The 288,358-nt window shown below is 41.1% G+C and overlaps 6 protein-coding genes, 1 long non-coding RNA gene and 1 pseudogene across 14 annotated transcripts; 5 read left to right on the plus strand and 3 right to left on the minus strand.

Annotated features, from left to right (window-relative positions):
- The first annotated feature begins 34,200 nt into the window (after window positions 1–34,200).
- On the plus strand, window positions 34,201–35,202 carry LOC120906100. The gene is made up of 2 exons (XM_040317548.1): window positions 34,201–34,651; window positions 34,743–35,202. The coding sequence occupies exons 1-2, from the start codon at window positions 34,289–34,291 to the stop codon at window positions 34,776–34,778; spliced, it is 399 nt and encodes a 132-aa protein (XP_040173482.1). The 5' UTR covers window positions 34,201–34,288; the 3' UTR covers window positions 34,779–35,202.
- Window positions 35,203–40,770: 5,568 nt separating this feature from the next.
- LOC120905736 lies at window positions 40,771–45,626 on the plus strand. Its single transcript, XM_040316773.1, has 4 exons — window positions 40,771–41,077; window positions 41,300–43,464; window positions 43,791–44,572; window positions 45,110–45,626. Exons 1-4 carry the CDS (start codon window positions 40,771–40,773, stop codon window positions 45,624–45,626), a joined length of 3,771 nt encoding a protein of 1,256 aa, XP_040172707.1.
- Window positions 45,627–57,333: 11,707 nt separating this feature from the next.
- On the plus strand, window positions 57,334–61,890 carry LOC120905737. Its single transcript, XM_040316775.1, has 2 exons — window positions 57,334–58,045; window positions 61,535–61,890. The coding sequence occupies exons 1-2, from the start codon at window positions 57,415–57,417 to the stop codon at window positions 61,888–61,890; spliced, it is 987 nt and encodes a 328-aa protein (XP_040172709.1). The 5' UTR covers window positions 57,334–57,414.
- A 17,329-nt stretch (window positions 61,891–79,219) lies between these two features.
- LOC120906586 lies at window positions 79,220–79,960 on the plus strand (annotated as a pseudogene).
- A 12,698-nt stretch (window positions 79,961–92,658) lies between these two features.
- On the plus strand, window positions 92,659–202,963 carry LOC120905878. Of its 8 annotated transcripts, none has more exons than XM_040317157.1 (13): window positions 92,659–92,679; window positions 93,350–93,709; window positions 121,223–121,436; window positions 121,511–121,694; window positions 147,438–147,938; window positions 148,015–148,255; window positions 171,307–171,725; window positions 179,709–180,201; window positions 185,317–185,670; window positions 194,979–195,357; window positions 196,304–196,886; window positions 200,159–200,385; window positions 201,403–202,963. In XM_040317157.1, the coding sequence occupies exons 3-13, from the start codon at window positions 121,327–121,329 to the stop codon at window positions 201,875–201,877; spliced, it is 3,966 nt and encodes a 1,321-aa protein (XP_040173091.1). In that variant the 5' UTR covers window positions 92,659–92,679; window positions 93,350–93,709; window positions 121,223–121,326; the 3' UTR covers window positions 201,878–202,963. The 8 variants fall into 8 exon arrangements, with proteins under 8 accessions (XP_040173091.1, XP_040173094.1, XP_040173095.1 ...); XM_040317160.1 differs by lacking the exon at window positions 92,659–92,679 and adding an exon at window positions 92,840–92,983 and having other exon boundaries at window positions 200,180–200,385; XM_040317161.1 differs by lacking the exon at window positions 92,659–92,679 and adding an exon at window positions 92,842–92,983 and having other exon boundaries at window positions 200,189–200,385.
- Window positions 202,964–214,919: 11,956 nt separating this feature from the next.
- LOC120906421 lies at window positions 214,920–215,500 on the minus strand. The gene is made up of 3 exons (XR_005740086.1): window positions 215,336–215,500; window positions 215,139–215,229; window positions 214,920–215,073 (listed from the first exon to the last, which is right to left on the minus strand). It is a non-coding gene; the product is annotated as an uncharacterized LOC120906421 (long non-coding RNA).
- Window positions 215,501–262,025: 46,525 nt separating this feature from the next.
- Window positions 262,026–262,625, minus strand: LOC120906747. Its single transcript, XM_040318660.1, has one exon. The coding sequence runs from the start codon at window positions 262,594–262,596 to the stop codon at window positions 262,042–262,044; it is 555 nt and encodes a 184-aa protein (XP_040174594.1). The 5' UTR covers window positions 262,597–262,625; the 3' UTR covers window positions 262,026–262,041.
- A 13-nt stretch (window positions 262,626–262,638) lies between these two features.
- On the minus strand, window positions 262,639–265,689 carry LOC120905738. The gene is made up of 2 exons (XM_040316776.1): window positions 265,467–265,689; window positions 262,639–264,890 (listed from the first exon to the last, which is right to left on the minus strand). Exons 1-2 carry the CDS (start codon window positions 265,687–265,689, stop codon window positions 262,639–262,641), a joined length of 2,475 nt encoding a protein of 824 aa, XP_040172710.1.
- Window positions 265,690–288,358: the final 22,669 nt, after the last annotated feature.

Consider the following 288,358-nt stretch of genomic DNA (forward strand, 5'->3'; position numbering starts at 1 on the left):
GTGTTCTAGCCCGTCGCTGCACTCGCCATTGACGCACCATGCGTAAGTGACGTTTATGACTGTATGCATTGTCGATGGCGCTGCGACTGCGCTCGGGGATTGTCTATACCGACCTCCCCCACCCCCTCCCCCTCCCTTCCCCCTAATGTCGGTGATGCAGCCGGAGCCACGCGTCAAGCTGCTCCATTACGCCACGCGTCCCCGCATTATATGGATGGCTTGACTGGTTTTGACTGCCCCTCGTTGTCGTGCTACCCGAACACAACACAACAACATACCCGTCCTAGGTTCAAGCCCCGTTGCGTGGCCATAGTGACCCAGGACTGGCTATCCCGCAGTCCCGGAAAACCAATTAGTAACAGGTAAAGTCAACTCGCACGAATTAACAACATGTTCGTCTTCGGTTCAATCCTCGTGCGAACCGTCTCTCGTAGCAAGGGCTAACTATCCGAAATTTCTTTCCAAAGTGTGGCTGGAAGGAAGAACATCGACCTACAAAAATGCATGTTGCTCTCTTCTTGTATGTCCTTCCCGTTCTCTCGTCCCCCATTGTTTAGAACCCATCGTTGCTTCAGAACAATGCGCGCTGCTGCACGCAACCCACGCCTTCATCTTTTCATCTCACCTCTTCGATAATCACCCTTCCCGCTCCTCCTTACGCTCTTGTTTGCCCCCTTTTCCTTACTCCCTTCCCCTTCTTTCCTTTATTCTTTCCTTACTCGTGTTGCTTTTCAATATGGCTAGTATGCTTTAGGATGTAAATGTAAACTAAATGTAAAATGTAAACTGTATTTGCCGTGCTTAAGGCAAACAATAGTGAGGTGCGGGCAGGGGCGGTTCAACCAGTTCGCAAACTAAGCGATCCCGTAGGGCCCCGAGGATCCCCCATTCGGAAGTAAAAGTGCTTCGCAATCCTTCTCTGATTTAGAATTCCTCATACAACTTCTTGCTCGACACATCCGAATGGTCAATTTTCGTGTGTCCGCTTAGGGCCTCCACTCGTGCTAATACGCCACTGGATGCGGGTCAACCTACCGGGTCGGAACCATCCGGATCATTTGGGAGGTGCGATTCCTTTGCAAATCGCTGCTCCCACGAGTCGGAATGGTACCTGCCGAACTACCTGGCGCCTCGCTGACAACATATCAGCGCTCCTTGGAACTACGTCGATTACAGCCCGTGGCCAATAAGACCCCACAGCTCCCGTATAAATTTTAATCTTCTTCTTTGACGTAACGAACAATGCTGTGGACAGGGCTAAAACTTCTTCACCTTACTAAAATCAAGCTTTAGGATAGTCGGTTCTTGCTATCGGGGGAATGGTCCGGATGAGAATCGATCTCGTATGGCCTCATAGGATCCGGTCTCTTAGTGATGATCGACTGCGTCAAATGAGTGACGATTAAAAGCATTATGCCGTTTGGTTTAAAGGGTATACAATATGCGGCATTTTGTTGCTGCTCGTTCGCATAAAAAGTTTACCACCATGTGTTCCAAATCTACACACATTATATTACTGTGTTTGTGGTTATGCTAATCACAAAACACTTTCCGTACAGCGTGGCACATAAACGTGCATGAATTGGTACAGTATTTGGTGTGCCAGAGCCATTGCTTCTAGCAATTTACCTTTAACTAACTAACGGATCATGACGGCCAAGCTACACGTACCGGACGACATCGGACGATGCCATAAATCCGTTAACGCCAACTGTCAAATCTCATACAAAATCGGCCCGCTGTGATCCGACACGGCCCGGCCCGACGCGAATCTCTTGTCTGCGGTCCTACGTTTTATGGCATCGTCCGATGTCGTCCGGTACGTGTAGCTTGGCCGTCAAAAGGTCCTTCAGACGGTGCTTGTAAACTAGTGATGCGCGTTGCGTTCCGAACCTGCCAGGTGCGATCCGTTCCAGCATGCAAGCATCCGGACCGCGATCCTTATTTTTAACCCAAGCAGGTTCAAACTGTTCAAACCAACCCAAGGAAACATTTTGGACCTAGCTTGAACAAAAACTGGGCTGTCTTGCTCTATCTTCTATACCGCACCTGCTTGCACTCATTCGCGAGCATTAAAATATACTCTCCCGATTTCATGTTCTCGCGAATTGCCTGCTGCTGTAAGAATGTATGAGTGAATGTGTAGCGTTTTTCTCTGTGCTTCCTCTTCTCCCCCCCTCGTTCGTACTCCCTTCTTCCATGGATCCGATGCGCGATTCCTGATTCGACCGCGCAATAACATTTGTAAGGTTCCGCCGCAATGAGATACTGTACGGAAATATACAGAGCATTTCCATTAAGCATCCGTGGTCCACACGGAACGCCGATGAACTAAACACCACCGGCCAATGTCAAATTCTCGATGAGGCCATACGAGATCGATTCTCATCCGGACCATTCCCCCGATAGCAAGAACCGACTATCCTAAAGCTTGATTTTAGTAAGGTGAAGAAGTTTTAGCCCTGTCCACAGCATTGTTCGTTACGTCAAAGAAGAAGATTAAAATTTATACGGGAGCTGTGGGGTCTTATTGGCCACGGGCTGTAATCGACGTAGTTCCAAGGAGCGCTGATATGTTGTCAGCGAGGCGCCAGGTAGTTCGGCAGGTACCATTCCGACTCGTGGGAGCAGCGATTTGCAAAGGAATCGCACCTCCCAAATGATCCGGATGGTTCCGACCCGGTAGGTTGACCCGCATCCAGTGGCGTATTAGCACGAGTGGAGGCCCTAAGCGGACACACGAAAATTGACCATTCGGATGTGTCGAGCAAGAAGTTGTATGAGGAATTCTAAATCAGAGAAGGATTGCGAAGCACTTTTACTTCCGAATGGGGGATCCTCGGGGCCCTACGCGACCGCTTAGTTTGCGAACTGGTTGAACCGCCCCTGCCCGCACCTCACTATTGTTTGCCTTAAGCACGGCAAATACAGTTTACATTTTACATTTAGTTTACATTTACATCCTAAAGCATACTAGCCATATTAAAAAGCAACACGAATAAGGAAAGAATAAAGGAAAGAAGGGGGAAGGGAGTAAGGAAAAGGGGGGCAAACAAGAGTGTAAGGAGGAGCGGGAAGGGTGATTATCGAAGAGGTGAGATGAAAAGATGAAGGCGTGGGTTGCGTGCAGCAGCGCGCATTGTTCTGAAGCAACGATGGGTTCTAAACAATGGGGGACGAGAGAACGGGAAGGACATACAAGAAGGGAGCAACATGCATTTTTTGTAGGTCGATGTTCTTCCTTCCAGCCACACTTTGGAAAGAAATTTCGGATAGTTAGCCCTTGCTACGAGAGACGGTTCGCACGAGGATTGAACCGAAGACGAGCATGTTGTTAATTCGTGCGAGTTGACTTTACCTGTTACTAATTGGTTTTCCGGGACTGCGGGATAGCCAGTCCTGGGTCACTATGGCCACGCAACGGGGCTTGAACCTAGGACGGGTATGTTGTTGTGTTGTGTTCGGGTAGCACGACAACGAGGGGCAGTCAAAACCAGTCAAGCCATCCATATAATGCGGGGACGCGTGGCGTAATGGAGCAGCTTGACGCGTGGCTCCGGCTGCATCACCGACATTAGGTGGGAAGGGAGGGGGGAGAGGGGGTGGGGGAGGTCGGTACAGACAATCCCCGAGCGCAGTCGCAGCGCCATCGACAATGCATACAGTCATAAACGTCACTTACGCATGGTGCGTCAATGGCGAGTGCAGCGACGGGCTAGAACACAACTCTCTATGCCACCCTCCAGACAGTGATATGGCCGCGTAACACCATCCGCAACGATGATGCCTCTCCAAACAAGTCGAGAGAAGGAGCAAGCTAGGCAACGCGAGCGATGCGTGCGCCAGCTAAGCCGAGGCGGGCCCTGCTCGCTTACAGCATCGAGCAAGAGGCAGGGGAGACGTGCCTCTCTCTTCCGGAGAGGAGCCCCTGTTAATTAGGAAGAAGACGGTACAACATGGAGGTTCAATCCTTACCTGCATTCCCTATTGTGTGGGAAGGATGGAGAGGGGGGGATTGGAGGAATTGTACATTGTTAAATAAAAACAATAAAAAAAATTAAAAGAAAATTGTGGTCAAAGACATCATCCCTCATTTGAATATTTGACAATTTTAAACATTGGTTGGCTTCACATGATATGTTGTGTGTGCTAGTGCATTGATGATTGTTCTGTCCCGTGATCGTTAGCAAGTTTGCCCTACGTTGTGATATTTTTATTTGATCAATTTGCCAGACACGGAGGAATTTATATTGATGGTACAGTTCACGTGTGTCTTTATTCAGTATCGATTCGCGACTGATCGCTGAGCGCCGCGCACCCAGCTCAAGCAGCGTGTGCAAAAACACGCACACACTCACGCCAAAAATTCCCATTCCTCCACACTTCTCCTCACCAGCACATCCCACCGTATGCGGTACCAAACATACCGGCCCCCTTGAACAACTAAGTTTTCAAAATTCTCGTGAACACTCTAACAAACATATCTTAGACGACGGTCTCTTCATTACCCCAGAGGCAGTTTTTAAGGTAACAACACGCACAATCCCATCCTGCCCAGGGTGTACTTCCACGATCCGAGCCAAGGGCCAACGAGCGGGTGGGAGATGTTCATCCTTGATAATGACGATGTCTCCGATAGAGACTTGTTGTTCTGGTGGATTACGTCGCTGTTGCTGAGCAAGCTCCTGAAGATACTCTGTACGCCAGCGCTGCCAGAAATGTTGAGCGTACTTCTGCAACCGCTGATACTGGTCGAGTCGATTGGTCGGGACATCCCGTATGTCAGTTTCTGGAGGTGGACGCATCATTCCCTTGATGAGAAAATGACTCGGTGTTAAAGCTGACAAATCGTTAGGGTCATTCGAAAGCGGCGTCAACGGACGAGAATTCATGCAGCCTTCGATTTTGATCAGCACTGTTGCCAGATCCTCATAAGATAGTAGCGAGACACCTAACTGCCTGACCAAAAGCTTCTTGGCCACCTTCACGGCGGCTTCCCAAAGCCCACCGAAGTTTGGTGCACGAGGTGGAATAAGGTGCCATTCAATTCCTTCTTCTGCTAGATAGTTATTGATTTGACGGTTTTGAGCTTCGTCATGCAGCATCTGGTAGACTTGGTGAAGTGCGTTCTTTGCGCCGACGAAATTTGTACCATTATCCGAATAGATATGGTTCGGCTTGTTTCGTCGGAAGATGAAACGGTCTAAAGCCTTCAGGAACCCTGATGTACTTAGGTCACCCACAAGCTCCAAATGCACTGCTTTGGTGCTCATGCATACAAAAATGCATAGGTACGCCTTTTGAGGAGCTGCTTTGCGATGAACAGGCTTCAGCATTATCGGCCCACAGTAATCCACACCTGTACAGACAAATGCTTCGTTTGCAGTGACTCGAGAAAGCGGTAGCTGTCCCATCGGTTGCTGAATTGGAACAGGATTGGCTCGGTTGCAGCGATAACATGCTCGGATGGTAGATCGAACCGCTCTCCTGCCATTCAATGGCCAAAACTCCTCGCGAATGGCTGAAAGTGTTGATGTGATGCCACCATGCATCACCTTCTCATGTTGCTGCCTCAACAGCAATTGGGTAAATGGATGATACCCAGGAATGACGATCGGATGCTTCACACAGAATGGCAAATCGGCATGTCCAAGTCTGCCACCAACACGTATGACACCATCCTTGTCAATGAATGGATGGAGTAGCTTGAGTGGGGATCCACCAGCAAGCTTTTGTTTCTTACGCTGTTGTCGTAGTTCATCGGGAAATACTTGTCGCTGTACCATCTTTACTAAAACGATTTTAGCATTTTGAATCTCATCCACAGAGAGATTGCTCGTTTCGCGTTGTTCTTTACCACGCGCAATGTGGCAAAATCGCATGCAATATGCAGTTACATGAACCAACGTTCTGAATGAGGAGTATCGTAGGAGCAATGGGTCGGGCTCGACTACTTGGGCAGTTAACACAACGTTACCCTTTCTTTCCAGCTCATCATCAGTGAAGTGCTGTTGTCCATACGATTTGCTGGGCCAGCACGAGCTATCGTTCATCAGCCAATCTGGTCCATGCATCCACATGTTGCTTTCCAAAAGCAATTCCGCAGAAACACCTCTGGATAGCATGTCGGCAGGGTTCTCGATCCCTGGCACATGATGCCAAATGCATCCATTGGTAGCAGCTTGTATCTCTCCTACTCGGTTTGCGATGAAAGTTTTCCACGTTCTAGGTGGTGCTGCAAGCCATTGCAGCGTGATGGTTGAATCGGACCACATATGTGTTTCGTTTACTGCCATGTCAATGGCTGATATTAGTTTCTGCTGTAATCTGGCAGCTAGCAAGGCTGCGCATAGTTCCAGTCTAGGGATGGTAAGTGGTTTGAGAGGAGCCACTCTCGATTTAGAAGCTAGCAGCGTTACTTGGGTTGTGCCGTTGATGCTTTGCGATCTCAGGTAGGCACACGCACCATAAGCTGCTTCTGATGCGTCTGCAAAACAATGCAGCTCTACATAGTTATAGTTGGGTGTCAAAGCAAATCTCGGGATCTTGAAATGAGCTAGCATGGGGAGCTGTTCGCAAAACTCTTCCCATTTGTCACACAATTGCCGCGGCAATTCGTCATCCTAACCGAGTTTGTTTACCCAAAGTTCCTGTAAGAAGATTTTTGCTTGCACGATGATAGGCGATAGCAAGCCAAGCGGATCGTACAGTTGAGCAATCGTAGATAGCACTGTACGTTTCGTGTAGGGTCGTACATCAGGGATAGCAATCGTGAAGCGGAATACATCGTTTGGTGGTTCCCAACATATGCCAAGCGTCTTGACATTTGCGGCTGCTTCGAATTCATGGGATGCTGTTGTTCCAAGCAGATCAGGTGTTAACCCATCAAGCACACTCAACTCGTTTGAGCACCATTTTCGGAACCTGAAACCTCCCTTACTCATGAGACTGGTCAGTTCGTCACGAAGTTGAATTGCTTGCTCAATGCTTTCTGCGCCGGAGATCAGATCGTCCACGTACAAGTTCTTCTTTACGGCTTCAGTTGCCAAAGGGTAAGGAGCGCCTTCATCCTCAGCTAGTTGAAGTAACGTACGTGTTGCTAGGAATGACGATGGAGCCAGACCATACGTCACCGTTGCCAACTCAAAAGTTTGCACAACTTCTGTTTCCTGAAAGCGCCAAAAAATACGTTGTAAACGTCGGTCATCGGGATGCATACTCACCTGGCGATACATTTTCTCGATGTCGGCGATCACCGCCACCTTATACTTGCGGAATCGCACGACGAGAGACAACAGCTCATCTTGTACGATTGGTCCTACATGCAAGACATCGTTTAGAGAATGCCCCGTGGTTGTCTTCGCCGAGCCGTCGAAAACCACACGCACCTTGGTCGTCGTGCTGGACTCTTTCACCACCGGATGATGCGGCAAGTAGTGAACCGCAGCCATGCTGTCCTCTTCAACCGGCACAGGAAACATGTGACCCAGCGTCACGTATTCTCGCATGAAGTCATCGTACTGCTGCTTCAGATGCTTGTCTTTAGCTAGCCTCTGCTCCAACAACCGAAAGCGCTTCTGGGCTGCAGCCTTCGAATCGCCAAGCATCTGAGCGTAGTCGTGGTGTTTCGGCATGCGAACGACGTATCTGCCGGTGTGATCTCGATTCGTCGTCTGCTTGAAGTACTGCTCGCACTGTTGTTCAACAGGAGACAATGATGTTATAGCAAGCTCTTCGACCTTCCAAAATCGCTCCAGCTGTTCTTGTAGTTTGTCGGTTGCCTCCATCATGTGGCAACTAATTGTTGTTTGCGATTGCGATGCATGAAAGGTCGGTGTATCTCCTGCTACGAGCCAGCCAAACACCGTGTCGATGAGAACGTTTCGCTGGTTTGGCAAATGCACTTGTCCACCACGCAGCAACGAATAGAAATATGCTGCACCGATGATCATATCCACGCGCCGCGCGGTCCCGAAATCTGGATCGGCCAGAACGTAGTTCGAAGGAACGCCGACGGCAGCAGTAGAAAACGACGTTGAAGGAATGTTCTGCGTTACTTTCTTCAACACAAGGAAATTCATTGCTTGTCGGTAGTGGTAAATCCGAGATCGCACTTCTGTACATACTATGTGCTTTGCATTGGTGGTAGTGCTGTCGACACCTGCAATTGAAACGCTAGCGGGCTTTCGTGGTAGTCGTAAAAGCTGACAAAGATGTTCACTGATCGCGTTCGGCTGCGATCCGTTGTCCAGCAATGCTCGCGCTAAGTGTTCTTTTCCGTATGCATCGACAACAACCAATACCACTGTAGAGAGTATAGCGTTAACGGCGGATTTCTTCGACGATGCCAACGCCATTGTTGAAGAGCTAGAAGTCTCACCCACTAATACACTGCTGTTTTCTTCGTGAGCATGAAGTAGTGTGTGGTGACGCTGAGAACACTGCAGGCAATTGTATTTGGACGCACACGCATGGGCCAAATGTCCTGCTTTCAAGCAATTTCTGCACAGCCTTTTCTCACTCACCACTCTCATGCGTTCTTGTGTATTAGTGCCTTTGAACACATTGCACGACGCTATACTGTGCCCGTTCTTTTTGCACATCGCACACACTGGTACGTTGTTGGTATGAGTTGTAGCTGCATGCAACGATACTTTTGTCTTTATTGGTTTTTTGGGAACTGCACCACACTTCTCTATTGCCAGTGTTTCCAACACTCTTACACGTTTTTCCAAAAACGCCATCATGTCCGTAAATGTAGGATCTTCATCGGCATGGGCTTCTTCCCACACACGGAGTGTTTCATCATCCAGCTTATCCGCCATCAACTCGATGAGAATTGAACTGAACGATTTCACGGGTTCTTTCAATTGTTCTAGGATTTTGACATGCCGTCGAAAATCGTCAACCAAACGGTTGAGCGCCACTGCTCCCGTTTCTTTCATCTTAGGAAGCGATATAAGCGATCGAATATGCTTCTTACGCAAAATGATTGGGTTGGAATAACGTTTGACGATCGTACTCCAAGCCAAATCATAATTCTCACTCGTAACCGAAATGGATTGTATTAAATTCGCAGCTTCTTCTTTGAGTGAAGCTCGAAGGTAGTGGAATTTTTCGATTGCCGTTATGTCCGTCGATGAGTGTATGAGTGAGACGTATGTGTCGTGGAACGTTAACCACGCATCGAAATTTCCTGCGAACTCTGGCAGTGCGATCAATGGGAGCTTCACTCTTGAAGAAGAAGATGAAGCAGCATTTGCAGCAACAGACACAACTTCAGCGGCTGCCGGAATGGGCAACATACTACGCAATTGCGCCTTTGCGTACAAATACGTTTCCTCCATTTCTGCTCTAATACGCGCATTAGTTGCAACGCCTTCCTCGGAGATTTCCAAATCTTCGATGTCTTCTTGCACTGTTTCAAAAGATTCCCAAATCTTTTCCAAACGATCGAGTCGCGTCGACACATGATTTTGTTGTTCACTTGTGAACGTTTTTACGAACTCTTTCACACGATTGATGGAGTCCATGTATTGGTGCCGCTTGAGCTCCTTGTACCGCAACTTGTCCTGCTTCGACATTTTGCAAAAGGCTCACACACACAAACACTAACACAGATCGAGTGCCGCAGCACTGCTTAATGAACAAACGCTTCTGTACGCCGGTTTTCACAAAAACCGAAGGATTTATCAAAATCCTGGTCACTACGCACCAAAATGTTCTGTCCCGTGATCGTTAGCAAGTTTGCCCTACGTTGTGATATTTTTATTTGATCAATTTGCCAGACACGGAGGAATTTATATTGATGGTACAGTTCACGTGTGTCTTTATTCAGTATCGATTCGCGACTGATCGCTGAGCGCCGCGCACCCAGCTCAAGCAGCGTGTGCAAAAACACGCACACACTCACGCCAAAAATTCCCATTCCTCCACACTTCTCCTCACCAGCACATCCCACCGTATGCGGTACCAAACAATGATCGTTCTTTGATTGATTTTTTTTAACAAGTGCAACTAACTGACACTAAGTGCACCAACAAACAATATAAAACCCGTACGCAGCATACATCCGATCGATCCGGCAAATAGCTTCAACGGTAAAGCTGTTCATACATCCACACGACAACTTGCACGCTGTTCAAATCCAGATTCGAACGACGGCTCTAGCCAACGCGCAATGCATCAAGCAGCCACAAAAAAAGGGGAAGGAAAAAAACAATAACCAAGTCAAGCACACAAGGCAAGGTCAAGCATTCGCGAATAAACTGCTGGGAGAGAAGCGTGGGAATGAAGGAGGTGGGGAAGCGACGTCACTCAAAGCGAATACGCTCTGGGTGAACGGATAAAGAAGACAGCAGACAAGCGATCACTCCCGCTACCATGTGAGAATAGCAAGATGGGGATCGTACGGTATCTTACCCACAGGGAAAAAGAGTAAGGGGGAGAGAGAGTATCGACTTTTTGAAACACCTTTTTTAAGGCCATTGTCCTAGATAAAAACCATGAGCGAAATACTCCAGAAAACATGCCACAATTGTTGCGTTTTTCGTTTAAAAAAATTTCGCTTGGTCGTATATTGACTTAACTGCGACGACCACCCGACGTCGGGTGAACGTTCACACGACGTCGAAAATATTTGAAATTGTCGGTTGGGATGTGGCTTGAATTGTTGCGGTAAGGGCGGTGGCAACGCTTTTTCGCATGCGATTTTATCGGACGGCCTGTCAAATTTTTATATGGGATTTGACAGATAACGTCGGACGACGAAATCGCACGTCCGACGTTATCTGTCAAATCCCATATAAATCTCGTCCGGTAAAATCGCATCCGATGAGCGTTGCCACGGGCCTAAGCCTCCATATTCCTAAAGTACCCTTCACAATCTTGGGATGTGACAAGGTTAGCACAATTTATGATAGCTTCCATTAATTCCTGCTCATTCTGTGCGTTGGCTCTTTTTACTAAATTTTTCCACTTACTAAAAAGATTTTCTATCGGGTTTAGAAAAGGCGAGTAGGGAGGCAAATAAATTGGTTTATCTTCGTCGTAGCCTATTGCTTCCTTCACCTCACTACTCTTATGGAAAGCCACGTTATCCATGACCATAAATGTTCGATGAATTTCGCGCATCCTCAATTTTTCTTTGAGCTCGAAAATAAACTGCGTAAACAGTTCGCGATTTATGGCTCTGTAGTGCGACAGGTAATGAACAATGCCACTCTTATTCACAATAGAAATATTTCTTGAGCACAATTGAGGCACGACAATCGTTGGAGTTGTTCCCTTTAGCGATCTACCCTTTGACGTGCGCATACTCACTTTAAATCCTACCTCTTCCAAGAATACTATATCTGTATCGGGATTTTCCATCGATATTTGATAAAACATCGAAGCATACGACCTACGTTCTTCGATGGTGGAATCCGTGTTACGCCGTTCGGGAAGAATATGATTTTTTTTAAATGAATAATTAAACCCTTTGATTTCGCGGGCTACTGTCGTCGTACTCACACGCACGTTAAATCTTTCGTGTACCTTTTCTACCAATGCCTTCAACGTGACAGTGCAGTCTTCGTCTATCCAAGCACGAATGCATTGAGCAGCCTCTTCCGATAATAGTTTTGCACGATTGCCACCCCGTTTAGCAGCCGCAACTTCCCAAGTGTTTTGGAACTTTTTTATAATACAGCAGAGCGTCGATTATCCGGGCAGCTCGGGACCGGACGGTTACCGGTTAATCGATTTGCACGGATAATGGTTCAAGAAATGTCAAATTCATATAAAAATTATAAAATCCACTATTTTTAATATTAGTTTACCTTGAATTAATCGATTAATCGTTAGTAGAATATTATTTTTAACAATAACTATAGGTTTGACAACTGTTCATGAACAAAAATGAATTTCGAAAATACCACTAGACACTACTAAGCTGCACAACAAACTGGTTGCCCACTGGACTATCGCTGCAAATGTTCGCCGTACGTTTGAACAGCTGTCACATTTATGCGCACGGTTAAGCCGCCCGCCGGTTAAACCACCCCCGGATAATCGACGTTCTACTGTATGCGCATTCTGAGATTGCGCATCGTGTATTAATACGGTTATATGGATATGAATATGAAACGTAAGTATAACTTTGAAAAAGACACAAGCATCCACTGAAAACTTGCGGCCTGGCCGGTTGGGGTGATGGAATTACAACATTATAATGAACCTATAAGACAGTTTTCATTCAAATCTAACAAGTAATTCAATAGATAAATGCTTTTAACCACGAAAACATTATTCTTCCATACAAAAGTAATAGCCTACCCGAGTAGGCGGTTGCACATGTGATGGGTATATAATGATGATGATGATAAGTCTCAACTCAATTCTGGTGACTGGTGACAAGTGTAGTTGTGTTACTGTTTAGCTCCTTGTGTTTTCCTGTAAAACGTGTGATATAAAGAGCTGAGCGCTCAAAAAAAAATCACAAGTGCTGTTGAATGTTTGTAAACTCTTTCGGTGGCATTGTTGATATTGTGTACGTTGTTTATTGTGCAAAATTACGGGTGGATTGTGCGGTCAACAGCGTTGTACGTTGAGACAACGATCGATCCTTCCCGGTGTAGATATTTGTTTGTGTTTGTGTCCGACCAAATTAGTACCGTAGTTTGTGTTGTGTGTGTGACACCGAAGAGTGTGTGTTTATTTTTGCTTGAACACGCCTGCGTAGACATCAATGTAAGTATAAATAGTTGATAATAGTTTTGCCCGTGATTTGTTTTGCGGCATGGAGTGTTTGAAATGCTCCGCCGTGATCGTAAACGGCGATGACCCGATCGTTTGTGCCAGGAGTTATGGGTTTAGTTTTCACCGTCGGTGTATTACACCCACACTCAATAAGCCTGCGGTAAAACTTTTAAGTGAGAACCGCAATGTTGTATACATTTGTGACATCTGTTTGGATCAAAAAGCGGGCTTGGTTGATATGGATGTCGTGATTTAAGGTTCTCTTTGACATCTTTTTATTTAAAATAAGTTCCTTCTAATTAAAATCTTTAAATTATATTTAGCTTGTTCTTCCTTTACGTCTGTCCTCGACTTCTCTAAACACAAGACTGACTCCGTTTCCTTCTTTGACGTTTTCTTCCTTTTCCTTGCCTGACGTTTCCTAAGTTTGGGTTTTATTTCGCCCTGATACTGCTATCTCTCTCTGCTTCTCCATTTCCATCTCCTTCTGATTCGCCGGCTTTTTGAAATCTCTGTTACGTCGCAAAGCCGGTTACGTTCTTCTATGTGAAATTAATTACTTTCTTGATGTTTTTAGTACAAGTTTTACGTTCTCTCTTCTTTTGCTCCTCTTATGCTATTTCCATTCTCTACATCTTCCTCCTTTCCTACTCTTTCTTCTTCTTCTTTGGCTCAACAACCGACGTCGGTCAAGGCCTGCCTGTACCCACTTGTGGGCTTGGCTTTCAGTGACTAATTGATTCCTACTCTTTACTGGTTAATATTATACAAAACTGCATTTTTAAACCTCTCTGATAAGCGAACTTCTCGTTTTGTTCGACTATTACTATTTTTTGGATTTGGCCGTTTGTGTTACAATTTTTGGTTCAGAGTATTCCAATGTCTCACTATTGCTATGCTGTTGCCTTTCTTTTTGATCGTCTACCTCTAGAGCACGCTTAACATCGCTTACGTTCCTAGTTAACTTTGTCCCTCTTTCGTTCACTAGTACAATTTTGCCCCATCTCTGGCTAGTACAGTATACCTTTCGTTTGAAAATGTGGGATCGGTTTTTGGTTTTTTGTACAATTGCTACCACCACCCTATCGCCGACGATTATATTGCTATCTTTCGCCCCCCGATGTTTGTCAGCATACGTTTTGCTAACTAGTTTCGCAAACGCATCGTCCTCTCGTACTGCCAAGCGGTCCAGCGGTTGCCTCGATTCCCACAGGCACGGGAAAGTGCCTCGGTAACGCCATCCCACTAACAGCTCAAATGGTGTGATGCCTAAACGAGAATGGTGCTTCCTCGTGTTGTGAGTATGGATATACTCATCCATTGCAGTCTTCCAGTGTTTTCCTTTGGCTTTAGCAGCGGCCATGGCCTTAATCACCCCTTGATTTTGTCGCTCAATAGCTCCATTTGATTGTGCACTCAGAGGTAAGGATTTACGTACTCTCACCCCTTTGGACTCCCAGAAATCTACAAACTCTGTGCCCTGGAACGGAGGCCCGTTATCGTTCTGGAGTATTAAAGGCAAGCCCCAATTGGAGAAAATGCTGCATAATGCCTTGTTTGTGTGTCTGGCGTCCGTTTGTCTCATCTCGATTATCTGTAAATATCGAGAATACGTATCAACAATAATTAAAAACTCACCACTTCCGCAACCTTGTATCGACAGAAAATCTATTTGGAGGATTTCCCATGGTCCGTTAGGGAGCTGACGACTGGATAATGGGATCGGTGAACCTTTTCTCGTTATCATTGAGCACGTTTCGCAACCGCCCACGTAGTTCACTGCTTCCTTTGCCATATTTGGCCACCAGAAAAATTCGCGAAGGATTCGGTTCGTCACCCCGCATCCGACATGTCCGCGATGTGCCACTTCAAACGCCTTTGACCGAAGGATACCAGGCAGCACAATTAACTCTTCTTTGAACATTAGCGGTCCCAGAGTACGAAGATGTTTTGATTCTGATTCGTACCGCTGTAATTCCTTAGTCCATTTTCCACATTTTAGTGCCTTACGTATTTTTATCAGGTCAGGGTCTTCCTCCGACGCGGTTTGTATTTCGGTCCACGTAATGTTCATATCAGCTGCATCTATAGCGTACAGGAGGTGTTTATCGTCCCCGTCATCAAAGGGTTCATCCGTTTGTGAACTGTGTATTAGTCTTGACAGCACATCTGCAGCATTTAGGCGACCCGGTACGCTTTCAATACTGAACTGGTATGGTTGTAGCCGAAGTGCCCGCCGAATATGAATTGATTTGCCTCGGAATCCGTCCTGACAATAAATGATTTATTAATTAAGTAGTACTTATACCTCTCAACGCCCCATACGATAGCTAGTGCCTCTCTTTGTGTCTGTAGATATCGTTGTTCTGCATGTGTGAGGGCTTTTGATGCGCATGCTATAATACGAGGTGTTTTATTTTCATCGAATTGAATGAGGATTGCTCCTAGACCCGTTGGTGATGCATCCACAAATAATTCTGTGTTATCTTTGATATCGAAATAGCCCAGTTTTGTTACTGCTTGGAGTGCTTCGTGTTTAAGATAACCGAATTCATTTTCTTCCTTTTCTGACCAGTAGAAGTTGTCAGATTTTGCTAATGATCTTAATTTTATTGCTTTATCTGCTCGATGGGGGACGAATCTTTCAATGAGGTTAATTAAGCCTAAAAAGCTTTTCACATCCGATAGTGTTTCGGGTCTGCGAAAATGTTCAAATTGCCTTCTTTTTGTCCTCTTCGACTCTCCACCCGTCTCCCGATAACTTAAATCCGAGGAATTTGACGGAACGGGCTACGAATACGCACTTGCTGGTGTTAAGGCAGACATTATGACTACGTAAACGTTTAAGAGCTGCTTGCAAGTTCTCATCATGTTCTAGTTTGGAACGCCCGTAAACTAGAATATCGTCCAGATAGTTTAGAACCCCCCGACAATTCTCCAGAACTACGGTTTGAAGTAGCTCTTGAAATATGTCGGGTGAATTACACAGCCCAAACGGTAATCTTTTGAAACGATATGTGCCATTTCCACCGAAGAAGTTTGTTAGGTGGCGACAATCCTCGTGTAATTCAACATGAAAGAAAGCGCTCGTAAGATTGATTGTAGAAAACCAGGATGCTCCATTTAGTTTAGCTAGAATTGTTGGTGACCTTTTCTATAATTCCTGACGATAATAACTCCTTCAACCGTCGCTCGGTTTCTTTTCTAAATGCCGGAGGAATATTAGTAAAAATATTTCTTGATGGTGCGGCGGTTTTGTCGTAGAAAATCATGACGGGGGCAACGTTGAACTTTGGAAATTCCTTTGTCGTAGATAAAACGAATATTTCTCTTGGTGATATTTTTGGTGTGAATCTTCCTGGAGGAGAATTAATTGGAACGTTTATTCCGAGTTGTAGTACACTGTATCTCAATGATGTACTTCTGCTTAGTAGCGGTCTAGCTTGTTGTATAACGTAAAACTGTTCCATATAGCAGGGACGCTCCTCAGTAATACGTAATTGAGCCGCAAACGAGGCTACAACTGGAATTTCCCCCGTCATTCCATAAGCTTTTAGCGGTCGGTCTGAGCCTCCTTTTAAATTAAATATAATTCCTTCGGTAACGCCGCTATTTTTTAATTGGGTGAAGGTATTCTCGTCGACTGTATTCACCTCTGCTCCCGAGTCAATTAAAAAATCCACAGGAATTCCCGCAACATAGCCTCGAATGATTGCTTTGTTTGAGTTTTCGTAACAAAGTGAAGCGTAGAATTGTTGGCCATCGATTGCCATTACGTCTGCCTGTTAAAAATTTGTGTGAGTAAGAGTGTATGGAATTTATCAAGTGACATTCATTTTCCTAACTATTTTTTTTTCTTTCACAGTCGCAAGTTGTTTTGTTGAACTAGATTAATTGGGATGCTATTAAATTTTTGAAAATGTGGATTATATTTCAGCGTTAATAAGATTGTATAATAAGGAGTTCTTTCTACCATTCAATAACGTTAAAGTAAATTGGAAACATACCATGAGAATTTTAATATCGTTTAGGATAATACGAAAAACATTATACGATGAAATGACATCCCTAATTGTTTGTTTCGGACAGACTTACGGTTTCTTTGTCCTCATCCGCTATTACGTTCACATTGTCTTCGTCGTTTGTGATTGCTGCAATCTTCCGTATTTTTGGATGGTGCGGTCCTTCTTCCTCTGCTGGGCGGCGTTTTGTTCCTGCATAATTGTTACACGCGCGTTCGATGTGGCCCATGGATTGACAACGACGGCAGCGTTTGTCGATAGCGTGACAATTTCCTGGAGTATGGAAAAAGCTCGTGCATCTCCAGCACTGCGGTCGTCGTGTGCCTGAATTTTTATCTGCATTAGCTCTATGCATGCCTCTGCCTTTTTGCATACTCCCCGATCGTTGATAAGGTCTTTGAGGTCCGTACATGTTCTTCCAGTTATCCCGCTCTATTGTTTCGGATCGAGCTTCGTAACCAGTTTGGGGTCTGCGTGATACCGCCGCTTCTTCTGCAGGAGCCCTGGTTTGCTGATGGTTATTTTTAAATATTTCTTCGTTTAGCTTTTCGATCTCGCATTCCCGCACCTTGTCTATTAAGTTTGTAATAGTACCGTTTTTACGTACAATTTTCCTTGCTGCTTCGCGAATCCTTACGTTCAAAGCATGCGATTGAATCACGTCTGCCACTATTTCAGTCATTTGTTAGTCATTGTAGTCACATAGCTTAGCAAGTTCGATAATTCTTTTAACGTAAGCCAAATCTGTTTCATTGATATTTTGAGTTGACGATCGTAGTTTTTGGTTCCGCAGGAATATGTAGTCACGTGAGTTGTAATGCGTCTCCAATCTTTGAATCGCATTTGAATATGGACGTAGTTCTTCGTTTGCATACTTGATACTGCATACTGCATACTTGACTGAATACTATCGAGCATATCTATCAACTTACTTCCTGCCTTCATTTTGATAGCGCTTATTTTCATGAATTCACTAGTAATACCAGCGAAATGCATTCCTGCTTCGAATTGATCCTTCCAACGAACAAATGTTTTCTTATCGATTTCATCCTCCCCCTCTTTGTGCTTACACTCGGATATTTGAAGCATAGCGAAAGACATTGTTGATATTATGGATGGTTCGTTAGAAAATTGCAATGGATCATGAAGTGGGGTTGGAGCTGCCCGTGGTGATGTTCCCAACCCAGAATTTTCAATCGGTTCTTCTAGCCAACCACTCGCCTGCGTAGATTTTTTAGCCAATAGTGAGGACAATTTAGCGTTACGCATTTTCTCTTCTCGCAGAGCCTTTACTAACGCTTCGACGTCCGGTGCTGTTTTGTTACTTTTGCTAAAATTATATGTTGAAGAATTTATCATATTGCGTTTTGTAAGATATGTAGACGCGTATTGATGGATACAACTGCATATGTATACATAAATGCATATGTACATCTGTATACATAAATACACATATTCACACATATGCACGTACACAAACACACATACCCATGTACATATCATTATATATTATCATAGACAGCGAAGTATTTCTTTAATACGATCTTGATTTTCTTGGAATTTTATATAATTATAAGTAATACGGATTAAATGTACGGAAGTAAATGTATGAACTAGGATGAGTATGATATCTTGTACCAATTATTTTTGTTTTTGTGGTTGTACATTAATAGTGAAAATTGTAAGGGTAATTAACGAGCATTTAGCTCTAAATAACTATACTTGCTGCCTATATACATCCATACATGCATGTACATATATCCATATATCCATACATACATATATGTATATACATAAAACCATATACATCTATATAAATATATACATACACCTACTTACACTCTCAAATACGTATACATATATAAATAAAATATTCCCGAAAGGTCCCACACGCTATGACTGTAAGACATTAGTAATTTCGAACTTGTGTTCTTTCGTAGATAACGAATCATGGATATATCGTAAAATAATGTTTTTTGAATAATGTGTTAAATAACACTTATATGCGGTGATTATTGTTTTTATGTTATTATTAGGGGTCGTAAATTGTGGTAAAAAATATCTCTTTTATGCAGTAATTATCGGCTTTATGTCCACTCGGAGACACCGAACAATATTCCTCCAATTTTCCATTTTTAGGTACATTTTCAGGTTTACGTCCACCTGGAGCACTGATGTCCTAATATCCTCACGGGGATTTCGAATTCTCCGCTCGGAGAGAATCTCTCTTTTGTTATAATTATCGGGTTTACGTCCACTCGGGGACACCGATATTTTGTTATCATCACAGGTATCTTGAATCCTACGCTCGAAGGGCATCTCTCTTTTACGGTAACTATCGGTTTTACTTTCACTCGGAGACACCGATTTTTTTAAAGTAAATTTGTGTTGTTTTACTTATCTAAATTATATGATTATTTCCGGGTTTACGTCCACTCGGGGACACCGATGGCTTGATGTCCTCGTAGGGTTCGTGAATGTACCGCTCTGGGAGTATTTTTCTTTGCTATAATTATTATTACTATTTGTATAATAATAATTATCATTGGTTTTACATCCTCTCGGGGACACCAAACAATGTTTTTTTTTTTATTAATTTAATTATACAAATTCTAAGATAATTTTCGGTTTTATGTCCACTCGGAGACACCGATATTATGTTATCCTCCCTGATATCTTGAATTCTCCACTCGGGTAGTATCTATCTTTTGCGGTAATTATCGGGTTACGTCCACTCGGAGACACCGAACCATATTTATTTATTTTATTTTTTTATTATGCAAAATATAAAAAAGTTCTTATTTACGCTCACTGTAACATCATGATTTAGGAGCCGCCCACTGTGCGTCCGTGAAGTCCCGTGCACAGAGTACGACTGGCCCTTAAAGAACATTGATATTCTCTATAATAGTCACCATTTTCTAGGCGTACTTGATCAAAAAATGCAGTGTATCGCTTTGTAATTAAATTTCTTTTTCTTTTTTTTTATTTACAAAATAATTCATCGTGTGTTTGCGGTTAAAATTCTCGGTTAACACGATTTACATAGCGTAAGCATATTTCTCTCATATGTCCATGCTAGACATGGGCAAAATGATTCTTTGCGACGATTCGAGCGAGCTGGCTCTTTTGCTTACTGCGAATCACGAGCGAGCGGTGATTCGTCCGCTCGCGCTAGCCATACCTTTAATTGGACAGGAGATATAGGTGATATTTTTCGTGAGGTATTGCTTAATTAATGCTGGTTGTTCTCGAATAATAGAGTATAGAGTTAATGGTGAGAAAAAATCAATACACAAAAATACACATTTTTACATCTTCAATGGGAGCAAAACAATCACTAATGAATTTCCATTTCATTAATTGTGCTCTCCATTTTTTTCATCCGTGGCATTAATGAAATAATGATCTTTTTAGCAGGAATGAAATAATAATCAGGCAGGAAGAAAAACAAAATGTCACTCTGTGAACGAATGTTACTCAAATCATTATTATAGTGAGTCTTTAAGCTATAAGGCAAAGCCGACCTCCTGTATAAAAAAAGACATAGCGTAAGGCAATTGAAATACTTTTTATCTATTACAAAACAACTGATATTCTTTATCGTAATAACTAGTTTCCTGCAGCAAATACAGCGAAAAAATTCAGACTAGGCGCGAGCGCACTGCCTATCCAAAATCCATGCAAAAAAAAACAGCCTAGCTAGTACTAACCTCATGATGCGATTTTGCAACCTTTGAAGCCTTTTAATTTGCCCCTTGTTGCCAAGAAATAGAATGGACGAGGAAAAGTCAAAGTGCGGCGATACCAATGATTTGTAGAGGTGAACTTTCCCAAAGAAGTCGAGATCCTTCGCCAATCTACTTATTACTCCACACTTCTTAGCCACTTTAGCGATGACCCAGTCAATGTGAGCGTGGAACTTTAACCTGTCATCTAGGATTACCCCTAAGTATTTAGCCTGTCTAACTCTTTCGATTCGTTCCGAATTTATCACAATAGATGGAGGTTCGTCCAATACACCCGCAGACATCACCATGTAACAAGTCTTGTTAATGTTTAATGCCAGCTTTTTGTGCTTCAGCCATCCATCCAGAGCGTTTAAATCGATTGTTGGCACGTTTGCCATGCGGTTTGTCAGCACATAAAATGTTTGTTTATAAAGATCGGTTGTCACTTGACCATTCGCGATAATCCGGGCTGGTTATCGAACCGAGCACCAGGTGGCGTTAGACAGGAGGATAACACCGACAACAGAAGATAAACAGGGGGAGATAGAAACAAGGCGAGAGGGAAATGAAGTTACGTCCGATAGAGAGAGAGAGAGAGAGAGAGAGAGAGAGAGAAAGAGAGAGAGAGAGAGAGAAAGAGAGAGAGAATACGAGAAATTAGAAACTAGGTCACGGTGGAGAACAGGGGTCACCAAGGGTCATGCTATCTCGGTACGCATTCAAAGGGCAGTACGCAAACGATCAGCTGAGAGACCGGACTATTTTTAAACCGCGCCTACACCCGAAAACCATTATTCGCTTGTGAAATCGCCGTTACAACAAAAACCCGGAATAAAATTTATTGTTTAGTGAATTCTAAAGCTTGTTTAGTGAATTCTAAAGCAACAAATTTTAAAAATAGTCAGCATTCAAAGAATATTCGATCCGTTTGCAAATCTACATTGTGCAAAATGCCGAAAGCCGCGAAAGGACACGATTGCATTGCATGCGATCGCAAGAATAGTGCGTCGAATATGGTGCAATGCGATAAGTGCAACGGATGGAGCCATTTCGACTGTGCAAATGTTTCGTGGAGCGTAAAAAACGAAATGTGGTCATGTGAAAAGTGCAAAGCCGCGGAAAAGGTCGACGAGTATCATGCTGAAGGTGAAAGTAAAATGGTGCCCGGCAGTAAGCCTCAAGCTAGCTGCGATTTGGTTCATCAAGAAGAAACCAAAGCAGCCCATGGCGATGGCGATCAGGAGCCGACAAGGAAGCCAATCCACACCGAGCAGCAAGAAGCAACCGTGCGAGAATCCGAGCAACGAGCACCAGAACGTGGATCGCGCCACGCAGTTAGTGAAATGTCGAGAAGTTAATCCAAATGCACGTTGATGAAGCTTCTGACCGAGCAAAATGAAACGGTGAAGCGTCTCCTCGCGGAAAAGGAAAAGATGATGGCCGACCATTTGAAGCTGCAGATTGACTTGCAGCGTAGAATGGACGAACTCGAGAAACGGTCCAATCGGAGCGATGGAAAAGGTGCCTCTGAAATCTCATCGGTCGTTAGAGGTGAGATGTAGACCGCGAATTGGGTGCAAAAGCAAAATGCGTACTTACCACATGCCGCTAGCAGCTGGGAGCCCCAAGCAACTATGCAGGAACACCTTCGACGAGTAACCAAGAAAGGTACAGTGATATGGGGAGAGACAAGTTGCACAGAGAGAGGACAGTGAACTGTCTGAGACCAACTGCAGATCAGATTGCAGCCAGACAAGCATGGCCACGGGTAATAAGGAGAGATGTCAAAGCGCTCATTATCACAACATCCACCTGATTGAGGATAGCCACCGATCCTCCAGCAACAAAGAAAACAATGATCAAGAACTGAACGAGACCATGCGGCAGTACTTTGCGTTAGAGGAAAGTGCTGTGTGTTCCTTTAACAAGTTCCTGTCAGAACCTGAAGATGTGCGTAGAGCTAAAATAATATTAGAAACCACTACAACTAAGTGCAATGGCCGTTACACTACGGGCTTGTTGTGGAAAAGCGATGATTTCCGTTTTCCAGACAGTAAACCGATGGCGATGGCAAGGCTTCGATCCCTCGAGAGAAAGTTAGAATAGGACCCAGACTTGAAAGAAAACGTACATAATCAGATACGATTGTATGTTGAAAAGGGTTTCGCACATAGGGCGGAGCAGTCTGAGTTGAACTCGGTCGAACAAAAAAGGGTCTGGTACTTACCGCTCAATGTAGTTGGGCATCCCCGAAAGCCAGATAAAAAGCGTTTAGTGTGGGATGCAGCAGTCAAAGTAAGAGGAGTATCGTTGAACCCGGAGCTGTTGAAAGGGCCCGACCTGTTAGTGCAGCTGCCCACCGTTCTTTGCAAATTCCGCCAACGCATGGTGGCATTTGGGGGAGACATTGAGAAAATGTTCCACCAAATCCGTATAAGAGAAGAGGACAAGCACTCACAAAGATTCCTCTTTCGTTTCGATCCAAACGATGAACCACAAACCTGTGGCGTACCTCGCACGCAAGCTGCACCACACTATAGTTGCGCTAATACACCACACCTGCGTTACACCACACTTGCGTTACACCGCATGCAAGCAATCGGCTTAATTCGGTAATCGTACCGAACCGGATAGTTGCACTACCGTGCATCGGAAATAGAATAAAAATGCTCTCTTTTCATTTTGACCGCCAAGCAAACCAGACGTGAGTAAAATCATTCCGCACAACCGAAGTAGCTAATAATTGACACGCATAACCCTATAACAGGGGTCTCCAAACTTTTCATTTCGCGGGCCGCATTGCTTCACAATCAATCTTGTTGAGGGCCATTTTGACGCTACCTTTAGAATGAGTGGAAGTTCAAATCTCGTGTTAATAAGAAAATATTATTGAAATATATCAAATTTCTGCAGCTTTCTTTTATTGAATCTTGATTTTCATCTTTCAGAAGTAAAGAAAATAATCTGTTAGAAAAGAAAGCTATTTAATTTAACCTTAATCCAGTCCTCGCGGGACGCATTAAAGGCGCTTGAGGGCCGCATGCGGCCCGCGGGCCGTAGTTTGGAGACCCCTGCTATAAACCAACTTCATGGATGTCGCAACATTTGGAGCTTCTTGTTCTCCATGCTCAGCCCAGTATGTAATGCACCGAAATGCGGAAGAACATACCAACATATATCCAGAAGCGGTAGCCGCTATCATACAAAGCACATACATGGACGACTACTTCGATAGTTGCGACACGTTGGAAGAGGCAATTAATAGAGCAAAACAAGTACGGCACATTCATGCGCAGGCTGGATTCAATATGAGAAATTGGGTGAGCAACAACAATGCTGTCCTCGAAGGTCTGGAAGAATCAACGAGCGATCGTGATCTGTTTATAAACTTCGGTCAAGAGGGTAAGCACCCACGCGTGCTTGGAATAATATGGGACCCTGTATCAGACTCATTCAAATTTTCTGCAAACTGGCATGAAGAGCTGAAACCATACATTGATGGCACCAAGAAGCCTACTAAGCGCATAGTTCTGCGAATCATCATGAGTCTGTTTGACCCATTGGGACTTGTGGCGCCAGTGCTCATCCATGGCAGAATGATGATGCAAGATCTCTGGCGCGATAACCTAAAATGGGATGATGAACTAAATGAAACACAGTATAACAAGTTTAAACGATGGACGGCACTCCTTCCCAGTATCCATTCCCTAAGAATCCCGCGATGCTACTTTGGAGAGAACGCGTCAAACACCCATGCTCCCCTACAATTGCACATTTTTACCGACGCTAGTGAGTTGGGGTACGGCTGTGCGGCCTACTTCAGAAAAGAGACTCCTAGTGGTATACGTTGTGCGCTAGTTATGGCACGAAGTAAAGTAGCCCCCTTACAACACCTGACGATCCCCAAGCTAGAATTACAGGCAGCGTTACTGGGCGCAAGACTAAAACGCATGGTATGCGACAGCCACGACCTGGAAATTAAAGCCACGTACTTCCATACAGATTCTGAAGTAGTGCTTTCGTGGATCAGAACACCTACCCATGAGCTAAAGCAGTTTGTAGCATGTCGAGTAGGCGATATATTGTCACTGTCAGACTCAAAGGAATGGAGACACGTCCCTACTAAAGAAAACCCTGCCGATTGTTTAACAAAGTGGGGGAAGGATACTATGATAGATCCACAAGGCAGATGGCTGAACGGGCCTGCGTTTCTGTATCTGAATGAGAACAACTGGCCTGCGCAAAAACCGATTGAAGCTACAAACCAGGAACGAAAAACATGCTACATCTCAGTGAACTCAAGCCCAGCGTCACCCCATAGAGAGCTAGTAGTAGATGCATTCAGAATTTCCAGTTGGAAAGTTTTAGTGCGAACTGTCGCAAATCTTTGGCGTTTCGTTTCCAATTGTCGGCGTAAAGCAAAAGGTCTGCCAATACAATCCCTCAAAGCTACCAAAAGGCAAATCGGCAGTATGAAACAAAAAATAGCAGCAGAACATACACTCCTAACCAGCGAAGAATACCAGAAAGCCGAACGATTTCTGCTGCAAAACGCACAGATGGATGCTTTTGAGAAAGAAATTCAGGTGTTAGCTAAGTCCAACTCGACTCACGCCCCACGTACCACTCAGAACGAAACCGCACCTCAAGTACCACGCAATAGCACGTTTTATGGCTTAACCCCCTTTTTAGATGAGTTTGGGATCCTGCGAATCGATGGGCGCACAGCCAAAGCTCATCACATTCCCTTCGATACAAGATACCCCATCATTGTACCGAAAACACACTACGATACAACACTTATTTTGAGGGAGTATCATCAACGCTTTGGTCACGCTAACAACGAGACTGTGGTAAACGAAGTACGGCAACGTTTCTACATAAAACACCTGCGATCCAGCGTGGCCAGAATCGCCAAAAACTGTCAACGATGCAAAATCAAGAAGACGCAACCATCACAGCCACGAATGGCACCGTTGCCAGAAGCAAGGCTTACTCCATATGTACGTCCGTTTTGTAAAGTGGGAGTAGATTATTTAGGGCCGATCGAGGTGGTTAATTCGAGGCGCAAGGAAAAGCGTTACATTGCAGTATTCACCTGTTTAGTGACGAGAGCGGTGCATTTAGAAGTAGCGCACAGCCTTTCTACTGGAGCCTGCATTATGGCGATAAGACGTTTCGTTAGCAGACGCGGAGCTCCCAGCGAGATATTTTCCGACAACGGGACCAATTTCGTTGGAGCCAATAATGAACTCACGAAACAACTGGCGGACAACAACTACTCTTGTGCCGAAACATTCACCGGTGTTCAGACGAGATGGATATTTAATCCCCGAGATGGATGGGAACGGATGGTGCGAAGTGTTAAGGAAGCTATGCTAGCTTTTATGTTTGACACTTTTGCTTTTATTAAAACACTTATAAACGAACAATAATAAATAAAATACACAATGAACAAACAATTAACACTTTAAAACCGCAAGTGCGGTGGCCGCGCACCAGCCGCACCGAGCGCCCCTGCCGAGAGCTCCTCCTCGATCGGCTCGCTAACACACTCTGCTTGTGCGCTCGGCACACACTAAGCCTTGCGCTGCTTAGTGTGTGCGACAGTGTGTGTGTACACTGTCGTCCTCCTGGACGTTGACCGGTGGCAGCGCAACTGCCACGGCAAGTCCAGGGGTCGGCACGGCTGCCCACAACATCTCCCCCTTTTAATACCGAAGGGCTCGAACCGACGCGGGGGTATTCCACTAAGAGAATACCGGCGTGGTGAACCCTTCCGGACGATGCTGCCAAGATGTGGGGACCCCGATGTTGGTGCGCTGAGCAGCGCTTGCTGCTGCTCTCGGGCCACACCGCGATGGCGATGACGCGGCGGTGATGCTGCTGCTGTGCCACTCCCTGGGACGGCGGCGATGTTGTGACGGCTATGATGATGACGATGATGGTAACGATGATGATGATGATGCCGCGATCATGAAGATGCCGCGATGATGATGATAACGATGACGATGATGCCGCGATGATGATTACGATGATGATGTCGCAATGATGCTTGCCCCAGGGCAGCAGCGATGTTGTTTATACACAAGAGTTAGGAGCTGAGGCAGCTGCAATGCTATAATTAACGAATATTATAACTAGCGAATTGAACCATAATGCTATAATTAGAGTACCATAATTTGGCGGCCATCAACGCGTTGGTTGGTGTGCGTGAGAGGGCAACAGCAGAAAGGTGATCGCCCGAACAGCGGGAACTTTCTTCCACGAACGGCAACGGCAGCGATCGGACGCGCGCACAATCCGCTTAGTTTTTAAGTTGTTTGTTAAAATAAAATTAAACATAAAAAATACCGCATCGTCCAACCCTAGATTGATCATATGGTGCCGTGACCAGGATTGAAAACCTTTTTCGATAAGCGCTAAGTGAAAAGATTTATTCGCTGATCATTTTTTTTGTTATGTGATTTAGTGCGTACCGTGCAAAGGAACGATCGTTAATACGTGTTTGAGTGTACGAACTTTGGCGGCCAGTAAATGTGAAATTTCAACCTGCAAAAGGACAATCGTGCCGTTTATTAATCTTCATTGATTGCGTGTCCGTGTCTCCGTCTTATTCAGTCCGTTGCCAAAAGGACAGGCTCACTGCCGCCTTCCTCGGCGTCTTGCCGAGTAAAAGCTATAAGAAGCGTCCTACCGCAGCCATCGTGTTTTTTTATACAAATCGGCGATTCACCGCGGTCGCGTTAAAACAAAACTGTGAGGCGTCTTGTGTCTATTATAATTTCGTTCGTCTTTGAATCGTGTAACGTCGTGTTACAAAGAACACTAAGTTTAAGTTACTGTTCAACCCGTTGAGCATTAGTGTGAGAAAACGTCAGCTTATCGTCCGTGTCGCAACCTATTACTTTCGCGCGTGTGATATCCGTCTTCGTAATCGTGTGTTTCGCGCCAGTCGCATTTTGGCGCAGCCATCCGTCGTCACCTGCGTGTGTTTCCCGCCAGTCGCAGTTTGGAGCAGCCATCCGTCGTCACCTGTGTGTGTTTCCCGCCAGTCGCAGTTTGGAGCAGCCATCCGTCGTCATCTGTGTGTGTTTCCCCGCCATCGTCGTTGCAACGGTTTTCCGAGTCCCGCCATCTCAACAGGTCAAGTATAAAGATGACCGAAATTGCGAGCCTAAGGCAAAAGTTGAATTCCTTATTCACGAAGCTGAAAAGAAATGAAGTTTTCTTAGCAAACTTCCAGCCTGAACAACATAAGCATCTCGTGCCTGTCCGGCACCAAACGATTGAAGGCATGGAAAAGGAATTTGAAACGGCTCATACGCAATTGTGTTTGTTAGCGTCCAGTGAAGCTGAGAAGCTAGAGGAAGAGGAATTAATGGATAATATTGAGGAGAGGTTTATAGCTATGAAAAGCGCAATGCTATCACACATGCCTAATCAAACAGCTCAAACCGTTAGCTCTGAGCTTGGCTCGAGCCACGTTCAAAACCCAAGCCACTCTCCCATCCAAAACCACGTTAAATTACCAGCCATCTCTCTACCCGAATTTAACGGTGATATAATGCACTGGATGGCATTTCATGATACCTTTGAAGCATTAGTTCACAACAATGCAAGTGTTTTGGATATACAAAAATTCCATTATTTGAGAGCTTCATTAACTGGTGAGGCCGCTAGATTGATAGAGTCGATCCCGTTGTGTGCAACAAATTACTCCATCGCTTGGCAGGAGCTCAAGGAGCGATTTTCAAATGAATATCTTCTGCAAAAGATGCACTTTAAGCAAATGTTCGGCATCCCACAATTGCGAAAAGAAACGTCAACTGACTTGCATAGATTGGTAGACGAATTTAATCGGCATGTAAAAATGATTCAAAAGCTAGGAGAGCCAACCGACCAATGGAGCTCAATGTTAGAATATGTTTTGTGCTCCAAACTACCAGCGGAAACTCTTACACATTGGGAAGACAAGGCAGCTAGCATGAAAAAGCCAACATATGAGGCGTTAATAGAATTTCTACAAAGAAGAATGAAGACATTAGACTCCGTTTCTATGAGTAAATCTGCGGATGTAAGCTCTACATCTGTGCCTGCCGTAGGACCCCCTTCGCATCTTTCGTACTATTCGTACACCGCAAATAATACAAAACGATGTCCTTGCTGTCGACTAGATCATTTATTATGGTACTGTAACCAATTTATGCGACTTCCGCAATCTGAACGCCTTCAGATAGTGCGAGCGAAGAATCTCTGCATTAATTGTTTAAGAGTCGACCACAGCATGAAAGACAAACATTGCAACCAGCAGCATCATTCTTTATTGCACTCCTTTGATTTTTTACGCCGGCAGCAATCCCACGACCGAACACTACATACCAGCCCTCCGGTAGCACCCAGCGCTTCATTTAACAGCAGAGCAGCATTGGAAAACGAAAACCGAGCAGCCCCAATGGACCAACGAGAGGTATTCTTACTCACTACAATTGTCATTGTTGTGGATGCGTTTGGAAATCAGCATCAAGCAAGAGCATTATTAGATAGCGCATCAGAACCTAACCTAATAAGCAAAAGATTGGCAAAATTAATAGGTCTACCTACTTCCAGATTGGACATTGACGTTAAAGGTGCTGGTTGTTCTACGACGAGGGTGCGGGAGTCCGTGTATGCTGAAATTCGATCTCGCACCAGCCAATTCTCTTGTGGAGTAAATTTCCTGCTAATGGATGAAGTAGCTGCAAAACTTCCTTCTCACCACATTAATATAAGTCGCTGGAACATTCCGCCTGGACTATCCCTTGCGGACCCTCATTTTAATCAGGCCGAATCAATAGATATGATAATCGGAGCAGAGCATTTCTACACCTTTTTTCCAACTGCAGAGCGTATTTATCTGGCAGATAAATAACCAATACTGATCAACAGCGTGTTTGGGTGGCTCGTAGTCGGTCCTGCAAGCGAGGAGGTCGTTAATCCTCACTCAAACTCAAAACGAGTAGCAATGGTTTCGTTGGAAGAAAAAATAGAGCAATTTTGGAAGGCAGAAGAGCTACATGCATGCGAACCATATTCAATAGAAGAGAAGCATTGCGAAGAGCTATATAGATCGAAGACTGGAAGAAATAGTGACGGACGATACGTGGTGCAGATGCCTAAACATCCAGAGTTCTCGATACGCTTGGGCGAGTCAAAAGGCCAGGCGTTGCGCCGATTTTACGCATTAGAAAAGCGCCTATCCCTAAATTCGCAATTGAAAAAGGAGTATCATGCTTTCATGCAGGAATATATAGATCTCGGACACATGCAACCTGTTAATGGAACTGTGTCAAGCTCCATGAAAACATATTATCTGCCTCATCACCCAGTCATAAAGGAGAGCAGTTCCACTACCAAAGTGAGAGTAATTTTGACGGCTCCGCGAAAACATCTACAGGCTACTCACTCAACGAAGCACTATGTGTGGGACCTATTGTGCAAGATGAGCTGTTGGACATTATTTTGCGTTTTCGCACCTATTTTGTGGCCTTAGTCGGAGATATAGAAAAAATGTACCGTCAAATCCTTTTGCATGAAGATGACCGCTCATTAGTGAGAATATTGTTTCGATTCGCCTCAACATCACCAATAGAAGAGTATGAACTGAATACTGTCACATACGGTTTGGCTCCTTCCTCTTTCCTAGCTACGCGCACTTTGCTGCAATTAGTGCAGGACGAAGGAAGCAATTACCCTCTTGCCAGTCGTGCTATTCGCAATTTCTTCGTAGATGACTTCATTGGCGGGGCATCATCTGTTGAGGAAGCTATACAGCTCCGGTTTGAGCTAACTGGAATGATGTTAAAGGGCGGCTTTCCATTACGAAAGTGGACCTCAAATCGTTTGGAGGTTTTGCAAGGGCTCGATGCTTCTCAAATAGGAACTAAGTCATCACTGCAGTTTGATACCGACGAAACTATAAAAGCCCTAGGTGTCTGCTGGGAACCTGAGCGCGACAATTTATGCTTTGCATCAAACATCAAGCCAATACAGTTACCCTCTACTAAACGGAGCATTTGTTCGGAGATAGCTCGATTATTTGACCCGTTGGGTCTTATCGCTCCTGTCGTAGTGCGAGCAAAAATAATGATGCAGCAGCTTTGGGCGTTATCGGTTGGTTGGGATGAGACTGCACATATTTACTGATGCTTCAGAGGCGGCATATGGCTCATGCGTTTATGCAAGGTGCGAGGATGCCGAGGGGAATATTAAAAATATCTTTGCTTGCGTCGAAATCTAGAGTAGCTCCATTGAAGCGTATAAGCCTGCCTCGATTAGAACTCTGCGGTGCCGTATTAGGGGCTCATCTGTACGAACACATTGCCAAAACCATTCAGCTTACTGTGCAGTCAGTACATTTCTGGTCCGATTCCAGTATTACACTACATTGGATCGGAGCAGCTCCAAACACCTGGAAAACATATGTGGCAAATAGAGTAGCAGACATTCAACAATGTACGAAGGGCCACACGTGGAAGCATGTACCTGGACAGCAGAACCCGGCTGATCTCGTTTCACGAGGCATGACGGCACCCGATTTTATAAAAAGCAGCATTTGGCTCTCTGGGCCAGCTTGGCTGGCGCTACCTTCCACTGAATGGCCTACGTCTGAACCTCTAGTACCGACTGACATCCAAAGGAAACGCGCTTGTTAGTTGCTGTGGCCAGCGCATCGCCTGCAGTTAACCCTTGGTTCAAAAGGTGGTCATCATACTCCCAATTACTGCACATTATTGCATACTGCAAGCGATTTATAAAGAATCTAAGGCTGAAGACGAGAACGAAGCCTTCTTGTGATCCTGTATCCATCGTACTGACACCCGAGCAGAATGAGGAGGCCAAGGTATTTCTAGTCAAGACTGCTCAAGACGATGTGTTCCGAAACGAAATTTCAGCCCTTCGGAACGGACAACCTATAAAGAAAAATTCGTCGATTAGAAATCTCAACCCGTTTTTGGACAACCAAGGTGTGCTTAGAGTCGGAGGAAGGTTAAACTTAGCTGATTTGCCGTTCCAGTCAAAGCATCCTGCTCTCCTTCCAAAGGGACATCCGTTTACACGCAACGTAGTGGTTCACTATCACTGGAAACTTCTTCACGCTGGAGGGCGAAATCTCATAAGCAACATAAGAGAGGAGTTTTGGCCGTTGGATGCTCGACTTAAAACCGGTACACAGAAGAGCAGCCGCCTGCAAGGCTTATCTCTGCCTTTTTGTATGTTTCGCTACAAAGGCGGTACATCTCGACTTGGTATGTGACTTGTCTACATCAGTTTTTTTAGCAGCTCTACGAAGATTCATTGCTCGCCGTGGTAAGCCGTGTCACATACACTCGGATAATGGAAAAAACTTCGAAGGAGCTAGTAACGAGATAACAGAATTGGCATCGCTCATCGCTAGAAAGGAAGAAGAACAGCAAGTGAATCAGTTCTGCACGTCCCAAGGGATATCATGGCACTTTAATCCCCCAAGGGCTCCTCATTTCGGCGGGCTATGGGAATCTGCAGTGAAGGTAGCTAAAAGGCATCTGTATCTTACCCTCGGTGCGTCTCGTTTGTCATTTGAAGATTTTTATACGGTACTAACGCAAATCGAGGCGGTCATGAACTCGCGACCGTTGCTTCCTCTTTCAGAAAATCCCGATGAACTGGCGGCGCTAACTCCGGGCCATTTTCTGATCGGCACCTCCATGCAAGCACTTCCCGAATCTAACTTGTGTGACGTTCCCTTAAACCGGTTGGAGCACTATTGGAAGCTACAAGCCTACGTGCAGCGTTTCTGGGTCCACTGGAAAGGCGAATATTTACAAGAGCTGCAAAAGGATACGGTGGGACATGAACCGAATCCTCAGTTCACGATCGGCAGGATGGTCATTCTCATCGATGAACTGTTACCCGCAACCCGATGGCCTTTGGCACGTATTGTGGAAACGCATGCTGGAAGGGACGGAATAACGAGAGTAGTAACTGTGCGCACCAGTAAGGGTATATACAAACGTCCCATCACAAAAATATGTCTGCTACCGATACCATCTTCAATAGACGACGCAGCTTCAGAGCAGGTTGATTGAACATAGTGAAATTGATAGGAGAATAGTTATCAACACTGAATGCACGTGCAGCAGTCTGTATTTTTGTTTGCACCGTTCTGACGGGAGTTTGTTGTGTTGTGCTTGTTCCGGTAGCAATCGATTTGTTGATATGCTATATCAAGGAGGGGGGGATGTTTATACACAAGAGTTAGGAGCTGAGGCAGCTGCAATGCTATAATTAACGAATATTATAACTAGCGAATTGAACCATAATGCTATAATTAGAGTACCATAATTTGGCGGCCATCAACGCGTTGGTTGGTGTGCGTGAGAGGGCAACAGCAGAAAGGTGATCGCCCGAACAGCGGGAACTTTCTTCCACGAACGGCAACGGCAGCGATCGGACGCGCGCACAATCCGCTTAGTTTTTAAGTTGTTTGTTAAAATAAAATTAAACATAAAAAATACCGCAACGTCCAACCCTAGATTGATCAGATGTATTTTCTCCAATGGCGGGCGGCAGTGATGAGATATCCGGGCGGCATGGTTCCTCGCCCTCTATTTATGCTGTGGCTGCAGTCGGGGCGCAATTGACAACGCCCGTTCGACTGCAGCCGGGACGGCATGCTACTTCGTCCCCTCTGGACACTGTGGCTGTAGCTGAGGCGCAATTGGCGACGCCTGTTCAACTACAGCCTGGGCGAAAGCGTTCGCGCCGATGTGGGCTGCTGTGTTGAAGCCGATGCAACTTGTGCGTTGCCGATCCTTGTGTGCTGCTGAGGCGGAATGTTACGTCGCCGTGGTGAGAGGCAGGGCTCGAGCCGCGGCGGAATTGCTGCCTCGCCAATGATGCGCTAAGCTCGAGCCGGGCGGTATTGCTCGTCGCCGATGAATCCTTGCACTGCTGCTGCTGCAGCTGGGCGGAATGCGTCCTCGCCCGATGAAGCTGGGGCTGCAGCATGGGCGAATGTGACGCCCATCTGATGTTCCAGCAGCAAGGCGGAAAGCTGCCTCGCCTGTGGTGCTGCTGGCGTTGCTGGGGATGCAGCCCGACGACCTTCCTTGTCGCCGAGAGTGTGTGCTCGGCTGCCCATGTGGTCACCAATGATGGGACGGCAGCCGGGGGCCTCGGTGTTGGCGGCGGTGGCGACTCAAATCGTTCGCGGTGTCCCGCAAGCACGGGGACTGGTGCCAACGCGATGGCCGCTGCGATGATGCAGCAAAAGCTGCCTGAGATGGGTCCGATCGCGATGGCGTCCGCGGGTTCTTGTAGGATCCCCCTTACGCAGGAGGATCCCATCCTCGTCGCCACTTTTATGTTTGACACTTTTGCTTTTATTAAAACACTTATAAACGAACAATAATAAATAAAATACACAATGAACAAACAATTAACACTTTAAAACCGCAAGTGCGGTGGCCGCGCACCAGCCGCACCGAGCGCCCCTGCCGAGAGCTCCTCCTCGATCGGCTCGCTAACACACTCTGCTTGTGCGCTCGGCACACACTAAGCCTTGCGCTGCTTAGTGTGTGCGACAGTGTGTGTGTACACTGTCGTCCTCCTGGACGCTGACCGGTGGCAGCGCAACTGCCACGGCAAGTCCAGGGGTCGGCACGGCTGCCCACAACACTAGCTCTGGATGACGGTAGGAAACTAAACGACGAGATACTTCTAACCGCATTAGCCGATTCAGAAAGTCTGATAAACTCCCGACCGCTTACCTATATGCCGCAAAGCTCGTCAAATGCAGAAGCGCTTACACCCAACCACTTTCTATTAGGAAGTTTGTGCGGAACCAAGGAGCAGCTGCGTCCCAACGTAGATTTAGCAGAAACACTAAGAAGCAGCTACAAACGATCTACAGCTTTAGCCGATGCGATGTGGGACCGTTGGTTGAAGGAGTATTTGCCAGCCCTGAACACAAGGTCCAAATGGCGCGAAGATACGCGTTGGTTGAATGTTGGCGATCTTGTATTCATCACTGAGGGTCCGCGGAAGAATTGGTTGAGGGCGAAGGTTGAGGAGACGATAGCCGGTAAAGACGGCAGAATAAGGCAGGTGGTAGTGCGGACGGCAAACGGCAAGTCACTAAAAAGACCAGTAGTTAAAATCGCTGTTCTTGATGTTGAGTGCGATTGCGATACAGTATAGGAAAGTTACCACCCTTCAAACACTTCATCTTTATCGTCACAGAGCAAACGCGCTATTTATTTAGTAAATCCTTGAAAGCGTAAAGGATTGACGGGGTGGAGTGTTGGCACGTTTGCCTTGTGGTTTGTCAGCACATAAAATGTTTGTTTATAAAGATCGGTTGTCACTTGACCATTCGCGATAATCCGGGCTGGTTATCGAACCGAGCACCAGGTGGCGTTAGACAGGAGGATAACACCGACAACAGAAGATAAACAGGGGGAGATAGAAACAAGGCGAGAGGGAAATGAAGTTACGTCCGATAGAGAGAGAGAGAGAGAGAATACGAGAAATTAGAAACTAGGTCACGGTGGAGAACAGGGGTAACCAAGGGTCATGCTATCTCGGTACGCATTCAAAGGGCAGTACGCAAACGATCAGCTGAGAGACCGGACTATTTTTAAACCGCGCCTACACCCGAAAACCATTATTCGCTTGTGAAATCGCCGTTACAACAAAAACCCGGAATAAAATTAATTGTTTAGTGAATTCTAAAGCTTGTTGATAATGAGTCAACATTCCCTGAAAGTGAGTAAAAGTTCGGGTTAATGATATAACGGAAAGTTCTTGAGACGGCAAACTTAGCTTTGAAAGGCGTGAATTCTAGATATATATATATGCCCTCTAATGACTCGTTTAAGATCACTTTAAGGACAATATCACTTCTGGCATAAGCTGCAACACCTCCTGTGTGACGTGAATGTGATAAACACGACACTACCTCATAACCTTTTATATAATATTGCTCAAATGCTTCCTCCTCGGTCACGTGAGTTTCCGAGATCAAGACCAACAAAGGTTGAACTATTTCTACTGTCTCACGAAACATAGCATAGTTAGATGAAAGACCGGCAAAATTGAAATATAAAATCTCTCTGAACCGCCCTAATTCCACCCCTCCCAGCTATTGAGAAAGTTGCATTCGTCTCTCTACCTGTTTTTTAAACAGCGGGCATTCATAGCTATTGGCCGCATGTTGTACACTGGTGGACATAAAAATAGGAGCTTTTTTCTGTGACCGAAAAACATAGTTCTTGTCGGAAATATTTGGTAGCCCTGAAAAGGACTGTTTAAGTGGTTGTTGGGAGGTGGTGTTGCGGTGTTCCACAGAGCGGAAACATATTCTAACGGTCAATGTGTTGACCGTTATTCGCTTTCACTTCCTCACAGCGTAGGGCCATATCGCCGATGAGGTTACGGCATTCGCTTCTGTCTATGCGTTTCCACATAGCCTTGCAGCGTGTCCATAGCGAATCGGCAGAACGTGCATGCTTGTTCTTAAGCTGACGCTTGAGAGTTGACCACAGATTCTCAATCGGGTTGAGGTCTGGACTCAACGCAGGCCACGGTAGAACTTGCACATCCTCGTTTGCCAAAAAACATTTAACTAATCGCGATGTATGCTTTGAGTCGTTATCGTGCTGAAAGATGTAATGCTCTTCGTCTCCGAATTTTTGTCGGGCGTGTGGCAACATCTTACGACGTAGTATGTTTCTATACCCTTCCGAGTTCAGTGTCCCTTTGATACGGAACAAAGGACCCGGGCCGTGCCAGGAGAAGCAACCACACCATTACGTGGCCGCCTCCGTGCTTTAGGGTTTTTATAGTATTTTTTGGATGATACGCCTGTTTAGGAAGGCGCCAGACGTATTTAGTGCCGTCCGAACCATCCAGATTGATTCTGGACTAATCCGAAAAAAATATTTTGCTCCACCAAAAGATGGATGCAGCTAAATGCTCTTCGGCAAACCGAATGCGCGCTTCTACGTGGTGCGGCATTAGCTTACGAACCTTTCGTGGTTTCCGGGCACAGAACCCACCGGCGTGTAAACGGCGCGACACCGTTTTCGCCGAAACTTGCAATCTAAGCTCTTGCTTAATACGATTGCAAGTTTTGAAAGGGTCCGCCCTGATTATCTCAACCATCTGCGCGTCAACGTCAGCCGTTGTTTTTCGCGGACGACCTGTGGATTTACCCGTAGCCTCGCTACGAATGGCGTTGTCCACAAACGTCCGCGAACGGCCGAACGCCTTGCAGATGGTTTTGATAGGCACGTTCTCACGATACAAACCCTGAATATGTTTCCGCTCCTCTGGAGTGCAGTGCTTTCCGCGACCCATGATGAACTTGTGGAATTTTCAAATCGCAAACTTTCACCTTTACCACTGAATGAAGAATGAAGCGCAACACGGTTTGGATCTCTTTTTATACTACCGAAAAACGCTGCCGTTACTCAAAACTCAGATAAGTAGCGCACCACAAATGCGAGTATAAAAGGCAAACAAACAGCGATTGCAAATTCAGTACGCCTCGAACGTTAGGCGAAAGAACTCCGCAGGAGCCAAAGCCTCTCTAAACCATACTAACAACAACATACGCCTCGATTTGTTGGCGATAAGAGGCCAACGAACTCCGCAGGAGCCAAAGCCTCTCTAAACCATACTAACAACAACAACAACTGTTGGCGATGACACACCTATTGCACGCAAAAAAAACACAACAAATTGTTTTCCTATCTTTTTGTCCACCGGTGTACCTGTAGTTTCTGGTTCCTAGATGTGTTAGCCAAAACACAATTCACACACTTTAGGATGGACGAGGTGCAATCCGACGTTCGGTGATCGTCACTGCACTTTGAGCAAGCTTCCTTATTTTGGCATTCAGTGCTCTTATGGTTAAACTGACCACATTTAAAACAACGCATAACATGTATGCTCCTAGAAATTTTACAACGATCAAAACCAATATTGATTTTATCGATTTTTCCAAACATTTATCAGTCTCATTGTCGATTTTCAATACCGCGTTGTGTTTCTGGTACTTGTAGATCTTACTCTCAAACATTCCAATTACTTTCACCTGTTTCCAGGGAATTAACTCATTTTGAGATTTCAAAAGATCTACTAAGTCGGACTCAGAATATTTTTCACTCATTCCAATAATTTTTACTCGTGCCATTAGCAAGGAAGTCACCCGTCTCCTAAAATGCCTTCTACTTCATTTCTAACATTATCTAAATTAGCCTGAGCAGAACATTGAACATAAACTTGACCGTCCCTGCCATTACGGAATTCCGATATTTGCTGTCGCCTCGGACCCAATTTCGCGCGTAGATCAGCTCTTGTCGTATCGCAAGACTGAACCACCTTAGGAACAATAACCAGTGTTTTATTCTTATTTTTGTTTTTATTTTTTCCCATGGACTCCTTCATATCGTCATTTTTCCTAATTTTGGGAGTAACTTTATTGTTTCCCTCGTCAAATCTATTAATAATAGTTTGAACATTACTGTCCCCACTATTTGTCCTCTTCCTTTTTTTAGTGACCGTCGCCCATGATTCTAAATTTATTTCTTGCACTGTTTCGCTGGTTTTCATAGTGTCAGAAGTTGCACGCAAGGCCACTGTCGCAAAATTTCGAGAAGAGAGTGAAATAGGGTAAATGTACCAAAAGTGGTGCAATTTGTAGTGGTACCAACGTGTTTTAATAGATTTAAAGTGTCAGGAAGGACAATTTGTGAATATTTTAACACATAACAATTGGAATATGTTTTATCATCGCAATCACAACCATTTTTACCCTGAAATAGATAAAATTTACGAAAAAATACATATTTTTTTGACTGCGTCGTTGTACCTATAATGGTGGTATGGTTCCTATAGTCGTCGTATTGTGTTCCTATAGTGGTGGTAAACAAAGATGCATCAAAAACGGTGTATAATATCAATGAAACTTAGTTTCGAGGCTGTTTTCGTATGAATATCAAGGATTACTGCCATTATATTGGTTTCTTCCGTAATTTGAACGTAAAAAAATGTATAAATTTGATCGATGAAACTATTGACTAAAGTACTGCATCACACTTGTCGTCAACCTACAAGTTGACAACCTACACAACCTACCGTATTGTGTTCCTATAGTGGTGGTAAACAAAGATGCATCAAAAACGGTGTATAATATCAATGAAACTTAGTTTCGAGGCTGTTTTCGTATGAATATCAAGGATTACTGCCATTATATTGGTTTCTTCCGTAATTTGAACGTAAAAAAATGTATAAATTTGATCGATGAAACTATTGACTAAAGTACTGCATCACACTTGTCGTCAACCTACACGCGGAAGAGTGTGCTTGATTTGAAGTCAATTTTTCATTCAGCCATATAAACGAATTTTGGCATGTTTTTGGTAAATTACCTACATAAAACTCATTTCTGTTGCTTCTTTTAGTGAAAACAGTACGACATGTCAAAAATATCCCCGAAAAAATCTAAAACGACCTGTTTTTATTGATTTTACAACTATAACCACTATAGGAACATGCCTGTTTTGTGTACCTATAATGGCACTATGGTGAAAAACACTTAAAAATGCATAAATATGGTCAAAAGGCAAAGAATTTTAGTAAAACAATAACATTTCATAACAGTTATGTTTCAAAACTAGTAATTGCGTGGTTATGTGGTCATTTAGAAGGTTAACAGAAAAATGAGTTTCGTTATGAAATCCTAAGGATTTTGGAAAAATGTTGACACATTTCACAAAAAAGTGGATTTTTCGGTCACTAAGTAACGGAATGGCCCCATTAAACTTTAGGCTAAAGGCCTTTTGCAAAAGGCTAAAGAACATTGCACACTAACGTAAATAGCTCAATTACATGTAATTTGCCGTATGAAGCGCATTTTAGCGCAATACCACCACTATTGGTACTACCACCACTATAGGTACATTTACCCTAGTAATATTTTTAACATACGTTGTAAACAAAGTTCAAAATTTTTTACTGGCTTTTATGAATTCTTGCGACTGAATGCCGCTCATCGCGCCTGTCCCTATGTATTTATGTGTTAAGACAAGCTCACGCCATGTAACGTGCCTGTCGTTGTGCCTGTCCCTATGTATATATTTGTTTAGACCAACCCACGCCATCTAACGTGAACTATCTGTAACGCTGCTGGATCGGGTTGGCTCATCCATGCTAATAACGCAGTTTGCAGACAAATAATTTGACAGCCACCTTAGACATTTTTGAGGCTTCTGTAGCACTTAACGTTTCACGCAATGTTGTCTCCAACTTACGCTCCACTTGCGCGCAAAGCTCAGTTTTGAGAGTCTCGATTCCTCTCTCTAAAGCGTTAGATATCCACACGCTCACATTGACCTCTAAATCCCTCAATGTTTGTGCAAGCAAATCATTCGATTTAGCTACATCAATCTTCATTGTAGAGAATGGAAATAGCATAAGAGGAGCAAAAGAAGAGAGAACGTAAAACTTGTACTAAAAACATCAAGAAAGTAATTAATTTCACATAGAAGAACGTAACCGGCTTTGCGACGTAACAGAGATTTCAAAAAGCCGGCGAATCAGAAGGAGATGGAAATGGAGAAGCAGAGAGATAGCAGTATCAGGGCGAAATAAAACCCAAACTTAGGAAACGTCAGGCAAGGAAAAGGAAGAAAATGTCAAAGAAGGAAACGGAGTCAGTCTTGTGTTTAGAGAAGTCGAAGACAGACAGAAAAGGAAGAACAAGCTAAAGCTAGAGGTCTTGGACTGGACGATAAACGTTCGGACTGAACGAAAGGGATCGACCGAGCGTTTGACGGATAGCCGGTGACCGCATGGACTGCGAAATAGGGCCTTCTTTTTGATCCCGGACCTGCGTGGAAGCGGACGAATTTTTAGTTTTTTTCACTCTCTCGGTTACTAAAATTTTGTGCTGTTAAAGGCATAATAAAATAATCCTGAATTACTTAAAAAAGCCGTTTTTTGGTAAATTATTTATCTGCAGGCCGGGCGTTGTGCTAACGCGCAACATTCTAAAAATTCAGCTAAATTTCTATTTAAAAAATCAGTCTTATAATTCTTCTAAATTCCTCTCACACGAGCTGTGCAAATTCGGCTCGTTCTCTACTTGCTCTATTATACCACGCGGTAAGCGCTGAGAACAAAGGACTGTTCGGTAAGGTACACGCACATACAAATACACAGCCAACGCATCCGAATCGTGTAGTGAAAAAATGCAAGAGGAAAGTGCAGTGATCGCGGACTTTACGTGTGCGGTGTGCGATAAGGCGGATTCGGTAGATTCGTTATTGCAGTGCGATTTTTGCGATAAATGGTACCATTACGAGTGTGCGCACGTGGATAAAACGGTAGAGACGAGGGCATGGTGGTGTGCGGAGTGCGAAGTGAAGACCAAACTAGCGAGCGGCAAGAAAGACGACGAGATAGCGCGCTTGAAGAGAGAGATGGAGGCTCTTAAAGCCACGACGGAGAAAGCGTTAGCTTTGATACGGGAGAAGGATGCGGAAGTAGCTCGGCTCAGTAAAAGCAGCGAGCGAACCTAGTTTTCGCCCGGGGAATCGCTTCCTTGCTCAACGGCTAAACGGATTTCGGTCAACGAAGAAGGTGACCTGAGCCAAAGCCAAATAGCAGCCCGTCAAGCAGTGCGCTATGAACTCCCTTCATTCAATGGGAATCCCGAGGAATGGCCGATATTTCTGTCTACCTTTCGAAGATCGTCTCGTACGTTTGGGTTTACCGAAGACGAAAATATCCTTCGATTGCAAGGAGCGTTACGGGGAAAAGCACTAGGAACGGTGCAAGGCCGTCTCCGGCACGCTGACAATCTGGAGGAAATATTGAGCGCGCTTGAAAAATCATACGGGCGACCGGATGTGTTAGTGAATACGTTGCTCGAACAAATTCGCGAATCACCGCCGATTAAGTCTGAGCGGCTCGATAGTTTTATCGAATACGGCGATTTAGTTGCTGAAATATGTTCAACTATAAAGGCAAGCGGAACTTCTGACAGATTGTACGATGCAGCGCTGCTTCAAGAGCTGGTGGACCGTATGCCGGCATATCTGCGCTGGAGCTGGGGCATGCATAGTCAGGAGCTGAAAAGTGTGACGATGAGCGAGTTCGGTGCCTGGATTCAGAAGGCGACGGATGGAGCAATGGCGGTAACTCCTCCGCAGCTGAAAAAGAAGACGACAACGCGACAAGTGCATGCGCAACACGTGGAGACGCATCAGCCCCAGCCCAATAGGCATCGAGAGTGCGCGTTGTGTAACAGTGATACGTGCGGTACGATCGCGGAGTGTCAGGTGTTTAACCGGTTAAGCGTTGCTGATAGGTGGGACAAGGTGCGCACCTTGAAGTTGTGCAAACGATGTTTGGGCAAGCACTACGGCCCGTGCTCGAAGCGTGACGACTGTGGTGTCCAAGGATGCGTCGCTAAGCATCACCGGAAGTTGCATCGTGTCACCAGCGAGGAACGCGTGGAGATAAATCATCATGGAACGCGCTCCGATGGTACATTGCTGCGTTACGTGCCGGTAAAGCTGCACGGTGAGAGTGGTCCAATTTACACGCATGCGCTGTTAGACGAGGGGTCGACGGTGACGTTGATGGAGCAGGAGCTCGCCAGGCAACTTGGGGTCAGCGGCGTTCTTGACTCGTTGTGTTTGCAGTACAGTGCGGGAGAGCGACGCGATGAACGTGATTCGGAAAGGGTAGCGGTGCAAGTCTCCAGTGCTGAAGAAAATGCATCCGCATTTTCGATGGCCGACGTGCGTACAGTCAGCCGGTTATCGCTCCATATCCAATCGGTCGATGTGAACGAGTTGAAGCGGAAATATAAGCATTTGCAGGCGATTCCAGCTGCCTCGTATGAGGCTGTTTCTCCTCGTTTACTAATCGGTATCGACCATTACAGATTGACCAGACCTTTGAAAACTATAGAAGGACAGCCAGGACAACCTACAGCTACGAAGACGCGTTTGGGATGGCTCATTTTTGGCAAATGCACGGATAACGCTAACGACACATCCATTGTGCAGCCGGAGTCTAGCTACCACGTATGCGATTGCCAAGGAGAGACCTCACGGGCAGATCGTATGATGGCAGCGTACTTCGAAGTGGAAGGTTATGGTCCTGCGAAGGAGCCTTTGTTGTCGAAGGAGGATCAACGTGCGATGTCGATTTTGCAAAACAACACAAAACACGTCGACGGGCGGTACACCACGGGTTTACTCTGGCGGAGCGACAACGTTTTCATGCCGGAAAACCGTCAAATGGCTCTATCTAGGATGGAGTGTCTGGAGCGTAAGATGAGCCGAAATACGAGCCTTGCGGAGAAAATTAACGAGATACTAGAGGACTACTTGGAAAAGGGCTATGCCAGACCGATAAGAGAGGATGAGCTGAAAACCTTCTACCCTAGGAAATGGTATCTTCCAGTGTTTCCAGTGACAAATCCTAACAAGCCTAATAAAGTTAGGTTAGTATGGGATGCGGCAGCTGAAGTTAGAGGTATTTCGCTGAACAAGAAGCTGCTGACTGGCCCTGACCTGTTGACGCCGCTGCAAGCCGTGCTATTCCGTTTCCGTGAATATCGAGTCGCGGTGGCAGCCGACATCCGGGAAATGTACCACCAGGTACGCATTTGCGATGATGACGTCCACAGTCAACGGTTCCTATGGAGATGGGGAAACACAAATGCAGAGCCGCAGGAGTTTGTCATGCTGAGGATGACCTTCGGTGCAGCATGCTCTCCAAGTACGGCGCAATTCGTAAAGAACGAGAATGCGGAGAAATATCGTTCCCTGTACCCGCGTGCAGTTCGCTGTATCCATGAAGAACATTACGTGGATGACATGCTTACAAGTGTGGAAACGGAACCTGAAGCGATTGAGCTGGCGTATCAGGTGAGCTTAATACACAATAATGCTGGATTTTCTCTCCACAATTGGCTCTCAAATAGCATCAGAGTCGCGACAGCGGCAAAAGGCACTGAGTCAACCCTCAAGGAAATGGATTTCGAACCGTGTCTAAAGCCAGAGAAGGTGCTGGGAATGTGGTGGGACACCACAACAGATAGTTTCGGCTTTAAACTATCCCGTGTAAGACACCTGGAGCTGGCACGCAAGGACAAACCACCGTCCAAGAGGCAGATGCTGCGGACTTTGATGTCGATCTACGACCCGTTAGGTTTGATCGCAGGCGTGCTTTTTATTTGAATGTACTTCTTCAGGAAGTCTGGCGCCTACACCTTGGCTGGGATGACGAAGTTCCGGAAGAGATCCAGCATAAATGGGACGCCTGGATGGAACGACTGCCAGAATTGGAAAGTTTCATCATACCACGTTGCTACCGACAGCTGGCGTCGCTCACCGAATCATCTCTACAGCTACACGTGTTCGTTGATGCTGGTGCAGATGGTTACGCAGCGGTCGCGTACTTCCGTTTTGAGTGCCATGGACGTATCGAGGTGTCGTTAGTTGGATCCAAAGCTAGAGTGGCGCCTCTAAAGTATCTTTCCGTGCCCCGCTTAGAGCTGCAGGCTGCTGTGATGGGTTGCAGAATAGCCTCGTCTATAACTAGTGCTCATCGAGAAACTATTCGTGGAAGCTACTTCTGGACAGACTCGACTGATGTTATAGACTGGATAAACGCAGACCACCGTAAGTACTCGATTTTCGTCGCACATAGGGTTGCTGAGGTGCTGGACACGACGAACGTCGACGATTGGCGATGGCTTCCAACTAAACTTAATGTTGCGGACGAAGCGATCAAATGGACCAACCTGCAGCATCATCTCGCCTCCGAACGATGGTTTAGTGGGCCCGAGTTCCTGCAACTACCCGAAGCAGAATGGAACATACCTCGTCGAGTACCATCGGAAACGTCCGAGGAGGTGCGGAAAAAGGATAGGCTGAAGCTGGTCGGCATCCACATAGCGCGTCCGATTTTCATCGACTACGAGAGATTTTCCCGATGGACGCGGCTGGTCAGGACGATGGCTTACGAGTGTCGGTATGTAAACATCATTACCAAAAATAAATCTCCATCGACAGGTCCGCTTAACCGCGGCGAAATCCAGAGGGCTGAAACGGTAATTCTGCGAGACGTTCAGAGGAACGCTTTTACCGATGAATATGCCATACTCTGGAAGGCGAGGGAAAACTCAACAACACCGTCGTGGAAAAGTCCGATTCCCAGAAGTAGTTTGTTGTTCAAACGAAGTCCCTATATGGACGAGGACGGCTTGCTGAGATTGAGCGGAAGGATCGATCGTTGCCGTTACGTCGACCCCGGGAGGAAGCGACCTATTCTGCTACCGAGACGACATCGTGTTTCCGAGTTAATTGTTGACGATGTCCACCGTCGTTATAAGCACGGCAGCCAAGAAACTGTAGTGAACGAAGTGAGACAACGCTTTGATATACCGGCTCTCCGATCTGTGTGTAAACACGTACGCCTGCAATGCCGAACATGCACATTGTTATACGCAAAGCCAGCGTCCCCGGAAATGTGCGAATTACCTACTGCTCGTCTTGCTGCATTCTCCAGGACCTTTTCATATACGGGCATTGATTATTTCGGTCCGATGGTAATCGTGAACGGCCGAAAGACGGAAAAACGGTGGGGTGTTTTGTTCACGTGCTTGACGGTTCGAGCCGTCCACATCGAGCTTGTGCAATCCCTGTCTACGAGTGACTGCTTGATGGCAGTTCGGAGCTTCATGGCACGCCGCGGAACACCAATCGAAATAGTCTCCGATCGTGGAACGAATTTCGTGGGCGCCGATCGTGAATTAAAGGAAGCTGCGGAACGTGTTGATTCGGCGATTTTAAATGAATTCGGATCGCCCGATCCAGTGTGGAAGTTTAACCCCCTCGCAGCCCCACACTTTGGAGGATCATGGGAAAGGATGATCCAATCGGTCAAGAGAATGCTGTCGCGCACCCTCACGGAGAGGCATCCTACGGAAGCGGTCCTGTCGGCAGCATTGATCGAAGTCGAGAACATGCTCAATTCTAGGCCACTTACACACGTTCCAGTCGACGGTGAGGATGAGGAACCGTAAACTCCCAACCATTTTTTGTTAGGTTCTTCCGCAGGAATGAAGCCCTTGGTGAAGCCTGATGATTCGCCAGCAGGCTTGAAACAAAACTGGAGAGCTGTACAGGCTAAAATGAACGAGCTCTGGAAGAAGTGGATCAAAACCTACCTCCCCACCCTGGTTAGAAGGACGAAATGGTTCGAGTCGTGCAAGCCTATCGAGACCGGAGATGTTGTCTTAATCGTGGACGAAAACAGCCCGCGAAACTGTTGACCGAGAGGAAGGGTGGAACGCGTAGTCCCATCCAAAGACGGAGTCATTCGTCGGGTCGTCATCAAAACAGCGAAAAGAACAATGCTGGAGAGGCCAGTGGTGAAGCTGGTATCGCTGAACGTCGCGCCAAGGGTTATCGTTTGACGACGTCGAAACGCCTGGTGGACTGTCACTTATGGTGACGACGCGATCGTTTAAGGATCGACAAGGAGCGTCCGTATTTTAGCTAGCGGCCGCTAGAGGTCTCGGACTGGACGATAAACGTTCGGACTGAACGAAAGGGATCGACCGAGCGTTTGACGGATAGCCGGTGACCGCATGGACTGCGAAATAGGGCTTTCTTTTTGATCCCGGACCTGCGTGGAAGCGGACGAATTTTTGGTTTTTTTCACTCTCTCGGTTACTAAAATTTTGTGCTGTTAAAGGCATAATAAAATAATCCTGAATTACTTAAAAAAGCCGTTTTTTGGTAAATTATTTATCTGCAGGCCGGGCGTTGTGCTAACGCGCAACAGAACCCTTTTAATTAGTAGGAACTTATTTTAAATAAAAAGATGTCAAAAAGAACCTTAAATCACGACAATGGCGCAACTCGGTAAGTACAGCCTACAGTAGACTGTGCGTGGAATATTAATCGATGAGAATTGGCAAACACGATAAGTAAGAGAGCGTGCGAATTCGCACATCAGGCTGGCAGCCATTTTGCTGCAGAAATCAAAGAATTTTATAGAAAATATAACAAGACTCAAAATGTATACGCTGATTTGGTGAAATAAGGTTGTCGGTCGTACCCATAATAAGTGAAATAGCATATATATGTATATATATATGTATATATATATATATATATATATATGCTATTTACTTATTGTACGACTTTCTTCTATGCGAACTGCAGCAACTGCCAGCTATGCTTGTTGCCAATTCTCATGGTATTCCAACACATTCTGCGCCAGCAAACATCGTTAATAAGTTACCTGTTCCGCATGGCGCCGCAAAACACCAATTCGATGCTACAGCGAAGACCCCAAGTCGCAAACACCATGGCTTTTCGCTGTTTCGACGATAACGGAACTTTCCGTCGGTCGGCATTCTCTTTCGTCGCCAAAATCTTATTTTATTTTTCAACTGCTGGCGAATCGCTTCAAACAACAAAATGGTTGAGGTTTACGGTTCTCCTCGTCGGAACGTGTGTAAGTGGCCGGACATGTTCTCGACTTCGATGCCGACTTCCGTATCTTCCGTTTGCTGACGATTGGTCACCGATTGTCGTCGAACAACGCATTACGCCGCTCGGTTCGCGATTTGTTCGCGGCGTTTCCGAGTCATTGCACAGCTCCGGCCGTCGCGCGTGCGTTTTTCGGCAGTTACGACCATCGGACAGAAATAATCGCATGGTCCTGGCAGCGCGAGCAGTAGGTAATTCACATTTCGGGACGCTGGCTTTGTTTGTGCATTTCGGCATTGCGCGCACAGATCGTATATCAAGCGCCGCACTACGGTTTCTTGGCGCCGTGCGTGGTGTCGTCGGCGATTAACTCGGCACGATGGCTCGGCTAGTAGTCGCGGCGGCGTCGATCGCTCGCCGCTCAATCAAGCGTCCTTCCATATACTTCGTTTGAACACAAACGGTCCAACGCGGCAGATATGGCGTCGAAAGCACGTCGGAAACCAATTTCGCCGCCATGCGACGGATGTTTACATGCCGACAAAGCATCGTCCACGGGAAAATCTCGTAGTCTGGGATGGGAACCAGCGCACTCGGCGTTTCTGTTCGATATTGCTTAGACGCTAAACCATCGTTCGGTCATGCTGCATTGGTCCGATCGCTTGGTGGTTGGAAGCCATAATCGTCGCGTCAACCCTATGTCCGACGAAAATCGATTACGCGGTCTGCGTTCGGTCGAAGGCCTCGATGACGTGGGCATTCTGCAATCAGCAGCCTGCAGCTCTGCGTCAAACCAACGCGACACTCGATACGTCCATAACTCAAAACGGTGCGCGACGCTGCGCTCGCGGCATCGCAACGCGGTAGCTGTAAGATGATTCGGTCGACGCAGCGTCGGTCAATGGCTTTCCAATTCTGGCGGTCATGGCGTCCCACTGGATTCTTCCGGAGCGATCCAGGCGCTTCCTGAAGAAGTACATTCAAATAAAAAGCACGCCTGCGATCAAACCTAACGGGTCGTAGATCGACATCAAAGTCGCGCATCTGCCTGGACGGTGGTTTGTCCTTGCGTGCCAGCTCCGGGTCTTACACGATAGTTTAAAGCCGAAACTATCTGTTGTGGTGTCCCACCACATTCCCAGCACCTTCTCTGGCTTTAGACACGGTTCGAAATCCATTTCGCGCCAGCATTATTGTGCTCACCTGATACGCCAGCTCAATCGCTTCAGGTTCCGTTTCCACACTTGTAAGCATGTCATCCACGTGTTCGCCACGCGGGTGCCGTACTTGGAAGCATGCTGCGAAGGTCATCCTCAGCTGCGGCTCTGCATTTGTGTTTCCCCATCTCCATAGGAACCGTTGACTGTGGACGTCATCATCGCAAATGCGTATCCGTCAGCAGCGGCAAAATACCTCTAACTTCAGCTGCCGCATCCCATACTAACCTAACTTTATTAGGCTTGTTAGGATTTGTCACTGAAACACTGGAAGATACCATTTCCTAGGGTAGAAGGTTTTCAGCTCATCTCATCGGTCTGGCATAGCCCTTTTCCAAGTAGTCCTCTAGTAATTTTCTCCGCAAGGCTCGTATTTCGGCTCATCTTACGCTCCAGACACTCCATCCTAGATAGAGCCATTTGACGGTTTTCCGGCATGAAACGTCGCTCCGCCAGGTACCGCCCGTCGACGTGTTTTGTGTTGTTTTGCAAAATCGACATCGCACGTTGATCCTCCTTCGACAACAAAGGCTCTTCGCAGGACCATAACCTTCCACTTCGAAGTACGCTGCCATCATACGATCTGCGTGAGGTCTCTCGTCGCATACGTTAGCGGCTGCATTTGCAAAAGGCATAGCTGTAGGTTGTCCTGGCTGTCCTTCTATAGTTTTCAAAGGTCTGGTCTGGTCGAACCTTAAATCACGACAATGGCGCAACTCGGTAAGTACAGCCTACAGTAGACTGTGCGTGGAATATTAATCGATGAGAATTGGCAAACACGATAAGTAAGAGAGCGTGCGAATTCGCACATCAGGCTGGCAGCCATTTTGCTGCAGAAATCAAAAGAATTTTATAGAAAATATAACAAGACTCAAAAATGTATACGCTGATTTGGTGAAATAAGGTTGTCGGTCGTACCCATAATAAGTGAAATAGCATATATATATATATATATATATATATATATATATATATATATATATATATATATATATATATATATATATATATATATATATATATATATATATATATATATATATAGATATATATATATATATATATATATATATATATATATATATATATATATATATATATATATATATATATATATATATCTATATATATATTTATATATATATATATATATATATATATATATATATATATATATATATATATATATTGTGTTTTTGTTACTGTGTGTCAAACTCATGGGCACATTTTGACAGCTTAATTTGTTTACTATTTATCGTGGAAAACGTACACTTAGTATTCACTTCAGTTTTCTCAGATATTATAATGGATTCAAGTCGCGAACAAATAAAAATCTTGCATTTGAATGGATTGACAAACATACAGATTAGGCAGAAACTGTCTCATCTCGATTTAAGTCGATTATTCGTCTACCGGACCATCAAGCGATACGAGGAGACAGGCACGGTTGTTCCAAAGAAGAAACCAGGCAAAAAACGGAGTGTTAGGACTCCTGCGGTGATCAAAGCGGTAAAGGAACGAGTGCGGCGAAATCCAGCTCGATCGGGAAGAAAAATGGCGCGTGAAATGAACATGAGTCACTTTGCCATGCAAAACATCCTGAAAAAGGACCTTGGTTACAGAGCGTTTAAAAAGCAAAAAATTCACGGCTTAACCAGCAAAAATATTACCGAAAGGGTGACCAGATCTCGCTTGTTGCTGAAGACGCACGCAAGCCACAACATCATCTTTTCGGACGAAAAACTGTTCACTCTGGAGGAATACTTGAATAAGCAGAATGATCGTATTTATGGAGCATGTTTGCGGGATATACCAGCCGATAAAAGAACAGTCGAACGGTATCAAAATGCGTCAGCTGTGATGGTTTGGGGAGCTATATCGGCCAAAGGGAAGTTTCAACAAGATCAACAAGGAGTACTATTTAGAACATGTTCTTCAAGGCCACTTGAAACCATACGCTAAGAAGTTTTTTGGCAACGACAGCTTTTGCTTCCAACAGGATTCAGCTCCAGCCCATAAGGCTTCGATCGTTCAGAAGTGGTGCAAGCAGCATTTGCCATGTTTTATCAGTGCATCGGAATGGCCTGCTTCGTCTCCAGATTTAAACCCGTTGGACTTCAGCATATGGGGATACATGCTTGGAAAATTGGACGACGTCAAACATTTGCATTTGGACGGATTCAAGAAACGGTTGTTAAAGATATGGGACGAGATGCCGGATGAAGTTGTGCGTGCGGCCTGTAACGATTTCCAAAAGCGCCTACGGGCGGTTATCAAGTGTAAAGGCGAAAGATTTGAAATAAATTAAGTGAAATGCAGGTTTAGTAGCAATAGAAGCTATTTAAATCGATTCCTCAGAGAAATCAAACCTGGTGTCAATTTTATTACAAAAACAAAGTGTATCACTTCTACGATGCCACCCTGTATATATACATATATATATATATATATATATATAGTGGATAATTTGCTATGGGAAGCAGTGGATACGAAAGAAAAGTTTGGTTTTTTGTGGCGCTTTATTGACTAACTTAACACCGTTGCGTTTGCGTCTGGCTAAGCCGATTGCTACAAACAGAATGCCGTTTCAATTCGAAATTCACCGCTCGCTCTTACCACTACCAGTATAAATTCATCGCATACGCGTTTCTACCTGCTCGTCTGTTTCTAGCCTCGTTCTCTTGCTCCCACACTTACTTGCCAAACAAGACTACACGTACACCAATACACCGAATGGCGTTTCGCTCGACTTATTTTATCGATACATACGTACGTGCCTACCGTCAACTACAAATGTCGTTCCGTGTGGCACGATGCCTTCCTCTCTCTCTCTCTCCTCTTCATCTTCCGTTATCAACGGAACATACTCCCACACAAGATGTGTCTAACTACTCTTCTAATCCTGGAATAGGCGCTAACTTATGTATTGGCCGTTTGTATGTTCCACCCTTCGTGAACACCTCTGCTACCCTTACTAAACCGTCAGGCCCTGTATATGTCTTAACAATTCGACCCATCTTCCAAAACTGTGGTGGCATATCATCCTCTTTTATCAGCACTAACATATCTGGTTTAACATTAGCCTGTTTTGTGATCCATTTACTTCGCACTTGTAATTCATTTAAATATTCCTTTGACCATCTTGTCCAAAATTGATCCCTCAACTGCTGAATTCTCTGCCATCTGTTTAGTCTATTTTCCGCAACGTCTATATACGAGCGCTCCGCAACTCCTACCAAGGGTCGATTGATCATAAAATGCGCTGGTGTCAAATATTCAAGATCATGTGGATCACTTGAATGCGCGTACAGTGGTCTAGAATTCAGAATCGCTTCAATCTGACATAGTAAGGTATAGAATTTAAAGATTGTTAACGACGCTGTCTTGTACACCTTTTTGAGTACCGCCTTTACGCTTTTAACTCCACTCTCCCAAATTCCACCGAAATGTGGAGCGTTAGGAGGGATGTGTTTCCAACTGATCTCCTTTGCTTGACAAAATTCAACAAATCCCTGAGCTGCAACAGCTTTCTTATAGGCCTTTCGCATCTCTCGAATCTCCGCATTCGCACCCACAAAGTTCGTGCCGTTGTCACTAAATACCTCCTGTGGTATTCCCCTACGCGACACGAACCTTTTAAAAGCCGCCAGAAACGCTTCCGTCGTTAGATTTTCGACAGCCTCCAGATGTATTCCCTTGGTTACCATGCACACAAATATGCAAATGTAACCCTTCGATGAGGAAACCCGCCGTATTCCTGATCGAAGCAAAATTGGTCCTGCGTAGTCCAGACCAACACGTTCAAATGTCGGAGTTGCATTCACACGATACGAAGGAAGGTCCCCCATCTGTTGGCTTACAGTCGATGGATTGACTATAAAACAGGTTACACATCCTCGAAGAACCTTGCGCACCGTGGACCGCGCATTCGTCAACAAGTATTGTTGTCGTAGGATGTTGATAACGCCCGAGCACCCCACATGCAGATGCTCACGATGTATCATAGTGATGATTCTGCTCGTAATCACACTCGTATTAGGCAGCAACAATTGATGCTTGCTTTCGTATGGTAGCTGAGAATGTTGCAGACGTCCACCCACTCTTAGCAAACCATCTTTTAGAAACAGGTTCAAATTCGCAAAACGATGATTGCGGCTACCGTTTTTGACTGCCGTTATGATGCTCGATAGTTCCATCTGCTGAACTAATCCTACAATTCGTCTTGACGAATCCCGTAGTTCTATAATTCGCAAGGTAGAGTCCTTGATACGATTCTCCTTCAGACGCCTGGTGTTGTCTGCGAATCGTAAAACATATGCCATTATTCTTTGAACCTTACGAAATGACTCATACCTGAATAAGAACGGAAACTCCTCCTTGGCCATTGCCACGTGAATTTTAATCTCCGAGCGTAGTTCCGGAATGGCAGATTCAGGAAGATCCCTTACCGGCTCAGCTTCTACCGTACATTCTCTCAAGAATGCTGGCCCGTTCCACCAAAGCTCGTTGTCGGCAAGTTCAGAAGCCAACCCTCTTGACACGATGTCCGCTGGGTTGATTGCTGTGTTAACGTACCGCCATGTAAACTCGCGATGAGACGTGATCTCTGCTACTCGATTGCGTACAAACACTTCCAAACGATCTAAAGGTTTTTTCAACCAGGCAAGCACCACCTGACTGTCGGACCATAAGTTGATGCTTCTAAACGTTGTTCTAAACAAAGCATCCACAACCTTGATCGGCAATCGGCACAGAAGCACCGCAGCCATCAGTTCCTTTCGTGGTATCGAAGTAGGTTTCAGAGGAGCAACCTTAGACTTGCTTGTCACTAAACGCACCTCAGCACTACCATGTCCGTTAACCGACCGAATGTACACGCACGCACCGTATGCTTTGTCCGAAGCGTCTGCAAAACCATGCAACTCGAAGAAGGCTGAGTCATCGTTCACCATTTGACGCGAAATACGTATTTGATTCTCTCTTGGTAACGCAGCAAGAAATTTCGTCCATCCATGCAAAAGAGAATCATCCACCTTGTCATCCCAGCCAAGCTGTGCCTTCCACAACTCTTGCATTAACATTTTAGCAATCACAATCACTGGTGAAATGAGGCAAAGAGGATCAAAAAATTTGGCCAATGCTGAAAGCACAGCTCTTTTCGTTGGGGCCGAGTTTTCCGATATCTGTGGGGTGATGAAAATAAATTCATCCGTAGCAGGATTCCACTTGATACCCAAAGTTTTTATTATTTCATTTGCCTTGCTCTCGCCCAACACCGTAAATGAATCTCGATCTTCTTTCGGCACTTCGCTCAACAACACTTCAGAATTAGACGCCCACTTGTGCAAATGCATCCCAGCTGAATCGAACAATTGAACAATCTGACGCTGCACCTCTAACAACTCTTCCACATGGTTCGCACCAAAAAGTCCATCGTCCACGTAGAAGTTTTCCTTTACTACACGACTAGCCAACGGAAACCGTAGCTGTTCATCTTCAGCCAACTGTAGCAAGGTTCTTGTTGCCAAGAAAGGGGCTGCAGCAGTCCCGTAAGTTACAGTTTTTAATTCAAAAACACGGATAGGACTTGATGGCTCAGCTCGCCAAAATATTCTTTGTAAGGGCGTATCCCTCGGGTCAACCTTGATTTGCCTAAACATTTTGGCAACATCAGCACTCAGTACGTATCTGTGCATCCGAAACCTCAGCTGAACTGAGAATAAATCAGCCTGCACAGTGGGATCCGTCATCATAACATCATTTAATGAAATATCATTCACTTTAGCCGATGCATCAAATACAACCCGGCATTTAGTGGTATTCTTGCTGGGGTTCAAAATTGCATGGTGAGGAAGGTACCACTTTTTAACTTCAGCTAAATCGACTCATCGACAGCGTCGATCGACTTCAGTCAATCGACAGCGACTCATCCACCCTCGCGACAATGGCCCATAGCCTTGTATTCCTCCATAAACATGGAATACTGCTCCTTCACTTCTGGACGGCGACTTAGCTGAGCTTCCAAAGCAAAGAATCTACGCAAAGCCATCGAACGTGAGTTGCCAAGTTTGTCAACTGTTTCCCTTAATGGAAGCCGAACGATATACCTACCGTCCACATCGCGATGATGACTTTTCTTAAAATGTTCTTCACATTGTTGTGCTTCCGTTTGAACGCACTGTTCGTTAGAAATCTCTTCTATTTCCCAAAACCTTTGCAATAACTGATATAAATTATCAGAAACTGCTATGTTCGTATGAACACCTTCACCAATGTCACTGCTGTCGATACAGCCACCAATCACCCATCCTAATTCAGTGTCCATCACAACTGGAAGTTCATTCGAGAGCTTGACGAACCCTGACTTCATGATGAAAGGTAAACGATCCATGCCAATAAGCAAATCTATTGACGCCGGCTTGTTAAAGTCAGGATCAGCTAAGTCAAGATCACTTGGTATTTTCAGATTATCAAAACTGAAATAAGACGCTGGAAGGGTTCCCGTTATTTCATCATACACAAGACAGCGCAAGTCAACAGTAAAGTTTCTACACATTGATTTTACAATCACCGAACAACACTTGTTTACTGGTGACTTAACGTTCCCGATCCCTGACACTGGCATGTTAGTATTCACCATTCGACACCCCAATTTATTCACGAGCTGCCGTGTTATGCAGCTTATCTGAGAGCCGCTATCCAACAATGCTCGGCAACGCACTAACCTTCCGCCATTGGCTATTACGTTCACTAGAGCTGTTTGTAAGATTACACGCACTCTCGGCAACGTTGAAACCCTTGAGTGCTGGCTCACACTAAACACTGCCACATCGGAATCTGGCACTTCATCGGATGCTGTTTGATTCACTACACTCTCCGCTTGATCGTAATGCATGATTGTGTGATGAAAACCCGAACACCTTTCACACTTGATCTGTGACTTGCACCGATTTTTCCAATGACCATACTTCAAGCAAACAAAACACAACCCTTTGCAGCCTTACAAACCGCACACTTTTGTTCTCAAGCACTGATACACGATTCTTCAGGAACGTTATAGTGTCTTCGTATTTCGGGAACTCGTTCCGTGATACAGTTGACTCCCATTGTTTGCGCGTTTCATTGTCCAAGCACTGTGAAATAATGTACACCACAAATTTCTCACTCAGACCATCAAAACTCTCACCAAGAAACTTCAGATTCGCAACATGTGTCTCTATACCCGTCACCAGTTCACGCAAACACTCATAATTTTCCTGCTTCATCTTTTCCGTATCCAAAAGTCCCTTGATGTGCAAGTCCACTATCCGTCGTTTGTCGTCGTACTTTTCTTCGAGCAATTGCCATGCATGATCATAATTGCCATCACTGATCGTTTTGCATCAATTATCATTGATGCTTCACCCGTTAGAGCTCTTTCCAAATGATAGAGATTGATTCGTGGTTCTTCGTTGGTTTTATCAACCACGTCCCGAAACATTACCTTAAACTTTTGCCAATCCTCATATCGTCCGCTGAACGATGGAATGGCACGCGGCAACGATGGAAGCCCGCCAAAATTGGAAGCGGTTCCGGAAGGTAGGTGCAAAACTCCGACCTCGGAGCCGTCTGGAGCCGTCCGGAGCCGTTCGGAGCCGTCCGGAGCCGTCCGGAGCCATCCGGAGCCGTCCGGAGCCGCTAGTCGGCAGCCGGAGCCGTCCGGAGCCGTCCGGAGCCGTCGGAGCCTTCCGGAGCCGTCGGAGCCGTCCGGAGCCGTCGGAGCTGTCTGGAGCCGTCGGAGCCGTCCGGAGCCGTCTATATATATATATATATATATATATATATATATATATATATATATATATATATATATATATATATATATATATATATATATATATATATATATATATATATATATATATGTATCTATATATATATATATATATATATATATATATATATATATCTATATCTATATCTATATATATCTATATGTTCCGTTGATAACGGAAGCTGAAGAGGAGAGAGAGAGAGGAATTGATGATTCGTTTTTTTTCCTATATATATATATATATACGGAGCAAACAATTATTTTTGGCTTTATTTTTGAAAAAAAAAAACACACACAAAACAACTTCATATCAATAAATGAAAAAGACTCTTGTTTTACTCGTGAGCTGTTTTTTACAATAAAATTATCACTAATATCGAGAAATTAATGCGCTTCAGAATGCTTCCGACTATTACAACTACTCCGACGGCTCCGACGGCTCCGGACGGCTCCAACGGCTCCAACGGCTCCCACAACTCCGCCGGCTCTGGACGGCTCCGGCTGCCGACTAGCGGCTCCGGACGGCTCCGGACGGCTCCGACGGCTCCAGACGGCTCCGACGGCTCCAGACAGCTCCGACGGCTCCGGACGGCTCCGGACGGCTCCGAACGGCTCCGGACGGCTCCAGACGGCTCCGAGGTCGGAGTTTTGCACCTACCTTCCGGAACCGCTTCCAATTTTGGCGGGCTTCCATCGTTGCCGCGTGCCATTCCATCGTTCAGCGGACGATATGAGGATTGGCAAAGTTTAAGGTAATGTTTCGGGACGTGGTTGATAAAACCAACGAAGAACCACGAATCAATCTCTATCATTTGGAAAGAGCTCTAACGGGTGAAGCATCAATGATAATTGATGCAAAAACGATCAGTGATGGCAATTATGATCATGCATGGCAATTGCTCGAAGAAAAGTACGACGACAAACGACGGATAGTGGACTTGCACATCAAGGGACTTTTGGATACGGAAAAGATGAAGCAGGAAAATTATGAGTGTTTGCGTGAACTGGTGACGGGTATAGAGACACATGTTGCGAATCTGAAGTTTCTTGGTGAGAGTTTTGATGGTCTGAGTGAGAAATTTGTGGTGTACATTATTTCACAGTGCTTGGACAATGAAACGCGCAAACAATGGGAGTCAACTGTATCACGGAACGAGTTCCCGAAATACGAAGACACTATAACGTTCCTGAAGAATCGTGTATCAGTGCTTGAGAACAAAAGTGTGCGGTTTGTAAGGCTGCAAAGGGTTGTGTTTTGTTTGCTTGAAGTATGGTCATTGGAAAAATCGGTGCAAGTCACAGATCAAGTGTGAAAGGTGTTCGGGTTTTCATCACACAATCATGCATTACGATCAAGCGGAGAGTGTAGTGAATCAAACAGCATCCGATGAAGTGCCAGATTCCGATGTGGCAGTGTTTAGTGTGAGCCAGCACTCAAGGGTTTCAACGTTGCCGAGAGTGCGTGTAATCTTACAAACAGCTCTAGTGAACGTAATAGCCAATGGCGGAAGGTTAGTGCGTTGCCGAGCATTGTTGGATAGCGGCTCTCAGATAAGCTGCATAACACGGCAGCTCGTGAATAAATTGGGGTGTCGAATGGTGAATACTAACATGCCAGTGTCAGGGATCGGGAACGTTAAGTCACCAGTAAACAAGTGTTGTTCGGTGATTGTAAAATCAATGTGTAGAAACTTTACTGTTGACTTGCGCTGTCTTGTGTATGATGAAATAACGGGAACCCTTCCAGCGTCTTATTTCAGTTTTGATAATCTGAAAATACCAAGTGATCTTGACTTAGCTGATCCTGACTTTAACAAGCCGGCGTCAATAGATTTGCTTATTGGCATGGATCGTTTACCTTTCATCATGAAGTCAGGGTTCGTCAAGCTCTCGAATGAACTTCCAGTTGTGATGGACACTGAATTAGGATGGGTGATTGGTGGCTGTATCGACAGCAGTGACATTGGTGAAGGTGTTTTATTTATTTATTATAGAGTATCGAGCCTCCATGGCCTACATACACAATTTAAACTAATGTCTTATAAACTATGTGTTCCTAAAATTAGACGTAATGCAATCTCGAATGACGCTAGTACATTTCGGTACACTAAAGGACAGGTCTACAAAATTTGAAAATAAATTAAAATTCTTGGACATTAATAACAACGGATTCCTAGCACAGAAAAGACGATAGCGAAAGTCAGTTATTAGAAATTGTCGAGTTCTTAAAGGTCTAGTAGGGACATACAAATTTACATGACTTAGCAATAGAGGTGCATCGATTCTTCCAGTTAATAGTTTGAACATAAAAATTCCTTGGGCAACCATTCTTCTCTTTTCCAAAGTTTCAAGCCCTAACAACTGACACCTCGTATGATAAGCTGGTAGCACGTCGTTATGTCTCCACGGAAGCCGCTTAATAGCTACCCGGGTAAATTTTCGCTGGATCCTCTCAAGCCTCTCAATTCTAGTGACTTGCTCCGGAAACCAAGCAACTGAAGCGTACTCAATCAAAGGACGAACAAGGCAACAGTAAAGTGATTTTAAACAGAGAGGGTCATGAAACATTTTGCTACTTCTAATTATGTGTCCAAGAGTCCTGTTAGCCCTAGCAATTACGTCGTCAAATTGTTTGTCTAAAACAAGTTTCGTGTCTAATATAATGCCTAAGTCCCTAACAGTTTCAGATCGAGGCAATAAAGTGTCAGAAAGAATATAATTAAAACATAATGGAGTTCTCGCACGAGTAAACGAAATGACCGAGCACTACTAACATTGAGTGACAAACAGTTTAAGGAACACCAAAGGTTAAAAACAGAAAGAAAGCCTTGTAATCGGAGACAGTCAATAGAACTACGCACAGGAAAGTACATTTTAAGGTCATCTGCGTACAGTAGCACCGGGCAGTCAGGTATAGCGTAAACAATGTCATTAATAAAGAGATTAAATAATAGAGGCCCTAAAATGCTGCCTTGAGGAACACCAGAGACCCTGCTAAATTCACTAGAGATGCAATCTCCAATCTTAATACGTACTGAACGACGCGACAGATACGAATTCAGCCACCTAACTATGCTGATATGAAAACCAAGTTTTAAAAGTTTGCTAGTCAAGGTATGGATATTGACGCTATCGAAAGCAGAGTGAAAATCAGTGTAAACAGTATCTACTTGGAACCCTTTGTCTAGCTGCTTGTAAGTAAAATGCAAGAACTGCACTAGGTTTGTGACGGTGGAGCGTCCAGGTAGGAAGCCATGTTGCAAAGGTGTAAATATGTTAATAGCACCATGCATTATATGTTTATGGACTAATAATTCGAACAGCTTACTGGGAGCACATAGCATCGAAATAGCTCGATAATTTGAGATGGAAGTTCTGTCGCCTTTTTGTAAACGGGAAATATCCATGACTTTTCCATAGGTCAGGGAAGAAACCAGTGCGAAGTGAATTATTAAAAATGGATGCTAGTGGTGAAGCCAATTCATCGATGCATGATACGATAACTATTCCCGGAATGTTATCGGGTCCAGAGGCTAAGGAGGGTTTCAGCTTTGAAGCCATTGAACAAACATCATCGATAGTAAAGAAGGCAATAAAATGTCAACGGAGTCTTGTGCCACGAAACGTAACGCTTCCTCTACCTTCTGGTTTTGTTCGGGAAAGCTCGTGCAGCTACGCGCAAACAGCTCAGCAAAACCATTACATATTTCTCGCGTGTCAGTAAACAATCGACCATCAAGTGTCATGCATGATGGGAGGGAAGTACGTTTCATCTTACGGTCCATAAAGTTCCAAAATGATTTTGGACATGCCCGAATGGATATCTGGACACGGCGAATGTAATTAGCATACAATTTTCGGTTATGAAACTTGAAGATTCTTGCAGCCTCCAGGAAATTGCTTCTATCGGCTTCATTGCATGTACGACTGAATATACGATACGCAGAACGACGCATTCTTTCTAACCTTTTAAGGTATCTAGTGCACCATGGTTGAGAATTTGTAAATATTCGTTTAGGTACGAATTGCTCAATAATGTCTGACACTGCTGACGTAAGGTATTCAGAAGCAGCTTCTACATCCATGTTTCGAAGTCCAGTCGACACTGATTGGTCCCTCAACGCTTGCTTTATGCTAACAAAATCAGCTCTGGCAAAATTATAAGCAGATACAGCACCAGGCAAGACTATGCCGGAATTATCGTCTGAACTAGTGTGGGAAAACTGCAGCTTGATTTCCAATGGTGGATGGTGGTTATCAACCAGAACAATCGCGACAAGGGAGACATAGACTGACTGCACAGGCACGCTATCTTCAAGATCATTTGAAACAAACACAAGATCCAATTGCCTTCCTAGGTCATTTACTATGCCACTGATTTGTTTTAAGCAATGATAATTTATCAAATCCAAAAAGCGATTTTGACCAGGCATGGATGACGCGGGTTCATAGTGCCTATCGATAGCACGCCAGGAGATCATTGGTTGGTTGAAGTCACCCAACAGACACATCGTATCGTTGTCGTTCATAGAAACACTCACACTATCAAGAGCCTCGTCGAGAGCAGTCATAGTTGCAGTATTTGTACTAAGGTCAGGAGGGATGTAACTTACACCGACAAATATTTTACTTGAAGGCAACAGGATTTTAACCCAGCAGTGTTCGATACTCGTTATATTGGTGTGCACAGGAAGGCATTTGAGACGTTTGGAAACAGCAATCAGGACACCACCACCTATCTGTCTGGCACTGTTATTAGCATTTCTATCGCTTCTATAGATAGCGTATTTGTCACAGATTACTTGCTGCGAAAGTATGGTATCATCAAGCCATGTTTCTGTGAGAACAATAATATCATGATCAAGCTCACTAGAAGCAATGTACACATCCTCAAGTTTAGTGCGTAGTCCATGAACGTTTTGGTAATAAATGCTAAGGTCATTATTCGTCATTGTTCGTCCTTGATTATTACGGCAGGCGACCCCTGTAGGATTGACATGATAGTCATGCGATTGTGTGAGTGTAGTGTCCGTTCTATGGCGATGGTTTGTTTTGGTCTCACGATCATCAAGCTGCGTGCACCCTTCGTCAAGCACTGCCTCAGCAGAAAGAATATCGTTTGTAGCTGGAAGAACATTCGTCAGGTAAGTGCAATTAGTGCAGGCGTTGCAAATACGGGCCATTCTGCGGGAACGATGCAGGTTGTCGTTGCAGCAACAAGAGCGATGGCGGTCAGGACGCGCGAACTCAGATGCGATCCGAAAAACGAAATTTACGGGAGTATTTTGGGTCAGCAGAGACAAACGCACTATTGAACGATAATGGAACCGTGTTCCAAAATACTGTGATTATACAGAAACCGGAAAATAGTATGATAAACAGCGCGATTTTCAAGAAAATACACTGAGCTATATGCGAATGCGTCTTTTACGTTGCGAGTTTGACGTTTGACGTTCTTCAAGTGTTCATACGAACATAGCAGTTTCTGATAATTTAGATCAGTTATTGCAAAGGTTTTGGGAAATAGAAGAGATTTCTAACGAACAGTGCGTTCAAACGGAAGCACAACAATGTGAAGAACATTTTAAGAAAAGTCATCATCGCGATGTGGACGGTAGGTATATCGTTCGGCTTCCATTAAGGGAAACAGTTGACAAACTTGGCAACTCACGTTCGATGGCTTTGCGTAGATTCTTTGCTTTGGAAGCTCAGCTAAGTCGCCGTCCAGAAGTGAAGGAGCAGTATTCCATGTTTATGGAGGAATACAAGGCTATGGGCCATTGTCGCGAGGTGGATGAGTCGCTGTCGATTGACTGAAGTCGATCGACGCTGTCGATGAGTCGATTTAGCTGAAGTTAAAAAGTGGTACCTTCCTCACCATGCAATTTTGAACCCCAGCAAGAATACCACTAAATGCCGGGTTGTATTTGATGCATCGGCTAAAGTGAATGATATTTCATTAAATGATGTTATGATGACGGATCTCACTGTGCAGGCTGATTTATTCTCAGTTCAGCTGAGGTTTCGGATGCACAGATATATATAATTATGTTTACGATAGCCCGGAGTAAGTTTAAAAAAAATATTACTGGGGATCTTTATTTGCGAACTGCTAAACTAAGACTAAAGCTAACTTCTGGATTCGGTACTATTTAGCTAGGCAGGTGTTTTCGGTGCTGCCAGGTTTGCCGGTCACGTTGTCGTCCACGTTTATGATGATCATGTTGCCTCGGTCCGTCTGAACATACGACACCACACCTGGTCGTGGGAACCTACTTCCAGTGGAGTTCCCGTTGGAACCTGACTCCGCGCGTGGAGTAACATCGATGGCTCGCTTGCGACCGTTTTCTTACTCAGCACCTGTATCATAGCGCGTAGCGCATGTGTACATATCTCCTCCCTCCTTAAACGTCGAGCGTCCTCGATCGACTTACCGACGTTTGCAGTGGGATGATGTTGTGAATAGCTTCGGTAGACATTTTCTTCTCTGCATGCTTGGTTTTGTGTTTGTAGATGCAAAATGCAGTTATAAGAAAGCCTGTTAGAACAACAATTAATATCCCTCCTGCAATTGTATGCGTGCGTAAGCGGAGTGTTATTGTATGGAGTTGATGTATGTTACTAATATGCATTGTGTGCAGATCTTGTATACTTGGCTTGTTTAGAGTTATTTCTGTTTTGCTGCCAGTTAAGGGTAGGAAGTAGTCTTCTTGGTCTAACACATCAATATGCGCAGTAAATGTGCTATTTAAGATTTTTACGGTGCAATTGCCGGTTTCAATTAGTGTGGGTACTGCTATTATTTGGCTGTTTGAACATGAATCAATGACTGGCACTCCAAGGGTGGTATCGATTAGAATGACTCCTGGTTTCATTTCTCGTATTAACGTATGCTCGGAGCTCGTGGTGGTGGTACATTTAGATGGATGATTTCTGATGATATTTGAGATACACTTGTCGTTTAGCGGTTGTGGGTTGTTGCAAATCGTGCACTCCTCGTTAACATTGAAAATGGTGTTTTTATGTTTGGCTACAAATTTTACATCCGTCTCTACTCGGGTGTTGTTTACGTTTAGAGTTTCCATTCGTAAGAGGTCATAATCTTTTCGCTCTTCTATCGGTATTTTTACTACAAGAAATATTTTTTTACCTATTGCTGTAACTATGCATGAAACATATTGTGAAATTTCCTCTTTAAAATTTAGAAATATTTTCTGATCTTTTAATGTTTGCCATATATATTCCGTTTCGTTTGACGATAGAATATTTTTGTTTATTATGTTAGAACGAGCAAAGCTGATCTGTTCTTCTATGTCTTCTAGCAGTTGTACAATGTTATCAATGTTCAGGATAAGATTTACTTGTTCTATTTCAGTTTTTACGACTTTTATCTGATTATTCATTTGATTTTCGATTTTTTTAAGAGTTTGTGTTATTTTGTTCACTGATTTTTCTATTTCTGAATTAATTCTAACTTGAGCGTTAATGTTGGATATGATTTTGTTTTCTGAATGTTCTAAATGTTCTAAGTTGCTGTTAATTATGTTCAAATCTTCTTGATCTGGATTTCCTGCGATTATTTTTATAATTGTTCCTAAACCATTTATTATGCCTCTCTTTTGTTTTCTTGGTCTTATATTTCCTAATTTCTTATAAGCTGATAGGATTTTATAGTCTAAGGTGTCCTTAAGATGGTTGGTTAGGCTTATATTATTGGCTAAATTCTGAATATAGTTAAGGTTAGTTTCTATAAATTGTTACTGTTATAAGTTTTGAATTTGTTAAAACTATTATGAGGAAATGAATCATTCCAAATTTCATTTTTAGTTTTTATAGTATTCAGCTGTGATTTCCGTAAGGATGAGAAAGAATTTAAATAGTATGTTAGGTTTTTCGTTTCCTTTTCAATTTTGATTTATGAATTTTTCTTCCATTTCGGTCTAAAATATTTGTAACTAGGTTATCGAAAACTTTCGTTTCACGATACCTTTCTTCGTGTTTTAAATTATTTCTTTTCCTTTCGAAGATCGTGTCATTGTCTTTGAATAGTTCTGGTTCTTCTCGTGTTTTGTTTAATTTTTCTATGTATTTGGATTTTTTTTCTTTTTGTTTTGTGGCATACACTCTATAAAGTTCCTCTTTTGTTTAATTCTTTCTTGAAGGTCCTCAGGGATAGGATCTTCGTTTTTGAAGCCGAAAAATAGTTCTTTAGGGGATATGTTTGTTTGAGAGTGTATAGAATCATTGTAAATTGAGACTGCCAAATTAATTTTTGAAGTAGTTGATAAATTTTTTGTAGAATCTCGTAGTGAGATTATGTTGTGCAATTCTCTTATTGTTCTATGGACAATTTCTATTGTTCCATTTGAAGAGGATTGACCAACACTTGTATAATGAGATTCTATATTATTTTCTTCAAGAAATTGTTTGATCGTGGTGGATTTAAACGAACATTCTTGGTCCATCACAAGCAAACAAGGTCTTCCAACGTTAGCGAAGAATTGAGTTAGTGCTTTTAGTATATGTATAGCGTTTCTTGATTGTAAAGGAATCGCCATGGTTAGTCTTGAGAACTTATCGCAAAGGGTTAGAAAATGTTTATCACTAATTATAAAGATGTCCATATGAACGATTTCCAAAGGTTTTTAGGAGTGGCAGTAATTTGATATTTTTGTTTATATGGGCGTCTTTCATATTTAGCTTTTGACATATTTTGCAAATGTTAATAAATTTAGTAATTTTAGTTTTCATGTTTGGAAAATAATATTTTCTAGAGATATGTAGTTTGGTCTCAATAATTCCTCTATGGTTTGCATTATGTTGTCGTTCAATAATCAAATCCTGGTCAATTTCATCAGTTACATCTTCTAAAATTGTTTTTGTCCAAAATAGTTTGATCGATTTTGCGCGAGAGAAATAGTTTTTGTAGATAATTTGTAAGTTTTGTAAGATTTTTTCGCTGCAACAAATGCCAGTAACACATTTGGGAGATGCATATTCTTTGATTATGTTGATCAACATAGCTGGTCCAAAAAGGGGTGTTTTTATTGTTATTCTATGATAATTTCCGAAAAGTGTAATTGCTTCTCGAGAATCATTATTATTTTCTTCTAGTATCATTTGATTTCTAAATTCATTTAGTGGTTTTTCAGTTGCTGGGATGAATTCGTCATCATTAGTATCTGCTGAGTGTTGCGTCATAGTGTCAGTATTATTAGAGGCAGTATTTGCATTTAATTCGGATGTTAAAGCAGGGTTTTCCGTTATGCGGGATAGTGCATCTGCATTTCCATTAAGAGTACCTTTTTTATACTTAATTTCAAATTCGAATTCTTCCAAGGCCAGTTTCCAATGAAGAAGTCTTCTATTTAAATCATTGTTCTGTCTTAGCCAAACAAGAGGTTTGTGGTCAGTTCTTATTTCAAAAACTGTTCCAAAAATGTACGGTCGGAAATGCTTGGTTGCCCAAACAATGGCGAGTAGCTTTTTTTCGGTAGCTGAATAGTTGCACTCTGTTTCGTTAAGCGTTCTAGAAGCGTAAGCGATTGGGTGTTCCTTACCATCTTCGAATTTTTGTGAAAGTACAGCGCCAAGGGCGAAATCACTTGCGTCTGTTTCTAAAATGAATTTTCTGCTAAAATCAGGATATTTTAAAATTGGATCAGTAGTGAGCATTTGTTTACAATCGTTCAAACAATTTATAAATTCGTCATTATGTGTTATTTTAGAACCTTTCTTAAGACATTTTGTGAGAGGTTTGGTCAGTTTTGAAAAATCTTTTATGAATTTTCTGTAATAACCAAGGATTCCTAAGAAGCCTTTAATGTGGGTTGTTGTTTTTGGTATGGGCCAATGCAATATTTTTTCTATTTTGTTTGGATTTGGTTTGATGCCATCTTGAGTTACGATGTGTCCTAAGAATTCACACTCTTTTCTTAAAAATTCACATTTGTCTAATTGGACCTTTAAATTTGATTCAATTAATTTTTTCAACACTCTATTCAAATTATCCAAATGTTGTTGGAGTGATTTACCAAAAATAATAATATCACCTAGATATACGAGACAGTTTCTTCCTTCAAGGTCACCTAAAATATTATTCATGGCCCGTTGAAAAGTAGCAGGTGCGTTTTTCAAGCCAAAGGGCATTCGTATAAACTCGAAGTGTCCTTTTTCTGTGCTAAAAGCTGTTTTGGTCTATCCTTTTATCAACTTCAATTTGATGAAAGCCGGATTTTAAATCAAGTGTAGTGAAGTACATGCTTCTACCTAACTTGTCCAAAATTTCTTCTATATTGGGAATAGGGTATCGATCATCGATCGTTTTTCATTCAATTTTCTATAGTCAACCACGATGCGCCATTTCTCCTTTCCACTTGCATCTGATTTTTTAGGGACTATCCAGATTGGGGATGTCCATGGGGATATAGAATGTTGGATAATACCGTCAGCAATCATTTCTTCGATTTGCCTATTCACTTCTGCTTTATAAATATTGGGGTATCTATAAGTTTTTGTGTGAATGGGTATATCGTCTTTAGTTTTTATTCGATGTCTAATAGCGGTGGTGCATGAAAGTTTTTCTTTTTCTTGATGGATGATGCCTAGATTTTGTTTAAGAATTTCGAAAAGTTTATGTTTTTCTTCTTTGTTTAAATGATCGGTGCGAATTAAATTTTCGAGATTTGCTATGTAATTTTGCGGATGATCATTATATGGGTGTGTGCTCATGTGATTTATTTCGATCATTTTGTCTAATTCATATGTTTTTGCTGGTTTAGTCCAATGAAATGTTAATGTGTCGCCGTAATTCCTGTCAAGAACTTTAGCATATCCTTGTTTTGCTTTATAAACGCCTGAAGGAATTATTGCATCTTTTATTTGAATGTCTTTTGGAAGAAAAATGTTTCCTTTTGTTTGAGAAACAGGAAGCTTTATAATTTGAGAATTATTAGCATTTAATGTAATTGAAGGGGGTTCTAATGTTCTTATTTCTAAGTCGATTGTACGATCGGGTAGAATAAGTTTATGATTTTTTGTATCAATTAGTGTTTCCATATCGGAGAGTGATTCGTATCCGAGTATTCCGTCATATTTTGAATGACGCTGTCTACCTGTCTACGCTGTCTATTATGACATTTGAAAAGGTAAAATTTTAATTTTTTATCTAGAATGGTTATGAATGTGCATTCTTGTGATTTGAACTTACCATTTTTATTTTTTATGGTGATTGTTTCGCATTTCACTCTTTGAGTTAGTGGAACTAATTCTGGATTTAAAAGTTTTTGTTCGCTCCGCTGTCTACTAAAAGTTTGATGTTTGAGCCATTTAATTTTGTTGTGTAAAAGGGTAGTCCGTTAATTGCGTTTAACTCGGTGGGTTTAAGTTTGCAGTAATTTGAAAATTTACATCTTCTTCATTATCGGTTTCTTCGTCTGAATCGGATTCTTCTGATATTGTTTTTCCGTCATCTTCTTCGGCTGTATGCGAGAAAATTTTGTTTCTCATATTGGACCGTAAGGATTGATCGACATCCATGGGAACAATTTTTGTACGATCTGAAGATGGTTTCATGTTATTGAATGGTCTAATTTCAAGGTGTTTAGGTTGTTTAAATTTATTATCCCTTTTTACATTTTTGTCGACACTAGGATGTTTTTCGAACCCATTATTGGTGTTTGATTTAGTTCTTTCGGCAATTTGGAATCTGCATAGAAAGGCGTAAGCTGATTCCAAGTCTTCTGGTTGTGCGGTTTGAGCATATCCAAAATATGTTTTGCTCAGACCATTTATGAACGCAGCGAGGCATTCTTGTTCTAAAAACAGGTTAATTGCCTCCCAATGTGAAGCGTATACCGTATTCTGTCTTGCTACTGATTTCATATTGATCAAAATTTCTTTTGTTTTTCTATAGTGAAGGCTCAAAGATTCGTTTTGTTTTAGGTTCCACAATTGTGTTTGATACGTTGCGATGTTGTTTCGATCGCCATAAACGTTCTGCAAAATATCTGCGACTTCATCAAAAGTAGTAGGGTTTCCGTTCACACAAATAGTATCACGTGCTTTGCCTTCTATCTTATTAATTACGGTTTGTTCGTAGACACTAAATATTTCTGGTGCCACATTGTTTTTGAAGAGGTCTAGTGTTTTTTTAACTGTTGTTAACCAACCGATTAACTGTTTTTTGTTTCCGTCGAATCCGGGAATGACCCTAATTGGATCCGGGATACGAAAATAGTCAGCACTGCGACTCGAGGTCGTTGGCTGTTGTTGTTGTTGGAAGCGTTGTAAACTATCGTTTTCCGCTTGGAGTGTGTTAACGCGTTCCTCTAACAAGCGCATAGATTCAATCAATGCGTGTATATTTTGTTCCATTTTCACTGGTATTTTCTTGTCCCTAGTGAATTTCAAAGAACGAACTTTTGGGAAAGGGGTATATTTTGGCATTCAATGATAAAAATTGTTTGTTGCCTACCGCCTTTTTATTATAAGAGTGGGGGAACTTATGCTTTAGGATGTAACTCACCTTTTTTATCCACGTGTCGGGAAATTAGGGTTTTCCGTTACCTGTCCTTTGCTTTGTCCTTCCTTTTCTTCTTCGGTCGCTCGTTGTCCACGGGTTGGGTCAGCGATTGTCCTTCCTTTTCTTCTTTGGTCACTCGTTGTCCACGGGTTGGGTCAGCGATTGTCCTGCGTTGATTAGTTTACCCTGTAACGCTGTCTGGGGAATCTTGCCGCTAGCTTTTGTTCGAATGTTCTCTTCCAATTCTAAATAGTTAAAACCAACCGTTCGTGCACTTGTTCTTACACTTTATGAAATAATGAAATTCACGCGATCGTCACGAGTCAACCACGGATCGGGCGATGGAGCAAAGTCCGGGCGATACACAGATTTATTTCCGTTATTTCACTGCACTGTACTTGAACACTTGTCACTGAACGTGAATTGGGCCTAGCCGACTGCGCCAATTATGTTTACGATAGCCCGGAGTAAGTTTTAAAAAAATATTACTGGGGATCTTTATTTGCGAACTGCTAAACTAAGACTAAAGCTAACTTCTGGATTCGGTACTATTTAGCTAGGCAGGTGTTTTCGGTGCTGCCAGGTTTGCCGGTCACGTTGTCGTCCACGTTTATGATGATCATGTTGCCTCGGTCCGTCTGAACATACGACACCACACCTGGTCGTGGGAACCTACTTCCAGTGGAGTTCCCGTTGGAACCTGACTCCGCGCGTGGAGTAACATCGATGGCTCGCTTGCGACCGTTTTCTTACTCAGCACCTGTATCATAGCGCGTAGCTGTGTACATATCTATATATATAAATATATATATATATATATATATATATATATATATATATAAATATATATATATATATATATAAATATATATATATATATATATTTATATATATATATATATATATATATATATATATATATATATATATATATATATATATATATATATATATAAATATATATATATATATATATATATATATATATATTTATATAGTTGTAATAGTCGGAAGCATTCTGAAGCGCATTAATTTCCCGATATTAGTGATAATTTTATTGTAAAAACAGCTAACGAGTAAAAAAGAGTCTTCTTCATTTATTGATATGAAGTTTTTGTGTGTTTTTTCAAAAATAAAGCCAAAAATAATTGTTTGCTCCGTATATATACATAGGAAAAAAAAGAATCAAATTAGGAGGTCAAGGAGCAATAGAACTATGACGGGAGGTGGGTTTGATAAAATACGAACGAGGCAGACGAGTGTAATTATGGCAGTTTTGCACGGTTGTTTCATTGACTAACGTGTATGGTTTAGGCCGCACTTGTTTTTTACCGAATAACATGATGGCACATGGACAAGACAAAGAATATAACTATCAATCATCCGTCCATCTTTTATGAAAATAAAGATCAATAATAGTTTGATTCATAGTTTTTACCTATATATACGGAGCAAACAATTGTTTTGACTTTATTGTTTAAAAAATACAAAAAACTTCAGAGCAATAAATGAAGAAGACTTTTTTTACTCGTAAGCTGTTTTTTTAAAATGAAATCATCGCTGATATCGGGAAATTAATGCGCTTCAGAAGACTTCCGACTATTACAACGACTCCGACGGCTCGAACTGGCTCTGTCGGCTTCGATGGTCCCGACGGTCCCAACGTCTCCAACCGGTTCCGTTGGCTCCAACTGCTACGACGGCTCCGACCGGCTCCAGCTGCCGACTAGCGGCTCCGACGGCTCCAACGGCTCCGACGGCTCCGGACGGCTCCGACGGCTCCGGACGGCTCCGACGGCTCCAACGATTCCGGACAGCTCCAACGGCTCCAACGGCTCCGACGGCTCCGGACGGCTCCGACGGCTCCGACGGCTCCAGCTGCCGACTAGCGGCTCCGGACGGCTCCAACGGCTCCGGACGGCTCCGGACGGCTCCGACGGCTCCGGACGGCTCCGACTGCTCCAGCTGCCGAATAGCGGCTCCGGACGGCTCCGAACGGCTCCGACGGCTCCGGACGGCTCCGGACGGCTCCGACGGCTCCGGACGGCTCCGACGGCTCCGGACGGCTCCGACGGCTCCGACGGCTCCAGACGGCTCCAACGGCTCCGACGGCTCCGACGGCTCCGGCTGCCGACTAGCGGCTCCGGACGGCTCCGGACGGCTCCGATGGCTCCGACGGCTCCGGACGGCTCCGGACGGCTCCAACGGCTCCAACGGCTCCCACAACTCCGCCGGCTCCGGACGGCTCCGGCTGCCGACTAGCGGCTCCGGACGGCTCCGGACGGCTCCGACGGCTCCAGACGGCTCCGACGGCTCCAGACAGCTCCGACGGCTCCGGACGGCTCCGACGGCTCCGACGGCTCCGGACGGCTCCGACGGCTCCGGACGGCTCCGGACGGCTCCGGCTGCCGACTAGCGGCTCCGGACGGCTCCGGATGGCTCCGGACGGCTCCGGACGGCTCCTAACGGCTCCAGACGGCTCCGAGGTCGGAGTTTTGCACCTACCTTCCGGAACCGCTTCCAATTTTGGCGGGCTTCCATCGTTGCCGCGTGCCATTCCATCGTTCAGCGGACGATATGAGGATTGGCAAAAGTTTAAGGTAATGTTTCGGGACGTGGTTGATAAAACCAACGAAGAACCACGAATCAATCTCTATCATTTGGAAAGAGCTCTAACGGGTGAAGCATCAATGATAATTGATGCAAAAACGATCAGTGATGGCAATTATGATCATGCATGGAAATTGCTCGAAGAAAAGTACGACGACAAACGACGGATAGTGGACTTGCACATCAAGGGACTTTTGGATACGGAAAAGATGAAGCAGGAAAATTATGAGTGTTTGCGTGAACTGGTGACGGGTATAGAGACACATGTTGCGAATCTGAAGTTTCTTGGTGAGAGTTTTGATGGTCTGAGTGAGAAATTTGTGGTGTACATTATTTCACAGTGCTTGGACAATGAAACGCGCAAACAATGGGAGTCAACTGTATCACGGAACGAGTTCCCGAAATACGAAGACACTATAACGTTCCTGAAGAATCGTGTATCAGTGCTTGAGAACAAAAGTGTGCGGTTTGTAAGGCTGCACATGAAACGGAAAAGTGCCCCGAACTAAGCAAATTGAATGTGAAACAACGAGGAGCGTTGCTCAAGAAAAAAGGGTTGTGTTTTGTTTGCTTGAAGTATGGTCATTGGAAAAATCGGTGCAAGTCACAGATCAAGTGTGAAAGGTGTTCGGGTTTTCATCACACAATCATGCATTACGATCAAGCGGAGAGTGTAGTGAATCAAACAGCATCCGATGAAGTGCCAGATTCCGATGTGGCAGTGTTTAGTGTGAGCCAGCACTCAAGGGTTTCAACGTTGCCGAGAGTGCGTGTAATCTTACAAACAGCTCTAGTGAACGGTTAATAGCCAATGGCGGAAGGTTAGTGCGTTGCCGAGCATTGTTGGATAGCGGCTCTCAGATAAGCTGCATAACACGGCAGCTCGTGAATAAATTGGGGTGTCGAATGGTGAATACTAACATGCCAGTGTCAGGGATCGGGAACGTTAAGTCACCAGTAAACAAGTGTTGTTCGGTGATTGTAAAATCAATGTGTAGAAACTTTACTGTTGACTTGCGCTGTCTTGTGTATGATGAAATAACGGGAACCCTTCCAGCGTCTTATTTCAGTTTTGATAATCTGAAAATACCAAGTGATCTTGACTTAGCTGATCCTGACTTTAACAAGCCGGCGTCAATAGATTTGCTTATTGGCATGGATCGTTTACCTTTCATCATGAAGTCAGGGTTCGTCAAGCTCTCGAATGAACTTCCAGTTGTGATGGACACTGAATTAGGATGGGTGATTGGTGGCTGTATCGACAGCAGTGACATTGGTGAAGGTGTTCATACGAACATAGCAGTTTCTGATAATTTAGATCAGTTATTGCAAAGGTTTTGGGAAATAGAAGAGATTTCTAACGAACAGTGCGTTCAAACGGAAGCACAACAATGTGAAGAACATTTTAAGAAAAGTCATCATCGATCGATGTGGACGGTAGGTATATCGTTCGGCTTCCATTAAGGGAAACAGTTGACAACACTTGGCAACTCACGTTCGATGGCTTTATTTATATATATATAAATATATATATAGATATATATATATATATATATATATATATGTTATATATATATATATATATATATATATATATATATACATATATATATATATATATATATATATATATATATATATATATATATATATATATATATACATGCTATTTCACTGTTTATGGGTACGACCGACATCCTTATTTCACCAATCAGCGTATACATTTTTGAGTCTTGTTATATTTTCTATAAAATTCTTTTGATTTCTGCAGCAAAATGGCTGCCAGGCTGATGTGCGAATTCGCACGCTCTCTTACTTATCGTGTTTGCCAATTCTCATCGATTAATATTCCACGCACAGTCTACTGTAGGCTGTACTTACCGAGTTGCGCCATTGTCGTGATTTAAGGTTCTTTTTGACATCTTTTTATTTAAAATAAGTTCCTGCTAATTAAAAGGGTTCTTTAAATTATATTTAGCTTGTTCTTCCTTTTCTGTCTGTCTTCTACTTCTCTAAATACAAGACTGACTCCGTTTCCTTCTTTGACATTTTCTTCCTTTTCCTTGCCTGACGTTTCCTACGTTTGGGTTTTATTTCGCCCTGATATTGCTATCTCTCTCTGCTTCTCCATTTCCATCTCCTTCTGATTCGCCGGCTTTTTGAAATCTCTGTTACGTCGCAAAGCCGGTTACGTTCTTCTATGTGAAATTAATTACTTTCTTGATGTTTTTAGTACAAGTTTTACGTTCTCTCTTCTTTTGCTCCTCTTATGCTATTTCCATTCTCTACAATGAAGATTGATGTAGCTAAATCGAATGATTTGCTTGCACAAACATTGAGGGATTTAGAGGTCAATGTGAGCGTGTGGATATCTAACGCTTTAGAGAGAGGAATCGAGACTCTCAAAATTGAGCTTTGCGCGCAAGTGGAGCGTAAGTTGGAGACAACATTGCGTGAAACGTTAAGTGCTACAGAAGCCTCAAAAATGTCTAAGGTGGCCTTGCGTGCAACTTCTGACACTATGAAAACCAGCGAAACAGTGCAAGAAATAAATTTAGAATCATGGGCGACGGTCACTAAAAAAAGGAAGAGGACAAACAGTGGGGACAGTAATGTTCAAACTATTATTAATAGATTTGACGAGGGAAACAATAAAGTTACTCCCAAAATTAGGAAAAATGACAATATGAAGGAGTCCATGGGAAAAAATAAAAACAAAAATAAGAATAAAACACTGGTTATTGTTCCTAAGGTGGTTCAGTCTTGCGATACGACAAGAGCTGATCTACGCGCGAAATTGGGTCCGAGGCGACAGCAAATATCGGAATTCCGTAATGGCAGGGACGGTCAAGTTTATGTTCAATGTTCTGCTCAGGCGAATTTAGATAATGTTAGAAATGAAGTAGAAGGCATTTTAGGAGACGGGTGACTTCCTTGCCAATGGCACGAGTAAAAATTATTGGAATGAATGAAAAATATTCTGAGTCCGACTTAGTAGATCTTTTGAAATCTCAAAATGAGTTAATTCCCTGGAAACAGGTGAAAGTAATTGGAATGTTTGAGAGTAAGATCTACAAGTACCAGAAACACAACGCGGTATTGAAAATCGACAATGAGACTGATAAATGTTTGGAAAAATCGATAAAATCAATATTGGTTTTGATCGTTGTAAAATTTCTAGGAGCATACATGTTATGCGTTGTTTTAAATGTGGTCAGTTTAACCATAAGAGCACTGAATGCCAAAATAAGGAAGCTTGCTCAAAGTGCAGTGACGATCACCGAACGTCGGATTGCACCTCGTCCATCCTAAAGTGTGTGAATTGTGTTTTGGCTAACACATCTAGGAACCAGAAACTACAGGTACACCGGTGGACAAAAAGATAGGAAAACAATTTGTTGTGTTTTTTTTTGCGTGCAATAGGTGTGTCATCGCCAACAGTTGTTGTTGTTGTTAGTATGGTTTAGAGAGGCTTTGGCTCCTGCGGAGTTCGTTGGCCTCTTATCGCCAACAAATCGAGGCGTATGTTGTTGTTAGTATGGTTTAGAGAGGCTTTGGCTCCTGCGGAGTTCTTTCGCCTAACGTTCGAGGCGTACTGAATTTGCAATCGCTGTTTGTTTGCCTTTTATACTCGCATTTGTGGTGCGCTACTTATCTGAGTTTTGAGTAACGGCAGCGTTTTTCGGTAGTATAAAAAGAGATCCAAACCGTGTTGCGCTTCATTCTTCATTCAGTGGTAAAGGTGAAAGTTTGCGATTTGAAAATTCCACAAGTTCATCATGGGTCGCGGAAAGCACTGCACTCCAGAGGAGCGGAAACATATTCAGGGTTTGTATCGTGAGAACGTGCCTATCAAAACCATCTGCAAGGCGTTCGGCCGTTCGCGGACGTTTGTGGACAACGCCATTCGTAGCGAGGCTACGGGTAAATCCACAGGTCGTCCGCGAAAAACAACGGCTGACGTTGACGCGCAGATGGTTGAGATAATCAGGGCGGACCCTTTCAAAACTTGCAATCGTATTAAGCAAGAGCTTAGATTGCAAGTTTCGGCGAAAACGGTGTCGCGCCGTTTACACGCCGGTGGGTTCTGTGCCCGGAAACCACGAAAGGTTCGTAAGCTAATGCCGCACCACGTAGAAGCGCGCATTCGGTTTGCCGAAGAGCATTTAGCTGCATCCATCTTTTGGTGGAGCAAAATATTTTTTTCGGATTAGTCCAGAATCAATCTGGATGGTTCGGACGGCACTAAATACGTCTGGCGCCTTCCTAAACAGGCGTATCATCCAAAAAATACTATAAAAACCCTAAAGCACGGAGGCGGCCACGTAATGGTGTGGTTGCTTCTCCTGGCACGGCCCGGGTCCTTTGTTCCGTATCAAAGGGACACTGAACTCGGAAGGGTATAGAAACATACTACGTCGTAAGATGTTGCCACACGCCCGACAAAAATTCGGAGACGAAGAGCATTACATCTTTCAGCACGATAACGACTCAAAGCATACATCGCGATTAGTTAAATGTTTTTTGGCAAACGAGGATGTGCAAGTTCTACCGTGGCCTGCGTTGAGTCCAGACCTCAACCCGATTGAGAATCTGTGGTCAACTCTCAAGCGTCAGCTTAAGAACAAGCATGCACGTTCTGCCGATTCGCTATGGAGACGCTGCAAGGCTATGTGGAAACGCATAGACAGAAGCGAATGCCGTAACCTCATCGGCGATATGGCCCTACGCTGTGAGGAAGTGAAAGCGAATAACGGTCAACACATTGACCGTTAGAATATGTTTCCGCTCTGTGGAACACCGCAACACCACCTCCCAACAACCACTTAAACAGTCCTTTTCAGGGCTACCAAATATTTCCGACAAGAACTATGTTTTTCGGTCACAGAAAAAAGCTCCTATTTTTATGTCCACCAGGGTACAACATGCGGCCAATAGCTATGAATGCCCGCTGTTTAAAAAACAGGTAGAGAGACGAATGCAACTTTCTCAATAGCTGGGAGGGGTGGAATTAGGGCGGTTCAGAGAGATTTTATATTTCAATTTTGCCGGTCTTTCATCTAACTATGCTATGTTTCGTGAGACAGTAGAAATAGTTCAACCTTTGTTGGTCTTGATCTCGGAAACTCACGTGACCGAGGAGGAAGCATTTGAGCAATATTATATAAAAGGTTATAGGGTAGTGTCGTGTTTATCACATTCACGTCACACAGGAGGTGTTGCAGCTTATGCCAGAAGTGATATTGTCCTTAAAGTGATCTTAAACGAGTCATTAGAGGGCAATTGGTTTCTCGGCATATTGTATCACTCACCTAGTGCAAGTGATTCAAGGTTCGTAGACATTTTGGAAGAGTGGTTATAAAGGTTTCTGGAATTTAGTAAAATGAACATTGTCGTCGGTGATTTCAATATTGACTGAGTGAATGTTGAAAAATCTGCAAAGCTGAAAAGCTTAATGGATTCAGTAAATATGATCCAAAAAGTCAACGAATTCACACGAATTGCTAGGCAGAGCAGAACATTGATTGATCAGGTTTACAGTATTATTGACTCAATCAAAGTCACTACTGATCCGCTATTGAAAATATCGGATCATGAAACACTTGTTTTGACCATAAATGATGAGCGTTGTAAAACGGTTCAACGTAAAGTTAAATGCTGGAATAGGTACTCGAAACTTGCTCTTTGCAACGATGTGTCACAAGGCTTACATAATGTCGCGTCCAACTTGGATGAAGCAGCTGACTTTTTATGGAACACGTTGAAAAATGCAAATAACACCTTGGTGGAAGAAAAGACAATTGTTTCAAGAGAAACTAGTAGGTGGTATACTTTGGATCTTGCACGTATTAAACGGAAAAGAGACAAAGCGTACAAACAATTTATTAGAACTAACACAGATTACGATTGGACTGAGTATACTACACTCAGAAATTTATACAGTAGAAATCTTAAAAACTCATGCAAAAAATACTATAGCAGTGAGATAAATAATTACGTGGGAGATAGCAGAGAATTGTGGAAAGTGCTAAAAAGCATGTTAAGGCCAGATGAAGCACATGTTTCTATTGTTAAATTTGACGGTTTGATCGAATCTGAAGACTCCATCATCTGTAACAGGTTTAACTCGTTGTTTGTCAACAGTGTTTTGGATATAAATCAAAACATTGATGATGTTAATGAGCCTTATTATTTGTCGCATAGATAATCTCCACGAAACCATTTCAGATTCCAAAAAATAACTCTTAGTCAGCTAAAGATTATTTGTTTCAACCTGAGAAAAACCACAGGTATAGGGAACGTGAGTTCAACAACCATACAGGATTGCTTTCATGTGATAGGAGATGACCTTTTGATAGTGATAAATGAATCGCTAGAGAGTGGAACTTTCCCAAAAACATGGAAGGAATCATTGATAATACCTATTTCTAAGGTGAGCGGAGCTGCCAATGCGGAGGATTTTCATCCTATCAACATGTTGCATGTGCTCGAAAAGGTGCTGGAGACAGTAGTTAAGGAGCAATTGTTTAAGTTTCTGAATGGAAGCGAGCTGTTGATCCGAGAGCAATCAGGATATCGGCAAGGACACTCTTGTGAGACTGCTCTGAATCTTGTATTGGCGAGGTGGAGGGTGTTGATGGATCGGAGGGAATCGATAGTTGCTGTTTTTTTGGATCTAAAACGGGCATTTGAAATAATATCTAGGCCATTATTGCTTTCTACCTTAAGGCGTTTTGGTATTGTGGGGAGGGAGCTCAGTTGGTTCGAAAGTTATTTAAAAGACAGAACTCAGAGAACTTTATTTAGTAACTCTGTATCAGTGCCATGAGAAAACACCCTTGGTGTTCCACAAGGTAGTGTTCTTGGACCAATTTTGTTTATCATGTATAGCAATGACATGAAACAGGTTTTGAAGGCTTGTGAGATCAATCTTTTTGCTGACGATACTGTTCTGTTTATCTCGCACAAAGATATCAAGCAAACAGAGTCTCTGATTAATATCGATTTAAACGCTCTGGATGGATGGCTGAAGCACAAAAAGCTGGTATTAAACATTAACAAGACTTGTTACATGGTGATGTCTGCGGGTGTATTGGACGAACCTCCATCTATCGTGATAAATTCGGAACGAATCGAAAGAGTTAGACAAGCTAAATACTTAGGGGTAACCCTAGATGACACGTTAAAGCCGAAGCCCAATGCCGAAGCCCAATGCCGAAGGCCTTGGTGTGGGAGTCATCGCGCTCATCAAGGCTCACTTAGTCGCGCGCATAAAGAAAAAATCTGCATGATAGCGAAACAACTCGAAAGCGCTTCGTGTGACCTCCTCTCGTGTTTCTAGTTTTATTATTTCTAGCTAGTCATCATTCTCTCCCAGGTTTTCGGATTGAAATGAGAATTCACTCTCTCTTGATTTGGTTTCACACATGTGTTGTAACACACATACACACACACTATAGTATGCCGTATGGACAGAGTACTAGCGACAAGGATGGTAGGATGGCCGATGGGGCCCCGAGGCTGGCGAATCATTTGCAACCCCCCCCCCCCCGTCAGCAAAAATTTTAGAGCCTGTGACTGATGATCGAAGGGGGCCCCGACGCCATTTCAAGTTTACTGTTCAATCTCCCAACAGCAAGTTTAGTGCCGCTACCAGTCGAACCAGCCAGAACATTTAAGAAATCGCACGGCAAATGTTTGTGTTTAATTTAGATTATTTTTTATTTTACTTTTTTAGGTAACCAGACATCAACTTTACCGCGAAGACTGACTATACTCTGGCGGGGAAAATTTATAGTTCCTTCTCTCATGCCCGGTGGGCATCTGGATGCTTTTACCGTTGATTAAGGATATCTACCAGGTGAGTAAATCTTGTTATTCAATTGACTGATATTTAATTCGGTTTGTCACTTTTCTCCCAGTAGACTATTTGCGTCAAATCGAACGGTGGTTCGTGCTGTGAATGCGGGTCACTTTGTGAATATGGTACATAACGGCATCGAGTACGGTGATATGCAGCTGATATGCGAAGCGTGTCACCTGATGCTGGCGCTGGGCATGACACGGAAGGAAATGGTACAGGAGTTCGACGTGTGGAACAAGGGCGTATTGGATTCGTTCCTGATCGAGATCCCGCACGATTTTCTCAACCAACGCGACGTTGAGGGATAGATTCTTGAGCTTATTCGTGACTTGGCCACAAGGATACGGGCAAATTGTCGGCGATTGCTGCCCTGCGCCATGCCGTTCCGGTGATGTTAATTGATGGAGCGGTCTTCTCACGCTGCTTATCTGCTCTGAAGGATGAGGATGCTCAGGGCAGCAATCAACCGGCCGGGCCCAGCTCGAAATGTACCGCGCAATGCTTCATATTGCTGCGACAAAGCGGCCAACGACTTAAAATAGGACGTGAACTACGGTGGCATTGCGCTGATGGCATAGCGGTTACATAATGTTTAGCAGTATCATCAGCAACGTGTTCCTCGGCAACATTCGGCATGCGTTAGTGCACAATCCGCATCTTACTATCCATCTTATGATGCGTTTTCCTCTGAAGCTGTGAAACGGTTGCCAAATGGACTGGAATATTTTATAGTACTGGAGTATTTGGCCGTAAACGTACTAGTAAATTGAATTATAAAAAAAAAAAACACCAAAACAGTACACTGTTGCCTCGAGTCGAGTACAAGCACCGATTTGAAAAAAAAAATGCGCCTTAAGAGCCTTATTGTCATGTGGAGCAGGACGACCACGACGAACGGCTTTGCTTGCTTGCACTTAAACATACACACCTTTGGGTAAGTACACTTTGGGGACCTTTATTCCAAGCACACAAGTGTTTTTTTAAAATATATTTAATAAACTTTCAGGTTGTATGAGTCCTGTATAGTCTGATTTGTGTAAAAGTAGATATTCGAGCTAGCTGTAGTCACACGTCCTCACTAGCGATTCTTAGATTAAAAGCGGTTGATGAAGCTCTTATACACCTCGAAATTGATAACCGCATGATACAAAAGTAAGCAAGTAAGTATACGACAAATGTACAAGTTACCATTTATGTTCTATATTAGTTATTCATAAATTATGTGATTTATAGTAATACCTTGACATCAATCCAATTACGACAGGTCCTTGGCTTACAGAGCATTAATATTTCATTTCATTTCATTTCATTTCATTTCATTTCATTTATTTAATACAATATCCGCCATCAAGGCTAAATATAATAGACTTAAAACTAATTTAATACTAACAAATAAACAAAATAATTCATGAAAAACTAAGCCTAACTAACCTAGTCTTGACCTAGCAAAAAAGAAAAGAAAAAAAACAAGAGTAGAGCGTAGAGACTATCATAAACTTAACAAAAACAAAAAAAAAAAAGAGAGTAATAGAAAACTAAGGAGAATAATTAAAGGGAATTAGAAGAAAAAATACGGTTACGGAAAGAGTTAAGAGAGGAGTCGAAATCAAAGAGATAGTAAAAGTGGTTAAACAACCTGAAACAGGACAGAAGAGGGTCATTGAAAGTATAAAGAGTATGACGTGTTTCAATTGACAGAGGATCACGTGGACGAAGAGAACGAGAGGGAACATACAGCGAGATGGACGAGAGTAAATCAGGAGCATCAGTAGCAGAAAGTAATAAGCCACCAATAAAACAAGCCTGAAACACTTGGCGGCAGAAGCTTAAGGAGTGAAGATTGAATAACTGCAATCGCGTTTCATAGGGAGGTAGTGAGGCAGCACCGAACAAACGACGAAAGGCAATCCTGGTAAAGAGGCGCTGAATGCTTTCAATTCTCGAACAGCCATCAATAGTGGGAGGATTCCAGATGATACTTGCATATTCAAGAATAGGCCTTACCAAAGCACAATAAAGGATTCTTAGGATGCTTTGATCTCTAAAAATAGAGGTAAAACGTAAGATAAACCCAAGGGTTCGATTTGCTTTTAGTAGCACCTCATCAAGCTGCAGTTTAAAGTTAAGACGACAGTCAAGTATAATACCAAGGTCACGGATGGACATAACACGAGAGAGGGAAGCGCTAGAGAGAGTATAGTTAAATAAAATAGGAGAAAGAGAGTGAGAGAAAGAAATAACAGAACATTTTTCGGGACACAGGCGAAGTAAATTGGATGAACACCAATGAGCAAATGCATTGAGGTAATGCTGAAGTCTCAGACAATCAGAAGAAGAAGACACAGGTAAAAAGATTTTGATATCATCTGCATAAAGGAGATGACCATCAGGAGGTAAAACATTACAGACATCATTGATGAACAAAGAAAACAGAAGTGGACTAAGCACACAACCCTGAGGGACACCTGACGTACAAAAAACTCCTCGGATAAGTACGACCCGGTTTTAACCCTGCAAGATCAATTACTTAAGTATGAGGACAGCCAGCTAATAATGCCATCACCAAAACCAAGTTTAGACAATTTAGCTAATAATAAAGAGTGAGGTAAACTATCAAAAGCAGCATGAAAGTCGGTGTATATTGCATCAAGTTGGGTACCGGCCTCAAAAGATCTAAAAATATTGGAAATAAAAGACATGAGATTAGTTGAAGTAGACCTACCAGGCATAAACCCATGCTGTTTAGGGCTAATAGCTGAACTACAACTATGAAGTATGGTTGGAAGGATACATAGCTCAAAAGATTTGGCTGTGGCGCAAGTTTGGGTTATCCCACGATAATTAGAAACAATGCTACGGCATCCCTTTTTGTGTACCGGAAAAAGCCAACAGGATTTCCAAAGAGCAGGAAAAACCCCAAGAGAAAGTGAAAGGTTGAAAATTTTAGCAAGGTGTGGAGCAAGCACGTCCTTACAGTTTATTAAAACAGAGGCAGGAATGCCATCTGGACCAGGAGTAAAAGAACGTTTCAACCCAAATAACACCTGTACAACTGTTTCAGAGCTAACCGAAATATCGGAGAGATTAATTAAGTTCTCTGGCGTGTAGAGTAGCCCACCCTCAATAAGGTTAGGGTCACTAACCGGTGGCTCAAACATTTGGGAAAAATGTGCAGAGAATAGCTCACAGATCTCAACAGGCGTAGAGGCAGTTCGAGAATCAAGTACCATTTCATTAGGTAACGTATTGCACCCTCTTCGAATCCTAACAAATTGCCAGAAGGATGCTGGATCAGAACGGAAACGCGATTGCAGTCTACTCGAATAGGCCTCAAAACGAGCCCTGTTGTATAATCGATGCGCAGAGGCAGCGTACTCAAATAAACGAAAGTTGAAAGCAGATCGGTTCAGACGATACCTCCTAAGATATTTCATTCTATCCTTTTTGAGGTTGCGAAGAGTACGATTGGACCAGGGAGGATTAGGAGGGGAACGAAAAATAGGTGTACATGAAAGGAGTGCAGAGGTTAACAAAGCATTAAACGATTGGACAGCCTCGTCGACCGATGTACATTGATAAAAAAAGACCAGTCGGAACGAGATAGAATTGAATTAAGTTTACGATAGTCTGTGAGCCGAAAATTATAACGAACACTCAATGAATTAGGAGCAGAAGGTAATACATTCATAACCCTACTAGCCCTAAATAAAGAAGACGGTAACGCAATTTCTAGAGCAGGATGATGGGCATCCTGGGGCAGGAGCAGTGACGAAGCAGGATACACAGAAGAACAAGCAGCTGCAGCAGAGTTGGAGAGCACCAGGTCCAAATAATGATTTAAATGGTTATGCACCCCATTCAGCTGATAGATTTCATGCAGGTTTAACATATCCAAAAAGCAGGAACTGGATGTATTCGAAGAAATATGTGGCACATAATGTCTTATAGCTTAAGATGAATCTGGCCTTACTGCGGTTGAAAGCGACCACTCTAACGCAGGTTGATTGAAGTCACCCAGAAGGATAAGATGATCATTCGGTTTCATTTGCATGTATGCATCACTGATGTATACAGCAGAAAGGGAAAGGGGGAGCAGAAAGGGATTCCAAATAGTTGCGGTCGCTGCTCAAATACGGTGGCACATAAACAATCCCCACATAAAGACGAAACTTAGAAAAAGACACGTATACATAAAGCTTCAAGCGTGGGTTGATTAATGTTAAGTGCCACAGAAGGATATCGAACGGAACATGCAAGTAGCACACCACCCCCACGCGAACGTTCGTTGTTTAACCTGCTTCGATCACAGCGGTATATGTTGTAGGCATCACTATCAAGGACCATGTTGGATGGAATCGATTCATTTAACCAGGTTTCAGTAAGGGCAAGCATTTCAAACCCTGATTCATTCGCTGAAAGGCGCAATTCATTGTATTTGGTGCGAAGGCCTCGAACATTTTGGTAATATATCACGAATGGGTCTATTAATTGTGACCTATCCGTTTGGCAGACGGGCTGATCTGTGGTGAGCGGTTCGTGTTGCAGAGATTGGATTGTGATTGAAGCCCCACCCCCGGTGATAACTGAGGCGGTGTGGGAGGAAACTCCAGTTGAATAGCCTCTAGGATCTCGGTCATCTGGGATGGTGATAGAATCACGCGCTGTGGGGGTGGCGATCGATGTTCCAAAAAATGATCCGAATGAGCGGTAGTTTTTGGCACAGCTGAAGAGCAATTTTCACTATTTGTACGATGCGAAATAAGCTCAGAAGGGTTAAATCGAGCCCTTTCATGTACACGTTGTTTTGGTAGGCCACGAGCAACAAACTCCCGAACAGTAAGTGAAACTGGCCAAAAAGTAGACTGCAGCGCAAGCTCCTTAAGAGATTTAGGAACACTCACTTTAAACGATATGAAGGACATCGAGTCCAGGTTCACACCCTTTTTCGTGAGACGGTAAACATTAATATCGTCCGTTGGTAGCACAGCTTTAAGCCACACACGCATATCATCAGCCGAGACATGCGATTTGATGTTCGTGAAGTATAACCATACTTTCTCGGCTATGCCCGTGTTGGTGGTGTTTTGGTTCAAAACAGGATCAGAAGATGCTTGTGTATTTGTTCGATAGTTTCCAGCACTAACATCACTAGTCGGCTTAGTACGATGATTGTAGTGGTTACAGTTGTCAGAATCATCCACAGTGTTGGTATCGTTCGCAGCTTGGATATCATCAGTGAGCTCCGTTGAGTTAGTAAATGTACGGCGAGCGGAAGCTGTTTTAGTCGTTCTGGATGTATTTGTGGCATTGAGCGACGATACATTAGTGGATGTGTGCGTTCGCGATGCGTTGCTAACAGACGGCTTAGCTAATATGGGTGCTAGCGCTCGCTTATCAACGAGAGCGAGGATCTCAGAAAGCAAATCGCTCTTAATAGCCGATCTAAGAGAAGAGAGAGATGAGTCAATTTTGGTGAGAATATCTGCTTTCACCAATTCGAGTAGGGCTGCTATCTCACTTGTGAGAAGTGAATTTGTGCCAATGCGAAACTCGTGACATGTTTTGCACAACCACAATAACTGATATTATATATGTGCCATTGGATATCCTTGGTTGGGATCTTCGTAGGCTAGAAACCCGCTATTGTTGACAGCATAGGGCGGTAGTGATTCCGAGCCAATCCAACGGAATATATGCTTATGGTAAGACTACGCTTACATTAATACATTAGATTAATATGTATCTGAGTCAGTAATTATCATATCTTTCGGGTTCTTTCTCTTCAACACTTTATAAGCGATTTGTTTTATAATTTCATTCGTTGGTTTATTATTTCCATTGTTATAAGTTCACAGCCACAATGCCACATAGTCTTCTAGCATATAAAAAAACTGATTTAAAGTATTTAATTTAGTTATTTCTTAGGACCTCCTTTGCTCTTTCGTGTGAATGAGCCACGAGAAACGCTTTTTATTACGCCTGATACATTGGCACTTTTTTTGCATTTTGTAGTTTTTTTTTTTTGAAAAAAAATTTCGCAAAATCAACTTTTTGGCTACCTACATTTCCTACATCTGCAAATAAACGCAATAAATTTACATGTTTTCGGAAGGCTACTTTTGGTCCATTACCTCCTCTTCCGCTCCAGCTACATTCAACCAAAAATAATCGATTGAAAATAAGATATAAGGCCTCGTGAAGTCGCGCTTTTGTTTCTGTTGCCTTCATTTTGGCCCGCAATTTACGCTTCACCTCCTCAAACTGATCCTCTGAACCTAGATTCTGCTCAAAATCACCTAACTCCTTTTTCGATGCAATCAACGCAATAATTCCCTCACTTTCTTGCGTATGTGGTGTAATTTCGGGCGTTTCTTGCGGAACAGGATTTTGCTCGTGTTGACTCTGCCACTTAATAATCTCCTCGTTTTGCATTTTAACGTCAACAACGATTTGGCTCAGGGTATAAATCTGTTTGCTGTTTTGCAGGGCAATCTCTGCGCATTTGCATAGATTTCCTGCAGCCCCGCAACAGCAGACAGAAGAAGCTTCGGTGGGCTGACGATTCATTTTTCATCTGCAATTATGAATGTTCATGTTACTTTTATTGTTTGTGTATAGTTTTGATAATAAATAGGTTTGCTTTACTTACAGGTTGTTGCAGAGCGGGTTTTAACGCAGCGATGTTGTTGATATATCAGCCGATTTATTCAACAGAAGGAGTGTAGCATATCTGCTAAACAAAACTTATTGTAAACCACACTATCAACTATAGACTCATTGTAACACACTTCGGAAAGCCAAATCACACTATTGCAACACATTCATTATATTACATCAGCAAATCAATCCACACCATAGCAACATACCCAGACCATACCGTCCATAGAAAAACGATTGAGACACATTTATCGAAAACAATCGAAACGCGCAACATAAGCAATTCAAGCGTTTCTGCAGCAAAGTGGACAAACAGAGAACGCATAGCAACTTATTGCTAAAAGCGCAGTGTAGGCAAAGATCGACGAACGCACCCGTTCTTTAGCTAGAACAGTTTATACTTTCCAGAACCTTCGTAAAAACACTAAAAACGCAACATAGGCACATAATGACAGACACCTCACTCCAATACAATGTATAAATTGCACCTCATATCAATAACCTTTAATTAGGACAAAAACACATTCCAAAACCAAATGTACGAAACTTATTGAGTATAAATAAAACCAATTCCGACCGTGGCAAGTCAGATTCGTTCGGACTGCCAAGATAGGACGTTACGCTTCCTAATACTTCGCCTTCCAACTTATTTCAAGAGTTTAGTTATGTCCCCCTACCCAAGGTAAGGCTTCTAAACTCCAACGTTTCCAGTAAGGGAAACCTCCTAAAGGTTTCTATGATCGCCTGGACGATCAAGTGCTGAAAAGTCCGTTCGATCGATGTATTATTCCACCTCGGCTCATGTCAGCAAAAACTGACCTACCGCGACGTTGTTCGATGTACAGTATGTACCGTATGTCCGCTCATCACATTACAGGAGGAACAACGATATGACGCCTACGCACAATAGCTTTTCAATAAAATGTACACACACGAATTTCTTTGAATTTTTCATTTTGACAGCATCCATATGGGAGGTTTATAATGCCGGGATTTGGGGATTGAAGCAGACCGAAACGTACCGCAGAGCCGCTGTAAAGCAATGCGCGTGACGTCACGGATCGTTGCTCATTTCGCCTTGTTCTATGAGTGACAGCCATACCATCAAGGCCAGATCAAGGCGAGAACAAAGCGAACGGTTTCCATACAGATTCTCTCTGAGATTGTTGAGAGGGTCCTACGTTGCCGCAACTGTTAGAACTCACTTGCATATGTATTCAGCTATGCGACCACCGTTTGTTTATTGCCGCTGCCTACCTGCCTCCTAATCATAGCATGAATGAGGAGAAAATAAGTGCATTGATCGACTTCGTTGCTAATATCTGCACTACTCTTGGTCCGAGAGACAGATTCATGCTTATTGGTGATTTCAACCAGTCTACGCAATCCTGGCCATCGGCGTCAGAGGAAAATGGAGCTGCTTTTGGTTTCTATGAGCCTCATGCACGCTCTGCGCGCAGTGTCCAGTTCGTTGATGGTTTGCATCAGAATGGACTATACCAGCTATACTTCAATACTAACTCATCGGGGCGAATACTTGACCTAATTTACGCAGATTGGCCAACTGCATCTACATGTTCTTCAATACGTGTGTAGCGGGCGAGAATTCTTTCGAACGACGAACGGCAAAGAAAAGGGGATTATGAAAGTTAGGTGAAGTATGGCCACGATCGAACTCTCGATCGCGCTTTTATTATGTTTATCCGCAGTTTATTTGTCAAAAAATTTACATAGTTAACATACAATTGCGCGCACCTTCCGATGGGGGTTACCCGTTAGGGATTTACCCACCGGATAAGACCGTCCGATTGGACCTTCCTTTTTATTATTAGTATTATTATTATTACGCATTTATACACTATTGTGCCTTCATCCTTTATGAGAAAAAAAACCCTTGTGACCTAGCTTAAGCCCTTCTGTTACTCGCGTGGGAGTCATCCTCTGTGCCTTGAGCAGCTCTCTTAGCGCCCTGATGTTACTTGAGCGGTAACGGCTGCTTCTTCTTCTGGTGTTAGGCCAGTACGCCTCTCCTGTCTCTCGCCCGATGGTGTCACCGTAGCTTGGCGCTGGTCCACTTCCACAGTAAGTTGCGCTGTGTGACCCAGCAGTCGACTGTCGGATAGTTGTTGTTATCCGACCCGTCTCTGCGTTCGCCTCCGGTTGCGTTGTGATGTCGGTGGTGCTACTGCTGCTGTTACTGGTGCTGGTGTAGAGGCCACCATAAATGGGATGTAGTACAAGGTGAGAGTATCGAACTTGACGTCGGAATCGTTCGAATCTCGCAGGGTTGTGAGGCAAGATGACGGACTCTCTTGTCTGCTCTTCAACATCACCCTGGAAGGTGTCATTCGAGGCGCGGGTCTAAACAGCGACATCCGAGATACGATCCTCTACCGATCTCTCCAATTTCTTGGCTTCGCGGATGACATCGACATCATCGGCAGGACAACAGTGAAGGTGTGTGACCCGACTCAATCGCGAAGTAGCAAGTATTGGATTGAGAAACAATGCGACGAAGACGAAGTATGCGCTTGCCGGAGACTCAGACCATCTGGGAAGGCGGTGATTGACGGCGAAAATCTCGAGCTAGTAAAGGAGTCGTTACTTCGGACAACGATTTAGAAGCAAAATCCGGAGATGCATTGTTCAGGGGAATCGTGCATACTATGGTTTTTATCGGCTGCTGAGTTCCAAATACCTCAAAATATTTTCGTCAATCTTACTAACTTATCATGTTTAATTATGGCTCCGCAGCAGGATTTATTTAGTTTATCAAGTGTACAGCTGAATCCCAAACGAAAACAACTCCAAATGATGTTTAAAAAAAACATAATCGGTATCAATTCGAAGCATTTTACACCGGCACCCACCGTCTGATGACAGCTCCACAGTACGCTTGCAAAATTCCCCTAATAGATTGCAACACTCCCCTAAGTGATTGCAAACATCCTCAGCGTGCATGCAATATTCCCCTACCGATTTGCAACATTCCCCTTAGTGATTGAACTATTCCTTATACGATCCGAAACCCTGTAATATGGCTTATCCGGGTAGGCGGTTGTACATGTGAAGGGTTCATAAAGCTTAATAATTTGAAGAAATATTTAAACATTTTTGACATTTTTTTTATATTTTTTGCACATGGTTTGGAAACATCTTTACTGAGGCATTATTAAATTTTCTAGTCGATACGATTTCTTAATCCAAAGTTATTTTAGAATAAAGATGTGAAACTTACCAGGCGGTCTTACACACTTCTTGGAAATTCCTATTGCATTTGTTGAACAAATGTGCTATAGAGACCCATTCCCATTACATTTAGTTCATTTCACACAAGAAAAAGTCAGTAAAGTGTCCCGCAACAATGAAAACACCTGGAAAACCCTGTAAGGGCTTTCAGATGTCAAACGGCCAGTAATAAACTGATGGCTACTTGTTAATTCGTTCTACATCGTTCCTACATTCGCAAGGTCCGTGGCAACGTTTTTTTTTGTATGTGATTTTACAGGGTTTACCTAGCCAATACGGCTTCGTCAAAGCGTTATCGGTCGCGGTGAATACTTTTTCGGGCGACGTAAACCCTCAATTGGGCACTGTCATTTCTATTCGAGCCTTGTGAAGTATGAATCGGGCAAAGTACAGAATGAAAGCGTCCTACTCTTGAAGGTGTCAAATCGGTAGCTCAGGTGTGTTTGATCCATTACAGGGTTTACCTAGCCAATCTGGCATCGTCAAAGCGTTATCGGTCGCCGTAAATACTTTTTCGGGCGACGTAAACCCTCAATTGGGCACTGTCATTTCTATTCGGGCCTTGTGAAGTATGAATCGGGCATAGTACAGAATGAAAGCGTCCTACTCTTGAAGGTGTTAAATCGGTAGCTTCGGTGTGTTTGATCTATCAAGTTGATTAAAAATACGTATTTTGCATGTTGTTTAACTTATTATACATTATTTTAAAATGTTTACCTAATTAAATCACCAAACATATTATATTTTTAAAAAAATATAAAACCAAATTGCATTGTACGGTGTGGAATTAAAAATAAAAAAAAAGGAATTTGAATAATTTGTTATGTGATTAAACTTAAAAATAGTGAATTTTCATACATATCTAGTGTTGGGCATTGTGCGCGAGTGCGCACTGTGCGCACAGCACACCTCAATGTGCGCACTGCACAGCACACTTTGTACTGTGCGAGCACACTTCGCACAGTGCGCGCACTCCACACTTTCCGCACTTTTCGCACACTCCGCACAGTGCGCGCACTTTTCGCACACTCCGCACAGTGCGCGCACTTTTCGCACAGTGCGAGCACAGTCCGGTGATCGATTCTTGCAAGAAACCTCAACCCACTGGAGCGCCGTATACCTACGACCTTCACAGTTCATAGTTGTTTTAAAGAAACGCGTGCTTGGTGTCAGCCGATTTTTCCTGATAATTTCTCCGGCTATGGACCGCTGTGTTGATATTGTGTTTTCTGGGCTTTTAAATTTTTGTCTGGGTGTGTTGTATGCGGGTAACGGTGTAACGGGTTTTCGATGGTGGTCAAGCGCAGCGTTCTGTGCATTCGATTCTCGCAGCAAATGTCTCCGCGCGGTTTCGGTGTGCTCGTGCACCGGCCATCCACACTTGCAAAGAATTATGTTGTTTCTCGCTCTACCCAATGCCTACGATGATTAAATTGTATTGATTTCAGCAGTGCGTGCGTGTTTCAGCGTTCTGCGCTTTTGCCATGCGTAAAAGGGTGGAAAAAAAGAACGAGGATTGAAGTGCAGTCTCTCTCTCTCTCTCTCTCTCTCTCTTTCTCTCTCTCTCTCTCTTTTTCTCTCTCTCTCTCTCTCTAATGATATGTCATTGGTTGCTTTGTGTACGTTCGACATACATTTGACAATGTTGTATTGGGATTTTACGAATTGGAAATGAAGCTTACAGTTGAAGCTTGAGTTAGTTAGAGAAATAAACTAGTATAAAAGTTTCCTATAATTTAGTACGAAGTGTGCTCGCACAGTGCAAATTGAAGCAAGTGAAGCTTCCACTGTGCGAAGTGCGGAGTGTGCTCGCACTGTGCGAAGTGTGCGAAAAGTGCGGAGTGTGCTCGCACTGTGCGAAAAGTGCGAAAAGTGCGCGCACTGTGCGGAGTGTGCGAAAAGTGCGCGCACTGTGCGAAGCGTGCGAAAAGTGCGGAGTGCGCGCACAGTGCGGAGTGCGCGCACAGTGCGAAATGTGCACCGCACACTGAGATGTGCGTGCGTGTGCGCACAGCACACCTAATTGTGCGCTTTTACCCAACACTATACATATTAGTTCAACTACTAGCAAAACAGTATTGTTTTACAGCTAGAAAGCAACAAAATATAAAGTAGGCCCAATTCATTCTGTACTTTGCCCGATTCATACTTCACAAGGCCCGAATAGAAATGACAGTGCCCAATTGAGGGTTTACGACGCCCGAAAAAGTATTTACGTCGACCGATAACGCTTTGACGATGCCGGATTGGCTAGGTAAACCCTGTATTGGACGAAATTTATATGGGATTTGATAGATAACGTTGAACGTGCGATTCGTCGGCCCACGTTATCTGGCATGTTCCATATACAAAAAAATAATAAAATAATTTACAATTTTCTTCAAGAACTATCAAACTAAAAAATATTAGCTTTTTTGCTAAATTTTTTAAATTGCTGTCAAGCCGCGAATATCAACGAATCGCATGAAATACAGTCTTTCCCCGAGTTACGCGACATTTACGCAAGATATGCGAATTTTTATTTTTGACAGTTCAGGTGTCAAATCAGTACAATTTTCTTTATCAATTGTAAAATAAAAAATAATTTGCAATTTTTTCAAAATTTTAAATCACTAAAACATAAATAGCCCATTTTTCTACACCAATTGCATTAAGTACGTAATCAATTAAAAATTAAGCTAAATTGAATCAAAAATCATTATTAATCAAGTATCTTTTGGCTGTAAAATGTGATATTCGACATGCGCGAAAATCCGAGTTACGCGAATGTCTCTGGAACGCATTATTCGCGTAACTCGGGGTAAGACTGTACATAATTTTCTATATAGAAATACAATATTTAAATTTTTTCCATCGGATGCGATTTTATCGGAATGCCTGTCAAAATTTAATATGGAATTTGACAGATAACGTCGGACATGCGATTTCGTCGTACGACGGAATCAAAAATTTTGATTTCGTCGGGCGCCGCATCCGATTTTATCTGTCGTCCGAAATCGCACGTCCAACGTTATCTGTCAAATTCCATGTAAAATTTTGACAGGCCTTCCGAAAAAATCGCATCCGATGGAGCACAGACACGGGCTTAATGCCTCCGGAAGGCCTAAACCACGTTCTCGGGAGGAGACTTTAATCACAAGTTTTTTTTGTGAAATTTTTTTATCCTCAAAACTACAGCTGATTGCAAATTTTCTTCAAAGATCGGAGCAAAAACTAAAATTTTTGTGCAAATATGCTTCACGTGATAGGTTATAGCCTCTAAACTATTTTTTTTCATACAATTCTTACTGAAGATAATAAATTTATAACTTCTTGGAAGAATTATGAAATTCAACTTGAAGGGATTATATTTTGTTGCAAAAGAGGTACCGTGTATCTCAAGGACTAAATGAAATATTTTGGATAATAGTATGCAATTTGAGAAACATTGTCTATTGATAACATTTATTTTGGTAGGAAAACGTGACATTTGACGTACGTGAATTTTTGTGTTTTGCGGGCGTGAAGGAAACGCATTATAGCGTATCTTGGGTACATATTGTATAACTGAAACACAAACATTTCAATTCATCCTACCTCTGTCCACACCTCTCGTTGGAAGTCGAATGTTTACTTGCGGTTGGCTGATGTTTAAAAGTTTCTGGTAGTTGTTTACCTTTGTTCGAAAGTGGAACATTTCTCATACACATGTACCCATCCTTTTGTACGTCCACTTCCAGTACTTGCGATTGCGTGAGCCAACCAGAGAGAGCAAAGGAAAGGAGAAAGAAAGGAATATACAGATAGAAAAAAAAAGAGAGAAAAAGAGATAAAGTTTACGAGAAAGTAACAGTCTTCTGAGAGCTGTTCGCTTTTTGCTCTGGCCACCAAAACCACCTTGCATCGAACTTTTAAGAAACGGTGGCTCTTTCATTCGTTATTAACAAACTAGCGCTACAAGTTTGACAGCATCTTCAACCATTGCGCTGATCGCGCTTTATTCATAACCGCCTCGATCTTTCGTCAAAGTACTTGTGGATTGCACTTAACTGTTAACTGTGGATTAGCCTTTATATATATATATATATATATATATATATATATATATATATATATATATATATATATATATATATATATATATATATATATATATATATATATATGTGTGTGTGTGTGTGTGTGTGTGTGTTCGTGTTGTTATGTGTGTAACATATGTGTGTAACATATGTGTGTGTGTGTATGTTAATTAAACAATGTAATATATTATAATATAAGTGTGAACAGATCAAACTTCTTGGTTGTATTTTAAATCCCAGTGTAAAAACTCTGTTTCCCCTTTTCGACTAAACAGAAGTGAATTCTTACGAAGTTATGTTTTTCTGGCGATATAGGGTAAAAGTGTGTGTTTATGTTAAAGAAATTTTCTTCCGAAAAGTGTTTCTTCGTTGAATAGTGTGAAAAACGTTACGTCGTGTGGTAACAAAGTGGCGTTTCTTCCAATCCGAAAATCTACTGGCAGTTTGTAAAGTTTTTGCATTCTGTCTATGTACGGGTAATGAAAAAGCTCCTCGCGTGATCAGGTTTTCGTCTAGCAATCAACTTCACAGCCTCAATCAAGTGACAACCGAACTGTGTGGGTTTAAAAGTCCATGCAATTGCTTTTTGGTAAGGAGAAAATTGGCGCACTCAACCAAACCTGCATGTAGAAGCAAAAAAGCAGAAAATACCACAGCTCTACTGTTATAGTTCAAGTAAGTGCTAACTGAGTTTATGATGAACAGAGATACAGAGTTAGAAAGGAAAACATAATGAAATAAGAATGGAAAAGTAACACGTAGACAAAAATAGAAAGCGGAAAACGAATTCATTTTACATTGCAACTCATGGCGGCGTAAGAAATTTTTTTAATAACCAACCACCAAGATTTTTGAACCAAGAACCAACCAAGATTTTTGAAAATTCGTGGAAAATGTATTGACATAATATTTCAATCAATGTAGAAAAAGTTAAAAAAAAGTAAACGTAACAAATTTTGGAGTTTTTATACCTAGTTTATGCGTTTTCATAGCCATTTGTAAATATCAAATTGCATTTCTTAAAATTTATTTTTAGCGTTACAAACCCTATACTTACAAACCCTATATTATTACCTTATACTTTCTTTTCTGGGCCTTTTAACACAAAAACAGTACATCACAAGTTGCAGTCGTTTGGTATTTTTCTGTTAAATTCAGACATTGATAAAAATATTCTTACGTTCGGACATTGATAAAAATATTATTCGGACGTGTCATAAGACGAAGGATTTTACAGTCGTTGTTACCTAATTTTGGCTCTAAGGCGTCAATTTTTGACAATGCGCATAAAATTTTGCCTATAAAACATCAATTCTTGACTCTAACGCACCTATTTTTGTTAGTAAGTCATCAATTTTTGACTCTTGTAGGAATCATGACAAGGTATCATCATTTACAAGGTATTTAAGGAGGAGCAATTGAACAAATGTTATTTTACATCATAAAAACAATACAAAAGTTGTGTAAATTGATTTTTCTGAGAAAAAATAATGAAATTTTATAAATCCTAAAGTCATTGTTTACAGCTGATAATACATGCCAATTTTTTTCACTTCATTAAAACTTCCAAAATTGACAAACAAATTCTATGTATTATATTATTCATTACTTAACTTAATTTCAATCATATCAGAACACACAGTTTCAGAAATTACTTAAAATTTTGTAAATAAATCGATTGACTCACAGTCAAAAATTGATGCTTTAGAGACAAAATTTGATGCGCTTTGTCAAAAATGGATCCCTTTGAGACAAAAATTGTAACATGGTGTCAAAAATTGATGCCTTCGAGAAAAAATGGGTGAGTTAGATTCAAAATTTAGCGGCAATGACTGTATTGTCAGTTTTCACACGTTTCTCGCAATTTATTGATTTTCTTAGCTTTATCACAATATACAACAATTTATGCAATCCAGAATTGTGTATCATTAGAGGTTTTATTGCGCATTTAAAATACATGCAAATCATGCAGTATACTTTGGCAGACAAATCCTCTGTATAGCAAATTGGAAACGTGCATGTTGAATTCCGATTTCCAAAGGTGCCAGCGCTTCCCTCCATCTAACACTGCTTTTAGACGACCAACTTTTGTACCGCGATAAATTTTCTGTGAGCTCTTTGTGCTAATTAAACTTCTCGGTTTTAGAACAAAATCAAGGGAAACCGCGATTGTCGTGGGTTTGTGAGATTTTCTCAGAAACGTAGCGCTCGTGCTATAACGTAGACGGTTTGACAGATGAAAAGTGTCGCCAAAAATTGTCGCGAAAGACTTTTTGGGTCGTCTAGAAGCAGTGTAATAAGTCTATGATTATCCGGCTGATTTTTGGGTAGTCTAGAGGTACATTCATCCATTTTTACACGTGAACTCTACTAACTAGTACTAATGTACTAGAAGTACATTCATCCATTTTTACACGTAACTCTAGATTATTTCAGCCTGGAAAAAATGTAAATGTTGCTGTAAAAACTATTTTTAACAGCTTGGCTTAGTATCAGGTAAATTATGCCGTGAATACTTTTTCCTCTACATTTTTGTCGTCTAAAACCAGCGTAATGCTATTAGCCACTACAACAACTAAAAGGAAACGAACCAATGGGATGAAATGCTTATTTCGGATTAATTACAGTATTATAAACACCGCAAATGCGTAAATGCGTTGTACTTATGAAAATAAATTTAGTAAATTATCTATCTGTCAAGAAAGGTGAAACACAGTTTTACACGATATTTTTAAATGCATGAAAAGTATTATAGGATAAATGCACCTATACAGAAGCAATTTGTAGTGGTACAGATGTGTTTTTATGGATTTAAAGTATCAGGAAGGTAAATTCATGAATATTTTAACACATGGCAAACGGAATATGTTTTATCTTTGCAATCACAACCATTTTTACCATGAAACACATCAATTTTACGAAAAAATACATATTTTTGTGACAGCTTCATTGTACCTATAATGGTGGTATGGTTCCTATAGTCGTCATATTGTGTTTCTGTAGTGGTGGTAAACAAAGATGCCTTAAAAACAATGTATAATATCAATGAAACTTAGTTTTAAAGCTGTTTTTGTATGAATAGCAAAGATTACTGTCATAATTTCGTTTTCGACATAATTTGATCGTAAAAAAAGTATGAATTCGGTTGATGAAAATATTGACTAAAATATTGTATAGCACCTGTCGTCAACCCACACCCGGAAGAGAAAGCTTGATTTGAAGTCAATTTTTCACTCAGCCAGATAAGCGAATTTTAGTCTTTGCTTTGTGAATTACTTACAAAAAGCTCATTTCTGCTGCTTATTTTAATGAAAACAGTACGAAATGTCAAAAATATCCTCGAAAAATCTAGAATGTCATGTTTTTATTGATATTATAACTAAAACCACTATAGGAACATGCCTCTTTTTGCGTACATATAATGACACTATCGTAAAAAACACTGAAAAATACGTAGATATGGTCAAAAGGCAAATAATATTTATAAAACAAAATTTTTTGATAACAATTATGTTAAAAAAAACTAATAATTGCGTCGTTATGTGGTCATTTAAAACGTTAATAAAGGATTTTGGAAAAATGTTGACATATTTCAAAAAATAATGGATGTTTCGGTCATTATGTAAAGTATGCGTATGAGACGCATGTTGGTGCAAAATCACCACTATTGGTACTACTACCATTATAGGTACGTTTACCTTTACTTATCTCAAGTAGAAAAAAGAAAACAAAATAATTTGAATATTTTTTACACAATTAGCGCATGGTAAATTTTAATCCACAAACAGACTGCTTTCTTTTTAAAATTGGAAAGGGGTCAATGATACAACCATCCGGTGCGTTAATTGCCGTGTTTTGTTTTAACATTGTTTTTGTCATGTAACGAAGAATTTTCTCGAAAAATTAATATAAAAAGGTGTTTTGCATACCGAGTATAACGTGTGATTAGTATTGTAATGGACTGTCGTTCGTCATTGTATGAGGTATAATGCATCAATTAAGTCATGAACTTAATGTTGAAGAATTTAAACGTTTCTGTATTTTTTCCAACAATTTAAGCTAAATATAAATCATAGTCCAGTATTGCGCCTTTTATGTATTATACATAAATCAATGTACACACCAGCACTGCTTTGTAAGTTGTTTGCTTAGAAGTTTTAAAAAGTTTCCATGAAAAACTAAGATAAATAATTAAATAAATAATTAAATCAATAAAAAATCATACACCTTTCTTTAAATACTTTATTTTATTCCTTAATATCATTGTTTACTTCGCAGTAAAGCATCACTTTTAAATCATACAAATGGTTCTCTCAAACCATACGTCGAGTGCAAAATTCTGCGTTATTGTTATGATATCAAATACGAACGTTGTCTTAAATGTCAATCAATAGTTCAATAGATGCAATTATCTTGTCATTGTTTTATATTATTATTTCTCGATACAAACGTTCATCTCGGGGGCTTAAAATGTAACTTAATTGGTAATTATAAGACCTATTAAAGGATAAGGATGATTAGCTCGACGATAGGAACGGCAGAAGGATAAAGGAGGAATCGAAGTATTACGATAGCTATGAAACTATGAAGGAGCCCCATGTTTCTGAAGCTGGAATTTTTTAACATAAAATAAAATTTAAAATGAAATTCTGAAAGTGAGCGCTTTATAAAGTATCGAGCATGACTTACAGATTTCAAACGGTTTTCGAAAAAGTATGTTTTTCGAAGCTAATGAACTATTTTATGCATTAAAATGCTTGTGGAATGATTATTTGCTATCTTAAGGACATTTAACAATGGAAAATTTAACGCTTCGGCACATGGTATAAATAAAATCATTCAAGTATCGTCGAACATGTCGACGCATTCTTCCGAACAATTCAACATCTTGCTGAAAGAGTCAATTATATACTCTTCTACTAGAATACTATATAATTTTACTAAAAATGGTTATATTTCTTTATGAAGGTTAGTCATACTGATAAATTTTAGGAGCTTTCGCTGTGCATCGCTGTTTTGGTGAGATGATAGTATCGATGCCAGGGTCCAGTTGGCAGGTAATGCGTTCCGCAGAAGGGGAAAGCGGGGCAAAATGGCTAGGTGGGGCGAAATGGTTATCTGGATTATTGGCAAATTAATACGTTTCAAATGAATTCTGACTGTTAAAAAACATTAAACATCCAATGTTTTACATTATGAACATTTCATAACTAAATATCTATAAATTAATGAATTAATTAACCATTTGACAGTCTAGTTATTTTGCAAAAATGGATAAACAAATTATCATCAGTTTTTATCTCAAATTTTTAGGTTTACGCCTTATAATTACAAAAATATTTAGTCCAAGTCAATTTTTCCTAGTATTTTCTTTTAATACATGCTTGAAAGTTGTTTTGCTTGTAGTGGCAATTAATAATTCAAGTATTGGTTTTTTCAAGACTCGTGCGTTGTATGGAGTAGCGCTGCGATTTTAATAAGTTTATAAGTTTTAATAAGTCTAGTATAAAATTATAAGAATTATCTTAGAATTTCAGTTTTAGAGCAGACAATAACATCAACCATATCGTAAGCGCTAGTGAGTCATCACACAGCTGTTTCACAGTGACGCGCGACGAAGAACGCAACAAAACGGAGAAACAAATCAGCTCGAGTTTCACTCGGGCAAATCACTACCAAAGCGATCTGCTACCCCGAGTGAAACTCGGGCAAAAGCCTCAATGGGTTAAGAAATGAAACGGTTGCTCAAAACGATGTTATTTTGACCGTCTCGAAAATAAGCTATGGTAAGAATTTAACAAATTTGTCGAAAAAAGAATGTTTATCCAGGCAGACATGCAGTTATCTACGACCTCATTGAAAAATATATCCATTATATTAAGGTATAGTTTTTAAAGTGAAAGTTTCTAAAATGTTTCGCTTGGGGCAAAATGGTCGTTCCTGCGTTGAGATGTTGTTGGAATAGCTTATAGAGACTTTGGCTACAACGGAGTTCTTTCGCCTCTATCCTGCTTGGAGATTGTATTACAGTATGTTTTGACATTAGCAACATACAGAGGCTGTAGTGTAAACAAGGGTCGCTACAGTATATTTGTTTTACATACATAAAACTATGCTGATAGATCAACTATGTTTAAAGCAGAAATACAGGGTTTTCCAAGTCAGTTTCGAATGTAAACATTGTTATTCACCGCAAAATGGTATGCCACATCGATATGATATTTAATTCCCTGATTATAATTTTATAACATGTTATTTTATTTTGTAATAATATAATATAATATAATATAATACTTAACAACATGCCCGTCATGGGTTCAATCCCCAAATAGACCGCGCCGCCATACGTAGGACTGACTATCTTGCAGTGGGGGGGAATCAATTAGTCACTGAAAGCCAAAGCCCACTAGTGTTACAGGCAAGCCTTGACCGACATCGGTTGTTGAGCCAAAGAAGAAGAATATAATATAATATAATATAATATAATATAATATAATATAATATAATATAATATAATATAATATAATATAATATAATATAATATAATATAATGTAATATAATATAATATAATATAATATAATATAATATAATATAATATAATATAATATTATATTATATTATATAATATAATATAATTTAATGTAATATAATATAATATAATATAATATAATATAATGTAATATAATATAATATAATATAATATAATATAATATAATATAATATAATATAATATAATATAATATAATATAATATAATATAATATAATATAATATAATATAATATAATAAAATAATTTGTCAGTTTAATTTAGAAAAATAGACGAATGCCTTAAACATGTTGTAGTAAAATTACCATAATTCATTTTGTCTTCGCTGTATATGATTTTAAAAGAGAACACTTTTGAATGGAATTATTTCAATATTACTAGAATTACACAGCGGGCTCGATGGCTCGAACAGGTGAATTAAGGCTTGTTGAAGATCGGGTGTCATGGCAGTTAAGAAATTATACAAAATTTATGCGTTTGACTCTAACGCACAGTATCAAAAATTTATGCCTTAAAAATTGTGATACGCTGGCAAATATTGGAACGGTAGAGCCAACATTTGGTGACAACGACTATAAAATCATTTGGAATTATTTAACAATTATACCTTAGCATAGGTTGAAAACCTGTTAAAAAACATTTTTCCAGGAGTATTGGGCACATTGTTCAATTAATTCTTATTGTAATTTTTTTTTTTAGAAAACCATATCACTCACATAACGGTAAGGTCTAGATTTTACGGACCTGCAATTGAACCAACCGAGAATAACTGTAAAACTTTTCTTTCCTGGGAGCTTGCCCAACTAGGCCCATCTTATCCCGAGCAGAAAGTGGCAAGAAAACTGGAAAACACAAAAGAGAGAACTACGATAAACAGCGGAATTTGGGGCAAGAGTGGAACGTTGTGCTTGTAACATACAAAAACAAGTTTGATGAAAGCTTTATTTGCCATTTTACACTCATATTTCCACTTTTTAAAGAGTATGAGAAATAATAAATAGACTAAATGTACCAATAGCAGTGCAATTTGTAGGGGTACAGATGTGCTTTAACAGATTTGAAGTGTCAGTAAGGTAAATTTATGAATATTAACACGCAACAAATAGCTATAGGAATATGTTTTATCTTCGCAATCATAACCATTTCTACCATGAATCACGACAAATTTACGAAAAATTTGTGATTGCTTTGTTGCAACGGTGGTATGGTTCCTGCAGTCCTCGTTTTGTGTTTCTATAGTGGTGGTAAACGAAAAGATAGCTTTAAATTGTTTATAATATACATGGAACATAGGTTCGAAAATGTTTTCATATGAATAGCAAGGATTAATGCCACAATATTGATTTCTTACACTATTAGATCTTTAAAAAAATGTACGAATTTGGACGATGAAAATATTCGGGTCGAGTACCAGCTTCGAACGACAAGATCCGTCCGACGCTCACCCACCCAAGCGATTCAAAACGCTCCGAAGTAGTAAGAAAAATAGAATATGAAGTAGCCTTCAACTTCCCGTTCTACTTTGGTTGCTTAGAGTCAGGAAAATGTAGAACATGTGGATTCCAGGAAAGAGCAAAAAATGAGTTCTCGAGAGTGTACAACACACACACACACACGCGACGACTCACTCACGCTCACGTTCTGTTCTACGCCCCCCCCCCCTCTCACTCGCCCCACAGATCTATTTTTAGATCATCACTTCCATCCACCCCTACTAGCAAAGAGAATGTAAAAGTGTGCGTCTTTCAAGCGAGGGGCATGTAGAAGCAGGGGGAGACGGCTGGAAATACGCGGAATTGCTCCGAGGCGAGAGCGTGTTTTGCTTTCTATACAGTTTTTGCACTCACACAATCACACATGTATGGATGTGTGCGTTCACTTTCAGCCAGCGCGCTTAGTTTGGTTTTCTCGCAGCGGCTTGCTGGTGTCGGTGTCTCGCTCGCACTAGTGCAGCGAGTGTTCCTCGTGCATTCCCTTTCTTGCTACCACACAAAATCGTCAGTACAGTTCAAGCCTTCGCAGTGTGAGGCCGCGCGCGTTTTAGCCTAAGTCCCGGGCGCTCGATGTAATTTGAAGTGAAGTGTTGAAGTGTTGTTTATTTCAATTCACATTATTACAGCCTCAACCGTATTTTCAATTGATGAAGTGTTGTGCGCATTGAAATAAAGCTGCGATAATCTTTCATAATTCAACATGAATATGTAAATTATGCTGCTTTATTTCAATGCTTTTTTACAGTATTCAACATGAACAACATACAGGCAGTAAAGCGGGTGCTTGAAGTGACGATTTTTTTTATTATTTACAATAAAAAATATGTGTGGTTTTGTGGCAAGATTGTGGTTAGCGATGTGTGGAACTGTGCCTTAAGTTTCAATAAAGTGTTAAAATATCAAACGAGTTTGATGTATTTAAGTTTGATTTCGATGCATGCGATTTTATTACGCTGCAAATCAAAGTGAACGAAAGCGCACAGCGCACAACGCGCAATGAAAGAAACGAGGGGGAGGGGTGTCCAGCGCTACGCGCAAAGTGCGGCAACAGCGCAGCGCAAACCGAAAAGAACGCGAGAGAGCAAGAACAGCTGATCCGCGCATCCAGCGCAGCGCGAGAGGAAAAACGGGAGGGAGGGGGTATCTGCTGATCAGCTGTTTTGTATCGCGAGAGGGCCCCGTGTAATTTGAAGGCAAGCGAGAGAGCGCTGCGCGCGCTTACTCTCAATTCTGAAAACAATCGCTTCCGCTCGACTATGGCGGCCAATACAACATCGACCGAGCCCCTTCCCCCTGTTTCAACATGCCCCTTGCCTGTAAATTTCGCTCTCTTTGCCTGTAGGGACGGCGCTTAAAGTGTTAAAACGACATTTTGTATTGTGTTGTACGTAGCGTGCGCGCCAAAATTTTAAGAGTACACGGAGAGTGAATGTGGTTTTTTGGGGGTTTTTTTTTTGGGAATGAGATACAGAGACAAATTGCGCTGCACATTAACACATACATTCACACACATACATAAACTGCGAATACTGAGTTCTGAGAGAATATACTCGAGCGCTCGCGCATGAGTGCAAGCAAGCGCAGTATAGAGGATAGAGGGAGACAAATGATTATTTTGCTCCAAGCTTTCTACTTTTGTTGGGTGAGTGCAAGCAAGCAAAATGATCGTATTCATATACATGAATAATTATAAGTCATAGATTAGAATTCGTAACGTTTATTCGTCACAAAGGTCCGGAAATAAAAGAGGACGATCCTCTTACTGCAAGGTGTTTGAGATCGTTCTATACAATCCGCTACTCACAGCAGTTCAAAACTACATGAGCCCTAGTCAGTATGGATTTCTCCCAAGGAGATCTTCCACCACAAATCTTGCTGAATTTGTTGGTTTCTGCTTCGACAACATGGATCGTGGTACTCAAGTTGATGCAGTATATATCGACTTCAGGGCTGTGTTCGATAGTATCTCTCATGATATTCTACTCTCGAAGCTAAAAAAAACTCGGTTTCCTCGAATGGCACATCACCTGGCTGCGTTCATACTTAACTGGTCGTTCGTACTACATAAGCATATGATCTCTTCGTTCTCACTCCTTCACCAGCTACTCCGGAGTGCCTCAAGGGAGTAACTTGGGACCGCTACTCTTCCTGATCTATATAAATAATCTATCTTTTGTTTTACCGCCTGGCCAATACCTAATGTACGCCGACGACGTAAAAATATTCGCTCTAGTTAGAAACGACAGTGACTGTGTAAGCCTTCAAATGATCCTTGAGAATCTCGACAGCTGGTGCAGCAGAAACGCCCTCCATGTGTGTGCTGATAAATGCAAGTGTATATCATTCAGCAGAGCCCGTTACCCTATCTCGTTTACATACACTATGCTCAACACGGCTTAGGTTCGCACGACATGTATCCGTGATCTGGGGGTGCTACTCGATCAGAAGATGTCATTTCGCCCTCACATTGATGGCGTTGTTGCGGAGGAAATCAGCTACTTGGTTTAATTACGCGGACCTGTAGCGAGTTTACCGATCCCATGTGCGTCAAGTCGATCTTCTGTGCCATCGTAAGGTCGTGCCTGGAGTACTGCTGGTGCCCGATCTGGTGCCCGCTTGGCGTTGGTGACATCAATCGCCTCGAAGCCATTCAACGGAGAATCACCAGGTACGCGGTTCGACTCCTTCCATGGCAATCCCACCACGCTCGGCCCTCCTACCATCAGCGGTGTCTGCTTCTCGGACTTGAACCACTCTGCTCTCGACGTAACGGAGGGATCGATTCCCCGGCATTACTAGCCAGCATCAATTTATTCGCTCCCTGTCGGATTCTTAGATCTAATTTCCATCTCCGTGTACCGCGTACCCGCAACAACCAAAGCCAGGGACACCCTATTATACGTATGTCCCTCGAGTTCAATGAAGTTTTAGATTTGTTCGATTTTAGTATGTCACATTTAATGTTTGTTTATAACTAGAGGTCTATTTATATGCTCCTTATCTTATTCATTTATAAGATTGCCGATTAGACACGTCGGTTATATATGAAATAAATAAATAAATAAATAAATGATTTTTTTCCAAAAATGAAGTCAAAAATTGCCAAGTTTATTAACTTACTAGGTATCTAGTAACTAGTAAGTTATGCCAAAATCTAAAGCAACTGTAACACCATGTAGACCATTACAAATAGTGCACATGGATATTTTTATAATAAAGGAAAAACACTTCAATGGCAAGGAACCTTCAGCAATGGCAGTTCCGATACGTACTAGAAATACAATTCATGTATTGAAATTATTAACAAATTTATGACAAATGAAGGAAAGGCTGAATTTCTCGTAATGGATCAAGAACCTACTTTCAAATCATCCATTATACAACATTTCTTCGCAGAAAATCAAATACAGTATCATTATACAAGTGTAGGACAATCTTCTTCAAACGGCGAGATAGAAATTATCCATAGAACTTTACGTGAAATGCACAATATAATATCCAAAAAGAATCCATCAAAACATTATCAGAAACCTCAAAAATTAACCTAGCAGTATCCATTTATAATGATTCAATCCATTCGGAAACAAATATAACTCCGAAAGAATTATTTTATGGGATAAGATACAAAGTACGAGTACCAACAGATCTATATGAAAGGATTCGTCAAAAATAAGCAATGTTCAAAGAATTTACGCAATCCACACAACCGCAAAGTAAAACAATTAGAAAAAAATCAATGAGGACAGCGAAGATGTCACAATCTTTTCAACCAACGATACCGTTTATAAAAGGAAACGAAATAACCTTAAACATCAAGAACGTTAGAACAAAAAAATTACTGGAAAACAAAGAAATGAATATCATTGACGATCGAGTAAGAAAATTTAATAAAGCAATATTGAAACGTAAACTTAAACGTTTTTTTCTTTTTTTTTAATTTAAACAAAAAATCAGACAGAGAATTGTGTTCTCACAATAATAAAATGTTAGTTACAAAATTGGTTGTTACCCTTATGACCAGGGGTCTCCAAACTACGGCCCACGGGCCACATTCGGGCCTCGAGAGCCTATTATGCGGAGACACCTGCTTATGACTATCAGTTTGTTGAAAGCAACAACATTTAAAGAAATCGTAAATAGCAATCGATTGGTAGCCATAAAGCTACAATGTGTCAGGACTAGAATAGGCTTTAGTAGGATGATTCATAAAGTAAATTTAAAGATACGTAAATCTAAAGATAACCTTATTGCACTAACGCTAATCAAACAAAAAAAGGACTTATTGATGAACTTGGTTCAGCTATCAAATGTATTACTGGAAATCCAGACAACGATGATCTACAGTCAATTTACCATAGTTTAGGTTATATATATATATATATATATATATATATATATATATATATATATATATATATATATATATATATATATATATATATATATGAGCCGGTCTCGTAGTACAGTCTAGTAGTCGTAGTACTGACTATCCTGCTATGGGGGGGAATCAATTAGTCACTGAAAGCCTAAGCCCACAAGTGGGTACAGGCAGGCCTTGACCGACATATATATATCATCTTCTTCTTCTTTGGCTCAACAACCGATGTCGGTCAAGGCCTGCCTGTACCCACTTGTGGGCTTAGGCTTCAAATTCTAAAGCTGGTCGGTTGGTTTTCATGAATTGTGTTTCATTAGTAAATTGCGAATTGACAATATTTTCAGATTCTTGAACACGGATGCTTCCGGATGATTCTCGGGGAGTGGTTCGAATATTGTCTTTGAGGTATTCTGTTAATTCATTTATATTCGGCCCTTTTTGTTCAATTCCATAAAGTAAAACAGAAGGAGAAATGCGTGTAGATGAATGTACCGTATTATTTAAAGCATACTCAGCAGCAGTTAATTTCGAACTCCAGTCTGCGTGGTCAATTGGATCAGAAAGCTTACTCAAAATGGAAACAATTACACGATTTACTCGCTCTACTTGACCATTCGCTTGAGGGGAGCAAACGGCTGTTAGAACATGCGTGATATTATGTTTAAGAATAAATTGTTTGAATTCGGTCGATGTAAAAGATGAAGCACGATCGCTTATTAGCCGCCTAGGGCGACTGAAATATGAAAAGTACTGGTTAAGAGCATTAAAAACCTCACAACTACTAGTATTAGTTGTAGGATATAATTTTGTAAATTTTGTAAATGCATCAATGACAACAAGGATGTATCTCTTTTTTGACTGCAAAGATGGTAGAGGTCCTAGGTGATCGATGTGGATCGTATCAAATGGTAGTGGAATTTTAGGTATACTATGTAGATTTCGATTATTTTTTCGGGCTGGTGCAGAGTAAATTATACATTTTATAAAAAAATTTATGAAATTTTCCACTCGAGTTTTTATCAATGGAAACCAATAGCTTTTACTTATCTTAGTACAGCATTTATCCACCCCAAGATGACCTATACTTTCATGAATGCTTCTTATTACATTAGTAATCATGTCTCTGGGAACGCGAAACTGCAATCTTCCATTTTCAAGCTTACGAAATACTAAGTTGTCATGCAAGGTGTAACCATTAACCATCCCTCTTTCGATGTCACTTTTGAGTCTTTCAATTTCTTGATCTCGAGATTGTGCCATTCGCAGCTGAGAATCAATATCAAGATCTTGTGTAGCTTCTGCTATTTGTTGGCGGCTTAAAGCATCTACATGACCCATCGAACACCCGGGACGGTATTGCATGGTATAGTCGTAATTTTCTTAAAAAAAGTTACCATCGTGCTATTTTTGCTGAACAATTTTTGTTTTTTAATGTTTCAACTAAAGAGTTGCAATCGGTTACTATTCGTATTGTCACGCCATGTACATACGTGTGAAATCGTTTCAGAGCATAAATAACTGACAGCGTTTCCAATTCATAGCTGTGCAATTTCGCTTCCGCGGGCGATGCGGTTTTTGAGAAAAATGCATTAGAATGAAATTTTCCATCAAATTGTTTCTGTAGAAGTACTGACCCAAATCCTACTGAACTAGCATCGCAATGCAGCTCTGTTTCTTTTAGCGGATCGTAAATAGCTAACACAGGTGCTTTTATCAACATTTCTTTCAGTGTATTGAATGCACTAATGCAGGGACCATCAAAGTCATACGGTGCATTTTAACAAACTACTTATAGGTTTGGCAATAGTCGAGAAAGATGGCACAAATCTTCGAAAATATGAGAATAGTCCGAGACATATCTGTACTTCCTTGCTATTTGAAGGCTGAGGATAGTTTTCAATTGCTTTAATATGATAATTGCTAGGTCGTATTCCTTTACTACTTGTAAAGTAGTACTACTTGGTAGCCAAGGTGGTCTAGTTCATCATGAACAAACATACACTTTTCTAACTTTAACTCAAGGCCATTTTTACGAATTGTTTGTAAAACTGCACTTAATGTTCGAAGATGATTGTGTAAGTCCTTTGATGCTATAATAATATCATCGAGGTAAACGGCAATCTCACGGTTATCTATAAATTCCCGTAATAGGTAATTGATACATCTTTGAAACTCTGAGGGAGCATTTTTTAAACCAAACGGCATTTTAACGTACTCGTATTGTCCATCTGGGGTGACAAATGCTGTATACTTTATCGATTCTGGGGCCATATCTATTTGATGGAATCCATTTTTAAGGTCCAGTAAAGTAATATATTGTTTATCCCCCAAGTGTTCAATACATGTGTCTATCAAAGGTAACGGATAGTTACCTCGTACGGTTATTTTGTTAATTGGTCTGTAATCGATACACATCCTTGTTTCACCATTTTTCTTTTTAACTTAAACAATTGGAGAAGCCTATGCTGAATTACTTTGTCGGATTATGTTTCTTTTAAGAAGATCCTTAACAATTTCACGCACATGATTTCGTTCCGCAAAATAAAGTTTCCGTGGCTTACAGAAAATAGGTGTATCGTGTGTTAAGCTTATCGTCATCTTATGATTTTCTTTGTATATTTTACCTGTCTGACATTTGATATAGTTATCGATAATAATAGAGCTAATTTGCTTTCTTTCCCGAATTCCAACTATAGACCCAATATTAAAATCATGTTCCGGGAAATTGACATCTATAGCACACATTTCAGCAAAAGTTTCACCATATTTGAATTCATCAGAAATGAAGGATTGATTACTATTATCATCTTTTTTCCGATTAGAAAGAGAACTTTCTAGAATCGCGTGTTTTAGGCTATGGAATGGTATCTCTTTTGGATTGTATTTGTTTTCTTCTATAGCTTTAATAAGTGGCATTTTACGCTTCAACCTGTCATCCGAATCATTTTTCAAAACCCCCAATGAGATAAGGCGTTCCATCATATGTGGCTCTAAGTAATTCATTGTTTTATTATTCAAGCTCAATAATTTCTCTTTACTATACAAATAAAATGAGTGATACAAATGAACGTTTAACTTATCCAAAGCATCTCTACCGATTATGATTGGCCAATCCATGTCTGATTTGGAAAGGATTATAAACCGATGAGATATGATTTTATGACGAAATCCAATATTGCAGACAATGTGTCCAAGCGACGAAAGTGGTTTATTCCCTACTCCCTTGTATCCGGAAGGAGAAGCCTTTTTCGCGGCTCCATCTGGGACGAAAGTTTCACTGATAAAACTCGTCGGGCTGCCAGAATCGAACAATGAATAAACATATGAATGGAACTTCTTAACCCCATTTAACGTTTCTAAACTAACACTTACTTGTTGGTACGCTTTAATTTTCTCTATATCGGCATAGCTATCCCTCTCGCTTGTAGTTTCATTAGTTGCAAAAACAGGTATATTGTTCTTCCCGGCTGCATTGGCGCATTCAAGCTTTTGATGATCGTGCTGTCCACACGAGAAACATGCACCAATCGTTCGTCGAGGCTTCAGGCACTGGCCGGAATAATGCCCAAAACTAGAGCAGTTGTAGCAACGCACACTAGCAAGTGCGTCCTTTCTGTTGATCTGCGCTGCTCTGTTCGGTTTCTCACGTTGATTTTCATTAACCCGTGTGTTTTCTAAACGTTGGTAGGACGAGGTACTTGGTGTATCACGCATTTTAAGAAGAGTCTCGCATCGTTGAATGTGCGCCATCAGTTCATATATATCTTTATAGTCACGCACTACGAGATTATCGTAAATCCTATCACGTGCCAAGCCATTTATGATGTACGTTAAAATAGCTTCATCGCTTACATTGCCCGATTTACCAATAGCATTCACTCGATAAATAAATGCGGTGTACGTCTCGTCTCTCCTTTTAGCGACACTCATAAGTTCTTTATGTATAGCCGCTTCATTTCGATTGTCAGGAAAAGCTCTCTTCAATCATCAACCATTGTACCATTCTTTGGCTGCACCGACTAATCGGCTACTTGCATAAAGCATAGTTGTATTGTCGTCCCACCCATACATCTCGGAGCTGTGATCGATCACTTTTAACCAATGGTTAACACCAACGCCGTCTTCGAACTGCGGGATGATTTGTTTCAACGCTTCTGGTAGCAAAGGCTGATTAATCTTACTGGCTTGTTTTTCATTTTCAAGCACCGCTATTTTACTTCGTAGTTCCAAAATTTCAAGCCTTTGCTTGAGAATAGCAATTTCATCTTCCACATGGTTAGATAAATGCATGGGTTTTGCTGACGATGCTTCTTCCTTTGTTACACTATACGTTGGCTTAGGGTCAACGTCTCCCTGATCAATGCATTCGCTTTCGATAGTGTTAGTAATTGATAGCACATCGTTGTACAGCGCACGAATTTTGCCAATTGTTGCGGGTTCCGAGTTAGGACAACTGACTGATTCCAACTCACGCAACACTTTTCCGTCTTTTTTGGACATTTTTGGTCACTAATCGCACTTATGAGATGTAAACAGCTTTATTTTCACAATTGTTGCTTTTATCGTACTCGAGGGCTTTCTATCGTTTTTTGTGTGTCGTAGGAAGTGCCGTTCTGCCAGAACGTGGGAAGCTGCAGATGAACAAAACGAAACGTTTGCAGCGAAGGAGAAACCGAGGGAGATGGCGGTGATAAAGTGTGCGCCAAAACGAAGCGTCGGTCCGAAAGTGCACTACTACCGTGGAAGCAGTAAACCTATACATCAACAGAGCAGTGCGCATAAGCAGGAGAGCAAGTGTTACAGATGTGGAAGAGCGCATAATCCACAGACATGTCCTGCGCGTATCTCCATATCCCGTACAGTAGTTTTTTGAAGTCTAGGAAATTTTAACATATTTTTGTTCAAAGAGTTAGTCATATTTTCCTAATCTTTTTGGAAAAGAACATTAATTTCGTATTGTTCGTTAAAGTTTCTGCTTACATCATTTCCCTGTTCTTCTTATACACCTAAACTATGGTAAATTGACTGTAGATCATCGTTGTCTGGATTTCCAGTAATACATTTGATAGCTGAACCAAGTCCATCAATAAGTCCTCTTTTTGTTTTTTATAGCGTTAGTGCAATAAGGTTGTCTTTAGATTTACGTATCTTTAAATTTACTTTATGAATCATCCTACTAAAGCCTATTCTAGTCCTGACAGATTGTAGCTTTATGGCTACCAATCGATTGCTATTTACGATTTCTTTAAATGTTGTTGCTTTCAACAAACTGATAGTCATAAGCAGGTGTCTCCGCATAATAGGCTCTCGAGGCCCGAATGTGGCCCGTGGGCCGTAGTTTGGAGACCCCTGGTCATAAGGGTAACAACCAATTTTGTAACTAACATTTTATTATTGTGAGAACACAATTCTCTGTCTGATTTTTTGTTTAAATTAAAAAAAAAGAAAAAAACGTTTAAGTTTACGTTTCAATATTGCTTTATTAAATTTTCTTACTCGATCGTCAATGATATTCATTTCTTTGTTTTCCAGTAATTTTTTTGTTATAACGTTCTTGATGTTTAAGGTTATTTCGTTTCCTTTTATAAACGGTATCGTTGGTTGAAAAGATTGTGACATCTTCGCTGTCCTCATTGATTTTTTTCTAATTGTTTTACTTTGCGGTTGTGTGGATTGCGTAAATTCTTTGAACATTTCTTATTTTTGACGAATCCTTTCATATAGATCTGTTGGTACTCGTACTTTGTATCTTATCCCATAAAATAATTCTTTCGGAGTTATATTTGTTTCCGAATGGATTGAATCATTATAAATGGATACTGCTAGGTTAATTTTTGAGGTTTCTGATAATGTTTTGATGGATTCTTTTTTTGGATATTATATTGTGCATTTCACGTAAAGTTCTATGGATAATTTCTATCTCGCCGTTTGAAGAAGATTGTCCTACACTTGTATAATGATACTGTATTTGATTTTCTGCGAAGAAATGTTGTATAATGGATGATTTGAAAGTAGGTTCTTGATCCATTACGAGAAATTCAGCCTTTCCTTCATTTGTCATAAATTTGTTAATAATTTCAATACATGAATTGTATTTCTAGTACGTATCGGAACTGCCATTGCTGAAGGTTCCTTGCCATTAAAGTGTTTTTCCTTTATTATAAAAATATCCATGTGCACTATTTGTAATGGTCTACATGGTGTTACAGTTGCTTTAGATTTTGGCATAACTTACTAGTTACTAGATACCTAGTAAGTTAATAAACTTGGCAATTTTGACTTCATTTTTGGAAAAAATCATTTATTTATTTATTTATTTATTTCATATATAACCGACGTGTCTAATCGGCAATCTTATAAATGAATAAGATAAGGAGCATATAAATAGACCTCTAGTTATAAACAAACATTAAATGTGACATACTAAAATCGAACAAATCTAAAACTTCATTGAACTCGAGGGACATACGTATAATAGGGTGTCCCTGGCTTTGGTTGTTGCGGGTACGCGGTACACGGAGATGGAAATTAGATCTAAGAATCCGACAGGGAGCGAATAAATTGATGCTGGCTAGTAATGCCGGGGAATCGATCCCTCCGTTACGTCGAGAGCAGAGTGGTTCAAGTCCGAGAAGCAGACACCGCTGATGGTAGGAGGGCCGAGCGTGGTGGGATTGCCATGGAAGGAGTCGAACCGCGTACCTGGTGATTCTCCGTTGAATGGCTTCGAGGCGATTGATGTCACCAACGCCAAGCGGGCACCAGATCGGGCACCAGCAGTACTCCAGGCACGACCTTACGATGGCACAGAAGATCGACTTGACGCACATGGGATCGGTAAACTCGCTACAGGTCCGCGTAATTAAACCAAGTAGCTGATTTCCCTCCGCAACAACGCCATCAATGTGAGGGCGAAATGACATCTTCTGATCGAGTAGCACCCCCAGATCACGGATACATGTCGTGCGAACCTAAGCCGTGTTGAGCATAGTGTATGTAAACGAGATAGGGTAACGGGCTCTGCTGAATGATATACACTTGCATTTATCAGCACACACATGGAGGGCGTTTCTGCTGCACCAGCTGTCGAGATTCTCAAGGATCATTTGAAGGCTTACACAGTCACTGTCGTTTCTAACTAGAGCGAATATTTTTACGTCGTCGGCGTACATTAGGTATTGGCCAGGCGGTAAAACAAAAGATAGATTATTTATATAGATCAGGAAGAGTAGCGGTCCCAAGTTACTCCCTTGAGGCACTCCGGAGTAGCTGGTGAAGGAGTGAGAACGAAGAGATCATATGCTTATGTAGTACGAACGACCAGTTAAGTATGAACGCAGCCAGGTGATGTGCCATTCGAGGAAACCGAGTTTTTTTTAGCTTCGAGAGTAGAATATCATGAGAGATACTATCGAACACAGCCCTGAAGTCGATATATACTGCATCAACTTGAGTACCACGATCCATGTTGTCGAAGCAGAAACCAACAAATTCAGCAAGATTTGTGGTGGAAGATCTCCTTGGGAGAAATCCATACTGACTAGGGCTCATGTAGTTTTGAACTGCTGTGAGTAGCGGATTGTATAGAATGAGCTCAAACACCTTTGCACAAGCGCATAGGGAAACAATGCCGCGACAATTGCAAGCATGAAGTCGACTGCCCTTCTTATGGATAGGAACCATTCGCTCGTGTTTCCAGGACGCAGTATACGTGCCACGCATAAGGGAATCGTTAAATTTTTTTGCAAGAATGGGTGCGAGTGATTAACGGCAGTGCTTCAAAATGTATGCGGGAATATTGTCAGGTCCATATGATGTAGTTGGTTTTATATCGCTCCGTGTGCGCGCAACTAATGCTTCGTCAATCGTAGGTATGATAAAGTCGATAGCATCCGATGGAGTATTGTGAGTGGCCTCTGCTAGTGTGTTAGTGTTGTGAACAGGAAGGGTGAATGCATCAGCGAAACGATTGGCGAAAGTGTTGTAAATATCTGATGTATCGATTCTAGTTTCGCCATTGTAGCTCATTGACGGAGGGATACTACTTATATTGCGCCGTTTGTTCCAGAAGCTCCAGAACCGTGTCGGCTTAGAAAACAGCTGCCTTTCAGTACGGCGAATGAAGGAGCGGTAGAGCACACGATTTTGTCGACGATAATTGTTCAGTGCATCGAAACAAAAAAAATCTCCTATGCAGCGATGATCTCGTTCTACTGTAATCCGCGTAGGCTTCAGATTTAATTTTTTTCAACCGTCTCAATGATGCATTAGACCAATCAGGGCCAGACTTTCGTTGAGCAACAGGAACGCAGGAATTAATCGTTGAGCGCATAAAAACGCTAAAGAAATCTGTAGCTTCGTCGATAGTGGCAAAGTTATTGATCTGAAATGGATTTGTTTGTCAAAACAAACTGCAACGCGTAACGCAGAAGTATCGTAACAATTTATAATTATTTCTACGTGTGGCATATTATTGTTCTTTAAATGTGTTTGGCAATGTCATGCAAAGTAGCGCTTGTGTTACGATTTTATAATTTATGTGTATTTTGTTATTCCCACCCTTTTTCCAGTGAATAATTACAAAAAATCTCTTTTGAATGTAATTACATGCAATTCGTGTGGTTTAAATATATGTAGCAATGGTGGAGCAATTTGTGGTGGTACAGATGTATTTTAATGGATTTAAAGTGTCAAGAAGGACAATTTCTGAATATTTTAACACATAACAGTTGGAATATGTTTTATCCTCACTATCACAACCATTTTTACCATGAAACACATCACATTTACAAAAAAATACACATTTTTGTGACAGCTTCGTTGTACCTATAATGGTGGTATGGTTCCTATAGTCGTTGTTTTGTGTTCCTATCGTGGTGGTAAACAAGGATGCCTCAAAACAGTGTATAATATCAATATAACTTAGTTTTGAAGCTGTTTTCGTGTGAATAGCAAGGATTACTGCCATAATAATGATTTCTTTCGTAATTTGACCGTAAAAAAAGTATGAATTTGGTTGATGAAAATATTGACTAAAGTACTGAAAGTATTGACTGAAGTACCTGTCGTCAACCCATACCCAGAAGAGTTTGCTTGATTTGAAGTCGATTTTTCACTCAGCCAAATAAGCGAATTATGGCCTTTGTTTGGTAAATTATTTACAGAAAACTCATTTTTGTTGCTTATTTTAATGAAAACAGTACGACAAGTCAAAAATGTTGTTGAAAAAAATCTAAAATTAGCTGTTTTTATTGATTTTAGAACTAGGACCACTATAGGAACATGCCTGTTTGGTGTACCTATAATGGCACTATCGTAAAAAAAACTTAAAAATAAGTAAATATGATCAAAAGCCAATGAATTTGAATGAAACAATATCATTTGATAACAGTTATGTTAAAAAACTAATAATTGCGTTGTTATGTGGTCATTTAGAACGTTAACAGAAATATGAGTTTCGTTATGAAATCCTAAGGATTTTGAAAAAATGTTGATACCTTTTACAAAATAATGGATTTTTCGGTCACTAAGAAACGGAATGGCCCCATCTCATTTTTAAATCCTTTGTAAAAGGCTAGAGAACATTTCACACTATCTTATATAACTTAACAACTGTTAATTTATCGTATGAGACGCATTTTAGTGCAATACCACCACTATTGGTACTAGCACCACTATAGGTACGTTTACCCTATTTAGTAGTTAAACCGTAAAACAAAACGCTTTCCTTAGCTTCAACCCAACGGAAAGCTGTTGGACAAAAAACGGCCTCCGTTTGAGTCAGGTAATGCAAATGACCTTCGTTCAGTTCGATATATCAAACCAGAGACAAATCGCGTGCTCTAACACGGATCATAATAGAAAATGAGCATTTTTGATACTTTTTCTCAAGCAGTTGAGTCACATAATCGGCACTATAGAGTACAGAGGTGTGATTGAGTCGCACAAAATATTGGTTGCGGCTAGGCACGAGAGAAATAGTTTATATAAACAATTTGTAACGATTTCAAAATATCTGTGTGACAATATTAAACATTCAAGTATGATTTGATGTCAAAATTCATTTAATGGACGTTCTGTGGATTTCATAAAATTATTGTCGTCTGTGTCAGCCGAATGTTGTGTCATGTTGTCTGATGTTGAATTATGATTGATTTCTTCTATATCTTTGTTTTGTTCAGTAATTCGTGAAAGTGAATCTGCATTTCCATTTAATGTTCCTTTTTATATGTGATGGCAAACTCAAAATATTTTAATTGAAGTTTCCATCTCAATAATTTACTATTTAAATCATTCTTGTCTCTAAGCCAAATAATTGGTTTAGAGCCTGTTCTAATTTCGAATTTGGTTCGGTAAACATATGGTCTGAAGAGCTTAATTACAAACAAGACTCCAAACAATTCTTTTTTGATGGCTGAGTATCGGCATTCAGTGCCGTTCAAAGTCCGCGATGTGTTTGCTATTGGGTGTTTGTTTCCATATTTGAATCTTTGTAAAAGTACGGCGCCAAGAGCAAAATCACTCGTATCTGTTTCTATTAGGAACTTCTTGTTGAAATCGGGGTTACTTAAAATAGGATCAGACGTCAATAGGGTAAATGTACCAATAGTGGTGCAATTTGTAGTGGTACCGATGTGTTTTAATGGATTTAAAGTGTCAGAAAGGACATTTTCTGAATATTTTAACACATAGCAATTGTAATATGTTTTATCTTCGCAATCACAACCATTTTTACCATGAAACACATCAAATTTTCGAAAAAATACAAATTTTTGTGACTGCTTCGTTGTACCTATAATGGTGGTATGGTTCCTATAGTCGTCTTATTGTGTTCCTATAGTGGTGGTAAACAAAGATGCATCAAAAACGGTGTATAATATCAATGAAACTTAGTTTAGAAGCTGCTTTCGTATGAATAGCAAGGATTACTGCCATTATATTGGTTTCTTCCGTAATTTGAACGTAAAAAAATTTATAAAGTTAATCGATGAAACTATTGACGAAAGTACTGCATCACACCTGTCGTCAACCTACACCCGGAAGAGTGTGCTTGATTTGAAGTCAATTATTCATTCAGCCATATAAGCGAATTTTGGCCTGTTTTTGGTAAATTACCTACACAAACCTCATTTCTGTTGCTTATTTTAGTGAAAACATTACGACATGTCAAAAATATCCCCGAAAAAAATCTAAAACGACCTGTTTTTATTGATGTTATAACTATAACCACTATAGGAACATGCCTGTTTTGTGTACCTATAATGGCACTATGGTAAAAAACACTTAAAAATGCATAAATATGGTCAAAAGGCAAATAATTTTAGTAAAACAATAACATTTCATAACAGTTATGTTGAAAAACTAGTAATTGCGTGGTTATGTGGTCATTTAGAACGTTAACAGAAATATGAGTTTCGTTATGAAATCCTAAGGATTTTGGAAAAATGTTGACACATTTCACAAAATAGTGGATTTTTCGGTCACTAAGTAACGGAATGGCCCCATTAAACTTTAGGCTAAAGGCCTTTTGCAAAAGGCTAAAGAACATTTCACACTAACGTAAATAAGTTAATTGTATTTAATTTGCCGTATGAACCGCATTTTAGTGCAATACCACCACTATTGGTACTAGCACCACTATAGGTGCATTTAACCTAATTGCTTGCGTTCAAAAAATTTACATATTCTTTAGTTAGTTTAATTTTGGAGTGTTTTTTTAAGCATTTGGCTAGTTGTTTGGTTAGTTTGGCAAAATATTTTATAAATTTTCGATAATACCCTATTAATCCCAAAAATCCTTCCATTTGGTTTTTGGTTTACGGTATTGGTCAATTTAAGATTTTTTCTATTTTTTTTGGTTTAGGCTTAATCCGTTCTTTGGTAAAAATTAGCCCTAGAAATTCACATTTTTGTGCAAAAACTTGCACTTGTTGAGTTGAGTTTTCAAATTGGCTACCACAAGGTGTTTTAGAACTTTTTTTTTAATTTTCCAGATGTTACTGCAGTGAATTTCCATAAACTATTATGTCATCAAGGTAAACTAAACAGCATTTACCTATGAGTTGTCAAAGTATATTATTCATTGCCATTTGAAATGTTGAAAGAGCATTTTTTAAACCGAAAGGCATTCTGGTGAATTAAAAATGACCTTCGTTGCTACTAAAAGCAGTTTAAAATTGGTTTAAAAAAATTAGTCAAACTAATTTGTTTTGACCACTCAGCAAATTAGCGGAAATTTCAGAGAGAGTTTAATATCCAATTATTCCATCGAAGAAATCATGGAATTTGAAAAGATAAAATTTTGCTTTCCTTTTTCTGTACGTTACTTTTACTTTTTTAGTATTTGAAGTACTTGTTGATGGTGTGCTTTCCATTTTGATTGGTAATTGTTAACATTTGACTCTTGCACTTTTGGCATATTAAATTGGGAGAAAATAAAATCATTTATTATTTCTATTTTTATTTCCTCCACTATTGATTAGAATTTAAGTTTGAAAATTATTTACATTTAGAATTAGGTACGGTAAACTATTTGTTTTTGCTTTTACCTTGGATTCGTTGCAAAACTGGTAGTTTTGCATACAAAAGGGTTTGTTTTGCTAAATATTTCATGTTAATCATGATATCTTTTGTTTTTTTTTTTTTAATAATGGATATGAAAACTGCTCTCCATTTTCATAGTCCACAACTGCGTTTGGTAAGTAGCTATGCTGTTACGATCACCGTAAACATGTAGCAAAACTTCTGCAACTTCATCAAACGTAGTGGGGTGTCCGTTAACACATATGGTGTCATGGGCCTTTCCTTCGATCTTATTAATACAGGGTTTCACACTTTATCCCAAGACCGCGGGACCCCTTCTCGAATCTGTCTTAGCCAATGCCAAGACTGCGGTATGATGCTTGAAAACGTTGATGGTACCTGATTTCATCGGATGTAATGCTGTATCTGCGGCACATTTTTCGAAAACACTGTTTCGTACCGAGGACATGCGGTCGAATAATTTTTTACATGTATAACCTTTGTGTACATCACTATTTTGGGAATACCCAATTAATCGTTTCATATTTTTACCAAAAAGACAATTTAATAAAATGAATAAATACATATTTGTTTAAATAAAACATTTTAGAAACGTCTGTTCCCGAGTTACGCGGAGTTCAATTAAGTACTTTTGTACACTTTATCATTTATTTCATACGATTCGTGCAGAATATTTTAATATCTTTCGCTTGTAGGTAGATTAAATGTACTAGCAAAATGCAATTTATACTGCATTGCACAATTCTTGAAGCAAATTGTACTGATTTGATATTCAATCTGTCAAATTTAGAAATCCACGTATGTCCAAATTCGTGTAAGTCGATAACCGCGTAACCTGTGAACAGACTGTACACTGATGTACACAAAGGTTATACATGTAAAAAATTATTCGACCGCATGTCCTCGGTGCGGAACAGTGTGTTCGAGAAAAGTGCCGCAGGTTCAGCATTGCATCCGATGAATTCAGGTATCATCAAAGTTTTAAAACATCATACCGCAGTCTTGGCATTGGCTAAGACAGATTCGAGAAAGGGTCCCGCGGTCTTTCGATAAAGAGTGAAACCCTGTATATCAAACAAAATTGTATTAAAAATCATTATTTTCACATTTTTTTAGTTTGTTTATATTCAATTACACTTCCCTGAGGGCCATGGCTATAACCGTAGCAATAGACGATGCGCAATCTCAGATTGCGCATATATTTATCTGTCAAACGGATCGGTTTGATATATTTATCTGTCAAAAAATATTTATATATCTCGGACATATAATCATGAAAATTTATGCGCAATCTTGGCGCAATCTGAAATTGTATGGAAATGACGTTTATAGCTCAGGGTTGGCTACGCGAAATGACATATGTTTTGATAAAACGAATCCCAAGCGAATGAAAATGGCACTTTTCGGCTGTGTTTTCGATTGACATTTCGTGCACGATTTGACAAACGAACAGTGTACGAGCTTCAGACTTTTTTCGGCACATAACCACAACCGCGTGCAATGGCATATTTGCTATCTTCATCGCACGTCTAGCGTTAGACATTTTGAGGTTAAATAGTTTTTACATTGTTGGTGTTTATATGAATGATACGATACGAAAGAACACAACTGATTTAAATGCAAACTAAACATAATACACAAAAAGAAATACACATAACCTGCTTCAACGCTTGGCTTGGAGAGCGAAATGGTTCGAAAGGAAGAACCACACATACAGTCGTATAATGCTTGTCAAATTATGAGAGTGTATGAGTTATCGTCCGAAAATTTCCGCTTGGGATATATGCGCAATCTGAGATTGCGCATCGTGTATTAATACGGTAATATATGATATCCATCAAAAATGTAAACAAAAAGTGTTTGCCCCCCAGGGAAACATAAAAAAAATGGTCTGGTACTAAAACAATACTCAACAGCTCGTGAGCATTGACCACATGCGAGAAAAAGACAGAATGAGAACGGAAGACGCCTGACAGAGAATTTGACAACAATTCAGGCAAAGGGTAGGAAGAAATACAAGGCACGGGCAACTTGATAAGATGCTTGACAAATTTGCTGTAGTGCGCAAAGAAAAGGCCTGAGAAAATAAGCGAAAGGCGATGATTTTTGCCGTCGCTTTGCTCAACGGGTAGTGAACATTTCGACGGATAAAGGCCTCATTAGACGAAGGAAAATACTGTCATTTAATAGAAAGATGTCGTTAATAGATGTCTATTAGCCATCACAATAGACAAAGACTGTCTGTCTATTAGGCATCTATTAGGTTCACGGATGGAAGTAATTATTAGACATTAAATTTCAAAACCACCAGCAGAAAAAAATTGTAGCGTTCTACGCCATCACATTTGTAGCGCTTTACGGATATGTTTGATGTGAAGGACTTTTTTCGTGTTTATTTCAGATCATTGTTGTGTGTGTAGCCGCGTTTCGAACTCAGTCCAGAGATGATGAAAACTGGTACATCTGCTGTAAGGGATAAAGAGAATTATACTCAATGGGACTCTAGGAACACATAAAATGCTTCAGAATTATGATTGTGATAATTGCGATACAAATGTTTTCATAGATACAAATAACTTGCGCCGTAAAAGCTTATCAAATTTTAAATTAATTAATTAAATTTTGTCATTTATAGTCAGAACTGCTATTGTATTCCTGACCAAAATACATGTGTTACCATTTGTTTAGCTCAGTCGTTGAATATTTGGCATATTTTCGAATTCCTTTTTTTATTTTTACTTCAGCAAATTAAACAATTTTACCCATGTAGTTGGACAAGCTTTCTAACAAAGGCTAAAAGGCTGAATTGGTGGGATATATCATCTAATAATAACTATCAGACATTTATTAGATAGATTTACGACAGTAAGTCTAATAAGGATTATTAGATACTTTTCAGACAGCTATTAGATACAAAGTCAAATAAATCTTATTATAGACACAAAAAGACAAAAATTAAACAAGTCATCTAATAACACGGGACCTGTCAATTAATAGACTGTTATTGGGATCGGTTGTCTTTTTATTTTGATTTTGGCTGGTAGGGTGTACCTCTACATGGTTATATAGGTTTGTTCATATCGAATATCGTGTTCGATTGAAGCCAGATCGTCGCTCAAGGGTAAATCCTTTCTATTTTTGAGTTAAAATTATTTTTAGAAAGATAGACAGATACACAATACAATCGTATGTGGCCTACAAAAGATTTTTTTTGTTTTTAAAATAGGACTTCCTAGTTCATCGTTCCATTCCAGCCTAAAAGTGGAGTACTCTCTTGATTACAAGGAATCCAGATATAGACTTCATCTGGATTCATCTCATGCTCAAACAATGACCTCAACTGATCGTCCAGCCGGAGGTGCTCTAGCATTGCACTACGCTGCGGCTCGTGGTTGTCTGGATTGCGTTCGCTTACTAACTGAAGCTGCACCTGACATTAGGTAAGTAATCAATTTCATTTATGCTTTATTTTGACGCAAGAAATTAATGAGGCGTATATCTGACTTCCCTAAAGTGCTAATACACAAATGGACAATGATGTTACGCCAGTTTACTTGGCTGCGCAGGAAGGTCACCTGGAGGTTTTAAAGTTTCTTGTCCTTGAGGCAGGTGGATCACTTTATGTACGAGCTCGTGATGGTATGGCTCCGATTCACGCTGCCTCGCAAATGGGTTGTCTCGATTGCCTTAAGTGGATGGTAAGTAGTTGATTTCTCATTTTCTTAAAATATCCACGTATTTTTTATATTTCGTATTGGATAGCAACGGAAAAGTGATGCAGTATGTTTATGATAGTAAATTCAAACGCGAATTAATTTGTATGATAAGTCGATGCCTATAGCATTTTAAGGTAAAAATTGTATTTTATTCAGTTGAGCTTACATACATAGTCGTACATACATACAGCAGTCGTTAACTATTTTGACGGTCGTTTATTTTAACAGGAATGAACAACAAATCAACTCGGTTAAACCAAAATGAACTTTAAACGACTGTTAAAATGTGTTCATTTATTCGCGATGCCGGCTATTGTTCGCAAGGTGCTATATCGTTCGTGCGTTCCATTCTTTACAAAAACCTGTTTGGTCCGGTTGTTGCCTATTGCATGAAAGATTAATGTTCACTCTTTCTCGCACACAGTCTGTGTTGCATGCGCTCTGTCACATGCTCACAAGTATATTTATCTGACTTTAGCTGGTATCGCGAAAGAATTGGTTTAAATTAACAGTCGTTCAAAATTAACCAGAGTCGTTAAAAAATGCTAGAATTTGGCATCGCGAACGCATTGAGTTCATTTGTTAATTTTAACGACTGGTCCTATGCCGCCGTTAATCAAACGACTGTCAAGAGCGTATGCGATACAAATTAACAGTCTTTTAATTATACTGCTCGAATTTTTTCCCCGTGTTTGCCTATATGCGATATCGAGCAGTCGTTAACTGTTTTGACGGTCGTTTATTTTAACAGGAATGAACAACAAATGAACTCGGTTAAACCAAAATGAACTTTAAACGACTGTTAAAATGTGTTCATTTATTCGCGATGCCGGCTTTTGTCTCGTATCGTTTATACCAATTGCGATAAGCGAAACAAAAATTGGTGTAGCATTTATTATAATGGTGCAATTTTGAAAATCTGTTATGCTTTGTGTAATTAATTTTGGTTGTTTTAAATACACAAATGGTTATTATAACATTAAAAGTTGTACTCGTATTGCTGAACGGTTTGAGAGTAATGCAATATAAAATGTGAATATGAATCATAAAATGCATTTAGTTTTTTTACCAGGCTATATGAACAAATGATGTGTGTTGAAAAAAAAATTGTTTAAAATTGTAAGTAACATAAAAAAAATCGTCAGTCTCGCGATACAGATGTCAACTCATACGACTCAACAACTTCATGAGTTCAAGCCTCGAATGGACCCTGCCCCCATACGTAGGACTGACTATCCTGCTATGGTAACAATACAGGGTTTTCGAGGATTATATAGACATGTTAAGCGAGTTGTACATTCGTTCAGGCATATAATAGACTCTTTCAGCGAGATATAGAATTGTTCGGAAGTAGGCGTTGACATGTTCAGCGATTCTGTAGAGCTGTCATTTGTTTTGTTTACACACTGTGCCACAGGGTTCAAATTTTCATTCTTAAAAGTCTTGAAAGTAGCTAATAATCATTCTCCAAGCTGTTTAATACATAAATTAGTTGAAAAAAGCATATTTTTTCGAAAACCGTTTGTTTACATTCTGATGAGAATGATCCAACTTGCAGTCCAAGGGGTACGAAAGTGACAGCTCTACAGTATAATCGAACATGTCTACACCTACTTCCGAACAATTCTATATCTCGCTGAAAGAGTCTATTATATGCCTGAACGAATCTACAACTCGCTGAACATGTCTATAATCTATATAATCCTATATCCTATCCTATCCTAATCTATATAATCCTATCCTAATCCTATATAATAATATAATCCTCGAAAACCCTGTAAGTCACTGATAGCCAAGCCTATTAGTGATACAGGAAGGCTTTGAGCGACAATCGTAGTTGTGTCAAAAAAGGAAAAGAAGTTTTAAATAATGCTGGGTAGTAAAAGCGTGCTTGATATGACGGACGTTTAATAATGACGTTTTCACGAAGAAACTGAAAAAAGCATACACCGAAATTCGTGGACTGCTGAGACATGGTAAAGTTCACTGGGCACAGATTAAACCCATTTCACATTTGGTTTCAAATTGAAGATTGCTCTCTCCTTGCTCTCCCCTGTTTCTCAGCGTTCTTTTCTATCCGGTTTAGAACGTCGTTCTCTTATCCTTTGCTGGTTTCTAGTATGGATTAGTGTTGGCCGTTCCAGTTCGAACCTAGTAAAAAAGTTCCGTTCTTTATGTAGGCCGTTTCGTTCCGATCCTTTATACAAAATCGTTCCGTTCCGTTCCGTTCCGTTCCGTTCCGTTCCGTTCCGTTCCGTTCCGTTCCGTTCCGTTCCGTTCCGTTCCGTTCCGTTCCGTTCCGTTCCGTTCCGTTCCGTTCCGTTCCGTTCCGTTCCGTTCCGTTCCGTTCCGTTCCGTTCCGTTCCGTTCCGTTCCGTTCCGTTCCGTTCCGTTCCGTTCCGTTCCGTTCCGTTCCGTTCCGTTCCGTTCCGTTCCGTTCCGTTCCGTTCCGTTCCGTTCCGTTCCGTTCCGTTCCGTTCCGTTCCGTTCCGTTCCGTTCCGTTCCGTTCCGTTCCGTTCCGTTCCGTTCCGTTCCGTTCCGTTCCGTTCCGTTCCGTTCCGTTCCGTTCCGTTCCGTTCCGTTCCGTTCCGTTCCGTTCCGTTCCGTTCCGTTCCGTTCCGTTCCGTTCCGTTCCGTTCCGTTCCGTTCCGTTCCGTTCCGTTCCGTTCTTTCCGCTAATTCCGTTCTGTTCATTCCGTTCTTTCCGTTAATTCCGTTCCGTTCCGTTCATTCCGTTCATTCCGTTCCGTTCCGTTCATTTCGTTCTTTCCGTTCATTCCGTTCTTTCCGTTCATTCCGTTCCGTTTAATTCGTTCTTTCGTTCGTTCACTCCGTTCCGTTCTGGTCTTTGCCGCTTCAATATTGTTAGCAAGGTGCTATCGTTCGTGCGTTCCGTTCTTTGAAAAAACCGGCTTTGTCCGGCTGTTGCTTGCTGCATGCAAGATAACTGTTCACTCTTTCTCGCATACAGTATGTGTTGCCTGTGCACTCTCCCATGCTCACAGGAATATTCATCGCACTTCGTCGCGTATCGTTTAACTATTAATAACTATTATAAAACTTAAATCTGTACTCATATGGCAGAACGGGTTGGAAAAGATATATTATAATATGCGAGTATGAACAACGCAAAATAAAATGTATTTATTTTTTATACCACGATGTCCACATGATCTTGGAACTCGGCATGATTCCAATATTTGGCCATTCGATTCGAAGCATTCTGTTACATTCGACAACCGTTTGAGTGCCGTGATCTTGTAAACGATTTATGTAAAAAAAACTATTTGTTTTAAATAGTAAGTGAAATTCAAATAATTAGTCAATCTCGTGATACAATCTTCAACTCGTACCACTCAATAACATCGGCATGGGTAAAAGCCTCGAATGGATCGTGGCCCCATACGCTGGGATGATTATGACACTTTGGATGACCCCCCCCCCCCCCCGGATGACAGTTCGGCTTCTAAGCTCTGGGTCGGTTCTTTTGCACCCTAGGTTCACGTTCCGTTCTTTTGGAAAAATAAACTAGTTCCGTTCCGTTCCTTTTTTTTAACGAAATTCCCAACAATAGTATGGATACACATACACACTCTGTGTATGTGATTGATAACAGCGCAAGCCATACTCTCACAGAGATAACCCCAAGCGCCACAGATTAAGCTTAAACGACTGGAAAATCAAATATCCATAAAAAAAACGAAAGCTCCATAGCTTCATTGGTTTGCTCAATAGATGGCGGCGAATTACAACTCATTATTATATTGCTGTCCTTTTCTTGCAATGCGTTTCGACAAGTTTCATCTTATCATGGCCTTTATAGCCTTCTAACTTTCCGAGCAAAAATCTATATCATGTATGATATGATCGTGTGGTCAAGATACGTGGGTAACGACACCAACGACCATTACATAAATCTCACTTACTTCAGTACTGGTCTTGAATATTGGAGTTTAATATTTCAACAATCGAATCGCCGTTCTAGTTTTAGCGATGCATAACTTCAATGCGAAACCATACAACAGTACAGAGGAAATGAGAAAGCTCTCCTCCAAGCGATGAAGCTCAGCTTGTTGGGGTATCCCACCAACAGATAGCGCCACCAGCTTTTTTGCTATTTTTAGAATGCATGAGTCGTTTGCCGTCTGCTAAACGAAGTCTTTCGATATTCCGTTTAGGTTGTAAGCTTGAGTCGTTTAGAACCCGTGTAGTGGTCGTTTAGTGGATTTGTGGCACTTGGGACGGTACTACACCAGCGCCATGAAGCCAGAGAAGGATAGAGATTTTTGGTGAGATGAGAAGTTAATCGTCAAAATTTAAAGAGACAATAATGCACTAGCGGCAAACACATTGAATGAATTGCTTCTCTTCTGCCAAATACATTTTATTGGTATTGGTGCGTTATTTGTACTGGATTGTGGCTATGAATGAATAGCTATGTGTTGGGTGCTGAGCTGTTTCGTTGCAGATACATCTTCAATGAACGCACTCGAATTTTAACATGACAAGTTTAGCCTTCCGTAATAACTTTTTGCACACCGTTTATTGGCCCGTGGGGCAAACGGACACTCCGGTAGTGCACCATACAGTATAATATCAACCCTATGGAAACAGCTTAACACTATAGGTATTTATTATAGACAGATGTTATTGGATCAAGGTGGATTAAAAATATCAGGAGGTGGATAAGAGCCTTTGGGGGGTCGCCATAGTTGAGGGACTTTACGTCATTTTAAAACCGTTAACTAATGGTTTCCGCACACAAAACATAGCAAATAGAACAGATTTCTTTGTTACTACGTGCATTTTTGTGTGTCTATTGATTTTATCGAAAAAAGGAGATATAATAACAAAAGATTTGATGCTTTGTTTCGGCACGAAATTTAAAATCATATGAGTAAGAGTTCTAATCTCACTAAAATCGTCCAGGTGTCTCGTAGATAATTAGGAACATATATGTTAAAACAGAAAAAATAAATGATATCTTAGTTTTAATCATCAAACATGTTTAATTATATAAGATTACATCAAACACAATCAATTATATAATAAATTTACGAAATCATACAAAGTAACTCACTTCAATCGATGTTTTATTGTAAAATAACAACTCGCAAAACCCAAAATATATTTTTAAAGTATATTTAATCGAAAAAAAGTGGTAGATAAATTAAAAGAACCAATTAAATAAATGTAAACAAAGTTTGAATCCTGGGGACTTTACGTCAAATGACGAATTGTCAAAATGCACTAGATTCCACCACCTGATCTTATTAATCTATGTCTTAACTGAAAATGTCTTAACTTTTCAATTTAAAATGCAATGTGTAGTGGGTTACTTAGTGTCATAACCAGCCCGTACAGCAAGTTATCGTATGAGTCACCCTGACATGAGGTAGCTATCAAAAACCGTCAAACGGGGAATGGGAGAAAAGTGCGCCAAGAAAAGCAGCGTCACTTTGAACATACGAAGAGCGTTTGTAAGCAGAATACCACAGAAATAAAAGTTCATGCATTATAATTACGATACTTAGGTTAAGCGGTTTTATTTATGTATATTATATATACTCAACAACAATCAGTTTCACACAAGAGAGAGAGATTCGTTTTTCTCATTCAATAAACTATTGTTTAATTTTGTTTGAATTGAAAATGTGTGATTATAGCGCATAAACAATATTCCATGGATACTTTAAAGTTATCCATATATCAAGTGAGCAAGTGAAAAAGCGTAATCATGGCAGGTGATCTTAAACCTGCGCTCCAGTTCCGTTCTTTTTCTCTAGACTTTCATTCCACTAGTCTGGTGGAGCCAAAGAAGGTTCAACGCCTGACCTGAACTCGCTGCACCAGCAGGTCGATGTCACTTATGCTTCATTGCACCGACTCTCCCGTACCACGGGTCGAACTTGATTTCGATTCCGACCTAACGCTCAAGCTGCATCCCTGGGTCGGAATCGATTGCGATAGACACGCATCCGACTCCGAGGTGCGTCGTGAAATGAATCTTTTGACACAGTACTGGTCCACTTTACTCAAACACATAGTTTGACATACACATAGTGTTCAAAAGTGTTATATATGTATGTATTTCCAGGAATTTTGTGCTGTAGTGTAGAGCGTATGGAAAAAACAAACCTTAGATATTTGTGTTAGATACCTTAGACGTTGTGTTTGATTTTTTAAGATGTTCTTAAGAACTGTAGCGGGGGCTCTGAAAAGAGTCGATTATGTGCTTTTTTGTTTTATCCAGCTGGGTGTTTTTGCTTGGAGTTCTATGCCACGCATGTGCATAGGAGCTGTTGTTAGAATGATTTTTTTTTAAACATATATATATTTGCGAGTAAAGTCTAATGCTTATGAACTAATTTATGTACAAAAACAGAATGACGCAGGGAAAAAAACATAACATATAGTTATGCGAGGGACATATTAAGTCTTATAAAAAAACATTTATTTTTCTTAATCAACCTAATGCGTCTATCGCTGGTGAGTTACAATTCTGAACTGACTTAAACTCCCTAGTCCTAACTAGCTCGAGCCTAAGCCTATTGCGCCGATGTTTCACGATGTCATCTTCGGGCGGATGTTCTACGACGGTTGTCTTCGGGCGGATGCTCCACGACGGTTGTGTTCGGGCGGATGCTCCACGACGGTTGTCTACGGGTAGATGCTGGTGATCGCTGCTCCATCGGGCATGGCACATTTTATGCTAGCTCAGCATAAAATGTGTTCTGCGATGTTTCGCTGTGCCGAACCATGGGAGGGTGCTATGATGATCTTGTGGTGTGGTTCTCGCGAGAGGAAGTAGATGTCTGCTTTGCTTCCGTTTAGCTGGAACTACACCCTATGTGTGTAACATAACTCCTCCGGGGGTAGATTGAAGTTCGTCCTCGAAGTTCTCGCTGGGTGGTGTCTTCTTGACTTTGCGCGATCTTCTGATGATTGCTGATTCAATGGTGATATTCGTGTATTTTCTTGTTTTTATGTACACGAATACAATGATCGTCAGTATTGCTATTGTAATAGTTATGCTTCCAAATATTGTGAAAGTAATTTTCACATGAGAATACTGCTTTAATGCGATATGTTCGAGATGTTTTCTGTTGGAAATCATTTCATTTTGGATTTTTGTAATGTTTGTTGTTTCTATGATATTCCAATTTACTGTAAGGTTGGGGAAAGCTCCTAGTACTTCTCTTGCACTTGTTGTTGTTTCTTCTGACGTGAAGGTGTGGTTATCAATTGATATTGTGCAATTATTGAATGTAAGAATGAAGTTCCCGTTAAGTATTCGATCGTGCGGTCCACAGTTCGATTTTACTTGCGAATTTTTTACGTTATTCAGCAAGATTTTATTGTTCGTAACGAGAGTGACCATTGTTTTGTCGTCTTCAATAGCTTGGCAGTTGCTTTCTTTGCCATCTAATATTGGCATGAGGCAGGTGTCTTTGAACGGTTTTGTGTATTCGCCTAGCTGCACCAAGTCGAATGGTTTGTTTGTTAAAAATATTCCTTGTTTGCTCATAATGATGTATTGTGGTATGTTAACTATAGTTGAATCGTTTAAGGTGAGCGGTACGATTTGGAATATTTTACAATTATTTTCGACTTTGGGAATTTCCAATATGTAAAACAACATCTTTTCTTTTATAGCAATTTTTGGTATTGCGTATTTCAAGGCTTCTTCTGGAAATTGCGTTTGAATACCTTGGTTGTTGATTATCGTTTCGATAGCAAGTATCTCGTTAATGGATAGCAGTTTACTATTCGTTAGTTGTATACGTGTTCGTAGGATTGCATCTTCTATGTCTTCTAAAATGCGGTTAGTTGCATCCATGTATACTAGTAAAGTAATTGCATCTATTTCTTATAACAATAGCTTTTCTTTAGTTGAGTGTTTTTCTATCAGCAAGTTGATCGTTACAGTCATTTCGGCAATTTTGTTATTAATAACATTGTTAATGTTGATTTGTGCATTGTTTTCACTGATCAGGTCGTTTAGTGTTTTGTTGATGATTCGAAGGTCTTCGGCGTCTGGTGTACCCGCAAGCCATTTCCATGCTGATCCTAGCATATCCCAACGCTTGTGACGGTTTCTTGAAGGCGCTAGCTGGTTAAGTCTATCTTTGATTTCCTTACTCCTTTCTATTATTAAGTTTGATATAGGGAGTTTCTTATTGACTTTTCTTGCTATCTCTTCAAATTTAATTACATTGTGTTCGATATTTGTCATATTGATTGGATGTATGATTTTCATTATACCGTTTTGAATTTTACATTCTTGCTTCTCTATGAGTAGTACGGGATCCTGATTGAGATTCCTGATTTGGAGAGATGCACCATGAACGTAAGTTATTAGGATGGTCATCAATATTAGTTTTTGCATCTAAAAAGATAAAGATTTTATTCGTTTAATTTTGTTTTTGTTTCTTTTGATATTCTTAAAATTTTTAAACGTTCTTGTGTTATTTTGTAAAACTTTTGTTGGATTTGCCCTGGGGTCTAACTTTTTCCTAATGTTTGGTTTAACATAAACTTCATTGTTTTCTTCAAGGTCTGGGGGTTCTTCTTTTTGTTCATTTCGCTTGATTTGGATTAGTTTAGCATTTTCTAAGTTTTCTTTTACTTTCTTGAATAACTCCTGAATATTTTCATTTCGCCTGTTTGTTTGGTTAAAAACAATTTCATTTGGGGTAAATTTTGTTGACGAATGTACCGAGCTATTATATAAAGATACTGCTAACAGTATTTTTTCTTCGGTATTTAAATCGGGAAACTTGTGTTTATTTGTGTTAAATACCTCGATGATTGTGGAATGAGTTTTTCTACTTGACCATTTGATTCTGAGCAAGAGGCATAAACTAATTCAACATTCAGGTTAGCTAAATAGTTTTGAAGTTGTATAGATCTGAAGGTCGTCTCATGATCTGTTACTATTTGTGTAGGGATTTCGTATGTTGAAAAATATTGTGCTAATGCATTTTTAACATCGGTTAGATTTTTCGTTTCGATTTTTATAAGTTGAGCATGTTTTGAAAATGAATCCACTAGTGAAAGGAAGTTTTTATTATCGATTTGAAAAATATCCATGTGAACGCGTTGAAACGGTGTTTCAGTTACTGGTCTAGGGGATAATTTTATATTGTATGGTTTCCTTTCATATTTATGTATATTACAGATTCTACATAAATTGCATACTTTTTGATTTTGGATATCATTTTGGGGAAAAAATAAGCTCTTTTTAATTGATTTTCAACTTCAGTTATTCCTCTATGAGCTCTATCATGTTCTTTGGAAACAATAGCGTCTTGTCTGTTTTCATTGGTTACATCTTGTACAATTTTCTGAGTGAGAACAAAATGTCCTTTTTGATTAAAAATTTTACGGTATACAGACTGTACCAATGGAATTATCTCTTCCGGTGCCATTATTGCAGATTGTTTATTGTTGTGAAAAGCTATCAGTTTTTCTTTAATATCTGATTCATCAAATTGAGGTTTACAGATAACTACTCTTCGAAAATTAGGAAAGGGACTTTCTGTAATTGTTGAATCGATATGAGAAATTTTAAATATTATTTGGTTACGATAATTATTAATGGGTCTTTCTGAAAAGTGAATGAAATAGTTGTCAGAAGTTTCAGCTGAATGAACTGTATCTGCATCACTTTCGGATGTTGGTGGGTTATTATGTTGAGAATCTGAAATGGAATTTGTTTCGTTAGCATTCATATCCATTGTGAGATGGTTCTTCCGTTCTTCAAGTGGTGCCTTGTTTTTGTTTCTGAAAGACAGGAAATGGTATTAGTTTCATCTTTTCGACTCAAAGCGTCAGCAACAACGTTTGCTTTTCCTTCTTTGTATTGTATATCGTAGTCAAAGTTTTCTAGTTCCAATCTCCATCTAAGAATTTTAGAATTTCTGGTGGAAGTTTTAATAAATGTCAACGGTTTGTGATCCGTTATCAATGTGAATTTTTGACCATAGAGATATGGATAGTATTTATTTACTGCCCAAATTATTGCTAAGGCTTCTTTTTCTGTTGTAGAATAATTATTTTCTGTTTTATTTAATGATCTGCTTGCGAATGCAATTGGTCGTTCTATTTTGTCTTGTACTTGTGATAGTACTGCTCCTAATGCATAGTTGCTTGCATCCGTCGTTAGGATAAATGGTAGGTTGAAGTTAGGGTATGAAAGTATTTGGTCCGATGTCAAGATGTTTTTAAGTTTCTCGAATGCTTGTGTGTAATTTGTATCTTTAACATTTACTGTTTCTTCTTTTTTAGGTATTGTGTCAAAGGTTTGGCAAGTTTCGAAAAGTCTTTAATAAAACGTCTGTAATATCCTATCAGTCCAAGGAATTGTTTAATTTCTTTCTGGTTGGTTGGGAGTTTCCAGTTTTTTATTTTTTCTATTTTAGTTGGGTCTGGTTTTATCCCTTCTGCTGTTATTACATGTCCTAGGAATTCTGTTTCTTTTTTAAGAATTCACATTTATCAAGCTGAATTTTCAAATTAAATTCAGATAATCGTTTCAATATAATTGAAATATTTTGAAAATGATGTTTTAAATTGTTACCAGTGATTATTATGTCATCTAAATAGACATAACAAAATTTTCTTATAAATTCTTGAAGTATGTTATTCATTGCTCTTTGGAATGTGGCAGGAGCGTTTTTGAGACCAAAAGGCATTCTTGTAAATTCAAAATGACCTTTGTCTGTAGAAAAAGCGGTTTTTGCACTGTGTTTTGGATCCATTTCGATTTGATGAAATCCAGATTTCAAATCTAGTGTTGTGAAATATTGTGATTTTCCTAGAATATCTAAAATGTCTTCGATTTGTGGAATAGGAAATTTATCATCGATGGTTTTTTCATTAAGTTTACGATAATCTATGACGACTCTAATTTTCTTTTTACCAGAAGCGTCTGTTTTTTTCGGTACAACCCAAATTGGTGACGAATATGGACTTGATGAGGGCTGTATAACACCTGTTTTTAGCATTTCTTGAATCTGTTCCTCTACATCTTTTTAAAGTGATGAGGATATCTGTAAGTTTTGTGTAGGTCGGCATATTATCATTAGTGATAATTTTATGTTTTACAGCTGTAGTGCAGGTCAGCTTTTAGTTTTCCCGTAGTAAAACATTTTTGTTTTCGAGAATGATTTGATATAATTTTTCTTTTTCGAAATTTGAAAGGTGGCTTGTGCGAATAATTTTATCTAGAGTTTTTTCATTGATAGCATCGTTATATTCTATTGGAATAGGAGTTATAGTTTCAAAATTATTAACGTTGATATTAAGTTCTTTGTCATAGGATTTTATTTTCTTTTTACTGCTCAGGATTTTAACTATAGTTTTGTTGTCACTGGCATTGTAAAGACCTGGTTCAATAACGGTGTCATTATCAAATTTTTGGAAGGTTGGGACTAGCCAATCTCCGTCTGTATTTGTTTTTACTTCGATGTTATGTGAGTATAGTTTTTTTGCCGGATAATATTTTTTAAATGGTATTTCAATATTTTCAATTTCTAGTTGTTCTTTTTTGTAATTAATAATGGCATTGTTTCTAGCCAAATATTCGGATCCTAAGATTCCGTCGAAAAAGTGATGGAAGTTTAGTTCATAATAGGTTTGGCAAGGAAGGTTATAGCCAATAAGATTTGCTTTGCCTTTCTTCTCAATGGTGTGCTTTCCTGAAATATTTTTTATCGTTATATTTTCAGTACTTTCGCAATTTCTTACTATTCCTGGGCGAATGACATTTTTGTTCGCTCCAGTGTCTATTAATATTTTTATGGTTTGTTGGGTTATACTGTTTTGACTTGTTAGGTAAGGAAGGTAGTCTACGTTTTTTCTGGGTTTATTATTCCCCAACAAAAATTTATGTCGATATTTTCTTCTTCATCTGATTCCGAATCAGACGGTACTTCGTTGGAGCACACTTCATTGTTATGAAGTTGCTTCCGGTTGAGGGTCAACTTACTTTTAGTTGATTCCACTTCCATGGGTTGTGGAAATTTTTCTTTTTTGCTCTCATATTTTTCGTTGCCATGATTTGGTGAATATCTATCTCTCGTTTTATATTCTTGATTTTTGGGTTTTTGAATCTGATTTTTGGATTGAGATGGTTGTGTCGAATCGATACGATTCGCGACATTTTCCGAACATTTAAATTTGCATACGAAAGCGTATGCTGCTTCCAAATCCTTGGGAGTAGCTGCTTGCGCATAACCGAAATAAGGTTGTTTTAGGCCAGCTAAAAATGCTGCTAAACCATCCTCTTCAATAAAATCATTTATAGCGTCCCAATTTTTTCGATATTTCTCGTTCTGTTTAGCTTGGGTTTTTATACTTTGCATGATCTCATTGATTTTATTGTAATATTTGTGAATGCTCATATTATCAGTCATTTTAGTTTGCCAAAGTTGACTTTTATAATAGGTAATCTCTTGTCGATCTCCTAAGGCGTTTAAGAGAATCTCTTTTATTCCTAGAAAAGTATTAGGGTTTCCAGCAAGACAAATTATATCTTTTGCTCTTCCTTCTATTTTATTTATTACGGCTGTAACAAATATTGACATTTGTTGTTCTGACACGATGCCATGAAAAATCTGTAAGGTGCTTTCGGCTGTGTTTAGCCATGATGCTAATTGTTTTCTATTACCGTCGAATTTCGGTAATGATTTTATCGGGTCAGGGATTTTGCATAGAGATTCGTATGAGTCCAATCTTAGTTCTCCTGTCGTTTGTCTCGATTGATTAGCTTGCAAATTCTGCACAACTTGTCGCAGAGCAAGAATTTCATTTTGCAATGATTCCATTTCCATTTCGTTTAAGTTCAACGAATTGACTAATGGAATATCCGATTTAAGTGGAATATGTGAATACTCTTCGGAGTGTTCCGAACTAGAGTTTTCCGTATCCGAATCGGTGTTGCCAAGTTTTTTACTGAACAGTTCCCTTGCTTTCTTTAAAGCGTTTTGTGTTTTGGGTAACTTCGGCATTAACTTGTTTTGTTTTATCTGGTATCGCGGGCCCTATCTGGTAGTACTCCCTACGATGTCACAAATTTCGTCTATCTTGTAGTGCGAAAATTGTGTAAAAGTAACACCTATCTAATAGTATGTATACTTTCTACTTGCACGGTATATCTGGTAGTGCCTTGCAAGGACGTGAATGTCACAAACTTGTACACTCGCGATTTTCGTTTGTAAGTAATTGTCACCAAATACTTACGTTTTGCTGTCGTGTCGCGGGTTCGTGCTAACTTTATACTTGAAGCGCGGGGGATCCTCAACTCCTCGGCGGAATGTTTCCTTTGGTGCTCTGGATGCTTTTTTTTTTTTTGCGGGATCGCTTCGACGAAATTTGTTAGATTCCGCCTTTCCACTTTTAACACTTTAAGAATTAAGAATTAACACTCCGGACGGCTGCGCCAGTTATGCGAGGGACATATTAAGTCTTATAAAAAACATTTATTTTTCTTAATCAACCTAATGCGTCTATCGCTGGTGAGTTACAATTCTGAACTGACTTAAACTCCCTAGTCCTAACTAGCTCGAGCCTAAGCCTATTGCGCCGATGTTTCACGATGTCATCTTCGGGCGGATGTTCTACGACGGTTGTCTTCGGGCGGATGCTCCACGACGGTTGTGTTCGGGCGGATGCTCCACGACGGTTGTCTACGGGTAGATGCTGGTGATCGCTGCTCCATCGGGCATGGCACATTTTATGCTAGCTCAGCATAAAATGTGTTCTGCGATGTTTCGCTGTGCCGAACCATGGGAGGGTGCTATGATGATCTTGTGGTGTGGTTCTCGCGAGAGGAAGTAGATGTCTGCTTTGCTTCCGTTTAGCTGGAACTACACCCTATGTGTGTAACATAACTATATTTTATAACGTTAGACAACAATTGAGTACACCTAGATCAATCATACCATCGTTGTTACCAACGATGTGGATGATATAGTTTGCAAACAAACGCAAAACACCTATTCTCTGTTCAGTACTAACTCCGGCTAGTACTGGGAATTGCAAACAGTTAAAAGAACGAGCACAACCTGGAGCTAACGCAGTAATTTTCTGTTGCAATAGCTCCCAAGCCGCAGAAACTCTTCTGCAACATGAAAATTTATGCTCCAGGGTTTCCACGAACGGACAAAACAGACATGAGTTGGTAACAATTCGCCCCATTCGGAAAAGGAGATCGCGTGTTGGAATTTTTCCGTTGACCAGTAGGAAAAGTGTCGAACGTTGAAGCGATGATAAGGCTGGACAATTGACGTTTCTCCAGATCCTTCTCCAGCTGTGTTGTCGTGTCTCACGCACTATCTTAGCGTCTGGTAATCTGCTCGTAAGCATACGCCGCAACAGCCGAGACGATGGCCTTTGACCGTACTCTGGTGGCACGTACGCAAGTTGTTTGATCACGTTTCTCAGGCAGGGATATGTAGTCGGAATGCTTGAGAGATCCGGTGGATTACCGGCCCTGATGATGTGTGGCTCACCGATTGCTAGGCACTCTCGTTCTGCAACATACCTGTTCGTCAAGAGAACATGAACTGTAACTGCTGGTATGTGCAGATTCAGACCACCTCGCTTCCGTGGTAGTGCCAGCTGATGAAGTGGGATCCGGATTCCTCCAGTGCCATGCCACAGAAAGGAACCAATAACACTAGTGACCTTCGCAATGTCCAATGCTCTGGCGCCACAAACTGACGCCACGTACCACAGCTTCGGTAGCAGGAAGGTGTTGAGAAGGTATACCTTCTGCACAAGATTTAAATCTCTCATGCGATGCAGCCACACTAGAGATCTAAAGTGCTGGATTACGACGTCCCAATTCTGTCCCATGTCATCTCGGATGTTATTCGAAAATAGAATTCCGAGCAGTCGAAGCCGTTGAACAGTGTGTAGCCATGGGACAGATACTATTGTGGAAGCACTAACGATTCCTACGTCGAGTGCGTTGGTTTTGTCCACGTTGAGACGAGCACCAGAGACACTTCCAAATGCCTCAAATAGTTCCCGCACACGCTCGATTTTGTCAGGAGAGGTTGTCACCACAGAGATGTCGTCGGCATATGCATTGACCAGGTCATCCTGATCGCAACAAATACCTTCTAATCTTGTGATGAGGGGTTGAAGGTAGAGGATAAAAAGGTGCATGGAAAGGGGATCTCCCTGACGGACGGAACGAAGGATCGGGAAGGAAGGAGAGAGGATTCCATTGATAAGGATACGGGAGGTGGACCGTTCACCAATTGTTCTCAAAAGCCCTACTAGCCCCGAATTGGAACCCCAAGAGAGCATGTTGTTGAAGAGAAAGTCTCTATTGACGCGATCAAAAGCATGTGAAAGATCGAAGGAGACAAGCTTACCACACTTTCGTTTCCTCTGCAAATCTACCACCCTCTCCTTAACGAAAAGAACAGCCTGAAAAATGTTGCATGGTTTATTACAACACTTTTGCGCTGTCGAGACTATCTCCCACCTACCGATGATGCCATCGATTCTGTGTTTGACAATCCGCGACAGAAGCTTGTAATCTACGTTAAGGAGTGATATAGGTCGAAATGCAGACATGGTTGTCCCACCTCCCCTTTTCTTAACCAGCACTATGACCCCGTCAACGAAACTTGGAGGAATCTCTCCTAAGAGAGCCTCATTGAGCACGAGCAGAAGCTCACGCTGAATGGTGCTGAAGGCGCGGAGATAAAACTCTCTTGGTATTCCATCCGGGCCGGGGGACTTCCGCGAAGCTGATCTTTTAATTGCATCGAAAAGCTCACAAGAAGTGATCTCGTCCATGCAACGATTGTTGGTTTCACAGTCCTCGGGAATAACGCGTGTGCTTGTGAATGTGTTGTCTGTAATTGTGTTGGGTGTATCGTATGTCGTGTAAAGATTTCTAAAGAAGCCCTCAATATGAACATTTATTTCGTGAGGCTCAGTTAAGTGCGAACCGTCATCTAATGTAAGCTTGTCGATCACCGTTCGCCTTTTCCTCTGCTCCTTTAACTGGAAAGTTGAAATACTTTCGCCACATAGACGTGTTTCGTTTATGCGGGCGAAGTCCTCAGAAAAACGCCTTTGGAGCATTAGCATTTTTCCTTTCACACGATTGATATTTACTAACTCACATGGGTCAGAAAGATATCTCTCGTATGCGGACTTCAACTCTCTGTAAAGGAGTTCATGATGCAAGCGGAAACGATTTTATTTTAGGCTTCGCGAGCTCAACCCACCACTGCATCCACGAGCCGTATTTTTTTCGCTGTCTGGTCCAATAGTTCCACTTGCATCTGAACTCCCCCAGATTTTGTTCGGATAGCACGTGTGGTCTCAGTTGCCAATAGCCGTTGCTGCGCATACGACTCGGCGCAATTGGTAGGCAGAGACGAACGGTGAGAGCCTTGCAATCCGAAAAGGAAAGGACATGCATACCGGTCGCTCTTAACTGTGTTTTCAGTGAGGAAGAAACATAACACCGATCGATACGTGATCCAGAACCACTGGTGACATAAGAATACTCCACCTCGTTTCCTCGGAGAGCCTCCCAGCTGTCACACAAACCCATGTTATTTACCGCGTTTCGCAAAGAAAGGCTGAAATTTTTCGCGCCCGTCACATCCTTCCATTCCAACACACAGGTGAAGTCGCCCGGGAGAAAAACATGATCACATGCATTCTGCAGATAGAATGGTAACGTTTGTTCGAAAAAATCCTCCCTCTCCGCTCTCCGCTGACTCCCTGATGGAGCGTAAACATTGCATAGGGTGGCATTACTCTCAAGCCGAAGACAAATTAGACGTGAATCCAAGCTGCGTTCAACATGAGAGAATTTTAGGTGGTCACGTAAAGCAATCGCCGTACCTCTCTCCACCACGTTAACATTGCTAATTACATTGTATCCAGGAATCGAGAGATCTGCACAACACACTTCCTGAAGAAATATGATGTCCAAGTCCATCGTCCGGATAAACGTCCTGAGGGCTTCTAATTTTGTCGCATTAGATATTGCATTAATGTTAATAGTTGCTAAATTATAGCTACCATTAACACCACGATTTGTTTTGTTTGTATCCATTGCGACAAAATTAAAATCATGGTTGTGTAGTTGTGAGCCGCTTGGGAGGCCGACCAGGCTTGCGCTTGGTCACGCTCGTAAAGCTAAGTGTTGATGAACTTGAGGCGTCACTCTCGTTATCCGTCTCCGGAAATTGTTTGCGTTTTACCGCAAACTGTTCATCTAAGGAGCAGATGGTAAAGGAGGAGGAAGGAATTATGAGCGGTGCTTTGAACATTACCGCCGTGCAGTCCACTCTCATGTGTTCGTTTGCCGTGGCGGCTAGAACAGTGGCATCAGTAGCGGCAGCGGCAGCAGAAGCAGCAGGTGCAGCGGCAGCAGAAGCAGCAGGTGCAGCGGCAGGAGCAGCGGCAGGAGCAACAGCAGCAGCAGCGGCAGGAGCGGCGGCAAGAGCGGCGGCAGGAACAGCGGCAGGAGCGGCAGCAGGAGCGACAGCAGGAGCGACAGCAGGAGCGTCGGCAGGAGCAGCGGTAGGAGCGGCGGCAGGAGCGTCGGCAGGAACAGCGGCAGGAGCGGCGGCAGAGGCTGTGGCTGACGTAACTGCAGCATGCATAGCAACCACCGTAGTGCTTGAAGCAGAATAATTAAAATTCGCTTTTCCTTGGGGTTGCTCTTCCCTGGCTTTTTTGTTCGGTTTCGGGCTTGAAGGCCGAACGTTAGAAACCGGCACGACCGGGATGACCAGTCGGTTAGCTATTTTTGATGCGCCTGCTGGACGTTGCGGTGCTGTGTTTTGAGCAGCACTTGACGAGGGCGGTGTTGTATTAGTAAGCGTAGTGATTCTTACCTTTCCTCTACGTCCGCGTCCTTTAGTGTTAGTGCCTGCCACTGATGGTGAAGTTGTAACTTCTATTGGTGTGGGAGTCTGCCGTACGGCTCCAGCGTATGATTTTTCGTTGTTCCGAAAGTGACACACGCGGTTTTGGATGCAGCTGAGACCGTAGTGTACGGCTTCATTGCAGTGACGACACGTTTGTTGTTGTCCTCGGTAGATCACCCCTGTCACCTCTCCGCACACAGTGATGAAAGATGGTATGGGCTTAGCCAGTTTAATGTGGACAATGCGCACACCCGACGGGATCCCAGCTAGCCGCGTTTCTGCGCCCCAAACGCCGGGAACAATCGTGAGTACCTCACCAAAACCGCCCAGTTCAGCAACAACATCTGCGTCGGGAATCCCTGGTGGCAGATCGCGCACTTTCACCTCCGTCGCATCATCCACCATCTCGATTGCGATCTTGTGCTGCTTCCCCTCGTGCGTGACGAAGTGTTTCCCGTTGTGCTCGTTCACTATGGCCAATGCACGTTCGAGTGCTGGCATGGTAACATATACTGCACTTTGTGCAGTGTTCCGTTGCACCATCGAGACATCCGCGCCAGTTTTAAGAACGGTAAACAGAAAATCTGCCGTTTCGTCTAGCGTTGGTCTAATAGGAGCTTCCGAATAATCGATACGGAAGGTGTTACTTCCGTACCGCTGAAACTTGCTCATGATGACTTGCAAATTGGTCAAAACACGTCCTCTCACTTTGACGTTTACAAGCGTACTGAATAATGGTTGACCAGAAAAGCGTGCTACTTGCTTAGTCGCTTTTGTTAAGAATGCCTGGCATCATCGCAGCTGACAATCACCGAGTGACGCAATCTGCGCCCTGACAGTTTTGCCGCGTTTTGAATTGTCAAGCAACAAGCCGAAGCGTCGTGTGAGAATGTTTTCGCTAGGAGATCGAGAACAGAGCACATGCGAAAAAGTTTACAGCAAATATCAAATATTAAAAAAACATCAAAAAGTGCCGCGTTAGATTTCGAATCATTTTTCTTATTTCGCTTAACAGCTGTATTTATACTATGTAGTTTAGTTGATGGTGTATGTGATGATGGTGGTTGATGGTGGTGTATTGACTATCTGGCTGCGTGATAATGAATTAAGTCTCAAAAGCCTGTATAGGCCGGCATGTCCGCGTAGGACGTTACGCCAAATAGAAGAGGCAAGTTGCTATAATTGGGACCGAACGATATTAAACACAACAAGACGTTAAATTAAATTTCTAGACCTTTTGGTGAACTATTTCAACGCACTTTAACTTGTTCGTTTTCTCAAAGCGGTACGTAAAGTATTGTGACCAAAGGTTGTAACTTGTTTTGTAAGTGCAGATAGTGGAAGTGTTTAAAAAGTGAGCAAATGTGATTTTTAAAGACATTAGTCAGGTGGACCCTCTAATTCCTAGACTTGGACATACCAGGAATGGTTTAACGATGAGGAAGGAGAGTAAATGTATCTTGTTCTGTTTACTGCATATGTAGAAGGTATGCCGCTACCAGACCCGTTCATAGTCGACAATAGTCTACAACAGCATGTTGGGCGACCGGTAGAAGGTAACCTAATTAATACAGGGTTTTACAAATCATTTTGCGATGTGTGCTGCATATTTTGTCGAGCACGAAATTCATTTTGACCCCTAATGCGTACTGGTCCAATATTAATTTAATCCGGCCCAAGTTCAATTTCGAAAGCCCTATCGAGGTGCAGGTTTTCCTTTGTTTTCTACATTATTTTACACATTTTGACACATGTTTTGCACAAAAACGGAAAGAGGAAGACTTAAGTTTTAGAATGATGTGTCGTTTGATCAATAACTCGTTTTATTCACTGAGTAATTAGCGTTTGAAAACGCACTCAAAAATTTTTTACATTTACATTTATTTAACGAAATAATACCAATTCTACCAATTCTTTCCTCCTCCGTATTGCTGCAACCCGTGTCCCCTTTGTTATCTGGTTTGACCCACTTCAAGTGATTTCCCGTACATATTATCCTAAACCCATGCTTTGCCTTGATTGTGCTCACTATGGTCATACCAGGCTGAGATGTAAATATCGTGGTATCACTGTCCATGGCGAATGCACTGCTCCACTGGAATGTGTTAATTGCAAGGCCACCACAGTTCGTTTGACAAATCCTGCCTATCTTATCTCAAAGAACAGGAAGTCATTAAATATAAAATTGACTACAACGTGTCTTTCTTTGAAGCAACGTGTCTTTCTTTGAAGCAAGAAAATACATAGATTCACAACTACATAAACAAAGCGCAGTTCAACCAAGTCTCACAATCCCTGAAGTTGTGTCCCCCAATCCACAAACTAATGTTGCCCCTTCCATTAAACCCGATTCTGGAGACGAAGAAATTGTCAATTTAAAAAAAAATGAAATGAAGAACTTTTGAAAAAATTCACTCCATTTGTTGCCACTTGTGATGTGCGTTTCGGAGCGCAGCAACGGCTTCGGAGCCGGCTCCTACTCTTTCCCGGAACCGGGTCCGCACCAACGGTTCTGGTGCTAATCTAAATAAAAAAATTGATCTACTCGCAGAATCTATCAAAACATGCAAATCAAACAAACCAAATTTATAAATCTTTTCAATCAAAACGGATCAAGTTGCAAAAATTGACCAAACCGAAGAGTCTGACTTTTCTTTCTTGCTCCTTGTCCCATCTGAACGGAAGCAAAGCAAACGCTTCAAAGGCGCTTAAAAAACGAGCCCTCTCAAAAGCTCAAACGAGCCCTCCTCCTGAGAAGAAACCTCCCTCCCTCCAAAAAAACCTCTTCACAAAAAATCCTCCCCATCCCTCATCCCTATCTCTTTTTTCTCCGATTCCCTCATATCCGAGGGGGAGGAGCCTAGCTCACCGCTATGCAGTTTCTGTGGCGTCGACATCACCATCCTTCAAGTTGTTACAAATCCTTCGTATAATTAGCCTGCATAAAGAACTCTAACCTAAATTACAAGCGAAATAAATAATAAAATCAACGTATAGCTTTAAGTAAACCGAGACTACCCGTTATAAGGTAACTGGCTTGGCCACAAATGGCTTGCAAAGAAGAATTTTAGTTTATAAGCTTAGCTCAATTTTAAATAAAATGAAATGTATTGCCATCCCTAGAATTCCATTTGAGCGCCGCACATTTCCGCTACCGACGGATTCAATGCCCGCGTATACACGCCGCCCACGGGCCTGCTCATGCCCGAATACAGAGGCCATATCATACAATTCTATCTTCACCATTAACGTAAGAAGGATAGACTAATACCACGAACGTGTTCGAAAGGTATGCCTACTTCATTCATCAGGATATGGCAAAAAGGACAAAGAAAAGTTTTTTTCACGGCTACATGTTGCTAGATGCGTTGTCTATGCGTCTCACTTGGTATCACAGCGGCATGCGACAGGTAAGCAGTACAACTCCTGCTAACTGATATGCATACATATTACATACATACATACGGTAAACGTCGGGTGGACGCCAGAAACGCAAGGAAGCAGTTTTTTTCGTCAGATTTTGTATGACCTCACGTGTGGACGCTCGCAATAATGATACCAGTTAATGTATTTAGAAAAAAAAACACTAAACCAATCGTTCACTTTTTCAATGACGATAATCATAGTGAATTACAAATATCTTCTCGATACTAATCAATACAAAATTGTTCGAATGACATTTTTTGCAGCGCATTTGTGGTCATGAAACCAATTTTTTCACTTTTCATACAAATCGTATGGAAAAGAGCTTCCCGCATAACGTGTGTTTCGTATAACGAGCGAATTACTGGAAAATATTAATCGTTATGAGGGGTTCCACTGTACTTTGATGCGGATGGCACAGGTTTAAAGAATTTCAAAACAGTTGTCAGGAAGAATTTGAACTGATAGGAAAAAATCTGATACCAGCGTTCTTCCTCATTCGTTCCCCGTTCATCGCTCCCCGTTCACGGCCTCGTTCTATCTCTGCTTCCGTTGTTACATAAAACTGAGAATGTTTTTTCATTAACAATACTAGCAATCATTGGAACAGATTTGTAGATCTGATGCGGATCCCAAATGGCTTGACGCGGATTTCGCTTTGTTTTAATGAAGACTTCTGTAACAGCTCTGGATTTATTGAATTGTATTTAAGATTTTAATTGGGTTCTCGATTATGATTTCCAATTCCCGTAATTTTTAGGGTCCGTCTCACGACTTATTCACCTTTTTCGATATATTTTTCGATCGTTTCTACATATATTTTCGGTATCGTCTTATTGGACATTAATACAATTCAACCAAACAAATATTGATAACGCCAATAAATCGTGGGAGCGAAAAAAACACAATGGGAAGCATCCAAACAACTCCGGGACATCCCCAAAAAACCTTGGAAACCGAATATCTCATATCTCTTTTTTAAAGCAGAATCGGTATAAACTGTCATGTTTAGAAGAAAACGAACGATAGAATGATTTATCCATCCAAATGATTGGGATGATCTTTATAAACGAACTAGAACAAAGCCGATCTTCAAAAAGACACCTCTAATTCTAAAGTTAATGATTATTGAACACAATCCCCTACTAGCAATGAGAATGAAAAAGTGTGCAACTTTCAGGCGAGGGGCATGTAGAAGCATGGGGAAACGGTTGGAAATACGCGGAATTACGCGGAGGCGCGAGCACCCGCACGACAAAATCGAGCAGTTTTGTAGCTCGGATTTTCGATCGCTTTCCGTCAAAAGCGATTGAAAAAGCGAGCAGAAATGTCAGGGAAAACGCTTGGATTCCGATCGAAGAAATATTTCAATCCAATAACTTCAGCATTGAAAATTTCGAAATATATCATTTATAAATTTTCAACAATTTTCAATGCGAAATATTTCACAGCCATGAGCCGGCATCGCGAATGAATGAACTCTTTTTAACAGTCGTTTAAAGTTCATTTTGGTTTAACCTAGCTCATTTTTTGTTCATACCTGTTAAAATAAACGACCGTCAAAACAGTTAACGACTGCTCGATATCGCATATAGGCAAGCACGGGGAAACAATCGAGCAGTATAATTAAAAGACTGTTAATTTGTATCGCATACGCTCTTGACCGTCGTTTGTTTAACGGCGGCATAGGACCAGTCGTTAAAATTAACAAATGAACTAAATGCGTTCGCGATGCCAAATTCTAGCAATTTTTAACGACTCTGGTTAATTTTGAACGACTGTTAATTTTAAACCAATTCTTTCGCAATACCAGCTTATGTTTGCAGTTTGAGTATGAGAAGATTTCGATCGCTTTGCGCAGCGGGCATGTTTTGGTTTCTACACAGTTTTTGCACTCAACAATCTAACATGTGTGAATGTGTGCGTTCACTTTCAGCCTGCGCGCTCAGTTTGGTTTTCTCGCAGCGGCATGCGGGTATCGGTGTCTCGCTCGCACTAGTGCAGCGAGTGTTCCTCTGTGCGCTCCCTTTCTTGCCACCACACGAAATCGTCAGTGCAGCTCATGCGTTCGCAGTGTGAGGCCGCGCGCGTGTTAGCCTAAATCCCGGGCGATCGAAGTTTCGCTAAGTGTTGAAGTGTTGTGCACTTTGAAATGAAGCTGCGCTTTTCTTTCACCATTTAACTTAAATGTGTAATTTGCTCTGCTTTATTTCAATGTTTTTTTTCTGTATTGAACATCAACAACGGGATCCACGCAGTTAGACGGCTATTTCAAATACGACGATTTTTTTTATATAATGAATGTGTGTGGTTTGAAGCAAGATTGTGTGAAGCTATGTACTTAAATGTGCTTTTATTTTCAATAAAAGTGATAAAATATAAACCGAGTTTGATGTGTTTAAGTTTTTGTTTTGATTCGGGTGCACCAAGTCCGAATGAAGGAAAGCGCACAGCGCGCTACGAAAGAAACGAGCGGGAGGGGGTGTCAGTCCAGCGCAGCGCAATTCGCTGTCAAGTGGGAAGGGGTACCAGTTCAGCGTTGCGCAAGACGAAAGAAACGGGAAGGAAGGGGTATGATGAAACAGCGCGAGCGAGCGTTCTTTACAGCGAGAGCGCCTCGTGTATTTTACCGTCCAAATAGACATAGAGCGAGAACGTCGCGCGCGACGAAAAATAGCTCAAAATTTCACTTGGTGTAGATCAAAGTAGCTCATTTGACTCAGTCAACCAACTTGTTTTTTATTTGAAAACAGACAAAAATATGTTAAAATGTGTTCAAATCTATTTTTTTGCGTTTGGCATTAATCTGTCTTATAAAAAAACTAGATAATTCGATTATTTAGGATGAAGCAAAATTGTCGCGCGGGACAAGTAGCTCTGTTTGCAAAATTGAGCTACTTTTTTCGCGCGCGAAGTCGTCGCGCGCGACGTTGTCGCTGTATGTCTATTTGGACGGTTAAAGGCAAACAAGAGAGCGCATTCCGTGGTAGCGCTCCATCCGCCATTTTTTATTCTCAGCCGAAAACAACGGACTTCGGATCCGAGCTTGGGCTGGACCCCCACCGCGTGTTTCTACCTACCCCTCGCCTAAAAATTTCGTTCTCTTTGTCTGTCGGGTCACGTACATGTAAAACCCGTTACGAAGTTGTGTAGTGTGCTTCAATATCTTCAAATAACTATAAAAAAGTGTCATGTAGCACCAATAGCGACCGTATTGGTTACAAATAATTAAGGTGACCGAATTCTACCGGTCTCGTAGTACAGTCGTCAACTCGTACGACTTAACAACATGCCCGTCATGGGTTCAATCCCCAAATAGACCGCACCGCCATACGTAGGACTGATTATCCTGCTATGGGGGGAAATCAATTAGTCACTGAAAGCCAAGCCCACAAGTGGGTACAGGCAGGCCTTGACCGACATCGTTTGTTGAGCCAAAGAAGAAAAAGAAGAAGAAGACCGAATTCTATCAGAACTGGTCTTTGTTCTGCACGATGGGAACGTTTTGAGTAGGGATAGGGTATTACAAATAACAAAGATTGTTTGTTTTGTTCCTAAAGATATACGCATCATGTGAATGCTAAAAGGTTCGTCTTTTGCGGCAGTTGTGGGGAAAATAATTGCAGTCCAATTCTAGTAGCGTGCGAGCGAAACTTATTGCTGCTCATTAATATTATCCATCGGATGACATCAAAATTTTAAGTCTAGATTGAGAACTGGACACCAAATTTGCAATAAACCTGTTAAACAAACTGCTAAACGCGCTATAACGCGCTGCTTGCTGTTAGAACTAGAATCACTAAGTCATAGGCATAAAGTTGCTTCCTGTGAGTTAGGTGCTAAATTGTTAGTCGGAGAAATTGATGCTCCTAATCTCTTAGGTAAATTGAATATTTATGCACCTAGTCGAACTCTAAGAGACCGTGATTTTTGCGCTTGAACTGCGTGAGTATGTCTCCAGTGACAATGATCCTATCCTCGTCTGAATGAGAAATTTAAATGAAAGCTACCACTTATTTGATTTAAATTTCTCAACCTTAAACTATAAAAGCAGACTGCTTCTTTGTATTCGGCGAATAGAACATAAGTTTAATCTAAGATAGTGTCTTAGCTAACTGGATGACCATATACATATTCATGAAACAAATAAACTAATAAACAATTCGTGTATCATCAATTTATTGAGCCTTAACATTTTATTATGATTATTCATTACCAGATTAAACCATGCACCGAATTTTATAAATTAGTTTGTTTAATTAATGAACAGCGATTCACCAATTTCTAGAAAAAAATACGTAAATTCTGATATCAATGGAACAATATTTGTTGCTTTGATTGATACTTAAGAAAATAAAATTTTGTTTTTTTTTTTTTTTGTAGATTGAAGATCAGGCGGTGGACCCAAATCTACGTGATGGTGATGGTGCTACACCTTTACATTTTGCAGCATCGCGAGGACACTTGAGCGTGGTGCGATGGTTATTAAATCATGGTGCCAAATTGTCACTGGATAAATATGGAAAAAGCCCTATCAATGATGCGGCTGAGAATCAACAGGTCGAATGTTTGAACGCATTGATACAGTATGGAAATAAAAAAGAAGGTAACAGAGTAGAGTCTCAGGATAATCAATTGATGCCTAGTCAGCACCGCTATGCATTAGAAGATGCCTATCAGTCTCAAGCAATGCCAGAATCATCAGCAAAACAGACACGAACGCGTAAAGCCTTGGTTGGGACTCATACACACGCTGGAAAGGCATTCACTGCTGGTCATGATTATAATCACCATAATAACACGATAAAATCGTCAAAATCTTCAACTGGCAGCTCAGATTCCGAGCCATTTTATTTACATCCTCCAACTATAAGTAAAACAAAGGTATGACATTTTTAATGTAATGAAGTGTTAAGTGGTTTGTAATTAAGTATTTTTAAAATATTTTTACACGGATTAGGATGGTCTGTATTCTCGCCTCACGCCAGATAGCTATTATGACCCAGTGTTATCAAATGATGGAGTCTATGTGAATCCTATGCGTCATGGGTCCACAACGCCACCCAGCCCGAGTGGCAGTGTTTCTGGAGAATCCTTTTTTTTGCACGACCCCCAAGATGTTATTTACAACCGTGTCAAAGATTTATTTGATGCAGATATTACTATAAAGGAGGATAATGTCAACAATAATCGATCAATAGGTATGTAAAATCATTTTTTACTCACAATCAAATTTGCAAACAAACGAAGCATTTTCAAACCGATGTATGTTTTCAACATATCATAATTACCTAAAATAATTAAACTTTTTACTTACTTACTTCAACGGTGCTAAAGCTACTTTGCGGACCTTTATTGCAAGAACGTTCGAATGTTGTCACGTCATCTCGTCATCCCAACTCATACGTGAAATAATTCCTCTTCTTATCGAAGCATCTTCCTATCGAACGCGGCTAAGAGGGTTTCGTCAGATTTGGATAGTGTGCATGTCTCAGAGGCGTATATAGCTGTATCTTCATCTTCTATTTGGGGTAACGTCCTACGCAGACATACCGGCCTATACAGGCTTTCGAGACTTAATTCATTACCCCGTAGCCGGATAGTCAATCCTTGCTACGGGGGGACGGTCCATTCTGGGCTTTAACCCATGACGGCAATGTTATTCAGTCGTTCGAGTTGACGACTGTACCACGGGAACGCCCTCTATATAGCTGTATATAGGTGCTATATAGTCCCAGCTTCGTGCATCGTGACAGATTCTTTAGAATAAACTGCTTTCTCAGATTGAATAATTGCCAGATGGCAACCAGTATCCTTGTGCAAAATGCAGCTTCCATGTTGTTGTCGTTGCTGACCTTTGACCCTAGAGAGGCGAATTCTTAGACTATTTCAAAAGTGCGTTCACATAACTGTTCTTAACGCCTACGTGATCTGCTGAATGGTTTTCCGTTTCGGAATCCTATTTGATGGTTTCCAACTATTTTTTCGATGTGCGGATTAAGTCGATCCTGAAGGATCAGGGAAAATATTTTGTAGGCGGAATTCAACTCGGTAATACTGCTGTAGTTGTTGTAGTCCAATCTGTCTCTTCTTGTGTATGGGGTAGATGATGCCGAGATTCCAATCAAAAGGCATCGATTCGCTTTCGTTGATGACGATATCATAGTTAAATTAATCTATCTTAACAGATAGATGCCAGTCGGAAAATCGGAATTCGGCATGCTCAATTTCGATTTGCTCGAGAGTAGATTTTTACTGTCAATGTCGGTAGAGCGTGATCGCGCAAACCCCTACGTTGTGTTAATTTTTATGTTTTACTTAAAACTGCTTTATTGAAGAATTATAACGCGAAACTTGTGTGTGCTTACGCAAAGCCGTTGCTCTTGGTGTGTCGGTTCTTGTATCACTTCGATCGATCTTTTTCCGCTATCCTAATCGCACCAATACATACAAAACAGAAACTGTCAAATATACGCACAGTCCGATAAAAAACGCAATTACGTGAAACGCAGTTGAAATATTACAATTACACGGACTATGGGTAACCGTAACACATATTCCGAAACAAAGCGTATTGCATTTCTTGATAATGATGAATAAAAACAACAAAACTGGGAAACAACGAATGATTCTTTCAGATGAAATTAAATAATAAATGTGAAAGGTGACAGAACAATTCTATCACCTTATTACACGTACGAGAGGTATATTTGTGCCTAAGTCTAAGTTTGACAGATAAATGCCAATCGGGAAATGACAGTATTTTCCTCCATCTAATAAGGCCTTAACGCTAGCGTAACGTAGAGGTCTTAACCTTACTTTTACCGTTTTGATATTTTAATTAATTTTCCAAATATTGAATATATAAACCCAAAATCCAACACTTATATTTTTTTACTTCTAATTTGAATTATAATATATAAAGAAAAATTTTATCATCATGATGAAAGATCGTGATGACAAATGCAGCTCTTCTTCTTCTTCTTCTTTGGCACAACAACCGCTGTCAGTCAAGGCCTGCCTGTACCCACAAGTGAAGTGAGCTTGGTTTTTTTTTGTCAACGAAGAGTGAGCATATTCCATCCCCCTCTCCGACTCACCCAACCCGGCCGGTACGCTGTGGTGCGTATTACTTCATGTGGAGTCGTGTGTGCGGTTGCACCCTGGTTCACGACGCATCTTCTGCGGCGATCTGGTCTGCTAATTCTGCTTATTACGCTGCTTTCCGTGGTGCGACGCGGTCCCTTTGGTCCTATCGCCCACACTTCGGGTGGGCAATGGGGGGTCTGCATCGTTGGTCACCACTCCAAGCACGTAAGGCAGTTCTCCTGAAACGAAATTTTGATAGAGGAAACAAGAGAAAAGAGAAAAGAGATAGAAGAAAGCTGAAAATGGAGGAGAGAAGAGAAAAAAGAAAGCTGGAAAGAAACGAAAAGAAAGAAATAATAGATTAGTAACTTTCCAGCTTACGGTGGCCCTTGCGGCGCGGGTTGTTGCCGTGCCGCAGGGCCTTAGGGACCACTATTTGCGTCCCTCGCCCGCCGTCTGGCCCGCCTGCGTCGCCTTGCCGTTTATGGACGCTCAACATCCCATCTCGCTTGGAGAGTGGAGAAGATTGTCCTGGCGGCGGCGCGGACGGCCTCCCACGTATCGCTGCGGGCGCACATTTCCGAGACAATGTTATCCATTGTTACTCATTCGGATCCGATCGAACCGTGGACAGTGGAACAGTACAACACGTACTGTTCCACTGTCCACGGTTCGATCGGATCCGGAATGAGATGCAGCAGCGGTGCCATTCATGTGATTCAACGCAACGTCTTCCACGGTGTCCCTACATTCAGGGCAGTTGGACGAGCCTTCCAGGATGCCTTTCTTGACGAAATAGGAGCGCAAGAATCCGTGCCCCGTAAGGAGCTGGGTGAGGAAAAAGTCGACTACCCCATGCTTGCGGCTGACCCAGAGATTAATGTCTGGAATCAGCCTCCTCGTCTTCAGTCCTGGTGCTCCTGGTTGCCCTGCACCCGTTGTCCACTGGTCCAGCCAGCGCCTCATCGTCTCCCGTTGCCGCTTCCGTATGTCCGATTGAAAACCACCACTCGCTACCTTTTCGTCGTGGCAGCGGATATCCTCCTGCATGAGGAGGACTAACGGGGTGGTGTTGGCGACAACGCAAGCGGCATCATAAGACACGGTCTGGAAGGCGCTGGCGACTCGGAGAGCCCCCGGTCGATGCGCCCTTTGGACCGATTTGCGATGGGTCTCCTTGTCGAGCACCCATCACCCCCAGGTGGCAACTCCGTATCGGATTTTACGACGTTTACGAGTTGTCTCCTACTGCGGCTCTTAGGACCACGCTTATTCGGCATCAGGCAGGTTTTTTTTATTCTTTTTGTGTTTGTTTTTTTTTTTTTTTTTCTCTGCGAGCTGATGATTTCATTCTTTCTGGTTTCTTTTCTCTTTTTTTCTTTTGGTTTTGTGTCGTTGATGTGTCGTATCAGCCGGGAATTTTTTTTTTTTTTTTTTCTCGTGTGTGTATTTTTGATTTTTTGTGTTTTTCGCAACCTTTACCTTTGTTGTGTATGTCTGTTTCATCGTCATATGGTACGAATTGATTGTACTTCTGATTCGCACTGGTGCAAAACTTACGTCCGCCGAATCGGGTACACGCTATTCCGTGCGCCTGTATTTTGTTTTTGCGGCAGTTTTTGGGTGGAATTCCACATTATATTTGTCCAGGCGATATGTTTATTTTTGGGAACTTGTTATCCCCCCTTCCCCCTTAACAATTTCAACGTATCAACCACATATCACCAGTACATTGGCCTTTTACGTTTCGGTTTTTCTTTTTTTTTGTGTGTTTTTTTTTTTTTGTTGTTTTTTTTTTTTTGCTTTAGCCCATCCATTCTGCTCTAGTAGTATGGATGAGCCTTGCGGCGTTTCCGTTCCTGAGAATCGATGACAAACCGTTTCGATAGCGCATCCGTGATCGTGTAATGGTATGTGTATAGAATGAAATCAAAAGCTTAAGCTGCAACAGAATAATGGATGGAGTATATAAGAGTGGGTTGGTGGGGGGTGGGGGGCAGGAGGGTTCGAATCGCTGGTTAGTTAGAGGCTTCGATTGCTGTGGTTGTGGACACTTTTTTCATTTTGCGGTTTTTTGATTTGTGATGTTTTTTTGTTGTTGTTCGTTTTTTTTTTTTTTTTGTTTTTTTTTTTTTTTTTTTTTTTTTTTTTTTTTATTTTTTTATTTTGTTGCTATTATATTTCATTTTTTTTTTTTATTTTTTTGTCGTTATTTTTTTTTTAATTGTTGTTTTTTTTTTTTTTTTTTTTTTTTTTTTTTTTTTTTTTATGTGTTTTTTTTTTTTTAATTTTTTATATTTTTTTTTTTTTTTTTTTTTTTTTTCATTTTTTTTTTTTTTTTTTTTTTTTTTTCTTCAATACTGTTTTTGTTTTTTTATTTTTAGAACTTTCTTCTCTTTCGCTGCTTTTTGTGAGTTTTTTTGATTTTTGTTACTTAATAATACGGAAATGATTACTGGTGGTTTTGGTTTTTGATTTGGTTTGCCGGCGGAACGGAAAGTTAATGAAAATCAGCATCGGGTGTTTTTTCATTTTTGCGATTTTTGTGTTTTTTATATGTGTTTTTAAATTAAATATTTTTTTTTTTTTTTTTCATTATTTGACTTTATTTTTGTATCATTTTTAAAAAGTTTTTGTAATAATTCATGTATTTCATAATAGCTGGTATCGCGAAAGAATTGGTTTAAAATTAACAGTCGTTCAAAATTAACCAGAGTCGTTAAAAATTGCTAGAATTTGGCATCGCGAACGCATTGAGTTAATTTGTTAATTTTAACGACTGGTCATATGCCGCCGTTAAACAAACGACTGTCAAGAGCGTATGCGATACAAATTAACAGTCGTTTAATTATACTGCTCGATTTTTTTACCCGTGTTTGCCTTTATGCGATATCGAGCAGTCGTTAACTGTTTTGACGGTCGTTTATTTTAACAGGAATGAACAACAAATGAACTCGGTTAAACCAAAATGAACTTCAAACGACTGTTAAAATGTGTTCATTTATTCGCGATGCCGGCTTATAATCCAGAAGTACATATAACATATTCTAGTGGGGGTCTTAGAGAATTTTTTTTTGATGACGATTTTTTTTTTGAGTTTTTCAAATTGTATTAAAGGTTTTATGAATTTTACAAGGATCAGCCTGTAATTTTGAAAAATATTCATTTTTCCTAAAAATAATTTCTTCTTAGAAGTTTTGATCGTTTTGAGAATACAGACCAAAATGTGCAAAAAGGTTTTCAAAAATTAGTTTAAAATTGCCTAACAGCCTTACCCATAAATTGAATATAGCTAATCCGATCAGACAAAAGCCAGATCAGATCACAAAAACCTCAACAATGTTATAAATGTTATCTTAACCTGATTTTTTTTTATCCCAACACCCACTTCACCTAGATCGCTATAAAGGCGCCCACAGCCGGGCGTTTGTTTGTGTATTCGCAATGTATTTTATGAGTATAAATAATGGCTGGATGTTGATGATATTTTATTTACAAGAATTAGTAAAGAATTTGTGATGCTGGTTGTAGTATGTCTAAAAGGCGATCTTTACTTCGTTTTTTTTAATAATTAGTCATACAATAATGGTTTTAACATTTTAAAAATATACACTGATATGCGGAATAAAATATTCTGCAAATTATATATTTACAGCAGTGTTCTCCAACCTTTGTAGGATCGCTGACCACTTGGCTTTGATAATACATTTGATGCGGCCCACATCTTATTTTATATACATAGTTCAAAGTTTTTAAGCATTTCTTTAACATCATAAGATCGCCTTAGACATTGCGTGAAAGTAATGTGCAATTTTAGATGTTTTGCTATATTTCATTTAACATTTATGAGAATATGGCCAATCAGACACCAAAAGAAAGAATATTCAATTCCCTAACTATTTCAACTGTAAAACATATTAAAATATAGAATTAAAAACATTTTGTTATGATTCTCCGCTGACAATTATTGTTTCACCGTGAACAAAAATCTGGGAGTCGCAAGGAAATGCATTAGACTTATAAATGAAATATGATTTCTAGTCTACATAGTTGGGGAATTTAATTTCCTTTCTTTTGGTGTACAATAGCCATATTCTAATAAAAATGTTTTGAAATATAGTCGAAAACCCCAAAATTTCACGTTCAATTTCACTTTATTCTATACGTAACTGTTAAAATTGTTGTCTTGATTGTGGGAAAACAACTGCACTATGTGTATGGCAATAAGCAATTGTTAGAAAAAAACATTTTTTTCGCGGACTGTTAATGCTGCGGACCACAGGTTGGAGACCACTGATTTACAGTTATGGTAGATGGTGTATAAACCAATAACTAGCAATTAATTTACACTGTCACGAATTCTGTAACTTAAACTTAATGGTTAAATCTATATAGTGTTGTATAATAGTAGTGCTATGTACGCAAAAATATGATTATTAGATTTTTAAGAGAGCTCTTTTCTTCTTTTTTATAGACCCAATCGTTGGTAATAACTTGTTGTCGTCATCTCCGTCACTTCCTTCACTTTCCACTTCAATGGCTACCCATATCACAGCTTCAGATTATTCCACGAACGCTGATAATCAACACTCTAAGGGTTCCAACGTCTTGAACAGATTCATGATAAACGAGCAAGTTACAAGTGCTGAAATTGTGTGGACTCTGGAAACTATTGCCACTCATAACTCCTATCGCAGTGCTGGGGCTAACACTAATTTGTTCAAGACAATGTTTCCGGACAGCCAAATTGCTGCCAAGCTCGAGATGGGACGCACAAAACTTGCGTATTTAATAACGTTTGGTTTGGCACCTTATTTCACAAACGAAATATTTAAGCAACTTGATGTATGTTCCGAAATAGTAATTGGTTTCGAACTTTGTTCGAACATTGAACAAAGTTTCACAGCGCCAACAGATGGATGTTTGTGTGAGATTTTGGAATGAAAATAAGGAACAGGTAGAATGTCGATACATTGGATCAGCGTTTTTAGATTCTTCTCGTGCAGTCGATCTCCTTAACGGATTGAAACAGTGCACAGAAAAAAGCCTGCTCTACTAAATAATGTGATTCAGCTAAGCATGGACGGGCCGAATGTAAATTGGCGTTTAATGAAGGACTTAAGCGAAGAACTTTGAAATCTGCGTGGGGTACCATCTTTTGATTTGTTAAACATAGGTAGTTGCGGCTTACATGCTATTCATAATGCTTTTAAAAATGGCATGAAGCACACTGAATGGAACATTGATGAGCTTTTGACATCCCTCTATTCAAAGACTTTCCGATGCGCCGTGCAGATAATAAAGAAACTACCGGATCCAATTTATTCCCCCTGAAATTTTGTCCTGTTCGATGGATTGAAAATTTGAATGTGGCTGAGCGCGCTTCTAAAATGATTCCTCATTTGAAAGTCTATGTGGCTGCAGTCAAAAACCAACGTGACAAAAAACTCAAGGAAGGTCACCATTCTTTCAAAAGAAGTTTTGCAGCAGTTGCTCAGTCTAGGCCATTCGCTGTAATAGAAAAGGCCATTTCTGATGAAATGTTGAGCCCAAAACTTGCCTTTTTATTTCATCAGCTGGATGTGTAGAACCCTTTTTGCGAGAATTTCAATGTGATGCTCCTATGGCGCCATTTTTGTTTGATGAGTTAACTTCACTTACCCATTCTATAATGAGTAAGGTTTTAAAATCGGAATGCCTAAATTTAAAAGTTAAAGCGATCACCGATATCGAGCTCAAAGATAACAACATTCTACCGACATCGCAAATTGATATCGGTTTTGGAGTCAAAGCGGCAATTAAAACAATAATGGCACGTGGAAAAATATCTGAAAAGATTTTCCTACAGTTTAAAAACAATTGTAAAGCTTATTATATTGCCTTTTTGACAAAAATTGGTGACCGTTCTCTACTATCACACAGTTTTACACGATATATCTCATGTATAAATCCAGAGACCTTAACAAAATCGCTTGATATTGTCTTGAAACGGTTGGAGTACTGCCTGGATTACATGGTCCAAAGAGAACATTTAACGGGTAATGTAGCTGACAAAGTTCGTCAAGAATTCACAAATGCGGAGGAAATTTCTAGCATAAAGTCATCTCTAGCTGCCTACAAGCGACATAAATGTCGATTAGATAATTTTTGGTTTAAAATTCTTGCGGATTCGGGAAAAGAATTCTCGAACTTAAGATTTTTTTTTAAATTTTAATTCTATCACATGACAATGCAACTCTGGAGCGAGGATTTTCTATAAACAAAGAGTGTCTGATTGTTAATTTAATTGACGAAAGCTTAGTGGCACAGCGAATAGTGTACGACGCTATTTTGAACGCTGGTGGGGTTTTAGGGGTTGAAATAAATAAATCACTCATCCAGTACGCTCGAAACGCGCATGGACGATACGTCAAGAACCTAGAGCAAAAGAAGAAGGAAAGGGCACAAACGGACGATGCCAGTGCTAGAAAAAAGACAATGCATCAAGCGCTCGAGGAGTTAGAATCAGTAAAAGCCAAAATTCTCGCAGATGCTCAAAAAGAGGTAGCACTGATTGAAGAGAAAATTAATAATTTTAATAAATAAGCTTTCGGAAAATGTTTCTAAACGTTCTAATTTCGTTCTTGAATAAATCTTATAAAAACGTTTCTATTGCTTAATAGTTTTATTTTTAAATAATAGATTAGGGTTATTGTATTTAATTCTTGTTTATTTTTCTCTCACTGTTCAAATGCGAAACTAGAACTCATCCGCCGATATCCGAAAAAATACAAATAAATCTCATGGCTTGTTCAGAATAAATTCAGAACTTTTTGTATGGAAAAACTTGCCAAATAAAAAGCGTTCATTCAATCATTAACAGTGGATCAAAGTTCAACCAGTGAAGTCAGTCTATATTATGAAATATATCGATAACATGTAGCTTTGCACTTTCTTACTAATTACAGACAAAGTTATAAATACTATTATCTATAAATTGTTTAAAAAAATGCTTTGAAATTTTAGTATCGCTCAAGGCTATCAACTACGGGCAAATGAAGTGAAATTAACCGGGAAAATCCCTAAAAAATCCGGAAAAAAACCGGGAAAAAACCGGGAATTTCAAATCCTGCTTCGAGTGGCCACCCTGTGTCCGCTCGTAGTCCTTCGAGCGGCAAGCGGAGTAGGTCGTCGTACATGACGTTCCATAGTGTTGGTCCTAGAACCGAACCCTGAGGAACGCCAGCAGATACTGTCCTCGTCACTACTCCTTTATCCGTATCATAGTGGAGCGTTCGGCCAATGACATAGTTCCACAGCAACGCCTGCAAATAAGGCGGAGTGTCTTTACGATGCAGAGCTTGGCTGATCGCTGTCCAGTTTGCCGAGTTAAAGGCATTCCGGACGTCCACCGTTACCACCGCACAGAGACGATCTCCCTTTCGCTTCTTGTCCAGAGCGACTTTCCCGTTGTTCATCACCCGAGTGATGGCATCAACGGCATTCCGGTCGTCCACCGTTACCACCGCACAGAGACGATCTCCCTTTCGCTTCTTGTCCAGAGCGACTTTCCCGTTGTTCATCACCCGAGTGATGGCATCAACGGTTGAACGCTCTTTACGGAAACCGTATTGGGCGTCCGAAAGTCCTCCGGTCGACTCCAGATGAGTTGTCAGCCTCCGCTGAATCAACCGCTCCAAAATTTTCCCCAGCACACTCAGCAAACAAATTGGCCAGTATGACGAGGGCTCCCCTGGTGGTTTCCCCGACTTGGTAAGCAGCACCAGTTGTTGCCGCTTCCACGCGTCGGGGAAAGTGCCTGCCTCCAGTAGCTGCTTATAGCTTTTGGCAAAAACTTCCGGAAAAACCAGAATTGCCGCAGCTGCAGCCATATTTGGAATGTTGTCGTCCCCTGGAACTTTCTTGGAGTTGAGTGAGCGGGCAATCTCCTTCAACTCTTTCGCCAACTCCTCCTCCGAGACCGGATTCTGTGGATCGCCACCTACTTCCGTCTCGGGCCACTCCATCGGGGGACGCTCGAGGAACAGCTCATTCACGATGAAGGGGAGCTTATTAGCATCCCGTTCCATCGGAACCCGAGCTCCTTCCCACTGCTGCTTGCGGATTTGGTACGCAGGGCCAAAGCCGTGCGGTTCCAATTGTTCCGGCAATTGTAATGGCCTGGGTCAGCTCCTCTGGCGTTGCAACATGCCCAAAAATGTCCTGTTCCTTAAAGATTTCAACGAAAAAATCCTTGTCGAAAATCTTGTGGACCACCTTCCCTCATTCACTGCTGAGTGTCCCACGTTGTTTGCGCGCTGTCTCGGAACCCTGCCGACCACAAACTTGATAGTATTGTGGTCACTAGGGGTTTCGTCACACACGCGCCAACTATTTTCCCCTACCAAAGAGGGGCTGCAGAAGAAAACGTCCACTATGGAGTTGCGACCATTTGCCCCAATCCAAGTGCTCTGGTTGCCCTGGTTCAGGAGAACCAATCCCAAAGCAGCCGCCGCATCCATCACAACTCCCCCCCTAGATACCCTTTCCCCATCGTTGGGTGTCCGCTCCATCCCCCATGCACCTGACCAGGTGTTCCGGTGGTGATCACGGTGTCCCGATTTCGTGGGAGTACAGACACAATTTCGGTCCATTTGCGTTTGTACTCCTCGACGATTGCATCCGGGCCCTCGCATCCCAAGCCCTTCCGCTGCCTAGTGCACGGTCCCTCGTGCTTATCTTCTGCACAACGGTGGCATTTGCTACTGCGGTCCTTGCCACGGCAACGGGCAGCAGTATGCCCGTATTCGTAGCACCGGTAGCATTGCCGCCGACGCTCCAAAAGCCGAAGCCTGCAGCATTTGCTAAAACCAACCGTGTATTGTCTCGCAAGGGCCTGGTCTGTCACCGCTATTGCTGGGCAGTCGAAAAATGCGACCAACGTACCGTAATGCGTTTTTACGGTCGTGATCTGGTCGCTAAAAATTTCAACTTCCAATGCGACACTCATTTCCAAAGCAATTTCTTCGGACGAAGTGCCCGGCGGAATGTTGGTGCAGTTCACCCGCACTGAGGGTGTCCGCGGACGGCATTTTGCTTTGCCATCAAGGGCCCCAGACACCTCTCTCCAAAGGGTCATCGTTTCCTGGTGCGACATGGGTGCTAATTCCAGGAGTAGATGACCCTCAAAGTTTGTGTGAATTCTCTGCACATCCTCTTTTTTCACCGTTTCTCTAAGGATAGGCATAAGGTCCGCGTGCTTGAATCCCCCAATTGATTGAAGCTCGATGGCATTTGGCATTCGGCCGGCCCTGGGATTAGAAGCAGGTGCCGGCTTTTGCTTGGGTTGGGAGGCGGAAGGTTGCGTGTTTGCGGCGAGGCTGGCTGCTTGCTCAGCTTCACGCTGCATCTTCCTCTTCCGTCTCTCCCGGCGCACGGCGAAGGATTTACCGTCCGCGATTCTTGCGCCCCCTCTTGCCCCTCTGATGGTCAAGATCACTGGTCCGCAGAACAACTTTCCCCTTCGCACGGTTCCTCTGCCACAACTGCCTTAGCATTTTCCCCCTTCCCACCCTTTCCCTTCTTTTTGCCCTTTTCCCTTCTTGACCCACCAACTGTTGTCCCTATTCCCCATTTCCTCCTGTCCTGTGTGTTTCCTCCTGAATGAGGCCAATCTCCCTAACTATTATGTTATACATCTCCCGCATAATTCCCCCAAAAACAGTTAAAAATTTGGTGACATCAGTCTCGTCCAAAGGCAAAGATCCCGGTTGCGTCTCCTGATTAGGGCCTGCCAAAGGCCCTAAGTGTTGCTCCAACACCGGGTCCTCCACCACGAGATCCTCGGTTCCCGTTCCCACATCAATTCCTGACCCCACCTCTCCAAGCCAAATTGCTGGAAGGTTCTGCAGCAGGGCTAAAACTGAACCAATACGGTCTTCCCAATTAGAGAATTGAGGCGTTTTGGCTAAAATAGCCCTGTGCTTCACGGTGTCCCTGATAAACAGCATGAGCTCATGTTTTGCTTTTTGCAATGGGCCCATGGGATTTGACTCTGCTGGATATGCAGTAGCGAAAAATTTCCTGTTGTATGTTTGCCCTGCCTTAGAACCCTCCCCTTGGCTGTCTTCCACAATCTGCGGGAGAACAGATACCCTTTTTGCTTTTGGCTTTCAGCGACTTATTGTTACCATAGCAGGGTAGTCAGTCCTGCGTATGTGGGGCACGGTCTATTCGGGACTTGAATCCATATGACGGGCATGTTCTTACGTTGCACGAGTTGAAGACTGTACCACCAGACCGGACAACTGCAGTTACATATTTAATAATGACATGGGATTTCTACACATATTTCACTCTATACAGTTTGTTTAACATATATGATACACTTATGTGCAAACAAGCTTCTCGCATTTTTAATTTCACTGGGTTCTTCCGTTGAATCTCTTTGAAAAAACAAAAGAGTTTCTGGTACTTTGAGAATGCAAGCTAGGTACCTTTGGATCATTAGTCCTGCGTGTGCGGTGCCGATGGATGTCGGAACTCGAAACTAAGCTCTCCCCCAGATACTCACATTTTAAACATCTAACATTTTAAAAATAAAGATCATGGTCTGCTACAATCCACTGCTATACTGACATCCATTGCAGAATATCTAGCATAACGGTAGACGGCGTACGTCGACTGCACCCCAGAACTAACCTCATGATGCGATTTTGTAACCTATGAAGCCTTTTAATTCGCCCCTTGTTGCCAAGAAGTAGAATGGACGAGAAAATGTCTAAGACAACAAAATCGAGCAGTTTTTGAGCTCGGTTTCTAGCTCGCTTGCCGCCGAAACCGATCGAGAAAGCGAGCAGAAACGTCCGAAGAACCGATCGAAGTTCTTGATTGATTGCAGTGTTTACGAAGGTTCGAGAGAGCGCGCTGTCTGTGTTTATCTCTTCTTGAGGAAAAGGCTCCGGTACGCAATCGTGTTGGCGCAAAAATCATAATGGCCGAAAAATATTTCACACCAACGTTCTTTTTCTCCCCTCCTTCTCTCTTCACCATCCTTTCACCTCGCTTTATCAGTATTGGTTCTTGCTCTCTAGCTATATTGAGCGGAAAAATTAAAAGTTTTCGATCGCTTTGCGCAGCGGGCAGGCTAAAATTTCAGCCTACGAACTTAAAACGGAAAGGGCCCCAATTATAGATTCCTTCTTATCCATCAACACCTTTCACCTCGCTAGTCAAAGCAGTCTCACAAGAGTGTCTTTGCCGGTATCCTGATTGCTCTCGGATCAACAGCTCGTTTCTGTACAGAAATTGGAAAAAATGCTCCTTAATTACTAGCCGGCATCGCGAATAAATGAACACATTTTAACAGTCGTTTAAAGTTCATTTTGGTTTAACCGAGTTCATTTGTTGTTCATTCCTGTTAAAATAAACGACCGTCAAAACAGTTAACGACTGCTCGATATCGCATATAGGCAAACACGGGGAAAAAATTCGAGCAGTACAATTAAACGACTGTTAATTTGTATCGCATACGCTCTTGACAGTCGTTTGTTTAACGGCGGCATAGGACCAGTCGTTAAAATTGACAAATGAACTCAATGCGTTCGCGATGCCAAATTCTAGCAATTTTTAACGACTCTGGTTAATTTTTAACGACTGTTAATTTTAAACCAATTCTTTCGCGATACCAGCTACTGTCTCCAGCACCTTTCCGAGCACATACAACATGTTTATGGGGCGAAAATCCTCCGCATTGGCAGCTCCGTTCATTTTAGGAATATGTATAATCATTAGCTGGCATCGCGAATAAATGAACACATTTTAACAGTCGTTTAAAGTTCATTTTGGCTTAACCGAGTTCATTTGTTGTTCATTCCTGTTGAAATAAACGACCGTCAAAACAGTTAACGACTGCTCGATATCGCATAAAGGCAAACACGGGTAAAAAAATCGAGCAGTATAATTAAACGACTGTTAATTTGTATCGCATACGCTCTTGACAGTCGTTTGTTTAATGGCGGCATAGGATCAGTCGTTAAAATTAACAAATGAACTAAATGCGTTCGCGATGTCAAATTCTAGCAATTTTTAACGACTCTGGTTAATTTTGAACGACTGTTAATTTTAAACCATTTCTTTCGCGATGCCAGCTAATGAATCAAAATAGCCTTTTCGATGCCTGCTAGTAAGTATACATTGGCAAAAGTATTGCAATCAGGGGAAAACCTTAAGGTGCTACCCTCAGTTCCCCTACATTGAGAAACCAAATGCCTTTCAATGACTCGTTTAAAATCACATTAAGGACAATATCACTTCTGGCTAAAGCTGTAACACCTCCTGTGTGACGCGAATGACATAAACACGACACTACCCTATAACCTTTTTTATAAAATTGCTCAAATGCCTTCTCCTTGATCACGTGGGTTTCAGACCAACAAAGGTTGAACTTTTTCTACTGTCTCACGAATCATAGCATATTTAGATGAAAGACCGTTAACATTGAAATATAAAATCTCTCTGAACCGCCGTAATTCCGCCCCTTCCTGCTATTGAGAATGTTGCATTCGTTTCACTACCTGTTTTTTTTATTAACACCGGACAGTCATCGCTATTAGCCGCATGTTGTATCTGTAGTTTAAGGTCCCTAGATGTGTTAGCTAAAACACAATTTACATATTTGAGGATGGACGTAGTACAATCCGACGTTCGGTGCTCACTCCTGCTCTTTGAACACGCTGTCTTATTTTGGCAGTCAGTGCTTTTATTGCTAAATTGACCGCATTCAAAGCAGCGCATAACGTGAATGGATCTTGAAATTTTACACCGATCAAAACCAATATTGATTTTTTCGAGTTTAACTAGATACTTATCGGTTTAATGGTCGATTTTCAAACTCGCATTATGTTTCTGGTTCTTGTAGATCTTACTTTCACTCATTCCAATTACATTCACCTGTTACTCGGGAATTCCACCGTTTTGAGGTTTCAAAATATCTACTTAGTCAGAAGCAGAATATGTTTCACTCATTCTAATTATTTTAACGCATGTCGTAGGTACGGATGTCGAATAATCATCTCCTAAAATGCCTTCTACTTCATTTCTAATGTTGTCTAAATTTGCCAGAGCAGGACACTGTACTTGACCGTCTCTACCGTAGCGGAATCCCGACAATTGCTGCTTCCTCGGATCCAATTTAGTGCGAAGGTCAGCTCGCAAGACTGCACCACCTTAGGAACAATTATTCTTCTGTTTCTTCTTTTGGCTCAACAACCGTTGTCGATCTAGGCCTGACTGTACCATTTGTGGGGTTTTCTTTCAGTAACTTTTGGATTACGCCCAGTCAGTCCTACCGGCACGGTCTATTTGCAGCTGGAACCCATGACATGGGCATGTTGTTATTAGGATGATTGTTTACCGTAGGAACAATAACCAGAGTTTTATTATGATTTTTTTTATTTTTCCCATGGGCTCCTTCACATCGTTCATTTCCTCAATTTTGGGAGAAACTTTATTGTTTCGCTCGTCAAATCTATTAATAATAATTTGAACATTGAGGTCTCCCCTATTCGTGCTTTTTCTTTTTTTCGTTACCGCCCATGATTCTAAAGTTACTTCCTGCATTGTATTGCTGGTTTGCGGAGTGTCAGAAGTTGCACGCAAGACCGCCTTCGACATTTTCGAGGCTTCTATAGCAGCGGGGGCGACGTGGCTTCGTGGTACACTATCCGGCTGCGTGGTAATGAATTATGTCTCGAAAGCCTGCGTGGGGCGGCATGTCCGCGTATGACGTTACGCCTAATAGAAGATAGCAGCAGTCGGCAAACTTTTTAATCAAAGGGCCAAATTTAGTAAATGATCAAGACCCGCGGGCCAGGAGCAGGCTCTTTCATTTCTTCATCCTCTCACGCCTCAAAAAATATTGATGATATTCTGGGGATGATACAAAAGTCTCAACGGCTGAAAAATTATCGAAGCAAATGTGCATTCAGTAATTATCTAAATGGTTTATAGACAAGTAATGTCATGTCAGATGAATTGATAATTGATTCCTTAAGAAATAGCACTTTGACAATCGTTGTACTCGTAAACAACAACAGTTTGGTATCGTAGTTCTCGTTAAAACAACAGGCATTTTTTAATGTTCGTTTTTGCTTTCAAATACGATTGAAAATATCTCTTAAATAGACAAAAAGGAAACCATTTGATTTGTATGAAATTAAGAAAAACAAATAGCAGAAAAGATACTGTCGCATGAAAAATTTATGGACCTATTTCACTATATCTAAAAATTTGTATTGCATGTATGGTTAGTGTACCAATTGTGGCTATGTCACCAATTATGGCTACAAAGAACAATATTTTGGCTCTAAAACAGTCAAATTGCGTTTTGAAACCACGGTAGTATTTTTTATTTCAAATATGATCATTTTAAAACATTTGTGCTCAATAGTTCCATGCTGGCCACTTCCGTTTCTTAAATATCACCCTTTTAAAATGTGTTGTCAAGATGTTTGACATCTCTTACCATTTTGCTAAGGGGAATACCGTTGAGTAATAAGGAATATTTAATATTAGAGACCAGTATTTCTTCGAAAAAACAACATCATTTTACAAAATATTAGTTATTTAATCACTTCACTTCAAATTTTTCTGACATTTCATCGAAAAAGGGCGTAATTTTCCATAGTCCACAATTGGTACAACTAAACATTGGGGTACCAATTATCGCAGCATGCTATGAATGCATTTTTCAATACTGTCAGTTTGGTCACAAAGCTAGCTAACGAGTGTTGCAATTTATTTGTTCGTGTCGGTTTTCTGTAAAATTTGTATAATTCGCTAAACAATCACCAGGTATGTAGAGTTTAGATTGAAAAGAAAACGTTTGTTCAATTTATGTGTTGTTTTTTTTTAGAATGGCTCCATCACGTAATTTGAAAACGTACACCGAAGAAGCGATAAACGGCTGTATTAAGTCTATTAATGCCGGTAAAACATTGTATACTGCCTGTAAGGAATTTGGTATCCCAATGTCCACCATCCGTTACAGAATAAGTGGTAATTGGAGAAATAAGTTTAAACCGGGTCCACAGTCTGTACTATCAGCAGATGAGGAACAAAACATTGCTGACTGGTTGAACGAAATGCAGGATCGTGGATTTCCAGTCACTCGAAGAGTTTTGCTCTTTACAGGGTTTACCTAGCCAATCGGGCGTCGTCAAAACGTTATCGGTCGCCGTAAATACTTTTTCGGGCGACGTAAACCCTCAATTGGGCACTGTCCTTTCTATTCAGGCCTTGTGAAGTATGAATCGGGCAAAGTACAGAATGAATTGGGCCTATTTTATATTTTGTTGCTTTCTAGCTATAAAACCATACTTTTTTGCGAGTAGTTTAACTGATATGTAAGAAAAATCACTATTTTTAAGTTTGATTACATAAAAAATTATTCAAATTCTTTTTTTTTAATTTTTAATTCTACACCGTACAATGCAATTTGGTTTTATATTTTTTTAAAATATAATATGTTTGGTGATTTAATTAGGTAAACATTTTAAAATAATACATAATAAGTTAAACAACATCCAAAATACGTATTTTTAAACAACTTGATGGATCAAACACACCGGATCGACCGATTAGAGTAGGACGCTTTCATTCTGTACTATGCCCGATTCATACTTCACAAGGCTCGAATAGAAATGACAGTGCCCAATTGAGGGTTGACGTCGCCCGAAAAAGTATTTACGGCGACCGATAACGCTTTGACGGATTGGCTAGGTAAACCCTGTAAGTTAGAAGAATTTCTAGAAGCTAATCCAGATCGAGTGACTCCTTTTCGTAACAACAAACCGGGTAAGAAGCGTATGAGTCAGTGTTTAAATACCAATAATTCACAATATCTCCTCACTTCAGGTCGCAAATGGTTACGCGGCTTTATGCGGCGCAACAACAGTTTTTCCTTCCGTATGCCCGAAGCTTTGTCTAGTGCTAGTAGCCGAGTTAGTGAGAAAGATATCCGCGGATGGTTTAATTTGATAGATGGTTGGCTAACTGAGAATGGAATGCGAGAAATATTGAATGATCCGGCTAGAATTTTTAACGCAGACGAAACCTCATTTTTCCTTCATCCAAAATCAAAAGAGGTTATTGCTCGTACTGGTTCCCGCAATGTTTACGAAGCAGAGCAAGCTGCTGCCAAACATAATGTAACCAGTGGCGGATCTAACGGTAGGCGGACCAGGCGGTCGCCTGGGGCCCCGTTAATTTAGGGGCCCCGTAAATCGCGATTCTATAGTATGCCGTATGGACAGAGTACTAGTGACAAGGGCCTCCGGAAGGATGGACGTAGGGGCCCGAGTCTGGTTAATCATTTGCACCCCCCCGTCAGCAAAAATTTTAAAGCCTGTTACTGATGATCGTATCGGACCGATCAGGGCCCCGACAGCATTTCAAGTTTACTCTTCAATCTACCAACAATAGGCTTAGTGCCGTTACCAATCCCCCCCCCGCGAGCACCATTTACCATTCAAAAGGGGCCTCAACTCGTCTTACCGCCTAGGGCCCCCGATACCCTTAATCCGCCTCTGAATGTAACAGTTATGTTTGCATTCGGAGCAAATGGCATTATTGTACATCCACATGTGATACTGCCAGGTAAACGTTTGCGGCAAGAGGTAGTGCAAAGTTTTCCTTCCGAATGGGGTCTCTGGTCAAAGCGAACGCGGTCGGATGGATTCTCCTAATTTTAAAGGATTTATTCATAAAATATTTCACCCTTTTGTCATCAAACAAGGGGTGAAATTTCCTATAATATTATTTGTTGATGGCCATGCATCGCACAATGCACTAGAAGTAGCCGATCTCTGCAAATCACTGGGCATAATATTGATATGCCTATATCCTAATACCACACATATTACACAGCCCGCAGACGTGGCTATATTTAAGCCATTAAAAAACGAATGGAAGCGTGCAGTAGAAGCTTGGAGATTGAAAAATCAAGGTTGTGCTCTTAACATCTTGCACTTTGGGCCAGTTTCATGTGAGGCTATTGAAAAAGGAATTCAAAAGCCATCGATTATCAATGGTTTTCGGGCATGCGGATTGCATCCATTTGATGCTAATGCGGTAGACTATTCCAAGTGCATCGCCAAGACAGCAGCTGCTTTTAAAGTTGAACATTCTGAAGTTGATGACTCTTGCGAAGCTTCATACATCAATTATGGAGCCAAATAGCACAGATAGACAGGAAGATAGCGGTAGGGACAACATCAAAATAAGCATAGAACGTATAATTGAGGCATACGACCTGATTGGTGATGATATGAGATCTAAAATCGAAGGAGACGTGAACCTCTTGTCTCGTGAAGAACGTGTCATTCGATTTTTTTTTAACAGAGAATTTGTTCGTCCTCATGTTGTATTCGATCAACAAAGATCTCCAATGAATAGCTTTGAGACCAATTCTACGGACATCGATGTAAGCAAATGTGAAACTGTTCACATTGAAGACAGTGAAATTTAAAGTTGCCAAATATATTGCCTTTAAATGAATATCTTTTCGATGAACCACGAACTGGCAATATTATGTTAGAACAGCCTAAGGATTTCGAGCATGGTAAGTAAAAAAAACTAAAACGTTTGCAAAAAAAAAAAGCCAAACGAACTATAGAACATTTTCCCAACTGATATTAATTTTGTAATTACAGTGGAGATAGACATCTTGGACGGTCATAATACTACACTTAGCCTGCCCGAGGTATTAACTCTACCGCCAACGCCGCGTCGTAGTATTAAACATCGAAATTACAAAACAAATTTTCACCCCGTACTAACGGCTGGAGAGCGTACGGAGGCATTCCGGCAGAAAAAATAACAAAAAGAGAAAGAGGAGCAACTAAGAAAAAGAAAGGCTGAAGAACGCCGAGAAGCCAAAGAAAAAAGAGAAGAAGCAAAACGGGCAAGATTGGAGGAACGCGAAAAACATAAGAAAGGAGGAAAACCAAAAAAATCAAAGCAAAACAAAAACCGGAACTAGTTATGATTCGCAATTAATTAATTTGACTTGTACATAGATTATAGATTATGATATTTTTGGTTCTTGTGTGTACAAATAAGAATACCTACTTGCCACTAAAAAAAATCTTTTACTCTTGAATAAAAAAAAATAATGGTTTATAAAATGGAAAAAACTACTTTATTTCATATTTGCGATCAAATTCAACTGAAATTGTGTTAAATTTCTAATTTTGTCATGGTTGGATAATATAATGAAAATGGTTTTTCCTACTAAGATTTAAGATTTATGGTTTATATCCATCATAGGAACCCTTATGGCGAATTGCTAGGAACACTATAGCCATAATGGGTACCTAAAGATGCAATTGTTATTTAATTTTTTTCCCGATTTCTATGAACAGTGAGTCAAAATAAAAAATATCCACATGTTCTACACATTTAAGGCTTCCAGAAAATGATCAGTTTTTTGCAATGCACCTCATGCGACTTCTTTCATTCCGAAAGTCTTATTGACGTATTAAAAAACAATGTTAAAATTACATTACGGTTGCATTAAAAAATGAACAAGTAAATGGGTTTATCATGGGTTTTACTTCAGCTACACTAACAAAACGTTAATTGCACTTTAAATACAGTAGAACGTCGATTATCCGGGCAGCTCGGGACCGAACGGTTACCGGTTAATCGATTTGCATGGATAATGGTCCAAGAAATGTCAAATTCGTATAAAAATTATAAAATTCATTAGTTCACTAGTCACTTTGAATTGATCGATTAATCGTTAGTAGAATATTATTTTATTCAATAACTATAGGTTTGGCAACTTTTCATGAACAAACATGAATTTCGAAAATACCACTAAACACTACAGAGCTGCACAAAAAACTGGTTGCCCACTTGACTATCGCCGCAAATGTTCGCCGTACGTTTGAACAGCTGTCACATTTATGCGTACGGTTAAGCCGCCCGCCGGTTAATCCGCCCCCGGATAATCGACGTTCTACTGTAGTAGTATTATATCAATCAGCAACTGATTTTGTCTGAAGACAAAATTTGACACCTCTATCGGTTGAACTCTAACCATGATAGCAAAAAAAAAACGAACCAACGTCGTTCAGAAGCGGGCGCGATCAAAGAATGGCACCCTGTAGTGTCTAAAATGGACTCCGTGCGGAAGTTTGTGGGCGTGACAATCTGATGACAGCTCCATAATCTTCTTCTTCTTCTTTGGCTCAACAACCGATGTCGGTCAAGGCCTGCCTGTACCCACTTGTGGGCTTTGGCTTTCAGTGACTAATTGATTTCCCCCCATAGCAGGATAGTCAATCCTACGTATGGCGGCACGGTCTATTTGGGGCTTGAACCCATGATGGGCATGTTGTTAAGTCGTACGAGTTGACGACTGTACTACGAGACCGGCCGGACAGCTCCATAATATGCTAGCAAAATTCCTCTAGTCGATTGCAACACTCCCCTATATGATTGCAAACTTCTACAGCTATGCAAGCAACATTCGCCTTCTGATTTGCAACATTCCCCTAAGTGATTGAGCTATTCCCTGGGTGTGGGTGTAATACACCGACGGTGAAAAATAAACCCATAACTCCCTGTACAAGCTATCGGGTCATCACTGGTTCCCACCACAGCGGAGCATTTTAAACACTCCATGCCGTGTAAAAAAAACAAATACGGGCGAAATATATAAAATTGTTGTCTTATCAAACGTTGCTTACCTGTTATCAAACGGTAGAGAACGAGGCTTTGAAGAGGAAAACAAATGAACGAGAGCAATTGATGGCTTTGCGTGAGGAAAACCAGGATGGAAAGTCGAGTTTTTGGGAAAAAGTTTCGCACAGCAAATGATGGTAATGCTGACCTAAATTGTGCGTTAGTTTTTGCAACAATCGAAATTTATAAAATTGTTGTCCTTTCCCTTACCTGTTATCAAACGCCGGCACCAAACGACACAAACACTACTCTATTAATTAGCTACTCTACCCTCCCGGTGTCACATATAAATAGATAAATATAGTACAAACACCTATCTACACAAAAAGGATCGGTTACTGTCACCAACACAGATGCTGTTGACCGCACCAATCTTGTGTTTTTTTTTTTACAAAATAATTACTATATTGGCTAAACACAATGATACGAGGGAATCCAGGAGTATTTATGTACACACGTAGTAAAAAAGTTGAGCACTAAGCTCTATTTTACACAGTTTTTTTTTCACGTCACAACATAAAATCAACGTCTAAAGTTGTGACTAAAGTTGCAATAGGGCAAAATGGTATTACACGAAATGTCAAAACACATCAAAACAAAGGGGCAAAATTGACAACAACATTGGACTTTAGGCTTTGGTTTAAGCTCTTGCATCTTAGTAGAATTGTGAAAATAGATATTTTAGTTTAGTATTTAAGTTTTTTTGTAGGATAATTTAGTAAAAAGCTAGAATATTTCAATAATTCACGTGTTGTCAGTATTTCTTCTTGCTGCTATACATACAGCAAAGTTTTATTTTTGTAAAGCTATTATCTTGTAGCGATTTTAGCATATGCCACAGCCTCATCATGTTGCTCCTATCAAAACATACTGATCATTTTGCCCCAAGTGAAACATTTTGCAAACTTTAACTTTAAAAATGTTCTTCCTTTTTTGGCACAACAACCGTCATAGGTCAAGGCCTAACTGTGCCACTAATGGGCTTGGCTTTCAGTGACTTACTGATTGCACATAGCAGGATAGTCAGTCCTACGTATGGGGACACGGTCTATTCGGGACCCACCAGAGACTGTAGCAGACTGGCCCAAAAACATTACATTAAATTAAAATGGATACTGATCTAACGTAAATCATAGATACATTTTATGTGGTTGGATACACATTCTTTTTTTCTCTAATCACATGTTAAATTCTTTCGAAAAATTATTTTCGAGACAGTGAAAATTATGTAGTTTTGAGCAAACATTTTATTTTTTATCTTATGTGGTTTGAACATTGTATTTGATGATTTTAAATCATTAGAAGTCTTTATAAATGTGTTTATTTGACAATAATGCACCATCATTTTGCTCAAGGTTCCCCTATATCATGTATCATGCTTAATATCATATTAATAATTCCACTTACCTTATCTGTTTTAATTATTTTTATATAGTGCTAGCGGAAGTACACTCTAGTAGCAGCGGAGCCGCCAGTGGTTCAGATGAGGATCTCTCCGTGTCTTCTTCGCATTCCGATGGCGATGGCATAGTTGGCAGTAGTGGAATTTGTAATGGTAGTAGTATCGGTGGCATTGCTAGAGATATAGGAGACGCAGGTGGAAAATGTGACTCAGTAGTTGGTGTCATCAACAACAATCAAAAGTCATCAAACGATAACACAGCAAGCCATGAGCATGACTATGAAGATATCTATCTTATGAGAGATGAAACGCAGTTGGCGGGTAGTACTTCTACTAGAAATGCAATTGGGAGGAGCCGTTCTAGAGATAGTGGTTCCCATAGTCGATCGGCGAGTGCTAGCTCAAATAGAAGTGATATTGCTCTACAGCTGACTGGCAACACTAATGATCAGGTAAAGTTGAACAGCTTTTAAAATTATCAATGGTAATATGTTGCTACCTTTAAACTGTTTCAATAATAAGTGAATAATTATAATTAGTAAATTAAATTATCCATGTATGCATATTTGTCCCTTATAATACTTTTTACTACTAACATTATTTATACTAGTAAAAATAATAAGAATGGTGAATTCTGGTGAGCGGTTACAAAAAAGCACAACGTATAATCGGAATAATGAAAAAAAAATGAAATAATAAAACTACATACTATATAAATAATAAATTAAAATTAAAATTAAACTAATAGTAATAATAAAAATAATAATGCATTAACATACAAAAATACACTTTACAGGGTTTAACAAGTCAGAATCGAATGCCAGCAAAACATGTTCAGTAGCTCAAGATGCAATTTAGCTGTCAAAATTTGTTGTTTCACCGCACCGATGCTATTTTTATAGGCGCAATATGATTTCAATCGCACAAGGTGTTTTTAGAGGCCTTTTGCATCGTTTTGCGTATTCAATACAGTCCTTCCCCGAGTTACGCGACACTCGAATTACGCGAATTCGAGTTACGCAAATTTTTATTTTTGACAGTTTAGATGTCAAATCAGTACAATTTTCTAAATCAATTGTCAAATGAAAAATAATTTGCAATGTTTTAAATGTTTAAAATCACTAAGAAGACAGAAATAACTGAATTTTATAGAACAATTGTAATAAATAAGTAATAAACAAAAATGAACTAAATTCAATGAAAAAATTATCAATCAAATAAATTTTGGCTGTAAAACGTGATATTCAACTTACGCGAAAATCCGAGTTACGAGAATGTCTCAGGAACGCATTATTCGGGTAATTCGGGGAAAGACTGTACAGTGTCTCTCTAGCCAGCTCCACACTGTAAGCTTCATTTCCAATCCGTAAAATCCCTATTCAACATTGTCAAATGGATATCGTGCGTATACGGAGCAACCGATGACAGATCATTCGAGTTTCCATTTTTATTGTTGAAATTTATTTTATGAGATTGAATTTTTCGTTTCCGATGTTGAGTTGGCTAGAGAAATCCTGTAACGGATTTTGAGATCATTTAATTGAAATAAATGCTTTTATGCGCTGTAGCATTATATGTATAAAAAAATACGTATTTATTGTAAAAATGAGGATTTTCTGCGCAAAAAAACTACATACACTTTATACACGTTTACATTCGCTTGTGCTTGTTGCTTTGAATGCTGGGTAGTTCTCTCTGCAGTTCGAGTTAGTCCAGCGAACGTAAGAGCGCCATAGGGACAATCTCGGTCCCTGATATGACTACCGGAACTATGTGGAACTATGATATCCTCCAGGTGCCACAGCTTCTTCAATTCCTCTGCCAGGTCATGGTACTTCGTTTCCTTGGTGAGAAATGGTCTTTGTTTCCTTCTTTTGTAATTTAAAAATGGTTACTGTTTAACTTCTCACTTTATACTTGTGATCGCCCAGGTGATCTTGGAAATTTGTAAAAAAATGCGCTTACTGGAATCCTTTGAGCTAAGAGGCATTATCTTAGGTAGGGAGACACTCGCAGCTCATGAATTAAGATACGTGCAAAAGGGTGGCCATTCGAATCAGGATTGAAAATTCCCGATTTTTCCCCGGTTTTCCTTGGATTTTTCAGGGGTTTTCCCGGTTCATTACATTTAATGTGTCTGTAGTCGATAAACTTGCGCGATACTTGAATTTCAAAGTATTTTTTATAAACAATATAATTGGTAATTAGAGCATGATACTAAAAAGCCTGACTCGTTTTGTTACATCTCATGAATAAGTGAATATAGAAGAACACATTTTTTAGTACTGTTCAGTTACCCATATTGGGGGCCTTCGCGATTGTAGTAAGTTTTTTTTTTTTTGTATGGAGTTTGACAGTTGGAGGCTGAAATCATGTAAACACTCCATACAAAACCGCACCGAAAACTAGCATGCAATTTTCAGTCTATATTACAGTGCTTTTTTAGTCTTTTTAGCCTCAAAGCTAGAATTAGATTAGAATTAGAATTAGAGTACCTGCTCGAAAAATGGCAAAAAAAGCTCGCACAACAAAATCGAGCAGTTTTTGAGCTCGGTTTCTAGCTCGCTTTCCGCCGAAACCGATCGAGAAAGCGAGCAAAAACGTCCGAAGAACCGATCGAAGCTCTTGATCAATTGAAGCGTTTACGATCGTTCGAGAGAGCTCGTTGTATGTGTTTATGTCTTTAAGAACAAAAAAGCGACCGTGTTGGCGCAAAAATGATAATGGCCGAGACATAATTCACACCCACGTTCTCTTTCTCTCCTTCTTCTCCTCTTCACCATCCTTTCACCACGCTTTATCATAGGGGCCCTTTCCGTTTGAAGCTCGTAGGCTGAAATTTCAGCCTGTCAGCTTTTTGCATTGTATAGCAGTTTTCGAGCAGCTATCTAATTGAGTATAATATACAGGTGGGCTTATCCCAAGGTGTATGAATTTAGAAGACTGATTTTTATCGCTTCTGCTTCTGAATGAAGATTTTAAGAGTGTTTTGAGTATTCGTCAAGCCTCCAGAAAGCTCGTTGGAGCAAAAGTTTTCACTCGTTCTGTCAAAAAGTGATATTCAAATTTGATTATAAAAAAATGTTATGAGACCACCTGGACTACATACACTTTCATTCCAGATTCCACCACCTGATCTCTTTAATGCACCTTGGAATAAATGTAAACAACACCGTCTTTTCGAGCAGGTACTCGAATCTAATTCTAGCTTTTAGGCTAAAATTTTCTAGACTGAAAATCGCAGGCTAGCTTTTTGTGTGGTTTTGTATGGATTGTTTACATGATTTCAGCCTCCAACTGTCAAACTCCATACAAAAAACTGACTAGAATCGTGAAGGCCCCCATTATTGGTTTTTGCTCTCTAGCTACATTGAGCGAGAGGTTGAGAAGTTTTCGATCGCTTTGCGCAGCGTGAGGTTGTGTTTACATTTATCCCAAGGTGAATTAAAGAGATCTGGTGATGGAATCCAGAATTAAAGTGTATGTAGTCCAGGTGGTCTTTTTATAACCAAATTTGAACATCACTTTTTGACAAGATGGGTGAATATGTTTGTTCCAACATGCTCTCTGGAGGCTTAACGAATACAAAAAACACTCTTAAAATCTTCATTCAGAAGCAGAAGCGATAAAAATCAGCTTTCTAAATTCATACACCTTGGGATAAGCCCACCTGTATGTTATACCCACTTAGATAGCTGCTCGAAAACTGCTATACAATGCAAACAGCTGACAGGCTGAAATTTCAGCCTACCAACTTAAAACGGAAAGGACCACATTTTTAGAATTGTATGACAGTTTACAGGCGTCCCCCGAGTAACGACCCCCTCAAGTTACGACGATTCGTAGGTACGACGATTTTGATTTTGAAAGTAAAAAGTTGTGATTGAGAAAAAATTTATGTATTATTTATTTGAACACACACACACACACACACACACACACACACACACACACACACACACACACACACACACACACACACACACACACACACACACACACACACACACACACACACACACACACACACACACACACACACACACACACACACACACACACACACACACACACACACACACACACACACACACACACACACACACACACACACACAAGCTCTTCCCCTAGAAGCATACCGAAAGGTGAATCCATAGGGAAGGGTGTATGGCCCAAGGGGGGGTTTACTTGGTAAGAATCCCATGTCAACACCCGTGCGACAACGGGAGTCTTTCGAAGATTCCCCCTCCTTGTAAAACAAAAAAAACACGCACACACACACACACAAAGATTTCACAACAGAAGATTATAGATCTTGAGTATCTATATCGTGTAAATAGCTTTTGGAGTAAAATTAATACATTATCGGACATTGGGCCTCATCGCGAACGAAAGTCGATAACGGAGTGGATAATTTAGTCGATTGGTTAGCAAACTTCCAATGTTATCCACTTGCGTTTTCTCAATCAGAATCTTCGCAAACCGATCGGTTTGGCAGTGGAGTGGAATGGTATTTGCCGCCATAGCAACGAGGTTAAAAAGTCGAGCAGTGGGATATGCAGTTGAAAACTTCATATAAAAAAAAGCATTTCAGTCGGATAGCCATATCTAATGCACCACCCCAGTTGATATAACAGTGGAAAACTAAATAATATTAAAAATCATGTTTCACAGCTCGCAAAAAAGGATGTTTTATCGCTGTTTGAGTTATTTAAGATGTTTTATCACTCGATTTAGCTAAAATATTATTTTTTAGAAAATATAAATTTACCTGTTTTTTTATAAACAATCAAAACACATGAATTAAGGTTTATAACAGGTATTTAGTTTTTATAGTTCAAGCTAGGAAATAAGAAACCAAAAAAAAAACCTTTTCTGCTAATCCTTCTCTTTTATCCAACCTTATGTTATGGCCTTATGGCATGTTAGAATCGGTTCCGACACGTAAATGCAACGAGATTGGGAAGACCAGTATTATCACTAGGTACAAGAAATTACAAGCAACTCATATCCGTTGGAGCGGCGAGTTCCGGTCGGAATCGTTTGCGTTGTTTTGCACCTATCGAAGGTGTTGTGCCTACTTGTACCTTCCGGACTATCCAAAAACTCAGGGTCGCTTATGGAAGGGTACAGCCCGGGAGTGTTCGGATTGACACACACATCGCTATGTTCCACGCCTCGTGACAAACGTGTCACCCAATGATTTTTTTGTTCATCCATTTAAACAAATATGTACACTTGAATAGCTTCTCTTCTGAATCACATACATTACAATTTTAACGTAGTTATTTTATTTTTATCAAATCTGACGCAATCATCATCGTACGTGTGGAAGCACACTCATTGTCGTATCAAGCTCGCCAGTCTTCAGTGGACGGTCCTTGTTCAAGGCATGGAAACGATCGTCCCAGGTGTTGTGCAGGGTGAGGAGGGGGGAGATTTCATCTCTTGGCTTTGAATCAAATACACTTTAATTTTTTTCTTGGGGGAGTGGGGGGTATTGGTCGTAATCCCTCATATATGGGCTCCTGTAGTCTTTGAGTCCCTTCGTCAATGGAGCCTCTATCGTTCATGGAGGCCCGCGATGAGACTACTGTACACACCATATATGCTGGACTTTATATCCACGGAGCCTCCTGCGGTCAATCAGTCCGCTTACGGTTAAATTCGCAATTGCGGAGAGGGCGTAGTAGGTTTAAATTTAAGTGGGCAGAGGACTTGGAGGCGTCAGTCATTAAGGCCAGGATAATGGACTGGCGAGGGCGAGAGACCGTGAGCGGTTTCGGACACTCCTTATTGTACGGAATAAGTGTACCGCGCTGTTTCAATATATTTTTGCACGAGGGCGTAAAATACGGACGTTCACGGATCCAACGTTCGCGGTGGCTGGAGTTGATGGACGCACATGGTACATGGCACAGGACAAGCGTCAGTGAAGGTGGCAAGCTCAGAAAGGATTCAAACCTCGTCCTCCAGTTCATACGATTTTGTTTCAATTAGACTTGTTCAGCCTACAACCCGTTTTGCACTTTACTCGGATCGTTTGAACAGGCCTACAGTCAGTACTGTCTAAGGCCACTTCTGGTGTGGATTCTTCACTAGATGGTCCGTAAATAAGCAAAATTTACTATTTTATTCATTCCGCAAAACAACACCTCTAAATGTAAACAAAAGTGTGATTGACAGATAGGCAAAATCAATGGCTACTCGAATCGGAAAGAGTTATCCACCGGTGGAGAAATTATCCACCGGTGGAGAAAATTATCCACCGGTGGAAAATAAATTCCACCGGTGGATTCGAGCAAATTAACCGATCGGATAAATTTTATCGACTTTCGTTCGCGATGAGGCCCATTATTTGAAATAAAATACACGATAGTGTCGATTATCTGATTGACACGGAAATGTGTCAAACAAAATAGCGCTTCACGAACTGAAACGAAATCGGTATTATACAAGCTTGTTAGAGACTTCTTTCGTTAACTCGAGACATTGCTACCATATTGATCTGAAATGGATTTGTTTGTCAAAACAAACTGCAACGCGTAACACAGGAAGTATCGTAACAATTTATAATTATTTCTACGTTTGGCATATTATTGTTCTTCAAATATGTTTGGCAATGTCATGAAAAGTAGCGCTTATGGTATGATTTTCGAAATTTCTGTGTATTTTGTTATTCCCACCCTTTTTCCAGTGAATAATTACAAAAAATCCCTTTAGAATGTAATTACATGCAATTCGTGTAGTTTAAATAGCGGAATTTGGGGCAAGTGTGCCATACGGGGCAAGAGTGCCACCAAGCATTTTTCCTTAAAAACTTTAGTTTAATAATCAATTGTGTATACAGTTGGTTGCTTTCCAATGACTAAGTATTCTGAGCCTAATTTCATATAGACAAATAATATTTCCCATTGTTTTGAACTTATTTATATTGAGTTTCAAAATAGAGCAGAATATTATATTTTTTTAATCCAACCAAATAAGCTCTCAAAAATCATGCGAACAATCAACCGAGAAAATATTTACACCACCGTATAGCTGAAAAAACGTGTAATTTTTTGTGGGGTTAGTTGAAAAAAACTTTTTTTTTTGTCACTGAAAAATTCAATTTCAAAAAAGATACAACTTTTGGGGCAAGTGTGCCATCTCTGTTTGGGGCAAGTGTGCCACCATCTTTCATAGGCGCGAGCTGTCAAAAATGTAAACATTGTTGTAGCGTGCTGCGGAATGGTGCGCTATTGTGAGCGGATTCCACGCCAGAAAAACAGAACAGTAACAAACCATATTGTGGTACAATTGGTGGTCAAAAAGGCTTCATTGGTGACTAAATACATGTAGGAATACATACACTAGTGGTACAAACGTAATAATTTCCAATTATCTAAGAAATACGGTTATTTTAACCAGGTGGCCGTCTTGTCCCATACGAGTGGCACTCTTGCCCCATAGCCCAAAAAAGAACGTCTTTTTGGATCCTTTTTAAAACACTTCAAAAACTGTTTTGTTTGCACTTTTTTCAAGCGAAACTCATTTATAAGTGAGGAAATAGATGTAAAATGGTTATGAGATTTAAATAGGCTTTTGAAAAACATGTTTTAATGAGTTATAACTTGAAATGCTTAAGGTGGCATACTTGCCCCAAGTTCCGCTATATGTATTTAGTAGTTAAACCGTAAAACAACACGCTTTCCGTAGCTTTGACCTGACGGAAAGCTGTTGGATAAAAAACGGTCTCCGTTTGAGTCAGGTAATGTAAATGACCTTCGTTCAGTTCGATGTATCAAATCAGAGACAAATCGCGTGCTCTAACACGGATCATAATAGTAAATGAGCATTTTTGATACTCAAGCAGTTGAGTCACATCATCGGCACAGAAATCGTTATTATAGAAGCTTGATAGAGACTTTTTTACTTTCGTTCAAAAATTATTTCGTTGACTCGAGACATTGCTTCCAAGTTGATTTGAATTTGATATGTTTGGCAAAACAAACTACAACGCGAAATTCAGAAAGTATCGTACAATTTTATAATTACGTTTGGTGTATTATTGTTATATAAATGCTTTAGGCGACGCCAAGGTAGCGCTTGTGTTATGTTTATCTACATTTTGAGCATTTCGTTAATCCTTCACATTTTCCAAAAATCCATTCTGAATGTAATTATATTCAATCAGTGTGGTTTAAAAACATTGTGTTAGTAGTAAGACCATAAAACAAAACACTTTCCGTAGCTTTACTCTGACGGAAAAATTTTCGACAAAAACCGAATTGCCATTAGTACATATTTGTAGAATCAATAAGGTCATCCACATTTTAAAATGTGTAATGGCTGAGTATGGTTTGTTTAAATTTTTAAGAATTGCTAATCTTGTTTTTTTCCTTATAACTGCATTTAATTCGTGTGTTCGTTTGTTTTTTTTTTTTCGTTCATAGTCGCTGGTGAACAATAATAAGGAACATATGCTGCTGGCGAAACGCAACAATTTATTGCATGAACATCGACGAAACCAACATGAGGCGAAGCTTCTTTCAAAATCAATGTACACCATGGGCAAGAGCAACATTGACCCGAGTCAAACATTTTCTGGAGCTGCTTCGCAGCGTAAGCATGCCGAAGACTATCCCATAAGTACAATCCGTTCTTCTTGCACCATAGATAATGCCTACGAAAGTGTATGTTCACCTGAGGATGTATACGAGAGAACAGCAGATATGGAAATTGATGTGAAACAGCTGAAACGCTCCCAATCTCACCAGTTTCTTAATTTATTAGCCAACTCTAATATTTCACGGGAAACAAATGGAACAACCGTTATTATAAATAGTGTCACTAACGGAACAGATACACATTCAACAACCATGTCCACATCGCCATCATCAGCCAAACAAATCGAAGAAACACAAATTGAAGGAAAAGAAAATACAGGTAAGTGATATATTTAATACCTTAGAACAGGGACTTCCATACTTTTCAGCTGGTGGGCCGCATTCCTTCAAATATAACTAGGTTGAGGCAGTGGCGGATTAAGTATATCGAGGCCCTGAACGGTAAGACGAGTTGAAATGATGAATGATGAGGATCAAGGGAGTAAAACTAATCACACATACGGATCCAAACGACCAAAACGTGTACGACGGTCCTCGATGGCGATAAGATTGCGGGGACGAAGTGTTCTAGTTGGAGCTTATAAGTTTATTTTAGATTGAAGAATACGAGAATCAATACGATGGTTTAGCAGATCGACTATAAAAGCCCTTTGTGCGTTACGGTGGCGCTCTTCGAGGGACTCAAGTCCAAGTAGGGCGCAGCGAGTCCTATTATCGGTATTGTACCATCGGCGTAAAGCGTAGCGGGTGGCTTTCCGCTGGATGGATTCGATACGCGCCAGTTGACGGGATGCAGTGGGCCACCATATAAATGAGGCATATTCAATAACAGGCCGGTTTTAGGAGCAGTAAAACATTATCACACATGTTGGGTCGCATAGTTCTCTAGTTAGATGTGTCAATAGACCTACTAGCTGATTGCCTATATATAACATATTTAAAAGTTTGTCTAAAATGAGTTTTCCATCAAGAAAAACTCCTAAGTCGCTAACACAATCTTTACGCACCAAAATTCAACCGCCTATCGTATAGTTGCTCGAAAGAGGGTTTCGTGAACGGCTGAATGTGATAGTGGTACAATTTTCGATGCTGAGCACGAGGTTACTTGTGCACCACACGAAGAAAGAGTCCAAAATACTTTGCAGATGTGCTTCGTCGCAGGAAGTTTCAACCTGGAGAAACAGTTTAGCGTCATCAGCATACATCAGGCGACAATTGTCCGGAAGTGCGAATGAAAGATCGTTCATATATAGTATGAAGAGCAGTGGTCCTAGATTGCTTCTCGGGGGCACTCCTGAAGTTACCTTTAGCTGACGAGAGGAATGTGAGCCCATCCTTACAGAGTAAGTGCGATCATCAAGATAGGATCGCAACCATGCCATAATCGAGCAGGGAAACCCCAATATATCCAATTTTTTTAGTAGGATTGAGTGCGGGATCGAATCAAATGCCGCTTTGATGTCTGTCTAGATTGCATCAACTTGCATCCTAGCATATAACGCGGTGTGGCAGATGCTTACGAATTCCATGAGGTTAGATGTTGTCGATCTTTTGGGTGTGAAATCGTGTTTAGCTGGACTCATATATTTCGAAACACTGGCTAGGAGCGGTTCGTACACGAGCAACTCGAAAACTTTAGCTTTGGCGCAGAGGGAAGTGTTTCCACTATAGTTGGAGGCAGCAGCTTTATCGCCTTTTTGTGGATAGGTACCAGCCATCACACTTTCCAAGCCGCGGAAAAGACTCCTGTTCGAAATGAGGTGTCGAAGATTTTGCACATAATAGAATTGAGGTGATTAGTGCATCATTTTTACATGGACGCAGGAATGCCGTCCAGGCCCAGTGAGAATGAAAGTTTTAGCCTGTCAATAGCGTCCTTAATCGAGTTTTCATTGAAAACCGGAAGGCATGGGTCGATGGCACAAACTGGTGTGTTTCCAAGTGCAGTTCTGATTAAATCGGGATTGGTGACGTCAGGGCGGAAGGTATCTTGGATTCTCCTGGTGAATAATTCACAAATTTCCGGAGCAGTATTTCCATTCACATCATTGTAAGCTATTGCGCTGGGGAAAAAATGATGATTTGCGTTTGAAATAAATAAAATTTTATAATCCTCGAAGGCGGTAGCGAAAATTTCGCTCCATTCGTCGAGAGTAGTTGCGATAGCAAATTTTGTTATATCGGCGGTAAATTGAATGTACAGCATTAGAGTAACGTCGCGGGCAATCGAACAGACATCGAACAGACATCGAACATGGAAAATGTATGAAATTTGATATGTTCGATGGTAAAAGTAAGGCTGGAAATAGACGAACCGAGATCGTCGCGGTACCGCGAAATTCGCGCCTTGTTTATAACAGTTGTATAACAGTAGAGCTGTCAAATCTTCCGCGCCTCCAATCGCGCCTGCTGTTTCGCAGAGATACCCAACTTCGGTATTGCTGAGATTTTCGCGGTAGCGCGAACCGATTATTTTTACTTTTTCTGGCAGATTTGTGTGAAAACTCGTGTCGAGAAACGAGTTTTGTATTTTATTTTGCATACACTATGTGAAATAAATAATTTGATTCGCAAATTGATAGAAAAATATTTCTTCTTGGCACATTCAATCGTCACCAGACCTCGGATGGTTGGTTCCATATCTCGCCTATCTGTCAGATTGTCAGAGCTTAATACGCTGTACGACAGTGAGGTCGCCGTACATCCCGTATAGCTCGTCATTATAGCGGCTCCTCCATTGTCCTTCCACACATACGGGGCCAAGTATCCTTCTGAGCATCTTCCTCTCGAACGCGGCTAAGAGGGTTTCGTCAGATTTGGACGGTGTCCATGTCTCATAGGCGTATGTGAGTACTGGTACTATGTGAGTTCTTGTATAACATCAACTTTTATTTTACACTGTTTTCATGATTTTAAGTTTTTTTCATTATATTTGGTAATTTTAATCCATGGATAAAGGGTGAAGGCATACAATAATAAAAGAAAAATTGTGTTTTGTGCCATGTTCAGAGGTATATTCAGTAAACTGCTTAACATGTCCGTTTTGACTGCCCCCCTCGCTTTCCGCCACCCAACAAACAATTCGTCATTTCCCAAACGTCGATCGTTTTGCGGGATGTAAGCAATGCCAGCAGGTAGCCGTCGATTAATAAGCGCGTGCACCTGTAACTTTTTAGACGATAAGCGTTAGTTGAAAGTACCCATGGAAGCTCACACGAGAACGAGAAACTTACCTTAGAAATTTACAAGGATAAATCATTCCATATTTGCACAAGAACGAACACAACACAAAACGTAGACGAGCAAAGTACGGGGCACAAGAAATCACACATCACTCCAGCACATCCTTTCACAGTGAAAGCTCTCGACAGACTGAGGATGTCTAACACCCGGATGAGCACGATAGTAGAAAAATCGAGAGAGATGAGGTGTGTGATAGCGAATCGATGCCTTGTGATTGGAATCTCGGCATCATCTACCCCATATACAAGAAGGGAGACAGGTTGGACTGCAACAACTCCAGGGGTATTACAGTGGTGAATACCGCCTATAAAATATTCTTCCTGGTCCTTCAGGATCGTCCTGTCCCGCACGTCGAAGAGATAGTAGGAAACTATCAAAGAGAATTTCGAAACGGAAAATCAACCACTGATCAGATCTTCACCATGCTGCAGATCTTGGAGAAGATCGACACATATCATCTCTTTATTGACTTCAAAGCCGCATATGATAGCATAGCCAGGGTAAAAATGTACGACGCTATCAGCTCATTTGGAATCCCGGCCAAACTGATAAGGCTAGTTACAATGACTATGACTAACGTCACATGCCAGGTGAGAGTGGATAGAAAACTCTCAGGACCTTTTGCTACCACCAAAGGTCTGCGCCAGGGAGACGGGCTTGCCTGTCTCCTATTCAACTTGGCGCTAGAGAGGGCCATCCGCGACTCGAGGGTGGAGACTACGGGAACCATCTTCTATAAGTCAACCCAGATCCTGGCATACGCTGATGATATAGACATCATTGGTCTGCGGCTCTCCTATGTAGCAGAAGCCTACCAAGGGATCGAGCAGACGGCAGAGAACCTCGGATTGCAGATAAACGAGGCAAAGACCAAACTGATGGTGGCAACATCAGCGGACCTACCAATAAATAATTGGAATCTACGTAGGCGTGACGTACCGATGTGGGACGACTTCAAAAGTGTGTTCACCTGATTCACCTATCTTGGGTCAAAGGTCAGCAACGACAATAGAATTGAAGCTGATTTGCGCGCAATAATGCTGGCTGCCAACCGGTCATTCTACAGCCTGAAAAATCAGTTCACCTCAAAGAACTTGTCGCGACGGACGAAGCTGGGACTATATAGTACCTATATAGTTCCGGTACTCAAATACGCCTCTGAGACATGGACACCAAATCTGAGGAAACCCTCTTAGCCGCTTTCGAGAGCAAGATGCTCAGAAGGATACTTGGCCCCGTATGTGTGGAAGGACAATGGAGGAGCCGCTGTAATGACGAGCTATAAGAGATGTACGGCGACCTCACTGTCGTACAGCGTATCAAGTTCGCCAGGCTCCGGTGGGTTGGCCATGTTGTACGCATGGAAACAGACGACCCAGCCCGTAAAGTCTTTTTAGGCCGTCCACAAGGACAGAGGGGGCGTGGTAGGCCCAAATTGAGGTGGCAAGATTGCGTGGAGGCGTCTGCCATTAAGGCCGGGATAACGGACTGCCAGACGAAGGCGCGAGACCGTGAGCGGTTTCGGACACTCCTGAGGCAGGCCAAGACCGCAAAGCGGTTGTAGCGCCGTATAAAGTAAAAAAATGCATATTGAAACCAGCTTACAGCAATTCCGCAACAATAAATTAATGATGTTTCATACCTTGATTATTTGTAAAACAGAGTGTTCATGATGATGTGAAGTTAATTTTTGTTTTTATATTACACCAAAGTCAAGTTGAAAGTCCAAACGTCTAACACTGTACACAATCATTTTACAGGGTTTAACAAGCCATTTTGCACTGTACACTGCTTAGTTTTTCGCTCACTAAATTTACTATGACTCCAAGTACGTACTTAGACTGGTACAAACTTAATTTTATCCCATCCATATTTAATTTTTACAGCCCTATTGAGGTGCCGATTGGCCTATGTTTGCTCCATTATTTTACACAGCTCGCCACATTTTTTATGCACAAAAACGAAGAAAAGAGAAGACTTAAGCTTTAAAATTATAGGTCGTTTGAATTATAACTCGTTTTATTCACTGAGTAATTAGCATTTCAAATTTCTTTATATCTATATATATATATATATATATATATATATATATATATATATATATATATATATATATATATATATATATATATATATATATATATATATTTATATATATTTATTTTTAATTTTGTTTATGGTTTCAACTCAGGACCTCCACCTCCTCCACTACCACCACCATTAAAAGCAAGCAGCTATGGTAATAGCGGACATAAACCAATTCATGTTGCAGCTCCTGCATCCGGCGCAACAGCACCAATTGCATCTTCTCGACACTCAACAGACCAGCAGATCGGTGCAATATATGGCGAACAACAAAAGTACCTGAATGGTATACACAAATTCGTTCTTTTCCGTGAAGGAGACAGTCACGAAGAATGCGCAGAATTGAACAGATCACAACATCATGATTCAGATTCTGGACTAGAAGTATTAGAAGAATCTACTCTCAAACCATCAGATCTGATTCGTGGGAACCACAATCGTAGCATGTCAACTATTACAGGTAAATAACTTTGTTTTAACACTTTATTTATATTTGTTATTTTTACTCGTTATTTTTTATTGAGTCCGCTGCTAGTGTTGGCTATGACAACATAATGCTATATTGTCGTGACAAGAATACCATCTATTCAATCTTACTGCATGCAGGGCTTTACCTTGGATATATCCGGTGGTATCTCCCTCGCAAAATATATATACAGGGTTTCGAATCATATAATGGACTACTTGATCCACTCGGTGGAATGTTTCAAATGGTTAGGGGATGTATGCAACGTTGCTATGGAGGTTTGCAAGTATATAGGGGAATATGTCAAACGCTTAGGAGAAGTGTGCAAAACAGATATGGAGTTTTGCATCCAGCTATGGAGCGCTCGGATGTAGCGCTGTAGAAATTAATCCTAGAATTTTTTAAAAAGCACCGCGTGATGATTTAAATGTTTGGGGTGATTAAATACATGTTTTTGGTATTGTCAAGCAACATAATAATTTATTTTTAAATTGAATTTGCTATTTAAACAATAATCTTTGTAAAATTCTCTACTCTACTATTTTTTCTTTGCGGCAACATTTTTCCTCATATTTAAACACGCATATTCAAGTAATGTTCATCATAGTCCTCCTGCCTAGTGATCAAATTACCCCCCTTCTTTAATCACCCCTGTTAAATTTAGAACCAACTAAGAACCAGCCTGAAATTCCATAAAATAGTAAAGCCTATCTCAAACGATTTCTTTTAAAACTTTGACAATACCCTCAAGAATCATCATGTTTAAATACGTGTGAAAGTGTTGATGATGTAAAGAAATAGTAGAATAGGATGTTGAATCGGATAGGACGTAGAGAAAGTTTAGTCCGAATAAATATTATTACGGATTAACCATTATTTCCTTCTGATGATCTTAAAACAAGTGTTTAATCACCCCAAACATTTAAATCATCACGCGGTGCTTTTTAAAAAATTCTAGGATTAATTTCTACAGCGCTACATCCGAGCGCTCCATAGCTGGATGCAAAACTCCATATCTGTTTTGCACACTTCTCCTAAGCATTTGACATATTCCCTTATATGCTTGCAAACCTCCATAGCAACGTTGCATACATCCCCTAACCATTTGAAACATTCCACCGAGTGGATCAAGTAGTCCATTATATGATTCGAAACCCTGTACGTTGATCTTGATTTTTATAAACACATTACTGCTTTACACTTTAATTCAGAATGGAATCTTTAATTATCTCATGGAAACCCTATTATAAATGCTAATATGCAACATCTCTCCCCTAACTCATTCAATATGGATCAAATCTGGCTGATAGCTTACGAGTCCTTTGTTGCCTTTCCGTTATCTGCACGGGTAGAGCAGAATCTGCAGGCATTGTTCGAGTGGCTTCTATAGTAACTGCAAACGGTACAACTGAGCATAGCAGTAAAAAACTGTTGGAATTGTTAAAATTTAGCTTGAGATTTTTCTGGTGGTCTGTTGTTCGATAACATGTATAGCGGGCTTAAAATTTTCTTGGCGAGCATTGCGCGGAAAAAGGACGTACACTCGAAAACTTAGATGAAGTAATGGTCAAGATCGAACCAACGATAGCCCTTTTATTATATAATAATTGTTTGTGGCTCGGTCGATGGGGTAAGGCAGGTTCTGGTTCGGGTTGCGCGATGAGGTGCGTATCGTCGTCAGCAGAATGGTCGGTGGAGGTCCGGAACACAGGGCGGAACATTAGGCGAGCATGGCAGCGGGTTACCAATCAAGGCGTCCGATAAGGCGTGCGTCGGCGTCAATAAATCGGTTGGTTGAGATCCGACGCACCTCCGTGACTGATCGTTCCGTTGATGGTGCCGTTCTTCTTGTTCAGTTAGTCGGGTGACCCTCAGGTGTGCGTTGAACGCTATGATGCAACTATGCTGACCGTGCATAGTTGGTTGCGAGTTCCGTGTTCGTCGTTGGACAGCATACCGCTGGTATGCTCGAAAGACATGGCTCGTGCGTCGCATGCTGACATTGGAATTGACAAAAAGATGCTTCACATGCAGAAACGCCTGCAATACTTTATCTAAAGTCTTTCCTTCTGCTCGAATTTTATTTTGACATTGACATAGTTGCATCATAGCGTTCAACGCACACCTGAGGGTCACCCGACTAACTGAACAAGAAGAACGGCACCATCAACGGAACGATCAGTCACGGAGGTGCGTCGGATCTCAACCAACCGATTTATTGACGCCGACGCACGCCTTATCGGACGCCTTGATTGGTAACCCGCTGCCATGCTCGCCTAATGTTCCGCCCTGTGTTCCGGACCTCCACCGACCATTCTGCTGACGACGATACGCACCTCATCGCGCAACCCGAACCAGAACCTGCCTTACCCCATCGACCGAGCCACAAACAATTATTATATAATAAAAGGGCTATCGTTGGTTCGATCTTGACCATTACTTCATCTAAGTTTTCGAGTGTACGTCCTTTTTCCGCGCAATGCTCGCCAAGAAAATTTTAAGCCCGCTATACATGTTATCGAACAACAGACCACCAGAAAAATCTCAAGCTAAATTTTAACAATTCCAACAGTTTTTTACTGCTATGCTCAGTTGTACCGTTTGCAGTTACTATAGAAGCCACTCGAACAATGCCTGCAGATTCTGCTCTACCCGTGCAGATAACGGAAAGGCAACAAAGGACTCGTAAGCTATCAGCCAGATTTGATCCATATTGAATGAGTTAGGGGAGAGATGTTGCATATTAGCATTTATAATAGGGTTTCCATGAGATAATTAAAGATTCCATTCTGAATTAAAGTGTAAAGCAGTAATGTGTTTATAAAAATCAAGATCAACGTACAGGGTTTCGAATCATATAATGGACTACTTGATCCACTCGGTGGAATGTTTCAAATGGTTAGGGGATGTATGCAACGTTGCTATGGAGGTTTGCAAGTATATAGGGGAATATGTCAAACGCTTAGGAGAAGTGTGCAAAACAGATATGGAGTTTTGCATCCAGCTATGGAGCGCTCGGATGTAGCGCTGTAGAAATTAATCCTAGAATTTTTTAAAAAGCACCGCGTGATGATTTAAATGTTTGGGGTGATTAAACACTTGTTTTAAGATCATCAGAAGGAAATAATGGTTAATCCGTAATAATATTTATTCGGACTAAACTTTCTCTACGTCCTATCCGATTCAACATCCTATTCTACTATTTCTTTACATCATCAACACTTTCACACGTATTTAAACATGATGATTCTTGAGGGTATTGTCAAAGTTTTAAAAGAAATCGTTTGAGATAGGCTTTACTATTTTATGGAATTTCAGGCTGGTTCTTAGTTGGTTCTAAATTTAACAGGGGTGATTAAAGAAGGGGGGGTAATTTGATCACTAGGCAGGAGGACTATGATGAACATTACTTGAATATGCGTGTTTAAATATGAGGAAAAATGTTGCCGCAAAGAAAAAATAGTAGAGTAGAGAATTTTACAAAGATTATTGTTTAAATAGCAAATTCAATTTAAAAATAAATTATTATGTTGCTTGACAATACCAAAAACATGTATTTAATCACCCCAAACATTTAAATCATCACGCGGTGCTTTTTAAAAAATTCTAGGATTAATTTCTACAGCGCTACATCCGAGCGCTCCATAGCTGGATGCAAAACTCCATATCTGTTTTGCACACTTCTCCTAAGCATTTGACATATTCCCTTATATGCTTGCAAACCTCCATAGCAACGTTGCATACATCCCCTAACCATTTGAAACATTCCACCGAGTGGATCAAGTAGTCCATTATATGATTCGAAACCCTGTACGTTGATCTTGATTTTTATAAACACATTACTGCTTTACACTTTAATTCAGAATGGAATCTTTAATTATCTCATGGAAACCCTATTATAAATGCTAATATGCAACATCTCTCCCCTAACTCATTCAATATGGATCAAATCTGGCTGATAGCTTACGAGTCCTTTGTTGCCTTTCCGTTATCTGCACGGGTAGAGCAGAATCTGCAGGCATTGTTCGAGTGGCTTCTATAGTAACTGCAAACGGTACAACTGAGCATAGCAGTAAAAAACTGTTGGAATTGTTAAAATTTAGCTTGAGATTTTTCTGGTGGTCTGTTGTTCGATAACATGTATAGCGGGCTTAAAATTTTCTTGGCGAGCATTGCGCGGAAAAAGGACGTACACTCGAAAACTTAGATGAAGTAATGGTCAAGATCGAACCAACGATAGCCCTTTTATTATATAATAATTGTTTGTGGCTCGGTCGATGGGGTAAGGCAGGTTCTGGTTCGGGTTGCGCGATGAGGTGCGTATCGTCGTCAGCAGAATGGTCGGTGGAGGTCCGGAACACAGGGCGGAACATTAGGCGAGCATGGCAGCGGGTTACCAATCAAGGCGTCCGATAAGGCGTGCGTCGGCGTCAATAAATCGGTTGGTTGAGATCCGACGCACCTCCGTGACTGATCGTTCCGTTGATGGTGCCGTTCTTCTTGTTCAGTTAGTCGGGTGACCCTCAGGTGTGCGTTGAACGCTATGATGCAACTATGCTGACCGTGCATAGTTGGTTGCGAGTTCCGTGTTCGTCGTTGGACAGCATACCGCTGGTATGCTCGAAAGACATGGCTCGTGCGTCGCATGCTGACATTGGAATTGACAAAAAGATGCTTCACATGCAGAAACGCCTGCAATACTTTATCTAAAGTCTTTCCTTCTGCTCGAATTTTATTTTGACATTGATTGTTTACGCTCTTTTTATATGTCTCTTTCTCTCTTGTTGGCCTGCTCACGATAGAGCACGTTTTCATGACATGGTCCGGTTAACAATTATTCTCCAGGATGCTTGGTCCCTGGCTGCAGCCTCCCAAATATGTAGGCACCCGATCTCCAAAAAGTTTTGCTTCACCTGATCCAACCATCGAGTTCGCTGTGCTCACACCATTTTGGTGGGGCAAGAGTCCATTTGTGTTGATGAGTATTGTTGCTCATTTAAGATTTTTATATCATGGCATTGCTGCTGTTTCCTTGTAGCTTGTATGTTTGCAAACTTAGCCGCGATGATCTTTACAGCTGCAATACCGCAAAAAATGCCTTTTTCGACATATCATTAAGGAGTATTAGCAACGGTATTCGAATTTGATTTTGGTTGACCCTGATCTTTTCACGTGTCGGATCTGGAAGACGTTGGCAAATGGTTCCTTCACTTAAACTGTTAGCACGTATGTTTCGATCATGATTGTTTTTTTCATTGGAGCCCTTGACGATTCTAGTAATCTTTTATAGACAAAACACAAAACTAGCCTGCGATTTTCAAAATAGATTATTTCACCCTCAAAGCTAGAATTAGATTCGAGTACCTGCTCGAAAATATGGCAAACCAAGATGGTGTTTTCATTGATCCCAAGGTGAATTAAAGAGATCAGGTGGAGGAATCTTGAATCAAAGTGTTTGTACACCAGGTGGTCTCATAGCATGTTTGTATAACCAAATTCGAACGCCACTTTTTGACAGGACGGATGAAGATACACCTTGGGATAAGTTCACCTGTATATTATACCCACTTTGATAGCTGCTCAAAACCTGCTAAACAGTGCAAACAGCTGATAGGCTGAAATTTCAATCTCTATAAAAATAAAAGAAAATGTCCCGAGCCTCCAATCTCAAGTTCTTTTTCCTTGGGAGGGTCTGAATCATTTGTACGAAGGTGGCTTGCAAGGCCTTTCCCCTAACCTCAAGTCTCGTCGCAGGGCATACGCTCCTTTGCTTTTTAGAGTCCTGCAGCGAGCCAAGACGGGAGAAGCCAGCGAAGCCTTTCGGGAAGAGGCATACGCTTCGGGGAAACCGCTCCTAACATGGAGAACAGACGCTCCCAGGTAGAGTCATAGAGATCTATCATCTACTCTCCTCTCAATTTAGCCATGCAACCCATCCGCTCTAGGGGTTGGGTTTCCCCGTATACCCAAGCTTGGATATTTGAGAGACATGTTACCGTTCTTTACGACGTGGACGTATTGAGTAAGGGTAGGGGGTGGAGAGCCTATGATAATCTTCTAGAGGCTTCGGATCCAACCCCGTACCAGGGAGGTATTGCTACAACGCTGCCAACAGAAGGCTGTCAAGTTATATGTCCTGGGGTGCGATAGTGTGCACGGGAAAGTGTGCCGCAGTCTTGCTATAGAAAACTGCAGATCCCGGTATCACGTATGGCTGGAAATAGACGAATCGAGATCGTCGCGGTACCGCGAAATTTGCGCCTTGTTTATAACAGTTGTATAACAGTAGAGCTGTCAAATCTTCCGCGCCTCCAATTGCGCCTGCTGTTTCGCAGAGATACCCAACTTCGGTATTGCTGAGATTTTCGCGATAGCGCGAACCGATTATTTTTACTTTTTCTGGCGGATTTGTGTGAAAACTCGTGTCGAGAAACGAGTTTTGTATTTTATTTTGCATACACTATGTGAAATAAATAATTTGATTCGCAAATTGATAGAAAAATATTTCTTCTTGGCACATTCAATCGTCACCAGACCTCGGATGGTTGGTTCCATACACGAACCGCGATTACCTCGCCTATCTGTCAGATTTTATAACATAATTGACAGCTCAAGTCATACCCAATTTTGCGGTACCGCGATGATCTCGGTTCGTCTATTTCCAGCCTACTGAGTACAGAGTAACTGATATCATTTGAAATTCAATGTAAAGCACCTTCTAAAACTATATGAACAAAGAAAGATGAAAACAGTGAATGTTTGAATTGTGTGGTATGCTGTGTCAGATAACATATTGCCATTAACATATGCATTTAACAATCATCCAAAAATACAAATAACTTACTGAATGAGAATAACGCAGATGTACATTTTTGAAAAGTATGTCTATGACTTTCTGACAAAGGGGTTATTGCTAATTAATTTGTGCTTGTCACAGGGCTTGAGCTCGACGGCATCCTCCATCGATAGAAGAAAGTCTAATTTACGAACACACCAAATCTTAGCGCTTACAACACACTTGATCACACACAAATTGACAATTTCAGGCGTATCGAGTATTAATCGAGCAGATATGGAAAAACAATTTCGAGCAAATGTCACTTGCGTAAGAGAAGTTTAAGGTGCCAGTTTAAGGGAATTAGCTCAAAACCCCGATTTTAGAACTCGAAAATTTCATTTTGTGAGGCGTTATTTCTTGAAATTTCGGAGTGTTTTGAAACAAAATGGCTACATGACCAGTGATTAGGATTGGAAACCTTATTGTCCAAAGTACAGAAACAAAAGCAACGAAAAAGCCACATCACATTAGATGTTAAAGGGTTTGCTCTAAAAGTCCCTTAAACTGCTGCAGTTCAAGGGAAATTTAAGGCGCCAGTTTAAGGAAAATAGCTCAATTCCTCAATAATTCGTGTTCGAAAATGTCAATTGGGTGGGTATCTAAAGTTGTATGGACTGCAATGTCTCAGATGAGCTCGCAAACTGCTCGAATTTCTTTTGCGGATGACGTTAAAACTATGCAATCTACCATAGGGCCTATATAATAAACCCAATCTTCCCGGGAAAATACGGTTATACCTGCGGATTTTTTCCCGAAATTTAAAATACCCGATTTGGTACATCCCTGCATGGGGATAATGTTTAGCAGCATTACTTTAAGTGATTGAACTATTCCTTTATATGACTAGAAACCCTGTATTACAAATTCGTGTAGCTAATCGATACAAAAACCCCTCTTTTTATATTCTCTCCTGATTGCTCATGGCAACGTATTGAAGCTCACAGGAAACATTTTATTTTACAAACTGATTTTTTTTCAATGCTACCAAACTAAATAAGACAGTACATAAAATAAAGGCGCGTGCTATTTAATTGAGGTTGTTTCAATGTTGTGTGGTTCGCAAACACCTTAAAGATTGTGAACTGTGGTAGTTTTCGTTATCACAAATTTAAATGTTTTTTCAATAAAGTTTTCAGCAGTGTAAAAATGTATACAAACACATAAAATTTGACTTACAGGGTTTTCCAATAGAACTCAAGGTGCGAAACACTTTGATAAATCGACGTGAGTCAAACGCACGATTGCGGAACGATAGGCTGGAAATAGACGAACCGAGATCATCGCGGTACCGCGAAAATCGCGTATGACTTGAGCTGTCAATTATGTTATAAAATCTGACAGATAGGCGAGATAATCGCGGTTCGTGTATGGAACCAACCATCCGAGGTCTGGTGACGATTGAATGTGCCAAGAAGAAATATTTTTCTATCAATTTGCGAATTAAATTATTTATTTCACATAGTGTATGCAAAATAAAATACAAAACTCGTTTCTCGACACGAGTTTTCACACAAATCTGCCAGAAAAAGTAAAAATAATCGGTTCGCGCTACCGCGAAAATCTCAGCAATACCGAAGTTGGGTTGGCTCTACTGTTATACAACTGTTATAAACAAGGCGCGAATTTCGCGGTACCGCGACGATCTCGGTTCGTCTATTTCCAGCCGTAGAATATTTAGAAGAACTCAGTAGAATTGCCCTAGTCAGTTGCAACACTCCCCTATATACTTGAAAATTTCTACAGTATGCTTGAAACATTCCGCTACCGATTTGCAGCATTACTTTAAGTAATTGAACTATTCCTTTATATGACTAGAAACCCTGTATTACAAATTCGTGTAGCTAATCGATACAAAAACCCCTCTTTTTATATTCTCTCCCGATTGCTCATGGCAACGTATTGAAGCTCACAGGAAACATTTTATTTTACAAACTGATTTTTTCAATGCTACCAAACTAAATAAGACAGCATATAAAATAAAGGCGCGTGCTATTTAATTGAGGTTGTTTTAATGTTGTGTGGTTCGCAAACACCTTAAAGAATGTGAACCGTGGTAGTTTTCGTTATCACAAATTTAAAATTTATTGGATAAACGAACATTGGTATGAGTAAGCCAGAGAAGCAACTTTTTCCTTCCAAAGTAACACAAAAAGTAACACTGAAAAAGAAAATAACAGTTTTCTTCCTCTAAAAGTGTCGGATAAAAAAGGCAAAAGAAGAAAAAGTCTCATAAAACGGCTTTAGATGGATAGCCCCTAAGGGAAAATGCTCGAGTAGTGACTAAAATGAATAGAAACGGAAGAAAATGTTTGGTGAAACATTGGTTAAGTTTTTCTTTCCTCTTTTTCATAATTTTTACTTGATCTTCTTTCAATTCCACATCCCCTACCACTCAATCCATCCTCGATTGCAACGTGTGCTGGACCGTGACGTGGCAACTGTGGTAAAAACCTACCGCGAGCAGCGAATAAGAAAGCCAAACTAATTCAAGCCAACGGCAGTGGTGAAGGTAATGGTGGTGGATACAACCTACATAGTCAATGTGCACCTGAAAATAGCTCACCATACGGCTCCAAGGCATCCCGCGCCGCACCAGTAGCGTCAGTCGACGTCCAGCTCTGCCATCAGCAACATCACCATCAACCGCGGCTTGTTAACGTCCAGCCAGTAACACCAAACAACCTTCAGCATCAGGGACCAAACTTGGTGAATAAGCAGTTGGTCCTACCATTTGTGCCACCCAGTTTTCCAAATGGTACAAGTGACGGCTCGAACCATCTGATCAAACCATCAGAATATTTAAAAAGCATCAGTGACAAAAAATCAAATGCAGGCTCGCAAAGGTAAGTTGTTCGTAGTCAAAATATTCGAATTTTTCCAGTATTAAGTGTGAATGGTGATAATGTGTTTTTCTAAAAAGTTGAAAAAAGTTAAAAAAAAAATGTGTTTGTTGCAAAATCAAAATCATCAAGGGACTTATGTGATAGACTTTGGTACAGTGATAATTGAATTGGCACATAATTCTACTGGCAAAGTGCTCATTATATTATCAGTCTGTAACGTGTGGTTCAATACGGTTGATTTTCATGTTTCTCTTGTTTCCCGTAATTCCATTGTTTCTGAAAAAATTCAATCTCTATTTCTCACTTCGTTGTGCTCTTTTTTGATTGCCTCATTCAACACGTACAGCGCTTCTAACAAAATCGACATGCTTTCTCAATCTATAGGTTTAATTGTTGGAAAAAGTGAGAAAGCATCATACTTTCACGTATCCATTCGCCACGTGGATTGATCAAAGGATGGTCGATGGTAGTTCATAGTTAGTTAAAACAAATGATGTTGTTGAAAGTTTTGCTAATACTTAAGGATGATAAGACATAATTAGGAATATATATATATATATATATATATATATATATATATATATATATATATATATATATATACATATATATATATATATATATATATATATATATATATATATATATATATATATATATATATATATATATATATATATATATATATATAAATAATACATCTGTTCTTACCTGAAATCATATAAATGAATGTTATACAATAACAAATACAATACAATAAGAAAATGGTAAAAAGATAAAAAAAAATCTTCTCAACAGTAAATCATAATACAATAGTTCAAGCTCAGATTAATTGAAGTGATAGAAACATAAGTAATGAAAGTAATAGTATGTACCTGTTAATAATCAGACATATAAACATTAATTGTACTTGCAAACTAACTACTTATGTGTAAAATATTCCCAGATCATCTGATACTGAGGAATATATGCCATTGAACACTGCCCTCATTGTGCAGGCGGGATCGGAGCCGCCGAAACCGCCCCCGCCACCACCAGCGCCCCCTCTTCTCAACCTCAATAACGCTACAATCGCTGGCACGGCAACCCTAAACTCCACTCTGCCGCATAACAATACAGCAGGCGGGACCCGATTAGGCGAACCAGCATCCAGCGAGAAGGCACAACGCAGCGGAGTGCATCCACCGCCTCCTCCACCACCCCAAGACACAAATATTCGCAAACTACACCAGCCGCTCTCGGCCATTTCTATTCAAGACTTAAACAGCGTTCAGCTACGACGGACTGACAAGATGCTCGCCAAAACTTACTCAGCTCCAACACGCAGTATAAGCATGCAGTGTTTATCAAGCACCACCGAACAATTCCTTTCTCAGAAGACCGACCTAATAGCTGAGTTAAAGTTATCGAAGGACATTGCTGGAGTGAAGAAGATGAAAGTGGAGCGAGCTAAACTCGAAGATCGCCAAGCGACTGAAGTTTACTCAGAAGTAACACGTCAGTTCACCGCTCAGAACTACGTCGATCAGGTAAGCAATTTGCAGAATAAAACTAATAAATCCAATGTTTTATGTCATTTAAACATTTAATTTTAATTGGACTAAGTAGAAGGTTAAGGTTTTTCGTAATAGGGTTCATCGGTTGTCTTCTAAATTGGTGTTTATTGTTGTTTATATATATATATATATATATATATATATATATATATATATAATATATATGTATATATATATATAAATATATATTAAATATCTATATATATATATATATATATATATATATATATATATATATATATATATATATATATATATATATATATATATATATATATATATATATATATATATGAAATGAAAATATAAATTTATATCTTTATGTTATATGTATGTATATATAAGGCATCTATCTCGCTTTTGGTAATCTTTCAGTATTCGCATAATTAATTAAAGGATTAAGAAGGGAATGAATCGCTCCTACGAGTACATCGACTTATGATTGAGGAATACTTGATACACACTACATAGGATAAAAAGCAACAAAAAGGTTGAAAATCACTGGACCAGATTATTTATTATTACATGTATTGTGCACTTCTGTATTGTCCACTTCATAACATTATGCACGTATTGAATGTTGTATTAAATAGTATTGAAGAGTTTCTAGTAGTATCTCCTACTCGAAATCTTTTGATTTGTTTTATTGTAAATCATAATGTTCTATGAATAATATTTATTTTCATTTATGTTTTGCGTCATAACGATCACTTGCTATATTTTCGGGGGTTTTTCAAAAAGTTTCAAGTTATAATTTGCGCTGTAATAGTTCTTTCAAGCAAGGGCGCAGGAGCTAAGAACGATGTTATAAAACTTAGAGCCGCAGTCAAGAGGTAGCGGAAATTGGGGCCATCTTGTGCCATGTTGAGCATTTAAAGTAATAACTATTTAAAACTTGTTTATCTAAAGCTGATTTAAATCACATATCCATTTTAAACCTGTTTCCTCGCTTATAAATGAATTTCGTTAGAAATAAGTGAAAGCAAAACTATTTTTGAAGCGTGTTAAAAAGGGTCGAAAAAGATGTTTTGTTAGCTCAATGGGGCAAGATTGCCACCGTTATGGGGCATACGGCCACCTGGTTAAAGTAAACATATTTGTTTGATAATTGGAGATTTTTACGTCCGTAGTGTATGGGGTTGAGCCGGTCTCGTAATACAGTCGTCAACTCGTACGACTTAACAACATGCCCGTCATGGGTTCAATCCCCAAATAGACCGCACCGCCATACGTAGGACTGACTATCCTGCTATGGGGGGGAATCAATTAGTCACTGAAAGCCAAGCCCACAAGTGGGTACAGGCAGGCCTTGACCGACATCGGTTGTTGAGTCAAAGAAAAAAAAAAAGTGTATGGGGTGGCTGTAGTGTATATATTCATACTAGTGTTGGGTCATACGATTCATTTCACGACCCGACCCGGAGTCGGGTGCAAGCCAGTCGGAATCGATTCCGACCCGTGGGTACAGCGGGTACGCTAGGTCGGAGTCGGAATTAAATCCGACCCGCGGGAGCAATGAGCTCGGGTCGACCAGAATGATTAGTAGGTGCGAGAAAGCATAAGCGACTCCGACCCGTTGGTGCAGCGAGTTCGGGTCGGGTCGGGTCACGCTAGGTTCAGTTTGAGGGTGAACTCGCCGCACCAACGGGTCGGAGTCGATTATGCTTTCTCGCACCTACTGATCTATCGGGTCGACCCGAACTTGCTGCACCCTCGGGTCAAACTGAACCTACCGTGACCCGACCCGACCCGAACTCGTTGCACCAATGGGTCGGAGTCGGTTATGCTTTCTCGCACCTACCGGAGTCGTTGCACCCACTGAACCTACTTGTACCTTTCGGGTCGACTCGAACGACTCCGGGTCGCTTACGGATGGCTTCGACCCGATAGGTTCGGGTCGACCCGCCCATCACTAATTCATACATGTCTCAAGTCACCAATGAACCGCTTTTGATCACAAACTGTGCCGCAATATGGAAGTTGCTTGTCTGTTTTTCGGGGGTGGGATCCGTTCATAAAAGCGCACAATACCGCTGCACGCCACAACAATGTTTGCATTTTTGACAGCTCGCGCCTTATAAAATTAGGAAATTGCAATTGCCCCTAATAGAGGTAGCTCTTTTGCCCCAAAAGTTGTAAACTGTAATTTGTTGCTCAATTATAAAACTCAATACAAAAAAAGTTTAAAACAATGGTAAACATCGAGAAATCGATATGAAATTCGGCACAGTATACCTTGTCATTGGAACGCAACCATCGGTTTACACAATTGGTCATTTAACTACACTTTTTATGACGAAAAAAAGATTGGTGGCACTCTTGCCCCAATGGCACACGTGCCCCAAATTCCTCTACGCGTGCCCCAAATCCCCCACAATCGGCCGATGGATATGGCAGGTACGTGTAGTTTGGCTGTGAAACTGTCGCGATTGCGAGGGATGCGGATACGATTGCAGACTGGTCGATTTGTTTTGTGGGACACTTGCGTGTAAAAAAATTCACGAAATCCCAAATCTTCTCGATGGTGAAATTCGCCACCAACTTCATTCAAATACAGGGGTTTCGCAATAACTTTCCAATGTCAACATCATATTGCTGCAACTTCTTGCCAGATCCTGTAAAACAAACTCGACCCGTCTGCGAGCTCCCAGGAGGCCTCGCAATCATAACAGCTCCGCAAGCGCCCTCGCAAGAAAGCTCCTTGGGAGAGCAAGTCATTTTTTGGTGATAGTTTCAGCGGTTAAAATTATAGCATCTATAACATAACAATAGATTTTAATTTTTTCTACATTATTTTAAAACAACACAAAGAACTGCATAACTAGTTTAGTGCTAGTCCAGTTTAGTTTTTTTTAACATGTGGAAGAACTGAAAAAGAATTGGTATAAAAAATCAACTAAAAATAACAGTTGCAATACATCTTGCGCATGGTGAATAATTATGAACAAAATTTTAAATGAAACCCTGTAAACCTGTCTTAAGTTAACACTAGCTGTATGTAAATACGCTAGGACTCGAGATTTTGGAAAGCTCAAGGATTTATGAAAAAAAGTTTGCCAAACGGTTCGAGCAGTTTTGACCAACTTTATCAAAGTAGTATCATTGTAATGTATTGATCTCATAGAAACTATATTTTATCTTGCTTAACTCTTTTTCTCTAACTATCACGCACAATTACACGCCATCACACGATCACACGTCACGCTATCCATCCATTTTGTGTTTTTGGTCTTTATTCTCGATAGCCTTATCATACAGCTGATAAGATTTTTCAGGTACCTGAGCGCGATAATGCTGGAAATGTAATTCCCGATTGGAAGCGTCAGATGTTAGCAAAAAAAGCGGCAGAAAAGGCTAAAAGAGAGTTTGAAGAACGGTTGGCGCGAGAGGCTGAGGATCGTCGATTGTCAGCGATTCCGAAATGGAAAAGAGACCTCATTGCACGCAAGGAAGAAGCAGAAAATAAATTGAAGTAAGACAAAAAGCCTATTGCGGGGAACTGAACTTATGACACGTCCCTTGCACAAACCGTTCAATCTACCTTAGCTAGTGTGTGAACAAGATCGATACGGAAGTATCATGCTCGTTACTCTTCAGTCAGTCATCTAAGCCAGTGTTCTTCAGTTCAGTTGTCTTGTTTCAAAACTGTTCTATCTGTAAAAGTGGAAACAAAGCGTATATTTACAGGCCTGTTCTAGGATTTTTGATGATTATATTAACATCTTCAACAAGTTGTGTTGATGAATCTGCCTAATAACGATGATCTTGCATTTTATAAAAAAAAGTAAACTATCTGAATTTATAAAAAAAAATTAGCTGATATCCCAAAAGAAATGTTTCAAAATCAACAGTCGTTCAAAGTTAACCAAAATAGTTTAAAATTGCTCGACATATGCATCGCGAATATATAAAGTACATGTCCTTTTTTTAACGATTGATTCTAAGTCGTCATTAAACAAATGGTTGTCAAGCATGTTTGCGATACAAATAGACTGTCAATTATAGCATTACTCGTTTTTTACCATTGTTTGTCTTTGTTTTGGCAATCGTCACTGTTTTTAAAATCGTCAATGTTAACAAAAATGAACATGTATTGAACTCGGATAAATGTACATTACTTGGCGAATCCCGGTATTAGTTGTAACAATTGTAGATACTACCAACACTCTCGTTACTCGTATTTACAATGTTTGCAACAAAAACATGGAAATATTTGGTCCAGAGAATCATCAGTTTGATTCAGTTAAAATCTATATATTCCGTTAGCCGTCCGCTTCGACCAGCTGTGAAATATGATGGAAATAGAACAAAATATTTAAAAAAGCCTTAATTGACTCCAACGGAACCTTCTCACCGTTTGTTGTATCGTTCGACCCATACTATTATCGTTCTGCGTAAGGAATGTGTCATAAGTGTTTCCTCCTCATTTTGATGAATACATTTGATCTGAATTTGAATAACCGGAAAATTTAATTATTGTCTTTGTCAGGTCATCAATATATACGCCAAAAGTAGAGGAGTTGCCGCGCCGATCAGATTCATGGCGCACCCGGATCACTCAAAGGGCCATGTCGATCGACAATATTAGTTCATACGGCTCAGAATCAGAAATGGGTCTGCTGCGCTATAATAAGGAGAACCAATATCAATTCCAAGCTTCCAATTCTTCAGGATCTGGATATTTTGGACAAGGAAGCGTTAGCACTGGTAAAATAATGCACGGTGTTTCGGGAGGCACTGTAAGTCACCAAATACCCGGCAACGGCAGGCGTTGTTCTATAGAAAATATTAGCAATGCAAAGCTCGAAGGCGGAACTGCTCACGGATATCACCTACCTGATGTAACATCACCCACACAGTGTGATTCTGTGTGTGGTAATGAGGACAACGATGACAGTGAGCAGATTATCCCGTGGCGAGCTCATCTCCGGAAAACTAATAGTCGACTCTCTCTCATTGGCTAAGTGCTGTTTTATGAATAAACCTGTAATAAACGAAACTGGAGACTAAAAAGAAGGTAGAGAACAAAAACGAAATTTTACCAGGCGTCCATTTTGCCTATAGTCATCTTATAGGGTTTCCTAAGGTTTTTAGTTGCTTCCCGAATTTGTTTGGTTGCTTCCCATATATTTTTTGTCTGTTTTCTCTTAACGATGTGTTCTCTGTTACGATTTTTGTACATTCCTCTTAATTGTTTGGTTCAATTGTATTGATGTTCAATGGGTGTTGATGTTCAATTGGGGGTATGAACCAAACATCTATGGGAAATGGTTAATAAATCGTGAGACAATCCCAAACAATTACGGGCGCCAATCAATAAATTGTGGGAAACCCTGTTCAAATTTGTTACACGATTCTCTACAACTTATGCATGTAAGAAGGTTTTCATAGAAAGCATTGTACGTGGCGGGTTTAACAGTAAGCGGACTAAGAGAATGCCAAGGGTTATCCCGCCTTTTTGTGCCCCGAAGATATTAAGTCCAGCATATGTTTTCCATATAGTCTCTGAAGGTTCTGTAGTTGAATTCCAGTTGAAAAAATAGTAGTTGTGACTCACCTTTACTACGAATAATTGATAAACAACAACAACAACAACAACAACAATAATAATAATAATAATAATAATAATAATAATAATAATAATAATAATAATAATAATAAAACTATTGCACTTACAAACTACTATTCATACAGTCGCAAATCAGTCCTAAGCTAATGCATTTACTTATTCACTACAGTAATAAGTCGCACTTATCAACGCACCTCCCTCCCTTCCTCGTTTTTAATATTCTATTAACCGTTTGGACCTAGACACCCTAAACTCGCCACTGTACTGTTTATATGTAATAGTTGTAAGATAGAACAAATAGTTTAATAGAAATGGAAAAAGACTTCGATGAACTGATGTAGAAATTAAGAAAAGAAGGAAAAAACAGAGGAATATCAAAAAAGAAAACTAATAACCTAAGATTTCGTTTGCAATATTATCATCAATGATGTACTTGTTACTATAAATGTCATCATAATTATTGTTACTTTATTATAATTAACTACGGTTGGTTTGGTTAATCTTCTTAATATACATGTTACAATCATTACCTATTTATCACATTATTATTGATACGTTACTTTTAATACCCATCACAATAATTTTTTCACATTTATATCATATGAAATCCCTAAACATACCATTTCTAAATTGCTTTCTTGCATTCTCCGTTTGGTTCCTTTTTGTTGAAAGGTATTGAAAACAAAATATACATTTCAGAATTAATAAAACTGTATTAACTTGACTCAGATAGTCTCTTTAACCTTAAAAAAAAGGATAAAAAGATGTAGCATGGTTTTATTTCAGCTTTAGACCTTTATGTTCATAAAATATCAAATATATGATCTGTTAAAAATATATCTGGTTTACCTGATATCATATGAAAACAAATAGTAGCATCATTTAGCCAAGAGCATCATAAATCTGACAAATTTGGTAAAACTTGAGCTTTTCAACTGTTTTCTTATCTTAGGAAAAGTGATAATATAAATAAAAAATAAAGTTTATTCATGACGGACTAAAATAAAAAAAAAAGATCAACAAACTGTTGCTGTTTTATTTTCATATAATTTTTGTTACAGTTGACGGTCATTTGATCTAAAATATGTCCCTCAATTTGTTTTACCTGTAAGTTCATGTAAATGTTACTTTATGCTTAGTCGAAATATGTTGTAGTCGTTGAAAACTATAGATAAAAATACATAAACTTTATTACTAAAACGTATCATGAACGGTAACACGTATACATAAAATAAAACGCAGATACGGAGGATGGAGACCCGCTCGACGTCCTATCTTGGCGAGCGCTGATGAAAGAAGGAAATAAGAGCCCGCAGGATACACTGACACCAACAGGTGACAGTCCGTAATCTGTGAGTGGTGTTAAGCCTAGCGCGCACTAGACACAGTTCACACATTTCGCCATGTGTCACCACAATAAAATACAATCAAAATTATTGTTAGGAAAATCAAAATTCATTTTCTCTTTTATGCATTTGACAAGATTTTATAAGTGTTGAGAAATTTGGCATTATGATAAGACACACACTGTCGTGGCCTCCCGTATGTATTTTGTTTTTATCAGAAAGATCGGTCACAAGTGAACGGAATGCATACTGGAATGCATAATTTATACAATGCCAATCCAATATCCAATTCAATACCGCTCACCTGGGTGAACCTAACAGATCACCAACAAATAAATTCAACTGACTCTTCCTGGGTGCCGCTATAGTTTTTAGTGACAATTATACCGTTTTGCTAATGTAAATAGATCGGGGTAAGGAACGTGCCACTGCTATCAACCCGCCAACCCACAAGGGGCATGTTTTCTGCAACAAAACTAGTATGAGTCGCTTCATTAAAAATCTATTAAAAGAAAAAATGTTTTCCAGTGAAACTGCATTTTTTACATAAAATGTTCTGACTTTCTGAAGAACTGTCCGCTACTATAGAGTCCTGCGCGAGCTCCTGAAAGTGCATAAGGACGAGATCTGTTCTTGTCTGTCTGTCGAACGTCGCCACTGATTTGCCGTCACAACAACCCATTCATCGCAAACCAGCATCATCGAATCCTGGATTGTTTACTTCAGAGGTCAACAATATTACATCGTCACAACATTTTCCATCCTTGGCCGCTTCACTTAGTGTAAGTGCGAGCGGACCGTCGTCTAACACTATCATGCCACCACCTAATAATCCGCTATCACCACTACTTAGAGGATCCGGATCGCCGCTTGACTCGGATTCATTGGATATCATTCCACACACTGACATGCGAATGTGGTTATTCTTTACACGCCTTGCCCCATCGGTCATCACTGAGCAAATCTCACACGTGGTGCAAGTACGTCTAGCACCCGACAAGCGGTATGTGTTCGTTCACCGTCAGACGAAATTTGGCGCTGACACCAGTACACTCTCATTTGTCTTCATTTAAGGTGGGCATACCAGTCACTCTTCGCAGCAAGGCTCTCTCACCTGAGTCATGGGCCTCCGCTCTTAAATACCGAGAGTTCCGTGACTACTGGACCAATAATACAGCGATTCGTTACAAGTCAGAATCGAATGTCAGCAAAATAATTTCAGAAGCTCAAGAATCAGTTTAGCTGTCAAAAGTTGTTGTTTCACCGCACCGATGCAATTTTTCACATGCACAATTTGATTTTAAATCGCTCAAGTCGATTTTTGGAGGCCTTTCGCATCGTTTTGAAATTTACGGTTTGTTACATAGGGGAGAGGGGGGGTTCACATTCTGTTACGTAACGTAATACAAACCTATCACTGGTCACTGACAAATGATCGCCCACCTGGGTAAGTTTTGCACTTTTATTTCTTTATATCTTTTGATAGGGAATACGAACTTGACATTTATAAAATATCAAAACAGAGGTTTGACAGAAAATTGCCATGAAAAAATCCACCGTGTAATACAGGTTTAAGAGCCGTGTGTCTCAGGTAAAGACTGTAGTTTTCAATCTTACCGTCAACAAAATTCAAACAATTACATGTCATTCTACGCTAAACGCATCGACCTGTATATTATTGTTGGTAAACAACAGTCGTGCGGTGCTGCAAGGTGGATTAAACATATCAGGTGGTGGATTAGGGCCTTTGGGGGGTCGCCATAGTTGAGGGACTTTACGTCATTTTAGAACCGTTGACCATTGGTTTCCGCACACAAAGCTTAGCAAATATAACAGATTTCTTTGTTATTATGTGCATTTTAGTGTGTCTTTTGATTTTATCGAAAAAACGTAATATATTAACAAAAGATTTGATGATTTGTTTATGCACGAAATTTAAAATCATGCTAGCATGAGTTCTAATCTCAAGTAAATTGTCCATGCGGCTCGTAGATAATGAGGAATTAAGGTAAAAATTGAAAAAAAAATAATGATTTCTTAATTTTTATCATCAAAAATGTCGAAAACACAAAGAATTCTAGAATAAATTCATTGAATAACACAAAATAACACACTTTAATGTATGTTTCAATGTTAAATAAGAACTCTTCTTCTTCTTTGGCTCAACAACCGATGTCGGTCAAGGCCTGCCTCTACCCACTTGTGGGCTTGGCTTTCAGCGACTAATTGATTCCCCCCATAGCAGGATAGTCAGTCCTACGTATGGCGGCGCGGTCTATTTGGGGCTTGAACTCATGACGGGCATGTTGTTAAGTCGTACGAGTTGACGACTGTACTACGAGACCTGAGAAATAAGAACTCCCAAAGTTCAAAATATATTTTTAAAGAATGTTTATTCGAAAAAATGGGGTAGATAAATTATATGAACAAATTTAATTAATGTAAACAAAGTTTGAATCCTGGGGACCTTACGTCAAGTGACGAATTGTCAAAATGCACTAGAGTCCACCACCTGATATTTTTAAATCCACCTTGCGGTGCTGTCAATCAGGATTAGTTGGATAATTCGGCTGCCTCGATCATCCGGACCACCCGGATGATCGAGAAAGGGAATTCGTAACGTTACGAGACAGGGAACGATTAAGCGGTAGTAGCGAAGAAACAGGCAAATAAAGCGCAGCAAATTTTTAACACTCCCTTCAAAAAGGTGTTCAAAGATCTGTGTTTTGTTTAGCAGTTTCGCTACTCTTGTTACATCCGTAACAAATTAAAAATTTGGTGCAAGTTAGAGTGTGAGAAGTGCCATGGAGGGTGAATATACTCCGGAAAGATGTGGTGAGCAGCAGGCGCATCGAGCCGATAGCGACCTATTGGCAGGATCGACACCGAGACGTGGAGGAGTCCACAAAAGTGAGACGCCGACGATCCTGAGCCCAGCAGCGGGGCCATCGAAGAGTAGAAGAGAGGATCCCCTGCAGGATGACCAGCGTGTGGAACCGTTGGCGTACCGTTGGCGGTAGGAGTGCGAGTCCACCGAGGGAGCCGAAGGATGCCTATCTAGCTTCGTGGTACGAGCTAGAGATGGAGAAACTTCCCATATTTTTTTGTGTTTGTTGATGCAAAACCAAATTAAGGGGGGGGGGGGGGGGTGTTTGATCATGCGTTACGTAATTTTGGAAGGGGGGACTCCTCCAACGTTACGTTTTGTTACGATAGGGGGGGAGGGGGTCGAAAAATCCCAATTTCAGCGTTACGTTATTTATGGACGGCCCCTAATTTCTCTTTCCATTTGCTATAAAATTCGTTCTGCGTTTTCACCATTAAATCTAGTTCTCATGTGAATCATCTTGCGTTGGTTCATAACAACACTCCTCCTCAACGCAAGTACCCTTACTCTGTCATTGTATCTCTCACAGTGAAACACTTAATCCTATCAACCTTATTAACTTCTTTATTCTAATCCTGGCTAATGGTTTAGTTAATAGATCCGCGATCATTTCCTCTGTTGAACAATAGACGCAGCTTATTTGTCCTTTCTTAATTTGATCCTTAGTGAAATGATAGCGCGTTGCAATATTTTTCATTTATTTATTTATTGATTTCTACAAATGTCCGCCTCGAGGGCTTAACAATGTTTCTTAATTACTAAGGAAAGGATAAGGATGAGGAAGAGTGAAGACGAGAACGGAAGAGGGATAAAGGAGTGTTAAAATCGAACAAATGATAGTATGAATTAAATGCAATCTGAGCTTTAAGGAATGGGTCATTTTGCCCATATCGAGTTAGCCGGGTGGGAATATAGAGAGGTGGCCTATTGCGAAGATGGCGGGAAGGGGCATAAAAGGAAATGGCAGATAAGAGATAAGGAACATCAAGCTCATTAAGGATGACGCTGGCAATGAAACAAGCTTGCAAGTGCGAGTGGCGAGTTTTTATCGAGTCTAGACCCAAGAGTCGACAACGATGTGGATAAGACGGGATTACTGCATTATCATGACCCGAAAGAAAACGCCTCGTGGCAAATCGTGTAAATTTGCGTTGAACACCTTCCAATCTAGCAATATCCTGCACATTATTGGGGGACCAAACCACACAAGCGTAATCGAGAATGGGGCGTACCCAGCAACAATAGAGAGACTTGAGACACAAGGGATCACGGATAAAATGAGACAGACGGGTAATAAGGCCCAAAGTACGGTAAGCTTTGCTTGTGACAAAGTCGATATGGTCTTTGAACGTAAGCTTTTCATCCAACCAGACGCCAAGATCTTTGACGGAAGTTACACGATTGATAGGAATATCTCTCAACGTGTAGTTCCAAAGTACCTTACGGGTGGACCGACCAAACGAGATGGTGTTGCATTTTAGTGGACAAAGACGCAAGCCATTATGTTCACACCAAACAGAGAAAGAGGATAGTACATTTTGGAGTTCACAACAATCCTCAGAAGAAGAGACAGGAAAGAAAATTTTTAGGTCATCCGCATACATAAGAAGACCATCGGGGGGAAGCACATTTACACAGTCATTTACAAACGAGACAAACAAAAGGGGGCTTAAAACGCTCCCTTGCGGTACACCACACAGGCCCACAAAGCGGTTTGATAGACAATTTACGACACGGACTCGGTAAGATCTTCCAACTAGATAGGACTTCAACCAGGCGACCATAGATTCATTAAATCCCAGTTTAGCAAATTTGGCCAATAACAAATTGATAGGAACGCTATCAAATGCTGCCTTGAAATCAGTATAAATCGTGTCCACTTGACGACCAGAAGCCATGTTGTTGAAAATGAACGAAACTAGGGACATAAGATTAGAAGAGGTCGATCGTTTGGGCATGAAGCCATGCTGGTGAGGTGAAATATAATGCACTACACGCTTAAGGAATGAGAAGTGAATAACATATTCGAAAATCTTGGCCGAAGCACAAAGTAATGACACCCCGCGATAATTTTTGGCATTAGTTATTTCGCCTTTCTTGTGTACAGGCACTAGCCATGCACATTTCCATAACATTGGAAAGGAACCGGAATTTAACGACTTTCTAAATAAACGATACAGTAATGGGACAAATATCAATACGCATTTTTAATCACAGATGAAGGAATACCATCGGGACCTGGAGAGAAAGAGAGCTTTAGCTTAGATATAGCCATAGCAACAACATCCTCATCTATTGCGACATCAAAAGAAGGAATGATATTTGATGGTGCAATGGGGAATACGCTTGCGAAGTGTTTGGCAAATAAATTACATTGGTCATCGGGAGTACTGGCAGACTCGCCGTCCAAGGAAAGTAGGGAAGGAATAGTATTAGGGTTTACCCGGGCATTACAGTACCGCCAAAAAGCTCTCGGATGCATCGAGAAGTGATCTTGGAGCCAAATTAAGAAAGCGTTGTGACGCCACCGGTTATAAGAGCAATACGCACTAGCTGCATATTTGTATATACACAAACAATATGAAGTACGTTGTCGCCGATATAAACGTAGTTTACGATTTCTATCTGCTCTAAGTGCTCTTAAGGTTCGATTAGATCACGCAGGATAGGGAGGGGGAGAAAGGAGAGGACAACATAGGGGGAAGGAGGAATTGACAATATCGGTAAACTTATTTACTACTACATCGATATAACTATTCTCTTCAATAAATGCCCAGTCCGTGCTTTCAATGATTTGGCTGAAGTTGAAGAAATCCATTCGTTTAAAGTTGAAACGGTGTAATGAAAAATTAGACGAAGCACGAGGCGTCATTACCGGGATCGAATCGGGAATCGATAGGGACAATTCCATTGCCGGGTGATAACGATCAATTGTGAGAAGCGCATAAGGAGACTCAAGAATACTGGTGCAACTACGAACCGTAGCATCGTTGGCGAAGGCGAGATCTAATTGACGCCCACGGAAATTTTTTACATCCGATATTTGGAATAACTCATTTAAATTCATTCCGTCCAAAAGCCAAGCCCCATTAGACAGCACGTTGTAAGGGATAAAGAATTTATCGGGCGGCGGTGCAGCTTTCCACGAGAGAGAAGGTATGTTAAAATCGCCGAGAAGGAGCATGCGATCACCAGCCTTCATATTCTCCAAAAGGATCGACACACTCTCATGAAGCGAATCAAATACACATGCAGAGCCACTCCGGTCAGGGGGTATGTAGATTACGCCGACGTACAGAGAAGAGTGACGCAATCGAATGCGAACCCATAACAGCTCGAGCGATGTAAAGGTGTGCGGGATGATCGATGAAGAGAGTTTTGCAGAGCAGGCAATAAGCACTCCTCCACCACGAGAGCACGAACTATTAGCCGAATTACGATCACAGCGGTACAAGTTATGTCTCGTCGATGATTAACGATGAAGGTATCGTGTCGTCCAACCAGGTTTCCGTCAATACAAATACATCGAACTCGGACTCAATGATTGCCATACGAATGTCAGCGATTTTTGTGCGAAGTCCTCTCACATTCTGATAGTAAATAAACAAATTATTGGAGAGTGTAGTTGAGACTGTAGTAAAGTTGTTTACGCCATGTGGGATTCCTCTGGAACTATTGTATGTTGTAACAGGTTGTTGGTGTTGTGCTGTGGCTGTGTTAGTGGTACACAATCTGGTGCGTGAGGAGAGTGTAGGTGTATCGGATCGCTGGAGTTGTTCAATGGAAGATGTTGGGTTGGTGATCGGCATTGTAACGGGTCGCTGATGTAGTGCAGTGGATGAGCCTGTGTTTGTGGTAAACATTGCGGTGCGAGAGTAGCAGTAGGAAATTGAGGATCGTGATTGACAGGCCTCCAAAAATTTTGTGTATTGGTAGCTCGTTTATCAATGAATTCGCGGAACACAATACCTCGATGCCAGGTGGATGCTGATAGTGCTTTCTCTTTGAAGTTAAGCGACATACCGACTTTAAACGATATAAAAGTCAGTGTACTTACTTCACGACCAATTGGCAACAGCTTTATTATAATCACGTCATCGGTTCCCAGTTGTCCAATGACCATCTCTTTAACTTCCTGATCGGATACCGAAGGAGCAATTCGTGTTATATAGAGCCAAAATCTGGCGTCATTTGATGCATTCATAGGAATTGTCAACACAGTCCGAGACGAAGGTGAAATGGGTGCTGTACCAATGTGTAGAGGAGCCGCAGAATCAGGAGCAGGAGGAGTAAAATCGACAAGCCTACGTTTAGGCGCATTCCGCTGCGGTGCATTCTGCGAAGCACGATCCATATCAGATGGCCGAGAGCTAATAGGTGTAACTGCCGCGATGTTCGAGGTAGGTGGACGATTCAGATTCGATGTGTGCGTGAGATCGCTGCCTCTGTCAAGCATCACGAACACATCGTTGCGAACAGCATCTAACGCTTGAGTTAAGCGGCTATCAAACTCGCAAAGCAATTCCGATTTTAAGTTGGCCAATTCAGCAGAAATGTTATCCATGAGTGCAAGTCGCCCGTTACGTCGCAAATCGGTACAGCAGCGGCACATCCATAATGATTGGGAGTTCGGGCGCAGAAGTTCAGATAGCGCCCCGTCATTGATCCCAATACAGGAAACATGAAATGTTGCCTTGCAGAGTCCATCACACATATACACATCCGCGTTGTTGATCAGTAGCGAACACGCTGGGCAGGACACTGACATCGTCGAAGTGGTACTAACACAGATGCACTATGCCGAGGCGATAACAATCAGCAAAGACGGAAAGCACTCGAGTAAGATAATCCGAATTAAGCCAAGAAGAGACCGGCAGTGTGCATATAACATAATTTAACAATGCACTTATGTTGTTTATCCGTCCACAGGTCCAATTCACTTAACAATAGTCACAAAGGCGTATGAAAAATAACCAATAATCCAGAGCGCAAATAGGAGGCGTCTAAGCAGTGCGTTTGACGTTTTTTTTTGAGTAATAGAATATGCTTAGTTCTATTACTCAACTTTTTGCCTGATAATATTTTCAAACAGCTCTGGTTGTCTTCGTGAATAATTAATTCCTGTACATCGTTTAATTCCTCAAGAAGTAATTTCAACCATAGTGCTTCCTGTATCCCTTCTGATATTGCGACAAATTCTGCTTCAGCTGTTGATAACGTTACGCATGATTGCTTCCTACAAGTCCAACTAACCGTACCGCCGTTTACTTTAAAAACATATCCACTGTTGGATTTTCTATCTATTCTGTTCTCGGCTCAATCTGCGTCACAATAGCCAATTATACCACTATCGCATCCCTTTTCGCTCAATCGTAGACGATAGTCTATGGTTCCTTTTAAATATCTCACAACTCTCTTTAACTCACACCAATCGCGTTGTGTGGGTTTACTTATGTTTTGGCTAAGTATTGATACGGCGGCCGATATATCTGGTCTCGTGTTAATCGCAATATAAAGCAATTTCCCTATTAACTGCTGATACTCCTTATTATCATAAAGTTCGATTTCACTAGAGATAATTACATCTTTGATGTAGTTGCGCTGATTAACAAAATAATCTCCTTGCTTATTTTTCTCTACTTCTATTCCAAGGAAGAATCTTATGTCGCCCAAAATGTTAACTTCAAACGACTTTTTCAATTTTGCAAGCAATGACTCAATCATGTCAAGATTATCTCCAGCAACTATCAAATCGTCTACATATACAAAGACGTAGTACCATTCCTTTCCGCATCTTTTATTGTACAAGCAACTGTCTGCTAAGCAATTCGTATATCCCTGGCGCTTTAGTTCTTGATCAAGTTTCTGATTCCACGATCTTGCTGATTGTTTTAAGCCGTATAGCCCTTTCTTCAATCTACAAACCTTGCTATCTTCCACTTTCACACCTTGTGGAACTTTCATAAAGATTTCTTCTTCTAAATCGCCGAACAGAAACGCGGTACTGCTTTACCGCCATTCCCCTTTTTGCCGCAAACCCCATTAGCACACGGAAAGTCGTCTGCTTAACTACTGGTGCAAATACCTCATCATAGTCAGTTTCAAACTGCTGACTAAACCCTTGGGCAACAACACGAGCTTTGTAACGCAACAAATTTCCGTCCGCATCTCTCTTAGTCTTGAAGACCCACTTGCTGCCTATCGCCTTCCGTTCCGGTGGTAGGTCTACCAGTGACCATGTATTGTTAGCCTCAATAGACTGAAGCTCTTCTTGGATAGCATCCATCCACTGTTTAGCATCTTCAGACTTCATAGCTTCAGCATAGTTTCTGGGATCTTCTCGCTGCGAGAAAACAACTAACGCTTCATCAGATTCGCTCTCTGGTGTCGTATAGTCCGAGTCACTCGATACGTTTTCTGCTTCGTTAGCTAATGTTGATGAAGGAACAAATTTGCGATTTATGCCATTAATCGCAAATTTGTTCCTTCATCAACATTAGCTAACGAAGCAGAAAACGTATCGAGTGACTCGGACTATACGACACCAGAGAGCGAATCTGATGAAGCGTTAGTTGTTTTATCTTTGTTTATCTTTGTACTTGCTTGGAAGTTTGTGTTGTCGTTACCTGCGCCTTGGAGTTTCATTGCTCTGAACAGACCTTGTCGGGGTTTCTTCTATCTGACCACCAATGCTTCTTCTGTTGGTGAAATATTAATCGGATTATTACGTGTACTATTTGAATCATCCTTTCCTTCAGCAAAAAGCAGTTCCAGAAACTCAACTCCTTGCCAAAACCTTCACATTGGCCTTCATCAACGACAATAATATCACGACTGATAATTATTTCGTTGGTGGCAACGTTAAAAACTCTAAATCCTTTTGTGTTGTGTGCATTACCAAGGAAAATGCACCGTTCGGATTTTGGATCGAGTTTTACTCGTTTCTGCTTAGGCTTGTGTACCATAACTGTAGAGCCAAATATTTTGAGATGTCCCAAATGTGGTCTTTTGCCTGACCTGAGTAATGTCATTTAACGCTCTCGTAGGACTCCGATTAATTAAATATACAGCAGTGTTAACTGCTTCCGCCCAAAATCGCTTTGGTAACTGCGCATCGTTTAGCATGCTCCGAACCTTTACAACAATAGTGCGGTTCATCCGCTCCGCTACTCCATTTTGTTCTGGAGTGTACGTGAATGTCGTTTGATGACATATTCCATCACGTTCCATATTCGCTTTCATGCTGGCATTTACATATTCACGACCATTGTCACTTCTAAAAATTTTTATTTGTCAACCACTTTGCCTTTGTACCATTGATTTAAACTTCTCGTATATTGTCTTTGCTTCATCTTTAAACTTGAGCGTTTTGTGTGTGTTTTGTGTATATAAATACTATACGTGTTGCATCGTCTATGAAAGTCATGAAGTATTTTGACCCACCAATTGATTCAACTTCAAATGGTCCACATAGATCTGAATGAATCAGTTCTAATTTTTCTTTGCATCTTTCTTGGCTTGTAGGGAACGACTCTCTTGCATGTTTGCCTTCAATGCACGCTACACAATTGTACGTGTTAGTTTGTTTAGTTTGAATGCCTTCGCCCATGCCTTTTAATCTTTGAATACTTTGGAAATTCAAATGTCCTAGTCGCCTATGCCATATTTCATAGGATTAAAATGTTCTCACTCTATTTTCATTTAATCGGTATAATCCATTCTAAGCAATACCCGATGCGAACACTTCTCCATTTTCATCCAACACTTCGCATTTACGTTCTGTAAATACCACTTTGAAGCCATTTTTACATATTTTACTAATTGATAGCAAATTTGTAGCTAAGTCTGGTACTTCTAACACATTTAACAAATTTACCGCACCTTCTTGGCAATTTACGGAAACTGTGCTCATCGTAATAGCTTTCATGTTAGCATTTTTTGCCGTACTAACCTCGTGACATATGTGTTGTCTTTCCGAGAAATCTCCCGCTTGGCAAAATGTCGCGCGACATGCATGCTAGAAATCGATGCTTGTTAACATTTTATTTCAAGCATCGTGAGTGTCCCAGCGTGAGCGCTGAGCGCACCTCCCCTCATTCTCAATGCCGCGTTTTTGGGTAATCCTCGCTCCCACCCTTTCTTTCCTTCTCCTCAACGGACCCACCATTCCCGCGAGCGTAGACCGATCAAAAAATTCCAGGAAATTCGGACAGTAAGTGTGCAGTTTTTTATTCACAGAGCTATTCTGGAATATTTCAATTCTTGATGGTGCGTGCTAGACGAACGAAACGTTGGCTGCTTGCTCCACCGATGGCGTGTGCTGTTGGAAGAAAAACACTTGCTGTTTGATGCGTTTTCCTGAGGAATGAAAGACATATCTAGCATTAGAATGGTGAACAAAACTAGGACTATTTAAAACTTACCGATCACGAAGAAATTTGAAGTTAAACGGCGACTCTGTAAGCCCGATTCACCTTCTTTGATCGGTTATCAGGTGCTTTGGTAATGAAATTGCTAGGTGTGATAGACAATAATAGAAGAATAAACAAACATTAAAAGCAATACGATTGTTAGAACACATACATCATTTGGAAGATTTTTCTTTTATGCATACACTTACCCGTAGAGCAAGTAACAAAACAAACTGCATTTACGCCTGCGTTGACATCTTTCACGATTAACTTAACCACTTTTCTATTAACATTTAATGATTTTCGCTGCATCTTCCAGCACCAATCCTTCCCAAATGAAATTTGCATTCGTTCTGGCAATGAGTTTCGAACGATCACAACACAACGCGAGAGTGAAGAACACAAAGTAAATGGCACTATGTACAAGTGTTGATCATATGGTCAAAATAAAGTATGATGGAATTTATTTTACTTCAAATGAATTGATTTTATTCTGATTTATATTTCAACTATTGTTATCAGCCTAGTTAGTTGTTAATGTTTAAAATTTTGATGAAGTGAAAACATCATTACCAGATAAATGAAACGATAATCGACGCATTTTGACCATATCGAATTATGATCGTTTTACACATAGTGTCATCTCTGGCGCTTCAGGGTCTCACGCTCAGAGCAAAAATTCTCGCATCTTCGCAACGGTGGGAGCGTTCAGCTGTGGAGGGCTGGAGGAGTGCGAGTGTGTGTCTCATGCACACAGCGAAATTTTGTTCAACACCTCGATGGTGGGAGCGTTTTTCCATGGGATGGGGTAGTGGAGTGCGAGTGTGTCGCATGATTCCTTCAAAACTAAGGCCAGGGGTAGCGAGAGGCATCAAAATGAGTTACTCTTTGCCAAGCGGGTTGAGCGCACGACCCAAACACCTGTCCAGCGCGAGAATGGATGTGTTTCGTGTGTAAAAAGAAAGGACATGTGTCTACGTGCTGTAGGAACACAAAGTTCAATAAGAGGTCAAGAATGTTTAATCACGTGTCAAATGAAGCAAGCAATAATGCGGCAGAAATAATCGCATTAGAAGTGAACGGAAAGAATATGATATTTGAAATAGATTGCAGTGCTTGCGAAACAGTTGTACCAGAAAATGTCTATAGAGAAAAATTGGAAAATGTGGAATTAAAAAGTACAAATGCATCTTTTTTTTATGCGAATGGAAAAATAATAATTCTTGTCGGTAAAACAACAGTCAGTGTATGCGTAAAGTCGAACAAAATGAAAGAACAGTTAGAAATAATAGTTAAACCTACGGAAAAGCGTGGAAATCCCCTGTTAGGAAAAAACGGATTAGATTTTTTTTTCCGGGATGGCGAAGTACATTTTCGGTCAATAAAGTCGGTGCGTTAGGCGAAGTAGTGGATGAAATTAAAAAAAAATCCCAAATAAACGGATGAAAATCGGAATACGACAATAGAAAGGTTTGAGTCAAACTTAGTGTTCAAGGAAAATGCGTCACCGATATTTCATAGGGCATATGCGGTCCCACTAGCATTAACGGAAAAAGTCGAGCGAAATTTGGAGGAGTTGGTTAAAGAAGGTACACTGACACCAACACGTTCTACGTCATGGACAAGTCCAATAGTTATAGTGCGTAAAAGCGATGGATCAATTCGTATTTGTCTATATGGTAAAGCTACCATAAATAAATACCTAACGGTAGAACACCATACCTTACCAAAAATAGAAATAAATTCGGCAAAAATTTCAAACTGGAAATTATTTTGCAAAATTTATTTGACATGAGCTTATCTTCAAGTTAAGTTGTCTGAGTCGTCACAAAATTTTTCTGCAATCAACACACATAAAGGTCTTTATAAATATACGAGAATGCCATTTGGAGTGCATTCCGCACCAACTATTTTTAAAAGCAATATTCGATCAAATTCTGATGAATACCCAAATAGCCAGAATTGCTTAAGCAGCTCATTTTGGCACGCTAAAGATCGCTGCTCTAATTCGCCTTTTTTTTCATTTCATTTCATTTATTTCATACAATATCCGCCATCAAGGCTAAATATAATAGACTTAAAACTAATTTAATACTAACAAATAAACAAAATAATTCATGAAAAACTAAGCCTAACTAACCTAGTCTTGACCTAGCAAAAAAGAAAAGAAAAAAAAACAAGAGTAGAGCGTAGAGACTATCATAAACTTAACAAAAACAAAAAAAAAAGAGAGTAATAGAAAACTAAGGAGAATAATTCAAGGGAATTAGAAGAAAAAATACGGTTACGGAAAGAGTTAAGAGAGGAGTCGAAATCAAAGAGATAGTAAAAGTGGTTAAACAACCTGAAACAGGACAGAAGAGGGTCATTGAAGGTATAAAGTGTATGACGTGTTTCAATTGACAGAGGATCACGAGGACGAAGAGAACGAGAGGGAACATACAGCGAGATGGACGAGAGTAAATCAGGAGCATCAGTATCAGAAAGTAATAAGCCACCAATAAAACAAGCCTGAAACACTTGGCGGCGGAAGCTTAAGGAGTGAAGATTGAATAACTGCAATCGCGTTTCATAGGGTGGTAGTGAGGCAGCACCGAACAAACGACGAAAGGCAATCCTGGTAAAGAGGCGCTGAATGCTTTCAATTCTCGAACAGCCATCAATAGTGGGAGGATTCCAGATGATTCTTGCATATTCAAGAATAGGCCTTACCAAAGCACAATAAAGGATTCTTAGGATGCTTTGATCTCTAAAAATAGAGGTAAAACGTAAGATAAACCCAAGGGTTCGATTTGCTTTTAGTAGCACCTCATCAATCTGCAGTTTAAAGTTAAGACGACAGTCAAGTATAATACCAAGGTCACGAATGGACATAACACGAGAGAGGGAAGCGCTAGAGAGAGTATAGTTAAATAAAATAGGAGAAAGAGAGTGAGAGAAAGAAATAACAGAACATTTTTCGGGACACAGGCGAAGTAAATTGGATGAACACCAATGAGCAAATGCATTGAGGTAATGCTTAAATCTCAGACAATCAGAAGAAGAGGACACAGGTAAAAAGATTTTGATATCATCAGCATTAGATAAACAGAATCAAAGTTCTATGTGGGTCTTTCAAACAGCGCCTAAGCAGCTTTCTCATACCACGGCGCCAGGGATTATTTTTCTTTGTGTTTTATTTTCAAGCAAGCGTCATCGATGAAATAAACAACAAGATTTGTTTCGTTTAAACACATATGTTTATTTTTAAATCTTTTGTATTGATAAATTACACAAAATTTTACACAATTTACTGATAATTCACAATCACTTCACTCAATATTCATTCTTCAATTAACGAATCTAACTTGTGCAGCAGCAATGAGATTATAGCCGGCGTCCGTCTTTGACACTTTGACAAGAGCCACCTTGAACCGATGTCATGCATTAAAAAGCTAAGTTCCACCAAGTTCAGTACCCTTTCTTTACGTAAAAAGCTAAGTTACACCAAGTTCAGTACCCTTTCTTAACAAGCCGTCAAGTTCCATCATGAACCCTACACATAGTGCTAATCAGCCGCAAAGTTCCAAAGAGTACCATGTGCCTGTTAAAAAGCTCCATAGTTCCGCAAAGTACCGTCTATCTCTCAATCAGCCTCAAAGTACGACATCGGAACGATTTTTCGTTAAACAGCCCTAATTCAGCTATAAAGTACGAGCTGGCTATTAGGGTACAAACGGTTTTGCGTACATGCATGATAAAACCATTGGAGGTAGAGATTATTATTATTATTATTATTATTTATTAATCTTCAACGGGCCGTATGGCCTAATTAAGATGTAACAGTTCAATAAAAAAAAAATACATAGCAAAAACAAGATTTGCATCGCAATTCACTGCGGCCACGGCAAAAGATGAAGAAAACTTGAAGCTTGAAAAACATAACGTTAAAATTAAAGTAAAAAAGTTTTTTTTTCAAGGTGAGATAGACTATTTAGGATACACAGGGTGTTCGAGATAAATTTGACAGTTTCTGAGGGAATAGGAAAGGAATTTTTATCAAATTTATGTTAAATATTAAAAAAAAAAATCTACAAAGTTTAGCTTACCATGTTTGCCGCAATTTTTATTCGAAGTACCCCCCCTCCGCATCGATGGCCGCCTGCACCCGCTTCCGGAACCGCGCGCAAGCCCGGACAACCATGTCTCTGGGGATGGCCGCAAACACGGCCTTTATTCTGGCCACCAGCTCCGGTTTGGTATTGCAGGACGCCCTGTTGGTGTCCCGCTCAACTGTGCCCCACACAAAGTAATCCATAGGGTTAAGGTCAGGGGAGCTGGGTGGCCAAATGTCGGTGCTGGTGTATCGGTCAAAATTGGCAGTGCTTTTTCGACGTGTTTTTACGGCCGTATGACATGGTGCAGCATCCTGCTGCCAAACGTACAGCCACCCATTGGCCACCGTATTGTTTTTACGGTGTTCAGCGAACACATCGCCGCCTTCCGAATTTCGGCATTCGTATGGCCGGCACGAACCATCATAACACACGTTACGCGCTTGTACAATTCGGACGGGTTCCACATATTTACGGAGCTAGACATTTTTTACACTTGTTCGCACAACTTTTAGCAATCGAATGACATATCAATCATTTTGATACGTCAACTCAACCCTGAGATATAAACCCAAAGGCAAGGTGTCAAATTTATCTCGAACACCCTGTACTATAACGTCAAACCGTATACGTCCAAACAAATCAAAAGTCGATGCCATAGTAAAAGCTCCAAGTCCGGAAAATGTGTTACAGTTGCAATCATTTTTAGAAATGCTAAATTACTACAGTCGTTTCCTTCCTAATCTTTCTTCAGAATTGAGTCCTTTGTACAAGTTATTGCGAAAGGAAACAACATTCAAATGGTTAAAAGAATGTCAGATAGCATTTGAAAAAAAAAGCAGAACAATCACTTACGAGAAATAACATATTAGAACCATATGATCCGTCTAAAGCTTAGACTCTAAGCCAATTTAATTAGCAAGCCCATATGGAGTAGGGGCAGTATTATCACACATGGTAGTTAATGTTGAAAAACCAGTTTGTTTTGCATCATCGACACTTACACCAGCACAACAAAACTACACGCAAGTACAAAAAGAAGCATTGTAATATTCGGGGTACAAAAGTTTCAAAAATATCTATTCGGTGTCAGGAAATCTTCAATCCGACGAGAGGAACGTCATCAATATCAGTATAAAGATTGCACCGTTGGGCTCTTATTTTAGCAAATTATGAATATGATATCGAACATAACCCGAGAAAGCCAATGAATAATGTAGATGCAATGAGCAGATTACCGTTACAAGATTCCCCACAAATTGATGAAATTTGTTTTGAAAAAACTGAATGCATTCACAGAAAAAAAAAATCATAGGTAAAGAAATGATAAAAAATACCCAAAAACGGATGAGATTTTGAAAAAAGTATATCAATGCGTAAATCAAGACATGATGAAAAGTTATACAAAGAATATTTTGAAATCAACAGTCATTTGGCAATCGAAGATGAAATATTATACTTTATTCATTCGAAGATGAAATAGGACAGTTATTCCTTCTGCGCTAAAGCAAAGCATTTTAGCATTATGTCATTCCAATCATGAAGGAAAAGTTGTAATGAAGATGAAGGCAAGGAGGTTAGTCTGGTGGAAGCGCATGGATAAAGACATTGCAAACTATGTACAATCCTGTGAAACATGTCAAGTCACACAAACGGTTCATAACGAAGTGGTAAAAACTAAATGGCCAGGAAGCAGTTGTCCTTTTCAAAGGGTACATTTAGATTTGTTCCATTTCGATAACCAAAATATTAATATAATTGTCGATAGTTTTTCAAAGTTTATGGATGTGAGAATTTTGAAAGGAACAAAAGCGTCAGATATAATAGAACATACAGAGTCATTTTTTGCGTATTTTGGTACGGCAGAATAGGTTGTAACGGATAACGGTCCACCGTTGAATTCATAAAATTTTACATTGTTTCTGGAATCATATGGTGTTAAAGTAAAGAAATCACCACCATATCACCCTCAATCTAACGGGTTGGCTGAGAGAGGAGTCAGAATTGTTAAAGAAGTCTTAAAAAATATCATATTGATCAAAGATTCAAATCCTTAACGTTACAGCAAAAAGTGAACAAATTCCTATTAAATTATAGAAACTGACCGTGTACCATAACGAACGCAACTCCAGCTGAAAAATATTATGCTATGTGCCTCACACTAGAATAGGGAAGGTGAATCCGATGAAACTAGAAGTAAAAGAGAAAATACCACAGTTTCTGAGACAAACACGTTCCCACGATTTTTTTGTCGTATCCCATAGATTGTTGGTTTGATCCCATAATTTATTGGTATTTTCCGATTGGATATCAATACAATTAGACCAAAAAATTCTGCGAAACGACCAAAAAATCGTGAGAACGCACGAAAAAAATATGGGAATTCACCAAAAATTAATGGACACCAACTAATAAATCGAGGGAAACCCTGTAAAACCCCTGATAATACAGGTACCGGATTAAGAAATAGTACCGTTGCGGAAAAGAAAACATAGTGAGTCTAAGTCTCCACCACTTCGATGGACAGATAGATTTCGAAGCCAACCTAGGTTAAAGTATCCACGTTTGTGTAGAGTTCGCTAGGTTTCACACCGGTAGAGTTTGGTTGGTGTGACGCGTCTTCGAGCGTATTGTACGCCCACCGTGACAATGAGATAAACCTTGGTCGGTGGTTGTCAAAAAGTAACTAGATTGACAACGCCAAGGACGGAAAATTTAAGGGGACGCCACTCGAATGCCGGAAAGTAACTAAGGTGGAGTGAATTGGAAATATAGAGAACCCAACAATTTGAATAACTAATAGATTAGGGATTTTATAAGAAGTAGGGTGAACTCCGTTTAGCGGGGAGAATGTAGTACATGCAATTAGTAATAAGTGTACTTAGTATGTTAGTTAGTACCTATATAGTACCAGTACTCACATACGCCTCTGAGACATGGACACTGTCCAAATCTGACGAAACCCTCTAGCCGCGTTCGAGAGGAAGATGCTCAGAAGGATACTTGGCCCCGTATGTGTGGAAGGACAATGGAGGAGCCGCTATAATGACGAGCTATACGAGATGTACGACGACCTCACTGTCGTACAGCGTATGAAGCTCGCCAGGCTCCGGTGGGCTGGCCATGTTGTACGCATGGAAACGGACGACCCAGCCCGTAAAGTCTTTTTAGGCCGTCCACAAGGACAGAAGAGGCGTGGTAGGCCCAAGTTGAGGTGGCAAGATGGCGTGGAGGCGTCCACCATTAAGGCCGGGATAACGGACTGGCAGACGAAGGCGCGAGACCGTGAGCGGTTTCGGACACTCCTGAGGCAGGCCAAGACCGCAAAGCGGTTGTAGTGCCGATTAAGTAAGTAAGTAAGTATGTTAGTATTAGTGCGTTATTTTTTAAGGTGCGTTATAAGATCCAAGTGAAAGGTAGGGCGGTCAGTCAAGATTAAATAGTCAAAGCGATCGGTCACAACAGCCAGAGAGTCTTCTACTTCTGATTGTATGAGACTTCAGCATTACCTTAATACCTTTGTTCAGCATTACCTTAATACCAACCTTAATAAAATTTGTTCATTGGTGTTCTTCCAACTTACTTCGCTTGTGCCTGATTAATGTTCTGTTATTTCTTACTCTCACTCTCTTTCTCCTATTTTATTTAACTATACTCTCTCTAACTCGTCCATCTCTCGTGTTATGCCCATTCGTGACCTTGGTATTATACTCGACAGTCGTCTTAACTTTAAACTGCAGCTTGATGAGGTGCTACTAAAAGCAAATCGAACCCTTGGGTTTATCTTACGTTTTACCTCTATTTTTAGAGATCAAAGCATCCTAAGAATCCTTTATTGTGCTTTGGTAAGGCCTATTCTTGAATATGCAAGTATCATCTGGAATCCTCCCACTATTGATGGCTGTTCGAGAATAGAAAGCATTCAGCGCCTCTTTACCAGGATTGCCTTTCGTCGTTTGTTCGGTGCTGCCTCACTACCTCCCTATGAAACGCGATTGCAGTTATTCAATCTTCACTCCTTAAGCTTCCGCCGCCAAGTGTTTCAGGCTTGTTTTATTGGTGGCTTATTACTTTCTGATACTGATGCTCCTGATTTACTCTCGTCCATCTCGCTGTATGTTCCCTCTCGTTCTCTTCGTCCTCGTGATCCTCTGTCAATTGAAACACGTCATACTCATTATACTTTCAATGATCCTCTTCTATCCTGTTTCAGGTTGTTTAACCACTTTTACTATCTCTTTGATTTCGACTCCTCTCTTAACTCTTTCCGTAACCGTATTTTTTCTTCTAATTATCTTTAATTATTCTTCTTAGTTTTCATTTACTCTCTGTTTTCATGAAGTTTATGATATTCTTTACGCTACACCTATGTTTTTTTTTCTTTTATTTTTCTGCTAGGTCAAGAGTAGTTTAGTTAGGCTTAGTTTTTCATGAATTATTTTGTTTATTTGTTGTTGTTTAATTATTTTTAAGTCTGTTTTATATAGCCTTGATGGCGGATATTGGATAAATAAATGAAATGAAATGAAATCAAAAGTGTTAGTTAAAGAGTATGTCAGTATTAGTGCTGGGTTACGATATAAGCTATGGTATAAGTAAATGTAAGGAGCATCGACAGTCAAAAATAAAGAGTCAGTCAAGTCGGTCAACTAGTGAATCCATTACATTGACCACAAGGAAAAGTATGTGCTGGCAATGAACGCTGTCACGAACGACTTTTACGTCGATGATTTGCTAACGGGTACCGATGATTTATCCGCAGCACATACAGGGGCAAATTAAAAAAAATCTACAATCAGCTGACTTCACGTTGAATAAATGGGTATCAAACCGCACCGAAGCATTGCAGAGCGTTCCTTCAGAAGATGTAGCGGCACTACTCACGCAGGAGTGAAAGAGCTTGAAACAAATAAATAACAAACAAACAAATAAATAATAATAAAACTAATAATAACACACAAACACATATAAAAATCTAGGAACAGTAATATACCCAAAACTCAATTTCCATGAACACATCGAACTACTACGTAACAAGGCTACAAACAGTCTAATTATTTTGAAAATTATAAGCACGCAAAAAAATAACATAAATCCCAAAAACCGCCTAAAAATATACCAAGCAACAATTAGAAACACTATGAAAACTATGAAGCTTCATACACTCTCAATAGCAACAAAAACAAATACAAAACAATGAACCAACCTAAATGCTACCTAAATTACGTCGACACAACACGCCTATTCTTTTTTTTATAAGTGCCATTCTTTTACCCTATTTTTATGTATTACATCGGTTTTTTCATTATCCTCGATTATTACATTTTCTCCTGTATCTTCTAATACTGTAAACGGACCGCTGTACGGCGTTTCCAATTTCTTTACATTTTCTCCTCTAATTAATATCTGGTTGCCTGGTTGGAATGTTTTATGTTTTGTTTTTTCGTCGAAATATTCTTTGCTTTTACTCTTATTTTGTATGAGACGATTCTTTTCTTCCTCATGCGCTACACAGAAAACTTTTTTCACTGAAGTTCAGTAAAATTTTACTGAAATTTTCTTAACTGAAGTTTCAGTAATCCTTTCTGTAAAAAGAATGTTTACTGAATCATTCAGTAATGTCCGGTGCTCACCAAAATGACAGCTCGTTTACTGAAATCCCAGTAAAGCCATTCTCATGTTACTGAGTTTTCAGTAGTTGGTAGCGATTAAAAAATGACGAATTATTTATTTTAAATTGAGTTTTTATTGATGCGCAGATATTGCCAGTCCCTCAGTTCATATTCATACATGTTTTGTATTGTTTTATACAGTTTTTATACTGTATTTTGCCACCGCAATTGTAGATGGTTCAGTAAGCGCTCACAGACACCACCCAATTTCAGCAAGCACAGTGGATTGTAGCAAACATTTTACAGACCAACACGGCTGCCAATTGTTTTAAATTAATCCCGTAAGCCGAAATATCACCTGAAATTTCACCAGGGTGCCTGTAAGCGCCTACAAAATCAACTTTTTGCATATCACGAGCAAGTAGGTACCGCATTGTTTTGTTTTGATGTTCTGACTGACCGGTCGATTTGACAGAATGAATTGCTGCATTTTCAGTTATTTGTTTTACTGGTATCCAGTGAAACGACTAATTTGACACTTATTTTACTGATTTTCAGAAAAATGCGTATTACTGAAATGAATTCAGTAAATTATTTTGCTGAAAGTCAGTCATGTTTTTACTGACTTTCAGCAAAATAATTTACTGAATTCATTTGACATTTGACAAAAACATGACATTCATGCTGAAAATCAGTAAAATATTCTATTACTGAACGGTTCCAGTAAAAAACTTTACTGAAGCAGGATGAGAAAATTTGCTGTGTATGTTTAGTTTAAGCCTTAAAATGGTTGCGTAATTCTCAAGGTCGTATTGCACTCGGCTGGCTTTTTCTTTTATGACGTTGGACGGTATGTTTGCTGGCCGTCCATACATAAGGTAGAACGGGGTATAACCTGTAGCAGTGTGTACTGTATTGTTATAGGCAATCTCGTAGATGTTTGTCCATTTATGCCAATCTAACGCTTTTCTATCACTTTGTATTCTTAGAAAGTTCCCTAATTGTTTGTGCGAGTTTTCAAGAGCTCCTACTGTCTCATGATGGTACGCATTGGATTGCAGTTTTTCTTTTTTTAATAGTCTACATATCTGGTTAAACAGTTTTGAAAGGAATTCTGTGCCTCTATCCGTACAAATTGTTTCAGGCACTCCGTACTTAAGGATAACCTGTTCTACAAATGCTTTTGCGACTGTTTCAGTTCTTTTGTTTTCTATTGGCGTGGCTGTTACAAACTTGGTTAAATCACACTGTGTTGTTGAAATATATTCAAAGCCATGTGAATTTACTAAGGGACCTACTAGGTCAATGAATATTTTCTCCATACTTGTTTTTGCGGTATTTGTTGTTTTTAGTGATATTTTTGGTGGCTTATTTGATTTATATAATTGGCATTGTTTGCATTTGGCTATCATTTCTTTTACATCTTTATCAATCCCTGGCCACGTATACCTTTGTTTGATCGTATTGACAGTCCGATGGAATCCTGCGTGTCCTGCCGTTGGTAAGGTATGAAAATCGTTCATTATTTCCAGTTTTTTCGTTTTTTCACAATCTTTTACTACTTCGACCTTTTCGTTGAATACGATGATTTCTGGCATTCCCTTCTCATTCAGGATTTTTAATTGTTTCATAAATTGCTTTGTAGTTTCATCATTTGGTTTAATCACCAAATATGTTTTGTGTTTCAGTGCTTTCATATGGGCTTTAATCCTAACTATCATACCCCGTAGGTGAATGATAGTGTAAGATTTTGGCAAAATAATGTTATCTTTTGAAATAACAAGATCTTTTTCATTGTTACAAAACTGCAGCTTAATATAATTGGCTTTAGATACTGCTGAATTACAGGGTTTCGAATCATATAAGGGAATAGTTCAATCACTTAGGGGAATGTTGCAAATCGGTAGGGGAATGTTGCAAGCAAGTTGTGGATGTTTGCAATCACTTAGGGGAGTGTTGCAATCGATTAGGGGAATTTTGCAAGCGTACTGTGGAGCTGTCGTCTGACGGTGGGTGCCGGTGTAAAAAGCTTTGAATTGATACCGATGATGTTTTTTTTAAAACATCATTTGGAATTGTTTTCGTGTGAGATTCTGTTGTACACATGATAAACTAAATAAATCCTGCTGCGGAGCCATAATTAAACATGATAAGTTAGTAAGATTGACGAAAATATTTTGAGGTATTTACAGCGGCACCCACAGTCTGATGACAGCTCCACAGTACGCTTGCAAAATTCCCCTAATCGATTGCAACACTCCCCTAAGTGATTGCAAACATCCACAGCTTGCATGCAATATTCCCCTACTGATTTGCAACATTCCCCTAAGTGATTGAACTATTCCCTTATATGATTCGAAAGCCTGTATTATTGTTTTGGCATGTATCGTTGCTGACAGTTTTAGACTTTGTTGTTAAGGCCGGGCTACATTGATCGTACTCCGTGGTGTAATTTTTAGGATTAATTTAAAACAATTGGCAGCCGTGTTGGTCTGTAAAATGTTTGCTACAATCCACTGTGCTTGCTGAAATTGGGTGGTGTCTGTGAGCGCTTACTGAACCATCTACAATTGCGGTGGCAAAATACAGTATAAAAACTGTATAAAACAATACAAAACATGTATGAATATGAACTGAGGGACTGGCAATATCTGCGCATCAATAAAAACTCAATTTAAAATAAATAATTCGTCATTTTTTAATCGCTACCAACTACTGAAAACTCAGTAACATGAGAATGGCTTTACTGGGATTTCAGTAAACGAGCTGTCATTTTGGTGAGCACCGGACATTACTGAATGATTCAGTAAACATTCTTTTTACTGAAAGGATTACTGAAACTTCAGTTAAAAAAATTTCAGTAAAATTTCACTAGCGCATCTGGTGGCGACCAGCGCAAGCTAGATGTGGGTATAATTTAACCCATATGACAATGGGGATTTATTTCTAGGGCAAACGGGGTGTGAGGTAGAGAGAAACAGGTTGCGACGAGGGAGAAGCTGGATATTTTTGGAGAGAGAGGAATGAAACCAAGGGGGAAACGAAGAGCCTCACATACAGAGAGCGAGAAATTCCAAAACAAACCGTTCGAAACACATTCAAAACAAACGAGGACGCTTCGCGAGCCGGTGTTTGTGAAATTTATATTTTGTTATTTTAAAGTGATTTAAAGTGTTTCAGAGAAGAAAATGGACCAAATAAAGCAGTTGAAGAAGAGTGGGCTGTTAAGGAAGCGAGCACTGGCAAGGATGGGTGAAATGACGAAGAAATGGGTGGCTGAAAATCAACCCGGCCCGAGTACGAGTATGGAAGTGCTAGGTAAGCGATTTTCATCATCTTTTACGCACTTTAAACTCGGTATCAAGTTTATATTTAATAGTTGTTTTAAAAAGAAACCATATTTAGCTGTGTGTAACACTGAGTATACGAAGTGCGTATACTTTTTGTGCATTTTGGTGCGCGCTCTGGGCCGATGCCGGTACGAGTTTTTGCAAAACATTTCTGACCGTTTTTAAGTTTTGCGTCAGACCGCAAGCTCAAAAGTGTTTTGCTGAACGCACAAATCACAAATGCACTAATTTATGTACGCTTTTATGGACGTATTTAGTAATAAAGTCTTTTAGTTTTAGGTCCGGAAGCTGTGGTTGATGGCGTTGCTGAGGAGTGCATGATGGATTTTCCCTTGTCGGAGGAGGAGGATGTATTCATTTTATCCGATGATGAAGATGAGGATGAAATAATCGAATACATCGAGAACGAGAGCGAAGAGGATGATAAAGATGAAGAAGATCATCTACTGAATGAGGAAAATAATAGTTCAGCTCAACATCCGATGGCCAAGCGGTTGAGAGTTTGGGCTTTATCTCATAAGATACCTCATTTAGTATTGAATGATCTTCTTCGCTTGGTTCGCGAAACAATGGACATTCCTCTTCCTCTAGATTTTAGAACGCTCCTTAAGACACCGGTTGCTGTGGGCAAGGAAATACAAGCGGTAGCTGGCTGTGAAATGTGGTATCATGGCATTGCGAAATGTATGCAAAGTTGTTTCCGGTAAGACAGATTGTGCTTAGCTTGATAACATGTACCATGTAATGGTATAACTAATGCATGGGTAACATCTACTGTGTTTTATTTTAGGAAACTGACTCCTTCGGTCAACGAAATATTAATAAACATATTCGTAGATGGGCTACCGTTATTTAACAGCGGGCCAAAACAGCTATGGCCCATATTGGTGAAGCTTGTAAACGTCCCAGAAGCTCCCATATTGATGGTTGGCGTGTTTTGTGGCTTACGCAAACCGGAAAATGTCGAGGACTACTTGCGCCCACTCGTTGATGAATTGAATCACCTACACGATGACGGAATTGTTATCAACAACAAAAAAAATAAAAATCACCCTTAAAGCTTTCCTGGCAGATTCTCCAGCACGAGCATTCATCAAAGGTAAGCAATGTAGAATAATACAGAGCTGAATAAGTTAACAATATTTATGTGTCTTTTTTCCAGGTGTAACATACTTCAACGGCGCTTGCGGTTGAATAAAGTGCAAAATCGTAGGAAAATTTGACAAGAGCGCACGGAAGATGATATTTGAAGGCGTTGCTGAGGAGAGGATCGACAATGATTTTCGCGATGGAAACTACCCAATAGGACACCAGAAGCACCATACTCCGTTATTAGATTTAAAAGAATTTAATATAGTAGTTCAGATGTCAATTGCAGACGATTTACACTTGTTTCATCTAGGGGCATTGAAGAAATTGCTTAAGGGTTATAAAGGAGGTTATAAAGGGTTTTCAGCATGGTCAGCAGCAGAACAGGAAGAGATAAACAAGATTTTAGCTAGAATAGAATTGCCAGCAGAGATACAGGTGTCCCCCGAGATACGACTGTATTTGGGACCGAAAATATGTCCCAAAGGAAGGCGTAAGTCGAAATAGTCGTAAGTCGAATATCTGTGAATATAAAGTTTATAACTGAAGTTGAAGAGTCGGAATCTATGAAATTGTGTACTTTATTTAAAGTAATGTACGATAATGTATTAATTTTCCTCCAAAAGCCGTTAACATAATATAGATATTCAAGACCGGGGAGTTGTGGCATCTTTGGAAATGTGTGTATAACGGTTATCAGCCTAGAAATTCAAAAAATACATCAATTTCTTCTCAATGACAACTTTTAACTGTCAAAATCAAAATCGTCGTATTTGCGAATCGTCGTAACTCGAGGAGGTCGTAACTCGGGGGACGCCTGTACATCGAGGTGTTAGGTCTTTAAAATATGTGGATTATTGGAAGGGGACCAAATTCTGGTCTTTTTTAAATCATATAAGTATCCCTTTGTTCTTAGGAAGAATCCACGATTGAGCGTATGATCATTTTAAACTTATTTATGTAGCTCATACTTTCCTTTCGCATTCTTTCTTCAAACAATATTGGACATACGCTGGTCAATTATTAGAAAAATTTGTTCTAGACTACAGTTCAATATACACCAAATATAATTTAACTAGTAATGTCCATAACTTTTTAAACGTCACAATAGACGTTCAAAATTTAGGTCCCCTTCCAGAAATTTCAACATATGATTGTGAGAATACGCTGCAGTTTATGAAAAGGCTAGCTAGACCAGGACCGAGAATATTAAATCAAATAGTTTGTAGGCTTGCTGAGATTAGGGAAACACAAGTAGCAGTTAGAAAGGAGGAAAAACAGTATCCCATTTTCAAATGCAGAGGAGAGGAAGTAATTTTATTCGTTAAGGAAGGTTTAATGCTAAGGAAAGGTAATAGGAATGGATGGTATTTGACGAAGGATAGGGTAGGGGATGATAGATCATCAGGTATAGTGCAGCATTAGAAGAATCTGGAAAGGTTTACATAATAGGACATTTGTTAAAGAAGAAGAAAGTCAGCTTTAGTACTCCGTGTAGTTCAGATATCATATTTAATTACGAAGGTGAAATAGCAGATTTATCAAACGAATTGGGTAGGGTTCCTATAGATAGTGTGATGTGTAAGCTTGTAGCAATTTCATCAGATGAAGGAATAGGGTAGCGGAATTTGGGGCAAGTGTGCCATACGGGGCAAGAGTGCCACGAAGCATTTTTCCTTAAAAACTTTAGTTTAATGATCAATTGTGTATACAGTTGGTTGCTTTCCAATGACTAGGTATTCTGAGCCTAATTTCATATAGATCAACCAATATTTCCCATTGTTTTGAACTGATTTATATTGAGTTTCAAAATTGAGCAGAATATTATAATTTTTTAATCCAACCAAAATTTACACCACCATATAGCTAAGAAAACGTGAAATTTTTTGTGGGGTTAGTTGAAAAAAACTTTCTTTTTGTCACTGAAAAATTCAATTTCAAAAAAGTCACAACTTTTGGGGCAAGTGTGCCATCTCTGTTTGGGGCAAATGTGCCACCATCTTTCATAGGCGCGAGCTGTCAAAAATGTAAACGTTGTTGTAGCGTGCTGCGGAATGGTGCGCTATTGTGAGCGGATTCCACGCCAGAAAAACAGAAAGGTAACAAACCATATTGTGGTATAGTTGGTGGTCAAAAGGGGTTCATTTGTGACTAAATACATGTAGGAATGCATACACTAGTGGTACAAACGTAATAATTTCCAAATATCTAAGAAATACGGTTATTTTAACCAGGTGGCCGTCTTGCCCCATACGAGTGGCACTCTTGCCCCATAGCCCAAAAAACAACGTCTTTTTGGACCCTTTTTAAAACGCTTCAAAAACTGTTTTGTTTGCACTTTTTTCAAGCGAAACTCATTTATAAGTGAGGAAATAGATGTAAAATGGTTATGAGATTTAAATCGGCTTTTGAAAAACACGTTTTAGTGAGTTATAACTTGAAATGCTTAAGGTGGCACACTTGCCCCAAGTTCCGCTATCATTTCAATCCATTACTACATACTTTAGCTGAATAGGTTAGATAGGGTTTCATTAAGATAGCTTAAGACGTTTGTTCCATGCAATTGTTCCATGCAAGGCAGCAATGCTTCGACAATTTTCCTTTTTTTTCTTTTTCAGCTGGCTAGCAAATGCTTTGACGCTTTTATGCATCTTTGAACTCCTATCCCAACCTCCACGTGGTGCTAGCTGAATTATATTTATTGCAGAATTTGTTACATTAATTCTGCAATTTTTATAAACTAATAGGGAAGGGGGCTTTTAAAACTGGTAATATAAAGGACTAATAAACGATGATTACAACATGTCAACCATATAAATACTAGCAGTTCGGTTATTTCATTAAACTTATTGCTACTAGATTTTAACAATTGAAAGAAAGGGGTTTTCTATAATTGGAGCTAGTTGGAACCTGGCAGTTGGGTGATTTTCTTCAATAAAATATGAGCCAATTGGAATGAAAGATCATGGTTTCATTAGAACGAAGTAAACGTTTGTTGTAAAAGTTCATTTGTTATTCAATTATATAGCTCTTATTACTTACATAACTAGTTAACAAACCATCACATCTTTTCAGAAATTCATCTTTGTCATCCTTTAACAATAAAACAAAATCACAGCAATCCTTCGGTTTTTCGTTTTTTTGCTTCGCTTGCAGTCAACGCATTCCCTAGTTTCTTCATAAGAAACTTTTTTACTAATGTATCCGTAGCCTCAAGATAATCGTTACCTCCTACAACTCTCAATAAGTGAAGTACGTATATAAATCGATTGAAATTTATCTTACGTGCACCTACACTACTTTTCCCCGACCAACTACAAGTGGACAAAAATTTGCGATCGAACATTACTTCTAAAACTAAGTTGAGTCTACCTTCTATATCTTTAGCACTTGTAACATAAAATATAAGTTTTTGTGCAGTGTCTAACATAAAGATGCTATCAGATTTTAACCTTTCGTTAAAATTAATCAATCCTGCTTCATCAAAAAAAATTTTAATTGACACTTTTCTGGCTGTGGCATTTTTGTGATACATTGTATCGTAAATTAAATCTACCTTCATGGACATTTCTATCATAATCTCCGTCAAAGCTTCCACGGAAAAGGGAGTAGTAGATTAAAGCATTCGTTTTAGATGTTTCTATTTGTATAGATGGAAGTACGAGAAGACGGGATTTCGACAAATCACTGGTATTAGAAATCGATCCAGAAGATTGTGGCAAATTCAAAGGTTCCACAAGTGGTCGGTAGACTGTGGGAAGGACCGGAAGGGGCTTATGGGGTGCCTTAAAACTAGAGGAAGCAGATGAGTTTGTTTGCCTAGTAGGAAGACGGGTTTTCGATGAAGCACCAGCGTCGAGCAAATTGTCTAACGGACGGGGTACACATGCCTTTTGTACTAAAGGGCTGGTTTCGCTGATTACAAGCACAGGAAGTCGGGATGTAGTTAGTGTGCCAGATCTGGAACAGGAGGAGGAAAGCGATTTTGATGGCATTATTTTATCACTTCGCGAAATGACATTGGATGATGCAACTGGCACATGATGTGGTTCGATGGTTTTAGAATCCATAACTAAAAGAAACAAAAAACATGTAACATTATTTTGTTCACTGATAGCGTAGGAAGATGTGTGCCACTCAGTAGCCGACAACAGTGACCACGGGAACAGCGCAACACCGGTAAGGTTAATACTTCTAATTTCTACTTACAGTCTTCTCTGTCTTTTCTCCAAATACAGCAATCAAGCAAGCAAAATCACAGCATGGCAGATGGGATGCGAGAATATCCGCCTAAAAATCACAGCACTCACAAAAGTAAATAAAGATGGCAAGCCAAGCCGGGTGCGCACCAAGGTGGATTTAAAAATATCAGGTGGTGGACTCTAGTGCATTTTGACAATTCGTCACCTGACGTAAGGTCCCCAGGATTCAAACTTTGTTTACATTTATTAAATTTGGTCATATAATTTATCAACCCCATTTTTTCGATAAAATATTCTTTAAAATATATTTTGGACTTTGAGAGTTCTTATTAAACATTAGAACATGGATTAAAGTATGTTATTGTAATGATTAGAATTAATTTGAATTAATTCAATCAACCGATGAACTCAAACTGAGCACAATCCGAAGGCAGAAGAATAAAGACAGAAGAAATAAACCGACACAGAAGAAGACTGAAGATGTTGCCGGTACGACGATCCGTAAACGAATGACGTTTATTGTTCATTGCCGCGCGCACGATGATCATGACAGCGGTTATGATCAAGTTTGACACACGAAGCACAGTGGCCGCATCGTGGTCATATGTCTAAGATATTACATTATTTTGTTTTATTCCGTGAATTTATTCTATAGTTTATTGTGTTTTCGACATTTTTGGAGATAAAAATTTAGAAAACCATTAGTTTTTTCAATTTTTACATTGGTTCCTTATTATCTAAGAGCCGCATGGACAATTTACGTGAGATTAGAACACATACTCACATGGTCTTAAATTTCGTGCATAAACAAATCATCAAATCTTTTGTTAATATATCTCATTTTTTCGATAAAATCAATAGACACACAAAAATGCACAAAATAACAAAGAAATCTGTTCTATTTGCTAAGCTTTGTGTGCGGAAACCAATGGTTAACGGTTCAAAAATGACGTAAAGTCCCTCAACTATGGCGACCCCCCAAAGGCCCTTATCCACCACCTGATATTTTTAATCCACCTTGGTGCGCACAGTAACTCACACACATATCCACATTGACAAAGCGCGTACATAAAAGCGCGGCTTTTTTTATGCAATCTTCGAATCGAACATGACATTCGAAAACAATTTCGAATGTGTGAAACTATACAATCCTTGGTAAAAACGTACCTTGGTTTATGTTCACCTTGATGCATTCAAAATGACAGCAAACCCAAAGTGGGTAGAAAGGAGGTGTCGTCATGTAGAACAATTGGGCATCGAGGCTTTAGAAAAAAGCACAAAACCAGGATCGATATATGAATTGTTTTCGTTTAAAAACATTTTTTTAGCATTAAAATTTGGTATTTTGCATCCACAATCTATAAATCGGCATTTTACACGTTATAATGCAGCTGCTGCCTGTAAACAAATATCGACGGCTGTTGTCAAACTGAATCTCAAAATGGCAACATGCCAAACGCTAAGAACACATCCTCTATATTCCACCTTGAGCAAACCTCTTGTTTTGCTGAAATCAAGAGGTTTTGAGGTGAATTTGAGGTGAAAATTGTTATATGGGAAGTGCCAAAATTATTCATGCTTGGTGTCTCATCTATTTTCGGCCAGGCTGTCTGTATGCCGTTTGACATGTTGATCAAAATCAATAAATTGCTACAGGTAAGGACGCCGAGTACTGCTGGGCAATTCGTCATTTGACAGTTGGGTGCCTAAGCTTCCCCAAATAACAATTTTCACCACAAATTCACCTCAAAACCTCTTGATTTCAGCAAAACAAGAGGTTTGGTGAATATGACGTCATACGCAAACGGCGGTTTGCGAAAAAGGGGGTGGGGCCACGGCCGTGCGTGGCTTGTACCTGTATCCGCTCTGTTCGCTCTGTATTTGCATTTATGTGTGTATTGTGCACAGCTGTTCTTGGTGCGTTGTGGCTTTTAATCTGAGGGCGGATCTTCGTTTCTCTCGCACGTTTTTTTTCGCTGCGTTTCTTTGCTGTGATTGAAGAGAATATTGGAGGAAGAGTGAAATCATTTAGGTTTTCATACTTTACCGGCGGTTGTGTTGGATCCATCGTCAATGTTTTCGGCTATCTTGGTTGCACGTGCCTGTCTACGCTATGAGTGAACAAAATACTATTCAATGCGTTCTTGTTTCTTGCCATCAATCTCTACGCAAAATAAGTGGCCGAGCGAGTCTTGGAGATCGAAAGGATTCTTTGAGTTCGCTATAAGGTCTCGAGAAGAAAAACCCTAGCGCGCTCGCAAGTCAATTTTTCTTTGTTTTCTTCTCCATCTGAGAATCATGAATGTGAGAATCAGTTAAACATCAAAAGAAGAAGATGGGTGGCTTTCGTTTAGTTCGCTTTATTTTTCTCCAATTCGCACGTCCTTCACCTTCGACATTTCGCGTTCAACTGACCTCCCAACCCAGCAGCGCGCGCCGCTTAAATACCCTCCTTCGCTCACTCGGCGCTCGCCACGATATCGCTATCTCTTTTCCCTACTTCACACGGCCTTTCCTCGACCGATCCTTTCGCCCCGAAGGATCCTCACCGCATTAAAACCGATAGGGTTTCATATGTGACGAAGCCGTCGACGTCACTTTTGGCCCTTCGCCATTGATCTTTTCCACGTCATAGCGATCATTAGGACGAACACTGGTTACCTTATATGGTTCAAGGTACTCAGCCGCGTACTTCCTTCCGGGCCCGAACTGCGTCCGCTTAATCACCACCAGGTCGCCTTCGCGGTAAGTTGTAGCCGACCGCGCTCGTAAGTCGTACGATCTCCGTTGTTCTTCTTGGGCTTTCTCGATAGAAACCCTGGCACCAGCTCGAGTCTGCTCTCGTTGATCGTGATGCTGGGCCACTAGAATTTCTTCCATCAGCTCACCTAGTCGTAAATCTCCTTCGTGTCTCATCGGTACCCCAAACATCGCTTCAAAAGGGGTAACACCGATGCTCTGATGTGGGCTAGAATTAATCCACCGCTGAATATTGGCAACGTGCTTATACCACTTCGTGGGATCGTTTACACTCATCTTTCGCAACATAGCAATAATCACTTGATTTACCCTCTCTACCTGCCCGTTCCCGCGCGGAACACCTGTCGTAACTTCCACACGCTCGATATCCTGATCCTCACAGTACCGCTTAAAATCGTTTGACGTAAACGCAGCCCCTTTATCGCTAATAATACGCCTTGGATTACCAAATACCTCGCTCTGTGTCGTTAATCGCTGAATTACTTCAAATGAATTCGTCGTTTTAGTAGGATATATCCAAGTAAACTTACTAAACGCATCAACTACTACAAACAAATATTTATACTTTTTCTCTGTAATATCCATTGGACCCAAATGGTCTACGTGATACGTGTCTAACGGAACGTCACCTTTCGCGATTGGGTATAATAAACCGTCAACTTTTCCCCTTTTACGCTCTGCGAGGATACATTTCACACAACACTCAATCGTTTGTTTTATTTTCTCACTCGCGTTTGGAATGTAAAACTCCTGTTCGATAATACCCTCTATCTTACGAGCTCCTAAGTGACCCTTTTCGTGTATCCTACGTATCAAATCGCTTTGCATCCCCGATGGTACCACAATCACTACCTTTCACTACTTTCATCAGCAGCCCATCGCACATGACAAAATCTTCAAAAGATTGTGTTTTCAACAATTCAATAATTGCCTTCGCACGCTCGTCACTTTGTTGCATTTTTCTGATCGCTTCTATCATAGGGTCGCTTTTCACAATCATCACCGGTGCCCTGCTCAACGCATCCAAATGCTTCATCGATGAACCTGGCCTATGCACCACTTCATATTCATACTCTTCGAGCATCAAAGCCCATCTCGCGATTCTTGCCGACAGTTCTTTCGATTTTAAAGTATGCCCAAACGCTGCACAATCTGTAACGATCTTAAACTTGATGCCTAAGAGATACACACGAAACTTCTCAACAGCGCGAACCACCGCTAGCACTTCCAAATGATACGCACTATAATTCTTCTCCGCGTTTGATGTTTGTTGACTCATGAAGGCAACAGGATGAAACTTGTCGTCGTCGCTCTTCTGCATAAGCGCGGCACCATAACCGTACTTCGACGCGTCCGTATGAAGCTCGGTTTCGGCACTTTCGTCGTAGATCTTTAACACCGGATCGGTCACCAAACACCGTTTCAACTCATCAAAACTCGAACGCTCCTCTTCACCAAACACAAACTCAACACCTTTCTGAAGCAAACTTGTCAAAGGCTTCGAAATTGTCGCGTAACCAGCAATAAATTTTCGGAAGTAACTCGTAAGTCCCAAAAATCTTTGCAGCTGCTTCACATTTTTCGGTTCCGGAAAAAAGCTGGACCGATCGCAACTTACTCGGCGCTATGCGATAACACCCGTTGCGAATCACATACCCGAGATACTCCACTTCATCCTTTAAAAATTGCGATTTTTTCCAATTGAACTGCACACCGTTCTCACTCGCGACATTTAACAATTCCTTCAACGTTTGAAAATTACTCTCCTCATCTAATGAAGGAATTATTAAATCATCCACATACACCAACACACGCTCACTCTTGATGAATTCCCGAAACACATCCGCTGCAAACCGGCTGAAACTCGCTGGACTATTGACCAACCCGAAAGGCGTTCTAAGAAACTCGTACTGGCCTGTGTGGGTAACAAAGCCTGTGTACCGCTGGCTCGACTTTTCCACAGGAACATGAAAAAAAACGAATTTTTCAAGTCAAGTGTGGTAAAAACTCTGGCTAACTTCAAGCGATCGATTTGATCTTCTATGTTCCTCATGGGAAAACAATCCTTAATCATTTTTCGATTAAGTTCGCGATAATCAACACAAACGCGTAAGGAACCGTCCTTTTTTCTCGCTAACGTTACCGGACTCGCAAAATCACTCTCACTTTCTCGAATTATTCCCGCGGCTAACCACTCGTCGATTATTTTCTCCAGCACCGCCTTTTCACCCGGAGCAAAACGCCTTGGCGACGAACGCACAGGCGTCTCGTCATGCAAAATAATTTTCGTCTCAACACGACTATTCACGTTTCCCGCAGGTTTGTACCCCGAAATAACAGCCTTTACTCTTTCCGAAAATCGAGGAGACACATCCAAATTGTCTTCATTGTCACACACAATAGAAAACATTTCATCCGTTGAACCATATGGCCTGACTTTGACACCCGCCGTTGTCATCGTAACTTCAAAATAGTTCAAGGAATCTCTGCCCAATACTGCATCGTAAGACATGCTTTCATTTGGCACCACAAAAAATCGCACACCACTAAAAACGTTATCATCCACCGTAACGTCCACCGTGAACATGCCGATCGCCTTTGTTCTCATGCCACCAAAGCCCTGGAACCACATCGAAGTATCGATCAGCGGTGATCCCTCGATTCTTTTGTAACAACCTTTTGTCACCAAGTTTTGGTTGCTTCCACTGTCAAACAATGCCTTGACCGATGTTTTGTTCAACACGACATCAACCATTCCCACTGATTCTTCTGTCACGTTGATTTTCGCAGGAACGACGCTTTTGTTCCGCGCACACTCGCTCGCCTTATGACCGTACTCACGACACGAGAAACATTTCGGACCACCCTGTGTCTGCGCGCACGCGCGAGCTTGGTGTCCTTTGTTTCCGCAATTGTAGCATCTCTGCTCCGCCCGTTTGTCGACGCGGCTACTGGATGACAAAACTCGTTTGTTTTCTTCTTTATCTGTCGTTTTCTTCTTTCAAGCCATGCGCACTTTTTCAAAATTGAGCAACTTTTCTTTTAACACTCGAATTGTTTGCGCCTCGTACAGCAATGATTTGAAAAAATCATCGTCGGTCACACCGTTCACGATGTACTCGCACAAGCTTGGTTCGTCTAAATCAATTTGGGCAGCAATTCGTTGCATTTCGTAAACGTACTCTCGCATCGTCTCGGCCGTTTCCTTCTTCCGATTTGCGAGAATCCGATGCACATCACTCGACCTCACAAATGGAGCAAATTCCGTGATCAGCTCTTTTTCAATCTCGCATAAGTTTGCACATTACGCAAAGACGACACGAACTTTCTTGCGATTCCCGTCATCTTTTTACGTAACATGATTAGCTTTTGTTCGTCATTCCATCCTGCTGACTTTGAAACGGAATCGAGGTGTGCCAGCCAAATACGCACATCATGCCCATCCTCTGCTCCAAACGTCTCAATGCTATCTTCCACATCTCGAAATGCGTAAACGCGTTGCGGTCGTTTAGGCGTCGAGATTCGCACAGCAGTTTGAAAAGGGTCTTCTTCCGTTTCATCGTCATCCTCGGCAACAAAGCTATCACCTTCTTCCGGAAGATCCAGATCCGCTTTTTCCTCGGAATCATCATCGCAACTCTCGTACGGTTGGTTACCCGCGTAGTTTTCGATGTCGTCTATGGCGTTAGCTGGTTCTGCTCTGTGTCCACTCCCGGACGGACCGGCGTTGTCCCCTGACGCAACCGTCGCTCGGTATTTCACAATTCGATTTGCGATTTCCACTTTTCCTCCACTGGTTTCTAGGCCAAGCCTCTCACACTCGCGCACCAACCCAATCTTCGTGAAATCTTCACAAAGCTCCTTGACCGTTGCCATTCTATCTCTATCTCGCGGTACTTTCACTCACAAAGCCGACACACACTACCACACAACTTTCTCGCGGCTTCCCGCACTCACGCACAAATGTCACACTAGTTGACTCGTAAAATTCACACAGAATTTTCACACGCAGATTGCTGTAAAGCCTCGCTAAATTTCTTCACTCGGATTGCTTCGGAAAGCTTCGCTATCACTCACGGATTCTCACTGGTTGCTTAAAATAAAGCCTCACTAATTGCTTCACAAGCCTCACTGATGCGCACGGATTGCTACGAAAACCTCACTGATCCGCACGCGTTGCTACATAAGCCTCACTGTTCTTCTCTTTCACAAAACGTCTCACTATTTGCCTTGATAAAAAAGCCGCACAGTTTTTTGCTATTTAATCACAAAATAGCCTCACGAAACATCACACTATATCGCACCGATTGCTTTCATCACAAAAGCCTCACTCGTTTGGGAAAAAAGTATCCCGGTTGAGCCCCCATGTGAGAATCAGTTAAACATCAAAAGAAGAAGATGGGTGGCTTTCGTTTAGTTCGCTTTATTTTTCTCCAATTCGCACGTCCTTCACCTTCGACATTTCGCGTTCAACTGACCTCCCGACCCAGCAGCGCGCGCCGCTTAAATACCCTCCTTCGCTCACTCGGCGCTCGCCACGATATCGCTATCTCTTTTCCCTACTTCACATGAATGTGGCTATTTAGGGCCAAGCTACTAGCGATGGATAAATTTGAAAATACACCGGAATCGCTGCCGAATTACTCCACAATAATCGCAAGTTGTGAAAGGTAGATGCAATCTCGGTAATGTTTGGTGTCATCTGTTGTAGCCGACCAGGTCTGGCCGGTTGCGTTAGTCGGTAACTTCAGCAGTCGTATTCGTTGGATCCATCCGAAGCCGATTCCAAACAGCTCGTGACGGTTGCGGATGGCTTCGGACGGTTCCAGGCGAATGCGTCGATGGGCAAAGGTGGTCATTCAAACTTTCCGATTTTACGTACAAAACGGCCGTAAATACAAACGGTACCGTTGCGCAAAAAGTTTTTTGATTGATTCAAACGGTCATCAGCGAAGACCTTCTTCTTCTTCTTCTTCTTTGGCTCAACAACCGTTGTCGGTCAAGGCCTGCCTGTACCACTTGTGGGCTTGGCTTTCAGTGACTAATTGATTTCCCCCCATAGCAGGATAGTCAATCCTACGTATGGCGGCACGGTCTATTTGGGGATTGAACCCATGACGGGCATGTTGTTAAGTCGTACGAGTTGACGACTGTACTACGAGACCGGCTCCAGCGAAGACCTACCGGCTTTTTAATAAGAGCGGCATGTATGAAAATTGAGCAAGCTATAGCAAGCGCAAATATTCTTGCTCTTCGTATGTGTGGCTCTTCTCTTATCCTCTTAGCTACACTCTCTCCATGTGTTGTCACGCTCCTTGTTTTATATCACTCTTTCTCTTTCTTTGTCACCGCTCATTATAGCATCCTCGCTCTCCGTATGTGTTGCTGTTTGCTTCCTACATAGCTGCTTCTATTTCTTCCTCATCCTTCGTAACTCCTCGCCATGGCATTCTCGCTCTCCTTATGTGTTGCTCTTCGCTTCCCCCTTTATTTCATTCCCCTCTCTCTGAATTAACAGAGCCTCTCGCTCGTCGCAACCTGTTTCTCGCTACCTCACACCCCGTTTGCCATAGAAATAATTCCCCATTGTTATATGGGTCATACAAAGCGCACGACAACATTCCTTCCTATCTGCCAAACTCCATCCATCATGGCTTCCACAGCCAAATCTTCCACATATAATTGTAGTCTATGTTATCACCTTGATCGCAGCAGTGTGCATTGTTTATCGTTTGAATCTTTTGCCGGCCGGTGTTTAGTAGAAGTGAAAATTTTGGTGGTTCTCGATTTTTTGGAAAAAAGAGCGAACCAGAGCTTGAAAATGACAACAACGAAGTCCGGGATCGTTCCCGATCTCGTTCCCGTAGTCCGCAGGCACGTCGTTTGTGGGTTCAGGACTTATTCCTGAACCGAAACGAAATCGGCAACCGGCTACTGACCGACATCACGACATCGGGTATATACGAGACGATGAACCGATTTTTAAGGATGAAGAAGGAAGATTTCTTCCATTTACTGTCCCTTGTTGGCCAAAAAATTGCGAAAATGGACACAGATTTCCGCAAAGCAATCACGGAACAGGAAAGGCTGCTGATAACATTGCGGTATCTTGCGACTGGAGAGACATTTACCAGCCTCCAATTCGTGTTCCGGGTAAGTAATATTATTTTAGCTATTTGCTTTTTGCTAAGCACACTTTTATCAATCAACATATAATTTTAGGTGTCGAGGCATTCTATCAGCAGAATAGTTAAAGAGAGGTGCGCATGTCTTATCGAGGCTTTGCGGGATTATGTCAAGGTAAGTTGCGGGTGTAACCAGCCTCGCTTCAGTGTTTATGTGTTTAAAACGTTCAGCCAGGTGGCAGGCACCAGGGCCTGCCAGTAAACTTTCCCGTTTGCCGGGGCCAACCATTGCTCTGGGGACTCTTTGGCTAGAGAAACAGAATACATTGCGAACAACTGTACTCTAATCGCATGAATACAACGGTGTGAAGGTAAAAAAATGATTTTCTAAATATTATTGCGATTGATAAAGACATCAACCCACACACAACAGTATTGATGAAGAGAGTAGAGTTGAAATTATAGCGAAAAACCTCATTTTTTCTACATGCATCTTTGGATCTAAATTCACTGCTTGGGTAGTAGATGCCGGCTGATAGTTCATGAAAAACAGAGCCGGAATGAACGTGTGACATGTGCTGCCCTACGTTTTCCTCTTGAACGTCGTCGTATGAAAAGAGTCAGCCGGAATCGATTCCGATCCGTGGGTGCAGCGGGTGCGCTAGGTCGGAGTTGGAATCAAATCCGACCCGCGGGTGCAACGAGTTCGGGTCGACCCGAAAGATCAGTAGGTGCGAGAAAGCATAAGCGAATCCGACCCGTTGGTGCAGCGAATTCGGGTCGGGTCGGGCCACGGTAGGTTCAATACCCGACCCGAACTCGCTGCACCAACGGGTCAGAGTCGCTTATGCTTTCTCGCACTTACTGATCTTTCGGGTTGACCCGAACTCGTTGCAACCGAACCTACCGTGGCCCGACCCGACCCGAACTCGCAGCACCAACGGTTCGGAGTCGTTTATGCTTTCTCGCACCTACCGGAGTATTTGCACCCACTGAAACTACTTATACCTTTTGGGTTGACCCGAACGACTCCGGGTCGCTTTCGGATGGCTCCGACCCGATAGGTTCGGGTCGACCCGCCCATTACTAAAAGGTTTATGTAATATGAAAACGGAAACTTTTTTTTCCGTAGCTCTGCAATCAAGTAACTAATGTGATATACAAAACTCAAAAAGTATTCAAAGTTATGTTTTTAAAGATTTTTTTTAATGATTCTAAAAACTCCCGCTGAATACTCATAATGCGTCTCCTTTTTGGAGACGGAATAAGCCGAAGCTCATCGGCCACGTACCGGCCGAAATCGTCCGGATCTGCGGTTTCCGGTGCGCCTGTTGCGCCCGAAACCGGTTGTTGCAGTCGGTTGTTGAGGGCCCCACTCACACCGTTTCCGTCGCGGATCGTGCCAGGAGTGACGGATAAAGCAGAAGGGTAGGAAGAAGGAGTGGGAGAGAATGGCTCGGGGTCGAAGGCAACCGCGGCATCCAAATCGATGTCGTCTAACGATTGTGGAACCGCGTAGGCTGCCTCCACGAGGGAACGGGGAGTGAGGCCCTCATCGTCGTAGCCAAGCTGAAGAAAAAGAAAATGAACTTTAAAATCATAATTTATGTTTCTTATAAGCTCTAAAATATACAGTAACTAAAACATGCATTAAAATCATTCCTCTATTTTATTTTCTTTTAGCTTCCCTCTACCGAAGAAGAATGGATTGCAATCTCAAGACGATTTGAGCAGCGCTGGAGATTTCCTCACGCAATAGGTGCAATCGATGGGAAGCACGTTGAAATTATTTGCCCTCGTAATAGCGGATCCGAATATCACAACTATCAATTTTTTTTTAGTATTGTATTAATGGTTGTGGTCGATGCTGATTATAACTTTTTATGGGCAGATGCTGGTGGTAAGGGAGGAATATCGGACGGTGGAATATTTAAAAACACGCGGCTGTATCACAAACTAGAAAACGACCAACTAAACATTCCACCAGCAACGCCATAGCAGGTCCCGTACCAAACCCCAGTCCCATACTTTATTCTCGGTGACAAGGCATTTGCCTTTACCAATTACTGCTTAAGACCGTACAGCGGGGTGCATCCTCCTGATTCAATGGAGCGTACATTCAACAAAATGCACTCTACTTGTCGTATGCCAGTTTGAAATTCGCTTGGAATATTAGCGAATCGATGGAGAATGCTCAAAGGCATACAACTGCAGCCGGATGTTGCCAAAAACATTGTGTTGCGACGATCATAAACAAACAGAGTAGAACTGTCACCGCGTCTGACAGCCAAATATGCAGCACTTGCGATCGCGAGAGATTCCACAATCTCACCTACAGAGGGCACTGTAACGGGTTCGGGTACAGGGAAGGCGAATGACCTTAGGATTAGGAATCGGGTTCCTCGCCATCGCGATAAAACAGTAGCATCACGACAGCGAGCGAGAATAGTCAAAAACTTTTTAAAGGTGTACAAAAACCACGACAGAATAAAGTTTCCACCCAAAGCGAAACTCGGCGAATAAACATTTTTTGACTCCTATGAGAAAACAATTTATATTCCGTTACGCGACTAGTTCGGGAGCTAACACATTGTTTTGACAACAGTTTACTTGCACAATTTTTTGCGCGGGACACATACACACCCCCGTCTGCATTTGATAGGGTTATTTGCGGGCGACGAGTCGATGGAGATTGGAGAAGTGAAGGGGGCTTGACCGATCTCCAAAACATTGCTTCCCGACCTTCAGAAAATCTTGCTGACATAAGGAACCACATTGCAAACCATTTAAAACATAATCGTTCTACGTAAATCCATCCAACCAATACCATGGATATTAAAATTAATAATAAATTATTAAATCGCAAACTCAACTACACCGACTATTCTGTACATTACTACCAGCATGGTTATTTATAATATACATTTAAGTACGCGAGTGCAACAACTACGAATTTTTTTAAGCATTACTCGCCTGCTCTATTAGCGGCTAGATAAACTGCTGGCTGACTTACTAGCTCACTCACCGAATAAACGTGGCCACATGCCTGTTGTGTTTGGTTGCTGCTGGTGGATCGAGTGGACGAACGTGGCGATAATAATACGCACGTAACTATGTACAGTAAAATCTTTCTAAAATCAATTCTCTTCAAGATTGATCATGGAGAAACTTAACTATAGCTACGTACACGATAGCGACTCGCCCAAATTGGCCATCAACCCGCTGAAATAGCGGAGTATCACGGACGATCGTAACAAGCAGGGTACGCTCGTCTATCAACTACGCACCTGCTTCCAGCGCAACGATCGATTGCCAATTGTTATTGCCGATTGCAATTGCACAACGAGCGAAGAAAGAATCCATCGTCATATGTCAGCACTATGATTCCGGACGGCTATACATATTGGTCTCGTGCTGTTGACGTGGTGCGCTGGTCAGCATTTCCGGCTTTTCGTGATCGTCCGTATATGTGTACATTTTAAGAATCATAGGAACACTTCGTGTGTGAAATGATTCATTTGTATTAAAACTTTGACGAACGAAGCACATACTACTGTGGTGTTATGGGGAAAACCACCATGATATACTTTGTTCGTCAAAATGTTAATTATATAAGTGCAAAAGAGAGTTTTTTATGTATATAACAAACGAGCTTCGCATTAAGTTAGTTAAATAGAATGTGAGTAAGGTCAATTAGTTCGTCGGAGAACATTTATCAATCATGGATACCCAAATGTATTGATGCTCAATACTAGGCATTTATGTAAAATTGATTTGAAAGCTGACATTAGCTTCCACGCCAAACATTAAACAAACTAGTTGACCCACACCACTAGTTATTTAAAATAAGTATAAACATACTCACCGTGTCTACATGCACCGCATCTTGGGTGGACTCGTCTACAAAAGACATCGCATGGTAGGCGAACAACCGTGGCCGGAACACGTCGTCATTGCCTAAAATAAAACAATAATCAATTGGGATGAGAAATAATAAATTAACTGTATATATACTACTGTGTCCAAAAAGTAAGGTGACATTGGACGTAAAATTTAGCGCGCCAAAAGTAGCCCCATGTTTTTATTTTTCATTTGTAAATATGTATGTTTTTTACATATCTGCCAAATTTCAAGTTACTACATCATCCCGGCTAGGAGTGACAAATTCTTTTCGGAGATGCGTCAAATACCAGTGTCGTCGGTCGGTCGGTGGTTGGATGGTCTCCCCAAACGGACGGTCGCCAAAGCCGGTCGAAAATCAATTTTTCGCAAAAATCGCAATAACTAGCACCCAATTTTAGCTTGTTGAATAGCCAGAAGTCGTCTGGTGCCAAATCTTTCAATATGGGTGCTAGTTTTTGCGATTTTTGCGAAAAATTGATTTTCGACCGGCGATGAAGCGGAGGCTTTTTTCATGATCCTGGAATGAAAAAGAAAATTCAGTTAAATACTTCTCTTTTTTAATTTAAATTAAAACAACAGAAAGGTCGATAATCGCGTGATAATTCGGTCATGCTAGCCGTCACACCGGAACCACAGTGATAATAATGACACGTGCTATTTTTATATTAAATGTATACAAATAGGCAGGTAAATTTTGCTTACAATTTGATAAAAAAACGTTCTACCAAGCAATACGACAAAGCCGTTCCTCATGAATAAAAAAACACGCTCTATACTAAAAACCGGTGAAAAACCAAAACGAACAACCAGTTTCACACACTCTGCAATGTAGTTTAAATGATGAAATAGATGGACAAACCCTACACCAAATTATTGAAGCACTTGTGAAATCTACAAACACAACATTTTTCAATAAAACGTTCAGCGCAATTGCGGCCCGAGCCGAGCCGGTGACACACACACACACAAACACACACACACACACACACACACACACACACACACACACACACACACACACACACACACACACACACACACACACACACACACACACACACACACACACACACACACACACACACACACACACACACACACACACACACACACACACACACACACACACACACACACACACACACACACACACACACACACACACACACACACACACACACACACACACACACACACACACACACACACACACACACACACACACACACACACACACACACACACAATTCCTTTTCTTGTTAGCCGGTTTAATGGCATGCAAATAGCGGCAAAATTTTTTATGTGCATTCTATAATAATTTGCAAAGGCTACAAAACGTTTCACTTCATCGGAGGATTTAGGGGGTTGCTAATCGTTGATGCATTTCATTTTCTGGGGATCGGGTTTTATCCCTTCTGCGGAAATATAATGTCCCAGATATATTACTTCCTTCTTCAAAAAATGACATTTTCCCGGTTTAATTTGAAGTTCACTTGCCGTAATCGCTCAAAGATATCCAATAAATTTTTATTATGTTCCTGCATGTTTTTCCCAAATACGACGATGTCGTCCAAGTAGATGAGACATTGTTCTGCATTTAAGCCTGACATTGCCACTGTCATCATTCTCGAGAAAGTAGAAGGACTTATTGTTAGTCCCATTGGCAATCTTGTCATCTGGTACTGACCAGTTGGGGTAGTAAAGTCGGTAATTGGTCGATCTTCTTTTCTTAATTTGCATTGATAGTACCCTTGTGATAAATCTAGATGTGAAAAATATTTAGATCCTGATAAAGTATCTATTACTTCGTGTTTAATCTCACTATTTCGGATAATTTATTTTCCGCGTTTCGGTGTAACTTTCAAACCTTTAATATTTACCAGCAGTTATTCGTTGTGCAGCAAAATTGGAAGAGAGAGTTTATTCGCGACATACACTGTTATTTATAAACTACTCGATCGAGCCGAACACTCGAAATTGAACGAAGAATGTTCATGTTTCGTTAAGCACGATATGAAGTGACAGGGCTGTGCCTGAACATCCTCCCCCCCTTGACGCAAGTCAACAAACAAAACAAAAACAATCAAAATAAACAGAAATTAGGTGCATGTGCTCTCGTCGGCCTCTGCCACAGGTAAGACACAAATTTTTGTTATCGGACGAGTTACGATACCTTTTGATGTTTTCAGTGTTACTACCCGTGTCAGCTTGTCGTCTCCGGTGTGCACATGTACGATACGTGCGAGTGGCCAACGGGTTGGGGGGAGGAAATCATCCTTCAGGATGACCAGAGTCTGCCAAGTAAGATGCTGTCGTTCCTCTTCGCCATGGTGTTATCACGTTGCATCTCTTGCAGGTATTCCGTCGTCCAGTGCTTCCAGAAGCGCTGCACCATTACTGCCACTTCTGCAAGTCGCTGAGGGTGCAGGAACGAAGATGGGTGTAGTCCGGCTCGGGGACAGCATGCATCGATGTGCCCACGAGGAAATGCGCTGGGGTAAGTGCCGATAGAACGTTAGGGTCGTCTGACATAGGTAGGAGAGGACGCGAGTTCATCGCCGCCTCAATCTGATGTAGGACAGTTGTGTAGCCTTCGTAGGATAGTCGCGTGCTGCCTAACTGCCGAAAAAGGTGTCGCTTGGCGGTCTTCACAGCTGCATCCCACAATCCGCCGAAATGTGGTGCCTTGGGAGGGGTGAAGTGCCAATTGATGCCGCGGTTAGTGCAATCTGTCACAATTAGATGTAGCTGCTGTTCATCGCGAAACATTTCGAACAGCTCGTGAAGCTCCCTCGCCGCGCCTTCGAAGTTTTTCCCGTTGTCCGAATGTATGTGTGCCGGTAAACCGCGTCGTGCTGTGAATCTGTGTAATGCAGCTAAAAACCAGCAGTAGTTAGATCACTTACCAGCTCCAAGTGTACGGCCTTAGTGGAAAAACACACAAACACCGTTTATGGGCTGGCTTCAGGTATAATGGACCGGCGTAATCCACTCCGGTAACACTAAAAGGCCGGCTGGGAGTGATGCGCTGCGCTGGAAGCTGTCCAAGTTGTTGCTGTTCAAGTGTCGGTTGCTGTCGAATGCACCGAAAACAATTCTGCACAATGTGCTTAACAAGATGCCTTCCATCTAACGGACAAAACTCTTCGCGAATTCGAGATAAGAGCAGCCTTCCTCCTCCATGACGAAGCTCCTCGTGTTGATACTTTGCGATCAATTGCGCGAACGGATGTTTCTTGGGAAGCAAAACAGGATGCTTAGCTTGGTAGTGAAGTTGAGATAGCCGTAAACGTCCACCTACACGGATAATCCCTTGTTCGTCAAAGAATGGACTTAGTGCCCGTAAAGGTGATTGCCTCATGACTTCGTTTCCCTTTTTGAGCTGCCCGAGTTCAGCTGAAAATGCATCCTGCTGTGCTAGGCGGCTTAACACAGTGTTTGCTGTTTCCATGTACTCGGGTGTGACGATTAAAGGTGTGGGGTGCTGTGCTGCTGTTCGCTGAGTGCGTGCCCTTTCCTTAGCGTTACGTGTGAAGCGAATGCAGTATGATACGATACGCAGCAATCGCTTGTAGCTAGAACACAACGCAAACCAAGGGTGATTAGTGGTTGTGTTTACAACGGCAGCACTCACCTGGCGAATCTCTAGATTCGTTTCGTTGGCTGGTTCCGGGTTAGAGTTGGGCCAGATGGAAGCGGGCAAAGATAGCCAATCCGGACCGAAGCTCCATAGTTTGCTTTTCAGGAAATCAGCGGCTGACATGCCTCGTGAAACCAGGTCAGCAGGATTAGACGCGCCGGGTACATGTCTCCACTGCCGCGGGTGTGAGTAATGCTGCACTTCAGATACCCGGTTAGCCACAAAAGTTGCCCATGTGTTGGGTGTGGCGCTGATCCAGGTTAAGGTGATGGTGGAATCCGACCAAAAGAAAGATTCTGCAACGTTGATCCCCATCGCCTTCTTTACTCGGTGATGCAGGTGTGCTCCTAATACAGCAGCGCATAGTTCAAGGCGGGGTAGGGTGACGCGCTTGAGCGGTGCCACACGCGATTTGGAAGAAAGCAACGTTATGCGAATCTGCCCACCTTCGCCTTCACAACGCGCATAAATACAGGCTCCATATGCTGCCTCCGATGCATCACAGAAGGTATGTAGCTGAATACGCGCAACAGGTAGAAGCGCATAACGACTAACCTTGAATTTAGAGATGAGTTGCCAATCCTCTTGTATTGTTTTCCATTTCTTACAGATAGTATCTGGAACATACTCGTCCCAACCAGCTTTCTGAAACCATAATTCCTGCATCATCATCTTGGCCCGAATGACAATCGGGGAGATCAGGCCCAGCGGATCGAACATGCGAGCTACGTTGGATAGAATGGATCGCTTTGTCGGAATGGACACATCACTGGATATTGCTGATTCGAAGGATAAAACGTCATGCTCTGGCTCCCATGAAACACCAAGAGCCTTTACCGTTTCGTGTGGTAAGAATTGCCGCGCTGACTGTGTGCCGATTTGATCCGCATTTAAACCGGCGAGCACCTCGAGCTGATTGGATGTCCACTTTCGCAGCTCGAAGCCGCCTTTGGCGAGCAATTGAGAAAGCTCGATTCGCAACTGGCGAGCATTTCCGATGGAATCAGCACCACCGTTGAAATCGTCAACGTAGAAGTTTGTTTTCAAAGCAGCTGCAGCATTGGGACAAGAGGCGCCCTCATCGTTTGCAAGCTGCAGCATGCGTGACATGTGCGTGACATGTGCCCAAGCTCCAGATACTCACGCATGAAATCATGGTACGCCGCTTTTACGTTTGTATCTCGTTCTAACCTCCTTTCTAACAAACTAAACCGCCTTAATGCCGCTGCCTTCGAAAGGCCAAGCTTATCATCGAAGTCTGCTTGTTTAGGTAAGCATACCATATAACGACCAGCTTCATCTCGCTGTTTTGTATCCTTGTAAAATTGCTCACATTTGCGATCCTCAGGAGAATAGCCATCGTTAACCTGTAGTTCTTCTACTTTCCAGAAACGCTCTATTGATTCTTCTAGTGAAACCATACACACCACGGATGAAGTGTGAAAAGTATTGGATGTTGCTGGCTGAGAGGTAGATGCTGATCCACTCACGACCCAGCCAAATACGCTCTCCATCAGGACTGGTAGATTCGATGACATTTTATATTGCGCCCCGCTTACAAAGAACGTGTGATAGTGCCGGGCACCGAGAATAATGTCGATCGGTGCCGACTTCTCGAAATGGGGGTCGGCGAATATGATATGTGGCGGTAATTTCCAGCCGCTGGTGGGCACATCATGTGCAGGCAGGTCAGCAATAAGCTTCTCGACTATCAAAAACTCAACGTTAATCGCATAAGGGCTCGCTCTAGATGATACCGTGGTGCGCATCGATTTCCGCACCGGGGTGGACGATTGACCAGCACCAATCAGCGTGATATCGACCGTGCCCGATTTGATACCTATCCGGTTAGTAAAACGGCTACTCATCAAATCTGGCTGGGAGGCACTATCTAAAAGTGCGCGTGCAGGATGCATTATGCCATGTGCATCAACAATGTTTACTAGTGCAGTTTGAAGCAGAACTTGTTCCGTAGTTTGCCTCAATGCTGCTGCATAAGTGCGTTGCGTGTTTGCCGTGTGATCGTCTGTGTTGTGTGTGTTGCGTACGGAAGCATTTTGCGCAGCTGACGTGTTTGCAGTGGAAAATGTGCCGTAATTTTGTGAAGAGTGTAAAAGCGAGTGGTGTGTTGAATTGCAGTGTCTGCACTTGTATTGCGATGAGCAATCACGCACACGGTGATTGTCGCGCAAGCAATTCAAGCACAATTTCAGTGTCATTGTGTTTCGGTACCGTTCCTCCGGTGACATTTGCATGAAACGGGGGCATTTCGTTAAATTGTGATCGGAGTGGCATAAAGGGCATGTGCGTGTGTCGTGTGATGTTGACGGAAAGCTTGCTAAGCGCATAGGCGGAGCATGTTTATGTGCGTAGTGCGTTTGGTTCACGGTAGGGGGAGCTTCGGTAATGTTTACTTGTAGGGTTTCCAACACTCGCATACGGCGCTGTAAAAATGCGATTAATCCTTCGTAACTAGGATTTTGGCTAGTTGAGGCATTTTCCTCCCAATCTCTTAATGTGGAGGTAGGCAATTTTGTGCACATTAAGTGTTCTAACAAGCAGCTCCATGCCTCCGTTTTTTCGCCTAGATGATTGAGCGTTTTCTTGTGACGTTCGAACTCGTCCACAAGATGGTGAAGGGTTGATGCACTCTCCTTCTTAACGGTGGCCATACCAAAAAGTGCTTGAAGATGCCGTTTCTTTAACAAATACTCATTCGAGTATCGTTCGGTGAGCATTTGCCATGCTAGCTCGTAATTGGCTGCGCTGATCGTGATTGCTTCGATCACCTTTGCGGCCTCGCCTTTCACGGAAGCTCGTAAATAATGAAACTTTTGTATCGGTGGTAGTTCCATGTTTTCGTGAATTAATCCCTCAAAAGTGTCCCTATACGTGAGCCATTGCATGTAATCACCATCGAACTCAGGAAGTGAGATGGTGGGAAGCTTTATCCCTGCCAACGGGTTAGTGTTTGGTGTTGTGCTTGCGGATCGCGGAGCGTGCACCCGTTTAGCCTTCAAATGGGCTTCAAGGCGTATCAAACGCGAGCCAAAATCGTCTCGTAACGCGGCATTGTGACTTATCACTTCCTCGGTGGCCGCCGCATCTTCCAATTTGGCCTGAATTGCTTCCAAATCAACGGAAAGCTTCTGGACCTTTGCAATGCGAATGTTGATTTCGATTGCATCCCGTTCCGGGTCAAATTCTGCCAAAAATTGTTCGTGCTTAGCCAATAGCCAAGCTGCTAGTAAAACTGTCCTTCTGGACGACAAAACGTTTATCGGAGCAGTCATAGTGCGGTTTGACAAAAAACGCTAAATTTCGCGGACACAGTGAACTTGGTCGATTGTGAGGCGACTAAAGCACAGTTACACGCGCGCAAACACGCGTCACGCGTTATTCGCGACATACACTGTTATTTATAAACTACTCGATCGAGCCGAACACTCGAAATTGAACGAAGAATGTTCGTGTTTCGTTAAGCACGATATGAAGTGACAGGGCTGTGCCTGAACACTTCGTCAATATTCGGTAAAGGGAATTTATCATCTTGCAATACACTGTTTACTTTGCGATAATCGATCACAAGCCTCCATTTCTTTTTATCAGCATTAGCCTTTTTGGGAACCAATAAAATTGGACTGTTCCATTCTGACTGTGTGGCTTCATTGTTCTATTTCTTAACATTTAACGAATTTGGTTATCAACTTCTTCTTTTTGTGCATACGGTAACCTGTATGGTTTTGAATATATAGGCATAGTATTATTTTTTATTTTTAACGACACTTCATAAACTTTAGTGGTACTTAGTTTATCATTTTGAAAACAGAATATGTCATTATATTTGAGACAAATCTTGGCAATAACTTCTCTTTCATCTTCGTGTAGTTGTGATAAATCAAGTTCCTTTAACATTTGATTAGCATGATCAATATTATGTTGCGGAGTTTTAATTTCTAAGATGTTGAAATCTGAAGCGGGTGTAATAGTCGGTTATAGTTTGGTTATTGTTACTGACTTATTTTGAAAATTTGCTATGCGTATTGGTAATTTACCATTTTGTGGATTCGCTATTGTGTTTGCTATGTACACATTTGGTTGAATTGTTTCATTAAGCACTACACAAGTATCAGTGTATGTAGTATCGATAAAGGTAACAAATTCTGTTCTGGGTGGGATTATAAAACATGTTTGTTTATGGTTGACATCACAAGTCAATCTCATATTATCAAAATTTATATTTGTTTTATGTTTTCTCAAAAAGTTTGCTCCTATTAATCCTACAATGTGGCATGGAAGTGTATCTACGACATGGAATATGATTGGAAAATTTTGCGTGTTAGCATAAATGCTTGTTTCAATGCACTTTAAAGATTTAGTAGCTCCGTTGATACCGTGGATATTTAGTGTATAAGTTTTATCTATGACGGCTTGCTTGGGAACATAGTTTGAATTTAATACGCAACATGTAGCTCCGGTATCAATCACTAGATTGCGATAAATTCCGAATAAACAAAACTTGGCCTTAACGCCCGTATCAAATTGTAATTTAACGAAATAAATTAATTATTTCATCATGCTCTTTACTCGAGTTTGGAACTGTATCGTGACAATCTTCCAAATCGTTAGCATTTCCCAAATGCACTCTATTGTTGTTATTACTTCGCTCAGTTGATGTTGCGTTTGGCATTCGCTGTTGAAAGTGATGTTCGAATAATTTCTGCTCCTTAATCCACGTTGATTGTTATTTGTAATATTTCGTGGCTGGTTTTCATAACCATGATTACAATAATACTGCTGGTAGGGCCTCTATATGACGGGTTATACGATTGCCTAGGGTAGTATGTGTAGGGCTTGCGCGATACAATTTAACTTTATTGTACGTGACAATTGCGATGAGTGAAAACACGTGATCTGTATTAGTTGGCGATCGAAAGATAAGAAAACGACGATCGGCGCATCCGATCGCTCCCCAACAGTCAAAAGCCGAAGATTTTATATTGACCTTTCACTTTTTCTATCTGTCTCTCGCTCTAATTTGAGCGATTTTCCCCTGATGAGTGTCCCCGAGCCTCCTCGTGTGGTTGTTGTTGTTGGAAGTTGAAGCCGAAACCCCCTCGTGCGCTGCTAAAATCAACGAAGAACGAAATCGAGTGGCTCAAGCGAAAGAACGAAAAAATGATGAACGAGTGTGCTGTGAGAATAACACACACGCACGCACAAGGCGACACTCGAAATCTGGTGCGATACCGGCTTTCAGTGGAGCAAGTACATACATGCACACATTTGACCACACCAACGCTCTGTTCTAGTGCAGGTAGTTTTCTGCAGTCCACGGTGATACAACACACAGCCACGCACTTGGCGATACACGCTGTGTCGTTCGGTGCGGCGGACGTTCAGAATTCTGTGGTGCAAATACACACATGCATACACTTGGCGACACACGCTCTGCTGTGCGCAGTGGCGGATTTAACGGTGCGCGGACTGAGCGGCCGCGGGGGGCCCCGTCAATGTAGGGGCCCCGTGTATGGTAATTCCTGCATATAGAAGAGTGTGTACAGTAGTCTCAGCGAGATCTTCTGTGCTAGATAGGGGCCCCATGGATGAAGGGACTCATAAACTATAGGGACCCAGTACAGGGATTCTGAGCACCCCCCCCCCCCCAGCATTATGGGTGCAGCATTATGCACCCCCCCCCCCCGCTCGACACCAACCGTGGGGCCTCCACTGCTTTTAACGCTTAGGGCCCCCAACACCCTAAATCCGCCACTGGCTGTGCGGTGAGATTTGTGTTCTGTGTCCAGTGGTGAAAATATACACTCACACGTACTTGGCTGCACACGCAGTACGGCGCGGTTGGCTTGGCAGAAGCGCATACACACATTCACGCAGTAGGCTTTACTTACAGTCCAGTGAGGTTGGTGCTTGTGTGGTGTTTCAGCGCTTGGTAGTCAGCGGATAAACCCCGTAAAAAATGGAGTTTTGTTTAATTTGAGGTAAGTAAAAGTGATTAAAATTTTCAACCAACATCCCCCTTCTAATAAATATCATTTTTCTTCCATTTCATGTGTGTTTCACGGCGAACGAAGACAACAAAACCTGTGGCTGTGTCGTAGTGTTCGAAATGGTGGTCCGTACAGTGTAGCGAAAGGAACTAGGCGCAACAGCAAGGAAGAGCTGAAAGTGTTGTAACGATTTTGTGATTTTATTCACTGTGCGAGTGTGGAAAGTGTGTGTTGAATTAATGTGCGTTAATGTGAAATTAAGTTCAGTGTTCGTAGTGCATGTGTTTTTGATTTTTGTGAAACATGTTAGATTAATGTTATTAAATTTAATAAATAGAATTGTTGTGATATGATTCTGTGCACTGTCTCATTTTGGAAAGAAATCCTGGCAAAAAAGGGGGAGGGGGCTATTAAAACGAAGGTTCGTGCAGACCGTGCAGAGATCGTGCAGAGAGAAACCCCCGTTCGGGTTTTGCTTCGGCTTCGGGTTTGCTTCGGCTTCGGGACCCGACGAATCACTTGAATAATTTCGCCAATTCAAGTTCTTATTGCGTGCGAACAGACGGCGTCCACGGGCCTGCCCACGCTCGAATGCAGAGCCGATGGATTCTATCTTCACCATTAACATGAGAGAGACGGAGCTTATACCACGAACGTACCCGAAAGGACATCTAAAGGCAAGGACAAGGCAAAAGAGACACAGAAAAAATTCCTCACGGTTACACATGTCATCTATACGCGTTGTCTAAGCGTCTCGCTCGGTATCACAGCGGCATACGGCAGGTAAGCAGTACAAATGCTGCTACCTGATACGCACACATGTTTATCGAACACAACTATTCGGTTCGACTCGGTAAACTTCACGAGGATGCCGGAACAAAAAGGCGCAGACTTTTTCATGATTTTGTATGACTTCGGCTGTTTTGGACAACGCGTGTAGGCGCTCGCATTCAAGCGCGTATTCAAAGGATCTCTGAGTGCTGGTGACCGGTGGGTCGCAAGCTCGAGGAGCACGATCGGCGCATCCGATCGCTCCTATTCGTGTCCTATCCTTCGTGTCCTATCCTTCTTATCCTATACTTCGTGTCCTATACTATCCTATTACATCGTGTCCTATACTATCCTTTTACATCGCTACCTACCTATACTAACTTAATCTTACCACAGTGTGACGCTCGAAAGTGGTGAATTCGGAAACGCCGCCAGGAGCGCAACACCACCAGTGGTGCCGAACACCACACGATCCCCCTCCAGTGACGTAGTTACGCTTTTATATCTGCCGCAAGGATAATGTATTTAGAAGGTTGATTTTTACCGCTTTTGCTGGGCGACATTGTGGGGGACATCTGTCACTCTCTGCATACAAATTTCATTACCCCGCACCAGCCCTCCCCGATTTTTATACCGGAGCCCCCGGCAGAGATGTGTCAAGTCGAGAAATGTCATTTTGCTCTGAACAAATTCACCTTGTCATTTATAACACCTTGATCTGCCGTCAAACGCTTACTGCGGACTAGGCGGTCTTATTCTTAGCGAAAACGAACATGTCTTTTCGTTACGGGGGACCTTTCCAGCGGCTTGGTTACCTTAGTATGAGCTTCACACTCAAAAGCGGGTTTGAGCCGATCAATAGAAATTGATTCATTCCTATCCTTCATTTGAATGACAAAAAAATGTCTGAATCTTCAAACAACGGTACATGGACCGTTATATAAAGCTTGAAGTCCTGTTTTGACCTTATCAACCGTGACAAATACTTGTCTACAATTTTCTAGGGCTTTAGGTATGTAGTTGTTCGTATTATTGTTATCTTGAGGGCTCGATGGCTTTACGGATTTGAATGCTTTCTTTAAATCAATGATTAAGTCAGGTGTATCATCATCGATTTTGTCGCTAGATGGTACAAAAACTTCTGCAGGTAATCGGAGACTTTGACCGTAGACCATTTCTGCTGGGCAACCTCTGATTTCATCTTTATAAGAAAGACGAATGCCGAGAAGAATTAATGATAACCGAACTGTCCATTGTGGTGAGTCCCCACTAGCTTTTAAGGCTTCCTTTAGCCGACGGTGGAAACGTTCCACCATACGTTGGCTTGTGGATGATAGGCAGTGGTTGCAATATGGTGTGTGCCCAATAGTTTGGTCAACTCCTCGAATAATCTTGAAGTGAATTGTCTTTCTCTATCTGTTGTAATTCTTAACGGACAACCAAACCTAGACACATACAGTTCCACGAAAGTTTTGGCAACAGTAGCCGCTGAGATGCTGAGATGATAGTTAGAGGATAACACTCTGGTCATATCGTGAAACGATCTATTACTGTTAATAAATACAATTTGTCCTCAGATGGAGGTAATAGTCAAACAATGTCCATATGAATATGGTCAAACCTTCGCTTTGGAAGTGACAAACCTCAAAATACAATTTTGTGTTGTTTAGCAAAAGCTTATCAAGTTTATAAGCAGAGTTTTTTTTTATCCTCCAATAATGTTTTAAATTGTTCATCAGTACAGTGACATTCAGAGAAAATTTTGTAATCCAAGTTACTAATTGAATCCGTTTCTGCCACACGCGAGAGAGTATCTGCAACTATGTTACTGTCTCCTTTGATGTATCGAATGTCGCTTGAGAACTGAGAAATGAAATCTAAATGACGATTTTGTCGAGGTGATTTCTCGGTTTTTGACGTCAGCGCTGTGGTGAGCGGTTTATGGTCAGTATATATAATAAATGACCTGCCTTTTAAAAAATGTCTAAAATGAGTGATGCTCAGCACGATTGCCAATAATTCTCTATCGAACGTAGAGTATCTTTGTTCGGTTGGGGTGATTACTCTAGAGAAGAATGCTAGTGGTTGGCAACTTCCTTCAAAATGTTGTTCCAGTACCGCTCCCACGGCGAAATTAGATGCGTCCGTGGTTAAAGAACAAACTGCATCGGACCTTGGGTGTGACAGTATCGTAGCTTTTGCTAGGTCTGACTTGACCTGAAGGGCCGCTTTGTCGCACTCCTCCGACCAGTCGAATGTCTTTAATTTCTGCTTGGTGTGCTGTGCTATCAACTTGTACAAGGGTCTCAACGTATTTGAAACGCTCGGTAAGAAACGGTGATAATAGTTGACCATTCCCACAAATCGCTGTAGTTGTTTAACCGATTTTGGCGTTGGGAATGTTTTTAGCTGAAATTGTGTGGCTTAAGAAATTAATGGTAGATACACCTAGCACACACTTGGATGGTTTAATTTTTAAATCGTATTCTGCCAACCGATTGAACACTATGCGCAAGTGCTCAAGGTGCGTTTCCTTCGTCGGACTGGCAATTAGAATATCGTCAATGTAGACGAATACGAAACTGAGGTCATTCAATAGACTGTTCATGAACCTCTGGAATGTTTGACCGGCATTTTTGACCGGCATGGAATGTTTGACCGGCATGGAATGTTTAACCGGCAAACCAAAAGGCATTCGTAAAAACTCGAACATGCCGAAAGGGGTAGTAATGGCCGTCTTATGTATGTCCTCTTCTGCTACTGGGATCATATGATATGCTCGTACTATGTCAAGCTTTGAAAAAAAAATTGCAACCTTGCAGTTGCATGGTAAAGTCCTGGATGTGAGGGATCGGATACCGATCTGGTGTCGTAATGGCATTAAGCCTTCGATAATCCCCACATGGTCTCCATTCGTTGTCACCCTTCGGCACCATATGCAAAGGCGATGACCCTGGTGATGATGATGGGCGGCAAATTCCTAAGTCTACCATTTGTTGAAATTCCACATGGGCGATTTTTCGCTTTTGCGGGTCAAGGCGACGTGGCTACGCAAAAGGCAAAGGGCCTTTGGTTTCAATATAATGAAACACATTATGACATGGCTTTCTGTAGTCCGGTGGTTCTACCAAAGATGAAAACTGGTGTAGAACTCGTCCGAAGTCTCCTGCTTCAAGTATAAAATGTTTAGGTGAAGAAGTATCCACAAGTGCCAACGATCCTATGATCGCTATATTAGTGGTCGAATCAATTAGCCTACGTCCTTTGATATCCACTAGTATTCCGGTTTTGTATAAAAAATCAGCTCCTATTATAGGACGATTTACGGATGCTATGATGAAAATGTGGGTAAAAACTCTTTTGAAACCTAAACTTACTTGAATCAGCTTCGTGCCATACGTCTCTATGGTACTTCCGTTGGCTGCTTGCAAAACTAAGTCTGTAGGTTTATAAGCTTTACCAGCTAAATGAAATAGAATGACGGATACATCAGCCCCTGTGTCCACTAAAAAGGTAAATGATGTCATCATATCATTTACGAACAAACGAGGAGAAGTTCTGTATGCTCTAGGGAGATCCGGCAACTCCCGTGAGCTTCTTAGTTTTTTTCTTCCTCTGAGTGTTTGACTCGTGTTGTGGAAAAATTACAGGGCTTAACACACTTGGTTGCTCCGTTACCGTATATGTAATGATACCAACAAAATGGTTTCCTTTCACGAGATGGACTTTGGAAATTTCTCCGTTCTCTAGAGAAGCTGCGTCTATGATCACGATGTTGTCGTTGGGAAAGATTTGACATCTTCTTGATCATGTCGCGTAGTTCGCTTATTTCACACCGGATTTCATCAGACGCTGAATCGCATGTAACTCTAGCACGAGTATTCACTTCGGATAGTCCACTAGATTGTGTGCATTCCCACAGCCTGTCTGCTCTCCGCAATTGCTCAGCGTGATCTTTTGTATCAACTGCAACTAAGGCTACCTCAATCGATTTAGGCAGTCTTGACTTCCACAATTTCCTCACAAGAGTTACGGAAAGATCGGTAGAATCCCCAGCTATCTGTAGCATGTGTCGATAGAAATCTGATGGAGTTCTATCTCCTATCTCAACATGATATAACAATTTTGACAATCGTGTTTCCTCACTACTTGTCAATCATTTTAAAATTTATCCCTTTAGGTGAGAGTATGGTTTTACCGGGTCAGGACTTTTCACATTGTCCAGCACCTTAGCTAATACTTCCTTGGACAGTGCAGCGATCAAATATGTGTATTGCGTGCGCTCCCGTGAAGTTTTTGAAAGCTCAATTTTCGCTTCTGCTTGAGCGAACCAAACTTCTGGAACGTCCTCCCAAAAAGTTGGTAACTTCGTAGATATATCCTCTACCCCCAGGGGTTATCGCCCGGCGCCGACACCTTTGTCGTTCCTGCCGAACTTGAACTCTCCTCACCCTTTCCTTCGGCACTAGCTTTCAAAGGCATCACTCTGTGGTTTACAAAACCAATACAAAGAAATCTAACCTGTTTTCTAATTCACTACACGTACTTAAATTTTTGAACGTATCAAGGATAAAAATGACCTATAATACTTGTTGGGGACTGCGCTGCCCCAACGTGGGAAAGGCAGAAAACAGTGGAGGGTTGTAAGGCCTCCACCTCGCGGAGAACAACCGGTGAAAAAAGAGCTGAAGCCCACTAGCTTCAGCCTGGAGGAAGACCGATTTTCTTTCTGCCTAACACGAGGAATTGATACACTCGGAGTACCAAAACAGGACTGGTTGTGTTTATTTGCACGTCTGTCTGTTTCGCAAGTTCTAAACCAACAACACTCTCTTTGCGCTGGCTCGCGCCTTTAACCGATCGCGCATGCGAGAGAATCGTAACAAATTCATATGTGTGGGTGTGAGAGAATAAATTCGATCGCGCACGAGAATAATGCAAAAACGTTAACGCTAAGAATTCTAGAACATCTCTCTTTCTTGTGCTGCGTGTTTCACATGCGCTGCAACTGGTTCACTGTCAGAGCGAATCGTTTGGGCGCGAACATGCACCCCCGGGATGAGAAGAATCCTCTGAAGCACTGCAATCAGGTTCAGGGCAGTTGTCTTCGATCGGCAAGATGGAAATTCGGGATACGGCTCGTCGATAAATCGCTCCGGCGATTTTAACGTCCACAGCTCGTACGAGGTTGTCTGGTCCCGGGTAGATGTTCACGATTTTGCCAAGCTTCCAGGTCTGCGAAGGCAAATCTCTTTCCTCAACTAACACGATCATTCCAGGGCGAATGTTTGGAAGTGTCTGTTGATTCTTGCTGCGCGGTTGCAGGCTCTGAAGATAGTCTTTTCTCCACTGCTTCCAAAACTACTCCCTCAGTTGTTGCAAGTATTGCCACCGAGACAGTCTATTCATCGGAGTACTGTCGTAGGTTGGCTCGGGGGTAGCAATCAGAGGACGACCAACAAGAAAATGGCCGGACGTGATGACTTCTGGATCTGAGGGATCAGCGGAGATCGCAAACAGCGGTCGCGAATTTAGGATAGCTTCCACTTGAGTCAGGACCGTTGCAAACTCCTCGAATGTCAGTTTAGCGTCCTTGAGCGTTCGTTTTAGATGGTACTTAGTGCTCTTGACGGCTGCCTCCCAAAGACCTCCAAAATTTGGCGCTTTGGGTGGGATGAAATGCCACACGATCTCCCTTGGCTGACAATATTTCTCGATGTCGTCGACGGTCGTTCGGTTTTGAAATAGTTGGTACAGCTCATGTAGTTCCGAACTAGCCCCCTTGAAATTACATCCATTGTCCGAAAAGATTTCCTTGCTCAAGCCGCGTCGACTAGTAAATCGATGAAATGCAGCAAGGAAAGTCTCGCTCGACATGTCCGAGACTAACTCCAAGTGTACCGCCTTCGTTGCCATGCAGACAAAGACAGCAATGTAAGCCTTCACAAGGCGAGGTTTTTATCGGCCCTCCTTGACCCATACCGGACCAGCGTAGTCTATTCCTGTTTTCTCGAACGGATGGGCTTGAGTCACTCGACATGACGGCAGGATGCCCATCAACTGGCTGGAACTTCGAGGCTTCGATCGGAAACAACGGACACAGGATCTGGTGATCTTACGGACTGATGATCGTCCATCTAGCAGCCAAAACTTCAATCGAAGCGCCGCTAGGAGACCGGAGGGACCCGCATGCATGAGCTCTTGGTGAAACGTCAGGATGATGAGATCGGTGATGGGATGCTTGGGTAGCAAGATTTGATGTTTACTGGACAGTGGTAGATTGGAATTCTGGAGTCTTCCTCCGACTCGCAGAATCTCGTCGATGATGAACGGATGCAGAGCTTGAATCCGCTTACACGGCTCATTAGCCTTTACTCGGTGGAGTTCGTTAGAAAGAGCCTCATGTTGGATGACCTTTACAATGACGTTTAAAGCGCTTCGAAGTTCGGTGATGGTACAATGTTGGCAGGTTACACGCTTTGAAACGTCTCTTTGTCGACAATTCAGGATGAAGCGTTGAACTAGAGCAATCACTCGTTGCAGTTTTCGAAAAGAACTAAACTTCAAGAACACGGGTAATTTGTCTTGTTTGATAACCAGCGCTGAAACGACGGGTGACGCTCTCAATTCTGGAACGATTTCGTCAGGAAGATCTTCCGGAATCTCTACGTCGTAATCGGCTCTCTGAAGGAACGTCGGACCCATCCACCAGAGAGTGGTTGTCTTCAAGGTTTCTGGCAGAAGACCTCGAGACACGATGTCAGCTGGATTTTCCTTCGTTGAAATGTACTTCCATTGTAGGTCCAGCGGTTCGGTAAGGTTGCAAATTTTTTCACTTCGATTTCGCACAAATACTTGCAGGTTTGCAAGTGGTTTCTTCAGCCAAGCAAGGACAATCTGGCTGTCAGTCCAGAGTATGATGTTGCGGAGGTAAAGATCGATGGACCCAGCAACCTTGGAGATCAGCCTTGCGAGAAGATAGGCTCCTAGCAATTCCATGCGCGGAATGGTTACTGGTTTCACTGGTGCAACCTTCGATTTGCTGTAAAGCAAACGAAGACTTGCAGTTCCATCAGGAAAGATGCAGCGAAGATACAACGCTGCTCCGTAGGCTCTTTTGGATGCATCAGAAAAACCGTGCACTTCAACAGCAATGTGGTTAGGAAGCACCACACACCTCGGTATTCTGATGCCATTCACGTTCTTCAGGGATGTACGAAACTGCAGCCACTCTTGCAGCAGTTCTCCTTCTAGGTTGGTGTCCCATGGAGGTCCAGCCAACCAAATCTTCTGCAAAATAAGCTTCGCAATGATAATGACCGGCGAGAGCAAGCCAATCGGGTCAAATAGTTTGCTTATCTCGGAAAGAACGGATCGCTTGGTTGGTGGATTGGAATGTTGCATGAACTGGTCAACGACAAATGCAAATTCGTCCTGATGTGGATTCCATGTCAATCCGAGTGTCTTCAAGACACCTTCAGTTTCGTCGCCGAGAGTTACCAGTTCCTCACGGTCAGCTTCGGGGACGTGTTTCAGGAGCTCTGGAGAGTTCGAACTCCACTTGTGAACTGGGAACCCAGCGGAATTGAGTAACCCTAGGAGCTGGGTTTGACACTCAATTGCTTCAGCTACAGTGCTGGCTCCGGATAGGATGTCGTCAACGTAACAGTCGTCTCGGATGATGTTGACTGCCTTCGGATACGATGACGCTTCGTCGATGCTCAACTGCAGTAAGCACCGAGTCGCAAGGAAAGGAGCGCACGATGTTCCATAAGTGACGGTTGTCAACTCTAAGACGCGAAGAGGAAGTGCTGGATCAGCACGCCAGAAGATGCGTTGAAAACACGAGTGGTCGGAGATGACCTTGATCTGCCGATACATCTTCGATATATCAGCTGTGAACACAACAAAGTGTTTCCGGAAACGGACGAGGATGACAAAGATGTCGTTCTGCACAGTTGAACCCACCATTAGGGCTTGGTTGAGAGCTACATCGGATGTTGTAGCCTTGGCGGTTGCGTCAAAGACCACTCGCAGCTTCGTACTGGAGCTCGATGGACGTAGGACAGCATGGTGAGGTAGGTAGTAGCGAGCCTTGTTCGGTTCGTCGGATTCCTCCTTGACTTCATGGCAATGACCAAGAGCTTCGTAGTCATCGATGAACTTGGAGTACTGGAGCTTCAGGGAATGATCTTTCTTCATTCGCCGTTCTAAAGAGAGGAAACGACGCAAAGCAAGCTCTCGATTGTTAGTTAGTACAGGTGGATACTCACGAAATGGTAGGGCGACAATGTATCTTCCATCATTGTCACGTCGGTGGGTAGCAAGAAAAATCTTTTCGCATTCTTCATGCTCGGTCGTTTCATCTTTATCTCCGATGTCTTCAACTTCCCAAAATGTATGCATGGTCTCGGAAAGCGTAGTGGTGGTAGCGATGAAGCTCTGCTGATTGGTCGACTCGTCCTCGACGTCTCCAGCAACGACTCATCCGAGATGAGTCTCTTGCAGGTCAGGCAAATCTTCTCGTAGGTGCATTCTGTTTGACTTGAGAAGACGCATGAAATGTGACACACCCAGTAACATGTCGATTTGACCAGGTGTATGAAATTCAGGATCGGCAAGAAAGATATCGGGCGGTAATGGCCATTTCGACACGTTCAGCTGGCTTGTGGGGATGATTCCTGTGACCTTGGGAATCACGAGGCACTCAGCGGTTGTTGAGAAGGTTGAATATCGAGATTCGATGTTCACGACGACTTTTTCCCGGGCACACGTCTTTACTGTACCGACTCCAGTAATCGGCACAAGTGTGGGGATACGCGGGGTGAGGAGGCGATCGGCCACCTTTAGCTGCGTTTGAGTCACCTTCGACGGGTCTTCTTTGGCTTCCTCTAGCATGTTGTTGATGAGAGTGACTCTGCGCTTGATTTGGCCACGCTGGTGAATCAGCACCTTAGCGTTGGTAGCTTCATCCTGGGATCTCTTCGGAGTGTGATCCTGGCCACCCATCTTGGTACGTATGCCTGTCGATGAAGCTATTTTACACTTTTACCCGGAAAGCGTTGTCAAAGCCACGCTCACGCTTGTTCACACTTGCACCGAACACGGTATTCAAATTCACGGAAAAGTTCAAGGAATCACTTGAGTTTTTAGCGTTGTTTAAGCCACGCTTACGCTTGTTTCTGCCGACGGCGGGCTTACGAAATTCAACAGAATTTGGATTCAAAGCATATAGGTAGCGTTGTTCTAGCCACGCTAACGCTTACACACACTCACAAAGTATGAAACAACAGAATGCGCAAGAGTCTGGGATCATACGCAAAATACGAGGAACTCGCACCTTTGTGGAAATGTCTCGACCACACACGAACGAAACACTACTGCGCGCACTTCTTGCGCGCGAGTCTACACACACATACACGAGACAAAGGCAACGCGCCAGACAGAGGAATTGTTATCGCGCTCGGACGCACGACTTCGCTACACGCGCTTCTTCTCGCGCACACACACAAACGTACACGAGACAAAAGCCACGCGCCAGACGGAGAAATAATTCTCGCGCTCGGATGCACGGAATTCAGGCACATGCACTGCTTGGATGAAGCTGTCTTGCGCACACACACATGCAAAAACAACGGAATGCGCACTTATCGCGATCAGACACACGACGCGCTTTAGAAAAATGTTTTGCGAACAAATTTCACACGAATTTGGATGCGCGTATTTTGCTTTGCGCTCGCACACACAAACAAAACTACACGCACCTTGGAAAGAAATGTTTCGCGCACCGGATTTCACACGAAACACGGCTATGCGTACTTCTTTTCGCGTTCGCACACACGAAAAAAAAAGCCGCGTTTGCTTAGAACGGAAATGTTTCGCGCATACACTCTCACACGAAATACGGATAGGCGTACTTCTCTTCGCGTTCGCACACACGAAGAAAGCCGCGTTTGCTTAGAACGGAAATGTTTCGCGCATACACTCTCACACGAAACACTAGGACGCGTCCCTCAGGTAGGGACCGTTTTAAGCACACAGACACCCGAAGCACGGGCACGTCTTGAGGTAATTGCTTTGCGTTTGAACGCACAAGCACGAATTCGCGAACTTTTCCTCGCGCGTGCGAAGCTCAAGTCTCGCGCGCTTGAGAATAACTTGTTTTGTGCATGGACACACACACACACACTTGGCACCTGCACTTTCGAAGGAATTGCTTCTGAACTGAAGCTTTGTCACTTCATGAAACAGTGGCACGGTTTTTTCGGGAATGTTCCGCACTGACCACGAAACACTTAACGCGTTCCTCTCGTGGGGATTGCTCCGCGCACACACACACGCGAAACACGGACACGCTTTGGGTTCGACCGACGGTCGATTGTACCGATTTGCGCGATCGGTGGTTCCACCTTGCTGGTCGCCTGGTTGACCAGAATCGACAAGATGGTCGCTTCCACTGGTCTCCCTGTTTTCCAGTGGAACGCCTTGACACCGGGGAATGTAAGCCGGTATCACAATGATGCGGTTCGATTGGACCAAAATGTTGGGGACTGCGCTGCCCCAACGTGGGAAAGGCAAAAAACAGTGGAGGGTTGTAAGGCCTCCACCTCGCGGAGAACAACCGGTGAAAAAAGAGCTGAAGCACACTAGCTTCAGCCTGGAGGAAGACCGATTTTCTTTCTGCCTAACACGAGGAATTGATACACTCGGAGTACCAAAACAGGACTGGTTGTGTTTATTTTTCTTTGCACGTCTGTCTGCTTCGCAAGTTCTAAACCAACAACAACGCTCTCCGCGTTGGCTCGCGCTTTTAACCGTTCGCGCATGGGAGAGAATCGTAAGAATTCAAATGTGTGGGTGTGAGTGAATTAATTCGATCGCGCACGAGAATAATGCATATACGTTAACGTCAAGATTTCTAGAACTTCTCTTTCTTTCTTCTGCTGCGCGTTTCACACGCGCTGCAACTGGTTCACTGTCGGAGCGAACCGTTTGGGCGCGAACAATACTGATCGCAAAATTCAGTTAAATAAATACAAGTTTTTTACAAAATGCAAGGAAAAAATCAAAACGCATAATATTCCAGTATAATTTGTAATGAAGAAAATGTGAAAAAATACTGCGCTAAATGTATGCGATAAAAATGCACTAACGAAATTGCACGTAAGAAATTGCACGTATTTTCTCGTAAAACTCGTAAAACAACGTTGCACTTAATTAAATATTTACTTATAAACGCACCGAAAAAGAAAAAAAAAAAACACGCGTCGTATAAAACGCATAAAAATACACTGAGTTTCTGGCACAAGTATCACCGAATGAAAAATAATAATAATAATAATAATAATAATAAGGAACGGGCTCACCGGTTGTCGATCGATGAAAACTGGATACAAGGCCGCTTTCAACACCGCGTGGCTCCGAAAACGCGATGGCGCTACTACTTCCAAAACGCGATGGCGCTACTGCTTCCAAAATGCGATGGCGCTACTGCTTCCAACACCGCGTGGCTCCGAAAACGCGATGGCGCTACTGCTTCCAACACCGCGTGGCTCCAAAAACGCGATGGCGTTACTGCTTCCAAAACCGCGTGGCTCCAAATACACGATGGCACTACTGATTCCACGGTGGTGTTTCTGGTCACAAACAGCGACAGTGATGCTCCTTACGGGAAATCGGGTGGCTTCCACTCTACCCCTAGGTCGTGTGGTTTCCGTGCTTACACGGACACGTTGTCGAACTTGTAGCTCTTGCAGATGAAAAACACGATGACAATGGGCTCTCCGTGATCACAATATCAAACGTGATATATGTGATCGTTCTGCTTATCTCGTGACCACAACGCACGGTGGTGGCACTTTGTATCTACTGATGTCAAATGCTGTACGGCTCCGCGAACGATGATGCTGGCCGAAAACCCCAGGGTACTCCTTCAACACAGCGATGACGTGGGCCCGAGAAAAAAAAGTACTCTTACGGGACGTCGTGGCTCCGAAAACGGAGGGGCTTCAGCAGGCCAATCACGGTGAATAGTAGTCGATCGACCGAATAATCGTGGTTGTGTAATATTATCCTACTGGATACGGCGAAACCACAAATCGCGTCGATGATAGATTTCTCCTTCACTCCAAAATGCGCTTCAAGCACACGGGATAGCGATGTACCGGGATAATGGATTACGTCGGCGGCAAATACTTAGCCGATGACGGCGACGGAGAATGTTCTCCTGGGCGATTGATCACGTCAGCAATTTTTCACGTTCGGCGATTTTTATCACATCGGGGTCACCAATGTAGGGCTTGTGCGATACAATTTAACTTTATTTTACGTGACAATTGCGATGAGTGAAAACACGTGATCTGTATTGGTTGGCGGTCGAAAGATAAGAGAACGACGATCGGCGCATCCGATCGCTCGCAAGCTCGAGGAGCACGATCGGCGCATCCGATCGCTCCTATTCGTGTCCTATCCTTCGTGTCCTATCCTTCGTATCCTATACTTCGTGTCCTATACTATCCTATTACATCGCTACCTACCTATACTAACTTAATCTTACCACAGTGTGACGCTCGAAAGTGGTGAATTCGGAAACGCGGCGGCTCCTGGCGAGGAGCGCAACACCACCAGTGGTGCCGAACACCACAGTATGAATTTTGGGGGCGTCTCGTATAGCGTTGCGATGCACGCGGGGTTTGATACCAAAGAGTCGTTGATCGCTCTGCAATCGGTTCACATTCTAAAGCATCTGATATGGCTTTGCAAAGTGTAAGTGGATTGCGTGCTTGCAAGAAAAATCTTGTGTTAGCTTCATTCAAACCTTGGGAAAAGGCGCGTACTATAATTGGATTGACAATGCTATGAGCGGCAAATTCCGTAGAAAAAGTTCCTACAGCTACATGAGCTGCGGATAATTTAGCTGAATTTTTTTCTAACTCTTTCCCGAATTCGGAAGTAGTTTTTGAGCCTTGTTTCAGCACGGTTAATTCTTTTTCTACAGCTAGTGGCGTTAAATGCACGCTGAATCGTGTACGAAGAAGACTGAAAGCTTCTTTTACATTGCATGTTGTGTTTATGACTCCATGAGCACTTTTTTATGCATAATCTAAAAGTAGTTCAACAGTTTCAATATATGGATTTAATAGTGTATTGGTACCATCGAAAGGTTTTACCACCCAAGCGCCACAGATTAAGCTTAAACGACTGGAAAATTGAATATCCATAGAAAAAAATGAAAGCTCCACAGCTTCATTGGTTTGATCAATAGGTGGCGTTTTATAACACATCATTATACTGCTATCCTTTTCTTGCAATGTGTTCCGACAAGTTTCATCTTATCATGACCTATATAGCCTTCTAACTTCCTGAGCAAAAATCTATATGAATCTATCTATATATCTATCTATACGTCGTGTGGTCAGATTCGTGAGCATCAACACCAACGACCATTACTCAAATCTCACTTGCTTCAGTGCTGGTGGTTTCCGTTGGAGTTTAGTATTTAAACAATCGTATCGCCGTTCTAGTTTTAGCGATGCATAACTTCAATGCGAAACCATACAACAGTACAGAGGAAATGAGAAAGCTCTCCTCGAAGCGATGAATCTCAACTGGTTGGGGTATCCCACCAACAGAGAGCGCCACCAGCTTTTTCGCTATTTTTAGAATGCATGAGTCGTTTGCCGTCTGCTAAACGAAGTCTTTCTATATTCCGTTTAAGTAGAGAACTTGAGTCGTTTAGAAGCCGTTAAGTGGTCGTTTAGTGGATTTTTGGCACTTAGGCAGTTTTAGAGCTGAACTAATATCCAACTTGGCTGTCATTGTGAAAGGTTCACTGCAGGTACTTTTGTAATGGTTTCGTTTATAATGGTTTTATTTGCAGAAATAATAGTAATTTTATTTGTATTGGTTTTAATCGCAGGGATACTATTAGTTTTATTTCTAGTAGTTGCAGGGGTACTAGTAGCTGCCCAAGGGCCAAAAATCCACTAAACGACCACTAAACGGCTTCTAAACGACTCAAGTTCTCTACCTAAACGGAATATAGAAAGACTTCGTTTAGCAGACGGCAAACGACTCATGCATTCTAAAAATAGCAAAAAATCTGGTGGCGCTCTCTGTTGGTGGGATACCCCAACCAGTTGAGATTCATCGCTTCGAGGAAAGCTTTCTCATTTCCTCTGTACTGTTGTATGGTTTCGCATTGAAGTTATGCATCGCTAGAACTAGAACGGCGATAAGATTGTTTAAATACTAAACTCCAACGGAAACCACCAGCACTGAAGCAAGTGAGATTTGAGTAATGGTCGTTGGTGTTGATACCCACGTACCTGACCACACGACCATTCATATGGATTTTTACTCAGAAAGTTAGAAGGCTATATAGGTCATGATTAGATGAAACTTGTCGGAACACATTGCAAGAAAAGGATAGCAATATAATAATCAGTTTTAATACGCCATCTATTGATCAAACCAATGAAGCTGTGGAGCTTTCATTTTTTTTCTATGGATATTCAATTTTCCAGTCATTTAAGCTTAATCTGTGGCGCTTGGGACAAACCCACGTGGGTTTGAAGTGGTTTTACAGTGGGTTAAGGACAATTTGGTTATTTGGGTCTATAAACTATTCAAACAACAAACACTGCGATCGCTTCCACTACCGTTCTACGACACTTGAACTACAAATATATTTAGATAGAGAATAAACAGTTCCGCTGTACAATTTACTTCATTACGGTTCCGCCCCATCTACAATAGTTTGTGATACACTTAAATCGATAGAGCAATCGGCCATGTGCTAGAAAATGCAATGAAACTGTCCATTGGATCGGTTTCGATTGAAAAAAAGTATTGCGATTAGAATTTTACTAAAATACACAGTACTGCCAAGCATGGTGTTCCAGGAGCTCGATTGTTTTGGGTAGTCTATAGTAACGTAACCTATTTCTTTATCACACATAATATACTTACCAGATCCCGTTTGTTCGCTGCTTTTGTAAACACCCTTGAAGTGTCGGAACGAGTTTTGCAGAGATTACCACTTCTGCCGCAGCTCAAATGGATCCTTTCCCATTAATTCTCCAATTGAAGCCCTTGCGTCGGCCTGTTGTATTTTATTTATATAGTGTATATCACGTCGGTTCCATAAGCATTCACGCGTTTGTATTTGCTGTATGAAGAACAAACCCAAATAACCAAATCGGCCTTAACCCACTGTAAAGCCACTTCAAACCCACGTGGGTTAGTGGTGGTCTATTCAGTCGTTAACCCACTAAATTTTAGAACAATTGGAGCTGTCAGTTCTAACAAGATGTATTGACCTTGCCCACGCTTGCCCCACCTTTTACAGACATGTTGACGAGAAAAAGATGGATCAAGTGCGGGATAAGGTCAACATGCTGAACATGATATTAACAAATCGATTACTTTAACACATTCACTTTCATCAGAGCATAACTTCGGCAATGTTATAAATCTATAAACTGCCCAAATAGCACAATCCTGTTAAGAAACCGTTAAAAGTATGCCTAAAAGTATTACTTTAAGCTTTCCATACAGCAGTAATTCCAGGGCTTAAAACACTGCGTAACGCTTTCCTGGCTTCGTCAATGTTTCGTTAAAATTTAAAATTTAGCCGGTATTTTCAACGAAAAAGATCAAAATTAACGAAAATATCGACAGGGATGGCTGTATTGCTGTTTCTCTTCCCAAATAACCAAATCGTCCTTAACCCACTGTAAAACCATTTCAAACCCACGTGGGTTTGTGGTGGTCGATTCAGTCGTTAACCCACCAAATTTTAGAACAATCGGAGCTGCCAGTTCCAATCCGATGTATTTATCTTGCCCACCCTTAACCCACCTTTTCCAAAAAATGCTTTGAGGAAAAGTTTGGTCAAGGGTTGGCTAAGGTCAATATGCTGAACAGGATTTTAACTCTTCGATTCATTACATTCATTCACTTACATCACTGCACTTCAACTTCAGCAATATTATTACCCAAGTAGCCTTAAGAAACTCTATTTCATTATTAACAGTTTTTAAAGCCTTTAATAATCAAATAGAGTTTCTTAAGAGAATATGACATTTCCCAGCGTTACATCATAACGACGTATTCCGTTACACTCGTTTTTTTCGATTCAGGTTAATATAACACACAGTGTTTTTCAAATTTTATCTACATCATTTCCAATTTATTAAATATTCGGAAAATCTTTTTCATTCTTATTTATAATAATGCGTATTTATTTTTACACCAAACTATTTTTTTTATTAACTGTTTGAAAACTATGTGTTTTCTTTTATTCCTCTATTTGAATCTGCGGTGATAATCAAAAAAGAATTTAGATATAAAAAAAATATTTAAAATTTTCAAAAAATACATGTGAAGAGTTTGATAAAGGGTATGCAATATTTGCAAATGAGAAAAATTTTCAAAAAAATGTATATTTTCTTGGGCAAAATAATATGCTCTTGATGACGATAATTTTTGAGACATACTGTATATGGTCACGTACATGGCGCCTCCATTTCTTATGTCAAAAAGTTCGTCAAGCTTCGTGCTTGTGTGTCGATGGCAACAAAACCAAGCGTCTGCGACAATTTCTATCAGCTATTGTTTAATTTGTGTGTCATCATGATTTTATAACAGGTCAGTGTATCGATATTACCATTATCTTTACATGAGCTACATAAGTTTTATATTCCGCAGCATATTTGATTTGGAAAGCGTTTGGACATCATGTTTTTCGTCGACTGCTGCAGCTGACCTCCATGCTGATATAATGCAAGAAACCCATGGAATGAAAGAAACTTATGTGATACAGTGACAATATGCAGTGACAAAACGATGAAATGTCGAATAAAAGTATTTGTGGTGAATTTATGCATTTATTCCATGAAATATTAACACCTTCTGTTGTAACTTAACGAAGATCTATAAAATACATATAGAATGAGACAGAGCAATACAGCCATCTCTGTCGATTTGTTCGTTGAGTTTGACATTTTTCGTTAAAAATACCGGCAAAATTTTAATTTTTAACGAAGCATTGACGAAGCCAGGAAAGCGTTACGCAGTGTTTTAAGCCCTGAAATTACTGCTGTATGGAAAGCTAAAAGTAATACTTTTAGGCATACTTTTAACGGTTTCTTAACAGGATTGTGCTACTTGGGTAGTCTATAAACTATGCACTGACCAGCCACATGGAAGAGTTCGATCGCAAGTAAACAAACACACATATTCACATATTACACATGAATGTTTTACAACAAACCAACTTAAACACACACGTTTAATTGCTTCCTTTGCACAATTAAATAACATTTTAACACAGGTGAAACATGTTGAGCAAATAAATTCCCGTTATTTGAAAACAGTAACTTCAGCCAAATCAAAGAGTTTGCTTTGTGGCGTGTGAATTCCCAGTTTAGAAAACAGTTTCAGATTATTAAAGTGCAGAAAGCCTTTGAATCGAACCGAGTTTGGCGGTGTGAGAATTTTCAGCGCACAAACTATGTGAAATAGATAATTTGATTCGCAAAATTCGCGCCTTGTTCTGGCACAGTTGTAGAACGGTAGAGCTGTCAGATCTTCCGCCTCAATCGCGCGATTTTTCGCAGCCTACTTCCTGCCTAACGGAAAACGTCGTTAGGCAGGAAGTAGACGAACCGAGATCATCGCGGTACCGCGAAAATCGCGTATGACTTGAGCTGTCAATTATGTTATAAAATCTGACAGATAGCCGAGATAATCGCGGTTCGTGTATGGAACCATCCGAGGTCTGGTGACGATTGAATGTGTCAAGAAGAAATATGTTACTATCAATTTGCGAATCAAATTATTTATTTCACATAGTTTGTGCAAAATAAAATACAAAACTCATTTCTCGACACGAGTTTTCACACAAATCCGCCAGAAAAAGTAAAAATAATCGGTTCGCGCTACCGCGAAAATCTCAGCAATACCGAAGTTGGGTATCTCTGCGAAACAGCAGGCGCGATTGGAGGCGCGGAAGATTTGACAGCTCTACTGTTCTACAACTGTTATAAACAAGGCGCGAATTTCGCGGTACCGCGACGATCTCGGTTCGTCTATTTCCAGCCTTATGCTGTAACGCTGACAAATGTCACATTTTCTTAAGAAACGCTATTTGATTTTTAAAGGCTTTAAAACACTGTTAATAATCAAATAAAGTTTCTTAAGGCTACTGGGAAGTCACACGGCCACAGAAGCAGCCTCTTCAATGTTGGTGAAGTTAGTTTTTTATGCACGGGCAATTTATTTGCTCAACATGTTTCACCTGTGTTAAAATGTTATTTAATTGTGCAAAGGAAGCAATTAAACGTGTGTGTTTAAGTTGGTTTGTTGTAAAACATTCATGTGTAATATGTGAATATGTGAGTTTGTTTACTTGCGATCGAACTCTTCCATTTCGATGGTCAGTGCATAGTTTATAGACTAATAATATTGCTAAAGTTTAAGTGCAGTGATGTAAGTGAATGAATGTAATCAATCGAAGAGTTAAAATCCTGTTCAGTATATTGACCTTAGCCAACCCTTGACCAAACTTTTCCTCAAAGCATTTTTGGAAAAGGTGGGTTAAGGGTGGGCAAGATAAATACATCGGATTGGAACTGGCAGCTCCGATTGTTCTAAAATTTGGTGGGTTAACGACTGAATCGACCACCACCCGAAGTGCCACAAATCCACTAAACGACCACTAAACGGCTTCTAAACGACTCAAGTTCTCTACCTAAACGGAATATAGAAAGACTTCGTTTAGCAGACGGCAAACGACTCATGCATTCTAAAAATAGCGAAAAAGCTGGTGGCGCTCTCTGTTGGTGGGATACCCCAACCAGTTGAGATTCATCGCTTGGAGGAGAGCTTTCTCATTTCCTCTGTACTGTTGTATGGTTTCGCATTGAAGTTATGCATCGCTAGAACTAGAACGGCGATAAGATTGTTTAAATACTAAACTCCAACGGAAACCACCAGCACTGAAGCAAGTGAGATTTGAGTAATGGTCGTTGGTGTTGATACCCACGTACCTGACCACACGACCATTCATATGGATTTTTACTCAGAAAGTTAGAAGGCTATATAGGTCATGATTAGATGAAACTTGTCGGAACACATTGCAAGAAAAGGATAGCAATATAATAATCAGTTTTAATACGCCATCTATTGATCAAACCAATGAAGCTGTGGAGCTTTAATTTTTTTACTATGGATATTCAATTTTCCAGTCGTTTAAGCTCAATCTGTGGTGCTTGGGTGGTATTGATTTGGTTTTCATTAAGCGGGATAAAAAAAATTAACAATATGCGTGAGAGTATGAACTGGTAGAAGGTATACATGAACTTCAAAAATGTAATAGTTATTCAGACACCATTTGGAAAGAAAATATTATTAATGAGATCACAGGTAAATCACTTTATATGACACTTTACATTAATGCACTTTATATGATGAAGAAAAACAAATTGTATTACTTCCATTTTTTTTTACCCACTGTTAACACTTATATCATATAGTGAATCAGTCCGCATTCACGCTCGATAGCGAACAGACGTGTTAGCAGTATCTACAGAGAACCGACAAAAACACACACCCACAAAGCGACGAACAAGAAAAACAGCGTCCCCCGGTTTTAGATATAAATCCTTTTGGGATTCTAGAAACAATTGCAGACAGTGAAATAGACGTTAATCCCATTACGCACACGAGAGCTGCTCAGACAGTTAAACCACCACCACCGATAACAGTGGCAAGTACAAATGTCTCTGACATACACAGAAAAATAATTGCCTCGGGTGTCATACGATACACAACCACTATTACGCTCAAAGGCACCGTAGTACGAACGACTACAGTGGAAAACTATAAAAAGCTCTTGACCTACTTCCAAAAGATCAACGTCAGTTTTCACTCATACCAATTGGATGAAAACAAAACTACTAAAATCGTCCAACTAGGACTCATCGAAATGCCGATTGAACACCTGCAACAAGTGTTAAAAGAGGAGAATTTAATCCTTATTGCGATTAAAAAACTAGCAATGAAAAACAAACGGTATGATGAGCAAGCTGCTTATCTTCTGCACTTTTCTAAAGGCACGGTCGATCTAAAAGTACTACGTACAATAACGGCGCTGGAGCATCAGCGAGTAGTATGGAAATATTACAACAAGGGCGGAATAATGCAATGCAAAAATTGTCAGAGTTTTGGACACGGAGGAGACAATTGCTAAAGGTCCCCTAAATGTATCAGGTGTGGCGATAACCACACGTCTTCAACTTGGCCGTAGGCTTAAACATGTACCGATGGAATATTACCAGCGCACAAGCTAAAATGAGCAAATTGTGGAGCAAATCACACGGCCAATTACACCGGTTGTCCAAATCGTAAACAGTTTGTGGCAGCAAAAGGCGAAAGTCAAAAAACGCAACACAATCAAAGACAGGTAACGTTATCAAGCAATAGTTTCCCCGTCCTACCGCCCCCATCCTTATCCCAAGCGCAAGCCCATAGACCTGATAGTTCACGTTCTAACACCCGTATGCCCTCGTCGACATCGTACGCAGATGTCACAAATACAAACACAAATAATCTGTTCAGCTTGGATGAACTGACAATAACAATAACAGAAACATTCGCTAGCCTTCGAAGCTGTTCATCCAAAGAAGATCAAATTATGATCTGAGCTCCGAACGGAACAAACGTGTCTCTCCTTTAATTTCAATAGGTTATGGGTCCAGGCTCGCTTGGTGCTGTATAGGACAATACGTTCACGATATTTTATTGTTGTGGCTCTTATTCCAAGAACGAGCGAAGACAATGGAAAAGTCTGGTGTGAGTGGTGTCGGCAGCAAATGCTGATGTGTTATTGTTCTCGAAAGAGGCGGGGAATAACGATTTGAAAAGACAAGTGGTGGTGTGCTGTGAACACGATCCCAACAAAAAGGAGTGACGTTGTGACAAAGGAGTGTGATGGAACAGAAAGGCGAAACAGGCCAGGAAACAAAAAGTGTTGCGAAAAGTGATCGGGTGGTGTACCCAAATTATTCAGAAAAAATGGATTATTCCAAATTGTTTTTGCTTCCATTGTTCGATGGGACGAATTATTCTTCCTGGACGTTCAGAATGTTATCTGTACTTGAAGAATACGATTTGATGGAATGTATTTCTTCTGAGCCATCAGCAAGTGAAAGTTCTGCAGAAAAATCCAAAAAGGACAAACAATGTAAGTCGTTGTTGATTTCGCGTATTAACGACACACATTTGGAGTATGTTAAAGAGTGCAAAACCAGCCAGCAAATATGGGACACATTGCAAAAGGTGTTCGAGCGAAAAAGTTTGTCAAGTAAAATGCATGTGAAAAGAAAAATGCTGCTACTAAAACAAGGAGATTCTAGCTTAACGGAGGATTTTCTAGCATTTGACAAACTAGTGCGAGAATTTAAGGCAACGGGTGGAACCATGGAAAATGAAGACATAATTTGTCATTTGTTATTGACTATTGGGCCTGAATATGCCACAGTGGTTACTGTTCTGGAAACTATGCCTCAAGAGCAGTTAACATTGAACATGGTAAAGGCACGTTTACTAGATGAAGAAACAAAGAAAAGTGTGGAAACAAGAAACGACACACAATGCTATCCAGCTGCGTTTTCTAGTGAATACAGTGCAAACCGTGGCAGGCACCAACAAAAGAAACCATTGAAATGTTTTGGTTGCTAAAAGATTGGTCACAAAATCGGGGACTGCCCAGAAAAACAGAAACATAAGAAAGCAATTCGAACCAACACAATGCGTATTTTGGTGATGATGGTGTTTGTTTCATTGGTAGCAATGAAATTCTCAGTACGTCACAGCAGGTAAATTGGATTGTTGATTCCGGTTCGTCGGAACAATTAACTAACGATAGAAACTTGCTGGACAAACTAATGCTAATGGACAATCCTATGACAATTGCAGTGGCCAAGGAAGGTGAAACAATAGTTGCGGAACAATATGGAAGTATAAAACTGTTTTCTTCGGTTGGTGACAAATTGGTACCTGTTACTCTCAAAAACGTACTCTACATACCGAATGCGCGTGTGAATTTACTCTCCTAACGCAAAATGGAAGAAGCTAGACTAACTGTGCAGTTTTCGGATGGAAAGGTTTTAGTGAAATACGGGTCACAAACAATCGCATGTGGAAGGCGACGGGAAAAGCTCTACGAATTAACGCTATTGAAAATTAAGGATTTAACTGATTCATGTCTCTATTCGTGTGGGAAGATTCCGAAATCTTTAGAAATTTGGCATCGTCGTTTTAGCCATATAAGTGCAAAAGGATTAGATCAGATTTTGCGAAACGAAATGGTGATTGGAATGCAGCCAATTCGGCAGCGAGGTGATGAAGACTTTATCTGTGAAGCTTGTGTTGCAGGAAAACTCACTCGAAAGCAATTTGTGACAAGTGAAGATCGAAGATCGAGCAGATTATTGGAACTTATTCATTCCGATATTTGTGGCCCTATCACTCCTAACGGTTTTTATGGTGAAAAATACTTTATAACATTCATAGATGCTGGGAGCAAGTTCACAATGGTGTTTTTACTTAAGGCAAAGAGTGAATCTTTAGAAAAATTTCGTGACTTTGAAGCCATAGTTTCTGCTTAATTTGGATCAAAAATATCTCGTTTGCGGTGTGATAACGGTACAGAATACACCAATATTCAATTTTGGATTTTTTTCAAAGGAAAGGGGATACAAATCGAGTTTAAAGTCCCTTACACGCCGGAACAAAACGGTGTTAGTGAGCGGAAAAACAGAACTCTCGTAGAAATGGCTCGGGCAATGATGAAGGATTCTAATGTGGACAAAAGGCTTTGGGGGCCAGCAATCCAAACAGCCGCTTACTTAACCAATCGATGCCCTACGAAGGCTTTAGCTTCCAATTTGACACCACATGAAATTTGGAACAAGGGAAAACCAAACGTTGACAAACTTAGAGTTTTTGGTGTAAATGTTTACGTGCATGTTCCAAAGGAACAACGACAAAAACTCGACTTCAAATCATGGGAAGGTGTGTTTATTGGTTATGCTTCAAATGGCTATCGGATTTGGGATCCGAAAAGAAATCGATGTGTTATAGCACGAGATGTGATTTTCGTCGAAGAAAAGAATAGTATGAACATGCGTGATAGTGATTTTTCCATAAATGAACAAATTTATATTCCTGGTGGTTCAGTGCCAAATAATATTGACTCAAGTGAACAGACAGTAAATGATAGTGAAAGTGTGCATGGCATTGAAAACGATGAATCGTTTGACAGTTGCTTGGATCAAACAATTCGTGATATCAGTGACTTGGATCAAGCAACAAATTCTCGTCCAGTTAGAAAACGTGTGGCGCCATCGTGGCATGAAGATTATGATCTAAGTGGTTTTGCGTTAAATGCCTCAAATTTTGTGGATAATCTACCATGTAGCATTGCGGAAATGAAGAATCGAGAAGATTGGCCAAAGTGGAATATAGCAGTAGACGAAGAAATGGATGCTTTGATGCGAAACCATACTTGGGATTTGGTGGAACTCCCAGAAGGACGGGTTCCAATATCGTGTAAATGGATCTTTAAAATAAAACAAACAGACGATGGTTCTGAAGATCACTATAAGGCAAGATTGGTGGCGAGAGGATTTAGCCAACGACAAGGTTTTGATTATTGTGAAACATATTCACCCACTGCTAGACTTGACACTTTGCGAACGATCTTAGCAGTGGCAAATCAGAAGGGTATGTTAATCCAACAAATGGATGTGAAGAGTGCTTTCTTAAACGGAAAAATTTGTGAAGAGATTTACATGACACAACCCGAAGGGTTTGAAACAGGGAATAATCTTATATGTCGTCTGAACAAGTCGTTATATGGACTTAAACAGGCGTCAAGAGCATGGAATTTGCGATTCCATAGGTTTGTGGAAAAACTAGGATTTAAAAGAAGTATAAGTGACAAGTGTTTGTATGTGCGTGAATCTGGAGAAAACCAGCTTTTTTATTAATCTATGTGGACAATGTGCTTTTGATTGGACAAAAAATGCCGTTAATTACGATAATGAAACAATGCTTATCAAAGGAATTTGAAATGAAGGATATTGGTGAAGTGAAGTGTTTTCTCGGTTTGACAATCAAAAGAAAGCCAGAACAACGCGTTCTTCTTATAAGCCAACGATCATTTTTCGAAAAATTATTGCAACAATTTAACATGAAGGTCTGTAAACCAGTGTCAACTCCGATTGAGAATCGTTTGCAACTGCAAAAGGGTGAAGAATGCAATCTGTGAATAAGCCATATCGAGAACTAATTGGATGCTTAATGTATGCAACTTTGACAACTAGGCCGGACTTGTGTGCAACAGTGAATTATTTCAGCCAATTTCAAAGTTGCCCCACAGATCAGCATTGGTACCATCTAAAACGAGTATTGCGCTACGTGCGTGGTACTTTGGACTTTGGTTTACACTTCGAAGGTAATGACAATCTACCAGCTATCGAAGCATATTCGGACGCTGATTGGGGAAACAATGCGATCGATCGACGTTCGCTGACTGGCTATGTTTTCAAAGTTTATGGTAGTACGGTGAGTTGGTCAACAAAGAAACAAACAACAATTTCATTATCTTCAACATAAGCAAAACTTATAGCATTGTGCATGGCGGCATGCCATGGCATTTGGCTAGTACGACTGCTGGAGGATCTTGACATCAAACTGGATTATCCTGTAGTGTACCATGAAGACAACCAATCGGCGATTCGAGTCATGGGAGAGGAAAAGGAAACCAGCCGGCTAAAGCACATAGACATCAAGTTTCACTTTGTGCAAGATCTCATCCAACGGGGAATCATCAAACTGAACTATATACCGACAACTGAACAAGTGGCGGATATGATGACGAAGGGTTTACCTGTAAAGCCGTTTGTTCGACAGCTCATGGGTTTGGGATTAAGTGTTTTTAGAAATTGAGGGAGAGTGTTGGAATTATCAATTTCCTGTATATATATAAATAGAACTCAAATATTATTAAGTCAGTCTTGATCAGAGCTCCGAACGGAACAGACGTGTCTCTCCTTTAATTTCAATATAAATAAACTGTAACTAAATGTGTATCTTACTCTGTTTTTTACACTCTCGTTTTATTCACTTGATTTCAACCGTTCGCCGCTATCTATTGTGTTCATCTGTCAAAAAACACGCGGCCTCTCCCCAGTAATAAGTCCGCTCTCTTGTTCGTGAGTTTGCACCGCACACATCAAATCTATACAACGCGTATGCTCATAACGCGCTCTAACTGCTGTGTGTTATCACACAGTCTGCTGTGTGTTATCACACAGTCTGCTGTGTGTTAACCCTAGCATTAACATCCCGGCAACCTTGAAATATCAATGTTATTTTAATACTAGGGGAAAGCGGGGCAAAATGGGCATGTGGGGCAAAATGGGCACCCTCTATTTAAGCATTTTTTGACTACAAAGATACTTTCCAGTGCTCAAAACGTATTCATTAGAATGTTCTATGAACACCATGTAAGTATCATAACCCTTACTTAACAAATAACTAAGAAAAATGCAAAATAAGGTTTAGCAGCATATTGATGTAATTTTTGCAACTTCGAAAATAAGCTGAAACTAGTGTCACAGGGATGCGTTGAAGTTTTTCATGATATATTTTTAAAGATATGATATTTCTTTACAATTTGTCTGAAGAAAGCTAGGCGATTGAATGCGTATTTTAATAATATAACAAAAAATACGAAAATGCTTCATTTGGGACAAAATGGGCAGTTACGCTTGGGGCAAAATGGGCAGATGCTTTTGACATACGGCGCTTGGTGAGGCTATGGTGTTGTATTTGTCGCCTCAAAATGCTTACAGACACAGCTTCATAAGATTCGATTTTGTAGATTTAAACGTTTAAAAGCTGTTTTAATGTTGATAACATATTTTTGGAAGAATTTAAAGGGCTTTTCTGACCAGCAAATCAAAAGATAGAACGAAAAATACAATTCACGAAACGTGCGCAAAAGCATAGACCATCACCTAAGCGCAGATGTTGTGGCCCAAATTGCCCCAGTGTTTTGACGTTTCACAGTTTGTTTACATATGCCCATTTTGCCCCAGGGCTATGCCCATTTTACCCCGCGTGTCAAAATAGCTTCTCGTAAAACATCACTTTTATGAAGCAAACTTTTATTTTACATTATTTTCATGTTTTTAAGTTGTTTTCATTCTATGTGGCAATTTTAATCCATAGATAAATGGTGGAGGCATACATTAATGAAAGAAAAATTGTGTTTTGTGGAATATTCAAAGGAATATTCAGTAAACTGCTTAACATGCCCATTTTGCCACGCTTTCCCCTACTCATTTATAGGGAGTAATGCTATCTTGATACTGGGCGAGTGGGGGAAAGCGGGGCAAAATGGGCATGTGGGGCAAAATTGGCACCCTCTATTTAAGCATTATTTGACTACAAAGATACTTTCCAATGCTCAAAATGTATTCATTGGAGTGTTCTATGAACACCATGCAAGTTTCATAACCCTTACATGACAAAAAACCAAGAAAAATGCAAAATAAGGTTTAGTAGCATATTGATGTAATTTTTGCCACTTCGAAAATAAGCTTAAACCAGTGTCACATGTATGCGTTGATGTTTTACATGAAATGTTTTTAAAGATATGATATTTCTTTACAATTTGTCTGAAGAAATCAAGGCGATTGAATGCGCATTTTTACTAATATAACAAAAAATACAAAAATGCTTCACGTGGGGCAAAATGGGCAGTTACGCTTGGGGCAAAATGGGCAGATGCTTTTGACATACGGCGCTTGGTGAGGCTATGGTGTTGTATTTGTCGCCTCAATAATGATAACAGGCACGGCTTCAAAAGATTCAGTTTTGTAGATTTAAACGTGTAAAAACTGTTTTAATTTTGATAACATATTTTTGGAAGAATTTGAAGGGCTTTCCTGACCAGCAAAACAAAATATAGAACGAAAATACAATTCACGAAACGGTGCGCAAAAGCATAGACCATTACCTAAGCGCAGTTGTTGTGGCCCATTTTACCCCAGTGTTTTGACGTTTCACAGTTTGTTTACATATGCCCATTTTGCCCCAGGGCTATGCCCATTTTACCCCGCGTGTCAAAATAGCTTCTCGTAAAACATCAACTTTTATTTTACATTATTTTCATCTATTTAAGTTGTTTTCGTTCTATTTGGCAATTTTAATCCATAGATAAATGGTGGAGGCATACAATAATGAAAGAAAAATTGTGTTTTGTGGCATATTCAAAGGGATATCCAGTAAACTGCTTAACATGCCCATTTTGCCCCGCTTTGCCCTAATTGTTTTCCCATCTGGCGTTTGTAATGAAACAACTCGCACTATATTGCCCTTGCCTGAGTGAAGCGCTACTATCTTTGCAAGTGGCCATTGGCCCGGTGGAACATGATCTTCCTTTAGAATTACGACTCGTCCTATCTCTATCTTAACTGGTGGTTCTATCCATACATACCTTTGTAGCTCTGGCTTGAAGTTGCTGGAGATACTCTGGGTACCATCTTGCTCAAATCGATTGCATAAGCTTTTGCGTATGCCCCCAGTGTGTTAAGCGGTTGTCCGGAATGTGCTTGACGTCTATCTCAGGTACCATTTGAAAGTTAGATCCAGTGATGAAATGGCCCGGAGTTAATACGTCGAGATCATCAGGTGAATTGGGGATAGGAGTGAGTGGTCGCGAATTGAGGCACATTTCCACACGTGCACATAGCGTCAAGAAGTCATCGTAAACAGTGTTGACGATCCTAACTCCTTAAGTAGATGTTGCTTTGCTGATTTTACCGCGGCTTCCCAAAGCCCACCAAAATGAGGAGCTCGCGGTAGAATGAACTTCCATGTTATCTCGTTCACAGCACACCAGTTGAAAATAATCTCTCGCGATTTGGGATCGGTTTTCAATTGTACTTATAGTGGATGGAGAAGATTTGCTGCACCCTTAAATGCTGTGCCGTTGTCTGAATGTAGCTCCTTGACCCTTCCACGACGTGAGATGAATCTCTGTAGCGCGGCAATTAAGGCCTGGGTAGTTAAGTCGCTAACTACTTCGATATGTACTATGTATGTTTATTGATTAATCCATCGGGATCTTGAAGATCCTACATGAATATACTTAAATTAGTGCTTATAGACTATGTAAGGTACATAAATCGATCGGAGAGAATAGGTGCACAAGAATAGAAAATGCTTTTTGAAAATAAAATTATTACGTAAGTTGTGTCCTGAGTCTATCTCTAAAAACATTCTGTGGCATGTTGAAATCAAATAAATCAAAGTTACTTATGAAAGTTCGACACATAGCTGACATAGGATCAGACTGACCAAAACGAGTTCTATAACGAGGGACGGATATGAATTGACGTGCACGTAGATTCCTAGATGGCGCGTTAAATTCTATCGCAGCTAATAGAGTAGGAGCATTAATATGGTGGTTAAGTAGTCCTGATATAAAAAGGCATTTAGCTATCTCACGGCGATTTTTCAACGACTGAATCCCTAAAAGCAGACACCGGGAATGGTATGACGGTAACACATCGCCCTGTCGCCATGGTAAGAGTCTTACAGCATATCTAGTCGCTTTTCTTTGGATGGCCTCGATTCGATTACTCCATTGTTCGGTACAGGGGTCGCTAACAATACTGCCATATCCTAACACTGATCGAACGTAGGCACAGTAGATGGTTTTTATGGTCATAGGATTACGGAAACCTTGCGTTGATCGAATAATCCAACCCATTATTTGGTTCCCTCTGGATACTATATTCTCTAGGTGATCGTTAAGTGTTAAACGTGTGTCGAGAATGATCCCAAGGTCGCGGAATGTATCGGGGCGTTCAACGGATATGGTATCGATCTGGTAGTTAGATCGTGTGCAAGACCGAAAACGGTAAAAAGACAAAACACGACATTTTTCGATACATAGCACCATTGCATTATCACGGCACCATATGCTAAATAGGTTGATGGCGTGTTGAAGATTGATGCAGTCATTGGTATCGTTGATAGGAGCGAACAGCTTAACGTCATCGGCAAACAGAAGAAAACGGTGTTCCGCTAGCAATTGCCCTACATCGTTTATATAAAGAATGAAGAGCAGCGGGCCCAAATTGCTGTCTTGAGGCACTCCTGAGGTGCCAAGCACCTCTCTAGATGTATGATCGTTTACCTTGATCTTGTATGAGCGTTCTGTGAGGTAGGAATGCAACCACTTAACAATTTGTTCCGAAAACCCTAACTTCTGCAATTTGGAGATTAAAATGTCGTGTGAGATGAGGTCGAAAGCAGCTTTGAGATCGGTGTAAATAGCATCCACTTTACCTCCGGAGTCGAGATTACGTTTGCAGAAACTAACGAATTCAGTGAGGTTCGTTAATGTTGAACGTTTGGGTACGAACCCGTGTTGGTTATCCAAAATGTAATTCGATGTAGCGGAGAGATGTACTGCTCGGAGAGATGTACTGCTCGCGTCGCAAAACAGACAAAGATCAAAGACAAAGATAAGTATACCTTCCGTGGTATAGTCTTCCGTGTTCCAAATTTTACAAAAAAGGTTCCACAGTAGTCCACTCCTGAAATTGATAAAGCTTCCATTCTTCAAAGCATGTAGTTCGTCTGGGAACATTTGTTGCTGATGTAATAAACATAAATTTACTTCTACGAAATGTAATTCCGCCGTCGATAACCATTTGGGATTAGTATCTTCAGGAAATTCTACACAAACCTTCGCTCCTTTACGATGTCTCGTTTTGACTAGCACCCGGCAACAGTATGCGGAAACGCGTCGAAGCTTAGTATATGATGAATATTTGGCAAATAATTCATCAGAGAATGTTGCTGCAACGGCTGCTAATGCCAACATGGTTGTATTACAACGTTCTTCTAGTATGTAGGCATTCTTGCAAGGAGTGAAATGACCTGCTGGCCATTGATCTTCTGGTAAAGAAAGCCATGATGGTCCAAACCACCATCTCTCTGCGTCTAATAGATCTGTTGGATCTAAACCTCGGGAGATATAATCTGCTGGATTATCAATCACCGCTATATGTTTCTATTGGTTAATGTTCGTAGCGTCTAATATTTGTGTAGTACGATTTGCTACGAATGTCTTCCATCGACATGGTGATGCGTTTAACCAATGCAAAACTGTGGTAGAATCGCTCCAAAATATAATCTTCGTAGGATTGAATCTTAATGCAGTCGATATTTTGCCATAAAGTTGCACACTCAATAATGCAGCACACAATTTAAGCTTGGCAATGGAATGATGAGTTTTAACAGGAGCCAATTTAGACTTTGCCACTAGTAGATGAATTGAAACCCCTGACTCTGAAGGAGCACGTATGTAGCAACAGGAACCGTAAGCCTTTTCGGAGGCATCGCCAAATATATGAAATTCGCATTTGTCTAAACCTTCATTCCCAAAAACGTAGCGTGGGATGTTTAAATTCTCCATAATTTGAATCGTTTGTTGAAAGGCTTTCCAAGCATGTTGCAGTTTCGTTGGAAGATTAACATCCCAATCAATAGGTTTACCAGTAATTGGGTCGATAGATGTTCAAGCCTGTTACATTAGTTACTTCGCCTTACACACAACAGGTCCAACCAGCCCCAGAGGGTCAAATATTTTAGCAACAGCTGATAGAAGTGTGCGTTTGGTAATAGTTGGAGGAAATGCGACATTCTTGAAATTGTAGCTGAAATTATCGCTTCCAGGGAACCATACAAGTCCCAGAGTAGTGATAGCAGGATCAGTTCCTAGATTGTGACAACGTGGGGTTGCTAAATCTTCATCTGCGATATCGTCTAGGACGCGTTTCGAGTTCGACGCCCACTTTCTTAGAACAAACCCATACTGCTGTAATAAGTTGGATACGTTTTTCTGCAACATCGCAGCAGACTCCTCATCATTAGCACCAGATAGAAAGTTCGACATAGAAATTGTTCGTGATGGGGTGCACGATTGGGTATTTATCAGCTGCATTGAGGGAAATTTGCTTTAAAGCTCGGGTTGCTAGAAATGGAGCAGAAGCTGTTCCATAAGTAACAGTCTTTAATTGGTAGCTTCTAAGCTCTTCTGCAGAACTTGGACGCCATACAATTCTCTGTAATGGCTGATCATCAACATGTACCATAACCTGTCCATACATTTTTTCGACATCTGCACTAATAGCGATTCGGTGAGTCCGGAAATGAACAATCAGCGAGAAAAGATCTACTTGAACAGTTGGACCAACTTGAAGCGCATCATTTAAGGAGTACCCTGATGTAGTTTTACACCACGCGTCAAAAACTACTCTTACTTTCGTCGTTGAGCTGGACTCCTTCAACACTGCATGATGCGGTAAATGTAACAATGGACAATACTATCAAGTATTGCTTTAGGAACTGTAAACCATTATATTTTATTTTCTGCACAAAGCATACTGCACAAGTCCTATCTTGCCGACTTCTAAACATCGTATATCTGCCCGTCTGACGTTTTCACCAGTGTCAAAAGTGACACACAAACTAAGGTTATTAAAGTGTGACGTGTGTAGCGAGGTTTATATAACTAGCGAGCTAA

This window comes from Anopheles arabiensis, chromosome X, assembly GCF_016920715.1.
Source record: "Anopheles arabiensis isolate DONGOLA chromosome X, AaraD3, whole genome shotgun sequence".
NCBI lineage: Eukaryota > Metazoa > Arthropoda > Insecta > Diptera > Culicidae > Anopheles > Anopheles arabiensis.

Bases quoted from the DNA above. Each gene is read 5' to 3' on its own strand.
- LOC120906100 (XM_040317548.1), top strand. From the start codon at position 34,289: ATGCCGCAAAGCTCGTCAAATGCAGAAGCGCTTACACCCAACCACTTT. The intron at 34,652-34,742 runs CTAAAAAGACCA...CAAACACTTCAT, and splicing joins GGACGGCAAACGGCAAGTCA to CTTTATCGTCACAGAGCAAA.
- LOC120905736 (XM_040316773.1), top strand. From the start codon at position 40,771: ATGCAAGAGGAAAGTGCAGTGATCGCGGACTTTACGTGTGCGGTGTGC. The intron at 41,078-41,299 runs GTAAAAGCAGCG...GGTTTACCGAAG, and splicing joins TGCGGAAGTAGCTCGGCTCA to ACGAAAATATCCTTCGATTG. The intron at 43,465-43,790 runs GTGAGCTTAATA...GTACTTCTTCAG, and splicing joins CGATTGAGCTGGCGTATCAG to GAAGTCTGGCGCCTACACCT.
- LOC120905737 (XM_040316775.1), top strand. From the start codon at position 57,415: ATGCATTACGATCAAGCGGAGAGTGTAGTGAATCAAACAGCATCCGAT. The intron at 58,046-61,534 runs GTGTTTTATTTA...GACGTTCTTCAA, and splicing joins CAGCAGTGACATTGGTGAAG to GTGTTCATACGAACATAGCA.
- LOC120905878 (XM_040317157.1), top strand. From the start codon at position 121,327: ATGACCTCAACTGATCGTCCAGCCGGAGGTGCTCTAGCATTGCACTAC. The intron at 171,726-179,708 runs GTAAAGTTGAAC...TTTCGTTCATAG, and splicing joins CTGGCAACACTAATGATCAG to TCGCTGGTGAACAATAATAA. The intron at 185,671-194,978 runs GTAAATAACTTT...TACCGCGAGCAG, and splicing joins TAGCATGTCAACTATTACAG to CGAATAAGAAAGCCAAACTA.
- LOC120906747 (XM_040318660.1), bottom strand. From the start codon at position 262,596: ATGGCAACGAAGGCGGTACACTTGGAGTTAGTCTCGGACATGTCGAGC.
- LOC120905738 (XM_040316776.1), bottom strand. From the start codon at position 265,689: ATGGGTGGCCAGGATCACACTCCGAAGAGATCCCAGGATGAAGCTACC. The intron at 264,891-265,466 runs GTACAGTAAAGA...TCCTCTCTTTAG, and splicing joins TGTGCCGATTACTGGAGTCG to AACGGCGAATGAAGAAAGAT.